Source organism: Rhopilema esculentum, chromosome 16, assembly GCF_057945365.1.
Source record: "Rhopilema esculentum isolate cy_ngs chromosome 16, ASM5794536v1, whole genome shotgun sequence".
In the NCBI taxonomy this organism is placed as follows: Eukaryota; Metazoa; Cnidaria; class Scyphozoa; order Rhizostomeae; family Rhizostomatidae; genus Rhopilema; species Rhopilema esculentum.
In genome coordinates this window covers 8796242-9084599 of record NC_142830.1, presented here as the reverse complement: position 1 = coordinate 9084599, position 288358 = coordinate 8796242, and the positions used below count along the sequence as shown (strand labels likewise).

At 35.8% G+C, this 288358-nt stretch overlaps 19 protein-coding genes and 1 long non-coding RNA gene across 29 annotated transcripts in view; 11 read left to right on the top strand and 9 right to left on the bottom strand.

Moving 5' to 3' along the window:
• The window catches only part of LOC135682742 (octopamine receptor beta-1R), a 9548-nt gene extending 7869 nt beyond the window's left edge, over positions 1-1679 (top strand). The window contains exons 1-2 of the mRNA XM_065197756.2: positions 1-1325; positions 1398-1679. The exon at positions 1-1325 is cut by the window's left edge and continues 7869 nt beyond it. The gene's annotated coding sequence lies outside the window, so the exon portion shown is untranslated. The remainder of the gene's footprint in view (positions 1326-1397) is intronic.
• LOC135682736 (ATP-dependent RNA helicase DDX42) overlaps positions 1-8067 on the top strand; it is a 29353-nt gene extending 21286 nt beyond the window's left edge. Inside the window, exons 18-21 of the mRNA XM_065197745.2 lie at positions 2858-2908; positions 3412-3540; positions 5670-5813; positions 7484-8067. Of these exons, the coding sequence (XP_065053817.1) occupies positions 2858-2908; positions 3412-3540; positions 5670-5813; positions 7484-7642 (483 nt within the window). The 3' untranslated portion in view covers positions 7643-8067. The remainder of the gene's footprint in view (positions 1-2857; positions 2909-3411; positions 3541-5669; positions 5814-7483) is intronic.
• A 3792-nt stretch (positions 8068-11859) lies between these two features.
• On the top strand, positions 11860-29673 carry LOC135682739 (uncharacterized). The gene is made up of 6 exons (XM_065197750.2): positions 11860-12056; positions 12886-13168; positions 18817-19175; positions 24104-24442; positions 28406-28479; positions 28833-29673. The coding sequence occupies exons 2-6, from the start codon at positions 13102-13104 to the stop codon at positions 29173-29175; spliced, it is 1182 nt and encodes a 393-aa protein (XP_065053822.2). The 5' UTR covers positions 11860-12056; positions 12886-13101; the 3' UTR covers positions 29176-29673.
• A 1830-nt stretch (positions 29674-31503) lies between these two features.
• On the top strand, positions 31504-50965 carry LOC135682738 (WD repeat-containing protein 37). The gene is made up of 15 exons (XM_065197749.2): positions 31504-31979; positions 33147-33272; positions 33892-33950; positions 35107-35248; positions 41132-41203; positions 42424-42468; positions 43117-43208; positions 45482-45530; positions 46240-46302; positions 47326-47442; positions 47740-47881; positions 48146-48218; positions 48987-49051; positions 49183-49297; positions 49594-50965. The coding sequence occupies exons 1-15, from the start codon at positions 31766-31768 to the stop codon at positions 49708-49710; spliced, it is 1491 nt and encodes a 496-aa protein (XP_065053821.1). The 5' UTR covers positions 31504-31765; the 3' UTR covers positions 49711-50965.
• A 270-nt stretch (positions 50966-51235) lies between these two features.
• On the top strand, positions 51236-61319 carry LOC135682737 (spartin). 2 transcript variants are annotated; one of them, XM_089113203.1, is made up of 14 exons: positions 51236-52245; positions 52362-52432; positions 52596-52692; positions 53372-53544; positions 53837-53932; positions 54157-54284; positions 54448-54640; positions 55209-55378; positions 56799-57002; positions 57585-57669; positions 58295-58385; positions 58972-59035; positions 59578-59609; positions 59860-61319. In XM_089113203.1, exons 1-14 carry the CDS (start codon positions 52172-52174, stop codon positions 59960-59962), a joined length of 1581 nt encoding a protein of 526 aa, XP_088969329.1. In that variant the 5' UTR covers positions 51236-52171; the 3' UTR covers positions 59963-61319. The 2 variants fall into 2 exon arrangements, with proteins under 2 accessions (XP_088969329.1, XP_065053819.2); XM_065197747.2 differs by having other exon boundaries at positions 51240-52245; positions 55197-55378; positions 59860-61233.
• Positions 61320-64375: 3056 nt separating this feature from the next.
• LOC135682025 (serine hydroxymethyltransferase, mitochondrial) lies at positions 64376-81778 on the bottom strand. 4 transcript variants are annotated; one of them, XM_065196724.2, is made up of 16 exons: positions 81639-81778; positions 80503-80679; positions 80034-80113; positions 79324-79439; positions 79005-79089; positions 77034-77115; positions 75639-75761; positions 75164-75232; positions 74577-74647; positions 73785-73840; positions 73102-73208; positions 72186-72285; positions 71833-71876; positions 71025-71136; positions 65811-65918; positions 64376-64791 (listed from the first exon to the last, which is right to left on the bottom strand). In XM_065196724.2, the coding sequence occupies exons 1-16, from the start codon at positions 81669-81671 to the stop codon at positions 64661-64663; spliced, it is 1494 nt and encodes a 497-aa protein (XP_065052796.1). In that variant the 5' UTR covers positions 81672-81778; the 3' UTR covers positions 64376-64660. The 4 variants fall into 4 exon arrangements, 3 of the variants coding, with proteins under 3 accessions (XP_065052796.1, XP_065052797.1, XP_065052798.1); XM_065196725.2 differs by lacking the exon at positions 71025-71136 and adding an exon at positions 67847-67958; XR_016144696.1 differs by lacking the exon at positions 64376-64791 and adding an exon at positions 67847-67958.
• A 3344-nt stretch (positions 81779-85122) lies between these two features.
• Positions 85123-101417, bottom strand: LOC135682026 (melatonin receptor type 1A). Of its 2 annotated transcripts, none has more exons than XM_089113204.1 (2): positions 100351-101417; positions 85123-91358 (listed from the first exon to the last, which is right to left on the bottom strand). In XM_089113204.1, exon 2 carries the CDS (start codon positions 91339-91341, stop codon positions 90289-90291), a length of 1053 nt encoding a protein of 350 aa, XP_088969330.1. In that variant the 5' UTR covers positions 91342-91358; positions 100351-101417; the 3' UTR covers positions 85123-90288. The 2 variants fall into 2 exon arrangements, with proteins under 2 accessions (XP_088969330.1, XP_065052799.2); XM_065196727.2 differs by lacking the exon at positions 100351-101417 and adding an exon at positions 98119-98591 and having other exon boundaries at positions 85124-91358.
• A 7096-nt stretch (positions 101418-108513) lies between these two features.
• LOC148958262 (heme transporter hrg1-B-like) lies at positions 108514-112532 on the bottom strand. Its single transcript, XM_089113202.1, has 2 exons — positions 112190-112532; positions 108514-108668 (listed from the first exon to the last, which is right to left on the bottom strand). Exons 1-2 carry the CDS (start codon positions 112503-112505, stop codon positions 108523-108525), a joined length of 462 nt encoding a protein of 153 aa, XP_088969328.1. The 5' UTR covers positions 112506-112532; the 3' UTR covers positions 108514-108522.
• A 1266-nt stretch (positions 112533-113798) lies between these two features.
• LOC135682536 (uncharacterized) lies at positions 113799-117862 on the top strand. The gene is made up of 4 exons (XM_065197468.2): positions 113799-113976; positions 115002-115103; positions 115988-116083; positions 117210-117862. The coding sequence occupies exons 1-4, from the start codon at positions 113827-113829 to the stop codon at positions 117309-117311; spliced, it is 450 nt and encodes a 149-aa protein (XP_065053540.2). The 5' UTR covers positions 113799-113826; the 3' UTR covers positions 117312-117862.
• A 163-nt stretch (positions 117863-118025) lies between these two features.
• On the bottom strand, positions 118026-121950 carry LOC135682535 (synaptosomal-associated protein 47). Its single transcript, XM_065197467.2, has 3 exons — positions 121577-121950; positions 120042-120676; positions 118026-118881 (listed from the first exon to the last, which is right to left on the bottom strand). The coding sequence occupies exons 1-3, from the start codon at positions 121900-121902 to the stop codon at positions 118613-118615; spliced, it is 1230 nt and encodes a 409-aa protein (XP_065053539.2). The 5' UTR covers positions 121903-121950; the 3' UTR covers positions 118026-118612.
• Positions 121951-128197: 6247 nt separating this feature from the next.
• Positions 128198-146518, top strand: LOC135682005 (thrombospondin type-1 domain-containing protein 7A). The gene is made up of 10 exons (XM_089112882.1): positions 128198-131234; positions 135464-135741; positions 139307-139595; positions 140082-140426; positions 141282-141569; positions 142436-142609; positions 143075-143348; positions 143619-143899; positions 144313-144406; positions 145435-146518. Exons 1-10 carry the CDS (start codon positions 128573-128575, stop codon positions 145796-145798), a joined length of 5049 nt encoding a protein of 1682 aa, XP_088969008.1. The 5' UTR covers positions 128198-128572; the 3' UTR covers positions 145799-146518.
• A 127-nt stretch (positions 146519-146645) lies between these two features.
• Positions 146646-159920, bottom strand: LOC135682027 (coiled-coil domain-containing protein 13). Its single transcript, XM_065196728.2, has 13 exons — positions 159608-159920; positions 157966-158034; positions 157195-157300; positions 156657-156796; positions 156245-156316; positions 155181-155291; positions 154670-154774; positions 151932-152105; positions 151226-151402; positions 150335-150681; positions 149667-149768; positions 148836-149057; positions 146646-148183 (listed from the first exon to the last, which is right to left on the bottom strand). The coding sequence occupies exons 1-13, from the start codon at positions 159794-159796 to the stop codon at positions 148021-148023; spliced, it is 1977 nt and encodes a 658-aa protein (XP_065052800.2). The 5' UTR covers positions 159797-159920; the 3' UTR covers positions 146646-148020.
• Positions 159921-160203: 283 nt separating this feature from the next.
• On the bottom strand, positions 160204-181321 carry LOC135682028 (T-box transcription factor TBX20). Of its 2 annotated transcripts, none has more exons than XM_089112883.1 (7): positions 180684-181321; positions 170003-170290; positions 168756-169032; positions 168192-168338; positions 166120-166193; positions 165587-165675; positions 160204-161632 (listed from the first exon to the last, which is right to left on the bottom strand). In XM_089112883.1, exons 2-7 carry the CDS (start codon positions 170278-170280, stop codon positions 161094-161096), a joined length of 1404 nt encoding a protein of 467 aa, XP_088969009.1. In that variant the 5' UTR covers positions 170281-170290; positions 180684-181321; the 3' UTR covers positions 160204-161093. The 2 variants fall into 2 exon arrangements, with proteins under 2 accessions (XP_088969009.1, XP_065052801.2); XM_065196729.2 differs by lacking the exon at positions 180684-181321 and adding an exon at positions 171558-172959.
• Positions 162562-170284, top strand: LOC148958261 (uncharacterized). The gene is made up of 2 exons (XR_016144663.1): positions 162562-166000; positions 168682-170284. It is a non-coding gene; the product is annotated as an uncharacterized LOC148958261 (long non-coding RNA).
• A 155-nt stretch (positions 181322-181476) lies between the features above and the next one.
• On the bottom strand, positions 181477-186783 carry LOC135682693 (uncharacterized). The gene is made up of 7 exons (XM_065197682.2): positions 186661-186783; positions 185525-185585; positions 184336-184437; positions 183873-183928; positions 183536-183647; positions 182646-182734; positions 181477-182209 (listed from the first exon to the last, which is right to left on the bottom strand). The coding sequence occupies exons 1-7, from the start codon at positions 186767-186769 to the stop codon at positions 181797-181799; spliced, it is 942 nt and encodes a 313-aa protein (XP_065053754.2). The 5' UTR covers positions 186770-186783; the 3' UTR covers positions 181477-181796.
• Positions 186784-189781: 2998 nt separating this feature from the next.
• Positions 189782-197712, top strand: LOC135682230 (all trans-polyprenyl-diphosphate synthase PDSS1). Its single transcript, XM_065197024.2, has 9 exons — positions 189782-190422; positions 192376-192475; positions 193355-193485; positions 193810-194063; positions 194835-194944; positions 195435-195515; positions 196070-196183; positions 196759-196839; positions 197084-197712. The coding sequence occupies exons 1-9, from the start codon at positions 190094-190096 to the stop codon at positions 197222-197224; spliced, it is 1341 nt and encodes a 446-aa protein (XP_065053096.2). The 5' UTR covers positions 189782-190093; the 3' UTR covers positions 197225-197712.
• A 5967-nt stretch (positions 197713-203679) lies between these two features.
• Positions 203680-224751, top strand: LOC135682229 (unconventional myosin-Ia). Of its 2 annotated transcripts, none has more exons than XM_065197021.2 (35): positions 203680-203963; positions 205485-205622; positions 205915-206030; positions 207579-207673; positions 208677-208781; positions 209157-209203; positions 210268-210331; positions 210798-210811; positions 211049-211133; positions 211498-211604; positions 211938-212082; positions 212512-212630; positions 212838-212924; positions 213174-213242; positions 213563-213667; positions 213947-214009; positions 214377-214430; positions 214940-215074; positions 215896-216010; positions 216367-216422; positions 216632-216697; positions 217173-217240; positions 217375-217446; positions 217555-217633; positions 218888-218956; positions 219113-219205; positions 219437-219493; positions 220175-220243; positions 220617-220691; positions 221121-221252; positions 221541-221647; positions 222326-222464; positions 222928-223080; positions 223441-223574; positions 223822-224751. In XM_065197021.2, the coding sequence occupies exons 2-35, from the start codon at positions 205518-205520 to the stop codon at positions 223895-223897; spliced, it is 3075 nt and encodes a 1024-aa protein (XP_065053093.2). In that variant the 5' UTR covers positions 203680-203963; positions 205485-205517; the 3' UTR covers positions 223898-224751. The 2 variants fall into 2 exon arrangements, with proteins under 2 accessions (XP_065053093.2, XP_065053094.2); XM_065197022.2 differs by lacking the exon at positions 203680-203963 and adding an exon at positions 204004-204185.
• A 991-nt stretch (positions 224752-225742) lies between these two features.
• Positions 225743-247464, top strand: LOC135682098 (serine/threonine-protein kinase 11-interacting protein). Of its 2 annotated transcripts, XM_089113313.1 has the most exons (33): positions 225743-226214; positions 226955-227050; positions 227642-227748; positions 227879-227953; positions 228249-228344; positions 228617-228724; positions 229395-229460; positions 231258-231387; positions 231539-231642; positions 232208-232297; positions 232822-232863; positions 233576-233737; positions 234132-234243; positions 234452-234571; positions 235012-235080; positions 236128-236259; positions 236562-236689; positions 237145-237285; positions 237658-237741; positions 238198-238589; positions 239232-239709; positions 240263-240360; positions 240949-241033; positions 241327-241420; positions 241579-241663; positions 242390-242429; positions 242598-242660; positions 243457-243543; positions 244250-244369; positions 244679-244808; positions 245037-245200; positions 245751-245801; positions 246278-247464. In XM_089113313.1, the coding sequence occupies exons 1-33, from the start codon at positions 226127-226129 to the stop codon at positions 246434-246436; spliced, it is 3996 nt and encodes a 1331-aa protein (XP_088969439.1). In that variant the 5' UTR covers positions 225743-226126; the 3' UTR covers positions 246437-247464. The 2 variants fall into 2 exon arrangements, with proteins under 2 accessions (XP_088969439.1, XP_088969440.1); XM_089113314.1 differs by lacking the exon at positions 235012-235080.
• A 2339-nt stretch (positions 247465-249803) lies between these two features.
• Positions 249804-250853, bottom strand: LOC135682006 (guanine nucleotide-binding protein G(t) subunit alpha-3-like). Its single transcript, XM_065196705.1, has one exon. It carries the CDS (start codon positions 250851-250853, stop codon positions 249804-249806), a length of 1050 nt encoding a protein of 349 aa, XP_065052777.1.
• Positions 250854-253125: 2272 nt separating this feature from the next.
• Positions 253126-285850, bottom strand: LOC135682099 (dual 3',5'-cyclic-AMP and -GMP phosphodiesterase 11A). Of its 2 annotated transcripts, none has more exons than XM_065196827.2 (23): positions 285295-285850; positions 275217-276461; positions 274130-274219; positions 273739-273798; positions 273262-273351; positions 272770-272928; positions 264943-265007; positions 262953-263037; positions 262427-262462; positions 262198-262276; positions 261612-261679; positions 260021-260113; positions 259498-259548; positions 258675-258821; positions 257952-258059; positions 257572-257681; positions 257147-257234; positions 256553-256653; positions 256148-256225; positions 255896-255959; positions 255114-255188; positions 254666-254749; positions 253126-254033 (listed from the first exon to the last, which is right to left on the bottom strand). In XM_065196827.2, exons 2-23 carry the CDS (start codon positions 276081-276083, stop codon positions 253863-253865), a joined length of 2769 nt encoding a protein of 922 aa, XP_065052899.2. In that variant the 5' UTR covers positions 276084-276461; positions 285295-285850; the 3' UTR covers positions 253126-253862. The 2 variants fall into 2 exon arrangements, with proteins under 2 accessions (XP_065052899.2, XP_065052900.2); XM_065196828.2 differs by lacking the exon at positions 285295-285850 and adding an exon at positions 283705-285264.
• Between the last annotated feature and the right edge of the window lie 2508 nt (positions 285851-288358).

Below are 288358 nucleotides of genomic sequence, written 5' to 3'. Positions count from 1 at the left end.
CTCTTGTGTGATGATTGAGCAATCATAGCAACAAACTGTTTTACTGATCTTCTGTTGGTCCTAAGTAGATAATTACGATGACGGTGCTTGAGTAGTATACAAAGAAGATTTTAATGTCAAATAAGCATAAGCTTCCCGTGCATCTTGCATATGCAGCTAAAAGGTCATGTCTAAGCTTGCTTTGTTGTTTCCCAACTTGATGTTGTTTTGTCTACAAACGTAGAAGATTTTTTTAGTTCCACGAGTGGCTTTTGGTGATTAAACGATAATTTATCAATAATCCGAAGGTTTTTTCGCTGTTAGTTGCTATTTAGTGACTATGATACAGTAGAGACCCGCATAAAAGAACCCAGGTTTTTTCTGGCAGCCTGGGTAGGTTCTTAATTAACAGGCTGCTATTCTAAATTTCAGCCTGTAAGGTTCTTATATACGCACAGGCCTTGCACATTACAGATTTCTCACTGACACCAGCTATATATTTCATGTTTTATTTCAACCAATCAAATGATTTGTCTTGTTTGGTTGTCCAGTTAGAATGCAACATACCATAACCTAGGTTACTTTAAGCTGGTTTAATTTGCCAGTGTGAATAGGGTATAAGAATACAAGTCTTAATGTTGTTTATTCTTATATATAAATATAACAACCTTTACAAGTTTCAGGCTCTTAGGGGTTCTTATCAAGGGGGTTTAAAAGATTAAATCTCAGCCTCAAGGTTCTTATAAAAACAGGTTAGACCTTTTACACGGGTTTCTACTGTAGCTTATATTGGAATTCCAACAGTATTAGATCTTTTTTGGTACCAGGCACTGTTTCACTGTGGAGACATTGTAACATTAATGTTCATTGACCAGGGACGCCTGAATACATTTTGGAGTAAGGGCGCTCTAGACCAATTGGCAATTTTTATGGTAGTTTTTCTACCATTACCCTGGCTCCGGCGTGCCTGTAAACTAGGTAAGGAAGTGTCATCCAATACACCTCTTTACATTGTCATAAAGCCAGCAGTCATAACAGTAAGCTGTTCTGATAGGCATCTGTCATTTTCTCACGTTGCTAATGCACCGTCGTTGGCACTTTCATAGGGACCGTCGTAGCCACAGCCATGGGTCTCGTCGTAGACAACTTCGTAGGCACATTTGTAGATAACTTCATAGGCACAGTCGTAGACATCTTCGTGAACACCGTTGCGGACAAGTTCGTAGGCAACGTCGTAGGCACCGTTGTAGACAACGTCATAGGCAACATCGTAGGCACCGTTGTAGACAACGCCATAGGCAACGTGGTAGGCACTATTGTAGACAACGTCATAGGCAACATCGTAGGCACCGTTGTAGACAACGCCATAGGCAACGTCGTAGGCACCGTTGTAGACAACGTCATAGGCAACATCGTAGAATATGTAGTAGTTTGGCAGCATTGCCTTGGTTTATATTGACGCTAAATTTCGTAAGAGCATCGTAAAAACTGTAGTTTAATCTAAAATTGTTTTTGTTATTATGGTTTTTAACCATGAACTGCAGCATAGCTGATAGTCTGTTTTAATTAACTAGATAATAACTTTGAAAAATTATGAATTTTTTATTTTCAGGAACATATATGTTCTGTTAAGAAATTAATATATAATAACTGTAAATAGATATTAAGTTATTAAAACTCAAGCAATGAATAATGTTTGAGAGTGTGTCTTTGTCTGATTATGTTTTTCTCTTCTGTTTGATGAGTTGTGTCTGCCAGTTTTTCTCAAGCTTTAGAGTCTTATGATCCCTAATGAATGATATTTCATGATACGCATCTCCTTAATGAAACTGCCTGTAACTTACAAAATGTTGGCTTGAAATGATGTAATCAAATTGTCTACATGCTGCTTAGGCATTCCTAACGCTTCGAAATTGCTTGTTACAACTCCCTTGTTCTACCTGCGTATTGCCTGCAAAACACATCTTATTGGATAGTATGGTAAAAGTATCCTCATTACTCATCCAATGAGAGTTTCAATTTCGGTCCCTTCAAATCTTGCGGTTTTTGTGCAAGAATCCAAGTATTTTATGTTCTTAAGTGACCTTCTCGGTTCATTTGGATAAGATTTACCACGTGGGTCGCCGTTCATCCTTTACAAGACACCAGCAAATCAACATTTATTTACCATATACAATTAAAATCCCATAGAATTATCATCAACCAGATTAGAAAAAAACAAAATTCCAGATTTAGAGTACGTACCTGATTCTGTACATCTGCACACTCTTCTTGCAATCAATTTGGGCCCCCCATAGTGGTTGTGATTCACGCATTCACGCATAATTTTTTGACTTTTCACGCATTCACGCACTGCAAAATTGGATTTTCACGCTCACGCAAACAATAAATGTGATATCAGCTATTGCTCATCAGAGCCTTGTTTGAAGGACTACAACACTATCTTCAACCTCAAAAATTCTAGTTTGAGATTGAGCTAGTTTGAGATGAGGGGGGCCATCAATAACTTCAGATAGCGAATCTTCGCTAGTAATGAAATTAAATGGTTTGCATATGTGTTAAAGACTTGCTGGTTAGAATTAGCAAATCATATTGATTCATTAGAGCAGGGCCTTTTTTAGCATACAAACTAGGGGGGCAATTGCCCCTGTAGTCCCAATGATTTTCTATTGTTTTAAACAATAGGCCTTCTCAAGAATTCCAATGCCCGCCTGGTTTCTACTGGAAGTCTAGAGGTTTCTATTGCAGTGAATCCAGCGCTTATAAGTGTTGGTAACATACGGCTTCGCGTTCGTGTTCAGCTTTAATCTTAAAGTTGAAATTGCTCATTTGTTGTCATTTTCAACACCTTTTATTTTTGTCCATTTTCCATTGTCAGGAAGGAGCAAATCAAAGGGTTCCGGAAGAGCTGATGGACTTAGCTATGAAGGTATTCGATCAAATTTTGATTTCAAATCATTGGGATGGAGACAACACTAGTGCAGATATTAATGCAGCCCCTTGAACTGAACCTAATTTAATAACTACCACAATATTGCAAAACTATCATTTAATAATTGTGCTCAATATTGGCTCGCTTATTTTCTTTTTTCAGCTTATTTTATGTTGTGTAGCAATGCTTCTCTCACTGTAATGTTTTGTCACACCTGCCAGTTACGAATTTTCTGCGTAAAGAAACGTTTGTATTTATTTCAGGGAATTATGAAATTAATATTTACTGGCTTATGATTTTATTTTTTCTGATGTTGAAGAGTTAACATGTTAAGATGAATAACAGTTGAAAAGTTTAGTTTGTTATAGTGGTTTTATAGAATGGCCTTTGCTCTGCCAGTGGTCACATGCGTAGGTCATTGGATAATCAATGCATAATACTAGCTTTTTGCAGTTTTTCTATTAATCTTTATTCCTTGATTTTGCATTTTATCTTTCTAGAATGCATGGTTTAGAAAAGCAAGAGCGAGGCAAAAAAGCAAGAGCTCTTCAAACAAAGAATTCCGGCCTCGAGATCGTCCTGGCCTCGGACACACTGGTATCCAGGATGCATTAGCACAGATAGATAACGTATGTTTTGCGAATTCCCAATATTTCTTTTCAAATTCTGTTCCCTTCTTGTCATTTTCTTCGATTTAATTGGTACTTTTTGCCACTACTGAAGATTTGTTTTCATTTTTTTCTGATAGGTATTAGAAGGACTAGCTTGATATCTGGATAGAATTGCTTTAATTTGTTTCTTGGTGAATGCCAAGATCCAAGTTTCACATTTATGTCAAAATACGCAAGCAAACATACTGTTTCTAGTAAACAAGCTTTCCAAACATTCTGTCCAATTGAATAGGCTAGAATGGCTAAATTAATTCCTTAATTCTGCTGTTGTTGCCTCCTCGACGACTGTTTTTGCATCTGCGATAATTTCACCACACCTGTCAAACCTAAAGAAACAGAGTAACACTATTTTTGTGAAATTAATTTGTAAAATCATCATATGTGTATTGCATTCATACATTTTTACATAGAACTAATTTTTCTGTGAAAAGTTGCTCATATGAATAAAATCTCAGTAAAAGACACTTCAATAAAATTCTTGTTAATAATTCTCTTTGTTGTGTCAAATTTCCGCCTTTCTTTTGAATATTTATGAATGGTCGCTCTTTGCATCAATACAAATATTGTATATGAAATGTTGTTTTTTTAATTTGGCTTTTTATTTCATTTTTATTCACCTAAGATACGGAATATGTTAGGTGAGATATGTAATTTCTACTAGGAATCATCTCACTCTTTCAATCTCTTTATAAGTCTGTTCACAAGTGATTTGGGATGATTATTTTGATTTGATTCTTCCTAATGAACATTTTGGTATGCTGATCTTTATTTATTCCGGTAAAGCGAACAGAAGCCTCAAGTTATTTCTATTTGCCGCTTAAGTTTGTTTTGACAGTGCCAAAAACATTCAAGCGGCTCTTAAAAGTAAGGAAATTCCTTGCTGTATTACGTTCAATATCCTCCTTGCTTTGACAGTTATTTGAGAACTTACAGAGCTACTCAAATGCTACTTGTATTTACAGCTGAAAACAGAACCTCAAAAGAGTTTATGCATAGTTATGCTGAATATGGATCTGTTGTTTACGTTTGCTGCTATTGGTATTTTTTGTATCGTTTTAGATGTAGAACTGGCGATCTGGTGACTGGTTATGAAATTGGTGGAATCCCGCCTTTCCACGGGGTTGCTTCCATTTTGAATCGCATCTTTTTGTGTGACTCTCAGCACTTCCGCGGGATATGTTCTGCGTGGAACTCGGCATTAGCGCGAGACACTTCTTTGAAACCCAAGTTGTTTCTTTTTCATACATAAAAAGAATAAAACATAAGAAGATTTCGTTGCTTCTGCTTTTAGTTACGAGCCCCAGAGAACATGGGAAAAGGACCCGGCGAGCAGGGGAACATGGCCAGAATTAAAAAAGAAACGGGAAAAATTTGGGATTTATCTAGGGATCAAAGAAATTTTTGTCTGTCATAATATATTACAAACTCATCCTCATTAGCATTTGTTAGTTTTAGAAAATTGCTATCAAACTGTAAAGTAGTTGCATACGCACTCTATGAAGGGAATTTTTTGATAGCAGTACGTGTGTGAAACGTTACAGTTGTAGACTACAACATTTAATAAAAATTCTAGCAATTGCGATAGAGCAAAATTCAAAATTCGACAGAGTGGTCCTCGTGAATAATAGAAAGGTTGGAATTTAAGAACTATTTCCATCTATAACAAATAGATCCTGCTTCATGTGGGGACCCACATATGTCAGCTAGTGGCGCGATTTGAACCTATCCTTGTGGTCCCATTAAAAGGCCTAGACCGATGTCCAAATTGTAACTTTTCAAAGGAACCTGAACCGTCGAAATTAACCAATAACGTTAAAATCCATACCAGTAGTCTGTTTCATAAAAATTTGAAGGCTGTTGGCAGGGCCTTCGTTAGTGCACCTATCGTTTGTCGCTTTGCTTCTAGCTTACCTGTATTGCGATAAACTCAAGAAGTATCACCTCTCCTCAAAACGTAAACAACAGACCACTATGCTTTTCTTTCTTTTGCCTTGAGATATTAACACTACTATGTTTTTGCCTCGAGATCTACGAGTATTCGGCTTAATTAAATAAGTATTCGTCTAAAATTGATCACTTAATTGCAGACACCGTTAGATGAAGATGAAGACCTTTCTGAGGGAGGCTTTGGATCATCGACACGAAAAACAACAAAATCTTTGCTGACTTCGTACGCTGCAGCTTCTTCGATGGGTTCTAGTCGACTCAGCAACATCAAATCAGCCTTTTCGGTACAGTTCAATTATATTTGCTTCTGTTTGTTCATGAGTCATTTAAGGCTTACCCTTTTACAGTCTATCGACAAGTCTACACAGATGAGAAGAAGCAAAATATTTCTATCTTTAACAAGGTTTTATGTTTGATTCCTTCAGCTTCAAAAAACGTTTATCCGAACTTTCATTCTAAATTTGATTCTTTTTATCGAATGTTGAATTGAGTGGACTTTTGACAATTTACAGGTGAATTGTTCATGACTGTGCTTTATATCAGGATGCCATTGGGCCTGATTACAATCAGGGTGCAGTGGGAGTAGGTAGCTTAAGCTCGAATTTTTCCCCAAAATCCTGACAGAGTTGCAAAGTTTCTAAAATTTCCCAACGACTTTCGAGCTATTAGGAGAGCTGTTGCCATTGCCCACCTGCTACGGCGCCTATGGTTGCAAATACACTTATAACCGTAGCAGGGTGCACCAAATAAAAACAATTTTAAATTGCTTTTTCACACGTTGTTTTGTTCATGCACTGTACAGGGCAATGTAAAATGCAAAAAACTTTGAGAATATTAAACTTGAAGCAGTTCTTGCACCATCTTCATCCGTTGTTATTGCAGTAATTTCAGTGTTGTTGTAAATGAAGACAAGCCAGTGGAAGTGACTGAGCCCCATTCACCCTGATTTTTATTCTGCGAATTTTATTGCCATCTGACAATCCAGGCCTAAAACATCATGAATTTGTGGTTTGCTTTACAGTTTCCTGTATGCTGCTAAGAGGCAGTATCTTGACAGACATGTATTCTAGCTAAAATAAACTGCTTCGTTTGACATTTTTATAACACGCAGTACCAGCAGCAGAGTTAATAATTATCTTCATGATTTTCAACTTTGACGCAGAAACCAGAATACAGACAGGTCAAAAGATAAGAGTCACCATTAGCTTTAGAATATGAACGTTAATTTGTCTACGCGGTGGTCTGTTTGAAAAGTTTTTATCTGTTTATCTGAAAATGTTTTGGCGTTCATTTGACGTAACGGAAACATGAGGGATTTCGGTACCATCCTTATCTTAAAGAAGAGCTTTGCTCATAATTTTCATTCTGGGTGAGCTACAGCTTTATCGTTAAGTTTAAATAAAGGGGAAATTCCATTTTTCATCCTTTATCGCTTTTGTTTAGTTATTTGATCTCGATACTTTGAATCCATTTATAATTGAGATGTTGTACACAAGGTATTCTAGGCTTCCTCGAATCGAGGTTCCCCTTTTTACTGCATTTCGAAACTCCCCTTGTACTTAGCCCGCCATATGGTCTCTGCATCTGACATATCAGAGTACTAAATTTTAAGAGTTTTATTAATCATTGTTTTTTTGTAGTCCTTTTTTGAAGAACAAATTTCAACTATCACCTATCACCTACAGCCAATCTAGAAAATTTGCCTTTATGAAAAATTAGAAAATTTTGTATCATTCTTCATTTTGAAATGTTTAGGGCAAATTGCCCCCAACTCGAGTAAAACTTTGTTTAGAGTTAAAAAGGCTTAAAAAGGAGCCTTTATTCATTGTACTTTGCCAATTTAAAGTTGCAGTTAAGATGGTTTGGAACTCACTCAGGTCACTCAGGATGCTTTGGAACTAAACCAAAATACACTTTTTTGAATTGCATGTATATGATGTTACAATCTTTTTAGACTGGATATAGTCGCTTTACGAAGGCTTCAAGCAGCGGGGCCAACACAATGGATGTTGGTTCACATAACAGCAATGTTGAGTCGCAAATGCCGAAGGCAATGTCGACGTTTCAAGCACCGGAGCCACCAAAAACGAAGAAGACCAAATGGAGTAGATGAAGACAGCAGTTTGTATCAATGTTTCAGTGCTACGCAGCCATACGTAGATGACAGAAAGATACGTAAGCATTTATAGAATGGTTCATGTGAGCACCATTCACGACACATAAATTCGGTGGTTGAGGTGCTCATTTGACAGAGGACAATTCAAAAACCAAAGTCAGAATGAGAGTTTGGTGTATTAATGAACGCTTAACTACGGTAAGAATTGTGTTTAAATGGCACTTACAGAAAATGAAAGTAACAATGTCTTGCAAATCCTTTATGAATTCTGTTGGTGCTAGTCGTACCAGTCGCTTGCAACACCAGACTAAATGAAGATTTTTACTGTAGAATCGTTATTATTTTGAAAACGTAAACTGTTTATGCTTGCGTGTGTTTGTCTACTTTTATTATACACACTGTCATCATTAATGTATTCTCCACTTCGAATTGTCTGCTTTGCGGTGTCTTCAGATTTTTTTTACCGAGATTTTCTAATAATGTTAATTTTTTGGGGGGGGAGCTAAATAGCTCTTACCAACCACTTCCTTCGTGCAAAAAATAATTGATTAACGAATTGGCAAGAAGAACCGTGGTTGTCGCTTTTTGCTCTTGCTAGTCAGATTTCGAGATAAAGTACTAGCTATTTTTGTACAGTTGTTTGCTCAACATTCCGAAATGTTTGATAAAGCAGACTTTTTTCGATAAATCTATCGAGTTTTGTTCAAACAAATGTGATTCGTGGCTCATGCTGAAATGTGTCGCTCGATAAAGTGATGGTGAACTATTTGTAAAGTAAATATTGGTTTTCAACTTTAAACGTCAAGAATTTGGTCTTAGTTTTTTTTCAAATTCTGCTGTTGTGCTTTTAGTATCTTGTGCATCACAACACTGCGAAAGTCAATTGCATTGTCATTGTTTTTTATTCTTGTTGACTTGGTTCCTTATCAATTTCGGACACAAATAACGTTGCAAAGTCGAAATTTATTAAACGTTTTTTCTGGTAATAACAGCACCCATCATTTTGCCTTCATTTACAATTCATCTGATTATCGTATAAGAACAAAACTTGCACACGAACAACACAATGAAATTTCATTCAAAAGGAGATAATCCTTTTCTTGCATCGACGTTTGTAATTTTGTATGATTAGCAAGGTCTTACCAAGGAGTGCAAAACTGAAATTTCGAACGATTCAACTGGAAACAGCAGAATTGGTATTGCGAGAAGGGAACCTAAAAATACATTTAAAAAGCGAACTTCTTTTCAGAAGTTTTTGCAGAATAACTTGATCATCACTAGAGAATTTTACTGATAAATTAACGATATGTTACGATCTCCTAAACAGCGTTTAAATTTCATAGGGTGAGATATGAAAAAACTTTAGAAATTTCGTTGAGTTTACCATCGCATTCAAATGTGGTTTTTATCTTTTTTGTGACGTTTTTCCACAGCTTTGGGCGTGTTTTTGAATCATAGCTATTTTCAAGTATGCTGGAGCTACATATTGCTGTTATATGACTTACATTTTTTAAGCATCCTGCGTCTTATACGTGAATTATTTTTGGGTCTCATTACTATAATTATGAAGCCTTGGATCCTCTCACTGAGCAGCAGAAACAAATCACAATTTTCAGAAACGCAAAACCAGAGAATAAAAAAGGGCTTCTTCATTGAATATTTGCTAATAAACAATACCTTCATTGTTTTGACTACTACTGACACTGAATGAGTTTGGTTGCAATGTTACTATCACTACCTGGCGTAATATGATTGCTTATATGATTTTTATATAAGCAATCATAGCACCCAAACAAAGTGATTTTTACTAACGGTTAGGCAGTGCCATAAACTCCAGATAACTTGAATTCCCTATTACTCGGAACATTCGCTAAGTCGAACTGATACTGGATTCCCCTTCTCATATTCGAGCTGATATTGATATCTCGAACCTTTTCATTGGCCCCTGAAAGATTCTAGTTATTTAGAGTTTACAGTACTCGTTTCAGCGCCACCCAGTTGATAGCACAACTGGCTGTGCGATTCTTGTCAGTTCAAAGATAAACTGATGCTTGTGATTGCGTGATTCCCTTGCTACTACGTTAATGTCTGATAAAACCCGATGCGTACGAATATACCTTATGTTATGATAATTTGTTGCTTCTGATTACGCGATTCCCGTGATTCTATGTTATTATATGGGGTTGCCCAATTCTCTTGAGTATAGCTTATGCTATGACTTCAATAAAGATTATGATTCTTGTGATTACGCGATTCCCGTGATTCTATGTAATTATATGGGGTTGCCCAATTCTCTTGAGTATAGCTTATGCTATGACTTCAATAAAGATTGTGATTCCTGTGATTGCGCGATCCCGTGATTCTATGTTATTATATGGGGTTGCCCAATTCTCTTGAGTATAGCTTATGCTATGACTTCAATAAAGATTGTGATTCCTGTGATTGCGCGATTCCCGTGATTCTATGTTATTATATGGGGTTGCCCAATTCTCTTGAGTATAGCTTATGCTATGACTTCAATAAAGATTGTGATTCCTGTGATTGCGCGATCCCGTGATTCTATGTTATTATATGGGGTTGCCCAATTCTCTTGAGTATAGCTTATGCTATGACTTCAATAAAGATTGTGATTCCTGTGATTGCGCGATCCCGTGATTCTATGTTATTATATGGGGTTGCCCAATTCTCTTGAGTATAGCTTATGCTATGACTTCAATAAAGATTGTGATTCCTGTGATTGCGCGATCCCGTGATTCTATGTAATTATATGGGGTTGCCCAATTCTCTTGAGTATAGCTTATGCTATGACTTCAATAAAGATTGTGATTCCTGTGATTGCGCGATTCCCGTGATTCTATGTTATTATATGGGGTTGCCCAATTCTCTTGAGTATAGCTTATGCTATGACTTCAATAAAGATTGTGATTCCTGTGATTGCGCGATCCCGTGATTCTATGTTATTATATGGGGTTGCCCAATTCTCTTGAGTATAGCTTATGCTATGACTTCAATAAAGATTGTGATTCCTGTGATTGCGCGATCCCGTGATTCTATGTAATTATATGGGGTTGCCCAATTCTCTTGAGTATAGCTTATGCTATGACTTCAATAAAGATTATGATTCTTGTGATTGCGCAATCCCGTGATTCTGCGTTATTATCTGGGGTTGTGCGATTCTTATAAGTATACCTAATGCTATGGCTTCAATGATGATTGTGATTCTTGTGATTGCGTGATCCCGTGATTCTATGTTATTATCTGGGGTTGTGCGATTCGTATGAGTGTAACTTATGCTATGACTTCAATCATGATTGTGATTCTTGTGATTGCGCGTTTCCCGTGATTCTGCGTTATTTTCTGGGGTTGCGTGATTCTTATGAGTATACCCAATGCTATGACTTCAATCATGATTGTGATTCTTGTGATTGCGCGTTTCCCGTGATTCTGCGTTATTTTCTGGGGTTGCGTGATTCTTATGAGTATACCCAATGCTATGATTTCAATTATGATTGCAAGGCTGGTGATTGTGCGATTCTCGAAATTGCGACCAGGAGATCTTTTTGTTGTAAATTCCATGGCTTGTGCATGTGCAGTAACTATTTTATCCGAAGAAGCAGGTTTTGCATTTGTCTAACCAGCCCGCACACAACATTAGCCTTGTTCTTGACCATATTCGAATCGAGACAAAGGTAAAACAAACCGCATTGGCAAAAAACAATGATTTGAGTTGTAACGAATCTATCCTCTGCCAGATGCCACATGCCATGTTACAATGGTTTGTATTTTTTTGTATATGATACTTCAAATTGTTTGTTACCATGCGTACTTTGACAATTTTCACTTTCTTATTTCAGTCACAAAAATATCAAATTATGAAACTATGGATGATTATGCCTCATATGTTATCCGTTTGTAAGCAGAATTATACGTCTAACCAATGAACACAAAGAAATCAGTAGCTAGAATTCATGTTTCTGTTAAAAACTTCGATTAAGTTGATTTGAAACGGTACAATAACCAACAGTGTTGTCTTTTAGCCTTGAGAACAGAAAGAAAATAGTGAATTATATCCCTTATGTCGATTCGATTCTATTGGTAATGCCCCTTCACGGAAAGACAAGTAATTTTACAACCAACAATATAAGATTATTATGTATTTTAATTGCCATGGTTGTGTTGTTACCTGTCACAAAAGGACGATCAATTCATCGTGAATATTATTTGCTGGTTTCTCTTTTGGGTATTAATATGCCAATCAGACAACCTGCTAAAGAAATGTTAACAATTTCGAATAAGTACACGAGGAGTTAGTTTAGAGTGTTCAAAAGTTATTTGCTGCCTTGGCTTTAATTCCGGCATCTGACAATAAACAGACAAAGGGAACATATCAGCGAATCAGTCACAATCTGAGGTAATTTACCACTGCTAAGACTTCTGTAATGCACAGAGATTAGTTATTACGTGATATGTTCTTAATGACAATCAATCACTTGATTTGAATTTGACATGATATAATGTGTCATGTAGCGAAAGGTCTTCAGCTGGACGAGCTGATATTCTACACAACGGTAGAGAATCGTTCCCTCAAAGTCTGATAAAAAAGATGGATAAGGTGCGACTTTCTTTTAAAGAAGCTACTAAACGAACAAAACACGTGTTTACTTTGCATCTGTGAGCAGCAATTTAAGGCAAATCGCATATCCTTGTGATTGTGAAGTTTGCGTTTTTTTTATTAATTGCTAGAAGGCACCGTGATTGGGTGACCGTTTCCAGAGAGAACATGGAGCTGCATATTTCATACAGTTTCGTGAAAATTTTGTTTATGGATCATTTTCGCACTAATGCTAAACTTCAGATTCTATTTTCAACTATTTGACACTTCGTCTTATTATCGTCTACATCAAGTCTTTTAAGCCATAAAAAGAGAAACGATATTTAAGTCCTGAAGATGTTTTCTTTTAACTGAATTTATTTGTAGAATTTCGTAATTTTGATTGGAGAACAATGAAATATTCACTCTTTGGCATTGTTTGTGTGTTGGTAAGCAATTATTTGCTCATAAACAAATGCAGGCTAATTCCTCTATTTGCTTACCGAATGTTAATTAATGTTTTCTAAATCTTTGTGTTTACACCGGTGCACTTTCATTGTAGCTCGCTTTGAGAGGTTCACGATTGAAAATGAATTCAGCACTGAATGTATGCTTGTTTTTCAAACTATTATTATTCCTTGCTCTGTAGATTGAACAGTTACCCACCTGCCACGGCGTTTAAGTGGTTCCCTGCCTTCAGTGCAAGTTTGTGATGGCGTTCAAGTAACACCGATTTGGATAGTTTATCACAAAGGACTCAATAATGATCGCAGTCAAAGTGTATATCGTTAAACCTTGTCTTCAAGACTACACTTAAAAAAGAAAGCCATACTTGTCGGCTCCACCAAAAATTCATCACGTTGGAATGCTTACGTACAACAATACAAAAGCCCAAGATGATTATTTGGTCATAATTGGGCCAGAAGGCTCTGGTGAGTGTAAAATTCGCTCTTTTTCACCAACTTTTTATGTAAATCAACAATGCCTTAATGAAATTGTGCGTCTCATATTGTGTTACCAAACCACTGTCAAGCCGGTCACAAGTATTTCTAAATTTGAACTAAGTTGCGGTATAAACGTCATTTATATCCAATAATTGCGAGTAAATCACTTAAGCTTAATCTTTCAAAATCACCAAAGCAATGAACTAGCTGGTAGAAAAAGACCTCCGTAAAAGCGTCTATTAAGGGAGAACGCCGTTGCCTTGAAACATAAAAACCATTTCTAGCAGTGCTTTAGTGGTTTGGCTGAAGAAGGAAATAACTTACTTGCATGAAAGTTGTATTAGATGGTATTTCATGATGAAATCCGAAAAAATATATCTATTATTAAGATAAATCGTTTTGAAAGCTTTGCAATTCATTCCTGTATTTCGTGTTTAAAACAAGCAGAGAACCGACAGAAGTAGCTTCCTTGCGGGAATTTTCCTTGACAAAACATTGAATTTATGCCTTGGTTTATCTCTTTATTGAGGACCTAAATGAAATCCTAGGCAAAACAAAAGGCATGTATAGATTAATTTCGCTCGATAATCGTTGCTTTCAAAATATTACGCATTGTGTTGTCTAACGGGTTTCTATTCGCCCAGTAGTGGCGTGTTTGTGAGTAAAAAAGAACAAATGAGTTCTTTAGCAGGGTTGTTAGAATTTTAGCCAATAGGGTATATACCCTAGCAACTTGCTTTAACCCTGCTTTGTGCTTCGTAGCTTTACGTGAATATTGGCTGGAAAATTACGGGAATGCGCGAGCAATGTTTTTATTGTAATGACTGCTATACTTGATATGTGGATGACCTCTTTGCGCTTCATTTTTAAAATGCATTGAAAATGTTAAATCGCCTAATCGACCAAAGTGTTTTTTTGCATGCAGTTACAAGGTTTTGGCCATTAAGATTCAGAAGAAATTATCGGTTATTCAAAAAATTGAAACTTTTCCATGAAAAAGCCAGATGAATTTTCTCAGTGCCAACAGGTTAATCCTCAGTTGGAAACATTACAATTAAAATCTTGCTATCACCTCTCTTATCATCAGCTGCTCCTCTTTGCCAAAAACATCCACAAAGTAGTACATTGTTTGATAAACCCTTTCAAGCTAGAATTGCCGCTACCATGAAAACTCAGAGATTGTCGGAAATCACAATAAGTAGAAGATCCGAATTTATCGAGGGAGCAAACTTTTTCTCCAATAACCCTGTCTAGAGATAGACAGCACATCTTTCTACGTATCATCTTGAAATTCTGTGCTCGCAAACAGTCAGTCCTTCCAGTTCATTTCGGGATCTTTTAAAGGAGACCGTTGATTTTGTATTTTTACAACATCATAGTTTTGATTGATAACAGTCAGCGCACAGCATTCCAAAGCGGCTATTGGTGCTCGTGTGTCGTTATCCATCAAACCTTACAAAAAGGCAGAGACCCTTACCATTTCTTTGTTTCTTACCTTATCTTTTTTGCTTCTTGTTTCTTTCTTTTCTTGATCTCGAGTTTCTACTTCTGTATATATTTTCGTTAGTTTTTTAGTGCTTAAAACACGTTTCAAAGTTAAAATTTTCATTATTTCAAAGCTGGTTTTCAAGCTTAGTGTCTCTTGAAATCAAGTATTTATTGGTTCAGACTTGTCATTGGAATTAATAATCATCATTTTTTCTGATTAGTTTTATCGTTACATTGAGTAACTGAAATCAGAACGCGCACACTTTCTTTGTATGTGTTGATGAAACAGTTTAAGCAAAGCTTAACCAATATTACATTGATGGCGAAATTTCTGAAGTTTTTCGCTTATGAACTTTGCATTTACTGGTCAAGAAGATTTAAGATAAACCACAAGACATTTTTCTTTTTCTGTCGTGATGGTTGCCATAAGTTTTATTGACCATCCATTCCACTGATCGCTGTCAAAGCCAATTAAGGCAGTTCTTTATAACGAACCTGCTGGATTCGTACCCTTAGTGTTCCCCACAAAATGATTTGCCCGCTTACGGTTGGCCGACGCTCATCCGAATGAATTCATTTCTGAGGAACACGGTTGTCTCTATTAGTAACAGTTTAAGCTTTATTTGATCGTAATATGTCTTATAATATTCTGTACACCTGCAACAATTATTTCCGACCGCGAATGAACACCTGCATTAGCTCTCAACCAGCCAATTTGATAAAATGGTTACCTCAAAGGAAAAATTTAATACACCGTTAAACGACTGGTATCATTACCGCTCAATATTGCTCCTTATCTCTACTTCCCCAACCTGTTGTTTTAGCAGGTCCTATTGTGGTTCTTTCTCTTGAAATTAAGTGCATTTGTCTAACTTGGTGATTTCTATTACCTCCTAGCCAGCATTTGTTTACAATTTCGTCTGGATTCGGTTAATTGACAAGGAGTATTTCGTATTAGGCAAAATGTCTTATTTCTTGGAGGCTTTGGATGTTGATCTTTCACGAGCCCTGGCTATGCTACTCCAAGTAGCAAAGCAAAAACCAACAATTATTGCAGTTGTAGCTTTCTAACTAGGGAGCAATTGCCTCTCCAGCCACAATGATTCTCTATTGTTTTAAACAATAAGGCATATTTCCCCTCGAAATGGATATGGCTTGCGCACAAGAATTTTGCCATTGGATTGCACCTTGGATATTTCACGGATTCCTGCATATATTTTTGAGAAACCTTATGTCAATGACCATAGATGGATAGTATTCTTAAAAGTTTTATGGCCACATTTCTTCATCAAAGCCATCATTCTCGTTATCCTCCATATTGTCTGACTTTTTCGACATTTTCCTTATCGCAAGTAGGAATATGTAAGCCAACGGTATTATGGATAGTACGTAGAAATAAACCTGGAATCAAACAATAGGACATATTCTACTCAACGAATTTAGAATTTCAATACTCTGTAAAACAAAGCGACCCGTCGAGAGTAGGCAAGGATGTGAGTACCCTGGGTATCAGAGCCTCGTGAATCCGGGGATACAGTATTGCAGACGGCTGCGGTGGCAAAGAATATTTTTCTGTGACAAGTTCCGAACTAAACCATGGAGACTCTGGCTTTGGGTGCGCTGTGAGCAAACTGAATTATTTTGAGCGCCGAACCATACCGGAGTGCTCGTATTTGGCACAACCCTATGCTTCCATCTCTTTGTAAGGTGAATTTTTAGAAACGGATGCATTTTTATGAATGCCGCCCATCTTTGAGGTTCAAGGTGCACCCCCTAACGCACGTGGCACAAGGCTGATGAGGCACTTTAGGTGAAATTTGAATTAAGGAGAGTTTCTTTAAAGACAAATTGTATGAGAACTATGAAAATACTCTCTACAAAAGGTTTTGAAACCAAGATGAATACTTTTGGTATCTGTTGGACTGACCTCCTTCTAGGAATAATAGCCTGCCAAGCGCAATAATCACGAGGAGACAAACAACAATGTCTGGACCAGTTTTGTTATGTAAATTGTTGGAAGCAGAATTACGCTCGCCAGTTTCACCATTGAACTTGTAGTAACTGCTCCAAAATGAAGCTGCTGTACTTTTTTATTTTATTGAATCCATGCTGAATCCATGATTATAATTTGCTGGCAGCGCATATTCAGTAATATACCGCTGCTTGAGTAGCAGCAAGGTTGGATAAGGGATATATTTACATTCTGTGTGTGCCTACAGAGAAATGACTGTCGTGAACATTTGATGTTTAGCTTGTTTATTCATACTGTAAAACTGAAATTTTGCCAGGGAATCAACGCAACTGAATTTCAAAACAGAAAGATCTCTGAGTAAATTGCTCTACGTTCTCTGTCTGGTTTAAACCAAGGGTGCCGTGGAGAGTGGCTTTGGGAGCAGGGAAAGGGGGAGGGGGTTCTCAGCCCAATGGGATTTCGGAATGTTCAGCCTATGTTTGGTTAGCTAGCGAGCACATGTTTGGTTGGACAAATTCTATGTTTGCAACCCTTTATTATGCTTTATCGGGAATGAGCAATTTCCGCTGAGTCTTTTTGAGTCGGTAAATAAATTGAATGATTTCATATTCACAACAGAGAACCTTTGATACAATTGCAAGTATACTGGGTGTGTATATTACGTTATATTACAATGTACCAAGCAGTTCATATTAATTCATGGTTATGGCTTTTGGTTTCCTCAACCTCTCGACCCCCCCTACCAAGATCTTCGCATTTTCTGACAAACATAATTCCTAGCAAGTATCTTACCACGTTTATTGGCGATTTTCTTGTGGAAAGCAGATGTCCCTTGCAATTAAATATTTGAAAGACTGGGTTGAGATTGTGAATTTCTTATGACAAAGGAACAAAATATTATTTATGACCATTTCAGGAAAAATCATAAATTCCTCTTAACTCATTTCAATGCCATCGATTTCTATTTGGTCTAAGCCAATTCAATCATTGTAATGTTTTGATTATGTTTTGAAAAACAACTGCAAGTAAAAACTTTCATCTAATTGAATGGAATTAATTACGAAGCAAATGCATAAACATAAAACTTTTAGGTTTTGTTATTGTGGCTTTGTAATCACAGAAAGAATATCCCAGAAAAAGATTACGGCATTCGATACTGGAAGTGATTTTCTAGCTGCTTGTGGCTGTAGTAAAGAAAATTGCGATACACGTTTGGGTTTGCCTGTCGATACAAGATAATACACCTCAAGATAACGCTTGAAAATACAATTTGAAACAACAGCAACTTTAAAGGCAAAGTCACGTGACAGATAAAGAATATCTGCGACAAACTTAGTCCGTTACTATTTATAAGCTGTGCAATCATTGCAACAACGAATTCTATGACTTTATCTAATTAGAATTTAGTACAGCGGTTTGATTTAAATTGCATTTCAATAATACCTCAGTATAAAATTTTTATATTTAAATACATTTGGTCCGTTGACAGAACAAAAGTGCCAATCTGTACAACAAATACTTTTCAGTGCACGACAAGAAAAACCAATTGCATCTCCTATCAGCATGTTCGAATTGTTAATTTTGTGTAACCTCGGAGGAAAGTAACCTCGAATCAACGACGAAGGGAGCATTTGAACATTTTTTGGGCGTTGCTAATTTGGAAACTAGGGGTGAATTTACCAAGCCCGTTAGGGACACCATCCAGAGGGTGGTTGATAATTGCTCAGATGAAAAATAAAGAGCACATTTTTGCACAATTTCAAGACACCTATCTACAATACTCATGGGTTCAAACGTCTCTGATAACATATACTTCAAAATATTTTTGGATTGAGATGAGCGTTGTTAATTCTTGTTGATTTCAGTCGATGCTTCTCCAAATTCTCCAGCTTATGCAGTTGGCTGTTAAGAATTATGCCAATCTCGTCCTAAAAACGTATTCACTTTATTACTGACCATGCGCCCCAAATTTCAAAGCGTTTCCACTTTTCACAATAGTTTCCAATTTACACTCAACACACGTCACTTTTAAATAGAGGTTGAACATCCCTTCGAACATTTCCTTTATTCACAAATAATCCTGTTTTTGTAAATATGTTATTTATGACCAAGATATAATGAAAAAACTTAAATCTTATCCTGTAATTGCGATAGAAGTTTCTTTCGTATCTTTTAGGGCCAAATCTCTACAAAATAGCAACGATAATATTGCTTTTTGTTGCTGCCGTCTCTTTGGTCGCATTGCAGATGTGCAGGAGAAGATACTTCTTTCTTGTGTGGCACTGGATTATCTGCAAAAAGACATTAGAACATCCAGAAGCAGTATCTGAAAAAAGAAAAAAAGTAGTTAGCGTAGAATCCACGACATGCCCATCCCTGAGCAAGAGCGATGACACAGGGCCTGATATGGTGGCAAAGGAGACTCATTCTATGCTGGCTTTGAGAATCGATGATCACATTGAAAGTCCAAGCAATGGAACTAATTTCAGAAAAAAATTCAAAAGGAGTGATGTCTACAGAGAACCTGGGAAAGAGGTATGTTTCTTTTCAATTTACTTGAAATGCCTTGTCAGAGCTTGTCATTTTGCTCAAGGAGGTCTACGTATCGGTTTGAGCTCGAGGTTTGACAAAATTCAAAACAAACTTAATTTTGTCTCGAGAACAAAATGTACCGAAGCAGTTATTTTCATCGTTTCCAGTTTTCCATTGTAATTGCACATTGAATAAAGTAAGTTCTTATGACAAAGAGTCAGATTGGCCTTACAGAAACTTAACGATTGTTTTCTTTGCTGTTGTCAAAATGATATTTTAATTTCCTCTTCCGATATATAGATTTATATACTTCTATAGAACAACAGCACCACTTTCGGTCTGGCTGGTTCAATTGAGCTGACGGAATTGAATATTCAGTTGAATTGAATTCACTGGGATATGTCGGAACCTTTGTATAGTTAAGCGGTCGTGTGCTGCGAACGTCTGCTGTAAACAGGTACTTGTTGAGGGCATTCGGTTATAGCGAGTTACAATATTTTTCGTTTACAATGAAACGAAATATTAATACAATTCACATAAAGAAACAATGGACGTGGCATCTGCAAAAATAATTGTAAAATCCTTTGCACACTGCTTGGTAGTAAGCAGCTGCTCTTTAACTGTGCAAAAACAGAGTCTTCTTGTAGCAAATGTATGGGTCTTTCTCGTACAATTATGTTGCAGATTATAAAAAGGTTTGATTTGCATTGATTTTTAGGTTGAAAATGACAAAACGAATGTTAGAAAAATTGATACGGCCATATTATGCAAGTTTCTTTGCTGGCCAGTTCTCCTTCATCTTTAAAGCCCTGTATACACTTTTAGCAGCATTATGGACCTCATCACGAAGACGGTTAACTATCCCATAAATGATAGACAGAAACAACCCAAAATTACGAGGATCGATCTATTATAAGAAAAACTTATTTTAAAACCAGCGATACAAAGATTAAGTTTATCTTTTTTTCCTCACAACATACGGGAGTCATCAGGTCGCCACCATTCCATATTGGTTTTGGCCGCTACGACGAGAATGTCTGAATAAAAATAACGCCAGAAGGAAGGAAAAAAATGTTTAAGGAGGTTCATTTTAGTTTGATTTTGTATATCAAAGAATGGAATTAAGCAGTGCTGTTTTGTTTATCGTTATAAATTTATAGTAGGAGCCTTTTGCAAATCTGAATGAACATCTACTCAACTTTGCTCAACCATTTCCAGTAGGCTACTGGTGAAAAGAATCTATTTTTAAGCTAAATGAGAAAGGACATATTTTTGTACTAAATGTACGAGAATGGTGGTCAAGAGTTACCGTATTATAACAAATCAAGTCATATCAACACGCAAGAACTGTGGAGCATATTACAGATTGAATGGGCTGAAATGTTTTTGGGGGCTAAAGACCAAGAGCAAAGCGTCTTTTGTATGGTTCTGTAGAAAATAAAAACGGTTGGAGTTTATGTATGGCCGTCTCTGCGATTGGCGCACCGAATGCCCAAACATGAATGGTTCAAATGATGAGTGAATACTACCTTCAGTCTGGTGATTGATAATGGTCCATTATTCTGAGGACCTTCTTTCCTTTGTTTGCTAATGTTTTTGCATGGTAACTGGGACAAATATTACTGAACCATTTATTCATTATAGCCGCAGACTATTTATAACTGGATTAATCCATTTCTTTGCGAAAAGTTTGGATGTTGGGATAAATATGTGCTGGGTTATCGTATAGCAGCTGCTTTCTATGCAAAATTCTTCTAAAATAATATAAGTTGAAATTTTTTAGTCTCAAATATGAAATTCGAGAGAGTATCTTGACGAGAGGTTCCCTAAACTACCAAACTTGTGACGGTTTCAAATAATTTTTTTCAGTTAATAACATTTCGAAAGCTAATAGTTCTTAAAGCTGAAATCTTTTTTAATTTTCTGATAACTTTGTAAATGAAAAATTAATTATGTCAGGTTTTAATAATCCTTCAGCAACATTTGAATAATTCCGACATCAGTGAAATAATTCAGCTATTTGAACTTGGCTATGCTCAAACAGTTACAAAAGATTCGACAAACAAGACAGAAAACAAGGCGGATAGAACTTTAAGTGGCTTAAAGTCATGCAGATCTTTATGTGGTCGCAAATAATCTACATTATTAAAAGCTTCATAATTGAATTTCATTAAATTGTGAAGAGGCATGTGTCTTTCGTATCAATTCAATGTTTTTGTACAAAAATAAAGTTTCCAATTCCATGCTGAGTAGCAAGCCTTTAAGTGTTCTGCAGCATAAGCTCTTTCACAAGCTGTTGTTATTGGTAGTGGTGCCATCCTAAATTACTAAAGCTGTAGGGTCTCACCTAGGCTGATAAAAGGTGCCACACCCTTTACCCGGCGGTTACAATATCAGAGAAAGGTATGACAATAATATGGGGGTAAAGAGTTTGAAACAATAGTCCAGGAAAACAAAAAGAAATAGAAAACTCTGGACAAAATTTTCGAAATGATAAATAGGGACGATAGATCCTTTTTGCAGTTCCAATGGTAGTGACAAGAACACGAGAGAGATTACTCAATGGTGGCGCTAGGCACTAGGCTCTGAGGGGGGGGGGGGGGGCAAAATATTTGTTCAAGTCCACGCTCTTTTTATTACCAGAAAAAGCCCTTTTATCAAGAAGGAACGCCAATTTTACCTGAAGGGAATGCCCATGACTCATGTTTGGCTACGTTTAGGCAGATTTATAATCATAGGATTACAACCCAAGACCTACGTCGCAAACATATTTCCCCTCCCCCAACATTTTCTCATCAAATTTAGACGAAATAAAGAATTGATCCTGCCTAGAGCTAGGGAGAGGTGTACCCCTCTGCCAACCCACCCCTATGGCGCAGCCACTGGCTGTTACTTTTATTTGCTGTTTTCTCTACAAAGGCGACAGGGTTTACCACAGCTCCAGATGTATGCCCAGCATCACCAAAAAACATGTTGCGAGGCAAAGTCATTTTCTTTACCTAAGCCTTTACAAACTATAGACCTGTACTTTTACCTATAAATATTGATGCTTTCTTATCACGTGATAACAACATTTCAATCACAGTAGTCTATTAGTAAAATGAACATATCCTTCAAACTTTGAATTACAGAAATATGTATTTGCAAGAATACGAACGACGCCATCTGCAAAGACATTATATTTCTGTTGATTAGCACAAGTTACTTACGTGATTCTTTAAGTATGACATACGGGCTTAAAGTTATTTTGAAACATCATGCAAACGTGACGTCATATTGTTTTGGTTATAACTTCTTTACAGCTCAAAGTGCTGCCTCTCTAGTTTCATTACGTTGAGTCGCATATCTAAAATATTTTCGCTTAACATAGATTGTAGACCAGATGGAAAGTTAATGAGTTTTCCCTAGGCACGCGATTGTGAACATTACGTGACGTTTGTCAGATTATATTCCACGTCAAAGTTTCAGCTGGTTGAAAAGTGATATAGCTATAATCTTTTAAAAATCGAATTTATTTTTCGAAATGTGATTTCTTGAAAGTCTTAGGGAATTTTTCTAAGCATAGCAAGTATATAAGTAGTAATGAAGATAACTTTGTTTTGATAAAGATTTTTCCGTGGATGGTATTGAAAATCAAGAGCTAATGACAAAGAACATTAAAAGCTAAACGAATAGGCATGATAGTATTTTCAATTAAATTTCTGAATAAAAAATGATTTAGCATGTATTTTTCCTGATTTTATGGAAAGTGGCGAATAGAATATTTGCACCCAAAGCTTGTTGGCAGAGAGATCTTTTGAACCTTTTTCAAATCCAGCTCCAAAAGTTCCCAATCCCCTGCGCTGCTAATCATCGTTCCAACCCGAAATTGCCATCTGCAGATCCAGCATATTCATTTACAGCTCAGGCCTGCAAAGTTGGATTTCAAACTCCAATATTTTGATTTGCATAATCAGAAATTCTAATTCAAGCTTTAAAAAGGTTGTTTTTCTAACTCTAATTTTCGTTTCAAACATTTTGATTTATGGCGTCATCAAATTTCATTATCTTGCTTCGTGAGTTGAGGTTTCAACTTTAGATACTTTTTTCCTCCTTCACAAGGGTTTTCCACTGTAATTAATGAAGCCAGAAACAACATTAAAATTAGCTGTAAAGATCAATGTACTTGTATTTTTGTTCTAAACGAAGCTTGTCCCTTTTCAACAACATTCAATATATATCCTAAAAATTCAATTACTAGGCTACCAAAAGTTGTTTGTACTTTCCGCTCTGTAATCATTGCTTTTGACACTTAATCCTAAACTAGTATTTATGTATATAGCATTTTAGAAAAGTTTTGAAAAAACAATACTTAAGCTTTTTAACAAATTTTAGATATTACTTAAGCCTTCATCTGACACTTTTCTCAGTATAAAACCTCAGAATTATGATCGAAAATTGAAGATGAAATATTGAAGCATTTGATACAAGTTTATAGGAGACTGGAATCTATTTCATATCAAGTTTCCTACAAACCCCTACAAATTCAGTACAAGGAAGGCACTTTTTCGCTCACCTTAACTTTTATTGAACTTCGCCTTTGTCAGGAATTTGTAACATTTGACTACGTGAAGTTTTGAAACTCAAATTATTTTCCCTATAATCTGCTTTAGTCCAACTTTTTCGTTTAAAAGCTGGAATTCATTCATTTGCAAATCCCGACGTCATCATTGGTTAAAAGTAACCTGGTATAAAAAGCAGTATGGATCACAAGACGCAGTATTAGCGGTTGCGTCATGATTAGGAGAATCTTCTTGCTCCTTACGTCAGTCCTAATCTTATGCTATATTTGGAGGACTCTCAGTGTCTATGAAATTTCTTTATTGACCAAGCAGCATTATGTCTCAGTGAAGTAATTGTAGAGTTACATGTTAACTGTTGATTTATCATAGGAAGATCAGTTTGAAAAAGCAGGTCTTGCTAATAGTTCTGAAGCAGCTGCTACTGCAGATCAAATACAAGCAAAACAACACGTGAATGACCACGGAAATGACGAATTTCAAAAAGACGAGCAATTAAAGTCTGAGACAAAGTTTCTCCAGTCGCAGAGACAACAACGACACCGGCGCAGTGGTGTATGTTTATCGATGCTAGGTAGAAACAGTCTGCCCCAAACGTTGAAGGAAGTGAATGCCGATGGACAGATGGAGCAAGCAAATGATTTGCCACTGCTTCAAGTAAATGGCATCGAATGTGAGGTGGATAAAGAATGCAGCGAGGCCAGCATAAAGGTTAGATGTCTATGGTCTAGTTTATAAATTTTAACAGTTCAAAGATACGCTTGTTTCATAAGGTTGAAGGCAGAAAGCCAAGCACAGGTAGCATGCAAATAGATCTATCTCGCTATCAATGTTTTAATGCTGGTAAAAGTATTCGAAGTCTACAATAAACGATTTCGCCCTTTATTACTGCTTTCGACAGTGAGGAAAAGTATGTAAAAGAAAATATTGTTCGATATTGTTTTGCCATAACATAACATTGTCTCATTACTTTTACACGGTCATAGTCTCAACGAAAAGATTGTAAGGAAAATCCTTTGTGGTGGACGAGTTCCAATGAAACTTTATACCACGAAAGAATTTAATCCCATTGGCTGTCTCACAGCAAATCGTCTGTTTGAACATAGACTCTGTGTAGCTTTCATTCGTTTACCTTAGTTGTTCAAAAATTTAACTTCGGTGTTCAATATTGTTTTTCGATATTCTCAATCAGATTTCAGTCTGGCAGTTGATCTTTCTAGAAACTTTCGTTTTGTATTCACAAATTCTTTCCTACTAACGTAAAAGGCAGTTGAGGTCTACTTGCGGATTGCACAACTGCTGCTGCAATTGACAGACAATTGCCAGACAGTGGCATTAGTCAGCCATGTTCAAAACAGTATTTTATGAGCGGAAGTATCTTCTTATGTTCTCGAAAGAACTAGCAGCTTTTAGGGCTTGAAACCAGTCTTACATATGATGAACTTTAAGCTCTTTCTATTAACCTAACACAAAGCTCGCGAGAAATACAATGCTGCTACAGGTTTAAGGACTCGTTTTCATTGCAAGCTTTGCTCATTAATAAACTTATGTTGTCAATCAGACTTTTATATGGTTTGTTAATTGGGCTGCAAAATAAAACAAAACGCAAAACAAAAGGTGCCATCATTGCTTTTGGTTGCAAAGAAGATTAAAAACAAGGATTATAAATTCAAATGGAAAGCTACAAGTGCTCTGACTATTCAAGTTCAAAGATTACAGAATATAATTTTATGTAAATTTTGCCCTGAAAAGTTTTCTTGTCTATTCTGACGACTTATTATTCATTTGCCAACTAGTTAGCTAGTTAGCTTGCTTCCCAACCTGTTATTCTCGATATCATTCTATGGCTTTGATTATCTTACCAAATGTTCACATATCCTTTGATATCAAGCTCCTGACGTTTACAGAATGGACAGTCAGCTAATTACCCGCCTAGATTTATGGATAGTTAAGCAGCATTAGTCTTGATAATTGTCACGTTTTACCCGAGGAAAGTCCATGTCAGTCAGGGCTGTCTCTCTAGAACTCAGTCTGTTCAAACATGGTGCCTGTTGACAAAAATACATAAAACAGAGCAAATGTTCTTAATGAGATGTGCGTTTTTGTGGTTCTGTGAAGTTAATATTCTAATGAGTACCCTCGAAATCACCTGACGTTAAATTAGAAAAAGGATAGTGTATCATATGATTTTTGCTAGGTCACAAGTCAGCCTCGTACAGAAACAATACATAGACGTGAAAAGAACGTGCATTGGGAATAGGATGAGGTCATTATGCTTCATAACGAAAGTAACGGAAGCGGATATAGGTGTTATAGATTCCTTAACAGAAATCGTAATCTATTACTGAAGGAGCCCCAGGGAAAAGGTCCAACTCTAAATTCGGCCACTCTTTGGCGTAGGCCAGTGGACTAGTGGGAAGGCCAGCGGACTGGCGGGAAGGCCAGTGGAGTGGCGGGAAGGCCAATGGAGTGGCGGGAGGTTCAGTGGAGTGGCGGGAAGTCCAGTAGAGTAGCGGGAAGTCCAGTGGAGTGGCGGGAAGTTCAGTGGAGTGGCGGGAAGGCCAATGGACTGGCGGGAAGGCCAATGGAGTGGCGGGAAGGCCAATGGAGTGGCGGGAAGGCCAGTGAACTGGCGGGAAGGCCAGTGGAGTGGCGGGAAGGCCAGTGGAGTGGCGGGAAGTTCAGTCGAGTGGCGGGAAGGCCAATGGAGTGGCGGGAAGGCCAGTGGACTGGCGGGAAACAACTAATTTGATTTGATTTTTAATTATTTATACAGGGTAATACATTCAGTAAATGAAAAGATAATAACTAAACCTAAGCTTCTTAACATACAATTAAATAACAAAATTAAACCGAAATTAATATAGAAGCTATTCTGGCAGGGTAAAAATAGAAAAATAACTGTTTTCCGACAATTTTGTAAACATTAGCTGCATATATTCAGGAGCTAATCCATGGAGAGACTTTTAAACTGCAATTGCAGTTTCAAATTCAATCATTTCTTTTTTAGTTAACCACCCTAGGCTTCCAATCAGTGGAAGGGGTGATGCATCGTAAGAGCTGCTAGTAGCATGGATTTTTATCATGTAACTAGCATGGATTTTTCAAAATAGTTGATATAAGTAACCGGATAGTTGACATAGGCCTATGAAAAAAATTAGAACTATACAATTCAAAATGTCATCGAAGTGTCTCCCCCGAATTTACCCAAAGTAACGAGAAGTAGAGATCTGACAATTTTTCATCTGTAAATTTGGTAGGAGAAATGGGAAACTACTTAGAAGGTTGGTATCCTAGTTGTTGCCAAAATGATGCAGAATGTTTCTTGCAAAATATTCAGGTTTCATGCTAACATACTCCAATTTTAAGGGTCTTGATCATTGAAATGCAAAATGGAAAATTGCTTAGGAAATCTTGCTGATTAAAGAATTCGGCCAGCTTTCTTAAAATCTCAAAAAACGCTAAAGATGAAGAAAAGTGCTAAATGCGTAAACCAGTTTTACCTAAAAATGAGCCAAATTGGATAGAATTCTTTAAAATATTAACTAGGTTTTGGTTGAAAGTTTTAGAAGATAATATTCACCCGTTATCGGAAATCTTCTGTAAACGTTTGCCCTTGAATTAGATTCACTGAATTTTGGAATCGATTAGCTATTCTGCCCACTATCAGGAAATGCCATGAATAATAAAAGTAACACCACAATGCTAGACTTTTTCTGAGTTTTTGAGGCAATCTTGCAAGACATTTCCTCTACTTTTTATCTCATTACTTAACATCCTTAACGTTTTGAGGTATGGAGCTCACGAATTTAGCATCTTCTGCAGCAGAAATATCTACTTTTGGCTAGTAAGCGTGTCGTTTTCGGCCCTTACTGTTATTTGTTTGATTAAGAGGCAACTTTATCAACCAATAAGGAAAGACCTCGTGAGCTATGCCTTCCTGTTAATGAGTATTTTCTACCGTGTAATCAACGTTCTTAAGATTTTACAAAGTTCTCAAGAGTCATTAATCGACCAGCAATTTGAACTGTTGACCTCCTCTAGAACAACATCAGCCAATGATTTAAGAATGTCGATCAGGACAGTGTTTATAGATCTGTCTTTGAAATAAGCATAACTGTGCATCCTCCAAAGTAACATATTCATTTCAACTGACCCCTTTAAGCATCAGACTCTGAATGTACATATGATACATAATTTATAAGATAAATACCCCATACAATGCAGACCTTTTCCGTTACTAGCCTTTTTTGGCTCGAAGAGCCACAGATTCTTCTACAGTACAAACACAAAGTACCAGTGGGCAAGATATAGAATTCAGCCATGAAAATTCTTTTCTGGACATATGCGTTTGTGCATTGACTCAACACTTAATCCGACACAGGTGGAAAGTGGGCAGGGGAAAATTTAGCACTCATAACATAAGATTTTGGAAAAAGCTCTATTGCTTTGCATGGCCCCCTCCTCCTTCGTTGAAGGCCCTGAAAAATCTAAGTCGTACGTTATCGGTTCTACATTAACTTTCTTAAAATTGCCATGTTGTCACGAGAAAGACCCTTTTTTACATTTCAAATCTGAGTTATTCAAAATCTCTCGCAACTTTTGTAGCAAGTTAAAAGATTTTGGCACAAGAAGCAAACCGAAATTTGAAGTTACAATTTATTTCTTTTGTAGTCTGAAACAAAAGAAGAAGAGGATGCAAATGATGAAGGACAAATTCAGTGTTCCCTTCGCTTTGATAAAGAGAGGTATGTTTGTGAAAAAAAGAAACATATGTTGGACCCAAAAAGTCCTTCGAATTTTTATTAATTAGAATTGTGATCTCGGTTTCTTTACCTCACAAATTCGTAGTAGCATTGGAAAAATCCTGCAGACTTTTCTCAAAATCACATCTATCAAGGCAATTCTTAATTCATTGTTTCAAAAATGTTATAAAGTATAATGTGCTAATACAATTTACATAAATATATAATTTATGATATATTTATAGATTATGTATAATTTTCTCGCTTTTCTGCATATATATTTGATGTTTGCGAGTATTTATAAAGTTATTTTATTGAATTGTTTTATTGATTTGTCGGTATCAACTTTGTTTTAGAAACACCCTTCTTGTGCATTCGGTAACTGTGAAAGCAAACATTGATCCTGGAACACCAGGGTTTTTTGTCGAGGTGGCATTGTTACCAAAGCAGAGGATCTCAGCAAAATCTCGTGTTTATGTGACTACAGATACGGATATCAAAACGACACTGAAAGAAACATTTGAACTCAGCTGCCTCAAACCAGATCTAGAGCAAAATTCTCTATTTCTGGCTGTCAAGCCGATTTACTCTGAAGTTGTATTATATGCAGAAACAGATCTGAAGGACCTTTCTCTGAATAATGAAAGAGAGATAATGCTTGGTGGCTATTTGAAAAGCATGACGGCACATTATTCCTGATGAGATAGGCAGATTTGGCTCTGGACAGGAGTGACAGACTTTGAGCACCCAATGCATTATTCAGAATCTTCAAAAGATGTGAACTGAGTGGTCAATGCGTTAAACATTTATGTAGCTTTAATTAGTTTTCTCCAAACACAGGCCTTACCTATATCGTGCTGAAAAAGCATGCATCATGAATTTGTCCATCCGTGATGCAGCTTGCTCTAGATAAAATGGCCAATGTCTAGAATACCTTCAAATGCCTTTGCAATACTTTTTCATACCATGATGAATCCGCTTGTGAAGCCAATTTAGTGATAAGCCCTTATTTCATTTTTATAGGCAACTTTGGCTATTGCTGAAGTAGCAAAATATCACCGAATAAAATTTTCCGAACATGTATCTTAATATACTTCGGTGTATTCTTTGTGAAATAGATTCCATAATACGGCTTTAAACCAGTGCTCAATTTCAGTTTTAGCCAGAGACAGCGGCAAGGTGCAAGAAGGCAAATCTTTGGCAAGTCCAATAAATCCTGTTAGAAGTTTTGAGCATTCTCTATACATAAGCCCTTAACCTTTCTCTTTTTGCCCTACCAAATTGCATGCTTTAACAAAAGTGACTCCTTTCCATTTTAAACCATAACATTACAAGTATCATAGAGTGTCGCGTATATCACCCCACAGCTAAACCCATAGTGACACACCCATCTATGGAATAGTTTGGAACATATGCCTCTCAACAATGATAAACCATGCAGTCAGTCTATGCGCAGCAATGCTACAGAAACTAAATGACCTCCAATGTCAAACTTCCATGCAAATGGAGATATTCTACTCTGTATATTTAATGATGAATTTATAACTAGTATGCTTGAACAACGTGTGCTCAGATATACAATAGAGTTTTATATTTTATTATTTCATGTCGTGTAACATTTTAAATAATAACCCAGTCAAAAGAGCGCTTCTTCATCAAAGACCTCTGGATCTTCTCTTACTTATAAATATAGATGTGCATATTCACTGATTTGCCTTGATGCAGCAAAGTTGAAAAACTGCAGTGCAAATACGAAAACTGAGTTTTAAAAATAGCTTTGAGAAAAGGAAATGTTTTAAACCATGCTTAAGTTCTTTCAACTGACACTCTTCAGAGTAAAAAACGTCAGGATATTGATCGAAAACTCCAGGCTAGGAAATAAACTCTAGGCCCAGTTTAACATACTCAGTTTACTGAGTTGTGGACCAAATTATGCCAATCTAAAACATTGACACCATTCAGCTCTTCCAAAGGACAATCCATAGAATGAAATGAAAATGAAAATGATATCATTGATGAATCGAGGTATGCCAGCTTTCCTTTTCTTTATCTGTCATTATCTGTCAAAACATTTTTAGTCAAAATAATGTCTCCGCAAAGAGATCCCAAATGTTAACGAAACGATAATTTCATAGCCATTTTCACTTAATTGTCTTTACTTGAATCTATATAGCATGCTATCCTTTGCTAATAATTCTTGTTTTGAAATTACACTTTATAAACCAAAATTTTGGTGTTGTATAATTTCCATGATATAAATTTAAGAGGTGTATAAAACTTCACCTACTGTTGTCCAAATTTTCACTTACTCTCAGTTATACAATCATATACGTTCCCTTCACTAAAATTTCAACTTCTCTTGCACAGTATTTCAGTTACTGAGCCATGTTACATTAATGTGCTTTCCTTTCTCTGAAAAGTCTTCAACTACTCTTGGCCAATATTTATATAGGGTGCTTTGAGCCAGCTCAGTTCTAAAACACCTATTTATCGTTTCCTATGTTACCACTGTAAAATAAAACATAGCTAGAATTTATATAAATGTTTACCCTAGTAATGTGTTGCTTCTCGATGGTCCTGTTCCAGCCCACGGACGCCGGAACGACCAAAGGGCAAGGGGTAGGCTTCTGTAAAGGGCATTTGGAAAAGCTCCCAGCTTCTACTAATTATTTTGCAAGTGTCATTATATTTCAATGTTCTGTAGACATCTTGCAAATGGACTAACGACTGTCATAAGAAATTTTCTTGCAAGTTTTGAGAAATTTCGTCATGAATAAGACACTACAGTCAAGTTTTCATATGAATATCTTTAATAATTGCTAAAGATCGATGTCAAGGGCACGGTAGTGGAAATATCACTTGGCCTCCTATCAATGGGCAAGGGAGTAATAGTCTCCCTCCGCCCCTTCTCCGGCTTCCCTGATCCAGCGAAAAACCCACTGATCTAAAAAAAAGTCTTTTTTTTAGATCAGTGGAAAAACCTCACTGGCTCCAGTGCAGTTCAGCCCTAGTCTCAGTTTCGATTCAACCAGGAATCCGAGGCATTCTTGTTTTGAGATCATGGCGACCACGATCGATCGACCTTTTCGTCATAAATGCCTAGAAGCTGGATATTAGTTTTTCAAATAGATTTCTACTACAAATAAGATTATGAATCATTGGGCAAAGATGTTGCAAGAATACTTTTAAGAATAACTTTGACCTAATGCGAATGACGAAATTATAGACCTCCGTAGGTGAGAAGATCTTGGGCGACAGGTTAACAATTTTCGTTTCGCAGCTGCTACCGATGGAGAAAAACATTGAGAAAGCGCCACCGTACATCAAACCGAAGAACAAAAGATTGTCCATAAGAAGAGTGAAAGACAGAAGGTATTCGTCACATAATATCGATGGGGAACTTCCCGATAGTGCTATTCCGAGAGATGTTCAACGGAAGCTGCGAGGATTATTTTCAGAAATCGAGAGAGAATTTGAAAAAGTTTGCATCGAAAATGCTGAACGTAAGTTAGCATGTTTGAAAAAAACTCGTATAATCTCTTCAATGGCTTTTAGTCTTAAAAACACTTGCCTGCCTCTATATATGTTGCTATCTTTTTTGGGAATGTTTTTTGGCCCGCCTGAGGTAGAGAGATTGAAATCAAGGTGGGGCCATCCTCATACAAGTTCCTTTGCTCTTTATCCTTTTACTAATTGAAACAGATAGAAGCTGCTCTACTAGCTCAAAATCTGAATAATGTAGCTGAAAACAAACGATAGAAATTTTCAATAGTAATAACAAGACATCCAAATTATGGTTAGAGATATATTTATATTAATGCCAATTTGCTGAGAAATCTTGATACATTAAATTCCAAGACATGAAATTTTAGTTCAGTTTCAGTGTAGTGTTGCTACTAAATTCCACTATTACGTATGTACAAGTACTTCTGTTTTTTGAGACTAAAAGCAACTTCAAACACCAAAACACAAAAGATTAAAGATGATAATTGATGAATTAAAGAAGTGTACACAGAGAAAAATATTGACGAGAGAATTCCATGAAGTGGATTCTCAAAATGAAGATAGACCACACTGTAGCTTAGACATTCAAGAAAACAAAGTTATTAATGATTCAATTAAGTTCGGAGAAAATTGAGAAATTGTGACTTTCTCGGCAAAACCATCTTCAGATTGCACCCACCCACCCTTTCAGCAGTTCCTTGGTTTGAAAAGATAGTAACATATTCATTTTTTTGTATTACCATGTATATTTAAAGCCAATCTCATTGGCATTTCTTCATGTTGAAAAGGTATCATCATTGTGATCTTGGAAAACCATGAACCCAGAAAAATTATGAAAGCAAATTTGTGATGTTTCATATTCATGAGATGTTTTGTCGACATATCTGTATGCAGAGTTTAGTGTTTAGATGAGAATAGATCAACCAGCTGAATAAGACCTAACTGGGAAAATGTTTTAACAGCTTCAATAGAAAAAGTCTGAAAAGACCTGTAATCTTTATAATTGATTATATCAGTGATAAGTGACAAGGTGTTAACACCAGATTGGGTGTCAACATAGATAAATTTGCAAATTCTTTTTGAGGAAGCATAAATTTCAGACCAATTTACAATACAAGAACCTTGATTTGATATGGAATGTCTAGAAACTTTTCTTGCTTTTTCAGTTCAAGCCAAAATTGAAGTTGTTACTGCAAAGTACAAAGCATTCCAAAGTGGAGATAAGTCTGATCCTGGTGCAGATATCTTGCAAGACACAACAGCTGCTGTAAGGTCTGCTAATAAAAAACCATGTAAGTAGCATTGAATCAAAAAGTTAAACTTCTCATAAAGTTACATTTTCTTTTATTTCAAATTTGTAACTATTTATGCATGTAGTGTAAGAAGTGAAATTTTCAATGCTTTTCAAAATTCTTCATGTCCAAAATATTTTAGATAGTTTGGTGGTAAGCGTGTCATTTCAAATTAAATAGTATATCATTTCAAATATTGATATGCAGACACCACACAGTCAAAGACTGCTTTGCAATTAAACTTCCAATGGATGTATATTCATAATATTTATCTAAGTAAATGGTGATCATTAGGCTTGATAAATATTGTCATTAATCATGGAGTCTAAAATATGTTTAATATTTTTTTGAAGAAAATATTGAGTACATCAGTACTGAAAATATTTCTGGTCTCAAGGTAGATTAAGTCAGAAAGGTTATGTTGGGATGCATTAAATTGTTACCTTACACCTTTGTGAGCAAGGACAAATTATTTTTTGGGGTAACTGTTTTTTTTCTGTAGTTATTGACAGAAACGATTAATACAAACTCTTACAGTTTTTTATAATACTTGTGAAAATTTGACATCTTATTTTGCCTAACCGGAAGTAAATTGCTCATATCATACTTTTTTCAATAGCTGCTGGACAGTTAATGTCTCAAAAGCTGAAAACAACATATAAAGTTTCTACAAGCAAGGTGACATTCAATTTGCAATCTTTGCTATTAATTTCTATTTTTGGTATGAATTGCAGATCACTCAGGTCCTGTTAACTATCTAAAAGAAATATTTTGAACTTCTTTCTATGATAAAACCTTTTCCAAGCCACATAGTTTGAGGCAGGCTATTGTACATGTATCCTTCTGGACTCACATTAAAAGGCCTAAGAGTGTTTTCTATTCCACTCACAAATAATTGATTGGATATTGGCACTGTTGTGGCCAGAAACCAAGACTATCAAGAGTAAATCTTTGTGGATGCACTTATAAGTCAAGATGGATTTTTGTTTTCAGAACTTTATCATGTTTCTGTACTAAAATGAGTAGACCTTTGTTGATTTTGAAAATTGCTTAGCTGCCAAGGATATTAATGACAAACTTTTTAAAGATGAGGACACAAGACTGTTCGGTTATTTGCCTTAAAACATGAAAAAAGGTTTAGGAAGAAACAAAAAAACAAGTGATGAAAAATGCTGTGCACTTTGATGCAAGTTGGTGAAGTAAATTCAGAGTTGATATGAATTCAAAGGAATTCCAGGCTTAATATGAAACAATGTAGGAATTATGCCTCATTCAAGAAAATATTTTGACACAATTTACTTGCATCGCAATTTATAATATTCCACAATTTAGCAAGTGGCAAATTGTTTCAAAACACAAATTCAAGATGCAAAATTTTAAAGCCTTCAAAAATATATAATTGCCAAAAAGACGGAAAGGCTCAATGAGCAGCTTCACAAGGTGAGATATAAGAGAAACAAATGTTGAAAAGGTTCTTCAGATTCAGAAGAATCTGCTTCAGATTTGAGAGCCAAAAAACCAAGTAGAAGTGCTTTTTTCATTTGTTGGTTGATACCATCTTGTATTTTTATTGCCTGTGATTGATAACCTTAACATTGCTATTCACAATAATATGCATGGACATTAAAATGTATATATTATAATGCTTCAAAAGCATTATAAAATAGACATATATCATGTCATTACCTGTCAAATTCTATATTGTCAAACTGGTATTAAGGGTAGATAGAACTATCCCAAGAAGTCAACTATGGGCCAACTCAAAACCTAAAAGTCAATTTTAAAGCTCTGATTATCATTGATTGATAATATTGTTTTTTATTTGCATTTTTAGATTGTATCTAGTTTAAAGATACCAAATCAGGCCATAAATTTGGAATGCCACCAAATTCATGAGTTTTGTGGACATAAAGATGGTATATGGGAAGTTACATGCTCAAGGCCAAATCTGCAACTTATTGCAACAGCATCAGCAGGTTATTTTTATTAATTTTTTATTATGATTAGATCCAAAAATTAAATTTTAACATTTTAACTAATAATTAGATCAGCCATGTATTTTTTTCTAAAAACAGACAACATCAGTTTCAAATAAATAGTCCACTTGGTAACTTGGTAAGTGTGGAAAGTCCATTTTAGCAAACCTGAAGCTGTTTTTCCTAAGCCATGTCAGTTTCTTTTATGCAGACCAGGCTATGAAATGCTTTCCCTGTTTTTAGGTGAGCTTTATTTAAATATAACACAATCACATAAATCACAAGGAAGAAGCTTAACATGTGGAAAGTATCATCTAAGATATAATTTAATATTTGCTAAGTAATAAACAAACTTATATGCAATTTAAAGTTCTTTGATAGAAAAAAGCTGCAAACATTTGGGGGTGGTGTAAGATCCCTGATCTTTTATAAACTAGGCACCCAATCCCTTCTTTGAATGATAAAAAAGTTCCAAAAGAGTCTCTTGCATATAAATTAGTTTTATTCTTCACTTTCTTCAGTTCTATGATAAAACAGGCACTTAAAAGACAGATTAAAATGCAGTTGCATATCATCATAACATAGGAATACTTTTCCACATTCTTAAGTTTTTATCATTTGTAACTTAGATTTGTAACAACTCCGCCACATTAATTTCCTTCATTTTCCCGGCCCATTCCCACCACGCCCCTGGTTATAACGCCTGTACAAGCACTGGCTTTAAGACTATGATATTTTTTCAATTTGCATTGGTAATAGCTAATATTTGTCCTCAAAATATACAGCCACACCTGAAACAAGTCTAGAGAAATTATAAACTGAGCTAGAAGCTTGCAGCTGTCATAAGGGGTCATAAATAAATGACGTTCCTTGCAGAAGAAGGAAGGGGAGGGGGGTTTACGGTTTTTATGATGGAAGGTGACGCTTTGAGAGGGGGAAGGGAGGGAAGGGTTTCCAGCTTTGGTGATGCAACCTTGGTAAAAGTGGGATCATCTCTTCTAAGGAAAATTGCATTGAGCTATATCTATAAGGTGACATCATTTATGTATGACCCCTTATTTGTTGTTAGCGAGATGTCTCGACACAGCAGGCATTAGTATAAACGGAGTTTATTGCAAACCTGCCCCAATGAATGAAATCCGATGCCGTTTAAACTAATCCTAATCCTGTGAATCAGTGAAGAAAGCACGACACCTAATGGACATAACAATATATTTATATTTGCTGCTTATTTACTTGTTGCTCAATTTTTCCATTTCTAAAAACAGTTGGTTTAGTTAGCCTACAGGCTACACAACCAGGGCTTGAGCGCATCGTACATCAAACAATTTTTAAATTGCTTTTTCCCTTAAAATTACCATTCAGTTCTTGTAGGGGCGTCTTGCCCCTTCCGCAAGCGTACAGCCAAAATTTAGATTTGTCACATTTTGGAATCATAGTCGTCTTGTTTAGAAATTTTTTTCGCGAATTTCTTTACCAATGCAACATATTCAGAAAAGGAGAAGCGGTTGAACCCTCTGCCCCCTCATCCGACTTCACTAGGCTCTTCATAGGATTCATACCTATAGGAAAAAGTCACAAAATAATAATTTTATCAGGTATCTTATTTTATCAGTATGTCATTAGAGGCAGTCTGTCCCCTATTGTGCTCAACTTTATTTTCAAGGGAGTGAAATTGATCGATAATTAAACGATTTAAACCAATCAGAGACAATTTTGATTCGAAGAGGTTTTGAATCAAATGCCTGTGTTCCCGTTGTAGTGAAGCTGTGACTAGAAAAATGTGGCTCCCTGTTTGGCTTCTACGACAAATATGTCAACAGCGAAAGGAAATGCTTCCATTATCATTATTCAATTCCAGTAATTAAATCCTCTTGCCATTCCTGATAGTTTTTTGCTCGCAGTTTCAAATATCGCCCACTACTACAGCTAGGCCAGCCTAAGCAAGCATCGTAATCCGTTATCCGTTATAGCGGGAATACCTTTTCTCCGTATTAGCCAATCCTTGAGGGAACAGACTGCCTTTAAGAGTCCTTACCTCATCTATGACAAAGGGTAGCATATCAACTGGTAACTCGCTTTCTGTTGAACTGTTACTGCTATACGAAAGGGCAACATCACCTTGCAAATGTCAATCTACAGTAGTCCCTGTTAGTAGCACACTGCATATTGTCGAGGGTTTATTAGATTATATAGCCAGTTGTTTTGTCTTTGCCCCTACCCAGGAACAATGTCGAGAAGAGAATGTAGATCGGGAGATCGAGAATTGGTGTTTAGGTACACTATGATTACGCTACTTGCATTCTTTCACCAATTTTGATTTGGACCGAACATCAATTTCATCAGAGATGTTTCAGATTCCGACTCCTGATCCGTTTCTAATTTGCTCAAAGGGTCCCTAGTATCCCACAAATCCCCTTATGTTGACTCTGTACCGTTCTCAAAAAATTATTTGCCAAGCGACGTATTCCTTCTGCATTCAGATGTAGATGGTTCTATATTGGTTTGGATCTATATTGGTTTTATATATAAATGGCAATTCTTCACGTGCACACAGCTCTTTATCCTTCCATTAGTTATGCTGACTTTTGCATTCCAGCCATCACCCCCGGGTAAAATTCTTCAGACAAAGACATTTTTTTTCATTGCTTTGGCTAGGTCAACTACCTCTTCTGCTATTTGCTCTGGCGCATTTCCATTCTAGCATAATCAGTTTTACAATGTAGCAAAATCTGCTTTGGGGTTTTTCATCGTAGGTTACAGTGACTATTAATGTGATCTGTTGTCGCTTCATGAAAATCATGCACAATATTTTCTCAGATATTCCTATTGCTTTACTCATCTTGTGAAGGATCGTGAAGGTTTTTTTCACAGCGTAATCCCATGGGTCCTTTTGAAATATTAAATACCATACCAAGGTGTTGGAAACATTTCGTCGGAAACATTTGTGCTTACTTCACGATCCGACGTCTATGTTCTGCAAAGTACAAGTCTTTTTTCATCAGTCTTCATTATGCTGTTGCCATCACGCCACTTTCCAAGCCTATGAAAAGAAATTCAGCATGAAATGTATAACAAAAGCTAAATTTTTAAAATGGGCCGATTCGCTTCTTGACGGTCCAAACAACGTGAAATCTTCAGCATAGACTACTTTCAACTTGAAGATTCCGCTGCTTTTTCTATGATCCATTTTTGGAAAATGTTAAGATAAAAAATTGCCCGGAAAAGAGAATTAGACTAAAGATCCAACTTTTGAACAACGCACTAAAATGCTTCACGATATTTTTTGCCTATGATTTTTTGGGACACTCGTTATGCTAGCGATACATTGGAATGGGCAGGACGAGAAGTGGTCGGAGGCCCCAGGTATATCTGGAAGCAGAGGCTTCCCCAGGAATTTTTTTGCAAACACGCCCTTTAGATTCACTTAAAATACATTTCAGAATAATATTTCTTGCGGTTATTTTCTTGCAATCGTTTAAAACGTTTTGCTACTTTTAAGGTATGCTTTTATTACGTTTGATGTGATTCCAGTCTTAAAATTGAATTCATTACCTTATGAAAGCCCGTAGACTTCGGCTTATTCCTTGGAAATTAAGCAATGAAAGGATTTATCGCATTATTCTTTTCTTCAATTTTTTTTATCCTTTTCATTTTAACAATTTTTTGTAAAAAAGTGGAAGGGCTCAACCCAAAAGAAGTGGGGGGCTTCCCCAGCCCCCTATCTAGCGCCGCCCTTGTACGTTTCGGCTTCTCCGTGCTAATAAATTGTCGTAAAGAATCCAAACAATCCCAATTATAAACACTTCATTGCGCATTTTTCTGCGCATCCCATAATCGCTACGGCTCACTTTTATCGTGATTATAAATATTGCGTAGCAGGTGCGGGTCATAGCTCCAGCTGTAGCTTGCAGGTTGCTGCGTAGCTCACGCCGCCTCCGTGCGACCTCCGGCCAGAGAGTCCACGGCCGCCGCGTAGAGCCGCGGTTATCGCCAGCCGGCTGTAGAGCTCCCATTTTGTTCATACCAATGAGGTGGTTCATACAAATCCTAAGGACATACAAATGTTCTCAAACAACATTTCAAGCGAGGAGCATTTCACTACCTCAAGTAGCGTACGAGAGTTTTGGGATTTCTAAAATCCTGACTGGGATTTTCTTATTTTAGAACAGATTTGACAGAGATTTCTGGATTTCTTCGGAATTTCTAAAGATTTCCAGGGATTTTTCTTGGACGTTAAACATTCTTTATACCATTAAAAATGTATCGTAAACAAATCGGTAATCTTTTTAATTAAATGATATGAAATCCGAGATGTCTCACCAATTCCTGAGTGTGACGTCTAAAAGTATATTATCTAGAATTTTTGGATTCTAGCTGCATAACCTTAAAAAACACCATGAAATACTTCAAGAAAGCCAAATCTATAGGATATGGGCTATATATGGCAAATGAAACATTTCAATTTTGCGAACGAATTGCAATGTTTTAAACAAAATATCAAAATTACAGAGGTCTCTGCAAATAATGAAGGTCTAGCCTAATCCCAGTCAAATTGTTGGGACAAAATGCAATTTTTGTAGTTTTCTACTTTACGTTGCCCCTGTAAATTCGAATCCCCCCTTCCCCCGCAGACCAACGTTGGACTTATAGTTCTATCACTATTACTTCAAGATCATGCATTCAACATTGAGTCGGGGGAAGGGGGGAGCTATTTTTCAAAGGAAAGCGAAAATATCAATTTCTTTTAAAAGTCTCATCAAATTTTGTCAGTCTCCCAGCAACTTCGCAACACATTTACCTGATTTGGCATGTTTAGAGATATTTCATGATGCTGTTTCATGTAATTGTGTCCAAATTAAAAAACTTTTAGAAAAGACTTTTGTGGCGTCATCATTTGTTAATTTATGTATTGTATTGTATTGTATTGTATTGTATTGTATTGTATTGTATTGTATTGTATTGTATTGTATTGTATTGTATTGTATTTTATTGTGTTTTATGTATCATATCCTATGGTATCGTTTCATTTTCCCCACTAAATATTTCCACGACGCACAAAACTTTCCCTAAAAAATGTTTCAGACATTTTCGATTGCTTCTGCCCAGGTTCCTGCAATCAATGGCGGCTCGCGCCACGCCCTTTTAAGCCCCCCTATTTGCCCAATTTTTGACTATGTAAAGGCAGTTTGAAAATCATAGGATTACATTATATATGTTGCCAAATATGTTGCCAAAATATTACCACTCCTCCAACACAAACTTGATCCTGCCCAATAGCGGTGACAGCCACTAACTGTTTAGTACTATTTGACTTCTAAGGCGTACAAGTAAATCTTATACAGGGCCGTCGGCGTCGAAAGGTGGGAGGGGTTGAGCCCCTCCCCCCCAATAACTGTCAAACTGTACTGTATTTCCTTATAACAGTGTACTGATTGAGAGGCAATACAATGGGCAGCCCCCCATATCTCGCTCCGACGGCATGATGTTTAAATGGGCCGTTTCCCGTCAAAAGATCCACTGACTGCGCATATTTTCTTTGTTTGATATAACATAAGGGCACAGAATAATAATATTCTTATTCTGTGATAAGGGACTGAAGAGGGGAGCTTATTTTAACTTTTTGCTTTATGGGGGGGTTTAATAGAGAGGGGACTTATAAGAAAGGAAGCTTGATAGAGCTTTTATGGTAAAAAAATAATGTTAAAGATTACATTACTTTGTTTTAATCAGGAACATGGTAGTAATTACCCTAGAAAATCTTGTTCACGGGAATAGAAACACGTTTGTTGCAAGTATTATTTTTCTATTTATTTGGATGATATTTGGGCCTGCCCAATTTTCTGCAAATATTTTTTGACGTTGTTTTTTTATATTTTTCAGACCGCACTGCACGGGTTTGGCATATCGAAAGCGGGCAATGCCTCACACAGTATCATGGTCACAACGGATCAGGTAATACATCTTAGTCCGTACATCTTATTAAATGTGACTTTGCCAATTGCAATTCGTTTCGCCAATGGTATTTCTATTAGATTGTTAAAAAGTGAGCAAATCAGACATGTTTTAAAGAGAAACATGAAATTATACTTGACTCAAAAGTAGCCTTTAGTGATGTTTTTATTCAAATTGGCACTCTTCGAGACAATTTCGAGGGATTTGAAAAACTCAAGCAGATTCTTCTAAGGTTTTTAAAGCATTACCGATAAAAAATTTCATTTTAGCATTTTTATTGCCTATTAGGAGGGCAACTTTGGGTTCCTTGGGGGGGTGCGACCCTCTTCTTGGGGAGGGGTGCGAATATTTTGTGTTCTTCGGTAAATTTTGCTTTAATTCGGCATTTTTTGGTAGTCAATTGTAGGAAAGTAATGGACAAATTTACTTAATTTATCTTCTTATATTCTTTATCTTGAAGTTGAAAACTAGATTTTGAGAATGGGCATTTCCAGTCACCTGGAGGGTGTGATGTCAATCATTATCTAGCGAACCCCCCCCCCCTATTCTTGCCGCTCTGGTCCGTCCTACCGTGTGTGAATCAAGACTGCTTAAAGGCAGTTGCCATTGCCCATGCTTAGGCGGTCAGTGACCTGGGCCCCTCCCTATGATTTGGTCACACTTCAAAATGCCACGCTTTGTCAATGGTGTCAATTTTTGAATAAGAGTGATACCAACTTAGTTTTTAGTTGTTAAATTGAGTTATTAAATTTGAATTCAGAGAAATGAAACTGTTTCAAATTATATCCCGCGATTTAAGCCGATCTAACTTAGCTCACCAATGTTTAAAAGAATAAGGTGGGCACTTTTTCAATATCGAAAGGAGGGATTGCTTTGCTACTAACTGACTTTATTTAGTCCCCGGAGAAAGAAAAAGAGTTAAGTCTTTAAGTAGGTTACAATGGAGTTGCGTATGCAAGCCTGATTGTGATATCTAAACTGACTAGTATTGCTGTTATGGAAGACACTTACAAGTAAATTTAATTAGCTACTAAATAAATTTGTTATTTTCGGTTGAATGGAATGAATTAGAAAATAACAACGAGTCTGTTCAAACCGATTTTTCGTTTCACAATTGCTGTCTTAATGATATATCAAAATGTTTCTGCCTATGTAAATGGTGCTATACTTTTGAGGAATGTAGATCTCTCAATCTTGACAAATATTGATTTCCTTTACAGTCAATTCCGTACGTTTTCATCCCACTGATCAGCTTATTTGTTCAGGTGAGTCTTTCTTCTTCCTTCTTACCAGTCTGTTTTATATTGTTAAACAATAGTTGATTAAACGTGGGCATTGAGTTTGCTTGAGCACCTCAGTACAGCCCTAGTGTCTCACAACCTTATTATATTTCTAGTATAATCCAATTTTAATAAACTCCAATTTATATATTTATATATATATGAATACTTTCAAAAGCTCATGCACCGAGTGTAATAAAAATGATATAGATATTCAGAAAAAACACTATCTTTTAAACGTTTCGACCGAAGTCTTCATCGGTGGAAACGTTTAAGAGATAGTGTTTTCTGAATATCTAACGTTTTCTATTTTTTGGTTTCCGGCGATTATTTAATTCTAGATTTTTCCCTTAATTATGGTGTTCAGTTGTCATGTGGTATTTTTGCAATTATTATCCCAACTGTATATTTTTTCAAAACGGTTTATGAGAATTTAAGGACTTTAATGTTTTCCCATTCTTACTTGTCTTTCTCAATGGATTTTTGATAAGCCTTGTTGATGCTGTTCCTTTTAATCCCAAGTATTTCTGACGGGTCCACATTTTAATTATAGCCGAAAGTTTCAGGGTTAGCTTTCAAACTACGATTATGCATTCTTCTGTCCAATTAAATGCAGATTTGATTCTAATTTAGGGGCTGGAGACACCACATGTCATATATGGAAGCCAAGTTTATCGTTTACCGACTTCAGAAGTAAATCACCATCAACATTAGATTCTCCTAGTGTAAGTTCTTAATAAATTCATAATTTATGTACGTAAAAATCTATGTAATGTATCTATGTAAAAATTTCAACTTTGACTTTTAAGACTTCATCTTCATAGTGTATATAATTTTTATTTCGGTAATCCATGTATATTTTAGACAGGTCCTTTATTGATAACAGCACGTTGTTGCCGACCAAAGTTAACCTGTATAAACAAGATATTATTATCATTATTATCATTATTATTTTTATTATTGTGAGTTCATTTCACACCGTTTTTGGTGGATTTCTTGAAGGTCCAGTTGCAACAAGCCTCCTTAGAGCTCCAAGACTTTCCTTATGATCCTGGCTGTGTTCAGCAACGTGGTAGTCTGCATGGCTTCAATCTTTGTTCGGATTCCAATTTGGTCTAATCTATTTTTCAATGATTTTGGAACTGTTCCCAAAGCCCCGATCACTACTGGAATAACAGTTACTTTCTTATTCCATAGTACCTGTAGTTCTCTTGCCACATCTTAATATTTCTCTCTTTTTTCTCTTTCTTTCATTTCAACTCTGTGATCTCCAGGTATTGCAATATCCACAATCTGACATGTCTTCTTTCCTTTGTCAACAATGATGAAATCAGGCCTTCTAACTTCTATATGATGATCCGTCTGCACTTCAAAGTCCCACAGCAACTGGTTTTTTTCATTTTCAAGGACAGATTCTGGTTTGTGCTCATACCATTTAACAGCACGATTAAATTCTAGCTGCTTGCATAATTCCCAATGGATTGCTGTTCCTACCAAGCCATGTCTCCTTTTGTACTCCTGTTGTGCAAGTTTCGTGCATTCACAAATGATGTGCATTACCGTTTCTTCTTTTTGTCCACACATACGACAGAGGCTATTTTCCTGGGTTTTATCTATTCTTGCCTTGATGTAATTTGTTCGAATGCATTGATCTTGTGCAGCAGTAATTAGTGATTCAGTTTCTCTTTTTAACGTTCCACTTCTGAGCCATGGCCATGACATATTATCTGCTATATCCTTCGTTTGTCTTATGAACTGTCCATGCATTGGTTTTTTTCCACCTCTCCCTTCTTTCTGCTGCTCTGCGTTTTTTAAGGTCATCCACAGATTCCTCACATTCTTCAGACCAGTCTTTTGCTGCTCTTAATAGCTTTTCGTTACTGTTCTCAACATACTCTCTCAAACCGAGCACAGAATTCTCAACACAATCTTCAATAGAAATAAGCCCCCTTCCACCGTCTTTTCTTCCTACATATAACCTGTCAACGTCATTCTTTGGATAGAAGGCTTTGTGCATTGTGAGTCAATTTGTGCATCAAGTTTTCTGGTTCTCCTGTCTATTAACATAAACATAAACATATCTGGTTGTAAAACATATCTCAACGAAGGTTTATACATGGATGCATAACTCTGCCCTGCTCTCCCTTGCAAACTCCTTACAAGCCATTGAAGGGTCATCTCTTAATGCTGATCTCAATACATTCTTTTCTCCTTCTGTCATCACTGGAGAACGATTCCGTCCTGACCTGACAAAAGTCTCTTTATCCTTGAACTTACTGTTGGTTGCGAAACAAATCTCGATAGCGATGCAGAGAGAAAAAGGCTCAAGTATCACCATTAATATCAGACATGTCTTCTTCATACAAATCCGTCACTTTTGTCAACCTTTCTATCGGTTCACTTGGTATCTTTGGTCAAGCATCCACTTCTTTCCTCGAAATGTGTGACATGCTTAATCTTGATCAACAACACACACACTATATGATTTGTAAACTATCAAACATCATCATTAGATCTACCTACTACATCTTTTGCCGGCGTATAAAAACATGGGACAACCCAAAGCCTGTATCTGTTTAACGAACGTCTTGTTATTCTCTATTGTCAGTATATCTTTCTGTTGTTATGACTATGTGTAACATTTACTCAACTTATGTAACAGGCAAGCCATTTACAAAGTACCTTATCTTGTGGGCTTTGTAACTGTAGTGTTTAAGAATTTAAAATGAAAATGTTTCCATTATTATTGTTATTATTATTATTATTATTATTGTTTACACACAAAACCACTTCAGCTCTACAGTTAAACCTAGTACAATGTTTTCTAATGATATTTATTATCAAAAGGGTTGTTGTTTTAGAGGGTCATGCAACTTATATTTGCAATTAGTATTTGAGCATTGTATAGACTTCTGTTTCACGAACCTCTTTGTTAAGCACGCAATTAACCCAGGAAAGAGTTTCTCCATTTGATTCTTTGACCGCTTTGACCCCACAGAGCTCTCGTCCTGGTTCTGGAGACGATGAACAAGATGAGGATCTAGAAGGTAGAATTTTCCTTTTTATCCATTTGAAAATATTCATTTATGTATACCTTTTCCCATTAACATTCTATTATACCGTACTGCCTCGAATAAGCGCCCCCTCGAATAAGCGCTTCCCCTCGAATAAGCGCTTCCCCTCGAATAAACGCCCACCCATCAAATAAGCAACCATCCTTCAACCTGCAGAAACGGGCGATTATTCGAATTCTATTTATCAACGAAAGAGCGAATTAAGAACGAAAGAAAACAAGTGCTTCAATTTAAAACACGTTAATTTTTTTTAATTACTCCCAAATCTGTTTTTAAATAAGCGCCCCCTGATTAAGCGCCTCCTTCGATTAAGCGCCCACCCTGGGGCCTCTAAAATTAAATTAGCACCTGGGCGCTTATTCGAGGCATTACGGTAACTGACCGATATGTGGTGTAGTGGTCACCATTCAGTAATAGTTAGTAATATGTTTTTTGTGATCAATAACACCTAAAAAGAAGTGTATCAAAAATATATCAGAAACTATCTATAATAGATATTTTTAAATTATAAAGATGAGTAGCTGCATATAAGTTATTTTTGAAGGCAATATGGTATTCCTTTTTCTTTTGAACATGTCAGTTGGAAATGACTTTAGACAGGGTTTTTTATATAACGTACGAAGAGTTCTTGTTAGGTAAAATACAACTTTTTAAATTAATTTGTTTTTGTTAATTATTCTAGCACCTGATGGTCAGCATACATATAAAATGCGAGCTCCTCTTTTAGAGCTGAGTGGGCACGAAGGTAAGGCTGCAGAACATTGTTTGCTTTTTAAGTCCACATCAATCAGTCGATTGTTCTCCTTTTGGCGGTACAAAATTTGAAAATGGCTTTGAAAAAGGCAAACTTTATACAACATTTTGAAAAAATTTTTTGCCTGATACTCCTCAGGGTATAAAACGTCAGAATAATGTTCCGAAAGCACAAGATGGAAAATATATCCATTTGTGGAACGAAATAAGCCAATTAGAAAGAGGGCATTTGTATCCACCAGCCAATGTATGGCATTAATTTGAGACTGTCAATTCATATGATACTTCCTGGATCCAAAATTTAAGCTTCAATATTTCTAAAGCTGTTTTTATTAGTGATTGATAAAGGTAGCTTTCGAATGTTAAGTTATCCCAGAACTTCTCATAATTCAAGTCAGCTGGGCGTCAGCCGGGCGTCAGCCGGGCGTCAGCCAGTTAAAGTTGTGCATAATTTCACTTGTGCATAATTCTGGGAAGTTGAACGCCTGTCTGTCATAGTTCTGTGTCCGTTAAAGAGTTAGGTGACAGTGGATCTCCACAACTTCCTGTCCTCTGATGTTCTCTTCACAGACTTTTGTTTGCAACTATCTCTCTCTGTTCTGGCAGGTGGGCTGGTATCTATTAACTGGTACTTGTCATTTATGTTATAACCGGCCTCTCTTAGCTTCTTTTACCTTGCTAGCTACCTGTGTCATTTTGTCTCTGCTCTTCTAAACATTTCTTTGTTGGTAACATGCTCAGTCCTAGGTATTCTAGTCATAAGATTAACGCAGTCATCGGAAGAACGGGACCTACACTTTGGCATCGCCAGTTTTGTTACTTACAGTTTTGTTTGTTACTTTAAGACAAGTGTGCTTATCTTTATGCTATGATTACTGTTTATTTACCCAGTTCTCTAGCTTTAATATATGCATCTGCGGTTTGTTTGTATTTTTATCATGGCAAATTTATTTTCTTGTTTTTTTTTGTAGCTGAATATATGAAGGCTAATGACATCATTTGGTTTTTAATTTAGGACCAGTCGTTTCGGCCGATTGGTGGGCAAATGGCAAACAAATTGTCACAGCATCCTGGGACAGAACGATTAAGTTGTGGGACGCTGAAAGTGCCAGAGTCGTACACACATTGGAAGGTGATGTTGCCTATTCTTTTCGTTACCTTATGCTATTTATTCTGCATTTTTTTGCCACAGCTAATATCAGGAAAAATTTGCAAGGGCAACTAATTATCTCGAGTGAAACGATTCGCATGAGTATTGAAGGAGCCTCTGGATGCTTAAAGGGGCTGTTAGCCGTCAAATCTTCCCAATCTTTGGGAAGAGCATTGGATAATTTTTCTAAAGTATTGTCAATGTGTATGATTTTGCAATGTTTCTAAAAATGATATTGTATATAGTTGTGTGAATGAAAATATTCTTAATCATCCACAGGCCACGAAAATGAACTCACCCATGCTTGCACCCATGCAGTTCACAAGCTCATCGTCTCCTCCTCACGGGACACAACCTTTCGCCTTTGGGATTTCAGACTACCAACCATGCATTCAGTCAATGTTTTTCAAGGACATTCAGAGTAAGTTTTTGCTGGTTTCACGGATATTTCTGACGAAAAGTAATTATTGTCCTCGTTGCTTTCCAAGACCTTAATCTGGCAATGCTACACAAAACGAGCCCTTTACGTTGTTGCTAGTCAGTATAAAGACGATTCGATATATTCTGGCAAAGACAATTTAAGATATGATGTGCTGCTTATTTCTATACCTGGCTGTTATTGTAGATTTCTAGCTTTACTTATGACATTTCAGGTCCATTTGAAATTTTTTTTCTCCTTTTTTAGCACGGTCACATCAGCTGTCTTTACAAACAAAGCAGAACATGTAGTAAGCGGAAGTGATGATAGAACGGTCAAGGTAAGACTAAAATTTGCAGATACATTCTTTTTTGGAGAAAGGTAAATGCGTGTTAGCTGTTACACACAAGTAAGTTGTGCATACAAACTGCTCATTGGGGAAGACCAACACTGAGCCCGTGACAGGTTCATTTACTGCTTCTAGCCTCCTTAGTGTTACCACTGGACTCCCAATCATAAAATTCTTTATATCGACGTCACAAAAATATAGTTTAGAATAGTTTAATTTGCTAATTTGGAAATCCAGCTAAAAATGTCGAAGATTGGGTTAGATATGGACAATAAATGGTTTGAAGTTTTTGCTTACGGGTTACTGTTATTTTGGCTTGGCTCCTAAAGTTTAGAACAAAGACCAAATTACAGTGATTTGATGGGGCAAGATTCTGTGTCCATGTAGCAATATTTCGCCCAATTTGTTACACATTTAACTGTTTTCACACAATTAGAGGTATTTAATGATACATTTTAGACTACTTTCTATATTTCTTTGATGACGTCATCACTTGAACGATCTGTCGCTGGAAGACAAAAGAGAAATGACTAAATTATTCCTTAAACCTGGACTCGAACTCTAGCCTCCAACGTATAACCTATTTGTAAATATATGTATTTGTAAATACCAGTCAATTTTAATCATCATTCGATTATTTAGGTTTGTCAATTAGGGGTTTTTCGGGAACCTTCTTTACAAGTCAATACTTGCTTTTATATTCTTTCTCCTAAATTCCATTTCTTTGAATCAACTATCCTTTCTGTTTTGTTTTCGAAGGTCTGGGACCTAAAGAACATGAGAGCACCGTTGGCGACAATTAATTTGGATTCGGCAGTTAACAGGTAAAGAACATACAAGCCCTTTTCTCCGCTTGTACTCATATCAAGCTATACTCGATGTCTTAATTTTCCATACGTGCGGAGAAGATTCAAAACAGCATGATGTATTATTCACGTGTATTTCCTTCTTGCAGGCTATCGATTTCTCCAATACAAAATGTCATTGCAATACCTCAAGACAATAGACAGGTTCGGCTGTTCGATTTGAATGGCAATAGACTAGCAAGATTACCCAGAAGGCATCGGCAGGTATTACTCTAATCTCATATGGTTTGTTGTTAGCGTGATTTAAAAAAAAGTAACTCGTGCCATAGCAGCTTGAGCCGTTCGTTCATTAGAATGAATGTTTTTGATAAGTTTGTCTCTTTAGATGCAATCAGAAGTGTTCTGGCACAAATTTCTGTGCCTTTAGAAGATAGAATAAAAGTACCTCTTTTGGGAAATGTTCATTTGTTTGTGCAATAGCTAAGCCCGACTTCTACAGGGTTAAATTGCTTGATACTTTCTACCTATTTCATTGACTAGCCTTGTTTTTTACAATATAGGGCCATCGACGCATGGTGTGCTCGGCCTGTTGGTATGACGACAGCAATTCTAAAAACATTAGCCTCGTCACTGCAGGATTCGACAAACGAGCTCTTGGATGGAGTATTACTTTTTAGCAAAATTTTTGGAATTTTTTTCAATAACGTATTTTATTTAATTACTGATCCTTTTGCGTTTTCAACTGGTACTTATTAAAACCTTACAATAACTAGCTAACACTTGGTGTAATTTGCTTTCAGTCTTAAATCTGAGAAAAGTTGCTAACTATGTTTTTAAATTAGTATTCGCATAGAGTGAACTATTCGGATATCAATGTCTAGATACTAAACACATGAAGCATAAAGAAAACATGAAACGCATCAAACATAAAGTAAGCTTTTTCTCATAATTGAAATTCGCGCATCAAAATTATTGATGATCATCGTGGCTGCAAAAGTTCATTTTAGTCTATCCTCTTTACTTTTAGGAGCTATTATTTATTCTATGAAAAATTTGATATTCAAACTTCTAATGAAAACTAAAGATAGGGCGGAATACGAGAACAGGGACCTTTTTTTAGGTAAATGGACTTAAATACCGATCAATCAGAAAATAATTCCTTGATAGGATTCTTATTTGCCAATGTTTTCTATAAGGATTCTTTGATAGGCATTTTCGGCGAAGTAATGAAGTTTCTCAAAACTGTTCGTTGTTCTCATGTTTTGTGTTTATATTTATGAAACTTTTCCAGATGTATTTAAAATCTACGAAAGGATTGTTCTATGGTACACTGCCTAAAATGTACTAGTAAACATAAAGTTGGGAAAGCAAATCAAATGCTTGTTTACACTTTCTGTGGTAATTGTAGAATATAGTTTCATGTTGTAATCACAGAAATAATCGAATGGAGTGATCATTGAACTACAATCCAGGCCAAAACTCCTTGACTCTGAACTAAAAATTTAGCATTCTATCAATTGTTCTCAAGAAGAATAGGGACATATCAAATTCTCCTCTCCCCCCCCTATATTAATGTTGGTGTCGTATGAGAGCTAAATGTCCCAGCACTCGACTTTAGCCCATAAAAACACCCCAAAATTGATATAGGGGGAGGGGGTCACGTTGAATAAGAAATGGATTGCATTTGGGAAGCAGTCTCACGAGTTTTGTCCGGGATTGTAGCTTAGAATAGGATACATTTATCGGAGTTCTCCGAGAACTTCGGGAATCTCTAATTGTATTGAAAAAGTACACACGCGTATTTTTGTTCTCCAAGAAGGACTCGTAGTTAAAGTGAGTCTCAAACAGCTCAGTCGTTGGCTTATTTTTGCTAGTGGTTTATAGTAATGGTGTTCATTTAAAACGAGTGCTTAAATATTATCACTCTTCTTCGATGTGCATTTTCATTTTGCCAGATATCTGCTATGTTTTCTTAAGATGTCTTGTTGGTTAGTTTCAATCATTTTTCATTTAAAATGATTTTAATCCACGATGCAACATCTGAATCTTCTTACCTATAAAGTTAAATTTTTGAAAAAACTGAGGATGACCTGACGAAAAATTATATTAATTTAGCCGTCTCCAAATACGCCTTTTCCAAACCTGAAATCCTGCTCAAGGCATTAAAGTCGACCAGTCTTATTTGTGTATGTTTTTACACAGTTGGAACACCCTAGAAAGCTCTTAATATTTTCTAGATATTTTAAGTGGGTGATCTATTTGCACAGTACTCAGCCATGCAAATAATTGAGTACTTTTGTTAATTATTAAAGGACATGTTAAGGGTAGAGTACCAACCGTAGAATAGACTATTAATTTGTCCGATAGGAAACAACGGACAGTTTTTGCCGGTTTTTGTGAATCAAACTGAAAACAAGTTTTCAAACTTAGGTTGTTATTCACATTAAATATTACTATACATACATACATACATTTTTCATATATTTATTGAGGCGTAACAATTTCTGCTACTATTTACCTATCTTATATATGTTTGATGTAAAAATGGCATTGGCCAGCCTAGTCTATTCGATGCAAAAGTATTTTGCTTTGTTGATCAAGTATTTCCGATTGAGGGTGGAAGTATTTCACTGATTTTTCGTGGCTTATCACAAACACATCTATATTGAAAACATTTCGCTGATTCACAAATCCTTTGTTTTCAAATAAAGCTTCTCTAGTTCAATTTTCTTTCTCTCTTACTTTTTGAGTACACCTCCCTCGCGACGCCACAGGTTGGTTGGTTTAGACCATGGTTTTGACAACTCTCTAACTCTCATCTTTTTCATCGACGCACGCAACATTTCATAGTTTTGGAAACCAAAAAGAGGCTAATCAAATGTGACGGAATTTCCAAAATAAGAAAGTGGTGCGACATGGTCTGACTTGTAAATAAATTCTCGTTTGTAGAGTGCAGTGATGAAAGAAATTAAACCAGTAATAGTGTTCTTGCAAGAATGATGTTCAGATTTTTTATAAGTTGTCTAAAACTGTAAACTTTATCAAGTCCTATATATAGTTGCCGCAAGGAGGAGGGGTGACAACAGTAGATGCAGTTTTGTTTTTATAAATCGTCCAAACTTCGAAAAAAGTTGAAAGATGGAAGTTGCTGCAGAGCCAGGAAACAAAGAAGTGCTAAAGAGCTTGAAATCTAGTTACACGCAAGCTTTCAAGTAAGTTTCTACTTCAATTATGGTTGCTCTTGAATTAGGAATTTCTTTCCGCGGTTTGCACTAGCAATGTTTAGATTTTAGTTGAATGTAGAATCAAATGGTTTATTTTCTGTCAGGTTTATAAATGAAGGCCTGTCCATGGAAGAAAATGGAAAGAAAGCTGAGGCATCGCTATGTTATGAAAAAGGTATTGCACTTTCAATAGTTTTGTTTTTACAATGTTATATGTTCAAGGAACGTAATGTCTTTGCTCCGTTCCGTTTTCAAATACCACTGACTTCTATAATAAAGAGAGTACAACAGCCATAAACTGGTATTTATATCTTCATCAAGTGATGAAAATTTTGCAGGACTGCGGTTGATAAATTCAGGACTAAAGTTAGATACAAAGATGTCAAGATCAGCAGATTGTGAAAAGGCAAAGGAAATGCAAAGCAAACTGAAAGCGTGAGTATTAAAAGGTTTAAGAGTTACTTTCAGGCAGAGTTTACAAGCTCTTACAATTTTTTCAATGGTATTCATTTTAAATGTTTTGTAGAGTTCCAGGATATTTGATCTTTTATGAAAATAAAAGTGAGGCCACGGTAGCTAGTTGATCAATGGACTCCAATGAAATACTTGCAAGGAAAAATCAATAAAAATTTAGAATAAGGAACACCCCATTGGTGCGTTGAGAACAAACAACAGTAAACATTTAATAGCAGCTAATGTTTCCCCCTTGATTGTTTGAATGCTTCTTTCACCTAAATGTATTTTAGAATGGAACCCTTTAACGTAACTGCTCAACGTCTATTCTCCATTTTTGAAGTCACACCTTAAGTTATATCAGAAAATATTATCAGCTTAAGGTGCAAATAAACCTGATCAAGTAACTGCTTTGCAAGAAATATAATTTCTAAGAAGTATGAACTTGTGACTGCAGAGCTTTATATATATTTAAGAAGTAGAATGATATGCAGTCATTACAAATTTTTAAGAATCTTAAGCAATAGTATCAAGACAGACAGCATTAACTTTTACTTGAAGGTTTTTAAAATTACATTAGGTTGGCTAGCATTTTTCTTGGCAATTAACATAACACTAACCATAAATTAGTGCTAAATTTTTTCACATAAACCTCTTGAAGGGCAAAAGATGATGTTGAATACAGGCTTCAAGTTATTAGCCAGCCTGTTGTAAAGCCATCTGCACCTCCACTGCCAGAGGCTCATAAACAAGATGAACGAAATGGTATTGACAAAAATAGAATGAAAAATTGTGAATGGGAAGATGCACGAACTTTAGTTTCAATTGATGAAGGTAATGTTACTTTGTTGTGGAAATCCTAGAATATGAAAAGGTTTGAAAATATAATTTCTAGTATACACCATTTAATTCAAGGGCAGGCAGAAAGAGCTTTTCACAGAATATTCTTTTTTTAAAGAAGAAAAAATGCTCTTACTACCTGACATGCTTTTCATTCATTGCAATCATTGGGTGATAGAAGACAAGTGGTTTTTATTTTGAATTTCAGGGGATGGCTTCATTTGCCCTGGCCATTGCTGTATGTGAACCATTTACATTTCTTGACCAGAATTTTAACTCTTTTTAGGTGTCAGGTTGTTCCATGTTGATTCAAGAAAAAGTGTAAGTACATGGTCTACTCCCTGCAATTTGAAGATATTCCAGCTGCTTGGTGAGAATAAAGGTATGCCTTTGAAAACAAATAACTTTTACAGATATTTCCAAAGGTTCTTCTTTCTCAGTGTATAATTTTTGTAAAGAATTAATTACATTAGTTTATTTGATGCCTTTTTGGCAACATTCATATTGCACCTTGTTGTCGTATACAGTACTAGTAAAAGCTCAAATTGCCCTATGACTGTTGATTACATGTTAGAATTTCCTATCTCGAAATGTTTATGTTTGTAGATCCAACAGAACCACCAGCCTTCCTTCAGTGTGGTGACTGGGTTTATCCATTGCACCCTGGTATTTCCCCAGCATTAAAAACGTTTAGCAGAACATATATGTTCCCAGATATCAGTTTACAGCCACAGGTTAGTGCATCATTTTCAGCTGTCTAGCAATATACAATGCTAATTTATTATGAAATTCAATTTTCGATTTGCTTTTTGCAACACTAAATTCCCTGCTCAAACCCGCACCTGTCCTTCTTTACTGGGATATTTTCTGACCATTAAAATATCTGATTTCTTGTAGGATGGAGAACCTGCTTCAGTAGGCATTGTATTTGCTGGTTGTGTTGCTGAAATAGTAATTGAGCGATTTGAAAGGATTTTGTCATGTTATTGTGATTTTAGAAAGCTAACAGCAAGTGACATTGCTAGGGCAAAACCACCAAGACCACCCCCAACATATCAAAATCATAAGGAAAAGCCAATTTGCGACAATGGTAAGTCTTTATGCTTCTCTGAATCTGTGCAAAGTTCTCCATGCAGTAATCAAACATGTACTCTTTTGCATTTGAAGATTTGGCATCTTGACTTGAATATGGTTTCAATCCAGACTTCAATGTCTTAACCAGAGACTTTCGGAAAACTCCATTTCAATTTAAACAAAAACTGCATAAAATTTCAAGGATGGATGCTTATCAAACTGATAATCTGTCTTAAAGGAGTGTGCAATGCAATAGCTTCACTGTGTCTTGGCTTAATTTTGAGGTTGGCCTATTTTTTCTGTGTTTTCTAATATTTTTCGGCTTACTTTTGAATCAGCTTATTTTCAAAGATTGGCCAATTTTTGAGGAAATATGGTAATTTTCCACATTACAAGTAAAGGGGTTTCTTTGCCTTACTTTATTTATGTGAAAGTTATTTACCATGTGGGCATTGATGTTAGTAGCTCTGCTCTAGTCTATCTTATGTATGAAGACAAGAGTACATTCTGCCAGATGATAATCAAATGTGAGCCAACCAGTAGCTTTGAATTATTTTATTTTTCTGTTGAAGACAATACAACAGGCAGAGAGCTTGTTCCTGTCCAGCCTAGGGAAATCACTGAGATAGCTATTAGTGATGAAGAAGAACGCAGTTGGAGTGATAAAGTCTCTAGTGGTATTTTAATTGGCGCAAAGTGGGTCTCATGGGGACTGGCAAAAGGTGCTCAAGTTACAAGTCATTTGGTCGAGCAAGTAGGTTGTCTTTCCTTTTTTTTTCCATTTCATTTTAATTTTTGCTCGTTTTTGAAACTTATAGCATTTTTAAGTATGTTTTTATAAAGAGGTTTTGTCTTCATATGACAAATCTGACACTTAAGGTTTTAGTTATTGCTTGAGTATTGCTGTTGGATTGGAATTTATCTTTTGCATTTCAGTGTTGCAGTTTTTGCAATTTAATGCCATGAGAATGTCTAAAGGGGTTCAGTCATAAAATTTTCTTCCATTGTTTACCAAAAAAGAGTTTCCTAAGTCGCATTTCTTCAGTTCTCATATAAATATTTCATCTTTTAGCAAGATATCAGATAATTTAGAAAGATAGTAGTTTTCGCAAGATAATAGAACCAGGGTAGCCTTATCTTGATAATTTCTACAAAATCTTTTGTTATGAGTTTTTAATTTTTCCCCTCCATCTTTCAACTTTCGTTGGAGCATATGTTACCTATCTGGCTTTATTTTGAAAACGTTATTTTTAGTGGGTTGGATGTATTTCCAGCAATTAAAATCACACTCGCTTTCAGATCGTGCCTAACTCTTAGATTGTACTAAGCTTTACCACAGGTACCTAATTATCTAAAATAGTCATTCCCTAACTTTAACTAATAAATTTTGAGTAGTTTGTTTAAGTTTAAGGTGGTCTGCACTATGGTTTGCTGTTATATTTTGTCACTTTTCTTGTTTCTATTACAATTATACGCAATCGAAAAGAACGAAAATTAAAAGAACAAAAATTAGCCCTGCCGCCATCTTGCCTTTTTACCAGTGGAATCTGAACAAAGCAAACCGATTCATTCATTCGCAAAAAGATTTAGACAACTCTTTCAAACTTTAATTTCTAGCACAACACCAAGGGCTCAAAAATACCTAACCTAACTTAATACAGTTTTTCCCCGCATACTTTTTGTCAGCCAACAAGAACTTGCGAACTGTCATACTTTTGATCCATTTTACACATTTTGCAAATAAAATTTATTCAAACACGAAAATTGTTTCAAACCTGCAGATTATTTTTTAAAGTTTTCGGAAAAGTCAGTACTAATTGACGAAAATATGTTTGGCAAAAGTAATGCTCGTGGAAAATTCTTGAGATAATGATTATCCCCGGAGGATAAGGTGAAATTTTCGATAACAATTTTGGTAAAAAATGCCTTAAATTGTGCTTTTATTGACTCCAAGCGACAAGGTATTGTAAGAATAAGGCTGGTTGCTTAAATTCTGGAAAAAAAGCTTCCAACATTTCATTAAAGGACTGCAGAGCTAGGAAGGTCGAAGACAACGGCAAAAAAACCGACTCGTGCCTGTATCAAATTGCTCGCTTTATCTGCTCCATGCATGTGCCGAAATACGAGGACTGTAACTGTGTGTGACTAACAGTTGGTTTAACTTTATGTTTAAGGGAGCCACAAAATTGAGAGAAAGACTCCAACCGAATGAAGAACCATCAAAGGTTGACCCTGAAACTGTCAAAAATGTTCAGCAAATCAAAGAGGTTACTGGTGCTGCCGTTAAAGTCAGTGGATTTATAGTTTCAACATTGTGCACATTGACTGTTGAACTTGGCAGACACTTATCTCCTGTTATAAGGACACAAGGAGCCAAGGTGGGTCCTCAGTGTATCATCAACATCTTTTGCCAAAACACGGTACACTTTGCCAAAACTTGTAAATTATTGACAAGAAGAGCAAAATTTCGTTCCCAAAGTGATGGCATTGTTTCTATATAGTTTAAAAGTAAAACCAGATATTTTAAGAATAAACTTCATCTTTTCCAATTCCCATCCTAAATACCTAGTGCATAATATCTCTGCTTCCGGTATCAAAATCTTGTGCAAATTGTTACATTGTAGCATTTACAGCCAAGCTTAGGCATTTGTTTGTAAAAAGGAGGTAATGTAGCCGGTAATTTCTGTTTGATGTTGGTGTTGTTGTTAGAAAATCTTTAAAAGCCTTTTCGAACAAGTAATTGGGAATGATAGCAAATTCTGCATTGCTTGAAATTTACTTGGGAAATACTTGTGCGATTTCGGTACTTGATGCTCTTTTTGTAAATGTTTTGTTCATGTGGCAAGCTTTGTGAGAAAAGCTCGCAGAACCATCTAAAGGCATCCATCCCCCACTTTATTTTGGAATAATTTATTTCTTATCTGGGGTATTTTGCATTATAAAAGTGTTTCGATTTTTAGCTCATTCCAGCCAAATACAAGAATGGCGATGATGGTAAGAAGACAATGGACGAACTAGTGCAAGTGGCTGCTGCAGGCGTGAAAGGTGATTCTGCTAGGTTTTTCTGATAAACAAGTATGATTTTCATAATAATCATTGCTAAGGTGGTAAATTCAACTGCAACGAAAGTGATTTTCATTTTTCTCGAGAATAAACTTCAAAATTAATCTTAATGCGATGTACACTCAAGGATATGTGTACAGTTAACTTGAATCAGCTTTAAAGGCCCAATGTCCTGTCAGCCAACCATCACAGTTAACAATAGGCTTTGCATCTCGTTTATGATTGAGAAAAAATTGAGAATTAGACGATTGGATACGTAACAATAGGTCTATTGTGTAGTCTAACCAATAGGAATTTTTAATGGCCAGCAAATGTATCGGGTCATAGTGCCTTTAAACTGGTTGTTTGGTAAATAGGGCGAATGATCGCGGTGATAGATTTAGGTTTCTCATTTTGATAGCGATTTCTCAGTCAGATAATAACCCATACTATAATAAACCAATCAACTTCGCTAAAAGACATTTTGAATTCATTGCTGTCGCTGTAGGACAGCTGGTCACGATTTCTTATATCAAAAGTTCTGGTGAACTTTTTTCATGTTGCTCACATTTGCATTCTGTATATGACGTTTTTTAGAAGATCTTAATGCAAGTATTTCAATCCGCAGGTTTCAGTGCAGTTTTTACTTCATTGGAAGAATCAGGGAAAGTCTTGTACAGAAGTATAACAAAGGCCACTGTGGAAACTGTCCATCACAAGTATGACATTTTCAGATCTCAATTTTCTTTGAGCTATCACAATTACAAAATTTAAGCTGTTTTACTGTTCCAACGATCACAAGCACAAAAAAACATTTTTTGGAATGGGAGGGGGGTCTCAATTTGGAGCAACTCTAGGGTTTTTATGAATTGACTTTAAATAGATGTCAGTATTGCTAATATAACTTGGCTAAATTTTAAAACAAATTGCTTTGTTGATTAGCAGTTAAAGAAAAAGCACATAGTCCACAAAAGTTTTTACAATTCCTTGAGTCAAAGCCAAAACTTTAAAATCTGAAAAGGAGTATAATCAAGTTTAGATCAGTATGATTTCTCTCATTTAAATTACCTTGCTCAAGATTTGACCTAAGAGAGACATTTTTCTGAACCTTTGCAAACTTGAGTGGCTCTGTTTTCATTCTTGAGTGGCTCTGTTTTCATTCTAGCTGGTTATAAATGCGTTATTTTTATTAAATCTGTTAATATTTATGCAACTCTGTATTTTTTAATCATTTTCAGTTACAAACGAGGTTGCCCTCCATCTTCTTCCACTTTTGTAACTGTTATTGGCTGTTTTATTTTTCAGGTATGGCGAGGATGCAAGTGATGTCACTGGAGATGCAATGGCAGCGGCAGGAAATACCGCACAGGTTTGCACATTTCTTTATAATTTTTGTAGCTCCACTAAAAAATTGGATCCCAAAGCTCATTTTATGTCTGCACTTCCGTTATTGTCAATTTTCATACTGCTTTAATAAGAATAAAAAGGCAATATTTTTTCTTGATATATTTTTGTCCCTTTGAGTTGTAGGCGTAATTTAGAAAAATTGAATAAAAAAGCAGGTTTTATAGAGATTTGATAGAAAAGATGGTATTGTTGTTGTTGTTGTTGCTGTTTTTAAACTGTTGCGATTAGTTATCACGACATTGTAATTCAAAAACGCTTAAAATGAACATTTGACAAAAGCTTATATTCAAAATTTGACAAATTTTTGAGTATACTTAGTCATGAACGCATAGCGAAGTGCAAACGGTTTCCCGTTTAATTTTCACATAAAGCAGTATTTGAGTAGCTTTTTTGAAATGAGACATGGAGTCGAAAGTTAGTGGGTCAGTACTGATCTCCTGTTTTGATATTTCTTTTTGCTAACATAAAATGTTTTTTATAATAAATGGCGACAACTGTTTACAGGCCTACTGGAATGTGAAGAAACTTGGTACAAAGTAAGTAACATTGTTTTTAAAACGTTTAAATTCTATTTAAATGAATCTCAATTTTCTTAATTATCTCAATTTTAGCACATTGATGAAAATTTCAGTCTCATAGGCTCTCCATCACACTTGATCAATCCATTTGTGTAATTACAAAATCCAAAATCGACCAGTTCATCAAAATTTGATATTGCTAGCTTGCCTATTTAGAATAATTATTATTTTCAAAATCAAATTTTAACGTGTGAAAATTCATCTGCAGAGCGATTGTGAAAAGGGCGGCGAAGGACACAAGCAAAGCGGTTCTAATGGATGCTGACGAAAGTACAAGGTCGGGGCAAATGAAAGCAATAACTAATGGATAGATTATTTAATTAATAATTCACTTTCGAACCCTTTGTTTGAATGTACATATAAATTTATTCATGGTTGACGAGCGTCTAGATACGAGCAGATTTACGTCGCTTATTGTCAATGCTGGAGTTACTGGCAGCAAGGACCTTGGCGCATATTACAAATTGAGGGGGGCCAATTTTTTTGGGTGAGGGGGGGCGGCTAAATAAGCTAAAAACCAAGAGCAAGGCCCCCCGCTGCTGTGGTCCCTGACTGGCAAGGCAATTGATTATAAGTTGCCGAAAGTAAGTAAAAGTGGAAGCAGAATCATTTCTAGCACCGATAATTTAAACCCCTCTTCCAGTGCCAGTAACTCTAAGAATATTAGGTCTAGCCGACCTTTAATAAAACGAGACAGATTTTCCTTAAGCTTGCTTTAATTTTGACTTTTAACTTACTTTATGTTCACAAAATTCTTTGGAACTTTTTGTGATTCCAAGGACTTTTCAATGATCAATCAAGTGTCGTGTGGCTTGGCAAAATCATGTTTTCTTTATTGAAATTCGCACTTCGGAAATAATTCGCAAACACTGTTAAAACCCAGCATGAATGGCGAAACTGATAATCTCTCTCCGTCCAAATTGAAGGATTCAAATGCAGAAAAAATTAGGTTTCAATTAAAAATTGTTTCCCTCCAAAAGTTGGATAGATACTATCCAAAGATTATATAAGTTGCGCCATAAATTGCAATTGCCAATTTTATATTAGATGACGTGTATAGAAACCAGCAGATGTTAACTTTATTTTACTAATTACGTCGCTAATGAATTTTTCGAATGGAAGAAAGGCTGTAATCTAAGCAACTTATTTATCTTTAAGTCAAGTTTTTACCCACGGAGCATAACAATTCATTGTGTTTTTCAGTTTATAAGTGCACTATTTGAGAACATAAAAAATATTTCAAAAGTTGCCTAAACTCTCAAAAAGGCAAGCCTATAGGCTTTGAAAAATCTTAATTTTTGAGATGCAATTTTTCTTTTCAAAATCTTTGATTAATTCATCCAAAATATCTCTTGGATTGTTTGATTATGTTTTTCTGTCTATTTAGTGCACTATTTGAAAACAGAAAAAATATTTCAAAAGTTGCCTAAACTCTCAAAAAGGCAAGCCTATAGGCTTTGAAAAATCTTAATTTTTGAGGCGCAATTTTCTTTTCAAAATCTTTTATTAATTCATCCAAAATATCTCTTGGATTGTTTGATTATGTTTTTCTGTCTATTTAGTGCACTATTTGAGAACATAAAAATATTTCAAAAGTTGCCTAAACTCTCAAAAAGGCAAGCCTATAGGCTTTGAAAAATCTTAATTTTTGAGGCGCAATTTTCTTTTCAAAATCTTTTATTAATTCATCCAAAATATCTCTTGGATTGTTTGATTATGTTTTTCTGTCTATTTAGTGCACTATTTGAGAACATAAAAATATTTCAAAAGTTGCCTAAACTCTCAAAAAGGCAAGCCTATAGGCTTTGAAAAATCTTAATTTTTGGGGTGCAATTTTTCTTTTCAAAATCTTTGATTAATTCATCCAAAATGTCTCTTGGATTGTTTGATTATGTTTTTCAGTCTATTTAGTGCACTATTTGAGAACATAAAAAACATTTCGAAAGTTGCCTAAATTCTCAAAAAGGCAAGCCTATAGGCTTTGAAAAATCTTAATTTTTGAGATGCAATTTTTCTTTTCAAAATCTTTGATTAATTCATCCAAAACGTCTCTTGGATTGTTTGATTATGTTTTTCTGTCTATTTAGTGCACTATTTGAAAACATAAAAAAAATTTCAAAAGTTGCCTAATCTCTCGAAAAAGGCAAGCCTATAGGCTTTGGAAACCTTTATTTTTGAGGCGCAATTTTTCTTTTCAAAATCTTTTATTAATTCATCCAAAATATCTCTTGGATTGTTTGATTATGTTTTTCTGTCTATTTAGTGCACTATTTGAGAACATAAAAATATTTCAAAAGTTGCCTAAACTCTCAAAAAGGCAAGCCTATAGGCTTTGAAAAATCTTAATTTTTGAGGCGCAATTTTCTTTTCAAAATCTTTTATTAATTCATCCAAAATATCTCTTGGATTGTTTGATTATGTTTTTCTGTCTATTTAGTGCACTATTTGAGAACATAAAAATATTTCAAAAGTTGCCTAAACTCTCAAAAAGGCAAGCCTATAGGCTTTGAAAAATCTTAATTTTTGGGGTGCAATTTTTCTTTTCAAAATCTTTGATTAATTCATCCAAAATGTCTCTTGGATTGTTTGATTATGTTTTTCAGTCTATTTAGTGCACTATTTGAGAACATAAAAAACATTTCGAAAGTTGCCTAAATTCTCAAAAAGGCAAGCCTATAGGCTTTGAAAAATCTTAATTTTTGAGATGCAATTTTTCTTTTCCAAATCTTTGATTAATTCATCCAAAACGTCTCTTGGATTGTTTGATTATGTTTTTCTGTCTATTTAGTGCACTATTTGAAAACATAAAAAAAATTTCAAAAGTTGCCTAATCTCTCGAAAAAGGCAAGCCTATAGGCTTTGGAAACCTTTATTTTTGAGGCGCAATTTTTCTTTTCAAAATCTTTTATTAATTCATCCAAAATATCTCTTGGATTGTTTGATTATGTTTTTCTGTCTATTTAGTGCACTATTTGAAAACATAAAAACATTTCAAAAGTTCCCTAAACTCTCAAAAAGGCAAGCCTATAGGCTTTGAAAAATCTTAATTTTTGAGGTGCAATTTTTCTTTTCAAAATCTTTGATTAATTCATCCAAAATGCCTCGTGGATTGTTTGATTATGTTTTTCAGTCTATTTAGTGCACTATTTGAGAACATAAAAACATTTAAAAAGTTGCCTAAACTCTCAAAAAGGCAAGCCTATAGGCTTTGGAAACCTTAATTTTTGAGGCGCAATTTTTCTTTTCAAAATCTTTGATTAATTCATCCAAAATATCTCTTGGATTGTTTGATTATGTTTTTCTGTCTATTTAGTGCACTATTTGAGAACATAAAAAAAATTTCAAAAGTTGCCTAATCTCTCGAAAAAGGCAAGCCTATAGGCTTTGGAAACCTTTATTTTTGAGGCGCAATTTTTTTTTCAAAATCTTTGATTAATTCATCCAAAATATCTCTTGGATTGTTTGATTATGTTTTTCTGTCTATTTAGTGCACTATTTGAAAACATAAAAAATATTTCAAAAGTTGCCTAAACTCTCAAAAAGGCAAGCCTATAGGCTTTGAAAAATCTTAATTTTTGAGGCGCAATTTTTCTTTTCAAAATCTTTGATTAATTCATCCAAAATGTCCCTTGGATTGTTTGATTATTCTTCAGTCTATTTAGTGCACTATTTGAGAATATAAAAACATTTCGAAAGTTGCCTAAACTCTCAAAAGGCAAGCATATAGGCTTTGGAAAACCACCATTTTTGAGATGCAATCTTTCTTCTAAAAAAGCGGTATTTTTGGTCGTAAATGTCTTTTGGTTTTGTATCGATACTTGAACATTAAAGTGACAGGCAATGAAACGGTGACCCTAACCAGACACATGTCAATGTCAGCTTATTTGGTCTGTTTAGACCAACCAGTGTTCTCTAACACCTGATATCATCGTAGAGTCTGCAGAAAAAATGACCCTGTCTGTCTAGATTAGGCCACTCTTTTATGGTGTTATGGTAAGATTTGTCGGTTAGATTATATTAGATTAGTTTAGATAAGTTGGTTAGATTAATTGAATAAGTTAACAGTCGAACAGCTCGACCTTGTTTACAAAATGGAGAAGCAGGTTGCTTCAGCTGCCATGGTTACATAGCACTGGTACTAAAAGGACGAAGAAATAAAAGGACAAAACGTAAAAATAGACAAAAGAATGGCTGAAACAACTTTCTGTGTTTGAGCTTTACCGAAGGAAAGGACTACTTGAACCAAATAAGCATTTAGCAAAGAACAATTCTGTTTCTTAATTTTTGTTGAACTTAGGCCGCACTAATTCAATGTTTTCTTTGAAATTATTGTAAACAGACTGAAACTATGCAGAACATTACAATTCTGTTAACTTAGAAGCGTGAAAAAGAAGTACCTTTCATTACCTTTCTGATAGCGTCTTTCGACATTCGCTGTATTTTGTCGAATTCGATAATGCTTTGTCTTTTCGTGCCCGGATAAATCAACGGCAATAGTTCAATAAATACAGTAGATTATCTAATTCCGAAGAATCATCAAACCAAGTCACATTTTGGTCGCCTTTAAAACCTTTCAAACACTATCGGTCCCCACCAAACCTTTAGACACTATCGACAGCTGGATGAAAAAAACTGGCACCGTGAAAAGTCCCGCTTTTGAATGGCAAATGCTGAAGCCCGTTGTTTTTTGTAAAGATGAGAAGGCCTAACAAAACATTGCAAGATATTTCTGATTTCAAAAATGAAATTCAACGTTTGTAACAAATAACTTAGAAAAAAATCTACCAAAAGCTATAAATAATTTGTTAATGAGCGAACATGGTGTTTGAAAAACGTTCCCCTTACAACAAATGCTAACACCTACCTACATTTTTTAAATTATAAATCAACAAATGCTAACACCTAACTTTAGTAATTTAAATTTAGATATCTGCAAATTGTTGGAAGTAGTTGATTATACATTGTTTTACTTAACATTAGATAGACCCATGTACACAGATTTGCAAACACTATTTGTGTTCGAATCCCGGCATTGGAAACTTGGTTGCGAATTCTCTTACTTGTTCACGGAGCTTGGTAATCTTGTCCCTAATTTCTGAATCTGAGACAACAGCTTCTTTGAATGCTTTCATCGAGTTTCCTGAAACAAGACAGAAAACAACAAACATGAATTTCTTCAAAGAAATTTAACGTGATGAAAAAATGATGGCAAATAACATCTCTAATAAATATAAAAATAATTGGATGCCAAAGATGCTGAAAATCGCCAAGCAATGTTCACACATAAACGCTTTTATTAAACTTAATCATTCTTGCAGAACCTTATCAGTAACCGTTGTTCTTTCTTTCTGCATTCTGAATGTTTCATTTTCATAAAAATCCAATCATCATCATCAGGTACCATCTTCTATCAGAAGGTTGGCAACCATGACCCTCCAACTATCCCAAAATCTGAGTTTTGGTTTGTTGTCATGGTCATAGATAAAATCCGATAGAACTTAAGAATAAATTGTCCATAAGTCTTTAATTTATCTGGTTTTAAAATGTCATCAAATCAAATTTGAAAGTCCGAGTAGGTATGCCACCCTTTCAAGATTTTTGCTTTGAGTTAAAAGTGCATCCTTGATATGAGTGAAGGTTGCAATGCAGTCAATCAGTGGATCTAATGCAATCGAAAACAAACAGTAAGAGATTTTAGATTGCTATGAAATGTTGAACACCCTCAATAAATGGATTTGATAACTTAGACTGGAAACAAAGAAATTGATGTAAATAATGATTGAGGTCGCATCCAATAGAGGTCACCCTACTGAGTTTTTGGAAAAAGGAGTAAAACGATTAACGATTTGTATAAGCGATTAAAACTTATAACAGTAGTGTTGACGGTTGTACGTTAGAAATCATTCGGTCTCGAGCGCGTGGCCACTGTCCACCAGTCACTCAAATGTGTATGCATTGGCAACACTGGGGAGAATGAAGGCAGCGAGGAAAGTAAATGGTCTCAAGGAATTATCTTCACTCATATATACTCTCCTATATATAAAACGAATACAGGACTCAACTGTCACTACGCTGTGAACCAGCTGTGAAGTTTTAAGGTTCAAATGGTACCTTACAGGTTCACTAAAATACTTTGAAAAGTGAACCTGAGACACTTACCCGTTTTTCGCTGGGCTTCCAGAGCGATTTCAACACCAACATCAAGAAAATCAACTACTTTGACAAAGTCTTGTTCCTTGAATTGACGTGACGTCAGAGCAGGTGTTCCTGGAATTAGGATTTCAAGCGTTTTCATTAGCAACAGACTTTTCGTTTAAATGATTGATTGAGTGACTGATCGATTGATTGTAGTGATTTAATGATCGATTTATTTTCAAGTTTTTAATTAATATGAGACTTATAGGGCCGTATCCGGTCATGACAGAAAGCCTTTGAGACCGGGGCACGTCTTACCTTCACAATACTCCGCTGCACCTGAACATTTTTTATAAAAATAAACGGTCATGTAAACAGCCTATCCTCCAGGATTTTTGAATTTCTCCAACAAAGCCTATTCAAAATATCGAATATTTTTATGATCAGCTCTGAACAGTAATAGATGCTAAGTGGTGTTACCTAATTTGACACTCAAAAGCGACACTCTTTACATTCAAAGATTGTGGTTGCTAAATTAAAATGCACGACATTTTGACACTTTGCCACGCAGATGACACCATGCAGATGACACTTTGGCACCTTCAACTTTGGTGCAAATGCAAAAATGGCCGTCTACATTAGCATTGACCTATCAAGGACATTGAACACGCATACAAAGACGATCTCAACATCATACCGTAAATCCTCGAATTAGTCCCCTGGGGGCTTATTTATTTTTTATATATTTGGACGGGGGCTTATTCGAGAGGGGGCTTATACGAGGGGGGGGGCTTATAAAATTATTGTAGAAAATAAGAAGACATTATTGAAAGACCTTGTTTATTTTAGTAGGGATTTCTTTATGAGCATTTAATCGGTACTACCAAAAGTACGAATTTGTCGTGGTAATTCAATAAAACGCCATAGGCAACCTTAGATGGCAAAAACCAATTCGAGAATATACGGTAGCAGTGGGGGCTTATTCGAGGGGGGGGGGGGCTATTGACAGTTTGTAGTTTTAGAGTGGGGGCTTATGCGAGGGGAGGGTATTTTCGAGGGGGGGAGGGGGCAATTCGAGGATTTACAGTAATCATGGGCTTGCAAAGACTTTCTCGCTAGGCATTTCTTGCGAAAACGCCCCCAATTTACAAAAACTTTGCATTCATCTTTATTGATACTGTGATAAAATTTCAATGACGATTTCTTCATTGCTACATCATTTCATATCAATCTGATAAAACGATTCGCAGCTCTTATTCTGGTCTAAGCCACGATCTCGAAATTTCTAGACCCAGCAAATCTAAATTCTTAGAATTTATTATTCTTAAAAAAATAAACACACAAAAATACAAATTGATTAAAATGAAGATCTTTCAATGCTGCAAGCTTCAAATTGTGAATTACTCTGATCGCATTACCATATGCCCGAGGCTTTACACACTTCATACAGTTTTACACCAAATCGGATGCAGTTCGCAAATCCACGATCAAACCTGTATGTTTACAAAATACCGTTTCCATATGATATCACGTAAGGACAGAACCGTGTACTCTGCCACGATTTAGCCCTTTCGTGGTTTCCATTGGCCGTGCAGCAGTGACTATACAGGATCCTATTGAGTTTTTTCGGTATTGCGAAATAACAAGTAAATGTGAGAAGAAGCGTCTTTCGATATGGAAACCAATTCAAATAATCTTCCCACCAAAATTCGAAATTATGAACTTTGAGCTTGGAACCATAAATTTTGTTTTCAAATTCTAGAATATGAGTTGGTCATTTCAACATGATTTTGCGTTTACAACTGCGACACATCGAAATGGAAATGTTCGCATTTATCAGCATGAATGGCCAAAACCACTCAAAAATTTAAAACTTTACATAAAATCAGAAAATCGACAAAACAAGTACGAAGGATACAAAAACACTGAATTACAAATAACATTAGACCTAAATAATGGACCTATTCTTTTGAGCATACGGGATAGTGAAGCATGGCCTATAATAAATCATTTCCTATGCCAGTTTGGAATTAACATAAATTAATGATGGCGCCCGTTACCCATACGGCATCCACTTGGGTTATCCTCATCAACATCATCTAAAATGCAGTATTCATCTAGAGTTACACCGGCTAGCTCCATAACAGTTGAAATCCTTCGACCATTTATACCCTATGGATCAAGAGGGGTATCCATCAGTAGCAATTCAAGAGGGGTATCCATCAGTCCCTCTTCGAAAGATTCCAAATAACTACTCTCTCCACTAAGTTTTCTTCTCTCCCTGGATACAGTAAAACAAAATACAGTAAAACTAAAAAAGCATGTCAGTTTAGTTACGCTTTTGGGTGTTCAACAGGTTGGTATTAGTTGCAACTTGAGTTTCGGTTATAGACTGTTAAGGGGTTAAAGGTTATAAGGTCAGTTTAGTCGGTTATAAGGTCAGTTTAGTCGGTTATAAGGTTGTGAACATGTAGTGTCCTAGCATTAAAATGGTTACACTGCTAGCAGTTTTGTGCATTGAAATTAAACATTTTGATGAGTACGTCACTAAGACCTACAAGGAAGATGTCTTTCACTGCAAATACAGAGACTGCAAGACTAGCCTCAAACAATAAACGTAAGCCATTGTTGGCAATGGCACAAATGCTTGTATAGTGTTTAAGGGGTATCAAATGAGCGAAAGCTCGAATAGTGCGAGAAACCAAGGAGGTAAAAGCATAATCGACACAGGTATTTGGCTTCACTTTCAATGATAAAATGGCAGCTCCAATTATCAGTTTATCCACACTCAGGGACTGACAGATGTTAAGACACTGCTGCTGGCACATTCAGAGAATGACAGCCAGAGAATGTGTCTGTAGGGTATGATCATAAAAGTTTAGAACAGAACGTAGCACACGAGAAAGGGATTTGATTGCTTCCCAGATTCTCAGTTGCCATGCGTCATACTACATCCGAAAAATGAACTACTACCCTAAGTAACTTAACGAAAAGTGAACAAGACTAACTGATGAAAGAAAAAGTTAGATAAAAAAACTGATGAAAAGGGTATCGATATGTACTACGCACTTGCCCTCTAGTTTGAAACTATTGTCGATACAAACTACTGTCTACCTTTGGGTGATACTGTGGCGAGGAAAAAAGGTTGGCTACGATTGTGAAAAAATATAATTTTTGTGCTGGCTTTGGCGTATGGATTTTGGCGTCTTGGTTTTGGTCAGCTGGTTTTGGTGCATGGATTTTGTTGCATTGCAGTAGTTTATGCAGTGATCGGTTCTGGTTTTGGTTCATTGCATAAGTTTATGCAGTGATTTTGGTGCACTTGAACTAGTACACTGGTTTTGGTGCAGTGGCTTTGATGCCTTGGTTTTGGTGCGCTGGATTTGGTGCAGTGGTTTCGATAGAATGACTTTGGTGCATGAATTTTGGTACATTGATTTTGAGGAAAGTGGTTTTTATCGATTGATTGTGATGCATTTATTTTGGTAAAGTGGTTTTGGTGCATTGAATCTGGTGCAGTGTTGTTTTGGTACTGGTTTTAATGGACTGCAACGGTGCACTGGTTTTGTTGCATTGATTTTGTTCCAATGATTCTGATGCAGTGGCTTTCGCAGTAGCTTTGGTGTGCTGTTTTATTGATATAATTGTGTTTGTTTGGTGAATTCAATTTTGTGCAGTGGTTTCGATGCATTGAAGTTGGTAAAGTTGTTTTGGTGCAGTGGTTTTTTGAAACTGATTTTGCTGCACTGTTATGGTGCATTGATTATAACGCGGTGTTATGGTGCATTGATTTTGGCTCGCTGGTGATGAGTTTAAGCCTTTAAAAAAATCATGGCGGCGCTAGTTCCTTGAGCAATGTGAACACTTAAGTAAAGAAAAGCAAGAATTGACGGTCCCTAGCAACTGCTCTCTAGCAACTACTTCTTAAGACTACTAAGATTCATGCAGAGATATAACGTAACTGTCAATTAATTTAACTGTTACACAAGCTGTAGAGATTTAGTGTATCGGATCCTAGCAGTGAAAACATATTGTATTGATTCGTTCGTCATCAAAGTCATCCATCAAAAATATTACTAAACTTAGGATCCTGGTTACAGATATATGCCTTGGTGAGTATTATTATGTATTTTTTAAAATTTACATTTTTATCAAGAATACTCAATTTTTATATTTTTATCATATATCATTCTATTTATATCTTTAATATTATTATTTTTATTATAAGTATGGTGATTGAAAATTCAAAACTTATCCAACAAATGATAATCATATTTCAGTTTGTAAATAATATTCTTATTATCTTATTATCAACATTGTTATCAAAATTTTATCTTGTGAGCTTTTTATAAATACGTTTCATGATGACACAATAGCTATGAAGTTTGTTTTTATTCGCAACATTTTCCAATTAGTTAACTAATTCATAGTAGAGTTAAGAGTCTATCATTAGGGTTATAGGGTTAAATCATTAGGATCATTTAGGTCTCGCGCATAGCTTTTAAATATAAGACACTAATGAACTGTTTATTTTCTTAGCTAGAAAAACAATAAAATCAAAAACAGACTTGATAAACTACTGTTGCAACGTTTCTCACAGGATCTCACACTTATCTTGGTTCCTTTGAAAACCCTATGTAGACCTTTTCGGAGACAAATAATTTATCACCTGACAATTTGATTTTCAAACAACCTTTTTGTGATAAAGAAATTAAAAATGGCTTTGAAAAATAGAAAACACAATCTGTGTTCCGACATTTTATACTCTGAAGAGTGTCAGACGAAACGCTTTAGTAACATGTTTCAAAATGTTTTCTTTTCTCAAAGCAATTTTTAAATCTTGGTTTTAGGTGTGCACATATATCACACCAGTGATAAAACAGCAAGCTGGCAGAATTCCTAAATAATGGTCTGATACTGCACCGAATTTGCATCAAAGATCTAATTGTTTTGTTTTTTATCCTTCAAAGCAACCTCAATATGAGCTTTCAACCGGACAAGAAATTTTTTGTTTTGCAGAATTGTGAAAGGCAAAATTTTATTCGCTTGTTTGGGTCCTGAGCTTCAATAAACTTGGCTACTTTTCGCCTTTGGTACCATATTTCTTGCTCAAATACTGCCAACCACACTCACTCAATTTTCCAAGCAAACAGGACCTTGGTACCTCATTTCATTAGAGGAACTGTTTCTGACAAAAAAATTCGGATCTCTGCAGCATTATCTCATAAAACAACTAACCTATTCTTAGGCCACCTGGTTTCATGGCACTAATGTCACCCGGGCACGTATTCTTATTCAATGTTATTAACGCCTCTTCCAAAACTCTTTCAACTCTGGCCCCATCAATGTTCTGGAATCAAAACAGAGTTATTAAATCGATCAAAATAGCAGCATTACCAAAACGGAAAAAAGTCGCTTTCCAATTCTTTGAATAGCGAACACCTTCATCAGTTTGCTTGAATCGACAAGGATGATCCATCAGCTTGGGTGAGAAATCACTTACCCGATGCAATTTAGATACAACTTTTTATTCTGAAGGCTGTGGTATAAACAGTTATTCATTATGTACCTTGGAAGGCTTACAGCTGTTATTTTAGAAAGGTAAAACACCTTGTGAGTAATCATTTAAGTAATTTGTGTGTGTGTGTGAACATTTAGATTGGAAACTTAGCGTTGAGAAAAAGTCAGATCAACTTACATTAGGCAAAAATGATTGCACTCTAAAGGCAAAACATCATGGAAGCAGTGTGGGTGCATAGATTTTAAAAGTCGCAATATATGAAAGATCAATTCAAGTGTTTGTGCGTGGATAGAATTTACGTTTCTTGATAATCGATAGTTTATAACAGGATCGGTGCCTGAAGATGTTTGTAGAATGTTAGCTGGTCTCTTGTTTATACATCACCAAAGGTACCCTTCTAAGTCATGTTGGTAAAATATTACTAATGCGTGCTGTTTAACGAGTCAAAATTACTCCATTAGTGTGTCGTTTTTATTGGTTCTGTTAGCATGTTAACCAAGAATTATGATGATCAAATCTTTTTACCTTTGGTCGTAGATCAACCAGAACTAAATGCACCTCCGTATCACCTGAAACAAAGGGCAGTTTCTTGAAAGAGAGAGCCATTATGCAGTGAAATACACATATAATACACAAATACGGAATAAAGTGCTGAACTGAATTCGGGTTGGAGAGGTGATTCATTTTCAATCAAAAAGCGTTTCATGAATACAAGGAGGCCCTTGAATGATAGCAGATTGTATTACATCTGACCAAGTCAATTTGTTAAAATATTAGTTATGTTATTATTATTACTACTAGGCTGTAACAAAAAGATAAGAAATCTCACGCAAGCAAACTCGCGCTCAAACGACAAAGACAAACTGTTTGGAACTTACCAGAAACGATTTTATACCCTCTTTCTACCAAGGTATTTGCCATCACTTTTGCATTCTTTAAAACTTGTCGTTGGTATTCAACAAAATCAGGTGACATTGTCTACAAAGAAATTGCAACTTTAAATAACAACAGTTTATATACTTTTTTTCGTTGTGTCCCCAATTAGTTTGCAAGCTAAATATTTTTTGACACATTAATAAAGTTTTTGATTGATTGATTGATTGATTGATTGATTGATTGATTGATTGATTGATTGATTGATTGATTGATTGATTGATTGATTGATTGATTGATTGATTGATTGAACAAGCAAGCTGCGCGTCTTCCTCGTACGTATTCCCTTTCAAAATAGTTCCCATTTTAATTTTCAAAAGTGTCTATGATCAAGATCTACGAAAAATCTCCAGCAAATGTAGCGGACATATATACTATTTAGTTGGCCCAAGTATGGATATAGGGTAAATAAAGAAGATCTATGTTGAAAACAAGATGAATCAATCAATCGGGAGTTTGTTAGGGGTAACTTACTGCCTGGGGGTAACTTACTACCGTATTTTGCTAAAGTAGTCAGCAGTCAAAAATGTCAACATATCGAATACTATTCCAGCCCTGATAAATCTTCCCAAAGCTGTTTCGCAACAAAACCACATTCACTGTTCTCGGACTCCTTTTCAATTTCTTGCTGTTGCAATTTTTCGATATCCGCTCTCCATTTAAGGTCCTTGATGCTATCAAACAACAAATTTTGTAGCGACAAATAATGCTTCAAAGTCTATGACCTTAAGCGGGGCTTGCCTTCAAAAAAAGGTTTAGTTGAATAGTATGGCCTGCCTATGTCAAAAATTCAGCTGTATGGCAAGAGGTGCCACACGCTCACAAGATTAGTAGAGTAAAATGATAGAGATCTACTTTCACCTGCTTCAGTCCCACTCCAACAGCAGCCATTGAATGATTGTGGGGTCCACCTTGTAACCCAGGAAAGACAGCACTGTTGATTTTATTTTCCAAATCATACATGATTTCTAAAATTAAAAAAAAGCATCTTAGATACAGAAACTTATGCATTCAGGCTTTCCCACTAGGAAGAGTCCTCTGTTAAGAGAATCCCTGCGTATCAATTCTTCTTTGCAATATTTGAAGTTTTTAAGGCATTGAAACGAGTAAAAGTGGCTTACGGCCACTCAACCACAAGCAGTTAACCAATCAAATTTCGCACAGAAAAACATGTGAACAGTTGCCGCCTTTCTGCAAATTGGTGAAATCCTAGAGCAGCGCGCAGTGGTTTCACGTGAGCAGTTTCCGATTCCTTTTTTGTGCGCGTGCTCTGATCAATTTGGCCTGAGCTTTTTTGGATTCACTGTACTTATGCATGTCAGTTTAAGTATGAGTATAAGTATAAGTTGTTCCTTTAAACAAAAGTTTAAGTTCTAGCTTAAACTTAAACTTAAACGTGAAAACTTAACAATTTTTTGGCAAATACGAAAAAAACCAAACAGACTTTTGGTACCGCAAAGTTTTTAAGACAGCACGGAAAAGCGGAAATTTAGCATAATCAGGTACTTTTCGTGTCAGACATCCCTCAACAGTAAAAAACTTGCCTTTTCCTTTTTTATTCACGCTTCTTAAACCCCTTCTGAAGAATATAAGCGAATGCCTAGAAAAGAAGTGGACATCACTCAAGAGCTGAAAACTTTAAGAAGAACATAAAATACGTATCTAACCTAAAATATGCAATCTTATGTTGGCTATCAAAGTCTGTTTCTGTACATACATGCTAAGAATGTTTGTAAGCTATCACCTTGTTCAAAACAATGCAAAAAATACACTGGGATATCATTTTCGTCACCTCTCTTGGGTATTGTCTTGGAATTAGGAATGCTTGTTTTGGCCCAAATAACGACAAAGATTATGCCATAGAAATGTTTAAGATACACTAAATTCATTCGCAAATAGAAAAAACAGGAAAACTTGTCATCAAAACCTATGAAGGTTGCTGCATAGAATAAGTATGACAAAAATAGCATGCGGTGAATCCTATATTCAGGGTCCCTGCTCTTTTAACCGGTCGACACTAATTTTCAACTTGCGTTCACCTCAGCACAGTGAAACCCCTCTTTTATTAGTACCTCTCTATGTGACAATCCAGATACTTTAGAGATGAAGATCGATCACTTTACAAGAGGGTAGCGAAACATACAAAGTCGAAACATTTTAACTCTTTCTTAAACTTATCTTACATCTTCATCACTCTTTAAACAATTTATCATTTCGCCGTAAGTAGAGGACCATTCGTGGGTTTCAGCAAATATTGAGCCAAACGGGGTTAGAACAAAGGTAAGACAAGGGTAATAAAATTTCTTCAAAACGTCAAATGCAATGTAGTCACTTACCTAACAGCACGTAGACTTTTGTGAGTCGTTGTTGAAACCACGTCAGCATAATCAAAGGGACTTGGAATGACCTAAAAAGTTTTGGCGAAACGTTTTTACGAATTCTAACTTGCAAAGGTATTGTATTTAATAGATTTGTGTAGGATAACAATTGCTTAAATTCAAATTGAGGGGCACTATAAGTATCTTTATTTGGCTTCTTTGCCCTGAAAAAGCAATGCATTTCAACGAATTAATTTTATTGCACTTCCTTTTGAAACATCTTTTTGCAATTTCTTAATATCAATGTTCCTTTTAATTCAATTTCTCCTTTCTTGTAGTAGCAACAAACAAAGCTTCAAAACTCACAACCGTAAGCAGAATTTTTCTGCAAATGAAAATTGCAGATTTAGATGAAAGGAATTGAACAAATTCTATTCCTAAAAAGTTAATTCGAATTTATTCTGAAGAGGGCTTTCGACTTTTGATTATACCTCATACACGGTGAAATTCAGTTGAGCTGGATGTGTCGAATCTGACAAAGTTTGACTGTGTAAGAGTCAAAGTGACAAAAAAGGGCTTTAAAGTGACAAAATAGTTAAACGTACCCCTGCAGCAACTAATCCACTGATGTGAGCCATGTCAGCCAAAAGGTAAGCATTTACTTTTGTAGCAATCTAAACAACAAATGATACATCATTGCATGCTAAAAATCCAAGACTTAACTACAGATATAAGACGAGCCTGTCATTTTGTATTGTCAATACGAGACGTGATGTTCAATAAGAGACTTCTGTAAAGGAAGTACCAACACACTGCAACTCATTGACAAGGAGTGAAGAAGTTGTCCAGGTTCCACGCAATCCTCCGCAGCGATATAATTTCAGATAGATTCTTGTTTGAACATTCAATTCAATACAGTATATCTGTGGATGCCTTCTGTGATTATTTTAAGTAAAACTAGAGGCAAATCAATATCTGCTACTTTGGATGTAACTGGTTCAGGCCTAAGTTAGCAGATAACAACGATAAACAAATAAAATTAACTGACATAGCAAGCAACGTTAGAAAAATTATAAGAACCTCTTTCATCCTTTGATAGTCAATTAATCTTGAATATGCACTAGTGCCTGCAATTAATATCTTCGGCCTAAACAGAGTTGCAAGTTCCTCACATTTGTCGTAATCTATGATTCCAGTTTCTTCCTAAAATGTAGAGAGGGTTTTGAAAATAATAAATCATATATTAAATCTTAGAATTCGGGATACAAAATACCTTCTTGGTTGCATTATTTTGAATCTTAATCTGCTGATTATCCTGAGAATGGTTGTAAATAGAACATCATTACAAAGACAAAACCCTCCTGGAGTTTACGTTTAGCATTCGGTAAACTAATTTTTAGTGATCATATCATGGTGGCAAATTTTATGTCTAACATAGGAATGACACTATGGTGCCCTTTGGTATTAAGATCAGGAAAACCAGATCAGTACTTTTCAAAGATTGCTATTAGCGCTACTAGCCTACGTGGCAATTATCCGATGGCATATCAAGGATGCAAAAAATAAGGGAAAACACTTACATCATTATCTTACATCAAACCTTAAATAAAAATATTATGGAGTTAAAGAAAGCTAGTGTTTTTAACAGGAGAAAATTTTCAGGGACCACAGTCTAACGGCTATATCTCTAATTTCAAGAACATCATGATCCGATTTTTCTGCTAAATTAATGAGCTCTCCTCAGTTATTTGGCTTTAATTAGCAGAAAGGGCCGTTCATTATAGTATCGAAATGCTTATTTACCTGCCACCTTCTAAAGAAATTTCTTAAGCACCCTTTGCAGGACAGAAATTCAAGATGATACAAAAAGCGGAAACTTTGCGGGTCTCGAAAAATTACTTCTTATCTGATACTTAAAAGTATGAAACTTCAGAAAACGGCCAAATACAGAACCCAAAAGGGAATTAATCTTTTCTCTAGCCTTTCAAAACAGTCTTAAAACAACATTGAAAGCAAGAATGGTCTTGGTGTAGTAACTTGGTAGTTTTTGTATTGACCTTCCTCTTAACCCTTTAGGCGTTCGGTCTTCTGGGCAAGGGACAAAAAGTTAAACAAAATTTTTATCTCGTTGCAGACAGAAAATGATTTAAGAGGATGAACGGCAATAGAAGTTGAAGAACTTTTGTTTGAATTTGGATACCATATTTTGTTTTGGCAAGAATGGAACTAAAAAGTTAAGTGCCTAGAACTTATGAATGCGCATTCATTAAAAAAAATCGAGTGAAATCCATACTTTTTAAAATTAAACAAGTTGTCTATGGTGTGTGTCTTTTTTACGAGGTGCTTGTTACCGGCAGCCACTTATTGACAAAAATGAGAACTTTCATTGTAAGTCTGTGTTTGCAGTTAATTTTTACTTGGTAAAACACGGCGATACTTGACAATGAAATAATAATATCGATATGAATAACTTACGTCCAGTCGATATGGCATTGACTCAAAATATTTAGACGTTGCTGATACTCGCTTTGTGTCCGTCATATATCCATGAGACAAGCTTAAAAAAATTCAAGCAACTGATGAAGAAGAAGCAGTATAAACTTTGAAAGTCTTGACAATTTAACTCCACGCAATCTAAAACTCACACTCTTGTAATTACAATAAAAAGTACACTCGAAACAAAATTGTTGCAAAAAGCAGATTACTAGCAAAAGACCTTATAAAAATGAATAAAAAATGTGAATCCTGAAAAGTTGGCCCTTTAAGAAAGGTAAGGAGATGGCTTAGAGTTAGTTGATGTCTAGCTTATTCAGGGTACAACTTTTGAATTGAGTAATAATAATAATAATAATAATAGCAGTAATAAAAATAATAATAATAACAATGAAATCAAGACCAGTTTCTCCACAGAGTAGCTCTTCACCTGGTCGCTAACAACTACATTATTTGTTTAAAAATTAGAATTATTTACAATATAAAAGGTAATTAATTAAGAAAAGAAATAAAAAAATTCATTTCAAACTGAAGTTGTACTAGCAGTCTTTTCCTTGAATCTGAATATATAATATTGTGCGTTTGCTTCGAAAATTCGCTTGTAGTCTTAGCTGTCCTGATTTCTGCTGGCAGTCTATTAAAAGGATCTGCTGCATCGTTCCTGAATGTTAGAAGCAGGTGATGACGCAATAAAAGGCACACAACTAGATCTTAAGTTTCTGGCATTTTCTTGCAGTGATATGTCAATATATTTTGGCTTTCAGTCATCATGAACGTACTTATGAGAAAATTTCAGTAGATACCAATCTCTGCGCTCTTTCATTGGCAACCGGCCAAGTGTAAGCTAACAAAATCCAATAGGAAGTGAAAATCAGTTCAAATCAAGAAAAGTCTAACTTATTGAAATTCTGAGTTATCCAGGTTATAACTTACAGGATTCAACAGTGCCTGTATTTGTTGACAGTCGTCATTGAACATCGCAATTTCTCCAGCCACTGGGCTGAGGCATGGGTCAGTGACAAACTAGGTATCATGCAATGCATGGATAGTAAGCCTTGTTAGTGACAAACTAGGTATCATTCAATTTAGGGATGGTAAGCGTTCTTCACTTAGAGACAGCCTTGTCATCTTTGGTGTCCTAGCAACTATGGTGAACCAAAAGGGACTGAGCCAACATGAAAAGGTGTTCACATCAGAGTACCAATTCTTAAGGATGAAGGGCAGCTAAAAACCTACTCCCATGTCAGATTTGGTCTGCAGCCTGCAAGTGTTTGATCCCTTTATGGATGTAACAGCAGCACTAGAGAACAATGTCAGTTTTTTCAGTTTTCTTTTCTCTGGACACTAACATTGAAAGAAAACTAGATGAATGTCCACAGTGCAATGTCACTAGTGAATGTCGCTTGAAAGCAACAAAGCTTTGTCCTAAATCCATTAAGGGCAACTAAGTCAAATACTGTTTTCTTCAAAGGTAGTAAACATCAACCCAATCATTTGCATTTGCTTCCTCAATTATCCCGAGCCCCATAAAGCACAACTTTCTTATTGCATTTGCTATTGCTTGTCCTGATAAAGAATCTGTGGTTTCAAACATTCAAGTACAATAGTAGCATTTCAAGCAGCTGTGCCAAACTAAAATTTTAAAGAATTTCGGCTTCTCAAAAGCCAAGCACGATCCAGTGAGATCTGACCTCCTGTAAAACTCAATATTTTAATTAAGAGGATTCAGGTGTTAAAAAGCCTTGATTTAGCCTTGAACTGAGTGAAGCTGAAGAGGAGTATCACATGCATAGGATGAAAATTGTTAACAAATGGCCACCATTTTCTAGCCTTTACAATTCAATAAAAAACAACTAAAGCTTGTAAAACTGGATTCAACAAACTTTTTACAACACATGATATCTAACATGACATTTAAAGGCACTATTATTCTATCAAAAGAAGGCTACTCACTGTCCACCATGAGGAAGGTCTAGCCCCATTATCCGATCATGAGGGTTCAGTAATGCAGTGTAGATTGCAAAATTAGCAGGAGCACCTGGAAAAGAAATTAAGTATGGATTTAGAATACTGAAGCAAAAAATCTAGGTTTATCAAATCAGACCATATTGTGACAGATTTGAGCAAAAAACAGACCTTAATTTGTTGGAATGTTCTTTAACCCAAGTTATGACACTCGATGATCTTTTCATATTTTTTTGGAAAATTGAACATCCTCGAAACATGAAGACGAACATCCCAAAAAGAGTTTGACAAAATATGGCCTAAGTACCTGAGAAAACCTGTACATTGACTCCCCATTGTGCAGGATCCAATCTGTATGCATCCAAAGCTCTTTTTTGCACAAGAAGCTCTATTTGATCAATGTATTCATTTCCCCCATAATATCTGCAAAAAGGATGCACATAAATCAAAAATATTTTCTCATATGAGAGAATGTATCCAAACTTTATTCATATTTTGTTTTAAACCAAACAGTGATTAAGTTATCAGCTTTTTGGTTCTCTTTATTTTGGATGAAATACCTTAAGGTAGAGCACTGATTTTCAAGGGGAACCTGTCTGCAATAAGTATGGGACTATAAATATATTCATGGACAAATTTGAATTGATAACGCTAAATGAAGTTCAAAAGTATTGAAAAAAGGTCAAGTTCACAACAAATACCCTCAACATCTAAGTTGACATACATTTGAAATTAAAGTTGGACATCTTTATGTTGACTTGTGATGAGACAACTGACCTTATATGAAAATTAGTGATCTATCACGCTGAGTGACCTTTTATAAAAAACCTTTGAATATGTTTATTTAGCAATTTAATAGAACAAAGTTACACTTGAGCAAAAATAAAATATGTGTTTATCAATAAAACCAACACGATAAATTAGTTTCTTTTAACATTTGACAGAAAGGGAAATATTAAATCATTCTGTGGTATAGAATGACAAAGTCAACTAGAATAAAAAAGAACTGAAACATACCTAGCTCCAGGATAACCTTCAGAGTATTTATTATTCAAACATGTTCCAAGTGTTTCTAAAGCTGCTCTACTACAAAAATTCTACAAAACAAAACATTGATTGTATGTCAACATCTGTATAAAATGTATATCAGTGAAAGTTAGAATTGAGATACAGAATATTTCATTTGGTAAAAACTACTAGCCATGGAACAGGCTGTTCCATGAAACCAGGCCTTTAGCCATTTCAATCCAAATGATCACAGGCTACAAGGCAAAATTACTTCAAAATGGACCAGCTTAAAATATAGATACTCAACACCGTAGGTATAGAAACAAGCATTACACATAAGGTTGCTTAGTTTAAGAGAGTTCCATGGAGAGCCAGAGAAGGTGGCTTAACAGACAAATTCAAATAATATTTTCCACACCATTATTAACAATTAATATATATATATTATATATTAGCATAAATTTATAAAATATAAAACCTCTGAAGCAATAAGCTCAAGTCCTTCAACTTGTCTTCTTTTTTCCAGTTTTATCAGTTCATACATTTCAGGGTCATCTTCTTGAAGAGTTTCGTTGCCTGTCCAGACACATCTCTGACTGCATTGTTTCAGCAAAGATATTGGGTTGGAAACACAAACACCAGGTATTTTACAAAGCTATAAGATAAAGATAAGATGGGCTATCAATTTACACTTGACACCCTACACAAGACTATTGTAAGGTGAAAGAAAGGAGTGAACAAGAGCATCAATCCAATCTCTGGCATGAAAAGTACCACTTTGTTTGCAAAGCTGTAAAAAGTAAAAGAGGGTTTCGCCACAAATGGATTTTAAATTCCCAGCATCCTGCAGTATCAAAAGTTGTTGAAGTTTGTCATGAAAAATTGAACTGGTTGAAAAGACTCGTAGTTGTAAGGTCTTTTTAACACAATTTATCATCAACACAAGATTTAAAAAAAGGTAAACTCCTAGCTACTGGCTGCAAAATAGGCTATAAATGCATAGAAACTTTCATTATTTCCTCTCCTTTGTCGTTATTTCTTATCCTTTATCAAAATGCCCATGGCAAGACTTAAACTTTCACCTCAGGGCAGCGCAGAAACAGGTTTGACTTTTCGTAAATAAAATGCTCTGTTTTTTGTAGAACACGTTGAGAAAAACTTAAATACTAACAACTAGTAACTAATTTCGTTTTATAAGGTTCTCCCACTGCCAGTGTAGTTGTACAAGTACAGAAAGCAATGTACGGTTATATAACAAACAACCAAAACAGGTTTATAGTCAAAACAAACGAGTTAATCTTCTTTTTCATCCAATGTCATCTACAATAGTTTCAATATTTATGCTATTAAATTGTATTTTGTGTAATTTTGAAATTAAATGAACTGAACTGAATATTCGAAAATTTCCTATAGCTGGTAAAAACGCAGAGTTAATCTACCAATTAAAATAATGACTTTCTTCTACAGCCCGCTTCAAATGGGCCTAATCCACTCTTTTGTCGCTTACGGCGAAAATTTTCTACAAAGAACTCAAAAAAGAGCCTTAAATACTTTTTAAAAGTTGTGGATGATTACTTAATGAAAAATTTGATTAATTGTTCGGAGCAAAAATACCTTTCTCAACGCATATCTTGTCCTGGAGAACATTTCTTTTCCAAGCTATCTGTCTACAAGACCTTCGTGGTCATAAATTGAACCTCCGTATCGCAATGGACCACAGGTTATTGCATCAACCATTGACCTTTGACACGTGTTTTATCAATAACCTCGTTCCACAAATTCCGCAGAGGGGGGCTCAAAAGTAAGAAGGGCTTATCAAAATTTGCAGTAAAAAATGTTTTAGAAATTACATTGCTCAGTTTTTCTTATAAAAATATCGTACAAATGTTCTCAAAAACTTTGCCAGCAGCTTCAAAGTTTTATTAATAAACTATAAGGTCTTAATCTTCACATGAATCACCAGGATCAATTGATAACCCTGAGACAACTTCTAAACAAATTTCGACAGACTTCTAAGATATTCAGGTAAGTTTTCATTGGCTGCATTTAATGAGTAACAAACATGGTACAGAACTTTCAACGGGGCAGAAAAAAACAAAAAATTGGGTGGGTACCCCGCTTTGATGTAAAATCACGTACTAATATGTCAATAACGATGGCCCTACAGCGGGAGTCAATGGAGGCAATGCCATAATTTTTAAAGATAAACTTATTTACTGTTTGCTAGCCTAAATGGGAACTGTATTAAAGGGAGTAACACATAAGAGACACTGACACTTTTCATGCAAGTACCCAAGAAAATACGCTGTTGGAAACGAGGCAAAAGGGGCATGGTCTCACTGGTCACGCCCATAAACCTTCCACTCTACAGTTGCTGGCACCACCACTGCATGGTATACAGTTTTTTGAGCCAACATTAAAATATAAACATGTCAAAAGCCTTTAGGAAATTCACCTAACGTTTCCTCCATTGTACATGTATGCGGACGATACCAGTGTCACCTGTTCTGCCGAAGATATCTACAATCTCTGTAATGATCTAAAAGCTGAGATCGACAATATTGCAGAATGGTTACGTCAGAATAAGCTTAGTTTGAATACTGAAAAAACAGAATATATGGTTATTGGTCATAAACGACAAACCAACTGTATCCTTGGCCCACTAGAAGTAAATGTAAATGGAGAGCCAATCAAACGAGCTCAAAGGGTAAAATACCTAGGAATTACGGTCGACGAAAACCTGACATGGAATGAGCAATATAAAAACCTTAAAGGTAAAATAAAGAATGCACTCTCGTCCCTGTGGAAACTAAAGAACATACTCCTGCAATCGAAACTGGATCGGGTCTATAAGACGCTGCTCGAGAGCCATTTGAGATACAGCGATGAGCTATGGGGCAAATTGTCAAACACAAAGCTCGATCATCTTCAGCGTTTACAAAACAGAGCGCGCACGCTTATAGAAGGCTAAAGATTAAAGGACGGGTGGAGCTGCAATTGGCTTTCGATCTCAAATTTGATTAAATTTGACAGGACAGTAATGATCTACAAAATAATAAATGGTCTCTGCCCTGACAATTTGAAAGGAAGACTTGTCACAAGATCCCAAATATCTAACTATTCAATAAGAAATTGCCTTCACCTAGACATCCCAAGGCAAATCCTAGAATTCTCCAAAAGGAGTTTTTTCTATTGTGGTGCAAATTCCATTACAGATAAGAATGAGCTCCACGATTACCACGTTCAAAAAGAAATTTAAGGAATACCTGCAAAATTAACATCCTTTACCGAAGCACGATCCCTAGAAAGACCAGCATTATATATAAATTAATATTTATTTTTTCTTTTTTAACTTAGTAGCTGATAGGGTTTCTGTGTATAAATATAATAAAATGAAATGAAAATGACATCTGCCATCTGATAAAGTATTCCGAATTTTTTCCGTCACTTTATCTTATCAGTCGATCATTCATTATGTCTCGAAACATTGCATATTTTTGTCAAAAAGTTTTATCTGTAGTGGGATCTAGCTGTTCCGCAACAATGTCAAATATTTGAGATTATTTCTCCTACGCTCCACTGTTTGGGTAATTACACTGAATCAAAAATGTTTTTAACGTTCTGATTACGGTAAACAGTAATCTGAAACACAATAAACTAATTCAAAGAGTGCTAAACTAGCTCAAGGGCAAAGACGGAATCCTAAATCCTACCAGAATATCAATTATGTCATACCTTGCTATCCACTGAAAATATAGTTATAAGGTTACGCCTTAAATGGGCTGCGGTCACATCCTCAACGCATCATGGGGGGAGAAGCCCGGCGGGGGTACTCCCATTATGGCCTAACAGGGTTGTCCAGTCAGGGTCATAGAAACTAAAATGCTAAAAATTGCCAGCAAAAGGTAGTCTTTTTTGACAATAACCCTCAAATGGTAGCATAAGGACGGAAATTATGTCATTTGTAACATCAAGTTCTTTATACGCGCCTGGTCCTTCTTTGGCAAATTTCTTTAATTTTAACTGTTGCTGATTCGGGAAAGATAAAATCTTGCTCATTTGTCGGGAAAGATAAACATCGCAAGCTAATTTAAGGCGTTGTGTATTATCGAAACTAACCTTAAGTAAAGAAAACTAAAGTAGAAAAGGGCAAAAACGGCATCCTAAATCTACCAGAAAATTGTAAACTTGACAATGATTTAGGGGCAGCTTTCGTCTTAACGCGCATTCTTTGAAAGCTTCTTTTCACGAGACGAATCAGAACTGTTCTTACAACATACGATGAACTTTTTGCCCACGCTTTTACAAGAAGGCATAAGTCTGAATTGGTAAAAATTCTTCGAAATATGGCAATCGTGCTATGTTAAAATTCTTATTTATACAGCAATAACAACAAATCCAACTAGCTAGCAGCAGGAATCCTACAAGTACGACAAAACAAGCACAACACCACCGAGGGGGCTGGGGGTTGAAGCCCCCCCCCAGGGCCTAAAATAAGAAATTTTTACAGATCCACATTTTTTAGGAAAATGAAGCTTTCTACTTTGCTTGGATTGGCTAAATGGGCGTGGCAAATATAGAAACTGCCACCATAGTGCAAATAGCATGTTCTTATTGGGCAAAATCCTAAATGAATTGAGTATAAGTAACAAATACTAATTCTTTATAATTTGTGGATTGAGTTTTTAAGAAAATTAGCAAAATATAGTGATGTCTTAACTTGTCAGCAAAAAGTAATCGAAAGAAAACCTTTTACATGGCTTGTTCGGATCTTTGTCAAAGTTACTTTTTCTTTAATTTCACCTTCAAAAACCCCCTTGAATCAATCTTGCTTCCCATACTTCGGTGTTTTTTAGAGTCATATCTTTGCAGCTGTTTGTGAACTCGAAACTTACTAGATCAAGCATATTTATTGCAATATTCATACATTTGTGTTTCTGGAGCTATGCTGCTTTCACACAACATAAACACAACGATTCAGAGAAGATTCAAGTTACAAAGCTGCGTTACATAAAATACGAATTTATCTTTGATCGAACAAGATAAAATACCAATAAAATAAACAAACGATTTGCTACTAATGGGTTCATTAGGGTAAACTTTCAAAACATTTTCTGACTTATTATTGCAAAAAAGTTTGGAGGGCTATAGTATAGTTCCTAGATGAAAACGGAGTCAAATTAATCTGTTTTTGCCTTGCGTTCACACTACTCTGCTATGAAAAGTGAAAAGGGAGTCGTTTGAAAACGCTAATGAAAACGGATACTTTAGAATAGGGTCGTATTGAATACGCTCCGTTTTCAGTGTGAACATCAAAAACGGAGACATTTGGATACGCTAACATCGGCAACAAATTACATGCTTTGTAGCACACCAAATCTAAAAAAATTCGAAAGTTTTTCAAGATTTACTTTTATTTAATTTCATTTATATTATAATGACGCCAATTTGTTGAGGAGTCGTGAACGCCTCTTTCCAAAATTAAGGCCATCAACAGCGTTTTTGTTGGAGTAGTGTGAACACCTATCTTATTCACAGCGTATTCATATGAAAACGGATTAGTGTGAACGGACATCGTTTTCATCAACGAATACAGAGTGAAATGAACACGAAGTAGTGTGAACGTAGCTTAAATGTTCTTCCCAGCTAACCACCGAAAGGCCTATTATCATTCAGCTGCTGTAGCCTTGAGAGAACTCTTTTCGATGCTTTTCCAATTTAAAACACCTTAGCTGAGTTGCTTTGCAACTTTTTCTAAAATCTACGGAAAGATATCACATATACCCCAAAACAGCATAACAATCTCATAAAGTGCAATTGATTTTCCTCCACATGTACTGAAGCTTCGAGTTTAATTCTTATGTATTATCCATTGTTCATTTATTATAGCAATTTTCTTATAAAAAATGAGTGCAGTACATGAGGCTGGGATTAGGCATTTACTTCGCATTGAAAAAAATGACAGTTCCACATTTTTATTAACAACTCCACAAAATAAGTCAGATCTACGCTTATTTTAAGTCCTGAGCCCCCTACTTATTTCCAAGATGAACATTCTTTTACGGCTTTTTCAATATCTTAAATAACAGAATCTGTAATAAAAAGAGAATAGTTGATTTTATTCGATCTATTTACTAACTCATTTCCCTATATTCCTATTATTTGTCTATTATTTGCAACAATTCAGTAAAAAACTTTTTGTATCATTGCAATGTCTCATTTTGGATGTTTAATCCTTGCACAAAAATACAATGGCTGCGTTCCAAATGTTGGCAGCTCGATTCAACTCAATAGCCACCTGGCAGGCTCACAATAAATCAACAGATTCTTTGCAGCAAAAAAAATTTCTTAGAAAAACGACAACAGACACTTTTGGTCGATGTTGACAAAAAACTTTTCCTAAGCAATAACTTTCGCTTGGTCAACAGTCGCACAATCGCAATACTTTAAGCGCTTCTAGTATTGGCTTCTCAAACAGACATCTTTATAGATGATAGCCGTGTGGCGCCCAACGTACGCTTTCAGACGTATGGTGCCCAATGTGTGGCGCCCAATAAAGTCTGGTTGCTCCAAGTCTATTTTAAGCTTGAGAGAGAGGAGTATTTGTTTTCTTCCAGTGGATTTCTGCGAAGGAGACGGACTGAGAGGGGAATTTCGCCTTCCCGAACGATCTTGCTATTTATGCTGGAATGGAAGATCTTGCTGTTGAAAATTCCTATCTTCGCTACATCTATCTTGGTTTGTCAAAGGTCTTGATTCCGTGCACCTACTTTATAGCTTTTATAGCTTTGAATAATAACTTTTTGTTGCTATTTGTAGGGAGGGAAAAATTTCTGAAAATTTTGCGACGGATGGACAATCCTATATTCCCTGACAACAAAAAATCGGCATTTCTGCTTGTATTATCGACATAAGTAGTGATATAGAGGTACCACATCATAGATAGATTAAAATAACAACTTTTTGTTGCTTTTTGTAAGGAGGAAAAACTTCTGAAAATTTTATGACAGACGGGCAACTCGAAACTTGTCCAATAACTACGCACATGGGGTTTGACCTACCAAATAAACGATTGACATCAACTATTATTCACCTCTACTAGCTGTTGATAACAAATGATGTGATTTTAACAATCTCAAATGACACTTTTCTGTCCGTCCGTCACGTCCGTCAGTCACGATTATCCATTGGAACTTTTGGCATTAAAATTTCCAAATGTTGAGAAATATAGTTGTTCAACATGTTTGATGATGTTTCAAACTGATATTCAATTGTTAAAAATATTTCAAATTTATCTCGTTGGCTTAGATATAATACTTGAACACGTGAAATTAATCTTTTCAGTTTTTTCTATCCCGTCCGTCCGTCCGTCCGTCCGTCCGTCCGTCTGTCCGTCCGTCCGTCACGACAGATATTTGTATCCTTTTAAGACGATGTATAGAATTGCTTCAGCTAATCTACACCTCCTCACAGTGTGACCAGATCTCAATTTTCGTATTATGCCAAATTTGTCATAAAATATTGCTAGATTTGCAAAAATTGTGCTAAATTTCAAATCAAGGCACCCCTGCTTGTAAAAGAGGCTAGAGGATGCTCAGAATATCAAAAGTGACCAAAGTTTCCATTTGGCCTTTTTGACCCCCAATCTAAAACACAGTGTACTCAAAATTGCCATCTTTTCTACACAAAAAGGCAATTTAGATTAATAGTTTTGACATCCAAATTTCTTAACCCCTTGGCCGTCATAAATTGATTTGGCCGAAGAAGCAAAAGTTGGCAGAATTCTGGCAGCAGGTTGCAAAAAATCACAAAAAATGCAAAGGAAAATAAATTTTTTACATAGATGATATTCAAATTTGTTTTAGAATGATTCCAAAATTGCAAATAAAGAAACACGAAACAACGTAAAAGATAACAGACAATGTAAGATGAAAGTAAATGAAAGCTTTGTAACCTACAAAGCAAATTTTGATTACACTATCATTCCCCGCAATTTTCAAAAATTTAGCTTTTTTGTGTACTGAATTTAGCTGGCTGAATTTGGCTGCCAACCATAAAATATTTGGCTGCCAACCATAAAGTATTTGGCTGCCAACCATAAAATATTTGGCTGCCAACCGTTCCAAACACTTGGCTAAACCCTGAAAGTGGAAAGTCACACATTCTTGTGTAAAGTGTTTCCATTCGGTGGTGATAGACAACAGATCAATGGAAACAGCGATTTTTTAAAAACTATCAAAATTATGCCAGAGTTATGCTAGATTCCAAATTATGCTAGATTTTATGCTAAATGACAATTTTTGGTCACTTTTATGCTGAAAGCATTATATTATGCTAGTCACACTGCCTCCTTGTCAGTTCTTTCATGACACAAAAGAAGAAAATTCTAGAATTAACGGTTAATTTTTGAGACCTTATGAAACTATCGTTTGTCGGTCCGTCACGGAAAATGAATTTTCTAAATATCCTCATTCGGAAAATAGCCTCATTGTTTTTTATTTAAACCTCTTGGCGTATGAATTTCGATAAAACCCATACTGATGGAATAAATTAGCCCTATTCCCGGCAAGAGAAGGCAGTTTTCCAGTTTAATAATGTTCTGTGCAAGATAACAATTAATAATACGAGATCGGTTAGAATCCCGTTATAGATATGATTTCCTAAGAACAAACAATTTTATCGAAAAGAAATAGTGGTATTGACAGATTGGCAAAGTAATTGAAGGTGTCCGACATTACCTATGCCTACCCTTCATGTTTTCCCTTTGTTAAGCTTAAAACACCTTCAAGGCTGCAAGATCTTAGTTTGCTCCCGTGATTCGGCTACATGTTGCGTTTCCGAAATATTTTATGATGGCCTGCAACTAAGCAACATTTTGCATAGAAAGTCATATTGATATCAGGCTTCCCATGATTAAAAGCAAACCCCATAATTGAAAACAGCATTTATGGAGATGATCTGAAACGTTCCAAAGACCAACTACTTCATCAAATGGGTATGATCTTCTCATGGCAATTCTGATCTTTCAATGAAGCTAAACTGTCTTCAAATCATTTGTCAAGAAGGAATGTAGGAATGTATAATGGAGAGATGTCATGTTTGTATTGAATACGCGCATGAAGATTATGGATTCAATGACATTGCGAAAAATATCATGCCTTGCTCATTACAATTTATGATAAAATGTTTTTCAAAAATTTAGAACCCCCTAGAAGCCACAGGAATTCAGGTTTTAATCAAATTTGGCAAAAACTGATTTGCGATGTCCATTTTGAAATTTCTGATAAAGTCTAAAAAGCCTAAAAACATGAAGGATTTTGCCCTTTGAAGCTATTTATCCCTTTAATACCACATTTTAATTCGCGCAGAATCTGAATATGTAGTCAAGTTTTTATTGGAACATGGATGAATAACAGGTCTCATCAGGCTTACTTCAGAAGGAAACTATAAAATATGAGCTTCATATGCTTTCATGCATTTGTTAATGTATACTATACATGTTACAACGCGTTGCTTTTATACACAAGTTTTTTACAGTTACCAATGACGCTAAGTGATGTCTAGCCCAGTTTATGGTCTAGCCCAACATCTACCTACACCTTGTATAAATAATATCATAGGGGACCTGCCCCGTTTTCGCTGTACTACCGCCTATCCGATAAGAAGAGTGATCCGATACGAAATGAAAGCGGTGTAAACAGGGCCTAAATTGTTATTGCTTTGAAAGTAAGAGAGTATTTAGCTAAATCGATTATACGACGACGAGTAAACTGGACGACGAGTATTTAGCTAAATAGATATTGAATTTGTAAAAATCTTGAATTTTTGAATACGGCCACTTTAAACACCTCTTTTGTCGCAAAATTTTGGTGTTGAATTAGCGACTGAAAGTTAAACCACTGTTCTATGTCTCCACAGCAAAGAACTAAACATGATGTTACTTCTTATTATTGGGTGGGATTGAAAATGACGTTTGTCTTTTGTTTTCAATTCTTGGAAAATTCAGAGACAGAATGCAGAGTATAGAGTGACGATGTTGATATATCCGTTTAGAATATAGCAATGGATATATCTTAAAGTTCAAAGGCCAGGGGCAGCAGACTTGTACTGGAGGATCTATTGATACTAACATCTATATATACGCTAAAAATGTATGTATTAACAGGTTGATTCTAGCTGTACACAGTCTACTATTTGAACCTTTTCAATCCGTTCATGAAGTATAAACTGGTGGTTTGATGAATGACTTGTTCTGTGTAGAACTTCAGCAGAACAAAAAGTAGTGCTTGAATGCTTTTCTGTATTGGGTGTTCATGAAGCCATAAACAATAGGGTTTATAGCGTGATTTGAGAATGCCAGAAGTGTAACAGAGATGTCCACCCATACGTTTGGTTTTTTCCACGGATTCACCATCTCCAACGCGTTAACCACCATTGCTGGGGTATAGACAACAAAAAAGATAAGAATAATAACGAAAAGCATGATAGTTATCATCAACATACCGCTATTTCCATAAGCAGTTTTTGAGCTGTTATTATCTGTTAGGTCAGAGAGCTGTCCCTTTCCTCTCTCGTTCCCAATGATTTTCAAAGAAACTTGTGAAGTTGATGTTTCGGGTTTCCAGCCATACTGTCTCGGCCCAAAAGAAGATTTAAGATCGAATGTCACTTTCCTTCGACTACGCCTAACAATCTTGAATATTTGCAAGTACAAAACAATTATTAAGAAGACAGGCAGCGCTGAGATAACTGTGTAAGAAACAAAGAAGCGTGAACTCTTGTGAAAGTCCATTGAACACAAGCACCGGGTTGGTCGAAATTCATACGTAGCAAACTCCAAACCATATAAAGGAGGTGAGGAGGCGATAAAAGCAGCTACCCATGTCAAAAGCACCATAATCCACGTTCTCTTGATGGAAAATAGCTGGTGGTAATTCATAGGATACTTGATATTGCAAAAACGATTTATACTGATCAGACCTAGCAGGTAAAGGCTTGCAAACACTGTGCACATCATAACATAAGCTGATATGCGACATCCAATATGGCCAAACAACCATTTGCCAGAAATTACAGTGGCTGCAATGGTTCCAGTATTGAGGCACTGAATCAAGTCTGCAATTGCAAGATTTGCTATTAGAATATTCGTACTGTTCTTCTTTACTTTGGTTTTGAAGACGACGAGGCAGACAAATGAGTTGCCAAGCAGCCCTGTTATTACCAAAATTAGGCCGATAGTGCCAAATAACGCACGAACATCAGTAGTAAAGATGGCATTGAGCTGAAAAACGTCTTGACTTGGTTGGCTCGAGTTCATGATCCTTCTCTTTATCTCTGAAAGGAATACAAAATGCACGATTATATAAATTAAGCAGAAGTTTTGGTATCTTGCTGCATTCTAGATAAGGTTAACAAACAATTCAAAATAGTTTCTGCGACTTTATATACAACTTGCAAATTATGCAGTAAATGATGAGCTTTGTTGGCCTGGGCCAGATTCGGTTAGGTTCAGGCAAGGATGTGGGGTTGCCACACCCCCCGCCCCTCAATATTTTTGTGTTCTTCGGTAACTTTTGCTTCCAGTCGGTAAAAAACATTTTTTGGTAGTCAGTAGTGACAAATTTTATCTATGACCATTACATGACAACAAACAAAAACTCAAATTTTGGGATAGTTGGAGGGTCATGGTAGCCAACCTTCTGCTAGGAGATGGTACCTGATGATAATGTAGTGACAAAATGACGCAAAGAGTTCCTTTTTTATCTTCTTTAGCTGAAAATTAAAAACTGAATTTTAAAGATGACTTTTTACATTACTTTCCAGACACTTGAAGGGTGAGGCACTAAATCCAATCATTATCTAACACACACCCCAATCCTTTTAGCTTAAATTCGTCCCTGGTTAGGTTTACAAGTTTCTCCCCTTTTCATTATATAGAATATTTACAAAGACAAAAAAGGCTGGGCTTAAGATACTCTAGTACTGACAGAAACAGTAAGAAAATACGACGTCATCAAATGCTAAAAGAAATCACAAAATTCAATTAGAAATTGTTCGCTAATTGGCACTTGGCGTACAATTTCCTGAGCCTGCAAGTTGCCTTTCGTGTGATTAGGTTATACATATCTGAAACCCGTTGATGGCATAGACAACTCGATTTTCCTGTCAAATGAACGGAGATCAAACATGCAGGAAACATTTTCATGTGCAGTGTATCTTTCTATTGCTATTTGCCTGCATTAAGAGAAAGTTTCGGAATTTTGGAAGTTTAGCTCGCGCAGCTCCTTTAACTTGCTAGCCCCATAAAAGACAATTTCGTCAAAAATGCACAACCAAAAAGTTATTTTTCAGTGAATAAAAAACTTCCATTATACAGTCTCATAACTTGATTTGATAAAATTTAGCTGTAGAACTCGGTATATCATCATATCTATCACAGAAATGTATAAAAGAATTATTAAAGGTAAGAGAGGCAAGTCTTCGGTAAATTCATAACAAATAACCTGTTGAGAAAATTCATTCAGCAGTTGACTTAGCAATCCAAAATGTTTGGTAATGAGTATCACCACAAGGCCCGCACCACTGATCCTAGACTGGAGGGGCCATCAATGTAAAGAGGTTTCTTCTTGCCTCTCAAACACCCATTGTGGCAAAAACTTTGATTCACTGTTTTACCTGTGAACTTTGGCTCAATGTGTTCTATAGGCTTATCTTTATAAATTATCTGAGTTTATTGAATCTTTTATTTAGCGAAAAAATGGGGGAGGCCATGACCCACCTGTTACGTGGGCCCTGGTGTCATGCGCAGCAATAAGAATTCAGTAATGATAAATCGTTACGTTAGTATCTTGTAGAAGCTTCTAGAAAGGATCAACACTGGTTTAAAAGGACTGGCTTCACGTAGAGTTTCTCTAAATAATTCATCTTGCAGCTGTCACTCGTGAATTTCTCTAATAACATCAAAACCATTGACATTAAATATGCGATAGATGTAGAGATATTTGTGAATGTTATTTCACGAAAACTCATTTCTTCTTGCCAGGTACAAACAGTGGTATGTAATTTGCTAGTAAATGACAGATCTCTTTACTAGCAAATTACATTCTATGCTGTCCCGATGTATACCTAATAAAACCATTAAATGTAATGACAAAGATCCTTCTTGGTTTAATTCTCAAATTAAAACAGCGATTAAGAGAAAACACAGGGTATATAGTAAGTATTTGAAGCGTGGGAGGAAACCTGAAGATTGGATTGAAGTAAAAATTGTTCGCAATGAAACTTCTAAAATGATTACGGCTGCAAAAGAACAATATTATTCAAAATTAGGCCAGAAACTATATAGGTCCCAAGTTGATACAAAGACCTACTGGCCAGTCTTTAACAGAATTCTTAATAAAAAAGCTTTTGTAGCTATCCCTCCTTTATTAGAAAATGGACTCTTTGTGACAAACATTAAGACAAAAGCTACAATTTTAAATAATTATTTTATAAAGATCTCTTCCCCCTATTGCACCTAAATGTAATGTAACATTGGAGAGCCTGTTCATTGATCCTGACAAATTGCTACGATTATTACGGTCCTTGGACCCACAAAAATCCCATGGCGATGACGGCATCTCGATAACTATGATAAAATTATGCGATGAAGCTATTATCGAGCCTCTTTGCATGATATATCGAAAATGTTTAGAAACTGGAGTATACCCATCTGCTTGGAAGAAATCAAATGTAGTACCTATTCGTAAGAAGGAAAGCAGACAGTTGAAAAAGAATTACAGACCAATATCTCTTTTGCCGATTTTCGGAAAACTTTTAGAAAAGCTTATCTTCGATGCCATCTACAGTCACTTATGCGACAATAGGCTCATAGTTGAGTACCAGTCTGGTTTTCGACCAGGCGATTCAACTATAAACCAGTTACTGTTGATCAGTCATAAAATCTACAGTGGATTTGAGGAAGTACCTAGTAAGGAAACTCGGGCAATTTTCCTGGATCTGTCGAAAGCGTTTGACAGAGTCTGGCACGAGGGGTTAATATACAAATTACAATGTAATGGAATTTCTGGTAGCTTGCTCATGCTTTTTGAAGACTTTCTTCATAACCGCAAACAAAGAGTTATCTTAAACGGCCAGGCTTCTGAGTGGCAAATGGTGTCATCAGGAGTACCCAAGGCTCTGTACTTGGTCCTTTACCTTTTTTAATCTATATCAACGATATAGTAGACAATATTATTTGTGATGTTAGGCTCTTTGCAGATGATACATCACTCTTCTCTATAGTAAATGATGCAACTCAGACTGCTTTAAAGATTAATGAAGACTTAGACAAAATCAAGAAATGGGCTTGGCAATGGAAAATGGAATTTAATGCTGATAAAACAGAAGAAGTTATATTTTCTGCCAAAAAACAGCAACCATTCCATCCCTCAATTGAGCTAGGAAATCAAATCATTACTAGAAAGAATTAACACAAACATCTTGGAGTAATTTTAGATTCTAAACTAAACTTTCAGTCACAAGTTAGAGAAGCTGTAATAAAAGCTAGGAGGGCATTGGCCTCATAAAATACCTCTCAAAATATGTTTCTAGAGATGTTCTAGATCAAGTTTACAAGCTTTACGTTAGGCCTCACCTAGACTATGGAGACATGATATACCACAAGTTTGACCCAGATTTGAGAAGCACTGTCACAAAGCATTGAGCAAGCTCAGTATACGGCGACTCTGGCTGTCACAGGTGCCTGGAAAGGGACCAGCAGGCAAAAAATATATGAGGAACTTGGATGGGAGTCTATGTATGACAAAAGATGATATCGAAGACTATGCCATTTTTTCCAGTTAAGACAATCAAAAACACCAGAATATCTGTTTAACGAAATTCCTCCTGAGCGACAGATACCTTACATGATTCGAAACCCTCGAAATTATGACCCAAATTTTTGTAGGACAAATCGTTTTTCTAATAGCTATTTTATAAACACAATTTATGAATTTAATCTTCTCGACAGCGAAATAACAGATTCAAAATCAATTTCAGAATTTAAACGTAAATTTTTGTCTGTAATAAGACCCACAAAAAACCAGTCTTTGTAAATTCTACAGTAACGGTAACAAAATACTTCACCCAACTTCGAATGCGATTCAGCCCTTTAAACGCACACAGTTTTAGACACAACTTTGATTGCCTGAGCCCCTTGTGTGTTTGTGGCGCAGGTGATGAAGACAACGAGCACTTTTTCCTGCACTGCCATTTGTTCCCAGCAATGCGAAACGAGCTCTTTGGTCGGCTTTCTGAAGTCACTGGACTCAAAATTTCAAACCTCTCCGCAACGGAAATTTGTGAATTAATACTTTATGGAAGCTCCGAATTAAATGTACTTGCCGATAGACTTCTTATTGAGGCCACACTTCACTTCATCAAAAACACTAAGATATTCTTTTAATTGAAAACACAACAGCAGCAACTCCTTCTCTTAATTTTTTTATTTTCCTGATCTACCTCTGAAACATGTAAATTATGTAAAAAATGTGTGTAAATTTTTCTAGAGGTACCTTACTTTTCCTGATTTAGTTTCTTTTACTTCTCTCCCTTTATTGTGTTTATATTTAGATGTAATTGAAAATTGTAAAAGGTCGATCGTAATGGAGACTAGATGACCTTGCGTCCTTTACTATTGTGAGTGACATGTATTTGAGTAGCTTTGTTGTAGCTTAAACTTTTAAATTATATAAAAATCAGTGGTATAATAGGGACGGATAATGCGGCATTACGCCGTGGTGATGCTTCCTGAAATGTTTGGACTTCATCGTTACACTACCTATCCAATCAAACAGTGGCTCTATGCTTCTTAAATATTAATATCATACTAGACATAGTACAACAAACCAAGCTATTTTTCAGTAAACAATAAAGAAGCTAAATTGACTAGACTTTCAATACTAGCCTCTCCCCAAATAAAGATCAATATGGAGCTATACTACAAGCAATAACAAATGGGGCAAAAACAAGTTACAGAGAAGCATGGAAAGAACATCACATGTCTGAGCAAGTGGACAAATGAGAGCTTAAGATCACAAAATAAATGGCTTGATGTTGTAAAAAACTCGAAGAAAAAAGAGTAGAGTGGCAAATGGGCAACTTATGTCCCCCGAATGGAAACAACAAATATGACAAAGTAGATCACTTCGTGGATACCAATTTCAATGAAAAGAGGATGCGGAAGAACAAAAAAGGACAACAAGATAATCTGCAGAACATCGAGAATGGCTCAGTTGTTAGAGGCACTGATTATAGACCCAAGGGTCCGTGGATCGAGTCCCTGGCATGACCAAACTTTCACCCAGAGTGAGAAGAGTCGCCAGCTCTCTGAATTTCCAGCCATAGGAATCACGAGGTGTGGTCACATCGAGAGGAAGGACCAGGACACTGCTCGATAAGCATAAGCTTCTCAGTGTCCCAAAAACTACCTTCGGATGCTAGGTAGAAACAAATACAAATACAAACAAATTGCTACACTAAGATGAGAGTAGCACAAGATCGAAAGAAATTAGGGAGTTTGTAGAAGCTACTGTGGGCCTCTAGTAGCCTGAACAGTAGACGATGATGATGATGATGCCCTTTGTAGTTGTATTAACTACGAAAGTATATACACTTTGACAGCTAAGTGCTCAATGCAGAGATGCATTAAAGAGCACAAATATTTTATATTTCTGAGAAAAAAGAATGAAGCGCTGTCTTGTGTTAAACTTTTGTGTTATACTTCTGAAAAGTTTATGACTACATCACTGGGTACAAATCATAAAGGAACTAACACTTAATTTTCATTAGGCTGGTTTGAATGCAAAGAGACACTGCATCACAACACAATATCAATCAATTGTGGTTGATTGGCCTATTTCGATCCACAACTGGGTATATATATTTCCCAGCGTAGAGTTTTCGATCTATGTTCTGACGTTTTAAACTCTGAAGAGTGTCAGACGAAAAGCTTTAGTTTACTAAATGTTTGCTTTTTCAAAGCCATTTTCAAGTTTAGTACCACCAAAAGATTGTTTACAATATCAATCACATGACTGATACATCCATCGTCTAAAAAGCATGGTTTCTATTCGATGTTGGGGGGTGCTCCCTTGAAGCCTTATTATATTTAAAAAAGTAAGAATACTTTGAGAATATATTCAGGCTGAAAATAAAAATCTTTCAAGAATTTCGAGGCTGGACAAAAATTATAACATTCTTGTAAAAAAGATGTATTCAGCGGTTTGCTTGCCGCGGTGATGTCAAGGAACAAAGATTATTCTCTTCTGGTGCCATCAATTTTGACATGCGTATGCTTCAGGTGGAACTGGCAATCAGTAGCTTAAAAATGTGTTTCAAAAATGATGTACAAACTATAAATAAAAGGGGAAAAACAGAGGGTGGTAGAAAGGGGGCTACAGCCCCCCTCCCGATAGTCTATCCACTGTAGTGCATATTTTCAAAGAACTTTGTGAATTTTAGGCAAATATTCGATAAACTTATGATTTCATAAATTATAAAACTTGATAAATTTGAATAAAGCATTTTAAGAGCAGCCGGCGAGGTCGTCAGATACCTGTGTCCTAATAATAAAGATTCGCGCGAAATCTGGCACATTTCTTTGTATGCCCAAATGACGACAACAACGTCAATTTGTAAGGAAAATTCGATAGAATCTGACAACAGAAAGTGTTACAAATTTGAAAGTTTGATTTAAGATTTGAGTTTTTCTCACTATATTTCTCATTATCAACAGAAATTATCGATAGTATCCGTAGATTATGGCTTGCAGCTTAAATTATCATCCTTCAACCAGCTGCTACGATTGCTAAGCAAAATCAGGTTGGGCGATGGGAAATGTGCATTAGAAATTCATACTTCACTTGAATCATCAGTGGAATTAATGGAACGAAATATATGGAAAATTTATGGCGCTTCGGAAAATATGAGCCAATATAACAAAACTAGCACGATGAGCAGATGTAAGCAAATTAGCCATCAAAACAAAGTCAAGAGTCAAATTATCGCTTCACGTTTTCCTTACTGCTAATCAAAAATAAAAGATGGGCCAAACCTGTGTCATGTCTTTTTCTTCATGAGCTTTTCGGTATTTTGCTCAAAACTACCATCACATCAATTTCCTTTTCGACTTTCGTGAGAAAGATAGCAATGCATTAAGTCCAGCCACATTGAATAACGCGAATCGTTGAAGCATCAAAATCTCTTTTTGCTTTATTGCACAAACCCTTTATCCTCGCAACAGTGGTTACAAACACAAAACAGATTGTTAGATGAGATACAATACAAAGAGAACTAATGGTGGGATTTACAAGTTTTGGAATGACCCAGATGACAAAGCGGAGGAAAAGGGGGGGGGGGAGAGGAAGTGAATATTTAAGGGAAAACTTTCCTAATCACAGAAAAAATTAAGGCATTGGTGTATTACATTCTATTGTTTTATGAACCCGATGGCAGTGACTCGATGTTCCTATTTTTCGCATAATTTTAAAAGCTTAGGTTTTCGTAATGCCGATCTTATTCAACATTTTCAAAAAATTTCCGCAAAGTCCACTAAATAACATTTTCAGTAGACAAAATTCTGACAAAATATGCTCCGTTTTTCAACGTGGCTTGTTATATTCTTACGTTGTTCTTTCTAGCCCCGATGTTCTTATTAACTGTGTTCTATGAAAAAAGAGTGTATATTTCTTAAACTACGCACTTCTGGCAAGAAAAATCAAGGAATCAGCTCCAAGTCAGACCTTTTTCTAAAGGCTATTGCTTGAAATAACACCAGCCTATAAAGAATAAGTACACTCTTTCATAGAACAATTTCATAAGAAAACATGCATCAAAACGTGCATCTTCTCGCGTTGCGTTAAAAGCATTGAAACAATTTTAACATTTATAGTTAGTATGAAAAATGTAATACCAAAGGTTGGAACTAGAAATTTTGTAATCAGATCGCTCAGTTTCCAAGGGTCGAAAATCTGCAACTCACTTCCAGATAAAATCAAAACAGTCCAACATTCAAAAGAATTAAAAAATCTGATAAAAATTTAGTTCCATGCAGTAAATTGACTGCCTTATACAATCCTTAAAATTGATACACGGGAGTCTGAATCAGTGCTTATCCTCTATTGTAACAACAAAAATTAAATATATGGTACAATCAATCAATACAAAAAATTAAGAACAATTAAAAACAAGTTAAGCCTGAAGTACTGTAAAACCTGTTATTCAACGACGTTTCTTTTAGTAGGCCAAGCCCGAAAAACTTGCAGCTACGCTTGACTTCTTGTGCTCGCACCTTGCCCAAAATAACAATGACGTATATTCTAATAAATTAACATAAATTTTCATCGAAAACATAAATTCGAAAAAATTTCGGACAACTTTTCAGAACTTCGTCGTGACAAAATGTCATCGTGGATTTTTAACGCAAAGATAGCAACACATTACCAAAATCTTCAAAGTCAAAACCATACAGATTGCTTTATACTCAATCCCACAGAGAAATGTTGCTTCTCTTGCCTCCCTCTCGCCTCCTTAAGAGTTTTTCTATGCGAATTCTCAAAAATTTTAAATGCAAGAAATTTCGCCGTGACCAAATTTCGTCTTATTTTGAATTTTGTCGAAGAAAATTTCGTCCAAATATTTGTCCGAGATTTTGTCACGACGAAATTTTTTGTAGTTAATGTATAGTAATGCATATGGAGGCATCGTTACTCGCACGCAGGCTGCAGCTGATAATTTGTCGTTGTTTGTCGAAGCGACCCGTCAGCAATATCATAAATGTTTCCAACCTACGCTCTTCTGTTAATGGCATGACCTGCCAAGACATTGTTATTGAGAAAACTGTTACATGAATTTTCATTATCGAGGCTATATTTTTCATGTGAGCGTATATTTGCTAATGCTATTTTAAAACAATTCCTGCATCATACCCATCCCATGTTATTCTGCATTAAAACATCGTCTCCTGTTCAAATTTCTTTAACTTACACCTCCGACCTGCCTTGAGCCACTTTTTTACACTTTTGCTGTTTCTTTGAATACGTAACAGTGTAGATTTTATTAGCTAAACAACCATATTACTAAAAACATCGTGCAAAACTGTTATTAAGTAGTCTTAGAAATAAAATATAGGAAGTAGCAAAATCAATGTTAAGATAAGAATATAATTAAGATTACTCGAGCCTGAATTTATCCAGAAAATAGGAACATCAAATCTGTGTCAAAAATATTTGATTCTTGTATAAAAAGGGGTGTAGTGTAAGGCACGAAGTAATAAAAATGCACATACCTTTAATCTTGTTCCATCAAGTACATTAGCCAGAAGTACTTTCTCTCTGTTCCAACGTATCACTCAGAGAAGCCCGTGTGCGTCACTTTCAGAAAGCAAGCGAGGAATGAATGCACCGAATCAACTACGCGGGACGGGAGCAGGTGAAAACTGAAGTTGTGTAGTTTGGAAGGTCTAATTTTAACGAGCTTTTCAAATCTAATCTTTCCTAAAAGTCTCTTCACGATGCGATTTTTTTTGCAAAGAACGCAGTGACAGTGAGAAAATAATATGGTTCTTTACTTAATCGTGGGGTACATAATGAAAACCATGCAAAAGTTCTTGCAGCTGTTCATAAGAAACTATCTTGGAGATTCTGTTATGTCTGAATTTCAGCGATATTTGGTACCATGGTGCACTAACTTCGTATGATTGTCTTGCGGTTTGCTAGCCCTAATCAATTATTTAATTACAAAAACTGTAATAAAAAGAAACCAGAAATCAAAGATACGATTAGAACTTAATATGTCACCAATTCAGAGAATTATGACATCAAACCTAAAGAAAGTGTAATGATGCAAAACTTCTTATTCACGATCTCATCAAAAACAACTTTTGTTCTCACTAAGACTTCCTATTTCGTACACGATTGACTTCTGTTCCCTTATTTTTCCGTGTTCTTGCAATTCTCCTACACAAGAGCAATGTTTTTGACTGTAGGATCGAAAAAACTTAATATCGATACTTGTTTCTATTTCAGGATAGCCTAGCGCGCATGGCATAAGCTTATGCCATAGTCTTGCCACATTTATTACTCCCACATTAGTATTTCACGTTTTTCTGTAATGAAATAGGTAATATATTTAATACTACCCGGATTGATTCCGCTGCATATCTCAATATATTCAGCACATAAGATAAGCTCATTTAAGTACCCAGGCTGGATACCGCCAATTACACCTGCTATTATTAATTACAGTAAACAATATTGTAAAGAGTTTAATGAAAGAAAAAGTAACGAGAAAGAGAGGAGTTAGATGCCTGTAAGACTTCTGAGAGCTATTGTTCTTTGATTTATTGGTTCATATTTGCGACAAGCAAATCGTGTGCTTCAAATTGGCGACAGGGGTGGGATACCATAGATTTAACTCGAAAACCAAGACAGAAGAAAACGATCATGAATTGTAAAGAAAACGATCATGAATTTCATATTGCTGGCATTTTATAGATACCATCATGTACATGCACATACACGTTGAATGAAATATGTCTGCATCAACATGAGTGTGCATTCACTGCGAAACTGCAGTACAAAGACACGCGCAAAAGGTGCTAGAAACTGCCCTGAAACAAAGCGTTCTGGGCCTGTTTATATGATCAAATTTATCTCACCATTCAACCAGTGAGCTTAGAGTTGAGATCCGACTTTTCTATACAAACTTTGTAATTTCCATCGTGTGTTTATTTGAACTTTACTCGTATAGCCGCCTATAGCGGTATCTGGAAAACCTGAGAATTTGGATAAAAAGAAGCCATCAACTGGAAAGTGGGATAGCGCTTGCATGTTAACAAGCTACGTATTCATTCCATTGGTCAGCTTATTGGCTGAAAAGTGGGATAAATTTGCTTTAGTAAAAAGACCCTAATACTCAGCACGGACAAGCATTCAGCTTGTTATTTGCCACAGGCGACTTTCCTGTGTCATAGGAGCATAAAAAGACGATTACCCTGAAAGAGTATGAACATAAAGGGAGCGTGTTTTAAAATAACAGGTGAAGAGCAACTGGTTATGGAGACAATGGTTCAGTTAATGGCTAATATTTTACTCCACGAAATTCGATTTCAGCTTATAAAAAACCTATTCATTAGACCTTTCAGTATCAGTAATTGCTGATCTTTATAAACTTTGGGTTCTAGAAAAAACACCAAAGAAGGAATAAAGCTTTCAAATAGCTTTTATTAATAATTGCAAAATTAACTACCAATGACGACGCTGCATTCGATTTGCGTCAATTGGCTCAAGCCCCAGTGTAATTATAATAAAAGAACCAATTTGAAAATATAGTGATCAGGAAAACTGAATCAGCAAGGGCTACTACTAAAACGGGGAATGGAGAATCGGGGAATGGAGTAGAAAGAGAAATGGAAAAGTGACGAGTTCCGGAAGGTAAACTCACTATCTTTGGACAGGGTCATCCCGGGGGTTTCCTAAGTTACAAAATCTATTTCTGGCCTGGTCACACCCTAATGGCCCTTTCAAAACAACAAAGCCACCCCAAAAGAAAAATGCCAGTCCGCCCCTGCATATATTTGATCGAGGCAACGTAATGAAAATTGTGAGTGCATGCTCACTAGAATGAAGTCTTTACGGCTCTGATTCTGAACCAAATAAAAGTTGAAACTGGAGACTTTGAAAGACAAAACTTCGATGAGCAAAAAGCAATAAAGACAGGAACTTGCCCTCGCACTTACAGTCCTTATATTTCTAGTCCTTATTTTATGGCCTGCATTTTTTCCAAAGTAAAGACAGATCTAAGAAGCAGTTTAAAAATATTAAAAGTTGAATAGCTGTTATCAACATATAAGTTGAATAGATGTTTTAAAAGATTAGATTCTTTTAAACTGATTGCTATCATTTATATTTGATAAAAAACACAATTTTATATGGAATGTCAGCTACAACTTTCACAAGATTAAACATCTTCTTGCCACAGCGCACGCTTGCAATGGTGCCGACATTATGTATTGTCCAATGTGGTGCGCATGCGCTCGCAATTTACACTATGTAGACCGACGCATTAGGTTTTAAATGTTGATCTTCATTTCACCATATACGTTAATGAAGTTTTTGATCCCTCGTATGTAGACTATATTGACAATGCACCTGTTCCAGCGCTAAGGTCAGAGAAAGGCATTGTCACGCGCGAAAATCTGTGAAATGTAGCTCGTTTTCACTCACACGCAACGCCCACTGTTTGGAACAGGCCGCAGCGGGAATTTTTAATAAAATTTCTTACAATTTCCTCTCTAAAACATGCTTTTGAGCATAAAAAGAAAGTACACAGGATTCTGGCGCAAAAACCTTTATAATTGCATTGCATGACTTATTTTTCTGTTTTCTTAAAGTTTCGTACTGACAATATGGATTTTAAAACAATAAGTCTATGGCAATCAATAGTGGGCATGCTTTGACCTACTGTCTATAATATTGTATAAGCATAATCTTTTATATATATAAAAAGTACACAGTACTAAACAAGCACTTTCTCAGTTTGAATTTTGAGAAATTGTCTCGACGGGTTTGCGGTAAGACATGCACATAACTTTTATTCGCTTCTTTGCCAGTTGGTGGATACGAAAAAATAAAACAAAGAACATTTGGAAAGGGGAATATTTGACATGAAGATGGTGTGTTGCGTATGGATGGATGCAACATTTGTTGAACCGTGCAACAATTTGACCGCTGTCAAACTCAGTGCAACAAATTCTGCACGGTACAACATGCGGGCCAATCGCATAGAGGCAGCTTTCTTTGCATTATGCTATAATAATGAGTTAAGATTGGAAGTGAGTTGATTACTGTTATATTTTCTTTTTATGTTTTTGAGTTTTTTACTTAGATATTTGAAAAACTTGATCAAACTCTTCACAGCAATATAAGATCATTGGATCAGTATGCTTTCTTCTTACATAGTTTTCATTTAAAGCGTATCTGATTTACCAAGAACTTTTTTATTAATCACAGCATTGCTGGATTCAACAAAATGTGCTTTGATAGCCCCTATTTTGCATTGGTATAACCTCAACATTTCACATCCATCGAAAGATTCTCTTGACTCTGTTTCCAGACATGTTCTTAAATTGCTGTTACAGAAAAGTGCAACTTACAGTGACATATCTTCGACCTAATCAACGGTAGCTTCCAGATATTGCTTTACAAGGTGTTGGCGCCAATACTTGCAATGTGAAGCTTTATTAGCACATTTTGATAATAAAAATATGCATCGATCTTAAAGCTTAGAGGATAGTACCTTTTTAAGACTCTTTACTTTGCCACTAAGTTTACTTTGACCAGCCAGAATAAGTTGTATATGGTTGAGAAGATTTCTTATCGGCTTGCAATAAGCGCGAGTGGTTTTTGTGATGAGATTGCGGTGAGACAGTGCGAGATTACTTAATAGGTTCTTCAACCTTAATCTTCAATCTTCATCTCCAACCTTCTTTTTCAACAATAATCTCCAATCTTCCCCTTCCACTTTCCTTTCGAACAGTCCTCTTCAACATCCTCTTCAACCTTTATAGACTCTTCAAAAGCTCTGCCGCTAGCTTCCTTCGCAATTAGAACTAATTAGAACTTTCTCCATGTGAAGCAAGTGGATTCTATTGAAATTGAATTGTGGTTGAAACTGAGGATCAATGAATGCTAAAAGAGAAAATACCTCAGTGGATGAGATGCGCCGTTTCATCTATTATGAGGTATGTGTAGATAAGACAACTCTTTAACCTTACGCTACTAGGTTTATACGATTAGGTAGCAATTTAATTGACTCCAACAAAATGCTGGTCTTGTGACATGAATAAACCTCTTTCTATATATGGTAAATCAAAGTAAACAACTTGACGTTCCCAAGTTTCAGCTTGCTGTGCACTGTACACCACAGGATCGGTTAATACAAAAAAAGGATTAAAGGAAGCCAGTCTCTTTTTGCTGTCTAATGACCAAAACCTTAGCGAGCATGACGATGAAACATGCTCATCATCAACTCTACTGAAAACCACACCGTGCACTGATAATGATACTTTTGTTACATTGGTGCCAAGTGAGGGTTACCGAGATGATGGAGACAGAAAATAGAGGTCTTGTTAAAAGTAGTCAACAGTAAGGAATTCAGGGTTCTGACGCAGAGGTGGCGCCAGAAATCTTCCGACAGAGGGGCTGGAGCTTCCGACAGGGGGCAAAAATGACTAAAATAAGCAGTTTTCGTACGCTATTTTGTCAAATTTGCTCCGACAATAATCTAAAATTTCCTCCGATGGGGGGCTAGATGCTTCCGACGGAGGGGCTGTAACCCCCCTAGCCCTCTCTTGGCGCCACCACTGTTCTGACGACTTCGCCGTCACTCGCACTTCTATACTGCATCGAAATAAGAAAGTTGGTTTTCTGTGCACATGGTATGCAAATATTTAGGTTCACAGTCAATGAAACACCAATGCTAATAGTTACAAATTTTGAAGCAAAATTGGGTGTGCCGATAATGACATTCGACCTTTTTGACCGATAATAACATAACATTTGACCGATAATAACATTCAACACACAAACACAGCTGTGTTTGATACCATGTGACACGGTTTAAAGTGCAAATGACTCCGCATAGCGCATGCATGAGTAGCTAACGATGAGATTGTTGCAGCGCAGAATTTTATGCTTGCTTCTTCGTCGTGTGCAATTAAATTATTACAAGTTAAGGTTAAACAAAACACTTTTGCAATGCAAAAACATAGAATTGTAGAACCTCAGATTTACACAAATCATTATAAGCGTGGAGAAATAAACAATTTCCGTCAAGATAAATATAAATAATTCCGATACTTCCATCAAAAAAAACAAAGACCTTGGCATTTAACTTTGAGCCCGTTTTGCAAACTTAAATGAAATATCTAAATCCTATGCGACAAAAATCGAAATTCCACAAGTATAAAGATATGACAAATCAATGGAGATTAAATGGATTCGAACAAGTTACTTGACAGACAGACGCACTGGCAAGGGCCACACTGGGCCAGGGGGAAGTGATCATCCTGTGTTTGAATACAAATTTATGCCTTCTTGGGTATAAAACATTTTTGAAGTTAATATGAGGAAATTTTTGCAGTCAACAGGGCAACTATTGCAGTATATAAAAAACTCAATCATTCAAATTAATTGGGTAATTCGTCAAAGGCTTCTTGTGTTCTGTGCTGTCACAATTTTTAGATTAATGACCAGTTGTCTTGTCTAGCATTATATATTATTGTAATTAATTCAAATAAAAATATAGCTTAAAGCCTTACCAAGAAAAAGCAATTTACACAAAATTTATGAAAATTAAATCTTTCAAATAATTCTAGTACAAACTTTTGAAGTAACAGACAAAAAACATGTTTAGCACAAAGTGTCATCCAGTTATACTGTTCTTCTTTGAATCATGCTCTGAGCAACAGCAAATCACAATACAAAAGCTCGTTTTTCTACAAAAAGGAATTGATGATTAAGTTTCATTCAAAATCATTTCTTTGGAAAGGGAATGATACTCTTTTAAAACCCTACCCCATAAACATGTCTTGAAAGTGAAGAAATTTTGGTCTGAAACTCAGAAAAGAGCAAATTTGATTTAATCTCTCATGAAAATTTTGAGCAGATCTATCTGTAAAAATGAGCAGCCACCAATCTTGGAGTAACGTCTATTCATATTGAGATAAACCATATGGAGAAATGATCCAATATATTAATTTATGATATCTCAAAAAGGTTAAAATACTGCTTGCTTATTTTTTTCATCTATTGATCTTCACAACCCCAAAAAATAAGAAGACATTGGCCAGCAAATGTGGAAAAAAGGCACACTTTAGACATAATAGGCATAATTTAAACACAAATAGACCTTACATCAAAACTGCCAAACTATGAATGTAATTGACTGTTAAGTCAAAATAAAAGTTCTTGGTATACGCAGCAAATACTAAAAAGCTTATTCTAAAATGATTGGCCACAAGTTCAAGTAGCTGTTTCCTCTTTGCCTTTGAAATCCCCTTGGGTCTATATTTTACTAGAGACAAAAACCCAACAAATTGATATGGCAACGCAATGTAAAAATGAGAAACCATGTTCCTTATTTATTGTGAAATCCCATTAAAAATTCTCAAAAAGCCATATACATGATTTTTGTACTTTAAAAATTCCCAAGAGGCCTTGCTCAGTAGGCTTAGGCCTAGAATACTTTGGTTTGACAGAGAAGCATAGTGAAACAAGGCAAAATTTAGTACTTCTTAAGCTCTAATTACATGGCTTATTTATCGAAATCCATGAAAAAATTAGAAAAAGGCTTTGAAATTCAAGGTTTGTTTTCCCATAGTACTTTTTTGCATCATTCTAATTTATCTGTTCGCATATCCTTTGTTTGAGTTTGATTTCATTTTCGAAGCCTCTGTCTTTGCTGTTCCCAATAAAATGATGCATTTTTAAATGATTTCATTTTTGAATGACTCCTTTTTGAACAGTGATTTTGAATGACGCTGGTTTGGAATCAAATGATTCTGTTGTTGAGTGTATTAATGGAACTCAAAATCTAAAACAGATTCACTCAAATCCAATTTCACTCGAAAACGAAAAAAAGGGAAACAGGGCCTAAAAACTTGTGCTTTAACTATATTACTTTGTTTTCAAGACATTTCTACCAAATTCTGTAAAAATTATTTGGTTGTATGAAAACTTTGCATTTTTTTCAAACAGTGATACACCCTAACAATGACACACCCCTTCAAATACATACAAACATGGCATTTAAAATGCTATCAGGTTTTCATAAAAATCATAAGGTCTCCATTTTTAGATCGTACACCAAGGCTGGGGATTACCAGCACGCCAACAAATTTAATTAACCAGGACTGATTAATCTGACAAGTGGCCAGCTTTATGATACTGCAAGGTGGCATGATTCAATACATGATTCAATAAAAAATCTACCTCAATTTGATTGCTGCTGATAACTATATTTTTATATTTCTGAATAATAGGTATATATTGCTCTAGTTTGATTTGTATATGTCATGCTATTTAGATTACATAATGCTCTGTCTCTCAATGTTATCACACTTTTTATTCCAAGGCAGGGAGCTGGCAACCAGTGGCGGACACTTGGGGGGTGAGGGGGGGGGGATGACTGCCCCCCAAATACTTTAGAGGACAATGGTCTTTCGTTCTAAAACAATGGGAAATGTGACATCATCTTATTAAAACAATAGGCTTGCCCCCCCCCCCAATATTTGATCAAGTGTCCGCCCATGCTGGCAACCCCTCTCGCTCTAAGTGAAGTAAGTTCTGTCATAGTAGGAACTTGAACCTAAGACACTCAGATTGGCAGTTCTATCCATACCCACAACTTGGCTGATTGAGAATTATAAATGGAAATGTTGACAATATACCTTTCATTTTTAAGCTTGAATAGAACCAAAGATGCCAGATCTTTCTTTTGCGACTTCATTTTTGTAATTTTTGCCATGGAAAAACAAAAACATTCCCCATTTGAACATCATGAATCCCCAAATGGTTACAATGAAAGAGCCAGTTACTTTTATACCTATAGGAGATAAACAATTTTTCACTTATCAAAATGCTACCTTGATGACATCAAAAAGTAAGCAAACAATAAACTCTAAAGGCTACAAAATGATTTAAAAAAATTAAGAAATTGGTCCCAGAAAAAAGTCTATGGAAGCATCTGGCTTTACAAAGGTCACAAATTCAGAACTTCAGAAATAGTTTGACTGAAATGATAAACGGTTTTTTTGCAAGTTCTATTTCTAGGTCAAATCAGACTTGCAACAAAATGGTTGTCATTCAATTGACTGATTTATTGATATCGAGATAATATTGTGGGGGAGATGAGCCATCATTAGCCTGAATGACTGTTAGCTTTTCAAAATGAATACAATAGTTTTGATCAAGTGCTGTGAAAAGCCATTAGGTGACAACTTTACCTTCCCCATGCACATGCCTATATGTTAAACTTTTTCATTGGTTCAGACAAATGGAAAGAAAAATAGCCATTAACAATAGGAATTTAGACTCATCTCCCAACAAAAGAAAGTTTGCTTTAAAGGTCATATGAAACAAAATTTTTTAATGACCAATTTACACAATTTGATGGCGCTGATTGAGAAAATCTTGGTTAAATTTTCGAAAGATACCTGTGAGACACCAAAATTTCAACTTTAAAACTCAGAATTGGAGACTAAACGTGATAACAGGGTCTGCAGCGAGAGGACAGGAAGTGAGGTAATAGGTTTGACATGCCCTGGGCCTTCAACCTTGGAAGCCGTAGTAAACATATTGAAAACAAGCAACTGCTGATATGTTGTCCGACAGGTAGCCATATAGTAATATTGATTTGGATCAGCCTTCGAAGAAATTAAATGAGCGTAAGGAAGCATTGGCTGAATTTGGTGGGACTTTTAGCTTTACTAGCACAGAACACCGGCATCCTCCAAAGAAGAATCATCAATCCCCGTCGAACGGCGAGGGAGAGGACTATCCTGAGAATGAAGATTGCATCTGACCAACACAGCTTGGAATTTGGTTTGAGTGACTTGCCTTGAATCAACGGTAAGTTAAATTCTTTATTTTTCTGTTCCTTTATCTTTACAATTTATAGTATTTCAAGGCAGAAACTCACTGACACGAGCCTGGCCTACTTGCCTAAAGCAAACGGTAGAGGTAGACTAGCCTGATTAACAGACCTTATTGTAGGCTTTCACTCACAGTGCTTTCACTAGATTAGCGAACTCTATTTCAGTGAATTGGTAAAGAAAAGGGAAAGGCCGAATCGAGATTATATTTTTCTATCACAGGTGCTCGTGTGCAAAGTGCTTGACATAATCACTTATCAGCCCAGGGAGTAGTGCTGCTTCCGAGAAAGAAACGTGATGTAGGACAAGCTCACATCTGATGGTTCAAAAAACAGACATGAATAACTGTGTAACAGAATACAGCCCCTTCAAGGCTCTTTTTCACAAAGATGTTCTCCTCCTTGCTGGCTCATATTTTAAGGACAAGACTCAAAGGCAGTACTAGCTGCTCTCACTTACCTGTGCAATTAAAACAACACTTGCTGTTGAACTAGGAGCCGGACCCAGGGGCAGCCCAATGCTTGGAATCCAACCTAAACTACATTTAACATGGACTTGAAATCCAAATAATTTTCTTTATGTACTTGAGATTTGTATTCCTAAAGCATTTTTAAATTTTCTCAATGAATTACCATGTCACAACTACAATTCAATTGTCCTAACACAATAATTTTGCTGCACAATGCAAATAGTTTTCTAGAACAATATTGTTTCCCTGCTTTGTAATTGTCATGGCCTTTTTTCCCGAGCTCTATACTGAACTCATTTGCAACTGGTTTATAGAAAACCTGTTGAAACCTTGAATCAAGTACACCTGTTTAAAAAAAAGCATAACTGATTTTGGAAAAAAAATTCCCCAGAGGCTGAGATCAAGTGCCCCGGTCTAAAAATAGCTCAAGGGGTACTTAAAAAAGGGCAGCATCTTATACTATTCACCTTATCAAACCATGTACTTGTACCTTGAATCGACTACACCTGTCTAAAAAAAATCAAGGGGTAGTTTTTGAGTTTGGGACTACATCCTATAATTTTCACTGTATCAAACCATGTACTTTCCCCATGTTTCATGCTTTTAGCGTGTATTGCGGCTGATTTATTGAAAAGCCTCTTCAAAGCCCTTATAAAGTACCCCAGTCTAAATATAGCTCGAGGTATCATTTTCCAGCTGGAGCCTGCATCTTATCCTTTTCGGAGCATCACAGTTGAGTATGTGCTTTCACCAATTTTTCATGTTTATATCTTGTTTTGCAACTGATTTATGGAAAAACCCTTTCAAAGTCCTTGAAGCAAGTACCCCTCTCTACAAATAGCTCAAGGGGCATTTTTCAGTTATTTCCTGCATCCTAACTTTTTCAGCGTATCAAAATATGTACTTTCACAAAGTTTCATGCTTTTATCGTGTTTTAAGACTGATTTATAGAAAGACTCCCTCAAAGGCTTGGAATCGAGTACCCCTGTCTAAAAATAGCACAAGGAGACATTTTCCAGATTAGTTCAGCATACTATCTTTTTCAGCGTATCAAACTTTGTATTTTGACAAAGTTTCATGATTTTATCTTGTTTTGCAAGGCTTTTCTATTAACATCATTTACAAGGGTTCCAATTGTTATGGAAGGAGCGTGTCAAACTTATAACGTTACAGCACCGATTTGACTGCGTTCGAATGGCATCACTTTTGAACGTCCCTTTTTCTTGCTTTCGGGCGCCATATCTAGATTAGTTCAAGTCGTAGAAAGAAACAGAAAATGGCATCTTTACAAGCAAAAAAAGTTCTACAAAATATGTGAAAATCGTTTTTCGCTTCATATGACCTTTAAGTTGATGTCTAGTGGTTTCTACATGCATAAGTGAGGCACTTTTTAAAAACAACCAGAATTTTCCAAAGGGAAAGATTCAAGCTAGAGAGAGGTTCAAGAACCTATAGCAAAACCCTAGCAAGGGCACAATGTCAGTTTGGCCTCATCAATATTGACAGAATTGATCATCAATCATGGTTGCTTGGCTAGTTCTTCCACAAGCACACTGGAAAACAGAGCTCCAAAGTGATAATGCCACAAATCTCTACTTTAAGAAATTTTAAATTTGTACCAAATAACCTGAAAGAGCCTTATCAAATACTCTGAGTATGCCATAATAGAAAATGAGTTACAAATTGGCTGTTATCCGCTTATTAAATCAAGGTTATTTGGTCTTGATTCTAAAACCAAGAACCAGGCCAAAAGTTTTGAAAACAACAGCATTCCGATAGAAAATTTATTTCAGTTAATTTACCAAAAATTTAAGTTGATATTGCACTTGCTAGGGTATTCGATGATTTTCTTTCAGGTCAAAAAGCAATGGCGGACACTTCGATACGTATAACTTATTTATTTTGCGCATCTTGCGAATCATAGCCTTCGTCTGAATCAATCAACTCGGTCATTTAATGGTGTATCAACTGAGCACAAAGACATTTTTGACAAAATTCACAAACCTGTTTCTTTCTCTATTATTCCTTTAACTAGATACCCAATAAACACACCAAAGCCAGTCATGAATCCAAGAACACCCATTATCATAAAGCCATGAAAGGTTGTTGGCTTAATTTTGGCGTCATCATCATACCGAACTGCTACGTGCATTGCTAAGGTCAAGCCTGCAAGAAGGCCTGAAAAACCACCCCAGGCAGCGACATGAAAATTCTTGTAAGCTGTCATGAAACATATCAATATGGAGAGACCAATTAGAAACCCTAATGCTGATGAAATGGTTGGTACCCAGAATCTCCATCCTGTTTTTCTGTAGGCCATTTTGTTTATGAGGAATATGCGCAGGCGCGATTTTTATTGAATTCCCAGAATTCTCTTGAACAGAAACCAGTGGAGCCGACAAAGAATATCAACAATACATACAGAAAAAGATATCATGGGCTCCGACGTAGGTTGGAAAGTGGGGGGGGGGGAGCAAGGGAGATTTTAACAATCATAACAAAATAATTTTAAAAAAATTTATCACTTTGCAAAAAAGTGGGGGGGGGGGGCATGGCCGGAGGCCCTGGATATAAGTAGACTGTAGACTAAAAGGTTACGCTCCTTTTTTTATAAGAACAATTTTATAAGAACACGAGACTCAAAACTGGTCAAAAGTTAAGAACAAATTAAGAACAAGCTGAGGCTGAGCTTCCGCAAAATGCAATTTTGAACAACCTTTTTCTCAAAATTGAGGATTTTTAGCGATGTGTGGGTTCAAATTTGTCAGCAAATTAAGGCTTTCTCACTCATTTTGTTGGCAAATGAGGCCTGAACACCTCCTTAGAGCGAAAAAGCTAGCAATAGCACTGCTTACACCCTCTTAATTTAAGAACAAATTAAGAACAGTCCAGCCTCATATTTTCGAAAAAATTAAGAACAGTCAGCCTGAAATTAAATTTACTGGTTCTTATAAAAAAAGAGTGTATAAGTCATGTTACAGAGTACAAATACCAACAGAGGAACAAATTAATTGCAAGCAAGGGTTTACTAAGGAGGAGCCCCCTCAATAGGTAAACTGGGCTCCCGTGGTCCGTGGACTTCATAATTTTATGGTGTACAACAAAGAAAAATAATAACAAAGAAAATAATATAAAACAAAGAGAAAAAATAAGTTGGCATAAATGTGCATGGGTTTGTTGCCTTGCCTGTGTTTGAACCAGCGAATGACTTATAAACAACCATTGGCGACGAGATTGATAATTTACTGGCCAATATCCGGCGTGAGATCTAAATGGATTTCACCCTGGATAGTCTTACTTTCATTATTGTTTAACAACGAACTAATTAATGAACTGGTTTAGCTCAAAACAGAAAACTTTACACAACTAAGAAAAATTTAATTTCATGCTTATCTCTCCTCTCTCGAAGGAAGTTTCACATAAAATTAACTGAGCAATAAATAATGAGTCGATTATAGAAATTAAATTTCATGCTTTACAACAATAAGCAAATAAATAATATCATAAAAAATCATTTGCCAAAGCCTGGTTTTTCTCTCCAGGCGGTTGGGATAAAAAAACCACATTTTTGAATTAGATTGTGCCGCCTCGATGTTGAAACTCATTCCGAGGCTATTCGAGAAGATGTACTTCGGCCTAATATGTTGAAAGCTTCCACACGGTCACTTTTAACACGTGCGTCTTTTTATTCAGAATTGAAAAAAAATATTCGAACTATGAAGCTTCTTACCCACAACATGCTTACTTCTAACATCAAGGGAGTAAAGAATGGCTTTCCGCTTGGTATAGAGGTGAGTGCTCGCTCGTTTTGCTTTATAATGTTTAACATAACATTTGAAGTGAAAAATTTTATCAATCAACTTTAAATTCACTTGATAAACTTCATCATTAAAAACAGAATTCAAAATATTTTGAAAATAAGATATGCAAAGTTTATATCTGGCTTGAATTTCATTAAAATCACTGGCTTCCTAAAACCTCTGTTGTCTCCCTAATATTTCCAAAAATAGAAGACCGCTTCTCTTTCTCTAGAGAGCTCTCGTAGAGCTAGACTCTACCACCCAATGAGCCACAACCTCCAGAATTAACCAAGCCAAACCAAGGAAACTAAATACAGCTTTGATATCCTGTTTACTCCTAAAAGCTACTATATTGTCACTGCACAACAGGCCTTTCTTTCTAGAGGTTAATTAACTTGTATGCTAAGGTGCATTTCATGTAAAACCGCACATTGAAATCAGTCATGAATTTACTCCAATCACATCACATTGTCTGTGCCAAAGTAGATGAAATTCTATGCTATTGGGTATAATTTCAATTTATGCTGCTGTGCATAGACAAGATTCATAGCTTATTGCAGATCTTTGGCTTAATTAAGTACATGGCATGCACACTGGATCATTAGGTCTGGAAAGCTGAAATTACTCAAATGAATCTTTTTCTGGGGCCATAAAAATTTCAAAATTTGCAGAGAACTATGGGTGCTGTGCACCATCAATTTGGTAAAGTTTTATCAATATTTTTATAAGGCATGGCCACTTTGTGTAGATGAGTGAATATATTATTGTTATGGCTACATGAAAGCCAATTTATTTTGTTGACTCAACAAATTGTCATTTTGGCTTTGCCTACCTAAGAATCTTCAGGGATAAGCAAAATTTTATAGCCCTATGAGCAGTTGAGGTCCACACTATTGTTCCAAGGTTCCTATTGTGGGATTAAAAGGTTGCTCTTAGGTGCACAAAATAAATACTTTTAATACTGGCTTTTACATAGATGTTGTTTCTGAAACCTTATTTCAAATTAATTTCATTAGGCAACAAATATAGAAGTTAAAGATGTTGATTTCAATCCAGAGTTTGTTTCAAGAATGATACCAAGACTTGAATGGAAAGCTCTAGTTGAGACAGCTCAAAAAGTAAGTACATTTGATCAAAGGTAGGAATGATGTCACTTATGAGGCTGTACAACCTAGGTTGTTGGAAATTTATTCTGATAATTCATTAGAAATTACTTTAATATTCTGCAGAAAACCAACACATTTACTGCATGTCCACTAGGCTAGATTACAAAAATACCTGGTTGAAAAGGATTTTAATTACTGCTGCTCAGGATGATCTAGATAAAAAAACATTCAAAAATATACTTGCAATAATTCAATAATTAATCAATAACACATTTCTAGACTCTCCTGTGCTTTCTAAGGGCATGTTTACATTAGCAAATTTATCGCACCCTTAAGCCCATAATCTGCCAGGTGGGATGAAATCATTGAATGTTTACATGCAAATTTTATCCCACCTTCCAGCTGTATATGGAGAAAATCATCCCACCTTCTAGCCTGTGTGCTGACAAGTGGGACAAAATTTAATCACGTTTGTATGAACATTTCATCCAATCTTCCATTTTCAACCCACCTTCCAGTGTTTATATGGAAAAAATTTGTCCCACCTCAGTGAGATCCCACCTCTCATGTAGTGCGATCTAACTTAACCAGGCTGGCCTGTTTTCCATATAAACGCAAAACAGAAAACGCAAAGGATTCTTTAAAGGGTGGGATCTCAGCTCACAGGTTGGAAGGTGGGATGATTTTCTCGATACAAACAGGCCCTAAGGCTAGTTAAATTTGGACCTAATAATATTAATAGAATGGATTTTTGCAGTTCTAACATTGTTTTTAAATGCTTCTTAATTTCTGTTGCTAATAGTCCTAAAGAACCATGAATTATCCAGGAAACTCATATAAAATAATGTAAAAAGAAGTAATTTTTGTTCCTACTGTAATCCTTTCTATTCCTATAGCTTGGTCATGGTGAAGATCTGCCAACAGAAAATATAACTGATGATCAAAAAAGTGATGAGGAATTCCTGCGGAAAGTTCACCATATTCTTTTAGAAGTAGGTATTCTGCCAATGATTATTAATTTTTTGGATCTTTATTCTTCGAAATCATCCAAAATTATTTCATAGCTATTGTTTAGACCATATAATTAGGGTTTAATCGGTAATCAAAAAGCAAAAAGAAACTTAATTTTGATACTGCATTACTTTGCCAAATCAGGTCTCCTCCATAAAACTTGGCCCTGCAATGAATTTTTTTAAATAAATATTATGCAGGCCTCGCCCTGAAAGCATTTGATCGAGCATTTGCCTAAAGCGCACCTAAAAATAGCCATGAAAACAATTTAATGAGCACCTTGAAATGTTAAACGAAATTGCCCAGCAGCGAAATATTGTTTGAGATTAATGTTGATAAAACTTTAACAATCTTTCCAAATCAACTGAAATGTTTTGGTTTATAAGATTTATACAAGAGTTTATACCACTTATATTTTGATGACTAGATTTTGCATTCGGTTCCTTTTAAGGCCATGTCTATAAGAAAACATTTTTTAATGAAAACGTTATTTTCCATGCATAGAAAATACATAGAATGCATAGAAATGTATAGAAACAATTTGAGAGTTAATCATTTAACAACGTAATGATATTTGGAAATGAATCATTTTCATTTGGACGCAAAGTTTTTAATACCTTTTCATTAAGAAAAAACTCAGATTTTTGCAAATGGAAATTTTTTGAAATGGAGCACCTTGAGTTTCTTAGGAGCTTGTTTTATGAAGCACCTTCATTTTGCTTATTGCAAGGCCTGATTATGATCATTTTCTTGTACCCAAATTAGAACATCAATTTATTAGCAACCTCATAATTTTCCTTTATAAACACAATTGTAGAAAAGTTTCAGACTCAATTACACTGACATTCGACTTTATATTGTTTGCCTTTATTATTAAAATGTCATTATCTACAGCATCCTAAAATTTATTTTTGAAGTTTACCAGAAATAATTTACATTAAACTAATCTTATTTACTATGAACATATTATTGCGGCAAGTTATGTGTATTGTATCTCACAAAATAGAAACAAAGGTTGTTGTATTTAAATATGTTTTCAACATTCATTCAATGTTTTACTATTCAGTTAAAAGATTGATGATTATGAAATTTTTAATTTTTACCCAGGTTGAAATAATGGAAGGAAACCTTATATGTCCAGAAACTGGGAGGAAGTTTCCAGTTAGCAAAGGCATACCAAACATGCTGTTAAATGAAGATGAAGTGTAGATATATTTACCTTGACATTCGTTTTGGAATTTTATTAGCTAAATGTGAAAGTTGTCTTCTGTACATTAAAAAGAATAAGACAGTTTTACATTGCTTGCCCAGTTGTGGTATAAAGAAATAAAGTAATGTTTTGGAGGTTGGTCAGTACAAATTTTATTAATGTACCTAGGAATTATTTAAAAATGCTGTTGATAAGATCTTTGAGTGAAAGATAGAGTATTTAGCGTTGAATGACCTTTAAGGATAATTGTTTCTGCTAATAAGTATTGCCACTACGAAATTATCTCAAAGTTGATACAAAAGAAGCTTCAATTTTAGCTTTAAACAATAAGATCTTTAACTAGATTAGAAGATTTGCTAAAGACAGCGTTTTTAGCATATTTTTCATTCATTTATTTGAAGTGGCATAGGAGAAGAACATATTTTGTTGTTTATTATTTTAAATAGATCATTGTATGTGGTTTTGAATTGGAAAATGTGCAAGCTCAACATTAAACAAGACTTTTCTTTGTATTGGTCATTACCTATAAATTTATTACTAATCTGGTTAATTTTGGTTTGTTTTACTAGTTTTCTCAAGTTGTTATCTTAAGTTCTCACAGCCTCAAATAATAGTACCCTAGTTTTCCAGAGTTTATACCATGCTAAGATTTGATTGTAACCTAAATTGCAACTACACTTTTTATTTGAGAATTTTATAAAATGCAAAATCGATGATGAAGTAGAATATTATAAACAAATTATTATACACAATACAATTTATATTGCAACATTTATCATGTAAATAAAAGTGATATAACTTCAAACAATGAACTCCTAATTTATATGATAGCTATAATTTTGGCAAAAACTTAGTAAAGAGCTTTTGAGTTGCCCCCTTTTCTTTGGTGGAGATTATTGCAAGGTGATTTGAATTTACTGATACTGACATAATAGATAGAAAAATTGAAAGTCAAAGTCAACAGTAGTAGAATGAATTAAAATGTGTTAGACGAAAGAATCTAATTTCTATTATTCAATATTTTTGTGTGAAACCTGCAACAGTATCTGGAATCTGGATTGCAGACTTAATTAACAATCAAATTGTGGAGAGTGAACTTCTTGTCAGACACTTCTTGTCTGAATTACCTTAAGCAATAAACTGGTGTATTGAGAGCTTTATATACAACTCTTCTCTGCCTTTCCTGTGCACAGATACCTGAAAGACCCTCTAATGACATGGAAATAATTTTTAAAATACTGGATTTTACCAGATTTTTTCTACTTACTAATTTTAATCAACCCAGAGACCACCTGTGCAGTTATTTTCTAAGCATGGATCTGATTACTTGATTATCCTTCTTTACTTTTGCATCAGCCTTTTCCAGAGCAAAGCCCAATTTGTCAAGCTGCTCATCTTGAACATCTTGTTCACACTTGATATCTAGAGCCATTTCCTTTATACTTTTGATAACACCACTGAGTTCATTTGCTTCTGATTCACTTAGAACTTTCTGCTGTTTCTGTTTTTGGTTCTGACCTTGTTTAGCTGTCTCAGAAGTTCCACTATATTTTCCCTTTATTGAATCGTCTACAGAAATTAAATAGGAATGCAATTGAATCAATCATACAAAACATTTGATAAAAGAAACAGCTGCTGTACTGCATTTCATCATTATTTTTCAGGTTTCATTACAACATAAGGTAAGCTGTAAAATGTGTATGTAGATTCATAGATACAAAAATAAGATGAAGAATGCAATTATTTTACTTTGTGTAGAGTATTTGACAATTTTTGTGCTCTTTTAGAAACCTGGTACACAAAATACCAGAGTTGAGAACCTATTCAAGATCTTACAGGCTAAAAAGATCTATCTATTTTAGACTACATTAACAAGTACCCTATTTCCTTTAATTTTTGAAACTTTTCTTACTTGAATGATTGAGAAAAGTGGACATAAATTACATCTCATGCAACCCAAAAACATTTCTTCTTTAGGAACCTAAACCTAACATTATTGCAAGATACGCATTGAATAAGATCCTGCCTGGGGATAATAGAAAAAATTGGTTCTTATATCACTGGTTTCTACTGTAATAAACACCTTCTTTTTAGATCTCTATTTACTGATCCCAACCATTCTAATCCAGTCTTGATACTGAAAGGATACTAATGTCGATCTGAGCTGGTCACAGGTGTGCAAAATCTTACCTATCTCTGGGAATTTTTGGTCAGCAATGCAATTGTAGGAAATAGGTTTGCAAAATAAATTCTATGGCGTCAGGAATCAATATAGCCTGGTCAGGGATGCCAGAGAAGAGGGAAATAGGGTCAACTGTCCCTATTTCTTTTTTGATAGGAGGGTTAGGAGGGGCAAGAGGGTCCAGAGTGCCCTTTCATTAAGGTGCCCTTTCATTAACGTGCCCTTAAAACCAGTCAATTGCAATAACCAGAGAGATTCTTACGAAATTCTGATTGTAGTGCTTAAATTCATGACATCTTTTCTCAAAAGTTGTAAAATAAATCCTTATTCCAAAAGTTAGCCAATTTTCAAGATACCTACAGAAAATTGAAATAAAACAGCACTTGGTAGAAGGAATAAGTAGAAGGTGGGATTTAACTTTCAATTGCCTTTTTACTAAAGCCTGCCTCCTTGCCCCTTGATCGTTCTGGCATTCCTAAGTCTGGTCTACCTGACTAAAACCCAGGCACACTGTGGGAAAATTGAAAATTTTGTTGTAAGATCCTACCAAAGAGCTGCTCTCTTTTACTGGAAGAAGAAGCCAAATAACTTTCTGCATCACCATCTTCCTTGTCTTCATTTCCATCATCCTCTTCATCACTTGAAAATTGAGGTTTTTCATATGAGAGCTTTTTCTTATAAAGTCTTTCGAGATAGTGCAGAAGATTTGGGAGTTCTGTTGAAACAACATGTGCTTTTATGTCAGGCTTGCCTATCTGTCTCTGGACAAATGTCACTTCAAATGGAGAATGTACCAGTGTATTTTCAATATCATTAGAGCAAAATGAGAAAAGCTCTTTATCTTTGAGGCTATAAATGTTTATTGAATTACTCGCCAGGATAATTTTTGAAGGAATATGGCTCTCTTGCTGTGTTTTTGCTGCAAGAATGGAAAACTCTTGACCACTTATGACAGATTGTTTTTTATGTTGTATTTTCCAGTACCCAAACCAGGATTCCATATCATTCACTATGTTTTCCCCAACCTCCAGATCTGAATGTAGCATGTCCATCTTTTTAACTGCATCTCTTAATTGTTCACCTTGAGAATGCAAGGTTATTGCAGAAGACATCAGGGTTGTTTGTGAGTCATAGGCTATTTCAAGTAGCTCATTTTTTGTGTGGTTTCCTTTGCTTATTTCCCTAAAAGATAAAATTTCATAGTTAAAATTTTTATACTGAGAAATAAGACTACCATTTAAATAAACTGTTTTAAGATCTGCTGTAAGACTGCCACCTTCATTGTTTTTACTAAGATATATTATGGACAATATGTTTGAAAATATTAGCAACATTTGCATGAAAAGATGTTTTGGTGTCCTACAAGATTCCATTTTAGTTCCCCTCTTTTTCAACCTTTAGATGAATCATCCAATAGAAAGAATTTGAAAGCAGTGACTCAATATGCAGATAATATGCAAATGGGACCGAATCTATGAATTGTGCATATCATCAAACACACTAAACTCTGCCAACAAATTAAGAGATACGCTTACTAAATCTGAAAAATTGTCTAGCAATTAAATTTGTGCTGCTAACCCTATGCAGTCAAAGTTTTTTCTAATGTACATCCTTATGCCTGCACAATTGGCGTATACTTAATAACATCTAGTGCCTTTTAAAATCAGAAATAAACCCACATCCACTTATAATTTATCCATAACCATTTATTCAGTCTGATCAAATGACTTACAAGCTCAAGCTTTTTAAGGAAAACTTTTAGTCCTAATAAAATCAAGAACTTTACAGCCTTAAAACTAAGAAAACAATTCCATTCCACCATTGCATAATAGGCAGTTTTTGTTTTCTAACAAGATAAATAGATATCCTCCAACACATTATTCTTTGATTATTCTTGCTTGTAAAAAGAGAAAGATTTTCCAAATGAAATGTGATAAGACTATGGAAAATGGGGTGAAAAATTTTCATCGGGATACAAATAAGGAAAATCGAAGAAAATTATTATTCTTGTTAAAAATCCTTTCGTTTAACAGGGCCTTAACGAAAACTGCAAGTTTAAATTCAGAGCACGTAATTGTTTACCTCCGGGGATTATCCAGTGAGCCGAGCAGCGAAGACCTCCTAAAATGCTCTATAATGTTGATTACATCATAAACATTTTGCAATGATGAAAACCAATGATGGTATAAACCCTTTTCCGTTACAACAACTGCATTAAAAAGCAGATAAGTGGCTCTCTTTTTCACCTCGGTCACATTTCGTAGATCAATGGAAAGTGGCTGCATGGCTAGCTTCCCGGCATCACATTTAAATCGAATAAACTTTTGATGTAGTTTAACATTGCCATAAAGCCATTTACCATCATTTTGATTGTAATACGAACATTTCCATTCAAATATATGTGGCATTTTCAGGCAAAAGTTTTTTCAGGCAAGATAAACACAAATGTTGTATACCTAGCCTCGATACGAAAAAGAGGCATGTGGTCTGCGTTCTTGTAAACCCGAGGGCTTATCAAATTCTTAGGTTACAGATGGGGAGAGTTAAAAGAGCGGGCTCTTTAGAGAGGGGCTTATTAAACAATTCAATGTAGAGATTTTAGCAGCATTTGCGTATTTTATGCTGTTTTGAACATGAAAAACAACTCTGCTTAATCATGAAAAATAACTACAGATTCTAAAGTCATATAAGGTGTTAGTCATCCTTAAAAAGTATTGGCCAGTGAAAATGTTTTCATCTTCATCAGTATCATGAGGTCTTTCAAAAAAGTTGAAATTTTAATAAACTTTTCACTGCCTCATTCTAGCCTTGACGAAAACAATTTGTATGATAAACAAATACTTCAATGAAAAGTTGAAGTAACCACTGGAATAAAATTGTATGATAAACAATAACAGATAAATTCCTCGCAAAGAAATACAGGCTGTGGGTAAGGAAATGTTTGCACAAATTGATAAGCAGGAGAGGTACATCAAATATTTTCACTATGAAATAACAGTTTCAGGAAATATTCTTTGAAAATATATGCTTTTTACACAAAAGCATCACATCTGAACACTGAAAAATCTCAGTCACCATTTCAATGAAAGCACTTTTTCTGTACATGTTTTTTAATTCATTTACACCCATGCAGCAACTCCCACTAACTTAAGTTTTCATGCGTGTCAATTTGTTTGTTGTGATTCAATATATAGCTACATTACACTTCAGGATATGTTAGGTTAGCAAGTCAAAGAGTATGATGAATTGGCACTAAATTCCTAAACGAAAATAGCTGCTCTATTTTGTTTAGACAACTAATTTATGAGTTCAATCCCTTACCTTAGATTTCAATAAATATGAATCAGGATATTTAGTGTTGGCGAAGGATCAACTTCTTACTGTGAGAAGATCCAAGGAGTGCTATGGATGATCACAAGTTAACTTACAACAGCACACAGAGATTTATACATAGTTTGGCACTAACCAATTGTACCACTGCTACGGCAACCATAAAGCCAATCAATCAAATGTGCACCAGCACCTTTCCCACAAACACCCTTACCTTCAGTGCGATAATGCCACCAGAATAGCTCAGAAGTTCTAAGTTAGACAGATAAGTATGATTCATTTGTTAGGTTTAGTTTAAGTCATATGATGGCAAAGCGTAAGAAGTGCACACATTTTTGAGTAAGATTCACAAATCATACACTGGCCGTCACTATTGGGCCTAGAACTACAAGATATGTATCGTTGATATAATCAGATTAGAACGACTTTTTTTGTGTGAAAGCCAAACCTTTGCTGTTCAAAGGAAAACGCTGCTCAATTTTGCTCGGATTATGAACAATCCCGTTCAAGCATCTTCTGAAAAGTTCAAAAAGGCTTCTAGCAAGCGAACAAATTTGTGTTTTCCAATCCCTTAACACTTGTTACTTATTATCATTACTACCCTTAATACTTTGTTAGGCAGTCAAAAAGTAGGCATGGAATGTTCCACACTCGTTAACAACATATTCATATATGTAGATTCATCTTTGTTGCTTCCTCGATTTTCTAATATAAATTTCCTTTTCAAAATGTTGGTATAGCTTTCTTGTTGTTGCAAGAGTAGTACATTGTTGTGATTAAACGAGTCTTCTGCAGAGTTTTCACTCAGAAGACTGGATCAGGGGCGGACACTTGGTCAAACATTGGGGGGGGGGGCAAGCCTATTGTTTTAATAAGATGACGTCACATTTCCCATTGTTTTAGAACAAAAGACCATTGTTCTCTAAAGTATTGGGGGGCGATCGCCCCCCCCTCGCCCCCCCAAGTGTCCGCCACTGGACTGGATACGTGTTTCCAACCAATCGTTAAAGAACAAGAACGCTACTTTCAGTTTGAAGTTACAGGATTCAGCCTCTATTGTTTTAGTATTTAATGGAAAATTTCTTTCGAATATTGAATTTATGTAGATAAAACTACGAATATTTATAACATCGAATGTTGAAATTACATCAAGAAATAGAATATTGAATGGAAACGGGAAGTAGTTTTTGATATTCCAGCTGATCTCTAGTACTAACTTGTAAAGCTGCTTAATAATAAAAACTCACGAATCAAAGCTCACTTCTAGTCTCCAAATGAGAAGTTCTTGCTTTGATGGAAACATAAATTAATGGAAGCTACTATAATTTGCTATATAGGCCCGTTTTCAAAAATTTTAGTAATGTGACATTCCTACGTATTCATTTTTATTCAAGCCTTCGTGCTTATAGAAGAGATCTATTATCTAAAGAAAGAAAAAATACTTGGGCTTCAGGATACTGTAGTTAGTACCTTGAAAAGCGAAAGTTTTTCTTCCCGCCTCACATCTCTCTTTTGGTAGTATAAGAAGACATCCTTGCCTCTTGTGTTTTTGCCATGATCAAATTTTTTGAACATGTTTTTCAGCGATTCCGTGCACATTCCATTGACTGACATGAAACATCGATTGAGATACGTTTCTTTCCCGTTTGTTCGAGGCTGTCCCTTTCAAGGATATGCTGCTATCTCTGGTTACATTTTTGGGCCCTGTCTTGTATTGATTGCAACTTGGATTTTGTAGTATCACCCAAGCTTATGTATACCTGCATGCTTTATCCCGAATCTCCAACTTCATGGATGATAAAAAAGTAAAACAGACCATGCACGTCTTCTTTTTATCACAATTTAGCTACTGCCCTTTAATTTGGATGTTTTGTGATCGACAGATGAACAACAGAATAAACAGAATTCATGAAAAGTTTTTGCGTTTTGCCTATGATGACTATGAACCAAGCTTTCAAACTCTTCTTGAAAAAGACGCTTCTTACAGAAATATATAAAATTTTACATAATCTCAACCCAAGTTTCATGAAAGAAATCTTTACTGAAAAAAAAATGCTATAATCTTAGAAACATATCCCGAATATCGCTATCAAAACCAAAATCAAATTGTTATGGTATAGAACCTTTATGGGATCCAAGCTCTGGCAAGAGCTTACAAATGACATTAAAACATCTTCTAGCCTCGCAATATCTAAGAAAAAGATTAAAACTTGAAAAGATACAATATGCAACTGCAGACTATGCAAACCTTACGTTGCGCAGATTGGATTCTTGAAATAGTCATCGAATAATTGTATATTTTTATCTAACGAGTCATCCTTTTAATTTTGTACATTTCCTATATCATTTTATCCATTCATTGTAATTAATTTAAGATTTGTAAATGTAGTATAAATAGTAGGCTTTAATTAGCTGTTATATTAGCTAAAAAAATTTTTGCTTCGCCTGCTGTAAATAATTTTATAATAAATAATAATAATAATAATAATAATGATAATAATACCGGATAGCAGTATAGAAGGATTGGCCTTATCACTGCGCTGTATATCTTCTCTGCTACATGTGGAGTAGTAGTTGGTCGAATTCGTTGCAGCAGTTTCAAGCGACTTGAAGCTTTCTTGCAGATTTTATTAATCTTTTGTTGCATTGTCAGATGATGGTCAAGGGTTATACCAAGATATTCATAACTGCTACTATGATTAATTACAGTCCCTCCTATTTCAATATGGAACTGTGGCTGTTTGGATAATTTTAGATACTTAGATGTTTAGATACTTGGAAATTATCCTGCCTGCGCAGTCCAGTGGAAGGTTCCAAGACCCCGAGGGCCTTAGAAGTACGACCATGCTATCCTAATTATAGCGTGGCTATCACATTTTCTTTTCCCAAAGTATCTGTTTCTTACCTTTCCGCACACATTTCCTTAGGGCAATAAATAGCCAGCCAAAATTATTTCTGTCCGAAACTAAATATAGTAAATCAAAGTTGCATCACAAAATTAGTGGCTGTATGGTTAAAATAAGGTTAAATTTTGTGTTTCATAAAGTAATCAATCAAGTTTGTCAAATATTTTAAATGGGTAATTGTAGACGCACGTGGGTATTCCATGCCAACGGCCGTTTTTATTGACGTCAATATTAAGAATCAATGTTTCAGAATATGTCAGATTACTACCTAGTGTCGTTCGTCTCCACTCGTTCGTTCACTTACACTTACCAAAGAGTCTCGCTTCTTATCATCTTTTTGCGATGTGATTCATGTAGAACCCAACTACACGTTTTTCATTTCATAAGAAACTGGTTTATTAGAAACTAAACTTGGATGGCTAACAATTTAAGATACTGTAGTACTAGGCTAAAACAAAATCAAGAAACTGTAAAATTTTTGAAAGAAGAGTCCAAAAGTTTTCATTTTCTTGATTTCCTTTGGAAAAGATAGCACACTTCATACTTTCTTTGGGGGGTGTGGCTGCATATTTGCCCTATGAGAAGGTCCTTTGACATGTCCTGCACCCTTTCATCATCTTTCACCCTACTCCCAGGATATTTAAATAGTGCAACTTGTGTTAAATGTTAACGTCTGCAACTGTCGGGGAGAGCACGCCCGCCACTTCTAAGAAGGAAGTGTTTGTCTAAATTTGATGGGAAAATGTTGGGGGACAGAAAAAGTTTGCCAAAAAAAATTTGTGACGTGTTTCTCTGGTTTTGAAACTAACTTTAAAAATGTCAGTTATATTGGCGTTCAGAACTAGTAAAATTAGCATCCCTCGTTGGAAAAGGGTGCTTTCTAACAGGAGAAAGGGCGTAGCAAAGATTTTCTAATTCTGCCTCCCCCTCCCCGACCAAGCCTAGTGGTACATGCATATCTTTTATAAGAAGCTAAGCTCAGGATTAGTGCTCAGTTTTCAGTTTTTGTTGATTTTTAGGCTAAAAATTTAATACAATTAAGAGTGTTTAAGGGCTACATTTAGAACTCGTGACAAACGATAACACGAAGCAGTTTAAAACACCTAACTATCCAATCAGTTACCGGAATTTCCTTGTTCTATCATCTACACGAGAAAGGTGCCTAGTCGTTGAAAAGAATTTTTTCTACCCTTTCTTTTAAAGAATGATTTAAAGAAGGTAAATGTTTTTCATAAGGAATCTAATTGTAGAAGGCGGGAAAACCGTTAACACTCTAGTCAAAATCCCTAAGGAACTTTTCAATTTTTGAATATTTTTATCATCGACACGACAACCAATAATTAGGAAGCCTGTTCCATTTATTTGGAGTTAAATTTGACATAAAGTTTGGGCTACGAAGGTGGCTATCGAGTGTTTCATTGTGTAATTTCAAGTGTTTCATTTTCCTTTCTGATTGAATTTCCACTTTTTCATATATCCAACATCTTTCTAGACTTCTTTCAGTTTTTCACCTTATTTCTAGCTACAGTTAAGAATCTAACGACACTAATACAGAATTCTAATGTACTATATGCAATTTTTATATGAAGTTAAATCAAAGAGCTGTTAAGGAACTTTTAGTACTGCAATAAAAGGAGGTCCAAAAAAAGGAACTTCAAGGACTAGGTTATGGCTGCCCATTTGTAGCAATATTCAATAAACGTTTCATTAATTGTAAAATTCTTCACTTAAAGGAAGATTTAATGCAAAACAAATAATCAATACAACACAGTGCCGTCGGAACGAAATTCATATTTGGGGGGGGGGGGGGGGCTGCCCATTGTTTTCCATCTCATTCAGTGCACTGTTATAAAGAAAACATACTACAGTTTGACAATTATTGGGGGAGCTCCCCCCCCCCCTGTTTCGACGTGCCTACAACAAAATGCATCCGAAAAATCTGTATTCAGTTCAATAAAATGTATTCAGTTCAATAAAATGTATTCAGTTCAATAAAATGTATTCAGTACAGAAAATATGTTCAATGCATAATAAACTTTCAATCCAAAACGAAATGTTCAACATTAATGGGGCGAGCGCGTTCGTCATAAAACTTAGGGCCTAGACAATATCAAAGATGGACGAAGTTGAGGACGGTCAGGAAGAAATGCATTTGGAAAGTTTCTTTTTTAATATTCTTGAATAGAAGCTGGAAGATTGAACTTTTATGAAAAGTGCGCGTACTTTGGTTTTGCTTGATTTATTGTGCTTGTCTCTATATGGCCGGGTTAATTATTTGAGATATCGAATTTTTTGTTATTTGAAAGCCCTATTTGTTGTACAATTGATATGCGATTCTTGGAACAATGCCTCAGATCGAGACTCATTCAGGGAGTTGAGGACGTCAACGGCCTGTGTCCTTCGTACACTAGCCCTTCAGCCCCCGGAATGTTTTCTTTCTGGGAAGCTTATTATGAAAATACTCTCTCAAGTGCGGTTGACATGGTTTTTAACAAAAGTGTTGTGAAGGTCAAACGCTATAATCGTCAAATCTCATTCTAAGCTTTTTGATCGCTTCTTGGTCGAAAAGTTCTGTTTTATTTCGGCCAAGAAGGGTTCTGTGGTTTTCATTCAAACCCAAGGCCGTGACTCCGCAAAGAACGAAGAAGACCCAAGAGGACCGGGCATTGTCGTCAACACATGAGCCGCATAGGAAGTTGGCAGCACAGCGCGACAAAGGAAGTAGCTGAGCTGACAGAGCAATATACATTTATCAATGTAAAAAGGACATTCAGGTCCTACAAGAACTAGAGTAGGTCACTTTTCACGGGAGGAGCAAACGTGAATGTAGAACAATTCAATCATGGGTATAAACAGAACTACATTTTCAATAGATATATTTATAAAGTCACTCATCATTCTCTCCTGGTTATGCATAATTCACTCATACACGGGTAAACAAAGTGAATCACAAAAAGATTTTACTTGGAAACCAGAAGCCTGGCGATCTTGCCACAAAGGAAAATCATGCGAAGATCCAGGGATTCGTCGACGATCGCTTGCATGTGTAAACAGAAAGGGAGAGAAAACATCGCATAAAAATTGTGATCGTAAAACTCGACCAAGGAGAAGGGAATCGTGTGTTGCCGTAGCGTGCAAAAATCATACAAGTTTCAAATTGGAGATTTTCCCCTGGAAATCTTGCAATTCAGAACCTTTGCTAAATTATGACTTACCCAACCTTATGAGTAAAAACTCGACCATTGAAATTCGAAACACGATTAATCAGTCGGTGCAGGATTACATCTACATGGGACATGAAAGTAACTGGAAAAGAAATTTAATCGGATCTTGTGGCTCCCTCGAAAATGCTGTAATCTACGTCAAAAGAAGAAATATTTCTTGTTATGCACACTGGCCTCGAAAAAATATCAGAATCAAGACGAAAGTGGAAGACTGCTTGAATCACTCGAGAAATAAGCCAAAAACAATCCAGCTGTGTTCTTTTGGGTGTAAGCAAAAATGCTCTGTTAGTCTATGGTCCAAATGGGAAGTTTCTCCGCTTCTACCTCCGGATCAGAAATTTCGAAGACGTCAGATTACGTATTATCCATACTTTGATGATAATTTGGAGGTCTGCGCCGGATTGATCGAATTTGGTAGTGGTGAACAGCCTGCAATTTGGGAGGGGAAACGCATACAACCCGAAGTTTCTGCTTGGAATAAATGCGAAAAAAATAATACCGGTACAGATAATAGCAATTCCCCTTTCCCGGTTGTTGGCATTCGTACACGAAAAGTATCATGTGTTGCCTCAAATGGAATGCGTGTGAGGTGTAATAAAACCGAATCGGGCCAAATTCCCGCATACCAAGCATGTATTCTCTCAAGGGATTGTAGGGTAACACAGTGGAGTAGATGGTCTAGCTGCTACGCCGTTTTTTCAAAAAAGATCGGAATAGAAAGAGAGGGGAGTAATGCTGTATTTTATCAAAGGCATAGGATACGATATATCGTCGTAACACAACTGCCTAAAGGAAAGGTATGTCCACGCTTAAAGGAACAAAAACGTTGCGAGCTGTCCGGTTCGCCGGTGCTCGAAACCAAGTATCGAAATGCTTCATTTGCTAACAATAGTTATCAGTGGTTTGCAGGTGAATTTGGATCGTGTCAGCCCGATAAGAAGGATTGCAGGAGTGGCATTAAAACCAGAAGTGTGTTTTGCATAAGGCAGGGCGATGCCAAATTTAATCCTGTGGGTTCGCAATTTTGTGCTCATTTGAATAAGCCAGAGGGCAAAGTTTTCTGTAGGAATCCATGTAAAGAGACATGCGCACTGGGAGAATGGAATTCGTGGAGTGGTTGCATGGCTGATTGTCGGGGTGACGTAACGGGTACAGTGAGGGGAACTCATTATAGGGTTCGCAGAGTTATCCAATATTCTGGAGATCCAAGATCTTGTGAAGATTATGCTGAAAGCCGTCCTTGTACTCTAACAAACTGTGTATCCTGGGTGGCAGGCACACAGACAATTTGCCTTTTAGATGATATCCACCGTGCTTGTGGCAATGGAAAGACACATCGTGCTGTTTATTGTATGAATGCAAAAGGGCAACAAGTAGATGAAAGTTTGTGTCAAGGAGACAGGCCATCTAGGAGTTTACCGTGCCATGTCCCTTGCTCTGATGACTGCGTTGTTGGAATATGGAGTGAATGGGGCCCGTGCGAAGGCGAGTGCGGGAAAAACGGGACACAGGGAGAAAGCTATCGAATAAGAAAACGTAGTGTTTTGGCCTATCCTGGTTGGAGTGGAAGACCGTGCCCTGATGGTAAAGATATGATAGAGCAGCAATCCTGTCTTGGAGAAAACTGTGGCACTTATCGCTGGACGGTTGACGAATGGAGCGTATGCACTGTAAAACAGGCCAGGTTCGGAACACGAATTATCAAAGACAGCAAAAAACGGTTGTGCATGATTGGAAAACGTTCAAGAAATGTAACATGCATTGATAACGCAGGCGGAAAAGTAAGGGACTACTTGTGTAGCATCTTTTTAAAACCACAAGAAGAAAAGGAGTGCCGCCTTTGCATCGAAGATTGCGTTTTAAGTCCATGGTCAGAATGGAGTTCTTGTCCAACTGAATGTGGACAGGGACAAAACAAAGTCCAACCGTTTCGCAAAAGGGAGCGATTTATAATAAGAGAAGGCCACGGAGGAGGAAAACTTTGCCCAAATGTTGAAGCACTAACACAGGTTGAAAAATGCAGATCTTGCGACGATTATCACTGGTATCTCGATGGATGGTCACACTGTATTACTGCTCCAGCTGATGACTGTATTGGTATGAGAACGAGGCGTGTTTTTTGCAAAAAGAGGTCAGGCTCAAAGGTAGAGCCAGATGGGTTTTGCTTGTTAAAGGGACGAAAACCACGAGAAATTTCGACCTGTGCAAAGAATTGTGGCAACCGTTGCATTCTACCTGAATGGTCAAGATGGGGAGGTTGTAACAAAGAGTGTGGAACTGGTAGGTTTTTAAAAAAAATTAGCTTTTTTGTAAATTCTCTATAGAAACCTTGCCAAAATTCTTAATGACGTAAGTTTTAGGACAAAACACCTTTAAAAACAAAGTTTTTAGTTAAGTTCCACTAATTCAATATAAAATGTCAATTGTTCCCAGTGACAGGACTTCCTTTAACAAAGTACTGAAAGTCTTTCGGCCTCTCTTTCAAATCATCGCTTTTCATTTTAGCAATGCTTCTGACGTTATTGCTTATCGGGGTTATATAAGTTTATAATGAATTTTGAATAAGAAGCTGCTACCACTCCTTATTCAAAATTCAAATTACCCAAATCCTTGCTTCAAATCCAAGTTTTATACACAGTAATCTATTTTACAAACACATAACTTCTATAACCTTAATAAAGAGCTTTAACACATCGTATTTTAGTAGTCAATTTTTGGTGGATAAAAGGAATAAACCTGATCATTTGTAGGATCTAACAGGTTTTTGATAGTTCTAAACGAAGTTTTCATATTATCCAAGCCACCCTAAAAAAATAATGGTTTTTTTTTCAAGTAAACTGGATACCAGAATTAAATCATGATCAATTTTTTTACCAAGACTTTATCTCCAAAGTAAACTTTCCGTGAGTGAACACACTTAATTATTAGCTAACTAATTACCTTACAAGTTCTGGAAACAATGAAAAACTCGGTAAATAAAACTAAAGAAGACGGTATTTCTTGGTCATCACCTATTGTAACCATCAGTCATTATTATCAATCATCATAATCATAATCAATCTTAAAAATCAGTCATCATAATCATCATCTTAGTCATCAAGACCACCACAATATAGTATCCATGCTTTCCTAAAGTCCCACGATAATTTATCGCCAAAATTACTCACCAAATCCATAAGTAATCTTTGTGTTATTTCTTTTTGTTACTTTTATAGCTTTAACAAAGAGCAACAGCCAAACAAGCTGTTTTAAGTCTCCCATTATTTTGTGAATGAGGTTCATTTTAGTGACTTTGTTTATGTTGAGCAAATAAGGTTCAGCCTATTTAAACATTACTTTCTTCAATGGTGTACTCCATTAGTATTGTCGCCCAATCATTTTTAGTTGACTAGCATTTTTGTTATCCGGCCAATTAAAACAAGTCGTCACGACACTCAAAGCTTCAATCCTTTTAGCAGACCGAACCTCGCGCTTGAACTCGTGCAAGATTTTTGGGATCTCATCGAAGACAACCTGTTTGTCTAAAGGTCACTTTATTTAGCATCAGAGTCAGTCCGTTTAGTAAAGTTCAGCATGAGAAAAATAGTGCAACGATTTCACGATAATGGCAGGGGGTAGGCCACTGTTCTGGCAACAGATGCAATAGAGAAGGTGCAATATTTATCCACAGAGGAAGATATGCCATTTTAATTTGTGAGACAAAAACACGCCTGAAATAGCTATAAACATCCAAAACTTTACTTTCCTTTTAGTGGCTGAAATGTGGAAAAAACAACAGAAAGGTCAACCAGTCAGAGGCATAAACCTCTCTATCTGATTACACTCGTAAACCGCTACCTGATCACACTATTTCCTGCCCAATCCTCTCTACTTATTTTTCATTCATTCCATTATTCATTCTATTAATACGTGATTTACCATCACTTTCTTGGTTACCTTGGGACGCAAAGCCCCCCTACCACAAATCTATTTTGGGCGTGCTGTGGGCGAGTTTATGTTTTGTTGACTTAATCTTAATTCTCAAATGAGATTAAATATTGAATGATATTAGGTGATCATGATATGGCCGATGTTTTGACTAAAATTAAACACTTCTCAATCTGCTGTGGAATCCTGTGAACACGTCACCATTCATTCATTATTTTAAGATAATTGTACTTCTGAACAACTTTCTGGAGGCACTCAACTTCAACCATCGTTAGCATGACATAGTGTTAGGTGGAATCCTGTGCTATATTTCAATTTGAAATACTCGCGTGAGAGCTATAGATATTACCAAAATAACAAATTTAAATTCTTTCATAAAAGTATTTTTGCAATATATTGTTGTATTTATTCGGTTTAGTGAATAAACATCCGCTCGCTTTTTTATACTACAAACCCCCTCAAACCTTTATTGACATCCCTTCCCTTTTTTGATTACATGCTTTTTTTATAAGAAACAGATTTAAAAAAACGGTAGGATCAATTTTATGCAAGTTAAGAAACAACCCTACCCAAATTGAGAAAAGCAAAGAAACTTATAATTTGCAGTTTTAATTTTCCGAATTGACACTCGAAACAGTCTTGACATTGAACAACACTTGACATATTTGTATATGTATTGCAACACTACACTCGACATGCAGTATGCATTTATTCACAGTAAATTGCACACTCAAGAAGTTTCCATTTAAAGATTTGTTTTGACTTGACATTGATGAAGTTCAATGAGCTTAACTGTTTACAGATCTCAACAGAGTTAGTCATTCTAGGAAAACAAAATTCCTTGATCACTTTGTTAGGGCTCTATTTCAGAATTGAAAGTCGATTACAGTTGACATTAGTTTATCTCTGAATGTGAGTGAACTATTAACTTCACCTTGGAAGCACGCTCAAAAAATTCATTACCTAAGAAATTTAAGAAACATGTAAGAAACTTTTCATAACCAAAAGGTCAGAAAATTTAAGAAATTGCCTACCAGCACCGGACCTTAGTTTCTTAAGAAAAGACGTGTAATCTTGAAATAGGATTGAATGTATCCAATTGTGAAACTGTAAACATAAACACGCATTTTCACGAATTGGAGAAAATATTTGAAGGGTGCAACACATCTACACACCGTGGATGTTCGTCACTAAGAATTTTTTTCAAGAGAGGCAGCAACAAGTAGTCAGATATACTAGCCCTTGGAAACATGTGCAAAATTTCTCGCTTGTGAAAAAATAACCTTGAAGAATATTTGTCAGCCTTTAATTTCTCAACTTCATGGCCCAGGACGGTGTTTTTGCGATTATTTGTATTTTAAGTTTGGTGTAGCGGGATGTTTAGTTGATCTTTCTTCTGTTCTTGTGAGTCTTGTCTTAGTGCAATATTTCAAAACTAAGAAGTTGTTTGCCTTTTTACTTCTTGCTTTCTTGTAAACCTTATATACCCCTGCTGTCTCTAATAAATGAAGAGCACGGTGTTCTTAATCATAATTTTAATATATTCATTAGACCTAATCTTCTAACAAATATGTTTGTACTTCGAACATATCTCGAATTCTACTTCTCATTTATTGCTTTATTTGATGAGATTTGCCTTTTGAGAGTGCGGTCTCATAGAAAATGTTTTATTGTTAGTGTTAATCTGCGTTCGGTTTTAAGTACATTATATTTTTCTTCTCTTAATAACGTTCCTTTCCGGAGAAACAATATTTATCCAAAGCAGGTCTATCATTGCTCAAACACCAAAAAACAAGGTTAAAAAACAATTGTGCTTTAATACTGCTACAACGTCTCAGACACTGACGACAATCGTTAAACCCCGATGCCTGTTCTAAAACTCATACGATTTACTCTTCCAATATGATGTGCCTAAAATACAGTATGCGTTAGGAGACATTTTATAGCCAGCAAAACTTCCACTGTTTGACCATTGGTATGTCTGGGGCTAAAAAGATCCGGTCTATTTTCGATGGCCTCGTAATTTAACAAGACTTGATTCACATGACCCAATTCTCTGTGTTTTACATGTTCTTGCTTTTCATGGATATGCTTAACAAATATTTGTTAAATATGGTCACTTGAGACATCTGCCCTTTTCATTGCTAATTGTGAGTTTTAAAATCGTGAAGCTTCTTCTAGGACCAGCGTAGGTTTGGTGCAATGATATCAAATTAACAAAGGGGTTAGGGGGCTTATGCATAAATGTTGTTTAAAACAATAACAAAGAAGATATTGCCATATTTATGGTTTTAACAAGAGGGTCGAGCCCGAAACACAAAAGGGTTGGAGAAATACTTCAAGTAGGGAGATCATTATCCCTTCTGAACAGCAGTTGTTGTCCAGTCCAGATGCTGAACCTTGAATTTAAAAGCTGGTGGAGTACACAGCTGAAAATATGTGAATAATTATCTAGAATGTACCCGGCTGAATATAGAGGAAGGCCAATCCCTTTTGCACAGCTCTTATCGTAATTATTTGCATTTGGTACTTGTGTTGCCGTTATACACTTTGCTAAATATTCAGGTATATGATTTTTATAGGGTATTCAAGGCGAACACGGAATGTGTTTGGAAACAGCATTAGTTGCGACCCAAACATGACGCTAAGCGAGGAAAGAAGATGTAATACACATCCATGTGGACAATACTCCCTGCGAAGTGGTGCCTGGAGTCGATGTTATGCCAAAGATATTAAAAGAGGCTGTGGGGCTGGCCAGCAATGGAGAAATATCACTTGTTTCAAAATAAGTGGTCCTCAAGTGCCGTTACAATATTGTATCGAAGAACTCTATGGTGGGAAAATGACTCTGAATTTCGAGGTTTGTAAAAAACACTTTTTTACTCAATTTTATTACTACCTTTGTATGTACTATGGATTTCATTTTAAGCTCTTAGATTTGTTTCTTTTCTTTTAGAGTATGTTTTTGCCATCTTGTTTTTATGATTCCTTATTTGCTGTGTAGGGATTATTTAGGGGGTGAGCAATTGGAATTCTAAACTCTTCCGTTACAAAGTCGAGACTGCCGTGTAACGATGAAATGTCAGTATTAGTTCGCTATCCAAAGGTTCTACTGCCCTATTGAGCAAGTTCGTGTCCTCCATTTCTGATCTGTCTTCTTTGTATCCAGAAGCACGAACCACGTTTTGTACATGATGGGATTTCGCGTTTTGAATTGGGTACGATGATTAAAAATCAAATCAAAGTCAACAGAAAATGGATTGTTTGTAGCTGCGGGGTGTAAATTTTTGAGCACTTCAAAATGTATTTGTTTTTCATTTCATTTTGCTAGCAACTATTTAATTTTTATTTCTTTTCTTGGCCTTCAAAAAACTCATGCAATTCTCCTTCTATTCGATCGTAGATTAACTCACTCCCAAAATCTATGCATGCCTTGGCTAGTTGTTTACTGTAAAATCCATACAACTGCCAATTTTTCTTCATCATAGCAGTAAGGTGCTTAAATTTGATACACTCATTCATCATCAAATTATCTTAACTAGATTTATTTTAATACATTTAGGACTGTCATTTAATTTAGAGCTCGCCCTCTGAGTTAAAATCCAAGTGACTTAATCTTGTAAACTGTGTTTTTGCGATAGTTGATTGATAACATTTCCTAAATAAATTGATTTTGTATTTTCTGCCAAGATAGGATTCACTTCTTTATTGGATAATATTAAGCTGCTTAAGAGCTTGTTTAGTGCTTATATTTCTGACAACGATGTAACTTGTTGCTACAAATTGGAGACAAAATTTTCTGTATAACAGAATTAAAGTAGTCAGCTATTTTATCGTCCTTTTAATTATACTAAAGAAAATAGCCAGCGACCCATTTTCAGATTAGATACCCCATAAGCAACACCCTTTAAAATATCATGAAAAATGTCAGGGACCCTGGAAATTAACGGAAACAGGTATTAGTTCAATCTTGTTAAGTATAAGAACAAGCTGCTAAATAGGGGGTTTGCTGTATCCTTTTTTGTATAAAAGCCTTTATCTAACTAGTAACCTTAATTGATGGAATAAACTCAAGTTAACTATCGATTTAATCTCGAAAAATCGGTTGATTTGACTAGGACCATTCATTATAAACTTGAGTCAATATACGAATCTACCCAACCCAAGGCATCTGCTCCTAGTACTGCCTGCAATCCCACCGGTAATCCACCCTTCAGATTACGAACATATAGAGCATATAGAGCATATAGAGCAAGCATTTGTGTTTTTACATTGCAATATGTTATCGGTTGATAACTGTGCGCAGTTAAGTTTGAATGATAACCAAAAAGACAAATTTATGGGTTACTTGGGTGGATTAAGCGCCCGCATTGAACAACGCAGGAGGCAGATAGATGGAAGATAAAACCCAGTGCATTGGTTATCAGCCTTCGTTTCATGTATTATGAAGGTCAGGCAGATCAAGCATTACTGCGGTGAATCAAAGGGAATCCAGCTAAATGGTGGATGCTTAAGACAGAACCTCTTGGAGAGAAGGAGCAGGGTCTCCGAAGAAGGGGGCTAGCCCCTCCCCCACATTTTTGCAAAACAATAGAGCTTTTCTCCAATTTTTTTGTTATGGGTGTTAAATTTACCCTTGAATGCTCCCCCCCCCACTTTCCAACCTGCATCGTCTGAGCCCACGGGGAGTGTTGTTGTGGGCAACTCTTATTTGACGTTCTGGTACACATGGCAATCCGCCAGATACTTGGGCAAGACAACGAACTAATGAGCTTTTGGAAGGTTCACGTCAAAGAAGTTCAAATCAAATGATTACAGAAAAACCTTCAAGTGATGGCAACCGACCCACCGGACTTGTTCCCTATACAGCGCTAGGGTCTTAATTTAATTGCCTTAAACGAAATGGACAACAAATATTGGTATTGTAATGTATTTAAAGATAAAATAAGGAAATCTGTGTCGTGTGTGACACTAGCATTGATCCCTCACGATATTTAACTGACATAAATCTTTTAACTCAGCTTAATATGTCTACAACTGGTAATGCCCATAACAAGCTTATACTAACAAGCATATTACTCTAGCGTGCCTTTAGCAAATTTTCCTTGAACTGTGTTTCGTGCTTATGAAACGGGTAGTCACAACCCCGAGGCAGCAATCTCGGTAATGTGGATGATGGCCAATTGTCATTTTGTTAAGGGCAAGGTGCCGTTGTATTTTACAAATATGGCATATTAATGAATTGGATAATATTCAATAAGCTATAAATTTCTTTTTAAGGACTTCTTGGTTTAGTTTCTTCTCATCTGTTTTTTCATCTGTGCTCTACTCATTTCTTTGCTGTGTTTTCAGCATCCTTTTTTATAATTTTAATTCTCAGTGTTGGGATTCAGCTCTAGGGATGTTATCTGGCGGGGGGGGGGGGGGGAATAATTAGTTACATTTAAACCCATTAGTTACATTTTCAAGACTGCCGTGTTGAGTTAAAATTTATGTATTCATTCTTTTTTCAAAGATCTAACTGTTTTATTTTGCAAGCTCAAAGAAATGCTTTGACGGTCTGATATGAACAACATATGCTATGGAAAATGTTTTCGATTTCAAAAAAATTGTATTTCAAACAAGGTTGTTTATAAAAGTATCTGATCTATGTGAATATACCCAAAACCTCAGTGCAGTCGCCCAGGAAAGGCTGGACGTTCAGTCAGGGCTTTGCCTTCATATGTTTCGCATTAACTACAACAGTACTGGACTCTTTGTAGGGCATAATCACATAGAGTCGTGTAAAACATTTACTACAATAGCACAGACAATCAGATAAAAGATCAGGAAACATTGCATTGTGTCCATCATCATGATGAGGTATTACATCCAGTGAAATGGATGGAATATCATGTGTTAAAGCACCATCTTGACCCACATATCCTCAACCATAGCTGTCATACTACCAATTCATTTCAAACATATTCTACCAACTTGTCCGCCACTGCTCCAGAACTACCCCTCCGTCTATCAGACTATCAAACCAATGAATACCAGAAAAATATACCCCACTACATACATTACAATATCGTTCTGTATCTTACCAAATCATGAAATAAGAAATGCGAACACATTGTACAAAATATACCATATGCCTTATACCGTATACCGTGAACCAACACACGCCCGACGATGCAATATCATACCTGCAATGCGTACCGTTCCAATCAGTACCTTAACACACAAACCATACAACACCAACCACTTCACAATGCACCTCATCATAGCACACAAACCCACATACGCTGTAACACACAATTATTGCATTGCATAGGTTTTAGCTTAACGTATTTCTTTGAATTGTGTATTTTGACATTCATGTATAAAGAACGGGTGATTGGCTTATATATAAAAAGAATTAATTTTAATGGATTCATTTCTAGAGAGAATGCGATGTCACTTGCCCTTTTGATTGCAAGCTGTCATCCTGGTCAGCGTACACGCCCTGTTCCAGGAAATGTGGATCTGGGGTCAAGACGAGGTTCAGGACTATAGTGCAAGAGGCCACTCATGGTGGGCAAATGTGTGCAGTTGCCAACGGCGAAAAGCAGATTTCAGAGACTGTTCCTTGTCTGGAGAGGCAGTGTTTTAACTTTGTGTGGAAGGCTGATCCGTGGGAAACATGCCAAATAACAAACCAAACCAGAAGTCGTGTAACACAGTGCGGCACAGGTATTATCTCTCCATTGATATCAAAATTCCCTCCGATACATAAAATCTAGTTTATCGAAAGTATGTCGTTACATCATGGAGTTGCAATCTATTTTAAGCTTCAAGATCTTGTTTTATGAGCAAAACTTTATTCAGATTGAGATTGGAGCTCTGGCCTTTTTTAACTCATCAGAATATGAAGAATATTAAGATGTACCAGGCTCAACAAGGCCTGCTTGTAGTTGAATAAGGGGTATAGCCTAGCCATTTATAACGAAGTACTTTTGAAGTCATATTCTCTTTAACATTTCTATCCCTGTGATATGTGACAATCACTTCTCTCGAAACAGCATTGGTTAATGCAGCTGACACACCCCCAATATTAGCCAATTAAAGATTTGAAACTCCTGTTTTCCATAAACACTCATTTTGTCTGAACCCAACACCTTTCTTTTAACTAAAGTCCCAATGCTGGAAGAAGCTTTTAACTATCTTTTCCATCTACAGGCTTTCACACCCGGAAAGTGTACTGTACTGATAGCCGCTTCTCTGGCCGTCGTGCTCGTGTGAACGACTCTTTCTGTGATGCAAAAGAAAAGCCAGCAACCAAAGACTCGTGCCTCATGTACTGCCCGGGGGATTGCGTCGTTGGGCAATGGACGTCTTGGTCGCGCTGTTCATCGACTTGCCCGAGACCAGGCCATCGCAGACGAGAACGCACTGTGCTGCGATATCCGGCACATGATGGGAAAAATTGCCCTGTGCTGGAACGCTACGAGCCCTGTAATTTAAAAAATTGCTACACGCATCTTTGGAGGACAACTCAGTGGAGCAGCTGCATATTCTACACAGGTTTTTTAAATTTTTCTCTCAGAGTATGACTTAATTCTTTAATATTAGTAGCTTGTAAGAACTTTGAGGTTATTTTATGCATCTAACTCTGTTTATTTCCAAGTTTCTATGGAGGTTGTTCGGTCTTTTTTGTTATGTGTAATTACAATTTCATCCAAGACGGAAATATACTGCTGGCCCTGATTGAGTCGACCAATGCAATGCTGACTGGAACCTGAATTTGCATTGACTCGCCGCAAGCCCACTTTTCTGAGTATCAATGTGTATCAATGTTCCTAACGGCTGTAGCTGGGCCTCCAGAATCTCAACCTTCAAGTGAACTAGGATTAGCATTTACGTTAAGTAACCAAAAGGGTCAGCATTTATGTGAGTCATACTTCTGAAGTTGGCTAGCACCTGCAAGTTATCAGTTAGTTCTTAAAAGACGTAAAGTTCGATATGATGCTTCCATTCAAATTTCTAGACATCTGTTTCTCAACCATTTCAACTAATCAGCTACTGAACATAATGATAATGACGACAAATAAATCTCTGGTTATACGTAAAATAAGTTACATGAAATAATTGCCTAATCTTTATGAAAAATTTTCCAACAGAAACCATCATTAGCATAAAGTATTCACAGTGAGAATCAATGGAAGTAGCCTTTGTGTCCACTACTGCGTCGTCTTATTTCCTGTGTTGGTATAATCATCCGGCCTAGTTTTAGAACTGCAACTCACAACGAACAGAGTTTAGGTTCTAGCAGATGGTGTACTTAAACGGTGCCCCCCTACGAGCGAGAGCTCGTTGTCCCTGCAATGGTTGCTTGGAACTTTGTCCCTTTGTTATTATAAGTATCTCATTTGTTCTTAGATGACGCTTCATGTGGTGTAGGCACACAAAGGCGAATGGCTGATTGCGTACGAAGTGATGGAAAAATAGTCCACTCTTTCTATTGCCGCGTAGAAGGTAGACGTGTTCCAATATTACTACGTATGTGCACAGTCCCTTGCCCGCGAAACTGTGAATTGTCTGAATGGGGAATTTGGTCCAGTTGTCCGGAAGAATGTAATGGTATGGCTGTTCAAAGACGGACCAGATTCACTCTAGCACAGGCTGAACACGAAGGACAATCATGCTTGGAAAGTGATTCATTACAAGGTAAGTTGAAAACAATTTGCTGACGGTTTGCATTCCTTTACCAAACGAAAAGGATTCAACTCTTTCATTTTAACCATGAAATTTTTCCCACTTTTTGTATTTTAAACGAACTGTAAAATTTAGTTCACAAGTTGTTTGCTCATATGTTTTTTCTACAAAAGCATACTTTTTTGTGACTACAAACCAGCTGCACTGTGTTGAGAAGTATTTCTCAGCATTACGACGAATCCCAGAAACCATCTGAGATCTCAAGGGCTTGAATCTAAAATTTTTCTACTGGAACGTGGCAGGCTTGAAAAGAGTCGTGGCCGGCACCTGTCCCTACCAAGTATAATTCTTAAATAGTGAGGAATTAACGGTCTGATCTAAAAAGCATGTATTTATCACCGTTTGAAAAGGTTTCCTGTGCTCCTTACTATTTAATTTCGAAAGGTTTGATGGTATAGTGATTTTCTTCTTCTTAAGGTTCCTTTTAAAAGTTCTAAGTTTGCAAATATTCGTAAATCAACTCGAGTCGACCGCAATCCGAAAAGCAACCCAAGAGCCGTTCATTGTCAGAGGTAATATACCGCGTAGGCTCCTTAATTCTCGGTGTGTTCAAGGCTTACTCTATGGCTAGGCTGGTGCTCAAAAAAAGTGGCTCCGTGAGCTAGTTGGCGACAACCACCAAATACTCCAAAGAAGTTTGGCTTTCTAAAAGCAATATCGCACCTGTACGGTTGTGCAGCACCTAAGAGTTCAAATCAAATTTTGTCTCTTTTAGACCAAACACTGGAAAAATTCATAGCGGCAACAGCATCGATAATCTCTGTTTGTTAGTTTATTCTTATCCATATTTTAATCATTTTGCTCTTATGTTATCACAGAATTTCGGTCCTGTCCTATGAAGCCGTGTTTCACTGTGCAAGTCGGGGAATGGGGCGATTGCATTCCTAATGGTGATAACAATTGCGGTTATGGAACAATGAAAAGAGAAGTGGGCTGCACGAGAGACGATGGGAGACTGGTCGATGATTCCAACTGCTTGCAACTAACTACAGGTGTGACTTGCATGTATTGCTTCCCAAACTAGAAGGTAGACAGCATGCGCAGTGGTACCGTTCGGCTTCATGAACTGAGGGGGGCGTGACTTGATTGGAGGGGGGCGTGACTCGCCAGAGTGAGGGGCAGCTGGCCCTTTCCCAAACTATAAATGGGAGAGCTGAGGCTTACGCCATGCTTTTTAAATCGATAAATGTTGAAAATTTATCATATACATTTATCAGCTCTGATTTTATGATAAAATGACAACTTATGACAACACAGATATTGAGCACCTATGTACAATGTATTACATTTACATCAGTGAGGTATATCTTATGTAACAATTTGACAAATGTCCAAATTCACGTCAAAATTAAATAAATAACGAGATAACTTAGAATGCCTACCAGAAGGAAGGAGATAACCCAACGAATAAACTAAGATATCCTATATAATATCTCACAAGAGGCATCCTTTTCCAGGTTCCATTCCGAAAGAAGACATATGCAGAATTCCATGCAAAGGTGATTGCGTGACAGCTCAGTGGTCAGGCTGGAGTTCTTGTTTCGGGCTCTGTACGGTCAAAAACGAATCAATATTCAGTTATGGGGTACAAATACGTACTAGACATATTTTACGACAACCTACCGAATATGGGATACGGTGTCCGCGTGACTTGGTGCAAAGGGAGAAATGTGACAAACCATTATGTTTCACATTTTCTTGGAAAACAGGGCCATATGTTGGAAAGAAAAGGTAAGATGCAAATTGTGTAAGCATGCATTTGTAAGTAATCCAGTTAAGAATATCTTAGATGCATTCGGTGATCAATTAAACAGTTCGGATTGGTTTTTCATACTGGCTACCCTACGCAGGGTGAAGAGTATTTCGTAACATCGGCAGTCAAATAATATCAAACTGGGGTCTGCAAAGCTTTAAAATCCACATGAATGAATAACGTGTACTAAATCCGTATTCATCTTTAACATACCAACAATATTTTTAATTAATCTCATTGCACCACAGGGACGTTTGGTGTGAACGATCTGATGGCCTAAATGTCAGCAATGGATGCGATTTGGCGTATAAGCCTTCGACAACGCAGTTATGTCAGCCAAAGTGTCAAGTGACTCATTCGTTTTGTAACTCAAAGAAAATTTGCGTTTGCAAGAAACATTACATTCCAATCCTGAGCAGCCATGGTCACTTGATACACTGTTTGTCTGACTCAAATACCTTCAGAAATAGAACGAAAGATAATGATGTCACCACAAATAAGTCTTCTAGTGGAGGAAAGGATAGTTCGTGTGAGTTTAAGCTAACAAAACATTATTTCATCTGTGAAATGAACCTCTGCACGTCTATGCTTGACATCCTCAAACCATTGAGGTAAAGTTTCTATTTTAAGAGTACTCCGTGAGCTTGTAGGTTGCCAGAGGCAGAAATGAAGCATATTTGTTGCTCGATAATATGAGCACTTCAATAAACGACCTTGGAAATGCTTTCCAGGTACAATATAAGATTAAGCCATGTTTATCTTCTGTTAGCCAATGAATGAAAGTAATATCAATAAAAAGCCCTTATATTTTCTTTAATCCATGACGTTGTCAGGAAACTAAAATGGCTTATTGATAAACGACAAGATGCAGATTTTGAATGTCTTTTTCTTGTTCTGGCACTACATTTTTATACTCTTATATTGTCAACTGGTTCCATTTAGGGTTTGGTGATCTGCCAATAATCATATGGATTGTCATCGGCGTCTGTTTTGTTTACTTCTTGCTATTTTTGGCCATCGTCATAGTGTACACAAGGTACGTTAGCACTTACATTCATGTAGTAAGGACTAAGTAACCGACCTCTCTAAGGAAAAACTCAGAGTCAAGAAAACTGATGATCCTTCTTCCGGACACCAACCTTTCAACTTCCGAGCTGATAAACTTGAAAACCTTCCTCAGATAAATAACGGGAAAGGTGGGGTCTGGGTGAGGCATTTTATTTCTTGGTTTTCATTGGTCGCTAACCGGTTCTGTCATGCTTTCTGGGCCTTTCAAAACCTCTAACCATTTTTCTCTCACTTTTGAAAAGAAAATTCTCACTGGGAATGTTGACGGAAACATAAGCAGAATTTTTGAATAAAAACTGAGAACAAATGATTGTTAAATAATAAAGTTATTTTTACAGGCAACAGGATTTTTAAAGATAATTAGTAGAGAGTGCGGGAAAATAACCGACCCGAGCGAAGCTCGAACTCACGACCCTTGACTTAGTACGTCAAGTGCTCTACCGCTGAGCTATCGGGTGGTGCTTTCAAGCCAACACCCAAGGCGCTCGGGTCGGTTATTTTCCCGCACTCTCTACTAAAGTTATTTTTATAATCCTTCCAAGGGTACAACATCGTCGAAAAATAAGGAAACATATTTTTGTTGCAAAATAAAGGCGAGACAAAAAATTTTGTTAGACATGGTGTTAAACTGCAGTGTGGAAAATATACTTTTTCTACTAATAATGTGAAATGGAAGTTCAATGGTCTCCTTCGGAAAAAGGTTAAGTAAGAGGCAATGAAAATATACACTGATCGTAGCGGAGAAACTTGGAAGCAATGTTCAGCTCTCAAGAAAAAACACTGAAAATAGAACTACTTTTAAGAAACATTATTAAAAGGATCATTCTCGACAACACGTTTTCCTTGCATTACCTTGAGTCGCATATCAGAAGGCATGACATGTGCAAGTTATTATAATGTTTGTTTAGATCATTTTTGCTAGTATTGCGCCACTTGCGGGCATCAGTAAAATTTTGTGACTATAAAGATGGTGAAGTACAAATCATCAAATTTTAGGCGGCGTAAGAGTGGACCGAGAGTTCGACGAGCAAGCACAGCAGATGTTGGCACCCTGACTAACCCAGAAAGAATACCGTTAACCGAGCATAAGACCGGACACCACAGAACTGACAGCAAGATGAGTTTTGCGACCTCAAGTGGTCGGGGGTCAACCATGTCAGCAATAAGTGACCATGACGACGGGGAGCAATGGCCACAGCCTCCTGAAACTGTTGTTGTTTCTGAATTCATTCGACAACATCTTAAGAACTTCAACAAAAGCAGCTTTTGTTCAACGTTAAGTGATGAATCTTTACAAGATAAAAGCCAAGCCTACGGTTTGTCGAGAGGGACAAGTTTTGATGCTACAGGGACCCTATAAATCTTTTTAAGGCACATATGGTTGAGCTACATGTCCAAAAATATTCTGCATGTTGCATGGTAACTCTGCCCGATAGTTTAATCCTCTGTGTGGGCCTTTAATCCTTGTTCTTTTGATATAGATATTGTTCTAGTGTGAAATACACGCATGCACCATTAGATACGTTAAGTGAGGAAAACACCCTTTCCGTTTAGAGAAAACAGTTTGCTTTCTACCTTGCATTTTGCTTCTATTTATCCAAAGCCTAGACAGGAACAGGATGTTTTGCCATCACTTCTAAGAGCTGGGAAGAGGTCAGTTCCGTATTCTAAAATTCTGGGCGTTTCTTGTGACGTCAGGTTAAATCACAACTGTCGCAGGACGAACCCGTAGTGTCCCAGTCTAAGTGTTGCATGGGATATGGAGGTGACCCTAGAGTGATTCTTATTTAAGAAATAGAGAATAGATTGACATTTATAACACGTATTATCGTAAGGATTTAGAATAAGCGAAGTTAAAATTATGCTTGTATTTGGTTAAAATCTGATGCATAACAAGGGAGAGTCGTTTACCAATATTGGTGCGGAATTTTAGTGACTAATGATTATTGATTTAACGTAAAAAATGTGAAAATTGTAGTATTGAAATAAAGTTTATCAATTAGAAAGTACATTTATTGTTCTAAAGTTTGTAAATTTGTTTGCTAGCTTAAAGCAGGTTTTGAAAAAAGTTCTGTGTTAACATGGAGGTTATGTATGCTTTCTTTTCTGAAAATGAGGAGCAATTGCATCATTAAATTAACTGCGAAATAATAATCCCAGTCATATTTTCAAAGTAATTGATAACAAACATCTAACTTAAATTGTTAACAGTTAGACCTTAACTGACTTTTTACACAATCCTTGATGAACAATTTTTTGGCGGTACAGAACTTCAAAATGGCTTTGAAAAAAAACAAACATTTTACAACATATTGGCTAAAAGCTTTTTCGTCTAACACTTCTCAGAGCATAAAACGTCAGAATAAGGGTCCGAAAGAACACGATGAAAAATATATACCCAGTTGTGGATCGAAATAGACAAATCAGAAAAACGCAAACGCAATCAGTGCCGCGTGCCTAAAGATGTTACTGTTCGCTTAAAAATATTTGTCTAGCTGCCACGCTCATTTGGCTGCGAATAATGAAGTACTGCACCTGCTATTAATCCTCACAGCATACAAGGAGATATTACTCATATTAATTTCAATCTTAGATTAAGAGGAATATTTCCACGTCATTGCTGCGATAGCTTGCTGTGTGACAAAGAAAACAAGTTGTTTACTGGATAACGGAAACTTGTCAGTAGAACAGAAACGGTCTTCAAATAAATGTTCTCTATCATGGATGAGAAATACGTAAGCATAAATTATGCTTATAGGTTTTATAACCTCAATGCATAAGTTTGTGCAGGTAGCTTGAAAGCCGGCTCTTAATCATTTCAAAATCATTTAACAGCTCAAAATCATTTCAAATAATCTAAATTCATTCAAATTTTTCAGTGTTTTATTGCATTTATCTTATGATTCGTTTAAGTCAAACGTGTTGATCGTAGCAAGCATTTTACAATTAAATTTAACAGCTAATTGTTATGGTCTTACGTCAATATAATAAGACGTGCTATCAATAAATACAATATGATTCCTTTACATATTTTAGATATTTAATACTCAAATATTGTGTACAAGCTTTATATATTTTTAAACATTGGCTAAAATATCATAAAACTTAAGTTTGCCGAGAAGAGGAATAAACGTCCCCTCCTTAAAGTAAAACACCAAGTTTTAGGAATTATGGATTAATTTCACCAATAAAATAGGCAACTTTCGAGACCAACCATACATTGTTTTTTTTTGCAGCGAGGAAGTAGAAGATTAGTTGAAATGAACTAGCTTGACGGGAGCAGGAAAAAGCATTGATTTCTTATCGATTTTTACGGTAAGTCTGTTCAGTCTGTCAGTACAGAAAAGCTTGATTTACAAAATAAGAGACACGTGCAGGCCTGAACTGTCAACTATCTTCAAATCTAATGTCAATTCATGTCTAATCGATTATGTGCTAATTAAAAGAACCAAAGATCTATTTACAAGGATGAAATGACAGGGTTAGCTACTGCGTATTTAAAGACTAATTAAAGAAATAAAGCGTAAGATCAATCATACAACATATAACAAAGAAAATGAATTAAGGAACAAACCAACATTTTCATGACGATGCAGCCTGCTTGATTTGCTTTAATCCTTGCAAATATATGTACTTTGTCTGTTCAGCCATTTCTTGATAAATTTTCAAGTCCTCATTTTTCGCTCTTAGTGTTGACTCCAGTGCGTCTTTGATAGCTTCATTTTCGTCTATTTGAATCTCAAGCCTAAAAATGTAAGAAATTGCAATAATATCAAATAAGAAATTTTAAAGGCGTGCCCAAAGGTTTCCACATAAACTGTTTCTTTCTATAAAAAACATCGTTGACTTCTAATTCCAGAAAACCAAGTGTTTTTAGGGTAATGAAAATGTAGAATTCGTTCCTTTCTCATCCAATCTTCGTTGCTTTCCAAGTTTTATTATTTTGAATTGTGTTTGGTATTGCATAACCATAGAACTATAGAGCTTTAAGTGCATAAAGAATCTGTTTATTAAAAAGAAATTCCTTCATACTTCGTACGATAAGGTTGGAACGGTTGAGAAGACTTAGAACGAGAGGGCTTGGCTATGCAATACAAAATACAATTTAAAACAATAAAACTGGGAAATGATTCGAATTTTCATGAGAAAAATAAGCGAATTCAAGTGAAGATAGAAAGTGGTAATAGAATTATATACGTAAAAGGAAGATGGGATTTGAAAGAGCGAGATAAAAAGACGAACATAACAGCATGGAAAATAAAAGATGACAAAAAATGTATGAGAATGTGCAACTTTATATTGTACGACACGCAAGCTAGTATATTTATGGAATCTTTACAACTCAAAACAATCCATAAACAATCTAAATCGCAAAGCATAAACCTTGCATACCATACCTTGCCCGCAGTTCTTCCAACTCCTCTAGCATTTCCTCCGCTGATTTTTCCTTTGTGCTTTTTTTCCCTGCCCGACTGGTTGGCCTGTTTTTAACTGAGCCCGTCTGCAATTTGTTGGAAACTCTCAGACGCTCTACTTGTTTTTCTAATTTTACATTTGTTTTTCTCAATTCAATGACTTTATTTTCACGCAATATATACTCTTCCCCAGCAGAATCAAGTCTGAAATCAAAAACATATCTCGTTATCAATTGCACGTAACCAAAAGTTCTCAAAAAACTGAATTTCACTGTGTTAGCAAAACTTAAGCCTGTGCAGTTAATGGAATTACCTACCAAAAATTGGCAATGCGTTTATCGACTATAAATTTATCTCATAAGTTATCTATTGATGAATGATCTAAAATGCTTTTCATATTCACAGTTCTATCTTGAAATCATTTACATTTAATCTAGGCCTGTTTTTGTAAATGAAAATGTGATACAGCATGCATAAAACGTTCACTGAAAACAGGATGCTTTTCGGGGTACCTGCACTTATTGGAAAAGCAGAATGGTTTTGGCAGGAGCTATTCAATATACGAGAAACGAAAGGTAATAGTTTTAAGTAGGAACCATGTGAGGCTGATACTTCATGTCATCACTTCAAAGTCTTATACACGATGACAAAATGGAAAAAATGGCTATCGTATCACTGTAATAAACATACTGAACTTTAGTGGAATTATTCAGTTACTATGAATGACTTTAAGACTAACTTAAAATGTCCTAAAATTTTTTACTTATCCTTGAGCATTTTATTACGACTTAAACAAAGCAAGAAAAATCAAACCTTTTCTGTAAAACATCAACAAGCTCTATCAGTCTATCTCTCTCTACTTCTACAGCCTGCAGCATCGTTCGTATCTCTTGGAGTTTTGACGTATCAGTTTCACTAGCAAAAGAAGTTTGGTAAGATAATATTGCGAATGCATATAAAGAGCCGGAGGCGTCGCTAGAAGGGGTCGTAGAAATAGATGTACCCACTTCCCCATACAATGGTCATTTGCTGGTACCTTATGCTAGATTTGAAATCTAAAATACCAATTAGACTGAACAGAGAATGATAAACAGCGAGAGAAGTGATAAGAGGTATTATCAAACAGGTATTATTATTTATACGATGAAATTTGATACGGAAGAAAGGCAGACAAGTTCAGGGAAAATTGGGGATTCAAATTACCTCTTAGAATAACATTTGGGGAAAAATCAGATCTGAGTACGAGAATCACAATGTAATCAAAGAGAGACAGCGGCTACTGGTTTCAGTAACAAAAGACAGTTTCAGGTGTGGAGCAAGTCAGGTTGCCATCACTCCTTATTACTAAAGCCAGGGTAACGGGCTAGGAATAGTTACAGAGACTTGCACTATGCTATAGTAGGCAACTTCGGGAATTCTGAATCGCAGTTACAAATGCCAAGATTGCAATCGATGATAAAGAGAGAAAATAAATCAGTTACCTTGAAGCACTCGTTGCTCTCTTGAATCTATTAACGTATCCATTTCTTCTGTCTGCTGATGTAGGAGGTGTTGGAATAAAGGATGGTTTTGGCTTGCTTATTGGCCTTTGCTCTAGATCGTCATTCTTTGCCCTTTCTTTTTCGCGTAATTTTATCTGTTTCAAGCTTTCGAGTTCATTTTCGAGATCCCTCACTTTATTTTCTTGTTCTTCAATTTGTCTCTTCAGCTCTTCATTTATTTCTAAATCCTGTTTGACTTTAATAACGCGACTGTTAGAATGTGACTCCATTTCTTCCTTTTCTTTCGACAACTTCGCATTTAAGTTTTTCAGATACTCTTGTTCCCTCTAGAAAATGAGACACAAATTACAGAAAAAGCTTGCAGAAAAGAGAAAGGTGGGAAGATCCTGAGATTTTACAGTGTTTTGATAAAGATTGAACTTTTCAAATAAAAATGCTCTTAAAAAATTTATCACGAGAAAATACATGACAGTTAAAAAACGATAGAAAGACAGATAACCAAGTTGATCGTAGAATAAGATTGTAAGATTGAGGACATTAATTTAAATACTCGACATGAATAATGAAAAAGAAACAAAATTGTTATTGGTAAAAGTACATGAGTGTTAAAGAGAAAGAAGTTAGCTAATTGAAAAAAATATATTCATCGCGTAGTGACATCATGTCAATTTAAAAACATGTATGATTTGGTGCTATTCGTGAAAAATATTCTGAAAATAGATGGAAATGTTATATACACTTGAAAGCTACTGAAAAGAAAACAAATATCTGACAGAATGCCATCGCACAATTGCATTTAGTTTACTATGGCTATGAGCACTTGTATACGACTGTGGAATTGACGTAGGAGACAAAACGAGCTGCATTTACCAACAAAGCAGACACAAGTTCGTCGTCGTGTTTCCCCTTTTCTGTTAAAGTATTAACTTGCGCCTTCGCACTCTTTAATTCTTTACTCAAAACTTGACTCCGGGTCTTCGCAGCATCGTGCTTTTCTTTCAGACGTGTGTATTCCTTTTGTAGAACTTCTAATTCGACTTGCAATTTCTGAAATAAAATATACTAAAAACCAACAAAAATATTTTAGAAAAAACGACTTGCATGACTACATTTAAATATTTTGTTGACGATTGGAAAACAATAAATGGCAAAAGAAGACTTAAGTAAAATGATTGAACTTCACAACTAAAACTTCAAAGAAGCTAGACTTTTCTTCTCCAATATCAGAGTTTTGCCCAGTTTGGGTAAGAAAAATTTATTTAGTAAGACTTATTAAGTAAGACTTATTAAGTAAGACTTAGTGAGAATTAGTAAGACAGTAAGACTTAATGTCTCACTTTGCTGTTAGTACTTTTGGGTACTCTATAATCAACAGGTATCAGCAACCTGGTGTCATCATCGAGAGTCTTGAATTACAAAAAGGTTTCTTATACCTTTCAACGAAAGTAATTTTTCCTTTAAATGTCTTGTTAAGGTATGCTTATGAAGAAACTGAGGGCACCACCACGGTTGGCGAACAACAACAAAATTCGCAGCTCCTGTCACAAACACAGTTTGATGCAAAATGAAATCTAACCTGTTGGTTATCTTTACGTTCTTGTTCAATCTTCTTTATTGTCAATCGTATCTTTTCATCGTGCATCGAGGTAGCAAGTGGACTTTGATAGTTCATCGCAGATAACGCAGACATGTTGCCATCTCTAGAAGAAGACCTAGTTGACTGTACTAGTTTTCTCTGCAAATCGGAGACCTGCCAAGGGAACAAGATCACAGTATGAAATCGCAGTTAAATCAAAAGAAAAGAGGTTTCAGAGTAGTAAACAGAAGTGAAAGTTTGGCGTGACTAGCAGTACAACTTCCACAGTTTTTGGTGCTAGAGGGATGTCATAATGAAGACTTTCTTTCAGGAAAAATGGTCAAGTTAAAATAATGGCAGGCGAAACAAACGTTGGCTACTAAGCAAAAAATGTTTCAACTACGCTAAGATGAAAAAACCTAATCTGTTGCTTACTGTTAGTGTTAGCCACACCAAGATAGTTTAAAAAGAAAATTATTTACTTTCTAAAAATATGAAAACGCCTTCCTCGTATCATGTCATGGCGGCATTAAAAACGGAAACAAATGTATGCAGATCAGGATCGTTTTGAAGCAAGCTGTGTCAAGGATGGACTTCAAATTTCTACTAACAAAATATGTAGATTCTTAGGGATTGGAAAATTTAAAAATAAAATTTAAAAGTTTAGAGTCTTCTTGGTATAGAGACACAATGTTAACTAATAATTTTTCAAGGAATCCATTACAAACTTCAATGACCCTTTGGATAAATCCATCTTTGGTTGTTTGGAAACCTCTTCTTTTGCTTTATTTAGCTGGCTTAAACGAATAACCAAACATGATCAAAAATGTTCAGATCAGATCCTTGTGTAGGCCAGGGAAGGAAGTCGATACTTTCCTTTCACAAGGCCTTGGCCAAACTTGGTAACATTGTTGCGCGACAAAGTTGCTCGAAATTTTGTTGATTTTTGCCGTTGAATCATTGTGGCCAAACTGGGCAACATTGTCGTACAGTTTCTACTGCTGATGTTATTACAAAAGCGCGCCAAATTTGATCTGATAAATGGTTTTTCGCGCCATATTTGATTTGAGCACACATTTTGAAAAGTAAAGATGCAGCTACTGGAAGCTGATTTTGACATCACAACACTATTGTTGCTTTTAGCACTCTTTGGTCGAGCACGCGTAGAAGCAGTAGCATTTGGGCAATTTATTGTTTTCGAAGAACTTCCACTTGGACTTGTTTCAGATGATATCTTTTTATTCTTCCAACACTATTCTTTCTCTCCAAAGATTCGTTCCCATTCTGTATAATCAACTTCAAAGCTTAAACTTTGACAGACCATCTTTTTTTAATCGAGTCCAGCACATTGTTTTGCACTACAACACTGCGCATGTTGATTTTTCTCAGATGGGAAATTAAGGTGAATTGTTGCTCGACAATGTGGCAAAACTGGAAAAACATACAGCTGAGCAACAAATGTTGCCGAAAAATGTTTGAGCATGTTCAAACATTAGAGCAACAAAGTTCTTGATGAACTTGTCGACCAACATGGTGGCCAAACTGGACAAAATTTGAGCAACATCCGGAATTTGTAAATGCTGCCTAGTTTGGCCAAGCCTTCAGAAGAAACTTTTTGTATGCCAGGCTTTGTATAGGGCTGTATTGCCTTTCTAGAACAAAATTGTCATTATGTGGCCACCAATCAATACGGATGCATTCTAGAAGATTTTCCTGGAGCATGAAGAGATATCATGCACAGCGCATTAATTTGAATGCACAACACGAATCTGCCGACGCTGTAAGGCCTAAAGCACCCCAAAAATTTCAACAAGATCCTGCTATTTAAAACCAGCTGTGAAAATTCGGTGTCATTTGCTTTAAAGGGCTTTCTCCAAACTCTAGAAGTTATCGGGCTACCCTTAATCCTGAAATGACATTTATCCTAAAAATGACTTCACTTATATAATCAATGGAACATTTGGCATCTACCCACTAAAAAACGTAGCAGGCGATTTTTGGTTCAAAAGTAAGGTTTCCGTTTTTATGACTTCGAAACGTATATTCGTAAATGATTTTCCATACGACGTGATTGGTAGCCTTTCCAAGAATTCCTGAATTATACGCGTCCTTTACGATTGTCTTTTAAAACAAGAACCTATCCCTACCCTAGTTGATACTGTTTAGACGTCCATTCCTTTTTTTTCGAGACAGAGCTAGTTGACAAGAAAATTTTTACAAATTCTCAGAGCAGTGGAATCAAGAGTGGAATGGTGATGATTTAGCTGTACTTCAAAATGTCTTAACTATAATCTGCTTTCCCTTTCATGACATTCAGCTTCTTACGTGTCTTAAAAGGAAAACTCGTGCACTTTGAGCATTATTTACTTCATTCAATTTTGGATCTCATTTATTAAATATTACTGTTGCAAAATCTTTTTGCTTATCAACAAATAACGTGGGCTTGCCTTTCCGCCAAAATACTTGCAATCCAGACAATCTTGAATTTTGTAATTGATTTTTATCTTGGGCCTTATTCGAAATGGTAACAACAAGGCTGCCATTTTCTTTGAGTTTGTTCAAAACTTTTCAAACGTAATCTGAATGACATTGTCGCCAAGTTTTTTTACGGCTTTCAGCCTCATCCTAATTCACAAAACTGTTTACGTTATGGAATCAGAGGAGGAAATCAAGAGGAAAATATTATCTTTTGAAGAAGAAATCAATGGTATTAAATGACAATTATTGTCAATTCTAACCTTGTTCTGCAAATTCAATATTTGCTGTTGTCTTCCTCGCCAATTGCTTTCAGAATTCAAGAGTTTTTGAATATCAACATCTTCTCCAATCTCATTTGTCAAAACCTAAAATGATGCAAAAATGCATTTTAACTTAAATTTTATATCTAAATATGCTAACCATCACCGTCTTTTTTTTAGCACTGAATTTCGTGTGAGCACTGAATGTTTTGTGAAAAGTCGTGTGAAAACTATTTGTCATCGTATGACTGATTTAGGAAGTACTGCAGAAAATGATGTAAACATGTTAAAATAAATTACATGCAATTTCACTTATTTTTTCTTTCTTTTAATGTTCCCCAATCTGGTTCAAATGCTTTTCCTCTACTTCAAGTTGTGTAAATGCAAACCGCTTTAAAACCTGTTCGATTTGAGACCAAAAACAAATCAATAAAATAATCATTATACCGAAACTGAAATCTAAGTCAAAGGCTTTGGACACACTATTAACTTTTGTGCTACAAGTTATTACCTTATGTGCTATTTTCAGCTCTTTCTTCTGTGATTCTACTTGGTTTCTATATTCAAAAACTTTAGATGTCAACTGCGTGACTTTGCCTTCAAGCTCTGCTACCTTGTTAACCTGCAAAAAAGAAACAACTGATGAACATTTTGAAGAATCCATTTCCCCATATTATATTTCAAAAAGTATACAAATTAAGATATAATCCAAGCCTCCAATGTTTATAAACTGTTAGCTACCCCTCTTTATTATATTGTCTTTTTTCCTTTTCTCGTCTGATAATAGCAATAATCATATATAATTTTTTTACATTTATTGACCTGATATTGCTTTTTTATGTATGCTTCTGAAGCTTTTCTGCATAACGCAATTTTCCTGTAGTTTTCAATATAAAAATTACAAAGCCATGGATAAATCAACTGAAAATGAATAAAGACTGAATCGCTTTCACAGAAATAATGCAAAATTATCCTCGAGGATAATATCAGTATCATGTTATACTAGAATGCCAGTTTTTCACCCTCAAGCGCAAAGGCGTACGAGGTGAGTTCCGGAAGGGGGGGGGGGGCTGAAATTTTTTTGCTCGAAAAATGATAACGCCCAACATTTTAACGAGTATACTTTAACACATGTGAGCTTCTAATATTAGTCAAGAAATGATTAAAATGCAACGTAATTAAAATAATGCTAACTAATAAGCATTTTTAAAACTTTTTTAATTGAAATAAGAGAATCTTTTCCACGACAGAGACCAAATATATCGATTATTTTATCGATATCTTTTTGTGAACATAATTTGCATCATTTTAAGCAATTCGCACACATTTTGCTTACCTGTCTATTCTTGTGATTGTTCTCTATCGTACGCCTATGCTCAAGCGTTTCTAAACTAAAGTGCAATGTTTAACAGCATTGCGGTTCTCTTTTGCTCAGACGTGTACTCATTTTTAACCTTTGTTGCCACTGAGCATCACAAACATTTTATTTCAGGAAATAGATTCCTGTCCACATCAATGAAACTTTCAAGCATACATGTAAAAATGTAATGTACAAATTACTGAACTTCTACATACATTCTTTGACCCATCACTTCCTTCCTCTTCTGCTTTAGAGAATTGTTTTGGTTTAGCTGACAACTTTCTCAACTGTCAAAAAATGACTTCAAGTCGTTACTAATAAATATCAAATAAATCACAATTATGCCAAAGATAGCACATTAGAAGAAATAACTAAAGGCTCTACACAAATATTTCTGGAGAAGCTACCATTTATTATGACATTTATATCTATAATTTATCACTGAACAGAGAGAGGGTAACCTTTTATGCTGGCTTTTATTTGTCTAGATGATATATCACAAAGCACTTTAAACATATAAATATTAATATCAAGTAAATAATGAAAAAGCAATGCAGTTTATGGTTAGGGTTATACCCTAACTACTGCAATAAATTTATATTGAAATCTCAAAATGTCCTTATTCACCTCAGTTTCAAGCTTATTGACCTCGTTCTGCATCTGCCTACACTTAGTCTTACCACTTTCAACTTCAACATTGAGTTCTCTGTTCCTCTTAGAAAGTTCTATAATTTTTTGGGCAACATTTTCTGAGCCAATATTCTGTCCTGAAATAAGAAACATTCAAACACCAATGATAAGAAATTAATCATCAAATAACTTATCAAGATGCTAAATAATCAATCAAGAGAATTTTCAGTAAGAGAAACTTACTACTTGGACCAAATTTAGCATCACATTTTCAAAAAGAGGAGTAATTGATTAAAGCAATATGATAATTGAGGATAAAAACAAAAATCAAATTTATATTAAAGTTTCCTGTAGAGAATTCCTTTTTGGATTATAGAAAATTATTTTTCAACAAGCTTTTCTGCTTGAATCTACACACTTAAAATGTGAAAAAGAATGAATGGGGATGATACCTTACAAAGTGTTTTGGTGATTGGGAAAAATTAACAAGCAAAGGGTCAGTTTATTAGGCAAAGTATTAACAAAATAGGCATACCAGTTAGGTCTTTCTTTTCATTTTGCCATCTCCTTTTGAAAATTTTCATCTCTTCATCTTTTTCTCCCAGGAGTTTATGGAGCCTTCCATTTTCATCTTTTAGCTCCTTGAGGAAAAATACAAAAATCAAAAACATCAAGAGCTTCTTATAAATAAAATTATTCTATATAGCAGAATCTAAAGCCTTTGGGTTTCTTAGAAAATCATTGATTCTGTATAACAGAATTTAATGACTGAAAATTGCTGTGAAAAACACTCTTTGAATTAAATTTAATGTTGATGATTATCTTGTTTTGAAGGATAAAAAGCATTAACATTCAGGAAAAATAGGAAAAAGCATCTTATTGTTTTTATAAAAAACATTTGCAATAATTTTGGAAAATAACATATCAATCATCGCAAGGAAAGCTTTATTTGCCATTTTTTATTTACAGTGATAGCTAAGCTTTATAAACATCAAGAATAAGTTAAATGCAACTAAATATATTTACAACTTTGCATATATTCTTTGGCAAAATGCTGGAAAAAATCAGCTTTGGAATGTACCTTTTCACTTTTTCAAATATATTTGCATACAGAAAAAATGACTTTCACCTTTTTACAGATCTTCCTTTTAGAATGGCTTGGCAAGCATCTCTGAGTCAAAAACTTTATTATTTTCAAAAACTTTGTGCTTCATTCATTGTAATTGTAATCAAATTTGTAATTGTAAATGTATAAAATCAACAAAAATATTTGTATTCTATTATAAATGCTACTATTCAAGCTTACTCTTATAGTTTCTCCCATGTCCTCTGAATCTGAATTGTCTTGTAAAGCCAGCTGGTTATTAAAAATATCCTAGAAAAATTCAAGAAAATGTCAACACCATTCTCAAAATTCCCCAACAATTGTTGGAAAACTTGATGCTCTCAAAAATATGACCTAAGATAGAAATAAGTACAACTGATTTCTAAAATCTTCTTCATTTGTAAAAAGCACTTCATTTCTACAGTATATTTGATCTGACATTCAAGACCTTTCTTTGATGTACCATTTTAAAAATTTTTCCATACATTTTACCATAAAACTAGTATCATTTTGCCAGCTGAAAATGTATCTTGTTCTGATGCTTGACTGAAAGTACATCTATACCTAAAATTAGTAAAACACTAGAACCCTAAAATCACTAAAAGCTGATAATTGCACTGAAATTTAACAGCTTCTCAGTGGTGTCTTATTATGCCTTTGCTTTCAAAATTTGATGGATTTTCAGAAAAATCATTGATTTTTTGGAAAATTCTCAAACTTGAGCTGTGGGTAATTCTCAAACTTTTAGCACCATAAATTACTTGGACTAAAGTACTTACTGAATTTTGAGGGGCAATTCACTTTTGTAAAGAAAATACTAGGTTTCCACAAATCAAAATGATTTCTCAAGATTTACATATTTCTACCATAGAGTGATTTGCATCTCGGATTTTGTCAGCTAAAATCTGAATTTTTAAGGGCCAAATTTGGTTATGGAAATTGGTCAATATTAGTCATAAATTAAGTCTTTATTTAACATTGAAGACCAGGACGGTTCCAATTTTTTGCCTGAAACCAGATTTTTGAAAATTTTGTCCCAGATTTGAAAATTTATGCAGTTCTATTGCCTAAGGTAAAACAAGGAAGAAGTCGATCAAAATCATTGCGTCCCCCAGTGGATATTCAATTTAAGAATAAGATTTTATTACTAAAATTTGCTTCAAAGAATGCAATTTTTGACAAATTTGAAGCACTAGATTATAAACAAGTTTTTCCCTTCAGTGGCAACCATGGTGCTACCTCGCGTAGAAATCTTATTTCAGCCTTGTTCTAATCTACAGATGTCAGGGACGTTCACAGTAGGTATGGAGAAACAGAGACAAAGATAAAAGTGCATTTTAAATATATTTTCAGCTAAGGCAAAAAGTTATGATTTTTTCTGCTCTACCCCTCTTACACTTACATGAAATGCTTCTATTTGATTAAAAAAACCAAAGAAATTTTGTCGGAAATTGTTTTCTTTCTGGCCCCCTCTAGAATTTATTCGCCACGACGCCTCTACTGTAATTTCTGCAGCCTAGAATTCCAACACAGACTAAAAAATGTTGGCAAAGGGAAAAATAAACTCTACATGTGCCAGAAATCTGTGTTTATTTTATTATTTTAGTAAAATTTTACTAGCCCCAAAAAAGAATTATCACTCTTACAGGGTAAACAAATCCAAATGGAGAAAAATGTTACTAATCATATGCAGTCAAAACAGGATTTTGTATGAGCAAAGGTAGACATAAAAGAAGTTTACAACTTGAGCAGTAAGAATTTGTCTTGTTTGTTTAAACTTTAGCCAATATAACTTTTTGCGTTGAGATGGGAGCCCAGCTGCGAAAGAAAAATCATTAATTACCTCTAACTTCAAATTATCGTCTAATTGCAAGCTTTCGGTATAATCTGGTTCTGTATAATTTTGCGATTTGTTTATCCCTTGGGCTGAATTGCTTTTAGAACTTTGCCGCATTTTGTCATTTCTTCTCAGCAATTTTTGCTTCTTCTGTTCTTGTAATAGTTCAAACTGTTGCCTCAAATCAGCCGCCATTTTGACAATTTGTGTATCTCTATCTGAGCCTCTTTTTCATTTGATTATAGTTGTTTACCCCTGTCGCCAAGAGAATCCAACCGCAGACTTGAATCACACAGCATAAACGAGCTTGACACCTTTCATGATGAAATAAAATACTTTCTAAATAACAGACCCGTGGAGTTTTAAAATCACCAAACTTAAAAGGCAATTGGCATTTTTGAAAGGCGATACCTACTACCATTGAAAGTGAAACTGCAAGTACAATGTATAAATAAATCTATAAACAAAGATTGAGATACAACTTTTTGTTTGGGGGGGGGGGGGGGCAGCCCTGATAAATCGGTGTAACAACAGCCATATTATACAAAATAAATGCATTTTACTTATGCCACTTAAGATTTGTTATGCAACAGAGAGACAGCTTTTGTTACGATGCTTCAACATTTAATGAAAGACACTCTATGAATGCAGTTTAAAACCTTTTAAAATCCATACATTTCTTCGTTATTAATACATTCGTTAAATTAATCCAGGATCGTGCTCCTATCATCAACATTGCATACTTGACTAAGTGGCCAATATTTCGAAAATTCGAAGTGATTAAATAAGAAAATAAATTGTCTCCAGAATATCTGGGATCTAATCGATTTAAACTTTATGTACAAAAATAGAGCTGTTACACAACGTGATTCAATAACGAATGATATCGACATAATTAACAATCGAGGGATAATTTGAATGCAAAACATCACTACCAAATGCCTATAAATCTTCAATAAATTGCTTCGAAATAAATTAACCGCTCCCAACTAGATACAAAAATTAACATGCTTGGCATCTTGGATGCTTTGCTGCAAAGAAAACAATTGCCTTGAACGCAATGCTAAGCAAGTTGGCTTGACAATAGCCAAATTTTATTGAATTATTTCCCATATGTACCAAAAGACATCACTGATGTATAGATGTATTTGAAAATGACAGATAGAGACAATCACCAATGTGGATGGTGACAAGTGTTCAAATATTGAGAGAATATTGATCAGCAAGCCTCTTTGTCCTATACGAGCAAAAGAAACTGGATAAAAATCTTTGAATAGTACAGCGATTTGTTGAAACCGTTAATCATATAAATATAAAGAAATTTGAGCTTTTCAAGTAACCAAGTGATTCAGAGTGGAAAATAAATTTTGTAAAATGGTCACGGTTGATTTAAGATCAATAAAATGACTTATATATTAATGAAATAAATAAAACTATTCGCAAAACTCACAATATTTTATTTTGAGAATGAAATAACTTTCCAAGCGTTTTCTCAAAATGGAGCTACATTAAAAATTGGTGGCTTTATATTTCTAAACCTAAGCTCGTTGCTCCAGTGTCCTTGCCTGAGATCTGTTCTAACACAGCATGCACAGATCGATCGTTCAGGAACAGGCCCATTGTGGTCGGAATGTCCTACATTCATAATATTTAACCTGATTGGTCCAGGCTCAGCAGCACTGTTCCCTCTTCTCAAATGTTCGTAATGGTGAGCTATGGCCGGATTGAATGGGTTAGCGCATGCGCAATCAGCCTTTGAAACTGATGGTCCGTGTATTTGAAAAATGCTTTCAGTTCGGTTAAGATTTGGATTCTGCTCTTGCTTGCCAGGGTATTGTTGTTTGAAGGAACAAGGACAAGAAGGAGAACAATTTCGATCCAACGATAGTTTAGCTCGCTTCGGAGAAGGTGCTTCTTTCGGATTAATTTGTGCCGTGTACTGCGGAGGTGGTGGGAGTGATGGAAGCAATGGTTGTTGCACCATCCAAGCGTCATTCTGCGGTAATACACACTGCTTTCTGGGGCAAATTCCTGCAAGCAACCAAATTATGTCAGTGGGCATGACTGAACATTTGCAAATACAAAGGCAAACTGTTTGTGAATATCAAATTATAAAATTGTCTTCTGCTTCCATCAGTATAGACCCTATTCAACTTAGAGCCATGTCACATGTCACAGAAAATCTACATCTTTGTTGTAATCGCATGTATATGTTATCTGTTCAAAAGCCTACTAGCCATCCATGCAAAAAATTCATATTGAAAATCACAACATTTGATCGCATATGTATAAACATATAAAGTCAGTCTTTCAAAAAAGGATAATGTCATGATAAATAAATTATTGACCCAGAAACATTCTAAATTTGTATTAAGTATTAGGCTATAGCAGACCTAAACGTTCTCATTGTATTAAGCCTAGCGCACACTAGCGATTTTTGTCGCCAGCGACGGTGATTTTTGTCGCTGGCGACTGAAAATCGCAAGTGTGCGGGGCGCAAAAACAAATTCTTGTTGATCAGCCAATCATAAAGTGTTTTCAAGGCACGTGGAAAGTGTTGTTGATTTTTAAGAAAGTTGACAAGATGGAGGTCACAGGAACATGTTTCTTCTCTTGGACAACGCATTAAGAGGATTTGTTAGTCGATTTTTGGCGCGAGAAACGCTGCCTGTACGCCATATCCTCTCGACAATACGACGGTAGTACGGCAAAAGCTGGAGCCGTGGCTGAGCTTGCTGATGCTCTTGGTGCCACGGGCGGGTACTACTGCTCTCAATTATTTCAAATTTATTTGAATAAACACGAACAAGATTTCTCTCTCATTGCACTATCAAATTTGCACTTCTACTAATATAATCATAAAATCATTGGCCAAGACAGAAAAGATCGCAAGTGTGCGGGGGAAAATATTTAGCCGCCAGCGACAAGAATCGCCGTCGCTGGTGACGACGCCGTCGTCGTCGTCGGCGACAAAAGTCGCTAGTGTGCGCTAGGCTTTAGTCCAAGGTTTTAACAATTTGTCATAATTCGAGTTTAAAATAAGGTGTCGCAAGTACGCCTTTGTTTGTGTCTAACTCTCTGACAGGGTTGCAGAAATGTTAGCTTTTGGGGCCCTTTGGCAACAAAGTAAGCGAGACAATTTTTCTTAACTGAACAGATTAGTAAAAGGTATAATAATATCTGTTCGACTCTTTGTGCTTCTTGAAGAAAAGAAAGAAGTCGAAGTGTAAAAGAATTCGATAGTAATATTGACTTATACTATTTGCTGTGTCTCTGCGCTGCGTTGTAACTCTTTTTGTATGGAAAAAACTTATGCATGGGATTCCCAGCTTGAAGGATGATAACACTCATCAAGGAGCAGGAACTTAAATGTATAAAAAGGCTTTGACATCTCAAACCACTTCTTTATGAAAGAATACTCGACAGTTAAATAGAGACGATGATATTATCATGAGGTTTTTCACTGGCAATTAACAAGTCTACCGTGGTCTTCTTTGCTTTCTTTGCTCATTACCTTAGATCCTCCCATGATACAGTAAAAGCAAGCCAAGGAACCGAATGAATGGGTGCCACGAAAAGAAAGTAATTCAAAACTTTTGCAACAACGTGTCTCTACATGAATTCTCAACAGGCCACAAACAAGAGTCAAAATACTAAGATGAATATTTTCTGCTACTTTTTGACGCTCTTTCAGCAAAAAATCTGTTCATCTTTATGTTCTTCAAAGAACATCTCTTGTCATCATGACATGTTTCTGTTTGCTTTCAAACAAATTAACTCTTTTTATAGCTGTCTCTAGGACATGCGGTTCAACATACGGAGCGGCAGTCTAAATTAAAGCTACTTTATAAAGATAATCTGGGTTTTAGAAGAAAGAGAGATGATCATTATACAATTAACAATTTGTAGAATCGACATATCGTTTTTCTTTGCAAGTCTATTTTAAAGGACCCGAGTAAAACATAACCTAATCCAATCGGAATGTAGTTAATTCTCGTTTTGTGCCTAATTTGATGTTGCCACGAGAATACGATGGCCTTCCTGGAGGCAGTTATATAAACTAAAATTCCCATGATGAATCGGACGTACATCTTCTGTTATTCATCTACTATTTAAAACTAAAATGAGGTTACATTGACACGTCGTAATCTGCTGATACGGAATGTGTAATCCTAGGTAAGTAAGGAAAATGACCAGTGACTATCTGCGGAGGCTAGAAACAATTACATGCTAAGATCTAGGAAGAGTGTCAATATAGAAGCTTGTATTTTTGTGGACTTGTATGGAGGTGCCAGGACAGATGATGACGAGGGCAGGATTAAAACGAGGTGACGCGATTAACCGATACGTTACTGCTATTTCCGTTGCAACACAGAGATCAAGCCAATTGGGTCGCTTGGCAATACAAAGCAATTTTGTTGATGGACTGAAGAACGTAAGGGTCAGAAACCCCATTAAGAGAGGAAGGAGGCTTTTTCATTGAAATGATTATTCAGAGAGAATCCGTGGAACGCCGAGTCTGCTCTGTGGTTCATGGGAAACGGTGACATGCGAAAAAGTTCCTGAAATAAGGACTGCAGATTGGAACCAGTCAGAGAAAAAAAATGTTGAAAATGTGGAACGCGGCATGGCGCCGAGAACAAACGACAACAAATACATTAATGATTGCTATAATTATAGAGAAACGAAAGCCGGGAATGAAGTGAGTAAGCTAGGTTAAAAGTGCTTCTCTGATACCAGTGTCAGTAAAGAACCAGTGTCAGTAAAGGAACCAGCCTTCCGAAGAAAGGGATTGAAAATGTGCGAGCATTATGGTCTAAGATGACGTCAGATGGTCCTGGAAAACATCAACTAGCCCATTTCTAGAGCAGCCCTTTTCAAACTTGCACCATAATAATATGCTTGCACAGAATTGATAAATGATTAATTGCTTAACTAGGGGATGAACCGTGGAACTGCAGCTGTCCAGAACCAGACTTTAGAAAACGTTCTTCTTTTTCATTTTTATTTTGTTTTACATTCTATTTCTCTAGGAGTAGAAATTTCTAAGTTTCAACGCTTTTCCATATCAAACTAGAACAGAGGTTAGAAAATACCGATTATGAAAGCTAGAAATAACAGCAATTGATGTTTTTCAAAGCCACCATGTTTGATAAGCTTTGACACAACTATTTGATAAGAGTGCAAGGTCGTCTCTCACATTGAAAACGCCCTTCATCGAAAGGCTGTAGCTATTTCTTAAGCTTCCATGTTCCATGTTTTATGCACTGCAATGTTTATGGTTTGTGGTTGAAGCTATTTTTCTCAGAGCAAGGTCTGGTAGTTCAGTGCCGCCATTGGCAAAAACTGTTGATGGATTTTGAAATAATATCACGTCTCACACCTGAAAAGTGTTAATCCAAAGGTTTGGTTATCTTCTAAAATCTCATTATCGCTTCTATATTGGCTGGTTGCTGGTTACATATACGGTTATTAATCCAAGATTGCTATGGATCTAGTGAACTATTCACTTCAGCAAAGATGAATTTGCAGTTGGGTGGTTTTATCTGTCAACTTTTGAAAATACGTTATACCACAGGCGTCGATAGTTTCAAAAAATTAGAAATAGTCTATGAGAAATAGGTTTCTCTACAAGGAGTCCTTATGGAACAAGGAGATTTTGCTGATAATATGCTTTGGTGAAAGATTGTTTATAAGAGTCAGCACAATCAAGATACTTCTATGGAAATTTATTCTATGCTGCATTGGATGATTCAAGACTGAATCAAGTTGTTATTTTTGAAACATAAAATGCAGAAATAACTGTAACAGCAAGCATCAGCTTTCTAACATTGGCAATGCATAACATTTCAATAAATCAATAATCTGCAAACGTTTTCTTCTCCTTTACGTTATTCATTTTACCTAAATGCTTTTCCTTTTTGTCTGAGTCTCCAGACCATTTCTTAGGAGCAGGTAGCACAAAAATGCATAGAAGATTCTCACCTGACGGCATATGCAAACTTGCTAGGTTTGGTCCAAAGGAAATGTCACCTCCAAGCATACCATAATGCATTGCGTTCATTAGTCGTGCTCTGGAAACCAGGAAATTATACATTATTCATACAAAGTTATTAGTAATGATTGCATAAATGTCATAAATGTCATCGGTTTCTATATGATTTGACGTTATCATAATTTGATTAAATGATGCTGTGTGCAATTAAGCATCAGAGCAGCAGAGCACTTTGATGACATATAATCAAAATTGATGACAATTTGATGTCTTGCTAGATGTCTAAATCTTATTCATAAATTGTCTCCAATTCTTCTTTGATCCATCTTATTCAGGTTGGTTTTTGAAAAAAAGTCCAGGTTAGAGACAGTGAAAGCTACCTCACAGATGAAATTGCAATATTGGTATAAATATTATCTTTTAGATGTGCAGTGCAAAAGGTTTTGTTTTCCTATTTAGTTATTCAAATTACCATGGATTACTGTGACCGTGGATAGAATGTGCTTTAAACTAGGTTCCATACCTTTCTAAATCACTTGGGCTTGGGTCTCTGAAACCTTTCGCAAAAGGATTGTTATCGATTTTCAGCTGCGTTATCTGAAGTAGAAAGAGGATGCCTATTGACTTATATTGTCAACTGGTAAAATCTAACAGAGATCTTCTATGTAGCATACTCCTATAACGCATACATGAAGTATCTCTAGTTTCGAGAGATTCAAGTTGCGACTTTTAGGTTCCAACTTCAGATTGTAAGAAATTTTAATTTTTTTCTGTAGAATTTTTTTTAATTTGATAAAATAAATAGCAAACCCATGATCGTTTAATTGAGAATCTCAGAAAGAAATTACTCCGCATTTAATGTTTTGAGAGAACATAGAGTACGATCAGATAAATGCTCACAAAGCACCAATACTTTGTGTAATTTTCAAATCTTTGATGATTTTAGTGGCTTTTATTAATTCAATGGGGAAGACATTAATACTGAAAAGCCACAAGCAGACAAATACCAATTAGAACAATAATTTAAAATTATGAAAAGTAGAAAGTGGGCAGGGCCTAGCCGTCGTCAAGCAAACCAAATCCCAAACGTGCAACCGTCACATAATATTTTGATCTATGTGCCGGAAACCCAAAGTTCACTTTTATCATCACCTTCTGCCGACAACTGGGGCCTAAATTTGACCGCAAAGCATTGACTGCCTACAGTTTTTCAAAATGGCGACAACATGTTGCCATCAAACGCATGATGAGCTATCCTTCGCATTGTGTCGACAATAGCAATATCATGCAAATTGGACTACTTCAAAAACTACTTTTGCTAGCTCGGGAAAGACTTATGGTAAACCTACCACAGCAACAAGAAGATGAGATATAAAAATAGAAGAAACTATGAAACTTAAGATTGCTGTTAATCTGCACCCTCCAATTCTAAGAGCAATTCTAATATTCTATCAAGTTATAAAGGAGGTGATAAGATTTCGGACGCTCCACCAATTATTTAAAGAAAGAGGTCCTTTGACAGATTATTTACAGCAACACTATTTTTTCTTGTAAAGGCGTCGAAATTTACACTGTTTCATTCAAAGAAGTTTGCCAAAACCATCTCATATCAAAAAAGACATTGATAGCAAAGTTGAAATGCGAGATTTCAATCAAATGCCAGAAAACACGACAGCAGACTTCATTCTCTACATCCAAAGAAAGAAGCCAGGACAAAACTATGCCAAAAGTTTTTTCTTCATAACTGATACTTATTTTGCAGAAGACGTGTAAGCTTAAAAGCTTTTTAAGGGAACATTCAAAGGAGGCAAATTATATAAATTGATTAGATCTGATGAACTCTGCGATCCCTGCAAAAAATTGGTGTCTGTAATCAGGTACATTTGTAGGACATTAAGATAATCATTTGTCTTCTTTTGTGTGTGCTATCGACAAACTAAGATCTTTGATCTCATTTATTTGACCTTTTTCCATACAAGGTATCTAGCCCTTAACCTTATTTATGACTCAAATGACCCAGTGAGTGAGAATCGAAGAGCCCGAGCCAGTAAGCGTTTGCCCGCGTGTCTGCAAGCGTTTGCCCGCGTGTCTGCAAGCGTGTTTGCCTTCGTGTCTGCCCACAGTGACGGTAGGCAAACTGAGTCCTTGGCTTCAAAGTTCTTAAACCTAAATTGCATTCATATTTACAGTTTTGTTTAACCTAAAAGCTCGTCTGAATCATCAATGCTGCCAAATTATCACCATATAAATAGAGTCCATAAAATAATCGTAGTTAAATGTACGTTCCATAGCTGCAAGATTTTTATGATTAAACCGTAGTTTTGCTCTACGTGCATCTATATGCTTTTGGTTTCACCTTTCAATCCTTGCATAGGGACGTTGAGAAGCTAAATGCTTTATAAATTCATAAAAATCTTGGTTATCAGAAGTTATAAATTAGACCGATTCGTTTCCCATAAATTCTTGGCTCTGTTTACGAGAGTTGTTTTCGGATAAACTCACCTTACCTGGTGACAAAGTCTAACTGGTTCTCTGAATGTACTTTTAGACATTGTATAATAAGACAAAATCGCATCAGCAGAAATAGAGGTTTACCTGTTCACTTTGGTATGCAGTTACTGCCATAAATGTCGTCTCGGGGAATAAAAACGTCATTGCATCTTTTTCAGTAATGCCATCGAGACTTGGTGCCTGTACGATGTGAATTCGAGGCTGATACTTGTGCAAAGAGTTAAGGACAATCTAGAATAAAGATGATTTAGTGAAAAAACTTTCAAGATTGTCCAAGAAGAAATTAGAGGATTGGAAAAATTAAGGAAGTACCTAGTTGTAAGGAAGAGAACCTTGTGATTATTTTCTTTAATGACTGTGAAATCACAAAAGAAATAAATGACATTCTGCTAAGTGCTCTCTGCAACACAATTAGTAGCGTTTGCTTCCAATTTTGAATATGCTAAACGTGGCTAAAGGTAAAATTTGCTTAGATCATTAGCAAAAAGGTATCATATAGCTGAATCAATTGGATCCTCAGATATTGTCGTCTATTTGAAAGTTTCTTATGTAATACACTAATTTTGTCTGTCAGGTTCGATGCTTCTACTATAGAGACAGAGACCTACTTCAGTTTATAAAGCAAATGCAAAAAGTCAGGACACTCACGTGGCCACTTTTACAATCGCTAGAATTATTTGTGATTTTGACTTTGTGGAAAGAAATGACAGATGACATCCATTTGGCACCATTTGCCGGTGATTCAGAGTGAACATGGATGCGCTTCGAACGTGGCACGTCAGGATATGCTTTACCAGTAACTAGCCATTCTGATTCATGATACTTATACCTGTAGCTGTCAGCTGGTACTGTGTCCATCATGATGCTATATCGCAGGGAAGCGTCAAGACCACTAACCGTGAACTTCATTGCCGGGAACATTCGCCTGCAAAAAAGTGCCGTTAGTTAAACCTGTCCTTGTCATTTGGTCAATAAGATTGTAAACCTGTCTCTGATGACAAAGGGGACCGAAACTTGAGCTTATCAAAAACTACCAAAATCATCGAAAACAACAGTAAACTACCATTGGTAGAACAGTATAGCGCCTTAGATTGATCTTTGATAGAAGATGCAGTAAAAGTTCGATATAGCGATACGGTTTGATATAACGATAAAACGTAACAGATGTAACGAATTTGTCTTTATCAACTATTACTATTTGCATCAACGTTTGAAAAATAAACAACTTTGTTTTCCTTTGACGTTTCGACCGGGATATAGTCAATTTAAATTAATGTTGGTTGTAATCTACTACTAGGTACTAGTTTATCGTCGTAAAGCTTCCCCATATCACGGCTAACATACGTAAACGTGCATTTGTGGCTCTCAGTCTCGGCCGAAGACAAATGTAATTATACAGTATGCGTATGCTCAAAGTAAGAAAGCTACAGTTGGTGCTGACTTAAGTGTTGGCTTTTATAAAATACGCGCATGAAAAAACTTTCAGTAGAAAGAGACTGGAATCAGCGAAGTCGGAAGCAAAAAACCTCACCATTATCAACTTACTTGAGTAAAGTAACCATAATCTACTTGAACGGCACCAGAATTTACTTTAACATTGGAATGGGTTAGGCCTAACATTATGCATTCTATATTACTCCTTGTTGCAATAAAACACATCCGATCTTAAGTCATGATTGTTTATGTAGAGTAAATTATAAAAACTAAGTAGCCTTATAATGCGAGACCCTGTGTGATATCTAATGACTTTAAATGTGATAGATTATAGCAAGATTTTGTTAGGAAGTAAGCAATTGTGCAACACTGCCGCGTTTTTTAACCACCAAAAGCAGTATAGTATAGTAATGAGAGGTTTGACAACTTATAAACCGAGTAAGAAAGAAACTTATAAATACCTTCCAGACTTTGTGATAACCATTTCAGTACCAACGTCATAGAATAGTTCCCACAATCCTCTGTTTTCCAGTGTCACTGTAACTTGACTATGGTTCGAGTCTGGCTGCGTTAACTGCGCTACTCCATGTCTCCCAATGGCGATTCGCTTCAATTCGCCACACTTTCGCTTCAAAGGTGTGGTATTCTTCTTCCCTATCGAATCGTCAGACAGGATAGAACTGATGCTGAATGAATTTACCTTTGTAGATGCTTTGTTGACTTCAAACTCTTCCTGCATCTTTGATGGGCTAGAAAAAATAGTACCCTTTTGAAAAATCTAGTTTAACAAAAAAAGTGATAAAAGTTATACCAAGCTGCCTTGAGTGTCACGTAACCATCGTTTTTCTTATATACAGTAGAGTTGTCTTAAACAGTGGATCCAAGCGATGTTAAAACAAACAACGAAAGATTCTATATAAAATTGAAAACTAGTGACATCGAAATTCAAGGCTGTAGATTACAAATTTCGATGTCTTAAAAGTTGCCTGTTTGCAAATGAGGCTTTTACAGCAAGAAACGCAAAAGGAGTCTTTTTGCTTGACAGCAAAATGCAATTTCTTTACAAAGTTACATCAGACTAGGAAGATGGTAACTTGTACGTTCGAAAGCAGTTTTGTAACAAGCACCTTCATGTTATTGCACCTTCCGATACTTTCAAAAGGTATTTTTAGCATGCCTTTACAACTTAAGGTTGTTACAATCTAAATTACCAGGAGTTTCCACGAAACTCTTTGCATATTCCCTGAAATACAATTCGATGTTCATTTTCTCCATTTTTCTTTCGCTTGGTTGCTTAAGGATGAGCTCCAAGTCGCAATGAGACTGCTTTTGGTGAGATGTAATTCAATATTCTTCCTTTCATGTTAATGACAGCGTAGAGGAGAAATCCTTTCATGAAAAACTAAACGAGTACCTTCCCTAATGTAATAAATCTGCAGACTGCAGTAAAGCCTGAAAGTTTTAAAATGACTTTTATCATCAAGTAGGCATTATTAAAGCCACTTGGTGGTAACCAATTTAGCATTGGTATGAAAAACAATAATAGCATACAAAATACGTGAAATTCATCTTAAGTTGGTTCTAGCCGTGCTTATTACATACTTAAGTAGCAAGCTGTTTGAAAACAAGTATTATAAGGAAATATCTTAAGGTTTATGAATGTCGTTAAACGAAAGTTAACCACATTTTGCAAAAAGTCTACCAGTCAAACAGAGACTCTTGAATTGTTTTGGTTTAGTAATTTCCATTGTGGTTAAAGATAGGAATGGAGAAAGCCAGGTACCACGAGTAAGTCAGTATTGTCGTCTTCAAGGGACGGAACTTCCTACACCATCGACGTGTAGCTTGAGCCATCACCAAACCGTTGGATTATACAGTAGCAACCAAATGTCAATATGCAATATGCATAAAATATCATATTGAAAACAACTGTGGGTTTTGAAAAAGGCTCAGCAAAACGAACATAGTTGCTGCACAAAAGAAAGCAGTGTACTCGTTTGAAGTAAAGTGTAATACCTGGTTAGAGTTGACAGAGTTCCTGTGTACAACGTTGACAGTTGGAGCTGACAGAGTCCTTTTTCCTGCAATCAACGATTTGAGGCAAGCAGCCAAGCTGTGAGTATTTTGAACAATATGCGTTACCCTTAACTGGTTGTACTCTAGCACGATCAAGCTCTACAATTTTTTGCCAACACTGTCACCATAATAGTTCCTTTATTTAAGAGACTGGTACCTAGTTATGATGCAAAGATTGGGTTTTGCAAAGACAATTCATTGACACTAACAGTCCATGATCAGACGTGTTATTCACACATGCCAGCCCGTCGCGGCTGCCAATTAGGTGTGCATGGCGTCTGTGAATTCTACGATTCGGCGCCGTTGATAATTTCTGTTCGTATACTCTCTATAACCGGGGGTGTGTGCTCATAAATTGCGGGCATGGGCAAATTTACAAGTAACACCCTATGGTGCAAGTAGATAGAGACCATGAAGAGATATCTGTCGCTGCATATGTTGATCCACTCGTAGTTTTTCTGGCATGTTAAATATGTATAGGTGTTCTTGCCATAATTCAAGACATAATCAGTTTGAATTTTTGCTACAGTGATGATTTTTATTCCCCATTATATTCATCAGTCCTCGTAGCTTCTTAACATTCAGTGAATTCAGTTACGAGACCCAGACCTTATGCAAGCATTTAATTGAATGGCATAAACGCGTCCAAAAATAAATTAATAAAGTTATGTGTACCTAAAAACATAACCATTAGACGTTTTATGCTAATAAGACGTTTATCATATTGTTTTATATGGCTTAAAAACATTAACATCAACATACATTAGCCAATAAGACATTTTGTGCAATTGCAAATCCCAGTAATTTTTAAAAACACAAATGCGAAAATTTGTTAATTCAATATGATAAGCCCCAACCTACAGCCTTGAGGTAAAGTTATGGAAAAATTAAGAGAATATGTGTGGTCACTAGATATTTAGAAATCTAAAGTAGCATATTTGGAAAGTATTAAGAAGAATTTTTATTTTTTAATATAATATACATATTCCAGCTAAAGGGGTTGGATAGGCAACTTTTAATCTCTGTCACGATCTCGAAATCAGCTGATCTTGAGAAGAAAAGCAAACAGCGCAAACCTGTCTTTAGTCAGATCACATGTAAAATCTCCTGAGATAAAGTTTAATACTATCTTTTGCATCACTGAATATGTTAAAGCAGCTGCTGTAACAATCACGATTGCTTTTTTATATATGACGAGAAAACAATGCTTTAAGGTACTTGTTAAGCTTTTCCCAATGTATAAAACTTCAAGTCTCTCTCCTTCCTTTCGTGCCTAAATTAAGTACAGGGAAACATCACGATAAGGAATCTTCACGCCATTAATGGCCACTGGACGCTGAATTTCATGAGTCTAATAGGCTGCCTTGTTGACAGATATTTATCCAATTTATAGCTTTTAAGATTATTTATCTTTAGGTGGATTACGCAATGAATGGAAGAAGTTTTTAATCCACGATTTCAACGCATCCAGGATAGATGCATATCAAAGCAACTTACAGTATCAGACGAACAGGGGTTTGGATTTGGTGAGGGGGGGGGTCGGGGCGATGTTTTTATCAATCTTGATATCAATAAGTTGGGGTGTAGAAATCGGATAATACTAAAATCGTTTTCAAGTAATGCTGAATCTGGAGGTCTAAATTTGAAGCTGTAAGTTAGAAATTTAATCTCATCTCATAAAACAATATTGAGGACTGTGTAATTGTAAAAACGATTGCTATTTTTTGCTTAAAAGGCATGAAAATTTTACCATTCGCTTAATCAATAACAAAACATTACGCTCCTATAAAAATACAACTTTCAGGTTTGAGACATATATTGACGTCCTTCCAGATTTCAGAGCTTGAAGTCTTTTCTGTAAGGTTAGGCTCAGCTTTTACAACTTACATATTGAAACAGGTAGATACGAGAAAGACCTCAAGGCAAGAAAACAGTGTGTGGCTTTTTCCTTTAAGTCTAACTCTAAAGTTCGCGTTGAGAGTGAATTCCATTGCTCTATGCTCTAGGTAGATTTGTTATTGTTATTTTGTATTTTACTATTTTCTGTTTATTGTAAAATTCTATCTATAGGACATCTCGCCTTAGATGTGAGATAAAATCAAATAAATCAGCAGAATGAAAGTTCGGGATGGAAACTATGAACGTATAGAATGAATTGTTACTTGTCAGCCGAGTTAGCAATTTAGCCATAGTGATAAATATAGACAGTAGTGTAGTGTATCTTTAAGTGTGAAGTACCCTAATATGATAGCAAGTAATAAAGAGGTAACTGGAAAACCTTTCGCTCTAGAGAGAGAGAGAGAGAGAGAGAGAAAGAGAGAAAGAGAGAGAGAGAGAGAGAGAGAGAGAGAGAGAGAGAGAGAGAGAGAGAGATGGATACAATCAATATCTTCCCTTCTCCTGTGTTTCGTGGAGTATACTAAGTACACCTTTCACAAATAATAATAATATCGCAAATCTAATCGCTTATTCGTTTTATATTTGCTTCTATATGGAATTCGAAAATTGATTTTAGTAAGTGGTTGAACCAAAGAGAGAGCTATCAGGGTAAACGACCCATCAAATTCAGCTAGGTTGCCCAACGTTTAAGCTTACAGGGTTGGGGTGGGTTAGATTACTTTCCATAGCAGCAAGGTGTTACATTGGCTCTGACACAGGTTGAAAAGTGGGGGCGGGGGGCAGGGGGCCAAGGAAAAATTTAACCCCCATAACAAAAGCCAAGATCCTGTGTTAATTTCTATGAAAGAATGGTAACTAGTGCTTTGAAAGGCACCGTATATTAAAAGATTCTCCTGCGTTCTATTAATGTTTCTTTGAGCAAATCAGTGGCGTATCGGACTAGAGTTATCTTTAGTTCAAAAACTAAGGACCTCAAACCTTGAGGGGGCCCCCAGCAAAATGTTATTTTACTTTAAAGCTTTAACGCTGGCACTTTGGATGCGATAAATGAATTCAAGGGGCCCAAAGTCTGTGTGATATATTAATCAAAATGAATGGAAAGTCGGTTGATTACCATTTTATGTTTTGTCTATGTCATTGTACTAATGTTCATAAATGGGGGCCCGAACTAAAAAATCGTTAGGGGCCACGGATGCCTCCGTTACACCACTGGGGCAAATCTCAGCTAGTTGCAATCAAGAAAAAAGAAAATCCTTATTCACTAACAAGAGTTACACAAGAGTTTCTTTGTAAGAAAGCATTTATGAGAAAGGAAGCTGTTACACTTTCGTACTTTATATTTGTTCCTTTGATGCAGTTTTATATTTGCAGGCATTTTGCAAAAGCAAATATTTTTGCGAATTCGGCAGTGGTAAAATCTAACAAAACGGCAAAAGAAAACGTTGCAGAACGGCCCAGTTTCTTTGATTCGATTAAGGGTGACGACAAGGAGGGAACGATATAAAGAATAGCGGTTAATGGAAGTTAATTTTTACAAAGTGATAGAAAATCATATTACTCGTATTAAGGAAAGTTAATCAGCGATTAACTTCAACAACAAGTCAGCACTATACAGCCAATGTGGATAGATATATTACTGTTTGATAACCGATTTGATTTATACGATACTAGTCAGTGTGTTTTAGCAAAGAATATGAAGAAAGTGGTGGACTCAATGTCATACACGTCAAGCAAGTGTGAGTAAAGAAAGTGTCACTGACAAGATTACAGAAATATTTTGTGAACAGAAGTTAATCATTCAGAAAGATGTCACGCCTTTAACTCCAAAGTGGGGATACTAATTACTAAACAGGTTTAACTGTCAGCTACTAAAATATAATATTACTGAAGACTGATTTCCACGAGAAGATTTCGCAGCGCATTTCGAGGCGAATTCGCAAGAAAGCAAGAAAGAGATCCACCTTTTCGTAGCAAAATAACTGACAGCAAAAGATAACAAGTCTGAGTACTGTCAAATTGCTTCATTTGCCTATTAAATGTCCCTCTACCAAAAACTTACGGGCTGTGTCTTGGACTGGCCACCTCTACTTATATCAAAACTTTTTTGGTCTATGGATACATCATATATTGCATTATGTAATTTTTTCAACAAAGCAATTACCATTTTTACAATTAAACCACTAAAAGTATTTCCCCTATTGATGATCTGTTTTTTTCACCTTGAATTTTGGAAACCGTTTCATAGTAGGCTTTTTCTGCAAAGACATTACTCGTTGAAGAAATATATTTGACGGCTGATACATGTCTAACTTGTGTTATCGAAATTCATCCCCTTGTACTTGAAAGGACAATCCACGGATAACCCCCAATTTTATTAACGCAGAGCAGCAAAGCATCCCTGACTGGAAAAGATATAAGACAGAGATTGAAAGATATAAGAACGAAGAGTACGTATCCTTCGTAACATCTCATAGCTACATGATCTCAAAATTAATTATTTCGTTGCAGAGAAACAGAAGATGATTGGTGATTCTTGGAAATTGATTACGTGACGATACACAGTTGCGTTGCCGTTTGTTTACGGGAGCCTCGGTCTCATTTGTATCTTATTTGATTTCATAGCGATATCCGGCAGCTTTGCAAGTGTTATTTGCGTAGCTTATTTCTGCAATATGTTCTCAAGCATGATTTGCTAGACATGACCACACTAAAGACAGCTGATCGGAAAATATGAAGTTTCTTTATGACACAAAATTAGAGTATTTTAATTTCACTGATTTTGATGTTACAATGTTTTAAAGTTAATTGAAAAAAACTGCGCTTTGAAGGGGACTTGGAGCAAGAATACAATTATTCCTAATCGATTGCATTTAATCATGTTTTGAGAAAATGCTTCAGTTTTAACTTTTTGTTTGCTGTATATAATTGATAATGATCATATGCACTCAAAGGGTCATTTTAACGCCTCACTTCCTTACAGTCACAGAGATAATGTGGAGTAACAGCAAATCATGTCCATTCGCTCAGACAAATGATTTTTCGCTTTTCGAAGATGTGCGATTTCGGATATATGACTTTCTACAACGAAGCCGAAAATCTAGTGGAAGAATTTTTCTGTACGGGGGATAGCAACGTTTTTACTACCGTTAAACCCTAGGTCAAACTTAATAAGTAGCATCGCCCATTTACGCAACTTCAATATAGGCTAAGCAACCCATGTGAGTTTAGGGTAAATGATCATGGAATGCAGAAACGAGGGGGTGAGGGGATTGAGCCCCCTAATTACCAAAGTGTACTTAAAACCATACAATATCGTCTTGGTCTTGGTTCTAAAGCATGTTCAGCCCCCCCCTATATTCGTAATTTGCTCTATTCGTGGCTTGTATACGTCAGACAGAATAACACTGCAACAATGTAATGGCGGATTACTCTGCAAGAAACGTCATGATCGCATGGTAGCTATTATAATACTGGCCATTGTAGCCGTGTGTGCACGAGCGTTTTATGTGGGAGAAGTGTGGGATCTAGTCGTTGCCGGTCGTGAAATTAGGGGGAGGGGTGGGGTCAAACGAAGGAAATCAAACCGAATATACCCTCTTAATGCCTGTTTTGATACATTACTGCGAGCTCATATTCTAAAAGAAATTTCTTTAATTAAGAGTCGAATACCTTTTCACGTTTTTCTGGAAGATTCTGTTGCCAATTACATTTGAGACGGGGGCGAGCGTCGATCAGTTTTTCCCGCTTTACGCAGAGCAGAGCAGCTAACGGTCGGTATAAACCCCGTTTTTCCAGAAAAACGAGAAATATATTCAACTGATTTTTGTTGTAAATAGTAGATACTAGTATAGTAATATCTGTAATAGGAATTAGATTCTGTTGCTAGTTTTATTTGAGACAACTGGGCCATTTCTTTTTAACTTCAACCTACTCGCGAATCTGAATCTGATTCTGCAGACACGGAAGTAAAGTGTTGTTGCTTTTGTTAGATTTTTTTGTCAGACTTTTTAGCCCTTTTGCACTACCAGAGACAACAATTTTTGCACATGATTAGCTTCTCATTTGTCATTTCCTAAATATCTAACAAGCAAATGTTAGTGTGCAATATTATAATCATTTAATTGAGCCTGGTAGTTTCATGACATCTGTTTGTAAAAACTTCACAATTTCTTGTCAAAGCTGGAGACATTGTTAGACTCAACAAAATTCCAATCACAACTATTGAAGCTCTTTTTTGGATCGAGCAGCAAAGTATTGCAAAAGTATAAGCAATGAACAACCTAGACACGAAATGAAACAGCATTGATGAAATCATCTACATATAACCAATTAAAGATGGTTATATGTAGATGGCGTGAGGCACGACTGTCAAGTTGAATACAACTTGAAATAGCAACATTGTTTTGTAGATTATACCAACGTTCATCATGCTAAAATGGGAACATCCTTCTCTATTAACAAGGAGTGACTCCTCCACTTGAAGCAAAAAATTTGTGCCGTTCCTGCCTTCCAGCCTTCTAGACAGAAGGATATTTAAAAATTCTAAGGTTATTAAAGCTTTCAGCGAATGCCGACTCGTATACATCTATACTGTTACTGGAAAGATTTCTTAAAAAATAAAAACACGTCAATATACATATACGGAGCTGACGTTAAGAAATCAAAAACTTACGTTACTGACGTCATGATTAAGGTACCAGTGAGTTACACAAGAGGCCAATCTATCGCCTATCGTATTGCTTCTTCAGTGTTCAAAGACTAAAATCAACCACTGCCTTGCAGCTGCCAGCATTTCAAGAAAGAAACAATGTTTTACATTAAGAGTTTTCGCTTTCAAATCAACGTTAAAGGTTCCAAGATAAGCTAGGAATCAAAAGATGATGCAAGTGAAGACTTATAAGGTGTTGAATAAAACCACAAGCTTCTGATCTCCTGCCTATCGTTTTACATTTTCAGTTCGGAAAATCTTAAGTTACAGCTAGCTTAATCACGATTTCAGATTGGCATAAGAAATTACTTTAGTCAGGTCTGTAGCTATATAGGGGGTGTTTGTTTAAATTTCATTCTTTGACTTCCCGACGACGATAAGGTCTGCCATATATAGAACGCCGGAATCCACTCTTATGTTAATTTTCAAAAATATTGTTAGAATAATAACGCGAGTATTTGATAATGATTACTCGCTTCTTAGGGTTTAACTTTTGGCTATATAAAATTTTACTTTGTAAACAGTAAAATATTAATTTCTAATAGCAAACTTAACGGCGATGATATCGAACTAAATGCTACATGCATATTCCGGCCTAACGGTCACATGATCGAACTAACGAAGTAAGTGTAAGTGACCAAAATAGGATAAACAGCAACATGTAACATCGTAATTTTATCCGTCTTTTTAGACTGAAATTTAATAGAATTCTATACTTTTTGACTTAATAGTTATCAGGGCTGCTGAGATGAGGTTCTAAATTGTCCCAGGGCCTTGAGTTCTAGAGGGCCTCGGGGTCTACGGCGCCTTATAAAGTAATGATTTCGTAATGATAATTATAAAATAATGACAAATAAAACGTAAATAATGCCTAACAATAGTAAAACGTTTTGAAGATTCCAAGAAAGTGACTGCAAGAAATATTCTGAAATGTATTTTTTGGCTAATCAAAAGGGCGTGGTCGCATAAAGTTTCTGCTCGTTTCGATCGCAGAGGGCCTTGTCTTTCAGCTTCGCCCCAGGGTCTCCAAAGCCATATTTGTCCACGTGAAGAGTCTTGAAAATTATTCCTTTTCTGTTAAATAACTATCCCCTTGCCATTTTTGCTTAACTATTTGCTGCATTCGTTGAAATTGCATAATAGAAAATTTGGCTTGATTGCTACCATTCGACTTGAAAACAGGGTGCGCATCGCCTTGATGTAGAATTTATTCTTGAATATTTCAACACTTTAAAGGCAATCGACAGATACTTAAGGGGCTTGAGCCACCATTCCAATCAGTGAATAAAGCAGGAAATAAAGAGGGTATGTATGTGATTATTTGTGTGTTGTATGACTGGTGGATGGGAAGCAAGGACACTTATGGATGCAAAATCGTCACTTTTCTCATAAAAAAAGAATTCATTTATACCTTGTCAATGGCATGGAAAAGTAACATAAACATGGTGAAGAGAACGAAAATAAATGAAACTATAGTTAGAACAAAACTCTGTTTATTCCTGTTAATTGCTCTATCTGAGCTGCAATAAACTATTCATTCAAAAAAGGAATTTTTCAAAAATTACGAAGTTCTATTTTGGCCCATCAATGCGTGTTACTAGGAAAGTTAGACTAGCTTGGAGTTTATTGGGTATAGCTTCATCAGAAGATTGGAAGGTACCATGTCCCACCACCAAAAAATCAATCGAAAATATCAAATCGTGATGATGATAGTACCTTAGTGTAACGTAATCTGATTTTAGAAATTTATTAACGCGTTACCTCGTGTGGGACAGGAAAGGATGGTATATGATAAATGAAATATATTGCTCGCGAGAAATTGGTTGAAGTGGTATAGCTTAGAATACCAATGTGATGTGGATTAACAGTTCTTAAGAAATTCAAATTATTAAGAAAAAAGTATTAGAAGGAGGGATTTTTCAGTTCAACAAAGAGAAGGCTTCCAGTTCCAAGTTATTTTACTGGCCTTATTTTATCTAAATTTTTTAAAATTGGTTTTAAGTCAACATATGATTATATCATTCATAGCTTGAAATAAAGTCATTATGATGCGTGTCTTTGCTGGCCTTATTCATCAAATATTGTGATTTCTAAGTAGTCTGAAACGCTTATATTGATGAGAAATCACAATTTCTTATCGATGGTATCGGAAAACGCCTGGAAACTATGTAGATTTTCCCAGGCAAATAATCAGAGGATTTTTTCAATTTGTATAATATTTCCAAAGTGTTGATTAGGTGTCCTGTTAACTACTCAGAAGTAGGCTTAAATAATGAACTGCAAATAAATCATTACTTTTGGAGCAATAAGACATTAATATTCGCTACCTTCATATACAAAATTCCAGGACAACAACTCACGGACGTCAGACTCTCATTTGTTTGAAATTCGTTATGCATTAAAGGCTTTACCATAACAGTAAGCAATTAAATGAAAGATGTGAAAATTCTCATACTTACAGTTCTCCTTAGTCGAATTGCAAACTGGCTCGTGGATGAGATCAGCCGTCATTTATTAGGCACCTAGCGCAAATAACAGCCAAACAGAGGGCTAATGGCATAGCTAGTCCGGCAATAGGGCTACGTGACCTGAAGGTGTGAATAACTAGAGCACTGTCGATTAGATGTCGACGCTCTGGTTCAGCTATCCAGCCGATGGTACACAGTTCTTTTGTCTAATCTCCGAACCAAGCAAATGTGTCTTGAGCTACGGCGTCAGGTCACTCTTGCTAATAAGCTGGAGACGACTGTGCCTTATGTCACCTGCGCTTAACAGAAAATTAAAATTGAAAAAGAACAGAATTCATTGCAAAGGAGAAAACTTTTATTTACATCACAGGATAAGTTAAAGCCGTAAAAACACTGTGAATTTGACAACACCGTAGAAAAAGCTCGACTTAGTACTCCTTAGTCTTCCGACTCTTGGAAAGGAATCTCGCTGTTGAATGCGCTCTGTCAAAGCAGAAATGTCAGGACCCTTTGTTGGAGCTTTTATCTATTCACTGCTGATACACATGGAGCTACATCCGTGTCACACAATCTGCAAAGAGATACAACTGCGGTCTTGTGCGAGGCACATGAGTCATTGATTCGAGGCTGCAAGGGGTGAAATTTAGGATGACAACAGTCAAAGGAAATCAATTCTTCAATTTTGGAAACATTTCTGTCATCACGGTGCACAGCATTGCCGGGAATGTGCAGAAAATTCCACATTTATCTATCATCCACAAAATTTCAAAGAAATGTAAATAAGTGACTTTCCTTGATGGCATTGTAGTTTTGCAATCAAACAGTACTGTCTCAGAAATAATCGTCAACTGATACATTGAAAAGTATGATAGTGTCGCGTTGTGAAATGCTTGCTAAAGTCCCCAGCTCCAGCGTTAAACGTCTAGTTCACAATAATATGTTAGTCTAACTGGCTACAGAAATGAACAATATCAAAACAGAATAGCTGTTTAATATTGCAGCATATTGAAAAACAGCGTCTAATACTGCTCCCATTGAATATCCAACTTTCAAATGAAGAGATCTGCAACATACAAAACGCAAAATATTTAAACGACATTTCATTTAGACAATATTTAAATCATTCTTATGCCTGTCTTTCTTAGACTTTTTCTTCTTGGCACTAGCAAATTTTTCGATCTTCTTGCTTTCTACACTTTTTATTTTCAGATTATTTAAGTCATGCTTATTTCCTTCGCGACAAACACCTAGCTCTGCCAAATTCTTTTCGCTTCTTCTGCGTTCTTCATCAAAATCTTCCCCATTATTTACATTAAAATCCCTTTTGTCTTTTCGCTTTTGGTCAGGAAAATCCGCATTTTCAGACCTTTCTTTACACTCCTTTACTTTTTTCTTCTTCTTTTTAGCTGTTGTTGTGCATACGGAATCATTTGCTCCATGTTTATTTCCAAGTGTACTAATGCACTCTCCAGAATGCTCATTGTCCTTTTTCTTCTTTTTGCGACCACTGAGTATACCTACGAAAAAAGCATAAAGCAAGCAATTAAACATGAATAACTGCATGAAAAAATAAGATGTGAAGTAATAATTGTTATTCTAATGAGAGTTAATTCTTAACACGTTTATCTCGGTCTAATTACTCTATTTTTAACCGCGGTAGAAGCAGAATAGCTCTCTAAATACACTGAAGTGATATAATTGACATGACACAAAAATTGCCCTTTTGGGGGAAAGTCTTGAAGTTCACAAAAAAACAAGCTCAAGGTTACCATCAAAAGCGTCACTGACTTGTTTTAAGCTGAACTATTTCCAAAAATGGTCAATATAACGACAGAGAATCGAAAGTAAACTTGAATACAGAAAGGGTAACTAAACAAAACAGAAAATATTTCTTTGAACATATAGGTTATTTAGTCCCAAAGCCTCGCATTTTCTGACGTAATGCGAACTCACCGCTGTTTTGTAATGGAGCTGCGTTCATAACGATGAAATCAGAGGAAACAACAGCCTCGCGTAACTTTGCTTCATTTTCTTCTGAATCACTAAAAGACAAATATTTTCTCGAAGCGTCATAAAAGTAGCATAATCTGCAATTGTATGAAGATATAAGCCGCAAATTTATTAACAAAGGGACACTTTAAAGACTACAAATTATAAGCTGTGTCGCAAAGAAGACCCTTGCGTAGCTATATGAAATCTATCCCTTCCTAGACCAGCAAATTGCCTTTTAGTACAATGCTTCAGGATTTGGGCAACTATAATATCTTCAATGTTCTTTGGGTCAACTAAAAGGCATTCTTGTTTCTGCATTCTAACATTTTTCCACAACACTTCAGCTTTCACTTCACACCACACTTCCATAATATTGTTTATGGTTCAAGAAAAACAGCTGATTCGATTATCTTATTTTATGTGGATCTATTATTATTCTTCAGTTCGCATTTGCAGTTTCTGCTTTAAGGTGTATCGCTTATACATATCGATCTCCTGACAGACGGACACATAAAGCACATTAGCAGTTTGCAAGCAAGTAGCTTTAGTTATTCGATTCAGAAAATAAGCACTCCATGTGTTGTACCTTAACTCCTTATCCCTGCTGATAAATGGTTATATTGTAACTATTAAGTCTCTGGCAAGTTTTTAAGTTTTTAATTGCGGATGAAGGTCAGACAACAGGAAAAGAGTGACACGGGAAGAACCATCCTTGTTTTGGCTGTTCGTTCTCTGAGAAAGGATGAACACTGGACTCAAATATTGAAATACTTGTTCCATGCAAATCAAAATATGTTGCTTAATATTTTCTATTATCACCCAGTAAGAAAAAACAAGAACAAAATGCAAACCTGCTTGACGAGAATTGTCGCTTCTTTTTTGGTGTCCAGTTTTCACTTTCACTAGCCTCTTGTAAACTGGCCATATTCAAGATTACCTGGGATTTTCTGAAAAGTCTTATACCTAAAACAATACGCTTTGTTACTAAAATGGCAAAGAAAGTGATCCGCGCCAAAAGGAGAAAATCCGCACTACAAGGAGAACGACACAAACCAATTAAAAATCAAACCTGTTTAATTTAAACTCCAAAACATTGAAGATAAAATGTCCAAATAAAAAACCAATTTGTCCTATAATAATTATCATTGCTAAACATTTCTTTTCTTAAAGAAATTTATTAACACGTACCACTGTCTTCTTTGTTTAGAAATGTTTTCGGGATCTTCTCCACTGTTCCTATGAGACTTAAAGAAAATTAAATGAGCGTATTTCACTATAGACATGATTTTGATTGAATAAAGAAGCGAATATCTCGTTCTGTTGACAAAAACAGACTTTGGATGCATCACATTGACAACAATCATTGACAACAATCAATATGATAAACTAGAGGCAGACAAACTTTTGTGTACTGCACTGGTGCTGACAAAGCAAATGTGGGTTGGGGATTTAAAGAAACTGATCAGCTCTAAATTTTCCTTGCTACCTCAAGATTAAATAGTGACACAGCATCAGATTCAACTGATCAGAACTTTCAATTAGGGCTTTCAAGGACACTTTCTGTGCTTTAGATGTGCATTGAAAGCTTTTGATAAGTCCTGCAAAAGGCCAATAATAAAGCAGCCAACCTGAAAAAGGGGATATCTCATACCTATCTAGGAATTCTGATAGACGCTTTGATAAAAAAATCTTGACCTCCGGAGACACTTGTAGGCCATTTTCCTCAGTACCATCATCCAATTCTCTACTGTTCCTGAAAGGCAAAACAATATACACTTGCTTGATTCGATTAATGATTACCTAAACATAAGAATCTGGAGTATCTCAAAAGACACAGTGTACACAACATGGCAAAGTTGAAACATAGTGGCATGGCAAAGTTGAAACATAGTATACAAAAGAACGTATACAAAGCCTCATTTCATTGCCAAGAGCATAGAATTAAAAGATGCATAACTAGAAACCTTTGACATACACCTTAATAGATGTATATTTTTCACATTGATAAGGCAATGACAGTGAATGTTTAATGCTTTTGTTTAAGCAGGCCTTTGTAATCTACTTCTTGTGCTAAAATATCCAATAAAGAGGTTTTTTTACTAACTTAGGATCTTTCACTAGATGAGATTACTCTTGACAAAATTTTCTGTATTTCAGTTTCATTCTATATTTTGATCCTGGTGTTGTTTGGGGCAGACTTGGCCGTTTGAGGCAGGCAGTTGCTTTTTAAGGACTGGTACGAAACTGTCAGCTTTCAAAATTTTTTAATCTTAGAATTTCCAGTACTAGTTGAATTTATTAGTTTTGCTTAATAAAAAATGTGCATGTTCCTGTGGCAACAAACTCGGAAATAACTAACTTTTAAGTACTCAAACATCAAAATAGTTTTCGAATGAATGCTAGTTTGTACTAATGTTATCACAAAATCACACTTATGTGATTTAATTTTGGTTCTGTTCAAATCTTGTTAGTGAGAGTGTTACTTGTTGATTTGCGACTATACAAAACTATCCTTTTATTCATGTCGGAGAATCACCATCTTGTTTTGTAAAATTAGCTGTTAAAGACTGTTGTTAATTCATATACTTTTATTGATGACTTTCGAGAGACTGAAAATTGCCTGCCTGACTTTACTGAGGAGAATGATGTACCGCTTGCTTGCTAAAATGCTCATGGCCAGGCCTGGTTTGAGGATCTAAAATACAAGTAACTTGTGCCAAACATATAAATATACTGTTTGGCCATCATTTCATACCACAAATCACAACAGTGCTGATACTTTTGTATGAGGCTATGAAATACTTTAAACCCTGACTGTAATGTATTAATAGATATATCACCTCAAACTTGGTTTTGATTTGAAGTCTTTACTGCTGTCTGTGGTCTTTGATGAAAATTTACCTGGAAATTAATCATATTTGGTAGTAGAATTAATAAAAGTTTCAAGTTGCAATCACAAAATTCATTAGAATTAACAATAATGTTAATTCATTAGTATATATCAGTAAATAAACTCCTCTCTCATAAGCTCCCCTTTAAAGTGCTGAAAAACAATAAGCCCCCAGGGGGCTTAAAAGATAATTTACGGTATATATGTTTTCTAAATAACATTGAAGTTACTTGTTTCGTACCAGTTACTTGTGCTTTAGGCCCTCTAACAACATCAGAATAAAAAAAATCAACTGAAAGATTCATCAATCTTCCATATCAAGAGTTCTTTCAGGAATTTTGTGGCTTGGTGCATACTTTCTGTTCTCAAACAATTTCTGAGTTGGCATATATTGACCAAAATTGGATTCCCAAGATTGCTTTAGACATTGTCATCTTTTGCCAAAAATTTCTTGGGCTGCTGTAAAACAAGACCTAGTTAGGTTCATTCTTGACTCTCCCTAGAGACTCTTTAACTTGAGAAACTTATTTTAAACTTTGTTGAAATTTCAGAATAATGGGTTTTCAAATCACCAGATATCACAATTTTCTGTCATCCAGGTACCAAAATTTCCCCATGCGATCAGCACCAATCATCTCCAGATCTTCTAGCAAAGACTTTGAAAAACATGAATTACAAGGACACCACTTCTCAAGATACTTGATTCTTTTTTTTCAAGATACTTTGTAATTGACCTACCAAACTTGAACATAGCATGAGACCGGTTACAAAGTATCTTGGAAACAGTAGTGATAAAGGACGTTGGAAAGAAAGAGCTTGAAACATTAATTCCTTGCTTGTGCTGGAGCTTTGACACTGCAAGAAAAATGCCAAGAGACAGAGATTCCTTACCAAATGAACTGTCTTATACTAAAATTTCCTTTACAAAATCTTTCGAAACTTTTTGCCGCGTCTGTGACCATTGACAACTCCATTCCATTCCAGTTCCACCGTCGTCATATGTCGACTCCATTCCATTATTGCGTATAGAAAATTGCAATTTTTGGACCATTGACAACGCCATTATGAATAAATTTAAGTTCCTACCTGTTTCAAAGATAAAACTGTCAGCTACAGCTTCTCTCAGCCGTGCAGACTCTTCCTCGTCAGATGAAGAATCATCATCCGAAACTTCGTTGCCGCTTCTTCCCGCCATGTTTAGAAACGCATTTGTTCATGTGGTTGCTGTTGTCCATCGTTTTTCAATAAACGAGTTGCAGGAAATTTTGATTCTTCGGTAGGGGGGGAATAAAGGCAAACAGCTGCTACCATCGGCATCACCAGAATTTTGAATCATCTTTCGTCTCATTCATTTTGAAATATTTATTCAGGATATGGAAAAACTTAGTCCTAAAAAAAAACTTTAAAAAATTTTAGAAAATAACTTCTAGAAAAAAACAAAATTTACTAATTAAAACCGAATAACATTATTAAAATCTACAGTCACAAGGAAAAGCTATGAGATATTTGAAGATGTTTTTAAAAGACTCTTGATGTGCATAATTTCCACTGTTGATAGTTGATATTTTACTTATTTGTAGTTTAGATCAAACAATTTGTATTGCCTATTAATCTATTGCCTATTGCCTATTAATCTATTGACATTCCTCAATTGCAATGAGTTCATCAATAACAATAATTTGAACTTTTCTCTTGTTTACTGTGGAGAAGAAAACTGTAGTATCGTAAGAGTACATTGCTGTATTTCTTTTTTTCACTGTGAATGGAAGGCTATTGGCATAGATGAAGAAAAGGAGCCCCAATTCCGATGTTTTTATCGTAGCGAAGACGTCATCTACTTGATAAAATACCCTTTTCTTATACTTGTCAGTTCTTCAATTGTTGGACACACAATGAAATTGTTGAAAAGTTGTATCAAATGCCTTGAGCTAGGTATCAAATACCACTTTCAAAACAGTCATAAAATCGAAAAGAAGTTTTCAAATTGTAGTGAAAATACTGAAAAAAATGGGATAGGGCTATAAAAAGGTAGTTAAGCACTAACAAATATATTTTTAAACTTTCCCTACATAACCTGAAAGAACTTAAGGTAAAACGTCTTAAAGTGCTAGTTCAGTTATACCTGTTTGAACTTTCCAGTGATATAACGGAAAAACAGATTTTTCTAGAGAATAAGTGTTGTTTTGGTCATGTTCATAGGTTCTAGAACCTCGATCAAATTACAGCGATTTGTCTGAGAATTTATATTTATTCGGCAAATCCTTATCTCTGCAAATTTATAGTCTAATGGGCCTTATATAAATTTAAGATTTTTATTCTAGGTTGTGAATATGTGGTTTTTGATTCCATACATATATGGGCAAGATGAAGTAATAGTTCGATGATTTTATCTTGATATGAGTCATGTAGTGTATTCTTTTATGTTATAAAGCTTAAAGAAAATTTTATCGATATATTTTGTTAAGATGTTTCATACCTTGCTTTCTATACCGTTATGTAGAATGCTTTGTTTAATTTTTGTCATGAATATTATTATTTTTATGCAAAAAGGTCTTTTGTTGTAGTCTGTTGTATTGGTCAATAAAACTTACCGTTGCATGTAAAAAATATCACCATATTTTTGTTTTTTGCTTCTATGAGATTTTGGTTTCTGTGACTGTGTGTATATTGGAAGTACGTAAAACACGAATTATATCCTTAATAAGTATTGAGAATTTATCGAGATAGATACCTTCGCGGGCTTTAGGAAGTGAGTAAAATACAGGCAAGCAAGAGCTTACTTTTAATTCATTGCTGTAACTATTTTATTGAACTGGAAAAGCTGGATGATTTTGATAATTTTTTTAATGTAAAAAAAAGGATTTTCTAAATTGGTCTAAAGATTTATAGATTTAGAAGATTTGGGACAGTTTTTGTAAAGGCTAGTAATAGCTGCTTTAATTTTACAGATATATTTGTGAACGTGTTGTTTGTGTACTTGTTGAGGCTTTCACTTCCATTTACAATTAGAGCATTCCTTTTGAATTCAATGGTGGGTTTGTTTTGTTATTCATATAAGAAAGCGCGTGTGAAAACAATAATTTTTTAACTAAATAAAAATCCGTGATACAAATCCTTGCAATTTTCTTATAAAATCAGGAATAAAATTATGAAATTGTAAAGTCAAGTGATTTACGAGCTGCATTTTTCAATCCTTCCATACTCATAGTAAATTTTTTCTACTTTCATAACTTAATTTAAAATGGCTCTAGCTAGAGTCGAAACGTTTTAATTGATTTTTGTCTACTGGGTATGCCTAACTAACTTTGTCAAATCTCGGTCTGTAAGTTTTATCGTTTATAAGTCGTTTAATCCAATTTAATTAAAGATATTGAAATAGAAATTAAAAAATGAATCCTTTCTGCTCTACTGAGTATTTTCTATAAAATCAGGAATAATCAGGAAATTTTAGGCAAAATTATGGTGCTTCAGGAAAATTTGTGTCTAACACCGCCAGGCTACCGTGACGGCCCTGAATACTTTTCTCGATCCCAAATTCTTTTATGTTATTGGTTCGGAAATTAGAAAAGTTTGATGAAATAAGGTGAGATCAAATCCAGTGAGACAAAACAATAATTCGACGTGAGCATAAACTAGCTTGGCTTTGAAATGTGTTTGCTCTTGAGATTTGACCAGAGATTTGACCATAGATTACAATATTTCATTGTTTACTGGCCTTTTCCGTCACAGGAAAAAAGCTAAATCAATTTGATTAGAATTTATGGTATTATGGTTCCATCTGTTAGCGTTGTTAATTTTTTATCTTTATGTTTGCCAAGAATTGTCACAGGATTCAATCTTCGTCACGAAGACTTCGTGTTCAAATAAGGCTGTGCCAAAAATTTGCCTTTAGCATCATTCTGTTGGTGATTTCTGTTTTGTCAGATGAAACACAAATCATATTCGTGTTAGATAGGCTTGGCAATTTTTAGTAAAGAGGTTGTGGAACGAATGTCAATTCTCTCATACATTAATTTTATGACTAAGCTAAGCTTCACATAGCCCTTTTTGCAACCTCATTTAGTCACACAAATGGAGCACACTATTTTTTTAATGGAAACCATGTCTAGAACATGAATGGAACACACTGATTTTTATCTGGCTTTTTGATGGGGAATTGGCTTTTTTACGTAAAATTTCAAAATTTCTCCATGAACACGAGGCTGCAGCCTCCAGGATAATTTGGCCTAGCATGTGGATGGTTGGAAGTTGTGTAATTATATGGCACCGAAGTAAGTGTTTGGCTGGTCTACAAAGACAATATACCTGGGCATCATTAATGCGATGATATTTACTAATCAAAGCGAGCTTTTGTGGTTATTACACTGGTAATTGTCTTACAGAAACGTTTTCACCCTGTCACTGGCAAAAGAAGGCAGGCCTCTATAAACTGTACTGGATATCTCTTTGGAGGGGTCTTCCAAGTTTTAGCAGCGATATCTTTCCACAGCCATATTCAGCTGCTGTATAATCAAAAGTTATGACAAACCAACTAACTTGGATAGTGAATTTTGCTTTTCGAGGGACAAGGAAAGAGTTCAGAACACTTTTTTCGAGATTATATGGCAAGTCTTGTCGACGGAGTTTTGTCACAGTTTTCAGAAAGGAAGAAATTGTTAGAAAAGGATGCCTGGAGGGTCTTTGCAAGTTCGACAGATTTGGTTCTCGAAAATTTAATTACACATATTCACGGTATACCGACCACAAAAGTGATGTTTCTTGCAGAGATCTTGTCCTTCTACAAGGGAAGCAACATGGTGGAATTTGCTTATCATCATCTGTGACAAGCAGTTATTATACACAGCAAAGGTAAACAACAGTCTTGGATCTTTCATCTAAGGAAAAGTGTTACTTAACATACCATACTGGACCAACAAAATCGTATGCCACATATCAGTAATAACAGATTGCACCAGTTCCTGACTGTATAGTATGGGAGTTTCCAACAAGATCTTTGGTGTGCAAGAGCAAAATTTATAGTGTATAAGTGTGCACTTCCACTGTCCATGTTAGATTGCACAACTATGCTAGAGCCCAATTATGTCAAATAAATGGCGAATAATAAGAAAATGCATATGATTGATAGTTAACCCCCCCCCCTTCTTTAGCCTTTGTTGTCAAACAAAGAAAGTATGCACATTTAATGGTTCCCTTGATTGGTGTGTTAATAATAAGATCATGTGCATTTAAGACGGCCCATGTAAAAACTTACTTGTGCACCTAAGAAGTCAGTTGAAATTTGTTTAGAAGATGTCCCAGGGTTATCAATTGATTCTGGTAATTCTGATGAAGATAAAGACACTATAATTGATTAATTAGACTTTCGAAGCTGCTAGTCAAGTTTTCTAAGAACATTTGTATGATATTTTTGTAATAAAAAATAGACAGGGGCATTTTTCTAAAAAAATTTTCTTAACATTTTTGATAAGCCCCCTCCCTCTAAAATTCCCCCCTCACTTTTAGGCCCCTCCAGGACTAAAAAATAAGCCCCCTGGGGGCTTAATATAGCTTTTACGATAATTACCAAGTCAATGTAAGATTTTGTCACTCTTGATTACCAATTATGCTCTTGATTATGCTCTATTAAGCCCAGGGGACTCATTTATTTTCTAAGTCCTAGAGGGGGGCTTAAAAAGAGGGCTTGTTAGAGATAGGAGGCTTTTTAAAAATTTGAAGTAAAATGTGTTTTAAAAATGCCCTTTTAAAAATTTTGACTGAATTTTAAGGCACACAAGCAAGTCTTTACATAGGCCGTATTCAATGCATGGGATCTTATCACCATCACACCCATCAAGGGACACACCAAATGCACATGTTTTCTTTTTTTGACATATTTGTTACGAATACATGTTGGGATCATTATAAAAAAGTTTCTTTTGTTAGTGTCTATAACACTTGAATGACAAAAGCTATTTAGTAGTTTGGTACCACAAAGCTCAAAAATTTGCAAGAAAAAGTTGTAACATCAATTGTGTTTCTTGCCACTGAAGGGGGGTATATCATATAGATAGAATTGTTAAAGAAGTAGCCCAAAATCATTCACTGCCAAAATTTCCTTACTTAAAAAAAGAAATGATGCATAAATTTTGTCTTATTTTTATCATCAGGATCATAGGTATAGTTTTTTGTGATAGATCAAGGCTAAATCTAATCAAATTGTGACACCCCAAAATTCTAAAACAGCTTGCAAACGTAGAAGCAGGTTAAACTGAAGTATGCTAGTGCCCATAGAACCATAAATCTACTGAATAATTATCCTACCAATATTGTTTCCCTTAGAACAATTCTCTGAGATTTTTACATGCTCTTGAAGTTCCTTGAGGGCTTTCTTTATTTGTTTAGAATGGATGACAGGGTATGACTTGTCTTGGAGAGAATGAGCACTGTTTAAGCTACAAACTTAGCTCACAAATAACGCAAATACCAACATAAAAGATTTTGCCAAAATATTATGTTTAAATACAAGCTTTCATGTTATTATAATGGTATGGATATTTTATGCATTGGTTTATCAAAAGTTACTGGACATCTATACTACTGCAGTCAAGTTTATACCCTTTATTATTCAAGCGTTTGTAAATCATAAAACAAACATTTTCTTTAGAAATTATCTTTAACCAGCTTTAAAATATTGGGCCTTGTTTCTGTAGGAGTTGTTTAAAATCTTTTGTAGGCCATTCCTATAGCTTCAAATTATAAATAATTTCAGTACTTTTTTCTGTCTATCACATTGCTAGTTTTATATTTTATTTTTTGACACAGGAATTACACCACACAGATTTGTGGCCAGTCACTTGCTGATACAGATTTGTTTTCCACTGTTAAAAAAGATATTTCAGACATGTTAAGCGATATAAGACAGGTATGTAATTTTCATCTTTATTTGCATATGCCAAGAATATAACTGAGAAAATTTTATGTAATATTTTCATGTATTACAGCTGCTTGTGTTATTTGTTAATCTGGTATATTTATATGCAATAATTCAAACTAGACATTCTAATATAGACATCAATTTCTAGCAGATAAAATATTCTCATATTAAATATTTATTTTCATTTTTTTATTGTTTTCACACTTATATGTAAATATATGCTAAAAAGTCTTTTTTGTTTAATATGAATCTTTTATTTACATTCTTTTCTTTACTTTTTTTGTTTAATATGAATCTTTTATTTACAGATTCTACTTATATGAAAGCTGTATTTATCTCATAAGAATTGCAGTAAATTGTTGAATGAAATCGAATTTGTAAAGGTTTTTTGTTAAAGTGACCAAATTTACTCTTTTTTAGAAAATGTTAATTATTTTACCCTATTTGCTTCAACTATCAGTCTCTTGAGCTTTTGCATTGGCTAAAATTTTATAATCCATCTGCCTAGAAATTTTTGGAAGCCAAATTTCATAAAGAAATTTTTGGAAGCCAATTTTCAAAAAGAAATTTTCTTTGCAGTAGCATATTGCCAAGAGCTTTTGCAGTTACAGAGGATCTCATTCAGTTATAATTCCGTATTCGGAATGGAATGAATCAAACGTAACAAAAGTGTATCTAAAAATAGTGAAAAGTTTGCAAGAAAATAACATGAAAAAATATTTTGAAGTGTATTTTTAGCTAGTGCATTGAACTTTGTTGCAAAAAGTGTCCTTTAACTACTGTGCCCCCACATTTTCCAAATGCCTCCTATTTCTTTGTTACAGTAAGTATTATGGAGGTAGCATTATTGATTTTTACTCTTCACAGGAACTCAGAACACCTATTGGTAACCTTGAAAGTTGTAGCAATTATTATTTTGATGGACAAGGGAAGTACATTCGACCAACAACCATATTTCTAGCTGCAAAGCTCTGCAATGTTCACATTAATAAGAAGAGGTAAGATTATCTTTCTGATACAATCATTGCAAAAAGTACTTGGAACTCGCAAAAAAGCATTCTTTCTTATCCCCAAGTAAATCAACATTGTTCAAAGGGGGCAAGAGGAATGACTGAAGTTGCCCTTGGAAACTGACGTTAGTGTACCAAGACTTTTGAAAAGCAGTATAGGTATATCTATGATTGTAAAAAGAAAGTTTCCTTTTTTCAAGGTTACATTTATTTAATTTAGTTGATAAAACGTTTAGTCTTTTAAGGGTAATGGGAAGGCTTTACATAATTCAATTGAACTGATATTGAGTCATTTTTATGAACATTCTTCAGTGATATGATGTATGGACAGAAGCGAATTGCAATGATATCTGAAATGATTCATACGGCCAGCCTTTTGCACGACGATGTCATTGATGAGGCAACAACAAGACGTGGAAAGAAATCGATAAACATGGTATTTACTGACAAACAAACGATTCTGGCAGGAGACTACATTTTGTCTAGGGCCTCTATTGCTTTAGCACGACTTGGAAATTGTAGGGCTGTTGAACTGATTGCGGAAATAATCGAGGACCTCGTAAAAGGTATGGAATTTATATAAGATTTTTGTGAAAATGAAATTTCAACCAATGTACTTTATTTTATTTTTTGATAAGTGGAATCAATTTATCAAAACGTGTTTTGAGTGAAAGGCTGCTCGTTTTCATTAAACTTGGTACCAAGAGGAATGTTTTCTTGATGAAAATTACTTCAAATTACAAATCTCTTCCCCAGTTATTTCAAATATTGTCAAAAATGGTATTGGATTTGGTAATTTTTTAAATGCATGTATCTTGCCTAATATAAGCTGTCCGCAATTATTGTTTTTTGAGAATTGTTTGAATGTGTTAGGATGTCCTTGGCTATTCCTATGTTTAACTTAATATCTTTGAATTTTTCTATGAGAAAGCAATTTCTTCAAGATTCGAACTGGTATTGCTGCGATGCAGTCGGTGGTGGTTTGGTTCAAAATGAGGAGCCCGTTTCTATAGAAATCCCCTCCTACTCTTTTTGTGCAACCAAGATTTCAACCTGTTTTTTTATAAATCAAAAGTTGTCTTTTACAATCTATGTGACACTAATGAGGTTACAGTGTAGAAGAAAGTTACTAAAATGAAAGCCATGAAATTTCTAGCAGTTGATAAAGGGATAAGCCCATTATGTTACCGCCAGCTTGATCGTATCGAGATCTTTATGTAGGAAATCATTATCTTAGTTCAGTATAATTTCTTAAATTATCCTTAGGCAATAAACAATATTTAAATGCAGATTATGTTTATTGTCGAAATATCATTTTAATCATCTGTTTTTCGTAGGCGAGATTATGCAGCTTTTCATTGATGATGACCCCAAAAAACGATTCAGTGATTATCTAGAAAAGACGTACTTCAAAACAGCAAGTCTTCTCGCCAATAGCTGCAAGGCTGTATGTTAATTGTAAATTAAGTTAATCGTGTACTCAATTAATCCTATTTTTAGTTAATCAAACATCTAGCAATTCTACATCAGTTTATCCTATACTTGGTTATTCCAACAATCAAAGAATGTTTCTTCAATAATCCTACATCCTGCTCTTGGTCACTCTGTCACTGAAAGACATTTGGTCATTCTGATTGAAAAGACCTACTCATGATTTAGACCTGTGGTTTCTGTTGTTAGTACTTATTATATACCCCTTCTTTCCAATACTTAGACAAAGTCTTAAGAAATATATATTGATACCTAACGAAACCTATCAAGAGGTGACTAGCTATTAAAAATAAATATTTTGAAAACAGAAATAACGCCTTTTAGTATTTTGGTCTAGGTTTTATTTGAAGTTAAAGCTAATAGTTTAGATGTTGCAGGTCGTGTATCAGTAAGTTCTGCATTCTAGTGCTTTTGCGTTTATAAACATAGTCTCATCTTGTCTCCAGGCTGCGGTGTTGGGAGATGCAGACGAGGAGGTACAAGATGTTCTGTTTAGATTTGGCAGAAATATCGGAATCGCCTTTCAGGTACAATAATCTCACTGGTTGCTTTTTATCGCACTACGTTCTAGATAAAATCAACTTTATCCTAGTTCATTTTACCCTGGACCAAAAGCAAGCAGATGTAAATATTTGCTTAAGAAATTTAAAGCGTTTAGCTTAGAGCAACTGAACCGCAGGTTGGGGAAAAAGACAGTTTGCAATGTATTTATCTCAAGCTGCTTGTTAAGGTAATTGTGCAGTTTATAGTGTGAATTCCGAGAACCGATTTTAATGTATCTATCCAACCTTTTTAATGGTCATCGGCAGGAGTGCAATACTATTATCTAGCTCGTTATTGTCAAGTTATTGACAAGTTATTGTCAAATAAATTGAAATTTTGAATTATCAATGCAAAATCAATATGCTGGCCGATCTTTTTTCATAATATCGAATAGCCATTTATTCAATGGACGACGACGATAACATGCAATTCAAATATTCAGCGCAATAATGCTTCTAGTTGAATGATGTCACATCTAGCCTTTAAGCTACAGAGCCAGGGTTTAAAATACCACTAATCGCACTTTTCAAACTTGTAGCTCGTGGATGACACACTTGATTTTACATCCACGTCAACCCAACTCGGAAAGGCTGTTACAGCTGATCTAAGCCTGGGCTTAGCCACTGCTCCCGTTCTCTACGCAGCAGAGTGTGTAAGTGATCTCATTTTTTCGTCAAAACAAATGTGTTGCTTCTTGACTTGAGCTACCACATCCGTACATGGAGGTTTTTTAAGTTGAAATTGTTTCTTATATATCCGGATAAGACATGTTCAAATCTCATTTCTTAAAAATTATCTTTTTGCAATATCTCTGTTACCTATGCCTGGAATCGCAAGGATGGGCGTCCCTCCGGAGGAGCAAGCAAGCGTCGAGAAGGAGGGGAGTGATCGCTCTCAGCGCTCACTCGTTCCTCTGGAAGATCTTCCACCCCTCGCACCGCAGGCATAGGCAACAAGGAAAACACAAACAGATATTATCAAGGAATTAAATTTGAAAAAGTTTATATCTGGATGGTAACTTAGTACTGTAATGAATTGTATGGTTTCTTTCAAGAGTCACATTAGCACACGCAAAATTGAAAAACCTATGGTCAAGGTCTTTTGTAAAGAGTTTTGTGGGTATCTGTTCATCTTTTCAAAAGTTTCTGTTAAATTGAAAGGATTTCTTGACATAGTTTCATGTTATTGCCGTTATTTTTTTTGAAATCGACATAACTTTCTTTTTAGTTCCCCGAGCTAGAGCCATTGATATCAAGACGATTTTCTGAAAAGGGTGATGTTCAAGAAGCCTTTTACTACGTAAACAAGGTATATTTAACTCATTGATTTATGTTGTACAAAGTTCAAACATTTCAAGTGCGGGACATTCAATTGTAAATACACATTTGTTTACAGTCTTTCACTGAATGCCATTTAAAACATGATATGTTGGTCTCCTTTCAACTCCCTTATTTCTTATGTATTTATTCGAATTTTTCTAAGAATTTCGAATTCGTGTGTTTCAACCGAACTGTATTTTTTTAATACTTAAATTTTATTTTTTTAACTGCAGAGTAATGGAATTTCGCAAACTATGGACTTGGCTGCAGATTATGTAAAAGAGGCCATAAATTCGATAGACCTACTACGACCCTGTCCAGAACGAGACTGTTTAATCGATTTAGCTAATTTTGTTTTAAAGAGAAAAAAGTGAAAATTGATGTATGTATCAATGACCACCGAGCTATTAATTAATTGCTGTTTTTCTATAGTGATAACGAAGTCCACGTTTAGAATCGGTCCATCTTGTAATTGTTATGTAGTTATGTATTATATGTCTGGTTATGATACATGCAATAGATCGATATGTAATATATCTACAATCGTCTCCCAAGAGTATCGCATAACTTTGCTGTTGAATGTTGACATTAATACGGCAATGTTGACAATGTTGAAAATATTGACATGTAGATTATGCTTGTCAATTTTCCGGTCTTAAAAAACTCTATTATGGTTTTTTACCGAAAACTTTATGCTGGTTAGGAAGAAATTGTTTCTCAAATTTTTATTTGAATTATGAATAAGGGAACGACTGCCATTTTAGCTTTAAAGCAGCGCAATACTTTTTGCTCTGTATTTTATTTGAAGATGCTTCTGAATATTTCTGTTGAAGCTAATATAAATTCATATTGTTTGGATAAAGTTGTCCGTTTCATTTTCTGTACCCGTGCTTCCTCCGTGCGTTCAGGTACCTGACATGCAGTAGAGGCCTGTCGCCTATAGAAGCTCTGTTAGCACTAGAAACTTCACTGGCTGCCAATAAAAACTTGCTCATTTTTTGAAAGAGAAACTAGCTTAGTACACCAATACCGGTGCACTGTATCAGGGCACGTCTTTGCGAAATACTTCAGTATGTACATACAATGAGTAAACCATTCAATAAGTGAAGAACAATCTTCTGAAAACGTGGATCGAGTCAAAATTTTCTTGAATGAGAAAATAAGGAATCTAATGGGTGTGAGGTCGGAATGACAGAAGTGAAGGAAGAAATGTATATCAGATTTTTTGAAATTATTAGAGTGGTTAGCATATAGTGATGTTTGGAGAATGATTTTAAACATTTTAACATAACCTTTGAAACCAGTTTTTTGTAGAGCTTACAGGTCACAGAAATCAGACTCTGTAGTAGAATTTTCAGGTTCGGTGTGTCTGCCGCAGGCTGAAGTAACATTTCAAAATGCATAATGTTTCTTTCAAAATCGGAGTTTTGTTATCGGTTTATTATTAATTAAATCCACATGTATATCAACGAATCCTTTCGTTCTAAAAATGTTTTTGTTTCCTCAGTGGTGGACCCTGAATATTTCGGTGATTGTGATTCATAAATATCGATTAAGTATACGATGCAAAGACACTCTTGTATTTAGAAAGCGAGCTCAAAATAGCAAAAAAAAACATTAATTCGGTCCTCTCTCATAGCCATACGGCCCAGAACGCTACACATTTTTTCAAAACGTCATTAAAATCCCTGATCTATGCAGAATAGTAGAAAAATGCTGTTAAAACAGTACAAACCAGATTTTACAGACAAGACCAGAATTTTCATAGGCACAATGATTTTTCTGTAGGCAAATTCCGCCTTTTGTTTTGCAAGGGACATGTACATTCATTCGTTTTCCGTGGCTGATGTTTGTCTAATTCCTGTATTCTCAGTTTATCCGATTTTATACGACTTGTATTCAGTTTCGAAAGATATGCTTTGCTCCAGGGTCCGCGGAAGTGAGGGGGCTGGAGGGGCTAAGCCTCTTTATCATATGCATACACACTTATCATGTACTTAAAACTGTGCAAAGATTCATTTTACTCTTGGCTTTTTAGCTTTTAGCATGTTGAGCTTTTAAGACTTTTTAGGCCCTTCGATCCGTAATATGCTCCTCTGTACCTGCCGTTAAATTTTTTTAGATTCAAATTAAAAATAAGAATCTGGTTCAAGAGTTAATATGTTCTAACATAACAAAACGTTATTTCACTAAAATCTCGAGGCTTTAAAAACAGGGGTAAACTTGACTCTATAAGGCCCTAAAAATCTTCTAATTTAAATTTTTGAAGCGTACACTTGTAAGCAGACACTATAGGCTGTATATAGTGTTTTGTAAAAGGATTTGAGAAATAATTTAGAGGCAAGCAATAATTCCCATGAAAATAGAATTGCCACGATAGTGTTTACGTATTGTAAAGTGATTTTGCTCTTCTAAAATTGTCCAGAAAATTGGTTGAAGAAAGTTTACTGCTGAAATACCAAAAGAATGGTAGTCTATAGCAAGGAAATAGCAGCGAAATGGTGAACATGAACTGAATATATTTTTTGCATAACTGCCCTTTCATAGACAGTGCGAGGAGAGATGGACTCAAAAGAAGAGACAGTCAACAAGTTGTTAAAGCGACTCGTCTGGGAAATGGAATGATCCTAAGCAACAAAATTCACTGTCAGTATAATAATCCAAATCGAAAAAAGCAATAATAAATTATGAAAATGCTTTTCTTACAAATCCTGGAAGTAAATGAATATCGATTATCGAAATGAATATCGACTTCATTGCTCAAAATATCCTGTCCAATGTCATATATAGTTTTTCTTTGTATTTATGCAGGCCAATTCGATTCCTTTACAATTCAGGCATTGATCCTTCCACCCCTTGGGTGACTTTTTTCAAAAAGGGTCTATGATTCTAGGATTTCAGGCAAGTATTGTAGCCAGATTTATAAGCAAAGGCGGACTGGCCGGTCGGCCTACCGGGCAATCTGCCCTCCCAAAATTATTACAATTTTTTCTTAATTTTGCTATTAAATGAAAACTCGTATTGTTTGGTAGGGACCCTCTTCTGTTACCATAACACCGAGACTCTCTCAGGATTAGAGGATACAGAATGAATAGAAAGATCAATTTGCGGTATTTAAGTACTGAAAAAGCATTTTTCAAAATTTGGGGCCCCATGTAAGCAAGGAGAATCCTGGGACCAGGGCTCACTGTCCCTAAGGCAATAGCACGATACATAACTGGAAGTTGCAAAATCTGATAAATTTTCTCTTCAGGCCCGCAGTTTCAATGTTTTCATTTAATCAAAGGTTAAGGTGGTAACGACATGACAATTTTTGTGGCTCAATTTCTAGGAAGGTACATTATTTTAATGCTAATCAAATAGATTTGAGAGAATAGATCAAAACAGCAGAAGGGCTCAACCCCCTCAGCTCAGGTATAGAAAAAGCTATATTTCTATCCATGCCCCATTCCAGTTTAGCAGTCTACGGGCCTGCAAAAATGAATTAGTTTTAGATGTCTCCCATTGTAAACTAAACAAGAAAAAGAAATGAGATACAACTGGAAGACTTAGATGCATTACAAGCTTTACGCTCATATAAATGAAGACATGAATTGACATCTAAACATAGAAAGGAAGACTCGTTACTCTTGAAAGTTTCTTACTGAGAACATTTATTTACTGTCTTCAATAGACAAGACAGGATTTTTTATAATTGCATTCAAATTTGTTCAAAGTTATGTATTTCGGAAATGCTGGGCTTGTCGCTAAAAGTTGAAAATAAGATATTGGCTTTTTGGTAATTGGAAACTATTAGGGAATTGAGAATTATTGTAAATGAAAGCTTACATGCATTGCCTAGGATCGTCCTTTCGTCAAATTTTTTTTATATAGGACCAGAGCCGTCGTTAAGCACTTTCACTTAGGGGGGTGCCAGTCACCAATTTGCCGACAAAATAGGGCGTGGCCCAACATATTTCAATGTGTAGGTGTGGCATTTTGACGCAATTGATTTTGTTTATCAAAGAGAATGTTCTCGTTGATCAATCATCGCTTCAATTTTCGAGTGACTGTGGGTACTTAGGTTTCGAAAGCCTTGAAACAAAACCGAAAGACGAGGTCCCTATTTTTGCGACCACGCCCTTTAGATTGTCTTAAAATGAATTTCAGAATATTTCTTGCAGTCATTTCTTGCAATCGTTTAAAACTTTTAACTATTTTTAGGCATACCTACGTTACATTGATTTCATTCTTAAAATGGAGTTCATTACTACACTTACGTTCAAAAAGTATTGGGACACACTTCGAAACTTCGAAGACATTTTATGCAACAAATTTGGAAAGACTTTTTTAAAATCCTTCTCATTAAAAAAGTACGGCAGCTATTTCCATGAAATTTTCACAAGACATTGTTGATATTTTGAAGCCTTTTATGTACGCCAAAAAATTAAAAAATCATCGACCATAAAATTTCTATAGGTCTCGAGACGAAAACATGGAAGCTCTGAAAACTCAAGAACTGAGTAAAGAGAAGCGTATACAAATTGCTTTCTACTGAAATAAAGCAAATGGATTTCACGATATTGCATCAATTGTCAGCTGCTCATTGAGTGCAGCTTTTCTGGTGTGTAGAAAGTTTTTCGGTACAAGAACAGTAAAAAATTTACCAAGGGTTGGCAGACCGAAGAAGTTTACGACGCCGAGGGACGACAGTTCTTTACTGAGGGAACTGCGAAGTAATAGGTTTCAATCCTTACCAGACATCATGTTGTCATGTAAAAAGAAGCTAAATAATGGAACATAAGCAAAAACATGGCTATAAAGTTATGAAAAATACAAATTTTCCAGCGTTATAAGAAAAACAAATGCTCTCTCAAAGTTAAAATTAATCATCGACGATGAGTTCAATGGCTTCTCCTTGAATGTTACGCAATTTTAAAAGTAGCTTGAATAAATGCAATAATTTAATAAAATTGTAGCATTTTCGTCGATGAAGTAAACTTTTTTTGAAGCTTAAAAGTTTGATTTTATAATTTCTTTGATAATTTTTTTTGTTATGCAAACGTGAAATTAAAAAGTTGTATTTGTTTGGACAGCTCTAAAATGTTTGGAAGGTCATGTGACTTTGCCATTGTTAGGCCATACAACCCTTCTGCATATTTTGTTGTTATAATCAGGAAAATCGAAAGAATCCTTTGTTTTCTTGGTTATGCTTCATAAGTTGAAGCATTTTCCTAACTTTTTATTCCATTTTGGGGAAACGTAGGCCTAGATTATTTGTAGAAAGACTGCCCAAATCTGAAAAAGTTTCCGTTGCAAAACCGAATCCAACGGAACGCCATAATTCGTTTATCGAATTCGTCCCAATACTTTTTGAACGTAAGTGTACTTTAGGCCCCCTCAACCTCAAGGCCCTGAGGCACTTTGCCCCCTTTCCCTGCTTACAGTGGCTTCCAGTACCTCCAGGATCAACGTTCAGAGTTTTTCAATAAACTTTGACCCTTCCCTAAACCCCAAACTTTAGGAAGAAATTAGGTCGCCTTGGACATTGGACATGCATTTTCTTGCCATCCTTGTAATGTCATATTTCGAAAATTTTTCTTGAATTCGGCCAGAATTCCTAACCATGGTGGTGGCCTTCATTTAAGCCCTGAACAATCTAAACATTTTACCCACTCCCCTACTTCATTAACGTTTCTCCATCCCTGCCTATGCTACAGTAAATCCCCGCATATAAGAACCTCCTTTTTTGAGGCAAAAGTCAAAGTAATTTTAAAGTTCTCTTTCGTTAAAGTGTAAAAAATGTTTAAAATGCACAACTGAAAATTTTTATATCGATTGTGATTTTACCTCATCTATAAAAATCTGGGAGTAAATAAGGACCATTGAAAACTATATTTTTTGCTCTTGGAATAAGAACCTATCATATTGTATCACACTGAAACAGGTTCTTAATTACAAGGTACATAAATTAGGAAAAACAGCCTCTAGGTTCTTATTTTTGTAGGTTCTTATATGCGGGGATTTACTGTACTGATGTTCACATCTTGGCGGCTGCTAAACAAATTAATTAACCTGGCTGCTCAACCAATGATCTACAAAACAACAATCTCTATTATGTTTTGACTGGAAATTACATATCAAGATTTTCTTGAATAACTGAGATATTTCTTGAACAACTTAGATATTTTATTAAGTTCTACATTGTGTACCAGAGCCTCTAAATGCCATTCGCCGTTTTTTATCACTGAGGCCCCCCTTTAAAAGTTTTAAAGGCCCAGCTAGAAAACAAATTTTTTTTCCCCGCAATGTCATGATTCTCTTTCCTCTCTTAACCTACGTCACAATTAAATTTCCAGCGAAAATGATGCTGACCTGGGCTAAGGATTGTACATAGATCCCCCTTGTAAATCTTTTACACTTACGCCTACATCTCTGGTGGTTACTAATTAGAATTAATAGCAATATTCTAATAACGTTTTAAGCTAGTTTAAGAAAATGATACAACAAACAACTTTTGGGATACCTGAAACTTATTTTTAATTTTTCGGGCCCTTTCTCGACGAATTTGCCCGGGCCCTAAAATTGGAGCCAGTCCGCCCCTGTTTATAAGTGTTTGCTTACAAGATGGAATAGATGCTGAGTATTTGGAATACATGTCTTTTTTAAGACTTTTATCTTGCATTCAATTGTTTGCAAATTGATCTATAGCTAACTTGGGGCATCCACAGAAAGTTTCAATGACGCCATCCGAATAAAGAACGCCGGATGACGATCACGTTGTCATAACGACAGGACAGTTTAAAGCCTCGTTGTCATTTGAAAATGGCCAACCCGCTACAACCTCTGTTTTTCAAATCAGTGCATGTGCGCGAAATCGGCTTTGTTTATTATCATTTTATTTGATGTACATCCGACTGATCATGTGCCTGACATTTCCGGATGATTCTTGAAGAGTCTCTTTCGTCCAAAGTATGTGTTTTGGCTAAGTACATCAAACTTTACAATCTACTCGTTACCTTGTCACAGACCGATGAAGACAAAGCTGCCAACATTGAATTAAAACTCGATTTTGAAACACCGAAGGAAAAATTTACTTTTAAGGAGTGTCCAGGAAGTACCATATACGGAAAGGTGGGTGTATATTAATTTTGGTCGAAAGTTCAAAGGTTTTAATTTAATAAGGCTTTTCAAGGGACCGCGGACCCAAATTTTTCTTAAATTCAACGAATACAAATACCTAGATGATATATTAGGCATCCCCATTAGCGATAGTGAAATGAAGAGAAGTTTCAAAACACACTCAGACAGAACGTAAACAGTTTCGAGCGAATTTCCGGTCGCCGGTTGTTGAAGGTAGGCTGTAGTGTATTTTGCATTGAATGTAAGCTTTTATTATTGAATTGCTTGATATAACTTGTTTTGAATTACATCCTTCTGTTAAGTATAGAAACGACAATGTTTTGTTGTTACTTTTTGGCTAAATTTGATAAAAGACATAACACCCGATTTAATTACCTTCGGCTTTCACATTATTAGGCTTGTTTGACTGTAGGATAGTTGGTGCTTCAAGGACAAAAAATTGAACGAAATTTTTCAAAAGACTGACGTAGTTTTAGCATTTTTAAATTTATTAAATTTGTAGGATTTCTGCTCCAAGCGTCGACGGTATTAATTAATCTCTTTTAAATATTCAATAGGTTGGACAATAAATTTTTAAATTAGCGGAAAAGTAGCTAAAAATGAGTAGACCATTAAATCTCCCTTTTGTTCTTTCGCTCTTGAACTGGTAAAATGGTAAATTTCACTGCATGTAATTTATTACAAAAGTTAAACAATAAACTGCAAGACTGCAAGAAGATAAGACAATATTACAGATTATACATCAGTAAGTAAAATTGTTACAATATTATCTTGTACATTTGGTCTAAAATCTCGAATCTATAAGGAAAGTTAAAAGAATTAAGAGTGTCTTTTCTGTGTGTAATTTGATTGCTTAAATATTAATAAATATACTGGGAAAACATTAAAAAACAAACAAACTATTAAAAGTCAATGTTAGATAATGCTCAAGATCAAAGACAAGAATATTTCAATATGAAACCCTCTTCAAATATAATTTATTTTTTGTGGTTAATATAGATAGGATTAACATAGAATTTACCTTATTTCAGTATTACTGCTTGATAATTTTTCCTTTATACTAACTTTCAGAAAAGTTGATTTGCTGTTTACACTTCACAAGCCCCAAATCTATCTTTAGTATTGCAGTAGTATTGCCTGACCCATTATGCTCCGAACTGAGGGAATTCCAAGTACCTATACATTAACTGTAAACATTCTGAACTTAAAATTCAGCTTTTTTTCTTTAATGAACTAAAAGAAAGTAAATTATTTGCCAGATTGGGAACTAAGTGCACCCACAATATATTGCCAGCACACTCAAATTTTCCACCCGCACGCTTTTGCATATTGGCCATGCAAAGTCCCTATTTAATAACATTTTACATCATTAACATTACAAATACTTTATTCAATGAGGCAAAACTTTTTTATTTTTCAAGAAGAAATTATCCAAATTTTGACCCATTATGCCCCACTCCACCCTTTATTGTATATCAATAGGCAATGTCACATTGCAAATTGTTATTTTAGCCTGCCTTTTGAAACTGAACTGCTGAAACTAAAATGGACAACCAAGTTGGTGTTTCAGACATGGTTCTCTTAGATCCTCTTACTGAAGATGCATTGGTTGAGAACCTAAAGAAACGATTTAAAGAAAATAAGATATATGTAAGTCATTTTATGTCTTATGTATTTGCAATGGATTTGACAATGCAGCTGAATAACCAGATATCCTATTTTTTTCTAAAACTTTCTATCTAAAGTTTATATTTAATGTGTCTTTTTTGATCCAAAAGTCCTTGTCTATTATAAAAGTATTGCTCAACAATTTATTTATAAGAATAAACACAATCATCCTTATCCTACGACAACATAAGTTTGAAAATTAATCAATGTCACTTTCTAACAGGGTATATTTTGCCTAAAGTAATACTTATGTAAATGGATTGATCATTTTTAGACTTATATTGGAGATGTGGTGGTTTCAATCAACCCATACAAGGGTATTCCTATATATGGAACAAAATACATTGAGGACTACAGATCAAGGAACATGTATGAAATGCCACCACATGTGTAAGTCACTTATTTATTTCATTTTTATTTGTAGAATTTATGATTCAAAGTTCCACCTAGCAATTATGGAACCACAAACAATCCTTCAAACCTGTTTTAGCTTTGTGGCCAGAAATCTAGTTATTTACAGTCAAAAGCCTCTTTTCCATCTCAACTCACTAATAAAAAAATGAATTCTGGATTTTAAATCAAATCCATGTTCTTAAGCTTATTAAGAAGGTCAATACAATCCGGATGAGTTAGCCAAATTTGTCAATTATAATGTTGGGCATCAAACCGGATGAGTTAGCCACATTTTGTCATTTATAATATTGGGCATCAAACCTTAAGGTGTATTGTATTACTGCCATGGTTTTTATTTGTTTTATGAAGTGTGAAAATTGCATGCTCAGTTTTACAATATAGCTATCATTTTTCTGAATATTTGTATATTTGTATGCTGGCAACGGAAATGTTTTTTTTCAATTGAAAGGAGTAGCATTCAATCCAAAAATTTTCAGATAAGTTGATAACATCACTTTTTATTGGTATAAATGCCTCCAACCCCTTTCATAGTTGACACTGGGAAGGTTCTAATGTTCTAAATGATGGTGTGAAAAAAACCAAAAATAGCCACAACAAAAAAATGTTGCATAATTTTTATATGGATTCATGCATTGTTATCTATTGCTTAATTATCTTCTTCCTATTTATTGTTTACATAATATTTATTTGTTTATTTTTCTATGTTATGAGAGTAGAAAATCTTTGTTTTCTTTTGTCACAAGTATATACAAGAATTTTTAGTGATTCTTCTTGCTGAGCAAAGAAGCTATTATTGTGCATTTCCAAACTGGATATTTTTTCCTACGGAATATCATGCTTGATCTATCTCTGTGTGACACAACATTTTTAAAGTGCCTTCCATGGAAATTCACCTTGTCAAAACTTTGTTGCAAGATGTTGGGAAAAAATAAGAAAAGTCTTCTTGAGTCTTCTGGTTAATATTTCAACTATGAGTCACCTGTCATATCAAGTCAATTTAAATTTTTAACTGTTACATCAGCGAATTTACCTTTCAAAGTTGAGCCACGTTTCTGACACTCTAATTTCAATTAAATATGGCATAAAACACCTTTAATTATGTTTTATTAAAGCAAAATTGGATGATCTGATAAAACTTTAATTTTTATGAAGTTCCTACTTTTTTGGTTGCTTTGAGGTTTACATTGCAGTCAAAGTGAAATAATAGTGAATTGACCGGCTGGATAATGCTCAATTTGTTGATTTTTAATAGTCAGATAATGTATTGAATTCCATGCGAGTTAGTCTCCAGATTACCTCATCTCTGAATCTAAACTTCCATTCACATTATATCTCAGTATTCTTACCCATAAAAACAAACAAATTTTCAATAAAACCAGAAGCCAATGCTTACATATTTTATATAAATATCAAAGAATATTGCACACAGATCTATAGCTTTCTTTACAGACATCATATCTTGATGTGGTCTCTATTTACGTCTTGCAAGCCTAAATTTATATTTGTTTGTCGAATCTGTCGCAGATTTTCACTGGCAGATGATGCATATCGATCCATGCGAGATTACAATGTTGACCAGTGTATTATCATCTCAGGCGAAAGTGGATCGGGAAAAACAGGTGTGTTATCATCAACTCGATAAAACTTCGAAATTAAGTTTAAGTAATTTAGATATAAGGTGCTTTCAACGCAACCAATCATTTTCAAGAACTCCCTGCTCATATAATATACGAAGGTTTGATTTTGCCATATGCATATGCAAGGAAACAGATGTTTCTTAGATTTTGAGATAGTTTTTATCGAGCTAGACTAGCTGTCTAGAATATGCAACCGGTGGCTGTCTTGGTATTATGAATAATTGTTCTATTCATTGTCTTTATTCTCCGTTATTTATTAAACTTTTAGTATCCCTGTGTTCCAAAGAAAGGACGCGAAAGTTCCTTCCTGCTATCTCTGAAAGATTATTGCCAAAAACCTTGTTATCAACGTCCTTTCGCGACATATCGTTTTTATTTTCAATGCTTCTGAGCTACACAATCTTTGTCAAAAATAGTTGAAGGACGACAATATTCACGTTCAAAAGTTGATAATTTCAGGATTCAACTGCCTCTCCATGTCGTCAACGCTGTTGCTAAATTCTATATAATGTTGATTATTAGTGTAAATGCTTCAAATCCTGGTTAGATTGTCAATGAAAAACGTGTAATATTGATATTAGACAACATTATAATCGGAAAAGGGGAAACAACTCTTAAAAACTGTAGAGATTTTAAGTAGGTGGCCCAACAATTTTGGCAAGAATGGTAGTTTGTTTTTGAGAGAGGGCTGCGATTTCTGTAAATCATACGAGAAGCTGTTGATTTTCTAAATTAGCGTTTTTGTTTCAGGATGTACAAAAAACTGTTGACAAAATTTTTGTCAATTTCAAGACTCCATGGAGAAAAAAATTACATCTTGCATTGGCCTAAGTATCTTAGTGTCAATGTGCTTCATCGGAGCAAAGCTTTGATAATTCAGATACAGTGAAACGTGGTTTTTGAAGCGTTTTAGATATCATCTTCTATTTTTCTAATGGTAGGGTTTAAACTGATTATGGGTTATGTATTTTTCCTTGCACGGTAGAGGCATCCAAGATCGTGATGAGGTACGTCGCAGCAGTGTCTGGCAAAGGAGAAGACGTCAACCGATTGAAAGAACAACTACTGCAGTCGAACCCAGTTCTCGAGGGTAAGAAAACTACGCAACGTTTTGAATTATTTGTTATCTTTCCTTTCTAGATACTTTCTGTCATTATTTCGTTCAGTACCCGTTTTTCAAATTATGATATACCACGATTTATTTGAAAAGACATCTGAAAATGAACAGTGTTTTAGCAAAGAAGTAAAATTGATAACATTTTCAAGAACGATATTTACAGCCGTTGAAAAATCAATGTGAAAAATCATATATCGGACTCCTTTATTTTTTTAAAAAGGTGTACAAAGTCTGTTTTTTGACCAGCCTCTAATGGCCAGGATTTTTTAAAAATATGCAAGTTAAGGACCATATGTTTCATATAGTCAATGTAAAAATATAAAATTATTGCATTACATTTATTTGTAGCCTTTGGGAATGCAAAAACCATCAGAAATGACAACTCATCTCGTTTTGTAAGTTTGGTGTCACCAGCTTTTTAAAGTATTTTTATATTTATGGTGTTAACTGATTATTGAAGCTACCACTACGAGTCAGAGCTATTTAGTGAATAATTGGATTTGGTTAAAAAGGTCTCAAGAAAACCCTGAGGCAATTCTTATGTAACTTTAATTCACTCTCAAGACAACGAGTGGTGAATGCTTTTTTATTATTCACGGTAAAGGTTTTCTGAATGATATGAGTATTTGAAACGAAAAGAGGAGGGGGCGTGTCTGTTACAGCTCTGTAAATGATCTACAATGCCTGCCCGAAATACTTGGCACACCCAGCAAAAAGCACTACTTCCAGTCCCTTCCCCCCTAGAACAATTATTCGATTTAGGGGGCCCCGTGCAAAATTTTTAAAGCCTTTAAAGTGTTCTTGATTTCAATTTTGTGTTTGAATGGAGCCTCATAAAGTAAGAATTCCCAAGAATTTTCAGAGGTCACAAGAATTTTCAGCTCGCTCCGCTCGCAGGGGGCCTCATATTTTGTGTTTACTCTAGGGCTTTTGAAAATCTTGCTTGTCCTGGCTGGAGCTTCTCCCAATGCAATGACTGCACTTAACCAATGCAATGCAATGACTACGTTTTCAGCAGTTGGGTAGTTTTATTGGGAATATATTGAAGTGCGAAATGGACACAAGTTTATTCATGTCTTAGAGTTGGTTGATTATGTTTGATTATGCTCAGCCAAGTACTGTGCACGTGACACAAATTTTTTAGAATATTTTAAGGGGCCCCAATCACTTTTGGGCCCAGGGCCCCAATAGACGTAAATGGGGTCCTGCAAATATCCTGCAAAAAACGAAACAGCAGAAACTTCCAAATCTTTTACGCCGTTCTATTGTAAACCAACATTGTTCCCTGGGGGAGGGGGATACTAAATTGACCTTGAAAACTGACGTCAGTGTTCCAAGACTTTTGGCAGGCATTTTTTGATGATCTTTAGAAGAAATTTTTCAAGCGTTGATTTTTTTACAACGCGCAAGTAGATGTATCATTTGCGATTGTTTGTTTGACAAAGCATTGTTTTTCAAGGGGAAATATATGGACTTGGAGTTTGATTACAAAGGAGACCCCATTGGTGGATTTATATCAAACTGTAAGTTGTTTCTTAATTTCAAAGAAATCATATTATTATAGTTATGATGCAATAAGATACTAGAGAGTGAAACTGCTAAGAAAACTGTTATCCTTGTTCTGTTTTGTTTATACAATACCAAAGGAGCAATTAAGTACGCAATACAATAAAGTGCAATACAGCACTAAACAATACATGAAGTACTGTAAAAAGAAATTCAAGCATACACTGGAAATGTCATAATATCAAGCATATGTGTCTAACCCGTTCCCCCCTTTTGCATCTAAATTATAACAGTGTTCCCTAGCCCACTTTATACAAATACAAAGCATTTGTGCTCTAGGTATAATTGTTGTATACTCATTTGCTTATTTGCAAAGCACATTGCCAGAACTATTATGCCATCCTCTTCTCTTGCCCGATCTGACTGCAGTGTACCAGTGAATGAACATGCGCCCACTAAATACATATTTCTTTTGCATTTCAGACCTTCTTGAAAAGGTAAATATTTTCTTTAAAATAGTTTTGTTTTCTTTTTGTTGGAAAACAATCTCGTAGAGTGTAAGGATATTATCCTAAAAACGTTTAAAAGCCGTATTTCTATAGTGAACTTGTTTCTTAGTCGAGTTTTCACAAAGTCCTTCTTTCACGTGTCTATCTTTTATTCCTCCCTTTCTTCACAGTTTCAAACTCTTTCTTGTGATATTCCACTTAAAAAATTAATCTTATTTTGTTTAGTCACGTGTTGTTCATCAGACGCAAGGAGAAAGAAATTTCCACATATTCTACGAATTGCTACTTGGTGCACCTGATATCGTAATGGGTAAGTGCATATGAAAAACTCTAGCAGATTCTTCGACATTTTTAATTATATTTCCAGCTAAGTATTTTTTCCGGTCCCAGTTTAGACAGAAAATTTTAGTTTAATGTATCGTGAGCAATTCTATCAACAAAAAAGTTGAGTACGAATCCATAAGATTAAAGCTCGGTTATTGTAGGGTCAATATTGTTTCATAATCAGACCCCAGAAGTACATTTACAATTATCCGTTCACTAACTTGTTTCAGCCCTTTTCTTAGCATTTGCAAAACGTTTCTCTAAATTGGCAAATTGATGTATGGTCTTCAGGCCACTTATATAGAAATTTTTTTCATTGATGCTTAAATCACGACTTTTTATATTTGCAGAAACACTAGGCCTGAAGCGAAAGTTTGATGATTATTCGTATCTAAACCAAAGTAATTGCACAAGTGTTCCGTCAATTAACGATGCGGAAAATTTCAAAATAGTGGAAGTATGCATTTTTGTTGTTATTGGTTTTGATTTACTTGATTTGATTGATTTGATTTTTATGGCAAAATAATATACATACAAAAATAGCAAGTTTCTTAAAACATTTGCTTTGCTGAAAATTTTGTTTGTTTTTCATGCCAATGATTATCTTCACCCATCATCGTATGGTTTTAGGTAACGAGAACATGACTTCATTCTGTGTTTGAATTCTTTGCAATTTTTTTTGCTATAAATGTCTTTCAAATTTTGAAAATCTTTGTTTTAGGCATTTAATTGTTTGAAAATTTGCGTTTTCTATATTGATGCTAGCAAAAGTGTCTGGTTATTTTTTAAGAGCGCAATGAAATTGATTGGGTTCTCGACTGACGAAATAGCAGGATTATACACGCTTCTCGGTGGAATTCTCCATCTTGGCAATGTCTTGTTCAGAGATGTTTTTGTTGATGGGGTTGATACTGTCGATGTTCTCAACGAGAATGGTAAGGAACACCTAGTTTTCATTCAGAAAAAGCCTGATATTTATGGAATATTAGAGATGATAATGAAAATTAATTTTCATAAACTTCTCGATATACCATCCATTCCAAGTGACACTTAAAAAACTTTGTGCAATGTCAGTTGAAGATTGGAACATCCTTATCGTTAAACTACAATCCAATTCATTTTTCCATCCTTGCCAGTTCTTTTATAAAATAGTTTTGAGAAATTTCAGAGTGAACAGTTCCTCATTCCCCCTACCCATCATTCATACCAATTTTTAACCTGACACTGTTTTAAAGAGTAAGCAAGCTTGCTCATCTAATGCTTGAAAAATGTTGCTTGAATTGAAGATTTACGTCGATGATCCTATCTTTTTATTTTACCAGTTTTTCCTGGGATCATTTAAACATGTTGATTTTCCTTATAAGATGCTGAACAAGCTGCCAATTTATTTGGTTGTGCACCAAAACTTCTCATGGATACTTTGTGCACTCGTTCTGTGGAGTCAGGCAAAGAAAAAGTTGTAACAAGACTTAGTCCTGCAAATGTAAGTTTTTCCTTTCGTTTACTTTTCTTTGCGTTTATTTTAAAAAGCTTGATCCACAAGGTTTATAATCCTCAACAATTTAACGATTGCTTTTGCTTTTTAAGTTGCATTTGTTAGCAAGCATTGATTTATAATGTTCCCTTTAAATTCTACACTTGTTATGTATAAAGAAGCTGAAGTTTTTTCGTTTTCATTATTAATGTGCAGGCCAACTATGGACGTGATGCTTTATGCAAAGCAATTTACAATCGCCTTTTCGACTGGATTGTTGCAAAGATAAACAACAGTGTGCAGGTAAAAGTTGTACCGTTTCTGTTTAGAATATCTCGTAAGAAATGTTATGTTACTATTGAGAAAAATGTTTCAAAATCTAATGCATGCACCATGTAATCGTTAGAATACAGTGGTGGTTTTGTTGACTTGTTCTGTGTGGTTGTGTAAATCAGTAAATTGGTTTCGTGGTCTTGTTATGTAATGATTTTGGCTGATATGTCATGCCTCTGAAAAAGATACTCAACAGAAGCTGTCTCCATCATATTTCAGGCACCCAAAAGAGCATTTGACAAGAAAGTGATTGGTGTTTTGGATATCTATGGATTTGAAGTCTTCAAGGTTTCAGTCTATTGCGTTTTTTGCTTGGTCTTCGCTACTTTTAACTGTATTTTGAAATTTGGGCGTCTTGGAAAGTAGAATGGGAAAGCTTCATTGAAATCATACAATTCCTTCAAGCCTTCCAACTTCCTAATCCAACAACAGCTGAAAAATCTTGCCTAAAATATCCAGTTTGTGCATTAATAGATAAACAAAACAGGTTCAAATATATATGTATTTATGCTATTGCTCTTATAGTGATAATGGAATTGTCTATAGTATTCATTAAACGTGGACATTTTTTGAATTGATATTCATGCATTCAACACTTAAATTTTCAGTCAAATGCATTCGAACAGTTCATCATCAATTACTGTAACGAGAAGCTGCAGCAACTTTTTATCGAACTTACACTGAAATCAGAGCAAGAGGAATACGTGAGAGAAGTATGTAGAACCTCATCTTTGTTTATTTAGGGGCATAGTTTGTCACTGAATTTGCTAAGCAGTGTAGAGGCATTGTGATATTTCTCCTTTCAATAATTCATGAAAGCTTTTTGGTGGAGGATTTCGGGTAGTTTCAACACCATTAAGTACCGCTATTTCCTTCGAATAATCAGTGGATAATAATTGGCACAGGCACAGGTGCGGTGCTTGTGAGGCCTAGGACACACTGCTGAGAATCACGAGACCTTGTTGTGTATGAAGCCCTGTTTGATCTTTTAGGGAGTCGAGTGGATTCATATCGACTACTTCAATAATGCCATCATTTGTGACCTCATTGAAAAGGTATGAATATTTAGAAAAAGTTGATTCATTATGTCACATTCGTGTTAACCTTTAAATGTATAGAACTGAATTCATCTTAGACCTTCTTTTACGTAAGATTTTATAAGTACCATGTTTCTTGATTTTTATTAATTATTCAAATCATCTATTATACAAAACTGGACATTATAACATCTTAAAATAAATCCTTTATCATGAAATACGATAAATCCAATGCCAACATTTAGTTACAATGGTATAAGACACTGTTAATTAATATATGTCTTTGATAAATCTTACATCGTTACCTTTAAAGTCCATAGTTGCCTTGAAGGTATTTTTTACACAGTACATCAATGACGATAAATTCAATGATACTTTTTTTTAGCAAAACACTGGAATTCTCGCGCTACTCGATGAGGAATGTCTAAGACCTGGAGATGTAAGTAAAGCCTTAAGCAAGTGCCGACACTCTCTCGTTCGAAGATACACATTTAATGGGTCTTTTCACAAGGAGCCTTTTCAGCTCAATCGCCATTTGGTAAAACTTAAAAATATATTCAAAGTGCACGAAATTGATTCAAATGATGCCAAAAGAAGTAGAATAGCCTGGGGATTTGCAAGGCTGTTGATCTTTAGTTAGCTTTTGTTTTAAACATTTGCTAGAACTAACTGCCATTGTTGTTGCTTCATTCTCATAAAACGAGCCAGCTAGGATACTTTTAATCTTTGCATCCCAAATATATACTATATGTTTCCAAACTAAATGGTATGTTAAATCACTTTTATATATGCGTGATCTACCTATGCAAATCGCTATTCATAAATTTGTTGCTACTTATCGCTGTTTTGGTATATTCAGAAGTTATTCCAATGTTGATGGGAGTCTATTTCTGTTAATCTTGTTTTGCAAAAGCAACTCTACTAGACATGAATGCTTGATTCTTTTAGGTTACTGACAAAACATTTTTGGAGAAGCTGAATAATCGATGCATCAACCACGCCCATTTTGACAGCAGAGTGAAAAGCCGATCTGACACCACAATAGACCATGACTGTTTCAAGTTAAAACACTATGCAGGAGATGTAAGTGAATTCCAGTCGTTTTGCATTCATCGTATGCTAGGGTTACTCAATGCAAAATATTATTCCTCATTTAGAGCCTCTCTGCACGAGGAAAGTCGTACAGGGTTGAAAATCATTTGTTATTTTCTGGTTTATTTTCTTTGACACCAGAAAATCTCAACCTTGGGCCAATTTAACTCGCTTGCTCAATTGGGAATGGGGTTGCGTGAGTTTTTCTTTGTAAACTACACGTTTTATAACCAATGGAATTCAAGCGAAGTTTTAAAGATCCCATGGAAACGCACCAATTATCTCAAGATCTCAAGCACCAATTAAATTTTAATCTGCTCTGGCTTCTTTTGTTGCTGCCACAGTTGTTACCCTTTCTGTTGTGCTATGCTATGGCAATCTGTATTCCAAGTTTAATTATTTTCAAGACTCCGTTTTCGTTATCATCGTTTAATGTGATTAAGAAGAAGCATTAAGCTGACATTGAAATAGCATATTTTTCTTAACGATTAAGTTTACCAGACAGTGATATAAAAACACTCTTCTTCCCTCTCAATAGAGTACCTTGAAGATTAAACAAGACTTGTCTGTGTGTTTATGTTTCATTGTAATTCTCCTCTATCATCATGTGTTTGCATCTCATAGGCATTGACGTAACAGACTGTAAATACGAATCAGGTTCTATGCATATAGTCCAGCTGTTATCGAACACAATTGTCCACTTAAATGATTAAAGCATGAAACTTTCCAGAATAGCTCATTTCGACAAAATCGTTTGCTTTTAAATAAGTTAAAATCGACACCGTACTTGATTTTTCTCTTTTTTCCTTTAGGTCACTTATGACGTCAATAACTTCATCGATAAAAACAATGACCCTCTCTATCGAGACATGTCTGTAGCTATGTACAATTGCAGTCATCTTCTTCTCAAAGATATGTTTCCAGAAGGTATTGAAATATTCTTTTACTACTATTGCTGTCTCAGCAGATGAGTTTCATATCTAGGAGTATCGGAGAGTTCCTGAAGAGAGGAGATGGAACCTTATTCATTTCATTTTTCATTCTTTTCGGTAGTAAAGTTTTCGTTTTCTCGGTCATTGCTTTAAATCATTTTCCTGCTTATATCATGAAAAAGTTATGAAATTCTATATTCTTTTATCTTTATATTATTAGAAATATATCTTTAGTTTTTCAAAAAGTATTTGTTGTAAATAATTTAGCCCGTGATACGTGTAACCTTAATGGCCTCTTTATCTTGAAGTTATTTAAAGAAAATATAATTTTGTAATAAATTTATTCTATAGGGAACCCAAGCTACAAAAACAAGAAGAGACCCCCTACAGTAGGAACCCAGATGAAGGTACTTCAATTTCATTTTCATATAAACTGCCATGTAAATATTTATTCTAAACTCGGTATGGCGACTAAAGAGGAAAGGAATCTATGAAGGTATAACTTCCAATTCTAAAGATATTTTTTACTATAGTATATTTGTGGCTATAGTATATAGTATGAGTGTAGACCAATGTATATTTGTGGCTCTAATTCTAATTTTTATCATAATTTCAGGTCTCGGTTGCAGAGCTGGTAAAGAATATGAGTTCAAAGCAACCACACTACATCAGATGTATAAAAGTAAGTATTGATATACATTTTATTGCCGACTCTCTTTACTTTTGTTATGAAAGTAGTTTTCTATATTGACGTCATTAGTGCCTGGAACACCTCTCAACCTGTCTGTTGTCAGCTGAAATATGATAGTAAATATTCCAGGTTCAAATTACTGCTTGCCCTCTTATTATCTATCTTTAATAATTCCTTTATTTTTTTCTGAGTCAAAGAAAAATATTTGTTTTGCTCAACAGAGTTTAGTAACAGCTACGCCTAAAGGAGTTGTTGTTTTTTTGCAGTATTTCTTCTTAATTTAAATTTTAGTATTCAAAATAAAATACTCGAAGGTTCTTTGCTAACATCAATAGCAAAACTATAGCTCGAACGTCACTTAAAAATCTCACCATTATGATTACTATCAATTTTTTGATTCATTTATTTTTTATTCAAACCATGTACTTTGTCTCTTATCTTGATGTATTCAACTCATTTTAAACAGCCCAATGACACAAAATCAGCTGTTCAATTTACTGAACAAATTGTTCGTCATGAATCCAGATATCTTGGGTATGTGGAGTTCTTTTTAGTTCTTTTTGAATTTGTAAGTAACTTTGGCATTGTTACCAAAACTGAGACAATTGATATAATTTTCATTCAAGCAACTTTTAAATCATATCTACTATTATTTTTTGTGGTTTTAGTCTTCTAGAAAACATCAGGGTGAGAAGAGCAGGATATTGCTTCAGGCAAAGATACGAGCTGTTTCTTGAAAGGTTAGTGCCGAGAAACGATTGTTTTTCTCGTCTGATAAAGTCAACAAGCCTAGACAGTAAGGTCTATAATTGACAAAATAATTATTCATAAATGGTTTTTCTTTTTAGGTATAAAATGTTGTCAGACGCAACATGGCCTAATTGGAAAAACGGTCCGGCTAAAGACGGTGTCAAGAACATACTTGACGTAATATTCTTTTGCTATTGTTTTTTAAGTCATTAGTTGTGCCTTGAAACGTCAAAGAAGAATGTCACTATCTTGCTAAATGCGTCCTTCAAGTTCAGAGCTGAGCTAGCATTTTCTACCTACCAGTTAGAAATAGGGGTGTACCGGATCAGGATTTTCAGAATCCGGCCGGAACCGGATTTACCGGATTTCTTCGTGGAATATCCGGCCGGATTCTACCGGATAATCTGACCATTTATAGAATTTTCAGTAATAAAATGTTTTGAGCCACTTTGCGAAAAAATGTATAGCGAGAAGATCAAAGAGACCTATTCAGGGTTGCCAGATTGAATTTACAAACGAAGCCTAGACTGGTGAGCAATTTAAGCCAAAATGCTCATAAAAAGGCCAAATCAAAAACTCTCTCAAGAATCCATTGAGCAGGCACTTGTTATATTTCTACGCTTGTGCCTGTTAGATAATTTCTTAGCTTTGATAAGAATCTTACTTTTTTCCAAAACCCTTTGCTAATATCAAGATAATATTTAGGTTAAGTGATAAAATTTGAAATTTGGTTAACACTTTGTAGTTAACTACTAAATTTTCCATGAATGTAGTAATTACTTATTAATTTTAGACGTTCTGCTGAAAAGGCCAACAAGGTCAAATTTAAGTAGTAAGCAAAAAACAATTTTTCCAGACAATCTAAATCTAAAAACCAAAAATGAAAAATTTGGCCTAAAAAGCCGATCTGGCAACCCTGGACCAAATTTGTGAATTATATCATCCAGTTATCCTGTTTCGTGATGACAGCACTTTCATTTCAAATCTGTTTTCAAGGCGCTTGTTTTATCGTCGATATTGTTTAGTTCTGGAAAATCCATTTTTAATCACTGTATGAAGGGAGTCTGACTTGGTTTTCCAAATTTTCTTAGTTATGATTAAAGTTCTGGAAAATCCGGCAACTGGCCGGATTTCGAAAACAAATCCGGCCGGAACCGGATTTTCAAAAAATCAGCGATCCGGCGCCGGATTATCCGGCCTACCGGATATCCGGTACATCCCTAGTTAGAAATTCAATGCCGATCTTGATATCTTTGCTTCAGCATTTTTTATATATATGAGCAAGTCTCCTTATCTGCTTTGTAGCAGTTTAAACATGTTAAGATTTCTTACCTCACCTTTCTCTATCGCACTTTATCATTTAATATCTGGTGAAACAATATTTAGCTGGAATATAACTTTTACTTTTATTTTTCTAAATCTGAACCCTAGGCGTTCAACATCAGATCGCCAGACTGCGAGTATGGGAAATCTAAATTGTTCATCAGGGACCCTCGCACGGTGAGTATATGATGATTTACGGCTGATAAGTATTTTTTTGCATGTTTGACGTCACAAGAAGGATTTTGGATTCCTTTAAAGAACTGACATGCTAAGCATTTTTATTACATGATTTTGTCGATCACTTTATCACCATCTATCTCTATTTTGGCTTAGGTGTTTTTGCTTGAAGATCAGAGGAAGCGAAGGATCGTCGACCTTGTTGTTCTGCTACAGAAGACGGTTAGAGGCTGGGTTGCCAGGCACAAGGTAAGCTAACATAATTTGAGCTAACATAACTTCTGTTGATGTTGAAGTTTCATTTGCTATTAGTTTCTACAAGTTAGATTTACAATTTGCATAGAATCAGCCGTTATAGAAGATTCTATATATACTTTTGACTTTGATTTATCTTTTCTTTATATTTATCCCATTTTTGGTCTTTTAATCTACATTTTTCTCTTTTGGCGTCGATTTAAGTAATATTGGGTTTTCCTTTAGTTTCAAAAGATGAAAGCAAGTGAAATCAAAATCGCAAGCTTTTACAAGATGCATCGTGTAAGTGCAATTTTCAAGAAAGAATACAGCAAATTTTTGTAACTATTAAAGAGACTTTCCTATTTTTCGAAAGATATTTTTGTTTAGAGTTCCTCTATAAATCTTCATTTCACTTTTTAACGATTGAATATATTTGAAATGCCATATATAAACACGAAATTTCACAGTATGTTTGTGTAAAATCTGATTGTACATGCTGTCCTAATTTTAACAACTTTATAATGCAAGATACCTTTAAAGGGTACTTTTACATGAAAAGGCGGGCGCCGAGTAAGGCAGTTTGAACGGAAGCTGTTTAAAGGGTTTAGAGCTGTCAAGGATTTCTGTCATTGTTATTGACACACAGTCACGCAGTAAAACCTTCTAAATTGGCGCAGATTTCTAAATTTAGAATAACAATTAAATAGACAGCGGTGCTCAAATTTTAAGCTTTAACACAGCCTTTTTTGACATAAATTTTGAATTTCTTTCGTCTTATACTTGTGTAATAGCCCCAGAACGTGACGCTAATAGCATTCAAAGGCGTTAGAATTTATAGCAGTCAACTGCCACCCTCAATCAAACTGTAATAAATTTTGTAGCACTTCATTATTGATCAAAAATATTCTTAGTTGGTAGAGAATGAAGTTTCTCAAGTTTTCCATTTTTCTTAAGTTAAATCCAATTATTGTCTTACATTAGGAGCGGAAGAAGTACATTCACTTCAAGACATCAGTGATCTTTATTCAAGCTGTTCTCAGAGGATACAAAGTAATCTTATAAATTTTATTCCAGACTACTTTTTTTTTGGATGTTAATTGGACCGTTTTACAGTACTTGCTGTTATACAAATAAAATAATGCTTATTTGAAAATGAAAGATGCTATATTTTGCTTGCTGTGGCATATTCACATTAAGAAAACCCTGAAAATAATATTGATAATGGATTGCTCTTACAATAATGATAATGAATAAGTATTTGCAAAAAATAACTTGACAAATGTTTTTTCAGGCGCAAATTAAAGATTATTATTTTCAGTTTAATATTGCCAATATTGGTATTCGCATAGTTTCAGCTTGTTATAAACTTAAGATTGCTATTTTTTATCTCTGTTTTACTATTTTATCTATCTTCCGAAAATAGGCACGAAAGGCCAATGCCAAGTTTCTCAAGAAGCATGCAGGTCCGAAGATAATTAAATATATAAGGAAGTGTCTGGTAAGTACATCATATAGCTGTGATGTCATCAGTTTCCAAAATCACGTATTTCCTGGTTTAAAAATGATTGTTCGTGCCATTTATCTAAATTTTATTTGTCTAACATCCTCAAACATCTGTGTAGTCAATTTTTTTAATGTTACCACCAATTTTCTCAGTAGATCATTCTGTTTATTTTATTAAAGATTGAAGTCTTAGCTGAAGATCAAGAAGTTATTCTAAGAATGATTTTTTATCAGCTTTCATCCTTTGCATATCCTTCATTGCAAGATCTTTTTTTAAGTTTTTAAAATTTTTAAATTTCTGGCTACATGCTCTACTAGATTCTATTTTTGTGTGATTAATGCGTTTTTTGAAGTAGCTTTCAAAAAATTCTGATTTGTTTCTATCTTGTGTCTTATTTACATTAACATTGTTTTAACTTTATAGGCAGTGAAATTCTTGATAAACATCTACAACAACCAACCATCAGTCTCACCTTTGGATACTAGCTGGCCTAACTGCTTGAAAATGTTCACTGATGCTTCTGATCTACTGTACAAAGTTCACCATGCATGGAGGGTAAGGCTCTGCCTATGATCTTATTAACTGAATTAAATATGCAATTATGCAAATTAATACCAGTTGAACAATTAAAAAGTAATGGACAATTGCACAACTTGTTTTCAGCTTGTAAATATTTTGTGCCAGGGATTGATGCATGCGCATTAGGCCTATAGATCAATCAGAACATGGGACAAAACTTAATGGTGACATAGCTTTAGAAAACTCTTCTCGATTTCTCATCCACGTTAATTCTTCTTATCCCTTGGAGTTGGTGTTCTTGAGTAGCATTATTTCTTTGTCTAGTGCCATCAATACCGAGAGAAAATTGACCCTGAGAGGAAAAGAATCTTGAGTGAAAAGTCACAAGCAAGAGACATATTTGGCGGAAAGAAAGAGACCTATGCTGAAAGGTAAGCCGCGTTTTACATGCCGAAACCGGCAATATCGAAGTTGACTCAAACTATGTCAACATTGAACACAGAATCCTGAAAAAGTTCATGTCGCGCTTGTTTAACGTCGCTACTCACCTTATTCCCAAACTCAGACTTGTCAACCGTTTATTTCTTTGTTAAAGTAACTCCCAGGTGACGTTACACTAGTGAGATTCGTTATGATTGAAACTAATCAGTATTATAGTTGCCAAACTTTGCCTTTGATCTGGGCAAGACCTACATCAGGGCCACCAATGGACATTTAAGACTGCTTGATAAGTTGTTTGAAATGTTTAGATAATTATAATGATTAGATAATTAATTTCATCATAAATCTCAAGGCTCTTTTTTTCATGCTACTTTTTGCTCCAATTCTCATTTACTGCTGTGCTACCTCTGGCTACTCATGACCAAAAGAGATTTAGCCAGGGTTACATTTTCCTTTTTCAACTCATTTCAGCAAGAGCGTCATCTCTGGCGTTTGATAATGAAGAATTGTTTTCGAATAGTGGTAAAGAGAATTTGTTTTCATCATTTAATATATCATGTAGTTGTAAATAATACATTTGTTAATTCACTGTTCGTAGTAGCAGACAGTTCTTCAGCGAGTCTCATCTATCAATGATAATCTTTGATGAAAGAGTGTTTATTTTGCAGTGTACCCATTCCGTTTGAAGGAGATCATCTAAAGATCAGTGATAGTGCTGCTTGGGCCAAGCAGAAAACGAAGCTGAGTAATGACTTGAAGGTCGTTTTCACCGACAATATATTAAAAACACACCGGAAAAATGGAAAGGTTGGTTGTTTTTCCATTTTTTACTCACTCTACTCTTCATTGTGGCCTAAAAATTATGAACTTTATCGCGACGTCCTCTAATTTCGTCTTGGACTGGACCATTTGCATCTCTTGATATTTTGTAACGTCTTTGACTCATTTTTCTTTATTAAATGGTCAACATCTGTGAATGGAGCTGTTGACTTCATCGCATTCCCATCAATTTTAATGACTGATTTTATCAACTATGTGACCTTGTCCTAACGATCGTCCGCTGCTCCATATTTATTTAGAAAAGACTTTGGCTTTCATTGTATCGAAGTTTTTGTTATGTTTTCATGCTACTTGCGCGCTGGATCTTCTGCATATAAGTTGAAAATGTAAAGCTAAATAACACGAATTTCTAAAAAAGCACACAGCTTTTAAAAATGCCAGTTATCCACTATTGCCAGAAATCGTATTTTTATATCAACAACTATTTTAGGAAGTGCCAAAGACATTATTACTGAGCTGCTGTGAGCTATTGATCTTGGAACCGAAATCATTGCAGCCAGTCTACACTGTTGGCTTGACAGATATTGTGAAAGTAACGACTACTCCACTTGCTGATGGCTTCGTAATAATTCACGTCAAACAGGTACGTTTTATTTATCACGTTATGTTAGTATTCGCGACATACTTTTTAAAGTTCGATTTCCTTAATTAATCGCAGTGTGACCTATTTCTAAATTTACATTTCTTGTTGCTTCTTGTCATATTCGCCATTTCAAACTTCTTGCATCTTGAGCTTACTACTTTCGTTATTTTTTTTCAAATAATAGGAGCAATGCTCACCTTCTTAAATGATTTAAAACATTTTCTTACGTGATCGAAAAATCCCTTTTCTGGCTTTTTGATTAAGCTGCTCGACGATGAAAGATTTCCTCCCCCCCCCCCTTTTTTTATTATCTGTTGTGATTTTTTTATCTCTGATTTAGAGAATATTTTGATATTCTAGGGCCAAGATGTGAAATCGTTAAAGAAGGGGGACTTTATGCTTCGATGCGATCATGTGATTGAGTTAGTCGCCAAAACAGCACTTGCCTACAAAAAGCAATTTAAAAGAGAACTGAAGGTTGACATTGCAGAAAGGTAGTAGCATATGCACACCCGTTTATGTAACTGATTGATATGATGAAATGATATCTGCCTTTTGTGTCTTAATGGAACAAAATGATTTGAACTATATATACTACACCAGTTTCAAACGTGCATTTTTGTCATTGTTTATATGGGATTTCACAATTAATCGAGATAATGAATCCCTTTTGTCAAATTTTCAAGCACCTTATTTGTTTTCTTTTGAGTAAACCACAATCGTGAGCCTTTGTTTTTATAGTTTCAGTGTAAGCTTCAATGGAAGGCCAGTGACAGCAGAGTTGATAAACGGGAAGCTATCCGTCAAGAAACATTAGAATCAGAACAAAACACAATGTAGCCACAGAAAAGACGTATATATTATCCAGAAGAATTAAGCATACAATAGAGAAACGATAATTGTAGAGTAGATGCGGATTTTCATACATTTACACATACGCATAGTTCAGATGGATCATAATTGACATGTTGAGCAAGAAAAGTTGTTTGGAATACGGAGATATCTTCCAAGGCACTAGATTTTAAAATAATTTCTGTATCAAAACCAGGTTTTAATTCAATTAAACGAACGCTAATTTAAAGATATGTGGTAGATTTTCTATCGTCACTACAGTCTTCGAAACTTTTAGTATATATCGCCTTAAATTTGAACGAAATGGTAACTGAGGTGCCGACTGACCACTGGTCGAATGGCTCTCCAATACATCTCGCAAGTATTTCATGAATACCATTTTCCTTTGAGTGCGTGTCGTTGTTCCCTCCCTACAAGCTAAAGTATACAAATCAATTTATGATCCCGTTTTCTTTTATCAATCAAATTTCAGTTTTACACTAGCTGAACGTAATGCGCACTAAAACTTGCAAAGAATGACCCGCTTGACCATGTTAAGGCTCGCGTACCCTGGTTTATTATTTACTTTCAGAGTTTTGGAAAGATTTCATTCATTTCAAATATTTTGTAAGATTGCTATGAATTTCTTTGTTTTTCGTTTTATTTTCTGTTAGAATCTTTTTAGCGTTCTTTTATTGTTAGAGAATTCGATATATTTTTGTTAAGATTGCGGTATGTATTTAAATCGTTTTAACCAATTTGATGAAGTTCTCAGATCAGTATGTCTTTGTAATAGATATAAAATTATCAATGTCAAATTTCTGTTGGTTTACAGACTTACTTGTGCTATCTTTTCATCTTTAGAACGCTTTATTTCGCAAGTAACAATAATTCACTGCCTTGCTTTTAAGTTTTACCTAATCTAGTACACAAGCACTAAGGGAAGGCTATGTCACTATTATGTATAACTTTGGCATAATGTACTTCTTTGATCTTGTATGCTGTTTGGTCTTGTATGCTGTGAAAAGCTTGGCTAGCAAAGCAATTATCCATGCAGTATATAACTAATAAAGAAATTGATTAAATTTAACTGAATACAGAATCTAAAACAGGTTAGATGCTAGAATATTTTAACATTTTCACAGTTGCAAACTACCTTACGGGTACAGATATGTAACATATATAGACGGCCCAGGGCCTTTGCACCAGGTTTTCTTCTTAACTGATACAATTTCATCCAGTTGGTTTTTAAAGCTCTATAGTTTAATGTGGTTCTTTGATCACTCAATAATCCGTTAAGTCTCCTTTCAAAGTTTACCACTGACACTGCATTAATGCAATGGTATACTGTTATCTAAAATCAGCTACAACATGGAGAATATTTCCTGAAATTTATTTGTGTTACTTTCTTGTATAATAATGAAAGGTAACATACATTATTTAATCGTTGATTCATTCAAAATTGGAATTCTATCCGGGCTTATTTCTTCACAAGAGGATCTTTCTGGTAGTGGTGGGTTTAAGGAAAGCAACTGAGGGCAGCTACCAATTTCTGAAAATTATTCAGCGCCCCCACGCTAACAACTCCCCCCTTCAAATTTACACTGGATCCGCCCCCTTATTCCTGTTGGCTTTCATTTCGCCCCGTGCCCCTTTCAATGAGGTCATTGGCCTTCTCTTACAATTCATACACCGTAATCGTTCGAATAAGCACCCCTCTCAAATAAGCGCCCATCTCGAATAAGCACCCCCTTAAAAGCAGAAAAATTAAATAAACGCCTGGGCGCTTATTCGAACGATTACGGTAATGCACTGTACTAGTAAGGTGGCACGTTGAGCCCAACCACCTTGATGAAGTCACGGGATGTAATCACAATCATTAGCAACAGTACTAAGAAGAAGTGGCGTATAATTTTGTGTTCCTTTGAAACGGCATGATAAAGATGACTACAAACATTATTTCTATCACTGTATAACGAACTGTGTTTCCGCAATGAAGTATAGATGTCTAACAAAGTTTTGTTGCAGTCTTCCTACGGTGCAGCCATTTTGATGCATCGTGATTTTGTGTGGCATTATAAATTTTTGGGACCTCGCTGGCAAAGGAAGATAGAGGTCCCAATCAAGTGTGTTAGCCACTCTTTAGTCAATGGAAAAGATCATTTGAGTGTTATATGTTAAGCTATATGTTAAGCTTCCTTTTTAAAGGAAAACAATGTTCAGTTGGTTTCGGAAAAAGAAGAAAGAGCAAACGAACAATGCAAATCCAGTGGAGCAACTTGCAAATATTTTGAGAGAGTACGGTGAGAACAGTTTAAAAATCTATATACACCAAATAAATGTCATTTTTTAAAATTATTATCTGGACCTTGGTTGTTTAAAAAGAATTCCCACCGATTCGATGCAGTGCTGCTGAATGCATCGTCATTCTGGAACCTGAATAATATTTGATAGCCACAATTCATATAAGATAGGATAAATCCTGTTGGAGTATTTTGCATGACATGTGAGTATAATATCTTAGTTAATATAGAGTAACTTTTAGATAACTGATAAAATCCAATAAGTCATAGTTTGGGACGCCCTTGCAAGACAGAATAGTCAAGTTATCGATAAAGTTAGATGAGAGTATTATACCTATTAAACTGCTCAATCCAATCGAACAGTTTCTGTATTGGTTTGTATTTGCTACCCAGCATCCAAAGGCAGCAGTGTCCTGGTCCATCCTCTTTGTGTGACCACACTTCATGATTCCTACCCCTAGATTTACGGGTTACTGTCCTCACTCTATGATGAAGGTTTGTTCATGCCAGGGACTTGATCCACGGAATCTGTAGTCAGTGCCCCTGGCCACTGAGCTACCCTTGCATTTTTTTTATTTCCACAGGCTTTTATAACTTTTGCACACAAAATTAGTTCCGTCCCTGGCTATGTATTTCTATTGTCTATTGACTTCTACAATATCACAGGATTCTATGATGTTGATAAAATGTTCATCTTTTTGAAAATATCTTGCAATTAATTTTTTTTAAAATTGTTACAGGTGGGCTTATTCTTGAAGGCAATGGACGACTATGTCTTACAACACCAATCCTGATAGCATTGAACAGAGATTTTCAGCATCTGACCTTTACAAGAGGTATTTAGAAACTAATCCTTTGAAGCTGATTTATTGTACAGTAAAACCCACATAAAATTATATGTTGTTTAAGAAACTCTGTGCTTACATCAAAGTAATGTTGTTGTCTCTACGACATGGTTTCTTTCCAAAAGAAGGGAGATTTTCCTGTTGCTATTAAAGGAACTCTGAGCTCTGCACAGATATAGATACTTTTGATGTATTTTGTTAATACTGTTTTATTATTAGTGAAAAATCTAATTGCTCAGTTGAGATGTTTTGTATGTAATTTGCCTCGTGGTATTGTATGTTAGAGGAATCTCAAACAATGAACCTGAACAAGAATGAAAACCTGGAAAAGAAGAGGTATAATACCGCGAGTTCTTTGTGGGATTTCCATTCTTTCAAAAAAGAAACAAATGAAGTTTTTTCATTTCCAATAAATATTGAAATTTGTGTTTTGTTACATCATGGCAGCCTTGGTAAAATTTCAGGTTCAGCTGTGGGAGGCTTCTTGCAGTATAATATAGAAATAGTCACTCCACATCAATTTAAACATTTTATTTCCTGGAGATAAACGTATGGAAGACTCCATTTTGGGTTATTTTTCAGATTCATCCAGACATGGTGATTCTGCTTTTGATGTGATCAAACAGGAGGGGCCTAATGAGGATGTTCCTTTTATTTTTGATTTTGTTCAAAAATCTCCAAATCTTAAGGTATGGATGCAATTCTTTGTGACTATATATGTTTATTACCAATTTTTTCTATAAAGGACAGTGTAATGTTATAAAGTAAATATTCATTTTGTCTACTGGACCTTTTATGATGAAAAAGTTAATCTTTTAGCTTGTCTCTGGACCTGTCTGCATTCCAAGTCATCAGTTATCGCTGCTTGCCTTCAAATCTTTGAAGCTTTTAGAGGTAAATATATTAAATGTGCATTAGAGGCACTTGCTAAATATGTGTGGGTTTGATTTCCATTTATATACCAATTTTAAATGAAATATTGAGATCAAGTATTGCATATCCAAGCAGAAATGAACAATCAAGGTTGCATATCCAAACAGAAATAACAAGCAGAAATGATATCTTACAAGCAGGAAAATAAGAAAACAGCTGGCAAACTTTTTGTTAAAGAATGGAGTTCTCTTACATTGTACTAGTGTAGTCTTTAATCCTATTTTATGCTGCTGTGAAATCAAATCATTTTTCATAGATCCACAGAGTTCCAATTCTTCATGTCCATGGGTTGCACCATATTGCTAAACACATAAAGAAACTTATTTGCAACAGGTCAACTAACTCTATCAAGGTATGTTTGGAGTTATGATCTATCAACAAATTTGCTACTCTTAATGAATGGTTTGATTGCTTTCATTAAAAGGAAAAAATAAAGGGGATCACTAAGAAACTTGTAGCTTACAGGTTTTCAGTCTTAAATGTAATGTAGTCAGTGTGTTTCTCAAAGTATATACATGTCAAGGGGTAAATTTTTTACATGGTTATCTCAATGCTATTTTATTCTGGGATGGAATGAAAGGGACTCAAGATTGTTCTCTATAGTGATCATTTTTTTTCAAACAGGATGTGGTGTATCAATTTGGGAAAGATTTTAATGGAGTTCTGACACTACCAGAGCTGGAAACCCTTGATTTAAGCTACAACACCATCTCATGTCTGGATGACTCGCTGGTATTTACTTTTGCCACCATAATAACTGATGCAGATTTAAGTAATGTTTGGTATACTAGTCTGTTGCCTACAAGTAAAAAAGTTGCTAGAATAATTTGCAGATGACAGGTTTGGTTTTTTGAATTTGCAAGGTTAGCTGCAAGCTGGAGCACCTAGACTAGATGATAAGTATCCGCAGTGATAATCGTACTACAATTTGTCTGTAATGTGACGATGAAATGCATTGGGTATATTTTAGGTTCAATGTTCTTATATTCAACAACTGGTATAAAATACAGTGTTTTTCACAAGTTGAAAAAGGTTTCTCTAAACTGAATAAATTCTTTTCTAACACTTTCTATTTAGACCAGTGTTATTATGTTGGTTCTGATCTGTAGTTTTAACTTTTTGTTGTTGACAACATTGATTCAGCATGAATTATATCAATTAGCGTTCATTTTGTTGAAACTCCTTTCTGATTAGGGAGTCCTATACAGAATTATATCATGAATTTGAAGTTTATAATTTTACTTTAAAAGAGCAACAGGAAAACTTTTGATCAAGCTACTGCTGCATCTGATGGATGGTTACATTGCAAAAATCATTTCAAATGCAAAACAAAACTTAATTTGACAAATTTGTAAGCAAGATACTTGAGTGAGTTTGACATTCAACATTTTATTTTATAAAGAAATTGCTTCCTTTGCTGGAAAATCTGAACCTTTGCTACAACTGCCTTGGCTGTGCTGAGAGTGATGTAAGTTTGTCAAAATTACATATTTTAATAGATGTACATATTTTCAGACTTTGTTTAGCGAAATGTAAATGCATTTGTTGACACTATAACAATAACCTAGCAGTAGCCTAGTGTAATGGAAAAATCTCTTTGGAAAGGGGTTTTTCTGGTGTTCTGAAGGGTGTGGGCCCACATCATTCCCTTGCTTAACTCACCCCCCTCAATCTTACCACCCTGGCTACACTACTGAACCCAAGGTTATCTATGAAAAGCTAACCAGAGCCTGGCTATTATTCTCATGAAAGGTTTCAGACAAGTACTGCATCTAGGCTATGCAGTTATGTAAGGAAACTGTGTTGGGTCATGCATCAAAGTCTAACATAACTACTTATTTGGGCATGGTTTGTAAACTGTTATTGCTACTAGTTTCAATTACCTTTTGTCTTAAATCTTAAGCTTAGTTCAAAAATGATTGAATTGATTAAGATTGTAATTGAATGATGTAGATATTTTGATAGAAAACAAAAGTTGAGACTTTTTGGTTACATTGAATCATTGTTCCACTCCAAGAAAAACAAAATAATAAGCATTCATAAGCGTAAATACAAAGCATGACTTGTTCTTTGCTGAGTTTTGTTCTTGCGGTAGTGCTACAACTCTAGTGGAAAAACATCTTAGAAAACTTTTAATAATATTTTGGTTTTTTTTACCTTTGTTGACAATTTTTAGATTTTTTGTAACAGCACACCGGGTTACAAAGCTATGTAGCATACATGCTGTAGTAGTTGTGCGATTATTCGAGGGGTTACAAAAGAGTGCTGAAAAAGTCTTGACCAATAATTTTACCAATGCTGGTGGTGCCGGTGTCATATGCGTTTCGGTAACCTTATGCATTTCGGTCCGGGTACACAAACGCATGGCAATTTTGGTTGTGCAAAAACGTACCCAAGCACTTAAAAAATAGGGCACCAATACGAATGGTTGGATTTAGCATGCAAAACGGTCCGGGTACACAAACGCATGGCAATTTTGGTTGTGCAAAAACGTACCCAAGCACTTAAAAAATAGTGCACCAAAACGAATGTTTGGATGAAGGTACGGGTCCATGCAAAACGGTCCGGGTACACAAACGCATGGCCATTTTGGTTTTGCAAAAACGTACCCAAGCACTTAAACATTAGGGTACCAAAACAAATGGTGGAATTGAGCATGCAAAACGGTCCTGATACACGAACGAATGGCGCTGACTACAGACCAAAGGGTTCGTGGTTCGAGTCACTGGCATGACCAAACTTTCGACCAGAGTGTGGAGAGTCCCCAGCTCTCTGTACTTCCAGGCGTAGGAATCACGAGGTGTTGTCACGTCGAGAAGAAGGACCAGCGAATGTCACGAATGAGTATAAGCTTCTCAGTGTCCTTAAAATACTACCTTCGGATGCTAGGTAGAAACAAATACAAACAACATCGCACAATGATGAAATTACAGGATTTGAAACACATTGCGTTTCACAATGTTACACTTTTGCATAGGGTACTAAAACGCATATTACACCCGGCACTTACTAATTCAATGCTGCAAAGCTTTTTTGTTGTTGAAATTTCAACCAAAGTTCTATCCGATTCATTAGCTTCTATGAACTATTTTTTGCATAAAGTCAAATTGACTCCTATTTGGAAAATCCCTATTTTTGTTTGACTTTGTTTCAATATTTCCTGTTCCAAAATTTCTATTTTAGCGAAATAACGTATGCCAACTTACGAGATACGGTATTGCGGCCTTTTTTTCGACATTTTTACCCTTATGCTCATTTCTTTTAGAGCATGCCACCTGTAAGGTACCTCAACCTTGGCTTTAACTCCATTACCAAAGTGCCGTCTTATCCACTGCTTGCATCGTACAGTATCAGGACGTTGGTTCTTTGTAATAACAGCTTGAGTAACTTGGAAGGTAAATATAATTTTTCATCTATATATATTTTTCTGCCAGCGTGTATCTTTTGTTCTGCATTCAGAAAACCTTTCTTTTGCATATAGTCTTTTTGCAAAGCAGTTTCCCAATAAAATAGGTATGATATTAAATTTATTTCTTAATGTTGTAGGTGTTGAGATGTTTCACAATTTGGAATTTCTAGACATATCGTCAAACTGCCTCGTAAGCTTTGATGACATTCTTCCATTGTCAATGTCACAGTCATTAGCATCTGTAAGTTTGTGTTACTCATTTATTCATTTATTCTGATAACGAAATCAGCAATGCCTTGACTCCATGAATGACCTTATCACTCTACATTATTCTAGAGGACACTTCAATGGAGTTTCCCTCGTTGTAAATACTCGAGCATGCATTAGCCCTGGGAAATAATTCGGGATATAACGTCATCCTGTTCCTCCTAAGTTTTTTTTCGTCACAAGCAATTGTAATCTTCCAGAATGCCTTCCTTCATGTTATGATAAGCATCAAAATACGCATCATTTTAAATAGATTTCCTCATCATTGTTACCGGGCGCATAATTTTCACAAAGAACTAAAAATAACATTATTTTAACCTATAATTCTAGGTTTTATCCATCTTTTCTATGAATTTTGCCTGAGATGGTTGGATTGTGGTTTCAGAACTGCTCAGAAAAGCAACCACACACCAAAAAGTTTTGCTTTTTGTCACAATTTTATCATCAAGTATTATCGACAAAGAATTGAAAATAGCGGCATTTTAGCTTTGCTTTCATAAACGACCACACTGTAAAGCTTTTCTCATTTGAATTTTTAGCTTTATACGCAAGGAAATCCTATCCAGTTTTTGCCAAACTATCGACTAGAAACATTGTCAAGACTTTCGCCTGTAGTCAGAGAGGAAACTGTAAGTTTTTTTATTTTGTTTATTTTGTGCTTAGCAACCAGAGATTGGTGTTAGAACACCGAAATGTTGTTTGAGAAACACCCTCGTATTTTCCGACTGCACCCCTGGATTTCTACGCCTTAAACGTCTGGAGAAAGGTGATTCCTCTCTTTATTCTAATATCCCAGTTAAATCAAAGCCTTGAATAAGGGTCCAGAAAGGTGCTTACTCTTCCCTCTGGCCAGTTTTCTCCAATATTTTGATACCGCAAAAGTGAAATGCAGCATTTTTTTAACGTGGGGTGAGCATTTAAAACCTGTTACGATGGGACTTGGCTCTATTAAACCTGCAGTGAACTTACCTTCCGAAAGTCCACATTGCAGTGCTGCGAATAAGTTTGTGAATATAATCTTACAGGATTCGTCCAGTATTTCCTTCCCGGATTCGTTAGTAGTGAACTGAATGTTATTGAATTGTGAGAATTTGTTTCGGTTTTATTTGTTTCTAAATCTGTTTTAGCTTTTATCGAGTAAATTGAATTTCAGATTACCTTGGATGGACAAGAGCTAAATGACAGAGAAGTCATGGTAAGCGTTCGCTCAAGGAAACTACAAAATACAGTTCATTTACTTTGATGTTCTGGACCCCTTTCTATGAAATTTCACTGCTTGAACATAGGCTGTAAACGCTCGAGAGCTTTATTTAGGCCAAATTTGGCATGCAGCGTTGTTGTTCTATTTTCCAGCACTTTCAAAGCAGTGAAAAAACAGTTACTCTTACTTTTCCACTTCCCTTAAACCATTGGAATTTTTTTGGGAAATAAGGTAATGAAACGTATTTTTTGTTAGCAAAAAATTATATGACTCTTCAGCCAAGAATATGGGCTTATCCTTTTAAGTGAGACAGTCCCACTGGGAGCTTTAGTGGACATAGAAAGTCTTGCCTACTCAAGCGAATGTCCAATTTAATCGAATATAAAAATGTCCCAGATAGAGAGGGATTGTACAAGTTCAGGAAAGAAGGAGACACTGGATATATACTTGTTTGGAACCTTAAGGATATTAATTTAGTGGATATATTTCTTGCTTTCTGTTGCCTTACCTTCCTTGATAGTATGCGCCACAGCAAAATAAAAACCAAAATGCTCATGATATTTTGACTTCATTCGATATTTTTGCAATCTAGCATTGATTTTCCAACGGCAGTGGGATTTCGAAAGTCCTGTTTAAGAGACATTTTTGCTACAGGGTATCATGAATCAAGCAAGAGTATTCTGTATTACAAGTGGAGTTGTTCTAGATTTTAGGAATGAATGTACGACCGCAGAGTTTGATGTCGTACGTTCAAGATACGATGATTGAGAGAACGTCAATAAGTTCAACGAGTGTTCCTGACCCTGCTCGACGTTTAGCAGAGAGAGAACCTTTAATTGCAAGCACGCCTAACGGAATAAGATCAAAGGTATTGCTTATGTTGCTGTTTTTATTTAATGATAGCGGCAGTGCTGAGATATTTTAACATTAGTATAGCATTAATTAAAGTTGGTTGCAGTTTCATGATCACAGAGGCCGTTGATATTAATGTCAATATAGAGAATGAAATAGGTATGCGAAATAATGCAGACATAAACTGAATTTAAGTCACGGAAGAAAGTTAGCGGCTGTACATATCATGCAATTTTTGAAACATGATTGAAACATAAAGATGTTAAGTAGTATTTTCCTTTGTTTGTAATTCATGGAATCTAGGTTTGATGGAAATACTGAAATCTAACAAAACCTAGTTGACAGCTTTGAAATTATTGAGATTTTTACTATTAAAATAACATATTTCATAATTACATAATTCTATGCAGGGCATTTCGCAGAAAAGGAAAAGTGCGAGGGTCAGAGATGCTTTCATTTTCGACCAGAATTCCCAGCTTGAAGCAAGTGAAGCAGAGGATCCAAAGGAGAAATCGATTCAAAGTAATTGCCACTGATATTAAAAGTTTCTAAGCTCTAAGATTGTTATTTACGTCAAAACTCATACAGGTTGCTATACAAAATCAACAATAAAATCAAGTTGGCACTTTTAAATGCTTATATTTTCAGTGCGAAAATTTTTCAGCTGTTACTTAAAACTATATGATTTTCAGTGTATTATTATTTAACCTGAATCTCTTTACAACCAAAGGTACAAATGTAGATACCGTTTCATCACTCGTGAGGAATGAATCGTTTAGCAGCAGAAGAAGCTCGATCGATAATGCGATTTTGTGGATTCATAAGAATAGTTCCGGTGACGTCCTTAAAGGTATTTGTCGTTATTACTTTTGTGATGTCATGTTTGATAAAAGTCAGGCATTACCAAGTCTTTATTGTGTCAAATAGTTTAATGAAAATGTGAGTGGCTGCTGTTCTTTTTAACTTTTTAATAGCACATTCTATGGTAGAGGCATTTGCACCAGTAAACTTTCTCATAGCTCTTTTGCTTTTACATTATTTGCTCTTGTTGAGACTGTAAATAGCTGCAAAAGGTTCCATAGAATTATGCATCAACCCGGGATGCTCTTTTGGCGTGGGACAATACTGTTAATAACCTACACAAAGTTAGAGAGTATGAGATAATTTCATCTTTTTGATCAAAAGAGATCCATTCTCGCATTGATATACGTTGAATGATTCATGAACTTATACTTTGACAGTCCTTTGTTATTCTAAGAAAAATGGCTGAAAAGCAGAATAATCTTTTAGTTTCAAGGAGCTTACCAGACATTGATTATGCCACACAGTTGGATGAAGAGCAATTAACTAATGCATTAGGTATGAAACAAACGCACGCACCTCAAGCTAACCTCCTATGCAGTCAGCAACGCACACGTTTAACCGCTCTCTAACTATTACTAACAAGTCATGCATACTCTTCACACTTTCAGTTTCTTTAGTAGTTCTCTAGTAATCGGTTTTCGTTTTTTGGTAGATAAACTCATACTGTTGATATAGTTTTTAACTATTCATATTTTTGTAGATATATTTAAAAAAATACTATCTAGCAGACAACGATTTCTCTTTACTTTATTATTATAGTGATATTTTCATTTGATATTTGATATTTTCATACATAGTTCGAAATTTTGTAAATAAGATTATTTATTTTAATTTAAAAATAGCTTTCTATTGTAGCTTATGTTTTTATCGGAGGGTCCCTTGAAAACCGGCGTCTGTTGAAAGACAACCCTCTTTGAAAGGTTCAAATATAAAATATAAATATACAGTATATAAAAAAAACTTTGACTGTAGAAGAATTACACATTTTCATCGTGTTGATAAAACTCTAGGGAAATATGCAAACGCAAATCGTAGATTCTCCTAGATATTTTCTACGCGTGTTTTTAGTGTAGCGATTCAGAATACGACAATATTCCTATTTATAAACGTGCTTGCGAATCACAATTGGGTGTTTGGAATAGCCTCAGAGTTTATTTATAGACAGGTGTGAGTTTATCCTTTCTTATATAACAATGAGATTCTTTGTTTGATGTTCTAATGGTGATCTAAAACGCCGTACTTTTCTGTTCAAAATATTCAAGAGTTGAGTGTATACACTTACATGATTAGGAAAGGTAGCTGTTAAAAACTGTTCAAAGCTGGAATGGATGAGCTGTTAAAAGTCAGAAGGGCGTTTATATATTTATAACTTTCTTGCGCTAGTAAAGTCTGGAGAGGTAGGTCAGCTGTTTTGTACAATGCTAACGTAGATCCTTTGTTCTTGAGGAAGTGGTTGACAGCCATGTGTTGACTTTTTCAATTTAATCGTGTACTTCATGTAAATGTGGCTTTAAATATAGCTAGTTTTGATTTTCTACTCAGAAAAAGTTAAGCAAACTGCAGAACAGGAAGAATCAGAGGAGGCGAGTGACAGCATTTATGCCACGGTGTCAAATGATATTGACAGCCTCTCGATATCGTCAGAAAGCTCGATCAGCATCGTATCAGACGATGGTATGTATATACAATAGTAACTACACATAATATAATTGAAGCTATATATTATATTGTCCTTCTAAATGCACTAAGTTAAGACCTAATACCAGTCTATGACATCTTTTCTGACTGAGTAAGTGTAAGGGTTATCAATCTAAAACTACTCCAACTGAAGTCGAAATGTGAACCTGGAAACCTCCCATTATACCTGTTACAGTTCAGATATCTCCGCTAATAGGTTGATACCAAGCTTTGCTTCTCAATATATCACTTATATGCAGCTTTGATTGACGCATTTAATAATATGCCGTTGTTTTTAGACGATGCATCTGTATTTCTTCTGGAGAGTGTTGTCAGTGGTGACAAAAACTGCATGGACGAAAAAGAATCTTTGTTTGTCTTTTTCAAACACCCTTATCTAATTGAGAAGGATCCAATCACTGGCAAGGTAATTTAGTTCATATTGTCTTAGAGAGTCATATTAAGACTTTAAGTCTGCTAGTAGCCAAACCTTATAATTGCCTTCCTCTTTTTGATATGTTGTAATTAATGCCCCATTTTTATATATTTCTGACAAACGTCTTTTTTTATATTTGTTTCATCAATTTTTATCAATTCCAAACTGTCAATTACAGTTTTTGCTAAGCTCTTTTCAAAGGCAATTATTATTAATTCTTTTTTTTGCGGTACAGAATTTGAAAATGGCTTTGAAAAAAGCAAACATTTTACGACATACTAAAAGCTTTTTCGTCTGACACTCCTCAGAGCATATTTTCCATCGTGTTCTTTCGAACCTTATTCTGACGTTTTATGCTCTGAGGAGTGTCAGACGAAAAAGCTTTTAGTATGTCGTAAAATGTTTGCTCTTCTGATAGGCTATTCTTATTAATTCTTTCTCAATAGGTTGTCAAATTGGACCTCAATTATCTCCAGGAAGTGACGCCATTTCCAAATGGGATGCTAAGAGTGAGCTTGCGATTTGATCTCGTGCGCTCTGATCGTCGAAAGCGAATTTATCTGTTCGAAGATATTGACCATGCTGAGGTATTTCCAATCAAGTCTCTTAATTTTGACGTTTGATCTATGCAGAATTAATGTTTATGCAGATTTTTCAGATATGTAGATTTACTGTATAAAAGGTTTTGCCTTCCTACAATGATATCTGTTTTTATGCTCCTGATCTCATTTTACTGCAAGGCGCAAAAAACTTAAGGATAATGTCTACATTTATGCTTAATCAAGACTTGCTTAATCTTAATCTAAACTTAATCTAGACACTCTGGGCATAATGTCTACATTTATGCTTACTCTAGACTTGCTTTCTGAAGATTTCTGATAACTGGATAGACAAACAACCTTAAACATGCTTTTCGAAAATTGTTTGAGTAATGATGCCGAATTTGCTGCTTTTGTTAGGAATTCGATGAGTTTGTTGGCCACTTAATGCCAATAGCTCGTCGCAACAGACAGATGAAGGAATCTTCCTTGGACATTTACCTTGTAAGAAACTGTTTTTTTCCAGAATCCGAATAAACCTATCGAGTATTTATTTATAAGATTGAAAGCTTTGTTTGTGAATGGAATTGCGTTATAGCTGTATATAAAAGGATAGTTACAAACATGCATCATTCACAATGACTCGACTTTGGGTTTTTCTATCAGCTTGCTTTAGTCTATTTAATTAAAGGCAAGCTGAAGGTATTGACAGTTTTCCCAGGGTTTGCATTAACGTTTATACACTGTGGATTTGTTAAACTTGTATCGTTTCAGGAATTTTGTAATTGCATGTTGTATATGATATCATCATATATTTTTATTTGAATTATTACTTAGTTCACTGCCAGCGTCATAAAAATTGCTACTTTTCGGCGTTTTAAAATTTTGCTCGTTCTGTTTTCTCCATTTTCACCAATCGTCTGTGTCTGTTTTCCTAATACAATCTTTATTGCATGTCAGTGCTTGAAGTGTTCCTCGACCTTTCAAAGACGAAAGCAAGAGACTTCTTTTGCTTTGTGCCCTGGTTGCAGTAGTAGCATGGTGGTTGAGCACACCCCTGTTCGCGTCATTGAGCAAGAAGTATCGAATGAAAGACCGCCTGAACAAGAAGTCGCCACTGATCTTAATGTCAAAAATCCAGCGGGAGAGAATTTATCATTTGATCAAGATTCGTCGACTGTCCCTTCAGAAAGTCAAGCAGAGAATACTGGAGTACAAAGGAACCCTTCTTTTGAAGTATTAGCCCGTTTTGGGGATGCAAATTACCAGCGTGTTACTGGGGATTCTTTTTCTGTTTTTCCTTTGGAACGAGAAGAACCGTTAAGCCTGCCTTCTAACGATACTACGCAACAGTATGAAGTTTTCCTTCAAATCACCTCTATTATTTTTATGAACTATTTAAATAAATTTGATCATTTGGCTAATTTTTGTAGTTTTTGTTATTTGGTGTCAAAAAGGGTGCTATGATCCTCTTTTCTAAGGCCCTGGTGAATCAGCAAACCTCCTTTCCCCGCTTTTCTAAGACTTTACTATTGCTATTCTTCTAAAAAGAGTTGAAACTAGCAGGGACAACGGGAGGGGGAGGGGGAGGGAGGTTTGCTGCTAGAGCTTCAGCCTGCCAAGTTGATTACTAAAAGCAATTTGAGCTACCATGTGACTTTTTTAAAATTGCTCGTTAGCATATCCAACACTTCTAACACCCCCCCCCCCCCCCTCCTGACCATCATCAATAGTATGCTCCGCGACGCGATCCCTTAAAAACATATTTATTTTCATATAGATAAGCTGCCAGCAATGGAAGAAAAACAAGTAACGTTCTCACTTTTAGCCAGTTTTATGATAATTGGAGCATGTTACAAGGATAAAACTGTCACCCGGAGAAATAAAGGGAATCATTATTGCTGCAGCTACATTAATGCTTAGTTTTAATGCTTGGTATTATTGTTTTATCTTTTTTTCTTTTGTTTTATCTTTTTCTTATTGTTTTATCTTAGATCAAAAGAGGCAGAAAGCAAGCAAAGTGACCCTTTAAATTTAGATACTGTCACTGAAAATCTGGAACAGAATCCTGCAACTACAAAAACCTTGAACGATGTATCCTCAAAAATTGAAAACCTACCAAAAATTACCATGAATGGTAGTTCACCAGAAAACAATCCTTCCCCTTGGAAGCAAATCAATGAGCTGAAGACTGCGTTAAAAAGTAAACTGTCCGGCAGCTCGATATCACTTACATCTTCTGGTGGAAAGGCCTCCGCAGAGGAATCACGATGCTCAACCCCTTCGGCTTCTCATGAATCACGGAACTCAATGTCAAGCCGACCCCAGTCAGTGACTCCAATGCAAGGATCAACAGCTAATTTTATTGTTGTGAATGAAGACGATCTGACTAGATGTGATCATCGATTGAAGCTCTATTTCTCAATGGATTTATTCCACGTGGAAAGCGAAGAGTTTCGCTGCATGATCAAGGTAAGACGAAGAATTACAGGAGCTGTTATGCAATCAAGAACTCAATTTTTGTTTCTAAAAGAAAGCCCACTTAGGTGACTGGATTGTAGGCTTTTGAAAGCAGATTATTTTCAAGGAAACATAGGTACCGACTTGTATTTCTCCCGGGGATGACTAAAGATTTGAAATGATAATATTGTTCATATCATTTGCAAAATACCATTGGCAAAAGTTTCATATCACTGACAAAATGTGTTGATGAATTTTAATCTCATCACTTAATTAGTAAATGCATGTCATGAGGTCTTTGATGTTCACTGAAAACAGTACTAACTAAAAAGCTACAAGTGTCGCCGATCCCCCTATGAACATTTTCTAAGAAGGCTCAAGCCCAAATTCACTTTATGCCTATGCTAGGAATCGCTTGCCAGATCAAAAAAGATCTGTAATATTGAATAAGTCACATTTTCCGCGTGTAAGTAAATAAGTCACGTGGAGTAAGTAATCAGAAAGTTAACCTGACAACCTAATAAATTTTAACTTTTATTTATGTGCACGTTTCTTTTCTTTTTAGTGCCCTTACGTAAAGTACGACAGACCCAACATTGAAGACTGCCTTCTTATGGTATCCACAGCAAACATTTATTTATTCAAACTAAGGTGCCCAGAAAGGTAGGTATTCCCTTCTGAGTCTTGCTGTCCACAATTGTTGCTAACTAAACCAGAATTGGTTCTTTTTGCCATTGAATAAAGTTTGTTTGCATTCTGACCAACCTTTTCGTCCAACATTCATAAGACTTAGCGATATTCGTTGATGACTGAAATTCAACAAATCTTATATAACTACTTGAATCGAAGGAGGCCTTTAAAAAGAGGGTTGTGATTCGTTTTGCTTTTAAGTGTTGTCAATGGGCTGTTTTGGCTTTCGTTGAAAAATTGTAGTAAAAAACGAAATAACCCTCCTCTATCCTTGAGAGTTTTTAAATATTGATATTATAAAATGAGCGAAGTTGACGACAATTATTGTATGCTTTAGAATTATCTGATATATTTTATTTTATGCAAGATATAATCACACTCGACTGTAAAGAGAATTTATATCACTGAAATCAATAGGGGCTCTTTCCAGATCAGCTTTGGCAGATTCTGTTTTGGCCGCGTATACATTTTATCATAAGATGTCCAATTATTTTTTGAGTGTTTCTTTATAAGCCTCGTTTAGCCTGTGGGGATATATTGAATTGTCCTATTTTTATCCAGCGACTCAGCTAAGGAGTGGCTTCAGTTATCGACGAAATACCGATTCACTGAACTGAAATACATCGACCATGGCTATTTTAGTCAGGTTAGTTCATGTCGTGTTTTATCAACAGCTTGTGTATCATAGTTTTGGTAATATTTGCATTATTTGTTCTGCCCTACCCATTTGCAATCTTCTGCTTCTGTAATTGTTACAATACAGGGATACATCACCGTAGTTGTCAGGCTAATTTATAATTTAATTCTATCCATCGACTTAGTTACTGAGCCACATCATATATAGCACCAATTTTTATTTCATTTTCCAAGTAATGTGTCTCTATTTTATTCTTTCAATGCCATACCAAAATTATTCTGATGTTTGTTTCTTTTACGAAGAGTTTCAGACTGGAGTTTGAGCGTGACTTCGGTTCCTATAAATTCTTGATTGGAGACAGCCAGCGGTGTCAAGGTTTCTTTGGTCTACTGTTGCGTAAGTGTCATGTTTAATTAAAGAAGGGATTTTTATTAATGGTGAATCTGATAAAAAGGCAACCATGTGTTATAGAAAATTGTTTCATTGACACTGAATCTGAGAGAAGAACATTCATGTGTTCTAATGTACATAACTAAATTTGGCTGTTTTCTTAGGAGCTGTTCAGGATGCAGTGGTGGATAAGCAGAGTCTCCCAATCGTTATGAATGATCCTAATCCAAGAACGGAGACAAATATTAGGTATATTCGACTCACTTATACCGCCATTAACGGCACTCCCCGGTCACGGACACTCCCAAGCAACAAGCATATAATGTTGTCCTATATTTTTGAAGGGGAGGGGAGGGGCGGATCCAAGCCTGCGCAACTTTCATACCACAGGCAGCTTCTAACAATAGGGCTCTTTTCCCACTATATAAAAACAAAGTTGTTATAATTTTAATTAACAAAAATGAATATAATTGCTATTTGGCAAACAATAGCTCTTTTTTCCATGCATGCTTTATTTAAAAGATTCTTTACAGTATTTTTGGCTACCTCTGTTTTGCTTTGAAATTAAAGCAACCCCCTTCAGCTGACCAACTAATACTACAGTTAAGGAAATTGTAACAGTTAAGGAGAATGAAACAGTAATGAAGATTTGCGCGCCTTTTTTTTACAAGAATTCTTAGTTTGCTATTTCTGCAGATGAAGTGGTGAATAAAGCCAACATGAAGAATTTGCACTCTATTTGCTCGAATCATTTGTAATTGTTCCCTAGTCATTAGTCCCTTACTTGATCAAAGAGCAGCATGAAAATTCTTTTTGTGATCACAGGACACAAAGTTATCTTTTCTAGTACGTTGAGAAACCAAGAGGTTTAATTTTAAGTCATTATAAAACACTAATTTTGTTTAATTAAGTTGCTGAAACAGTAAATCCTGATGAATATCCAATATAATGTTTTCTTTCTTAATGTTTTTCCAGATCGCAAATATTTGGATTGGATGAAGAACCTGTTTCGCTGGTAAGCTAATGGATATGAAATGCTTTGTTTTCTTATTTTTTCTTCCTCTCAAGTACCATAAATGTTCCCTTATATTTCATACTTCCCACACACATGACATGCTATTAAGTTTTCGAAAATTAAGTTTCTGCGTTTTTCGATAAATTTAATCATTAGATTATCTTGCAGGCGAAACGATTGTTTGAGCAAGCAACCATTTTTACGATCCCTCCATTACTGAAAAGTAAAAAGGTGAGGTATTTCATTCTAATTTTTGGTGCAGCAATAAAACTGCTTGAGATTTAAATTTACATCATGAAGACTGAAATACGATAAAGTTCCTGCAACTCTGGAACGGAGTCATTTTTTAAGCAAAAATATAATTTTTCTCCATTCCATAATTAACATTTAAACTTTTGAGTCCCACCAATTAAGCGATAGTGACCCCAAAATGCTCTTTATTTACGAGCAAAATCTGGTTCTTGGACAGCTGTAGACAGTTAGTTGTATAGCATTTAGATTTTTTCGTGAACTCAGAAATACGATACATCAGTTGCCTTCTACATATTCAGCCAACTGGAATCCTGATAACTGGAATCCTGATCTCCGTCAGCATAAGCACTTTAAAGCAAACCATAGCCACGATGTGCTGTTTTGACCCATTTCTTCGCCCCTTTTTGGAAGACGCTATAGTTCTCTAAAACCAACCTCTTTCCTTTTTATCGTAGTCTAAATTTAAATTTCCAATGTTGTAAAATCTGTGTTCAAACAGGATCTTCTTTCATGTCCAGTCTCCCAGTGGGTGCCTTGAATATTGTTTTTTGACGGCAGCTTTCTTCTGCTATTAAATTTTTTACAGATGATTGCGTTAAAATGCAGAAAAGTTTACGAACTTCTCTTTAGAATTCTTTTTAGAATTTTATTTTGTTTATTAGAATTTTTAGAATTTTAGAATTTTAGAATTAGAATAGAGAACTTTGTTTACGAACTTCTTTTTAGAATTCATTAGATCGCAATAAGAAAATACGTTTAGTAATCTTTGTTACAGATACGAATACGTACGCATCAATGTGTTAGTGGCAAAGATCTTGTGAGTTGGATGGTGTCTCGGAGAGAGGCAAAATCTCGGAAGGATGTAAGTGATCCATGACTTTTTGTTGCCCCAAATTTTGTGTTGCCGTTTATATTGTGTAGCATAGCCCCAAAGCTGTGCAACATATTGTGAGTTTTCAACCCCCCTTTGTTAAGAAGAGCAATGGTATAATAGCTAGTTGATAATGGAAATAAATCTTTCCCTTTAAGATTTAACACTAGCCCCAGCAACTTGCCAGTCATACATTTTTATGGAATGGTAGACTTGAAGTCTCATGTTTTATTGTGTGCAATTCATGCAAGTACCAAGGTGTTCATTTTTTAGAGTATAGCATCACTCCATGCTAACGAACAAGTTAGCTGCTGAATGTTTTAAACAGTAATAAAATTACCTGCCCAACCCCTTGAAACCAAAAATTTATGAAAGCATCAGCAAGAAGTAGAGAGATATTTTGTACTATATTGACAGAGGGAGGAATCTAAGGAGACTCAAATAGATGTATTTTAGATATGACACCATGATTCTCTTTCAAGAACTCAATAAAAATGAAATACAAAGTGCAAAAGTCAACTTAACTTAAGATGAACATTAGATTGTTTTGATCTCTTCAAAGCTACACATTCTCATCGGGCTCTTCAAAGCTACACGTTAAATTGACTCTTACAAAAATTTTTCGACGATTAGCCTCACTGCCCTTATTTTACCTGATAAGACTTTGTGACCCTGATATGGAAGCATTTTCTTTTAGGCCATTGCTTTGTGTCAGAAGTTAGTCGATGTTGGACTTGTGTATCATGTCTCAAAAGAATTTCAGTTTCAAGACACTGATGATTTTTACAAATTCGACTTCAGCGATAACCCTAAAAAGGTTTATACTGAAACTTTACATTAAATTATTTAAGCAGATTTCAAGAGAGTTGATTATATTTTTTGATCAAAGTCTTTTACAATGGCAGAAACGCATGCAGCAAAAAAGAAATTTCACCAGTATCTTTATTTATAATCTTAAATTATTATTCATTGATCGTTGTGGTTTTGGTAGACAAACGACTTGTATTTTTGTAACATAAAAGAATTTTAAAGAATTAAAATCACCAGCACAAAGCTGTAAGAGGCATTGTGAGTTATTGATTTCAACCAGTGCTGTTGCTGTATGTGTTTTTTACACTTTCTCTAGATGTCGTCAGCCGCTCTGCATAAAGGAGGAGGCATCGAAAGTACAAGTTCAGAAAACAACATTGACGAACTTGAAATGAGCACAGAGGTTTGTTTATATCTGCAAGGACAGGCCCGAACCCTTGACAATGGTAAGCTTTGAAGCTAGTCATTAAAAGTTTATGAGCAGATAAGAATTATAACCCACTCATGATGCACATCAGCCTTCTTATGGTCTAACTGATATGATATTTTCGCCGCCTATTAGCATTTAAGTGCACGCATCACTTTCTTTATATTTCAGTCAATTCTGTTGTTTCATCTGATTGTCCTTATTGAGACAAGCACTTGTTACCCTTTTTCATTTTATCACGACACAGATTCGTCCTTTCAACGTCGAAGCATCATCATCACGAAATCTCACTTCTTTTTGGCTGTTGAATCGCATCAATGGCCACTGTCAAGAATATACCAGCCGCCTTCGTTTCTCAAGGAGCAGTTCAAACTAGTGGCAAGCCAGCGAGTCATTGATCTCATCAAAATAGTGAGCAATCCCCTTTTTAAATGTTGCAACTGCTGCTTCTTATGAGATGCGAATCCTGTGTCTTCTGTTTTGAGTAACTTTATGTAAGGCCACAGAAGACGAGTTATCTTTTGCAGTTTAAAAAACCTGATTTACAACGAAATACTCTGTTTGTTACCATTTTGCAACTATAAGAATGCTTTTTGTTCAAGAGGCTTCACTAGTTTTACCTTCATTGAGATGTTTATTTTCGTTTTAATCTTCTTCGAAAGCCCTCAGGTCAATGGAACTTTCATTGACAGCGTTTTCCTATAATTTACCATACCCCAATTTGTCCATTAACAAGCACACTGACTTCAAATTTTCGGCAAAATCAAATAAGTATGGAATGAAACAACATAGCTAGTCGATAAAGCATTAAACTTGATTTTTTGCATTTCAGTGTTCTGCCATTGATTGGTAATGAGATGTGTTCTTAGACAGAAGTGAAGTTAATTAACATCAAAACAAATAGGTTTTGTAAATTGTTTCCTAGTTAATTTTAAATATAGATATTTTTCTGTTCTAACAGACTTTTTTCGAAGATTCCCCTAATTCTCTGATGCTAGAGTTTGTTGACGAAGTAAGTATTCTCATTAACCTTTTGTCAGATTTAATTTTGATTTTACTTTTTACTGTCCAAGTTAGCTTTTTTCGACATTAACTTTCCTGCCAAAACCACACATTAACGATCAATGGTACACGATCATGGTACACCTTCTCTCAGAATATTGTCAGAGAAATGATCACATTTGCATTGCACCATGCTCAAAATAATAGAAACCCTTTTACTCAAAATAATAGAAATCCCCTTCATCCCCCTCCACTTACTCAAAACATAGAAATCTGTGACAATTCATTTAAGACTCTTTCATTATCCTATACCTGACGTACCTTGGATGAAAATCGGGTACCTGGAATTTTATAAGTCATTACCTGATTCACAGTCGAAAGCACTGGGCTATTTTGTTGCCTTTTGCTGTCAGTGCATAAGTTTGTGCTTGTTCATAAAATGCAGAGCTTTATATTCCCCTAAGAAGAATTTCTTCTTTTCTCCAGCTTGGTGACGTAGATTCTCGAGAGAGCACATGGTTGTTTCTCATCGAAACAATTCGGGAAATGGAGGGCCTAGCAAGATTACTCAAAACTATTTGGCAAGAAGAGATGAAAGTAGAATTAATGTCCGAGGTATTTCCTTCAATCAACCTTTTTATATAGCGGGATTCCAGTCATAAATTTAGTGTCTTTTGAATGCAGGTATCCCCTTCATAAAGTTATTCTAATTTAATGTTATTAATTCATTTTATGGTGAATGTTGTCTGTTAATATGCCGAATTTTCACAGTGTTTTTCTAATGCCTTGATAATGTTTGTTGAATTTAATCTTATACAGAATTTAATGTACCTAAAAGATAGAAATTCTATCTGACAAATAATCGTGTTTCATGAGCAGCAAATGATTGCCATTATGTTTCAGAAGTTTTATCCATACTGCCCGATATCCTTTACTTTCCTTCAAATTTTTTCGAAAACCCAAAAGTTACTGTCTTATTTTGATTGAACCGTGCACCCCCCCCCCCCCCCCCCCCCGTCCTTGAAGTCAACAGCGTGCACATAGAGCTTCGTGGTTATTGCGCGTGCTCTTTGACAATGAACTTATAAGAACTGTGTGAATCTTCCTATGCGAGTTACTTTCCTTTGTATGGATTCGTTTAAAATGGATACTTCTCACGCTTTAGCGCGACGGCTTTGAATCAGGGCTTTGCTTATTCGGCCGCATAAAGCTCGAGTTTTAAAGGCAGCAAGAAATGTAAACAAAAGAAGGCCCACAAACATAGTTGCATAATTTTTTATACATGATATTAAGGCAAAAGAGCTGAGTTTTGAAAGCCAAGGTTTCTTTGGTAAATAAACAGAATTGAGAAATTTGTATAAATCGTAGTGGTTGAGCTATTGTTAGCAATTTGGACGAAGTGTTCCATGCGTATTTTGTATTGTGGGTGTGTTATTTCTTGTTGTTCGTGGAAATGATATTTGTCAATTTTCCTTGTTGTGAAAACTCTTTATGAAGGTAAAGAAACTTACGTATTTCAATGCACCATTCCAATTCGTGCGACTTTTTCCAGTATGGTACCTTATATAAGTTTTCCGTATTTGTCTAAATCTTTCGAAAGATGTAAAATTGAATAAATTTCGATTTAATTAAAATTTAGAAGTTTATTTATTTGGAAAAAGCTGTTACTCAAGCAAACCACACTGTTTTATTTCAATTATTTCTTTATTAAAAATTGTCCGTCTTTATGGTGAAGGAAAAGATGCTTTGCGGGAGGAGTGAGGCTGGCAAACGACAACGATAATCACAGGGAAAGGTATATGGGTAGGGCAAGACAAAATAGCAGGACAGGGCTATATGGTGGGGTATGGGGATGTTTAGGTCGTTTGGTAGAAGTTGATGCTTATTATAGGGTAGGGAGCGAACGGTGAGGTATGCCATGTATGGTTAGGAAAAATCGAATAGCAGGAGAGGAGGCTTGTAGAGGAAAGGCGTTTGATGGGATAGGGTGTGTATGGCAAGGTAAGGGGCATATGGTGGGCTTACAGCCATTATGATTGGGGTATTTGGCTTGTTCTGGGGGCAGAGGTGTATGGTGAGGCGAGGGTGTTTCTGTATTTGTTTCTACATCGCATAAGAAAGTAAGTGCTACGTCCTGGTCCTTCCACTCGATGTAACCACATCTCGTGATTCCTACGCCGGGAATTTCAGAGAGCTGACATGGACACCAGACCCTTGGATCTGTAGCCCGCGACCCTGAACACTCAGCCTTCCTCGCACTTATAGTTAGTTAGTGAGCAAATGTCGGGGTATCAAAGAATGATCAGCCAGTGGCATATGATGGTTAAGGGGATATAAGGGGGCCTGCGAAGATGAATCAAAATCACCATTTTGTGCATTCTTTGCTACTTGTGCATTTTACGTGTCTACTTACGAATGTATCGCTGACTAAGTAGTTCCCTGAGAAAATGATCAGTTTATATCTACCATTTTAGAAACTTTGAAAAATAATGCTACATCCAGACTGGTAAAATATGCAGATCTTTTAATTCTCGTTTGCTCTAATACTATTGATTTGGGATTTGTGGAGGGGAGCTTTGCACACAGAAAAGTGTTTTTCCGACGAAGTATAAATATGCACCATGGTATAACAGTGTATTAGCAACGATTTGACAAGGTTGGCCGGTGTTTTTAGCTATTATACCTATATATTATATCACAAAAAGTTAGGTTTTACTTTCATTTTGATGACAAGTCGAGCCAGAATGCACAAAAAGGTTTATCTTGCACTAAATTGGTACTTCAACTGAGCAATGGCATTTATCATTTTTAAACACTTAATTTGTGTTTATTCAAACTGACTCATTGAAATTCCATCAAATCCTTCAATAAATGTAAGCAAAGTCACTAGTGTCGTAAAGAACCTCAAATAAGTGGCTGTAAAAATGACAAAAAATCTAAAAAGCATAACGTGAAGGGAGATTCCGCTAAAAGCTTTTATCAATTTGAGATGATGCCATCCATTTTGACGTCATTTGCGGCAGAAGCTGTAGAAAAGGCATAAAAAATGATTGAAAAAACCTTGAAAGGGATTTGGAAAGCCTCTGCTACTCCCCATAGTTTACCTGAGAAGTGTTCATTCTATGCCATATCAATCGAAGTTGAAGTGCTTTGAAAAGTTAGAAAGAATTCAACAAACATTGCGTTTTGTTCGCGTTGGCCGTTTTCAATCGTATCTGTTAGTTTTAAGCTACGGATTTCATGGAGTCTAGTTGTAGTTTCACACCGACATAATTAAAAGACCCTCGATAATTGCAGGAAACGTGAAACTCACAGTAGCAACTTAGAACTACGATTCAACGGCGTGAAGGTGTCCTTACGTGCTCGTGGTCGCGGGTGTCTCTTTTGAACTAGTAGAGATACCCCAAAGATATTCAGACTTCACTGCAAGATTAAACTGATAAAAGTGAAACATGAATAATTGAATATATTCTTTGATAAATGATAGGCGTTAAATAATTTCATTCAAAGCATTACGATGCGTTTAGCAATTAGTCCACACAACCACACTGACACCTCGTGTAGGCCAAACGGTTCTCTCGCATTAGACACTTTCATTTTTGATCAGGCACTAATTAAATAAAGATCATTTTGCAACCAATTTTTCATTGGAAACAAGATTTGTTTGAGCTGTATCTTCAGGGTGAATTTCGGTATCGTTCTGTGGTAAGTGTAAAGAAGAAACCTTTCTTCGTGCATTTTTTCATTTTATGTTTCTGGGTGCTATTTTGTGTATTCCATTAGATGCACCTTGTTTAAGGCGTATTTTACATTAGTTACAAAATGTGATTTCTGGAACTGTTGTTGTGAATATTACTTAATATGGATGGGGTAGTTATTGTACGACGTATGTGCTGGTTCGGGATTGTTAGAATCTCTTGTTAGAATCCAGTGTAGAAAAAGGCTATCGGAATTACATAAGCTATAAGTTCACCCTTACCATTTTAATAGTGTTGTGTGCAGTAGAAACGAATTACTTCCCAACTTCTAAAACCCAGTCTAAAGATATTTCAAAAGCCTTCTTCACATCTCTCGTGTTCGTTGCACATATGATATGAACCTTAACTGGGCGGGACTTGTCCTTGATTTTGTGGAGGAATTTTGACTTGATGTACCCAACGACCTCGTGTGGGTTGTCATCTGGGCCTTTGTAATCCTGGAAATGATCAGCCAGCGAAACTGCTTTGACTTTCTTAGACAAGAGGTCTTTCTTATTCAGGAAGAGCACCAGCGGCGTGTCTTGAAAGTATGTTAGATTAACAACAGACTCGAATACGCTGAGACTCTCCCCCATGCTGTTCACATTGGGGTCATCCTCCAGTGCCAAGTCATAATCGACTAAGGAGGCGCTGTAGATGATCATGTTTGCTCGGCTGAAGAGGTTGATCCACTTTCGCCTTTCTGCTTTTCGCCCGCCGACGTCTATGACAGTGAAATCGCAATTCCTGTATGTAAATTTAAACTCTTCGACGCTATCTGTAACACGCCTCATATGCAATAAATCGTCATCTGTAGGTACGTATGATGGGCTGTTCATTTTCTTAATGCGTTTCAAGAAATAGCCATCTGCATCGGTTACGCGGACGCCGTAATCGCACATTTGGTCCTTGAATAAGTCTTGTACGTTTTCGTTACACCAGATATCCTCTGCTAGCTTCAGTAGCTCCTTGGTTTTCCCCTTTGGCTGTAGCTTCGACCCTGGCGAATCGTCTTCAGTTGCGGCTTTAAGTAAGTTATTCAATGCAGAGGTCTTCGGACCTTTATTATCAATTTCAGTCTGATCGATCATACTTATGCAAGACGAAACGCTTTCCATGACGTTGTTTGCTATAACTGAGAGACCGGACGCTCTTTCCGAGTTGGAGAACCCGTCTCCGTACAGGATCCGGAACTGTTTCATTACGGTGCTTTTGCCGCTACCTGGTGTTCCCAGGATCAGAATAGTTATCCTGTTTTTTGTTTTTGTTGCTGCGGTGTTCTGTGCTTCAGATTCTGGTCCGATTTTACTAATACATTGACCCATCTTTTCATCAAACAATTAGGGTCTGGCTAGATCCTTCGAAAGCATTCAAACTTTTTTGTTTCTTTTCTATAGCTGTAAACGAAAGTGCAATTTGCTATAATTGAATTCCATTATTCTTTATCGTCTTTATCAGCAGTTTTTTCGGCAAAGTAGACAGGTTGTTACGGATAAAGATAGAATTCTCACCAAGCTCGTTGTCACTGAAAAATCCATCAAATCCTCCCTGTCAATCTGTGCATATATGTCCTCGTATCTTTCAATGCTTTGTTGGTTTGGGAAATCTTGAGTATACCATTTCTACCTAAAAACTGCACTGCCCTCATGTCAGCAACAGAAATGAGGTCTCGACGAAAGCTTAGTTTTCCCTGTAGTAACGCACTATTTAGATGGTGTTGCTTAGAAACATGTCCTTATCCGCAAAGAGCTTGATCATCTGTCTTCAGTGACGCTCTATTTTTCAACGTAATACCCCCAAAATCACCTGTTTCTCTTTGTACCCATTTCGTCTTATGCTTTTTCTTGTGAGCATGCCATTTCTAGGACAAACGAAATGCGTTAGGCCAAAGCATTTTCGCTTCGTACAAAAGCCTTCTTGCTTCTCTTTCGTTTGTCCTTGCTAATGATATATGCACAAACTCCCTCTTTACAAAACGAGTCTGTCTTACTCAATGCATTAATTTCAAGTCGTTAATTAATCTGTTAAGAACCCTTAACGAACTTATTCTCAACGAGATATTGTGATGCATTACGTTCATCCAAGATAAAATGAGATTTATATTTATTCATTTCGGTTCATCATACTCTGTCAACCATTTTTATAAATTTTCAAGTAATACTAAGAGGAAGGATGATAGAAAACGCTTTTTTTCTCTTAAAGCAACACCTCCAGTTGAAGCAAGTTGCTTTAAAATATTATTTCTGTTGTTTCATTGCATCCTTGCTTTGACCATTATTTTCTTTATTTTATAATTTTGCAGTTGCTGCTTCCTGAATCCGTTGTTGCTACAATCACTGCCAAAATTGCTTGGAACACCCAACACTTTGCGCTGAGATTTCCTTTTTTCATTTTGTTTTTCCGAATACAACTACCGTCCCCCTTTCCCCCCCAATGTTGAAAGTATAGAAAAATATCATAAAAGGCACACAAAAAGCGTACTCCGTAACCCCCTTATTATTTCTATAGTAAATCGACATTGTTCCTAGGGGGAGAGGGAGATGGCTGAATTTCCCTTTGAAAACTGACGTTAGTGTTCCAAGACTCATGGCAGTGATTGTACTTAGCAATTTATTAAAAAAATATGGCTGAAGAAGATCAATTCGGACTTGACGTGACCAGACGTGTCAAGTTATGATCAAGCTAACTTTTTTGTCTAAATGATCCTGAATAACTAACTATATCATTTAAGCTGATCATCGATTTTTCTATTTGAATCGTCGGTGTTCCAGCATCTCACTCCATGATCTTCCAAAGAAACTATGGTGATATTGTTCTCAAACGAGCATTCTCAATAGGTCTGAAATTGTTAACCCGCGCATGATCTCATCAAGAGCTTCAGCACCAATATTTTCATAACCTTGATATTTCCACAACCTAAATAATTTCAAACTATTCTATTACAAAAAGGTACTTGTATGCTGTCTACACAATGCCATCTTCTGTAACAATACGTATGTAGAGGCCAAGAGAAATGGCTCCAAAACGCAACCTTGTGAAGCGCTGGACAACAATCTATTGAGCACTTTATGGTTAGAATTGAACCAGAAATGCCAATTTTGTATCTTCTTGTGCACAACTTTATTATAAGAAGGTTTTCAGAGATTGGCAACTTGTTGCAACATTTTGACTTCAGGAAACACACACTAGAAGTTGCCACCACACAGTGGCTTTTGTACTTGTTTTTCTTACTATCCAGCTTCTGAATGCAGTTTTAGAGGTTCGACTTGCTAGAAGTGTCCGACCCTATAAGCGTCTGTTATCAAAATGTTTTATTTGTTAAAAGTTGTCTATCAAAATGAGGTATCCGTTATAGTGTGATGTCCGTTATTATGTGCTGCCTGAAGTTAGGAATTGTTCGTTTTTAGGAGTTTTTTGTTCTTTGGAGGTTTTTGTTACGACAGGTTGTCTATGAACTAAGATGTGTATTATTAGGGTATTGTCGTTATTATGAGCTGTCCGTTCTTATAAGCTGTCCATTGAAAGCGGTTTCGCTGTAGGTCAAAGATAAAAATTGACGAGAAGTGGTAGGTCTCAGGCAACAAAAGAAAAGACATGGAAATTTTCTGCTTTGTACCCGACATCCGTTGAACATATAATTCTACTCATTCAACAATTTAGATTCAAACTTTTTGCCGAGCTGTATTAGATCTTTACCGACGACCTTATTAATTCAATGTTCACACCGGATTCTATAGCATGTTATTACACTATGGCTCTAATACTATTCTCAATATGTAAGTACTGAATGGGATTAAAGTTTGGAATAGTGTATAAGCTTTTGAATTGGATGTTTTTACTTCTACATCTAGAATATGGTTATAAAGTTTAGAATAACATTTTGCTACAAAAAAGGTACCACAGTATCATAAGTCACGCTTTTTTCCTTGAAAAAAACATTTCTAGTCACAACACGCCATTTTATGTCATTAGTCAACTACTAGAAATTTGCAGCTATCTAGCAACGTAAAAGCAAACATTGATGCTATCATATCTTTGACCACAATTAGAATTTGCTCATTTATGAAATGTTAAGCCTCTGCGGACTGCCAAAGGGCGTGATCACTCACAGCTGCTCAAAGAATCAAGCAACCATATGGCAACGTTTTACTGCATTATAGAACATAGCACGAGGCAATGGCATCTTCTAATTAATTGTTTCAATAACAAATGTGTCCTACTTCTCTCGGAGAGATAACAATACGAGTTGATTGAGATCCCCATATTAGATGATAAAGTTTCCCTTAGATTTGCTAATGGAAAGCTCTAATGAGGCTGAAATTTCGTGCTCAACATCATAAATATGTCGTTTGATGTTGTTGGGTGTTCACAGGCTTCAGCACCGGCTCAAGTTCAGGATCTATGTGACCATTTTCGACTTCTTTGCTTAGTTCTTCCCAACGATTCCTGTTTGAAACTGCATCAGTGTGAAGTGCCTGCAGACTGGAGCTCAGTCTTGCTAGGGTCTAAAGTTGGAAAATAATATGATTAACTCTTGTAACTATTATGAAATAAACCAATTAAAATCATAAAATGTGATTCAGCGTGACTCATTTCAAGCAAGAAAATAACAAGCCAGTTTCACTAATAGCATTTCTTCGGGACCAGGTAAAGTGACGAAAAAGCGAGTTCCTTTTTACATCATACGAATTTCTAGTTGTTCCTATTTGGTTTTAATTTCTTTGCTTCTTTCTTAGTTTTATTCAATTGTCATTTTTACTCTCCTTTTCAATTTATCACTGACATAAATCAGAAGTTGCCTATGAGCAACGAAAAAATGAGCACAGATTTGATTGGTACAGAACTTTAAGAGCCCGTTCGCAGTATCATCCAATAATCTGGCAAAAAATATTTTTAAACCCGGGCATAGCAATCGTAAGATCTAAATAATTCCACCATGAGTATCTAAAGAGAGCCAGGTATAATGAAAGACTCTTTGTTGATATCATGAAGTGATATGATTGGTTATTTTTCGTGCCATTTTCTTTACAGCCAATCAAATGGTAGCATGCAAAACAGTACAGATATCGGTGATTCAGCATCGCCTGCAGATTCGTCTGCCAAACCTTGTTTTAAAGCTGTATTTATAAAGATTTACCTTGTAAACAGGTATGCCAGCGACATCAAAAAACTGAACTTGTAGCTTTGGTAATTGTAAGATATGCTTTCGATTCATCATAGCCTGAAAAATGACGAAGAACACGAACGATTGATACTACAATAGCTGAAAAGATGATAAAGGAAGCAATAATATGCTAGAAGCGATCAAGAAGATTAAAATTTAGTCATCTGTGGCAATGCTTTAACAATAACAGTCTAAATTCTTGATCGCCAAACTCATTATCAAGGTCAAAATTAAGTCTGCTTTTGGTGAGTGCATATATTTTGTGGTACCTACTATCTTGTAAGTTATTTAGCTTGGATTTGTTACAAAAAGTTTTGCTCTGATAATTCTACGCTCTTACACATAGCTTTCTAGTGACCGAAGCTCAGCAGAAACATCTTAGAAGCTAACTAACAGGGCAATTGTTGATGAATTATCTTACCTGTGGCTCAACTTGAAGTTTCTCTCTCTCAATATCACCTTGGTGGAAGAATTCACTCGTGACCAAGTGGACGATCTGTAAAAAGGTTGATTTTTTTATAATAATAAATAGCAAGCATTTTTGTTGCTAGAATGCGTTACACAAATATAAGGCTCCTGCAAATACGTCAAGTCAGCTACAACTGTCTTTGAAATGTCAAGCCAGCTACAACTGCAAATGTTGCACCCAGCTTCTAATATTTATTCTCGGCCTTATCGATGCTTACTCAGAAAATATATTTTTCTCCCAAGGGAGAACAACCCCAATTCGCAATATTTCGTTTTCATACAGTTTGTCCCATGCTTCTTAAATTCTTTTTATAAGACCTGAAATTTTCTTTTCCATGGTGTTTATAAGTTTGTACTTATCAATATCGGTCATTCAATCATATCGTATCACGGTCAATTTTAAACACCTTTCTTTTATATCTAACAAAATAGCAACTACCCAGCCTTCGAAGTTTAGTACTAGCGCATGATTGCGCAAACTTCATCCTCAGACGATGGGCATTATTTTTATCAAAGAAAGTATCAAATCGGATTCAAACTGCACATTTGACATGCCTTTTGTATCCAATGTATAGCATAGGCAAAGCCTGTGGCAAGCATCCGCGTAAAGTAACATTCTCTAATAAACGATTAACAAACTGTAAATAAAAGCCCATGTTACATTATTTTTACCGGCTTTGCAGTTTAACCTACTCACATTTGCCATGTCATGCAAAATATTGCAATGAATTTTACCTCTTTCTGGATTTCCCACGGCTTCGTTATCCCGCATAGATCACTGGCAGTCATCAAAATTCCCCTAAAATTATATGAACAACCTTTAGAATGCAATAGTATGCTTTGAAAGATACACCATCGTCAATCACGTACAATAGACAAATAGCAAGTTAAAATCTTGAGGAGAAGATGTGATGGATGTGCCTGATGCTGTGTAAAATGTTTGTATCCACGTTAGAAGGAGCTTCATTTAAAGGATTCATATCATACCTGAGAATTGTCCTGTGCTCATTTTTGCTAAAGTCAATTTCGTTTTGCTCCAGCAACGATGCCAGGGTATCCCTGATTCTGCCATTAAAAACAGACAAAGATGTGTTAAACATGATTAGTTGACTAAGAAGGTCCTGTTAGTTACGTATATGCTTATAGCATTTTACCAAAATTTAGACAAAATTGAAAAAAAATATTATTTCCCGAATTTTCATCTCCATTACTAAGCTGACTTTGTTGCCGGTTTTTTTGCAGTTATACTGTTTCAAACATTGCCATGTTTACGCAAATCTCTAGAAATTAAAGCGGCCATGCAGGATACTCGATAATTAAGTGCATTCACTTTTATTTCAACAAGAACATTCACAAGTACCATTAAAGTAAAATCCTAGCTAAAAAACTTACTTGAAGTATTGAGCCAGGTCCGTTGCAAGGATGGCATGCTTCAGTAACTTCATAACTTCTTTGTACTGGCTTGATGTAAGGTTTTTGAAGATATTGTTTCCCTGCAGGTCATAAATAGCATTTAAACAGTCTCACGTTATTCAATCATCTTGTTGTATTAATTTCACTAAGCATTTTTAAACGTTTTTTCCAGGAGTCAACTTTCTAGGATTGGTTAAAATTCCCTGACATTCCGGATTTAACTATAAAAATAGCAAAGGATTTATCTCTGACAAAAGTCGTGTAAATACCAATTCGTCTCTCACATAATCAGCCCCTTTGAATTTGGTCCCATCCCATTTCATTTCAAAACATGAGCTCCTAAAAGCTAATTCGAGGATTTACGGCATCCGGGATTCAAAAATATGAAATTATGAACATAATGGACATCGAATATCAAACAATATCTAAGATGAATACAAAAAACTTTAAAGCTGCCTAAATTTGACCTACTTTCAAACAGATGAACATTGACATGTATTGTAAAGCTGCCTGTAAAAGAAAGATCAAGCTGCTATTTTCTACCCATAATTTTGATGGTCAAAAAAGGTTTACCTCGCTGTTCAATATTGCTACCGCATGGTTGAAATGGTGATGCTCCATAATTGACGTGCCATATAACTTTCCCAGTGCGGATTCACTCCTAAGAATGGAAACGAGGATAGAAGTATAAGCGTTCTCCATACAGATATTTGTGATTTTGTGCTAAAAATCTACACCAGCAAGCTAATGTGGAAATCTGAGAGAGGGGGGTACATTTGAAAAAAAATTTTTGCAGATATTCGAAAAGTTTTGGACATCAGTGATAAAAGAAGCAACGAAAGAACAATGAGAATTTTTTATATAAAATTTTGTGCAAAATCTTTGCTCATCAAAGTCTATTCAGAATTGAAGTTAACGAAAATTTAGCTTTTTGTCAAGCAGATGATCTTAGCTTACATCACCTTAAAGTCCATAAGAAAGTCTTCAAAAAGGCTTACTTTGTCTGAAACTCGTTATTTGTACCCCTGTGATCCAAGTCGTGACACAAGCAGCCAACCAACAAAGCTAGACATTCGAGACCAGAAAGTTTTTCAATCAGCTTGCCAGACTGCGGAGCAAAATTCAGCTTAGTCGAAAGTTTTAAGAACCGTTAATTCTATAACAAAGCTTAAAATGTTCCATATTCATGAAAAAGAAACTACAAGCAATAAAGGATTAAAACCTTTACGAATTAAATGTGAAAATGAGTCTAGATCGTTTCTTAAAGATGAAGTGTTGGCAATTACCAGTTTGCAATTAACATCGCAGTACTAGCGAATAGCTCAGAGATTGTCGATAGCAGCACAGAATAGAAGCAAGGATAATTCAAGAAATGTACCGTCAAAATGGCAAACATCGATTGCGCAACGTTGAAAGCGTGTCTCCAGTTGTGATAAATAACCCTTCTATAATTCTTTTTGACGGTCAATAACCACCTGTAGAGTGTCTGAAATCAGCGAAAACGTATTCATCAGTCAATGAAATAAATCATTTTTGAGTGACTTAGGTGTTTTAGTTTGAAGAAGATGGTTATTGGGTATGGTAACATTGCATAAGCATTAGCATTTTGCGCACGTTTATCAAAAAGTTGCGTAATGCTTTAATCAAATACATCAAGACTGAGCTAGGAGTTACTCAATGTCAGCACAACTTCAATACATCCGTGAGATTCAAGATAAGACAGGTCATAGCAAAAATTGATTCCAGTAAACTTTATTCTCTTCGTTAGAAAAACCTTTATTTAGTGAATACAGCTCGCTATAAGATCATGATTACTTGATAAGTTAAATCAGAAGATATAATTTCAGCTTTTTTCGATTCTACTGTTACAAAAATAAAAAATTCAAAATTATCTGTTATCAAATGGTGAACAACCTCTTCGGCTCGGTATTGCCAATCGTAATGGCTTTTACCGAATCGAATCGACAGAATCAGAATAATGTATCAGAATCAACCATTATTGCACATATAATCTGATTGCAAGAAGGCTCTTTTTTTTGTAGATGTCTGACTTTCACTTATTCTTCTCTCCAAAAATTCACAAATTGAGAGACATACCAACCTCGTTTTCAATTCTATACGTCTTCAAGAACTCGAATTCTATAAACATGCGAGTAGCTGCCGTAAGCATTTCATCATCTCGTAATTGAAAGTCATTAAATTTCAGATCATTGAGTCTGAGCGTCTTTGTTGATGGCACAGGTGACAGCTAGAATTAAAAGTACTGTTATTCTGCTTGCACAAGCTAAAATTATTTTTGCTTTTTTCAGCTGCCTTTCGAGCATAGTGGGTGTAAAACTAGTTGAATGATAATTGAAATGACGCAAACGCTTTACAGCAAAACAAAACACATTCAGCTTCCAAAATATCGGTAAAAGACAAATATCAACAAAAATTCATCTGACCAATTCTGGGGCTGAATCTTGACTCATAATAAAAATGTAAGAAACAAGGATTCTATTGCCAAATCCAAAGTAACTTTCTTCTCAGCTTTCTAGATTATCAGGCTTCTCTCTCCAAAAACACGCTCCTTTATGGACTCTAGTATAGTTTCTGTACGTTGTTCGATAGAGCTGTTCTCATTGCAAAGTTCCAATTATTCATTAAGTTATAACACGAAAATGCAGCCACTTTCCGAGAGAAAATCGTAAAAAGCCAAATCTATTTGATGACACTGGGTCTTTACTATGTTCGGCTCTTTTTCACCACAAATCACTTTCTTGGTCAAGTAATTACTATGCCCACAGCTTTGGCTTAGGAGACCTTTTAACAGCAGTTCTATAAATTCCCATCTTTAAATGTAACTATGCTTTTGATAAAAAAAGAAGCATTGACACTTGGCACATTGTATGCTCTTTTAAAGATTCATTATCGTTTTATCTCACCTTCAACTTTTCCAACTCTAGCTGACTTGCAGATGTATGGTACGATATCACCTTGAAACAGAAAAACAGAGATAAAATGACTGTCGTTTGAGAAAGAAAATATCGCCAATTCTGTTTGAACAGACGCAGTTTTCAACTGAAAAGCTTAAATTGCTTGCTTTCAAAAATTTCTTAGTCAAAGATATATGTCTTTTACCGGCATTAAGATTAGCATAGAAGTAGGTTCACTGTTTTTGTGTACATGTCGAGAACAACGACCTGACTTGCCGGCGCCTGAACATAGAGTTTCAGCATCAACTTTAACAGATTGAAATAACGTAACTGCATGTATTTGCAGCCGGCAATTCTCTCCTTATAATAAGCAGGGGGGAGGGGGTATGCCCGCACCATCAGGCAAGAAAGTTTGCGTCATGGCTGCAATGGGTACTACGCACTGAAAAGATTTTCAAAGTAGATTTCGAAATATTTCTGACAAATACAAAACGTCTATGTTATCATTTATAATATATATTTTATACATTACCTCTAAAGCAACTTTTTGGTGAGCCTTTGCTCGACAAACTTTGTCATACAGGATGCAGTTACTGATACCAAGACCGCAGAATATTGTAAAGGCCTGAAAATAGACGGTTGACTGTAGCTTACAATCAACAAGCAGCAGGATAATTTCTGAAGTTGGTTTCAAATAAGAAGTATGAGCATAATACTGTCATTAGATTGAACGTCAGTATAGCTCATAAAAGCGAACAGCTCTCTGCCCATATTTAAATGGTTTTCTATGAAGTCTTAGAATACAGTCAAGGTTCCATGGTGTAGAGGTTCCATGGTTTCTGGCTATTACTCATCTCTCTTAAACACGAATTTGGAAAAATGAACTTGAAGAGCAATGTGGTTGGCAATGGGGAACCTTGTTGCAAAGTCGGTAATAGCGAGCAAGGGCTGTTGCTTAGGATTTTCGTCTTGGGTAATTTTTAACTATTTGACAATTCATTTGCTTGATAAACACTTGTTTATCAATTTTTAACTCTATGCTTGTTCTTCAAGGGTTATACTTTCATTGAGACTCTCCCATCTTCTCAGTGCTGCGTTTCAGCCGCATTTTTTTCTTCGTACAAACAATAAACAAAGCACTGTCGCTTCTCATTATTTTGACACGATTGAGCTATATATTCTGGCGGTAGTACGTCATATCAAATTGCTTATAGAAACGACAACTAGGGCAATGATTTCGAAACAAGACCAGGCGGTCTCAAACTCAGTCAACCTTGTACCATTGGGCGTTCACATCTTTCCTTGATTTCAAAGTAAACAATATTTTTACAAGAAAGAGAAAATCTGGTTATCTTGATCGTACACTTCTAAATTTTAACAGGCATTCCTTGGCCTCAATTTGAGTAACCTGATAAGGCATTCACCACCATGCGAGTGGGCAGTAGTATTTTCGCAAGTGCCAGAGATGATATGTTAATTTCATATGAAGAAAATGTGCGTAGGAGGAATAAAAGTTCCTTGAAGGGGGAGCAGATGAAACTTCAAAAAATTCATTGATTACTCGCAGTGTTTCTTTTGAGAAACTTATTTGAAAGGGACTTTTTTTCTATCAAATACTAGACTGAAAAATAGTGAACAAAACAAAAAGCGAAAATTTGCTCATTCCAACGCTTAATTTTAAGAATTAGATTGGTTAAAGGATTTTCAAGATAAAGACAACATAATGATAAACAAGAATGAAGCTTTGAAGATCATTTTATAAACACAAACCGTTTATCTAAACAAGTAGTTGTTCTCTGAACTAGTGAGAGCGTGTGCGTTGAGGGTGTAATGCGAACAACCTGCCATTCCCAACCATGAATCATTTAGGAAATTTTTTTGAGATAAGGCTGTTTCATGAGTTGATTCAAAACTATCAGGCATAAACGGAAATGAATGGGGGTATCCCATTTAATCACAAAAAGATCATATCAATATTTTCTCAAATTAAGAAAGAACGGGCTGCTTTTCCAATCTCTTTTAAAGAAAAAATGTTTTGCCTCAACTGAGATGCTACTGTGGCAAATGCTGCGATGGGAAGCATTGGAAAAGCAAAAACGGACGGGTGATATTTAGTAACAAACCTCGAGTATTTGTTCGTCTTTTTCGTTGAACTGGTGATCGCCAATTCTTCTCGAGATCTTCACTACACCTATTTGATAAATTGCATAAGCAAATTTAAAAAGCAAAATTCCAAGTATTTCTTCTATCTAATCATTATCAATATCAAATGAGGATGCCATTTAAATCCAACTCCAGTTTTTTTAGATCTATCTCTTTGCAAAAGTTCTTTAATTCACCTTTTCTTGCTTACAAATAAATTAGGAGCTGACTTAAGGGAAAAGGCATGCAATTCAAATTCCGAAACTGTATGAACAACCTGTATCCAAACTAAGTTCTTTAGCATTTAAGACATGCATTTGATTTAATTTTTTAATTTTGTCACCGCACTCTGTGAACATTTCTTTAAATTTAGAACAGAAATCGGTTTTCCTGTCAAAGACAGTTTGTAGTTAAGCTAAGGCATGCAAACACAGGTTTTTAAATCATTGCAAATCAGGCCTTGTTGAGCTTGAAACGCGCTAAAAAATTTTAAAATTTTATTATTTAGTGATTGTTTCCATATTTTTAAAAAACAGCCTTTACTACGAGCTCGCAACTTATACTTACCAATAGTTTGGAACTTGTTGTTTCTTATTGGTAAGCAAAGAACGGGCTCAGATTCAGAACTGCAGGCATTACCATTCATCTAAAAAGAAACAGAAAATTATAAAAGAAGGAAATGTCTATAAAGTAATTACGTTTGGAAAACAAAACATTTTAGTATTAGATTGGGGCTTTTGGGAAACAAGACAATATAAGATATGCTAGAAGCTCTTTTTTAAATTCATGTACTTACGCCATTTTCTCTCCTTAATATTGACGAATTGTAGACCTAGAAAATAAAACATCAACTCAAAGTCACAGGCCGTGTGGATTTGCTAGCCTCTCTTAGAAGTACAGACCTGTTGATAAAATGTTATGTTGCCTGCTTTGCATATTGCATTTTCAGCTAACAACATAAAAGTATAAAGCCACTTTCAAGCCCTATCCATATGGCAAAATTTCAATCAAAGTGTTGTTTTGCAAGGGAGAAGCTTGTCAGCTGGTAAACACGTAGAGAAATTTTCGTCCCGCCTTCTATTACATGACACCATCTAGATAAGGCTTCACATATGAAAAGAGCATAATTAAAACATGAAAGAATATGAATAAGACATTAGATGAGATCTAGGCTAACTTTTACATCCCAGTCGGCAGGATGAACTTTTCCCGTATAAAACGGCCCCAGTTGTGCCCCAAATCAATGATAAACGATAGAAAAATGTCCAGTCAATTTTACATCGCTATTGTAACCAATAATGATTGAGTCATTGAGGACTTACCTTCCCAGACACAGAGACGAAATCAGCAACTGAATCGGTGCAGAGCTCATCTTCATTTACAATGTCCATGCTGTTTCGAAGAACACTGTAAAGGTTTAAAGCAAAGCCAAAGTTGGTCAAATGGATACTAGGGAATTATAACTCAAACATAAAGCTAATGTTTTAACTACGCTTGGTGTACAGAAGAAGACGGTTCTTAACTGCAACTCAGAGTTTCAGCGCGAATATCAGGCAACTGAACAAAGTACACGGTAAAACAGTAACCCCATTGACTTTGCCCAACACGTCATTACAGTTTGAATTCCCAACAAACATGACCCTAAACGCACTTATATTTTATGCCAATGCATTTGGTTTTTCAAAAAAAAACTTTGCAGCATCTTTTAAGAGCTGGAACTGCAGGTTCTTTATAGATTTAGCTATTGTTCTAAGTTTACCTTGATATAAATAGTCAACGGGAATCAACAGATGCAAACTTGTTTAGAGGCAAACAAAGGGGAAAATCAAGATTAGAAGCAACTTCTATATTTTTGATTCGACTGCTAATTATTAGGCCTGATTATCAGCAAGTGCTACAGCACTTAGAAGGTCAACGAATCTGTATTATAAAGCTCTAAAAATCAAAGAAATATCATCCAAAGATCCTGCATCATCAGAAGAACGATTTAAGAGAAACACTGCTATTATGATGTTTAGATGTTTAAGTTGGCTGATCCCCAATTATTTATCAGATCAATTCAGGTGTTCAGCACAAGTTCACCAGAAGAACACAAGATCAGCAGCAGCAAACAAGATTCATATAGAGCATGCAAAGGGTAAGGCAAGTTCTTCAAAGCTTTAGAGTTAGGAGAACAAAGGTTTGGAATGACCTGCCTGGGCCAGCAACACCAAAGAACAGCATCTTACAATTCAAATCCCCTCTTCTATCATTGTAACAATTATACACAGGTTGTATTCTATATATTTTTAACTATTTATTGTAATTTATATTTATATACTTATGTTTTAAACTCCTTATTTTCAGAAGACCCTGATGTAAAAAATTAACTTAAGCATTATTAAATATTGTAGACTACCCACTTTAAATATGTATTATTATCATTGTTATTAATATTAATATTATTATTATTAAGGTTGCCAACCTATCATATGGCGCATAATATATCATATGGAGTTTTATGCTGTTCAACCTGCAAGACATAGGTGTTTCTTTCTAATGGTATTTCATGCAATTCACCAAAATGTCTCAGTGACGACAGCAAGGCATATGGAGGTCATTCCCACGTAAGTTTTTGTGTCAACCACATATTACTATTTAGGTCAGCCCACAAAATCCACTATGAAATCCATTTGGTCAGCCCACAAAATTCCTTACGTCAACCTATGAAAAATATTATGATAATTCATGCAAGTCATAAACAAAGCGATTGGAGATCAAGTCCCATTGCCAAAGGACGTGTTTTCTTGACGGTCAATTTTGTCTGGCTAACAAGCGCATGGAGCAGGGTGCCAGTGAATTACGCATCATAGTCATAGTTGAATCAATTTTCATGATTAACAGCGAATCGGGCAGAAAATGCCATCCTTTTGGAAACGTTTGAAAAAAAGTAGAGTACCACCTCTAATTTTTTCCGCTTGTACGCTAAAAGCCTTGCGAGTTTGCAGCTCCAGATGAACTTTGGCTGCAAAAATTTGATATGGGTTTAGTAAATCATGCTTGTGTGTTAAGAATTATGCTCAGTGGCTAGGGTCGCTGACATGACCGTACAGATTCCAGGGTTTGTAGTTCGAGCCCCTGACATGACCGTACTTTTACTCAGAGTCGCCAGCTCTCTGTGGCCCTCTGCATTCTAGACGTATGAATCAAGGAGTGTAGTCACACCGAGAGGAAGGACCAGGACACTGCTCGATGAGCAACCTTCTTAGTGTCCTAAAACTACCTTCAGATGCTAGGTAGCAAATACAAAATAAAACATTGTACGAAACAAACCTTGTAAATTTGAGATCTGCGATTCGCTCATTTGATTGAGTCATTTTGTAAATGTGCGAGAAGCGCTGAAATTATTTCATTAAGATAATTTGTCAAATGTTCTGAGAAAACTTAATATAGAAATACTAGCAATTGGTTGCAATGAAAATTGGAAGAAAATTACATTTCTTCAGAGAGTGGTACTGTTTCAATGAATACCACAATAAACTGTTCTTTAGATACAGTAGTATCTATATCAAATTCCTCTTTTTTCTTTGATTAATTGTAATCTTTTCATTGAATTCAATTTCTGTACTTAACATGTAGCATGGTATAAAGTTACACGGTTAGGGGCTGTCTTGACACCATATGATCAAAAAAGAACAAAAAAGTATACGATAAACCCAAATGACGCCATCGAGGATTTTTAAAGTTTTACAATGCCTGCCAAAAGTACTTGGAACACCCACCAATTTACGCTGCATTTGATATCTTTCATTCCTTTCATGAAAAAAATTTGCTACTTCCGCCCCCTTCCCCCTCAAACAATGTTGATGATTTAGAGAAATATCATAAATGAAGCGCAAAAGAAAGTGCTTCCTAAAATCCTAATCCGTTTGATGGTAAACCAACATTGTTCCGTGGGGGAGAGGGGGATGATTGGTTTTGACCTTGGAAATTGATGTCAGTGTTCCAAGACTTTTGGCAGGCATTGTCTGAAAATTATCTTGAAAACAGCAATCTGCGATATCAAAACATTGTGCTACCCTAGGGTTTTCGATGGTGCTGATCTCACTGCTACTAATGAAAATTCGAAATTTTCACTCTTTACCCAGTTAAAAGGGGGGGGAGGGGGTTGGGACTCTGAACGATTGATATAGTAGATATCCGAGTATTGTTATTTGTTACAAAAAACATTCTACTGATTTTTTCCGTCAATATCATTTAAATCATTATTGAATACAGTTATTTTGTGCAGAATTCGATCATCGGTTTAAGAAAACTATCAATCTTCAAAGGAAAAACAGTACAGTTTAGTGCTTTTGAAAAAGTGTTTTTTTGCTGAAAAGTCCCCTTATTTATGGTTTAATTGTTGATGAAAAAACAAAAAAATTCATGAGAATGTCTACAAACCATGCATGATATAAATAATTGCGAACAACATGCTGGTGAGAAACTGTTCAAATGGCTCAATTTTATTCACCATAACCCTCTCAAAACCATCTACGAATTTAATAAATTTGCTTAGACTATGCTCCTTCGCATTCACATGTGGCAACATGGTAGCGCTCATAGACACCCCATTCCCTATTATTTTCTATCTTCCCTTGTCCCAGTAATTGGAAAATGGTTTGTGCCAATTATAATTGTTCGTTTTCCATTGTTAAAGTATGCTAGGAATTGAAAGAACGCTCCTTTCCTAATGGGCACGTGATGTAGTATGAAAATGCCTATTGCCAATGGTTACCAACGGTCTACAGCCACGGTCTACAAATTTAAAATGTTCATAAAAATCGTATTTTTCAAAGAAAGTAGACGAAACCTCGTCAGTAGGTGTGCATGGCTAGTATAAAAAATATTGTAGGTTTTCAGATCGATACAAGTTGTAAAACTGAAGAAATTCAGGAAAGTGTCAACGGTCTACACTTTCTGAGAATTGAATTTGAAGTACTCTAGATCTTATTCTCCTTTTGAGTGTAGACCGTGGGATTTTCGTCATATTTTGCCGTTTTCTTCATGGAATTCATACAAAGGTTAATTTTATCTTTGAGGGGTATTATTATACACCTTTTGGGTGAATTTGGGGGCAAACCTCCCCCTGACAAGTCAGAAAATTGCGAAGAAACAGCCACGGTCTACACAACGGTCTACAAGCGTTCATTTCCGAGGGTGAGAGTTGCCTTGCGGGGCCTTGTCCTTCACATCGACGCGCGCTACATTCGATGAAATAAGATATTTTGTTGTGGCAAATGTCACGCAAACAAATACAGCAATCAATTAACGATGAAATAATCTGCCTTGCGCTTTATGAAGATAAAAGTAGCAGGTAGAGTCTAACTTAAAGGCCATTTTGGCAATGCAGTAACAGTAGGGAAGAGGGCTTTCTTTGTAGTGCTTCTGGGCCAAGCATTTAGGAGGGCAGGAAGGCGAGTGGATGTCAGTTTTATTTCAGTTCCCTTACCAACCAACATGGAATAGTAGATCAATCAGTTGGGAACTCTGATGTGGGAAACACGGGGTTCCTTTCTACAATTTAGGTAAACACTCTGAAATTTGTCATTTGGGCACTGAATTGCACAACAAGGGCCTATATGAATGACAACTTGTAAATCCGTGATAAAAGGAGAGCAACTACCCGACATAATTCTCAAATACGACCTTATCTATAATTAGAAACATGAAACAGAGGAATCGATGTCACTTTTATAAAATTGCATCCTTTCCATTTTTAGATTATTTTCTAGCTGCCACTCATATTTGTCTCCTTCATCTATCCCATTATTTCTTAGACAGCCATCTGGCTACGAGCCTTTGAAAAGATTCAAAATACAATCTTGATCCTATTTATTGGAAATCGATTTTGATTTTAGCAATTTTCACCTTAATTGAAATATGGCATTTAGTTTTATGGGAGTAGCTTACCCCCACCCCCGAAAAATAACAATACCCCCATAACGCCTTATCGGTAACACGTACGATGTTGAAAATGGCAGAAATGGAATCAGCACCATCAAAAACCTATAGGAGGATATTGGTTTTGGTGGAATATCTAATAAGCTTCAAAATGAAATTCAGACAATGCCTGCCAAAAGTACTTGGAACACCCACCAATTTACGCTGCATTTGATATCTTTCATTCCTTTCATGAAAAAAATTTGCTACTTCCGCCCCCTTCCCCCTCAAACAATGTTGATGATTTAGAGAAATATCATAAATGAAGCGCAAAAGAAAGTGCTTCCTAAAATCCTAATCCGTTTGATGGTAAACCAACATTGTTCCGTGGGGGAGAGGGGGATGATTGGTTTTGACCTTGGAAATTGATGTCAGTGTTCCAAGACTTTTGGCAGGCATTGTCTGAAAATTATCTTGAAAACAGCAATCTGCGATATCAAAACATTGTGCTACCCTAGGGTTTTCGATGGTGCTGATCTCACTGCTACTAATGAAAATTCGAAATTTTCACTCTTTACCCAGTTAAAAGGGGGGGGAGGGGGTTGGGACTCTGAACGATTGATATAGTAGATATCCGAGTATTGTTATTTGTTACAAAAAACATTCTACTGATTTTTTCCGTCAATATCATTTAAATCATTATTGAATACAGTTATTTTGTGCAGAATTCGATCATCGGTTTAAGAAAACTATCAATCTTCAAAGGAAAAACAGTACAGTTTAGTGCTTTTGAAAAAGTGTTTTTTTGCTGAAAAGTCCCCTTATTTATGGTTTAATTGTTGATGAAAAAACAAAAAAATTCATGAGAATGTCTACAAACCATGCATGATATAAATAATTGCGAACAACATGCTGGTGAGAAACTGTTCAAATGGCTCAATTTTATTCACCATAACCCTCTCAAAACCATCTACGAATTTAATAAATTTGCTTAGACTATGCTCCTTCGCATTCACATGTGGCAACATGGTAGCGCTCATAGACACCCCATTCCCTATTATTTTCTATCTTCCCTTGTCCCAGTAATTGGAAAATGGTTTGTGCCAATTATAATTGTTCGTTTTCCATTGTTAAAGTATGCTAGGAATTGAAAGAACGCTCCTTTCCTAATGGGCACGTGATGTAGTATGAAAATGCCTATTGCCAATGGTTACCAACGGTCTACAGCCACGGTCTACAAATTTAAAATGTTCATAAAAATCGTATTTTTCAAAGAAAGTAGACGAAACCTCGTCAGTAGGTGTGCATGGCTAGTATAAAAAATATTGTAGGTTTTCAGATCGATACAAGTTGTAAAACTGAAGAAATTCAGGAAAGTGTCAACGGTCTACACTTTCTGAGAATTGAATTTGAAGTACTCTAGATCTTATTCTCCTTTTGAGTGTAGACCGTGGGATTTTCGTCATATTTTGCCGTTTTCTTCATGGAATTCATACAAAGGTTAATTTTATCTTTGAGGGGTATTATTATACACCTTTTGGGTGAATTTGGGGGCAAACCTCCCCCTGACAAGTCAGAAAATTGCGAAGAAACAGCCACGGTCTACACAACGGTCTACAAGCGTTCATTTCCGAGGGTGAGAGTTGCCTTGCGGGGCCTTGTCCTTCACATCGACGCGCGCTACATTCGATGAAATAAGATATTTTGTTGTGGCAAATGTCACGCAAACAAATACAGCAATCAATTAACGATGAAATAATCTGCCTTGCGCTTTATGAAGATAAAAGTAGCAGGTAGAGTCTAACTTAAAGGCCATTTTGGCAATGCAGTAACAGTAGGGAAGAGGGCTTTCTTTGTAGTGCTTCTGGGCCAAGCATTTAGGAGGGCAGGAAGGCGAGTGGATGTCAGTTTTATTTCAGTTCCCTTACCAACCAACATGGAATAGTAGATCAATCAGTTGGGAACTCTGATGTGGGAAACACGGGGTTCCTTTCTACAATTTAGGTAAACACTCTGAAATTTGTCATTTGGGCACTGAATTGCACAACAAGGGCCTATATGAATGACAACTTGTAAATCCGTGATAAAAGGAGAGCAACTACCCGACATAATTCTCAAATACGACCTTATCTATAATTAGAAACATGAAACAGAGGAATCGATGTCACTTTTATAAAATTGCATCCTTTCCATTTTTAGATTATTTTCTAGCTGCCACTCATATTTGTCTCCTTCATCTATCCCATTATTTCTTAGACAGCCATCTGGCTACGAGCCTTTGAAAAGATTCAAAATACAATCTTGATCCTATTTATTGGAAATCGATTTTGATTTTAGCAATTTTCACCTTAATTGAAATATGGCATTTAGTTTTATGGGAGTAGCTTACCCCCACCCCCGAAAAATAACAATACCCCCATAACGCCTTATCGGTAACACGTACGATGTTGAAAATGGCAGAAATGGAATCAGCACCATCAAAAACCTATAGGAGGATATTGGTTTTGGTGGAATATCTAATAAGCTTCAAAATGAAATTCAGACAATGCCTGCCAAAAGTACTTGGAACACCCACCAATTTACGCTGCATTTGATATCTTTCATTCCTTTCATGAAAAAAATTTGCTACTTCCGCCCCCTTCCCCCTCAAACAATGTTGATGATTTAGAGAAATATCATAAATGAAGCGCAAAAGAAAGTGCTTCCTAAAATCCTAATCCGTTTGATGGTAAACCAACATTGTTCCGTGGGGGAGAGGGGGATGATTGGTTTTGACCTTGGAAATTGATGTCAGTGTTCCAAGACTTTTGGCAGGCATTGTCTGAAAATTATCTTGAAAACAGCAATCTGCGATATCAAAACATTGTGCTACCCTAGGGTTTTCGATGGTGCTGATCTCACTGCTACTAATGAAAATTCGAAATTTTCACTCTTTACCCAGTTAAAAGGGGGGGGAGGGGGTTGGGACTCTGAACGATTGATATAGTAGATATCCGAGTATTGTTATTTGTTACAAAAAACATTCTACTGATTTTTTCCGTCAATATCATTTAAATCATTATTGAATACAGTTATTTTGTGCAGAATTCGATCATCGGTTTAAGAAAACTATCAATCTTCAAAGGAAAAACAGTACAGTTTAGTGCTTTTGAAAAAGTGTTTTTTTGCTGAAAAGTCCCCTTATTTATGGTTTAATTGTTGATGAAAAAACAAAAAAATTCATGAGAATGTCTACAAACCATGCATGATATAAATAATTGCGAACAACATGCTGGTGAGAAACTGTTCAAATGGCTCAATTTTATTCACCATAACCCTCTCAAAACCATCTACGAATTTAATAAATTTGCTTAGACTATGCTCCTTCGCATTCACATGTGGCAACATGGTAGCGCTCATAGACACCCCATTCCCTATTATTTTCTATCTTCCCTTGTCCCAGTAATTGGAAAATGGTTTGTGCCAATTATAATTGTTCGTTTTCCATTGTTAAAGTATGCTAGGAATTGAAAGAACGCTCCTTTCCTAATGGGCACGTGATGTAGTATGAAAATGCCTATTGCCAATGGTTACCAACGGTCTACAGCCACGGTCTACAAATTTAAAATGTTCATAAAAATCGTATTTTTCAAAGAAAGTAGACGAAACCTCGTCAGTAGGTGTGCATGGCTAGTATAAAAAATATTGTAGGTTTTCAGATCGATACAAGTTGTAAAACTGAAGAAATTCAGGAAAGTGTCAACGGTCTACACTTTCTGAGAATTGAATTTGAAGTACTCTAGATCTTATTCTCCTTTTGAGTGTAGACCGTGGGATTTTCGTCATATTTTGCCGTTTTCTTCATGGAATTCATACAAAGGTTAATTTTATCTTTGAGGGGTATTATTATACACCTTTTGGGTGAATTTGGGGGCAAACCTCCCCCTGACAAGTCAGAAAATTGCGAAGAAACAGCCACGGTCTACACAACGGTCTACAAGCGTTCATTTCCGAGGGTGAGAGTTGCCTTGCGGGGCCTTGTCCTTCACATCGACGCGCGCTACATTCGATGAAATAAGATATTTTGTTGTGGCAAATGTCACGCAAACAAATACAGCAATCAATTAACGATGAAATAATCTGCCTTGCGCTTTATGAAGATAAAAGTAGCAGGTAGAGTCTAACTTAAAGGCCATTTTGGCAATGCAGTAACAGTAGGGAAGAGGGCTTTCTTTGTAGTGCTTCTGGGCCAAGCATTTAGGAGGGCAGGAAGGCGAGTGGATGTCAGTTTTATTTCAGTTCCCTTACCAACCAACATGGAATAGTAGATCAATCAGTTGGGAACTCTGATGTGGGAAACACGGGGTTCCTTTCTACAATTTAGGTAAACACTCTGAAATTTGTCATTTGGGCACTGAATTGCACAACAAGGGCCTATATGAATGACAACTTGTAAATCCGTGATAAAAGGAGAGCAACTACCCGACATAATTCTCAAATACGACCTTATCTATAATTAGAAACATGAAACAGAGGAATCGATGTCACTTTTATAAAATTGCATCCTTTCCATTTTTAGATTATTTTCTAGCTGCCACTCATATTTGTCTCCTTCATCTATCCCATTATTTCTTAGACAGCCATCTGGCTACGAGCCTTTGAAAAGATTCAAAATACAATCTTGATCCTATTTATTGGAAATCGATTTTGATTTTAGCAATTTTCACCTTAATTGAAATATGGCATTTAGTTTTATGGGAGTAGCTTACCCCCACCCCCGAAAAATAACAATACCCCCATAACGCCTTATCGGTAACACGTACGATGTTGAAAATGGCAGAAATGGAATCAGCACCATCAAAAACCTATAGGAGGATATTGGTTTTGGTGGAATATCTAATAAGCTTCAAAATGAAATTCAGACAATGCCTGCCAAAAGTACTTGGAACACCCACCAATTTACGCTGCATTTGATATCTTTCATTCCTTTCATGAAAAAAATTTGCTACTTCCGCCCCCTTCCCCCTCAAACAATGTTGATGATTTAGAGAAATATCATAAATGAAGCGCAAAAGAAAGTGCTTCCTAAAATCCTAATCCGTTTGATGGTAAACCAACATTGTTCCGTGGGGGAGAGGGGGATGATTGGTTTTGACCTTGGAAATTGATGTCAGTGTTCCAAGACTTTTGGCAGGCATTGTACCTGAGAGGAAGATATTGCATGACCTTACAGGAAATTATCAGCTGCATTCTTACCTCCTCCGAAGTAAGGCTCTTGTGCTTAGGATCAGCAATAATCAACAGCATGCATTGCTTGCAAGAAAACAGATTGATTGCTCGTCGCATTGTCTTGTTTACCATACTTGTCAAAGACGTTTGCTCCTCAAAAATATCATGGGCCAGTTCCAGCAATGCCTGAAAAATATGAAGTGTAGTTTCAAGCACTAGATAAACACTAGTTGCATTTTAGGCAGAAAAATTTGAAAAAGCTCAATAAGTTATGAAATCTGTTTTTTCATTCAACATTTTGAAATGTTTGTTATTCTTAGCTACTGTTTCTAATATGTATTGTTACAGATAGTGTGGAAAAAGTACCCTGGGTACCAGAGCCCCAGAGAGTCAATGAAAGTAAAAAGAGGGGAGAGAAAATGAAAGGATCTCATTCTACATCGAAATTTCCAACCCCAGTTCTTACTTACTTCGGCTCTCTGAGGCAATGATGGAAAGAGTAGGAAAAATGCAACTCACCTTATTTCGATCGAACTCTTCTTTCGATACACTGAATATTCTGGCATTTGTCAGGCTGATTGCGCAGAATGTTAAGTATTTATCAAGAACCTTAAAAGAACATCGGGCGGTTACAAATATAGAACTGCCTTTAAGGTCAGCATAGAATGTGCTCAGCAAGATATATTGCTTAGTTGAGCAAGCGTAAAGAAGAAATTACCGGCAAAGCAATTGCAAATTAGTCACTCGTGTTTTTAAGACAGTAAGTTTTCATTATGGTGTCATCATCTTTCCAAAAAACAGTCTCGAGATTGAACATCTGTCTGGAGCGTTTGCCTGACTTTGTCTTGCTTGAATCTTTGTCTTCAAAGTTTGTATGAAGCTGGAGCCAAACTTTAGACTCGAGAAACGAAAATATTTTGCAGCTATCAGTAATTTAACAATCATTTTTGCACCAGCTTTTCAAGAATTTATACTTAAAGATTCTATTATACGTACATCTTGCTCGTTAACTGCCCAGACACCTTTTTTGGCCGAGAGGGAAATGACGCCGACCACCTGAAAATGAAAATTTGTTAGCTTTGAATTTGTTACAATGGCTTGAATGACTTACGACGTTAATCTTTTTAAGATTTCTGAAGTAAGCTCAAACTTAGTCGACAACCCTTGAGCTAAAGTGTCATTTTATTGTGATTCGTTAACTCACGTCTTTGTGTCTACTGTCTGTTCTTAACGAATGATATATCGATCAATAACTTTATTGACTCAGTTTGATTTAAAATCACGAAGGTTTTAATTCTTTCATGCACTTTGATAATAAAACATTGTCTAGGCTTGCTATCTGCCTTGGTTTCTGCTTCCCTTTGCACACCAATATTAAAAGTAGTACCTCTCCAGTTGGTGTTTTAATCGCTTTTGTTAGCGTCTCTTTACCATTTCCTCCCCCACCAGTATTTTCTTGCCCAGTTGATGTAGAATTCTGAAAAATTGCAATATGAGTTAGAGTGACAGAAATCTAAGACGACATTAGTGGCACAAATATAAGCCAAACAAAGTCTTGAATCTACAACAATTTATGAAAGAAAACTTAAAATTTAGTAGAAAGTATAGAGTAGATTTTACATTTGAATTTGCTTATATATATATTTTATTCAGAATCAAATTTTGGTTATTTTTCGATTTGTCAATGTTTTCTTTAATCTAAATTTTTGAAAGAATTTCCCTTTTTAGTTGATAAAGTTAATTAACTCATTTTGCTATCTTGAAAGCTAGCTTTTCATAAATTGCCCTCGTGACTGTCTTGAAACTCAGGTCGAGTAATTCGAGAAAAAATTGAACTGGGTTTGAAATTTTCGTAAGAGAAAGAAAATACATTCTTATGTAGCCTGTCCTCCAGACTTCTCTTCCTTCAGGTTGGGGGTCTGGAGCTTAAGCCAATTCTAATGAGGAGATCTAGAAATCTTGTGCTTTGATTTAAAGGACAGGGGGGCAATTTATTCACACATGTCATGCTCTTTGTTTTAAATTATCAGTCTGATGTCTGCATTCTCATCATCTCTTATAATCTAGCCATCTTATCTTTCGCAGGCTGCTCCCGTGAATTCTTAATGATTTTCAAAAACCCTATAGCGTGTATGTTTCTAGCTCAGTCAGAATCATGGTGATTCGCAAACAATGAAATTGGGACATTTGCCTTAAATATGCAAGGAATGAGCTTAAAGGAACTGAGGTCACGTAGAAAACAAAATCCCAACAAAGTAGAATTGATACAGAACATGTAAACTAGGGGTTATACTGACATTATTTTGATTAACATGTAAAGTTATGAACATAGCAAAATATCTTTTGCAGGTTTCTAGAAGAGAACCTATGTCTGAGACTCCAAACCTTACGTATCATTAAAAGGTAAATGAGCAACTCAATAAAGTCACAGTTTATTGGCCTCTATATTATAAAGATGGGCAATATGATCATACCTCAGATGCTGTTAAGATAGCTTGCCCTGATTCAGCAACTCGGCTTATATCGTCTTCCCCAAAATTACGAACTTCATCTGAAAATTGGGCGTTTACGCTAATGTCTTTGTCACTATCAAATTTCCACTCTTCAAAACAAACTCGCAAAAGTTTTTTTTGTTCCTTCTTTTCAACGAGAAACAAAGAGGCACTGCAAGCATCAGTTATAATTCCCACGCTGAGAATCAACTTTTTGCACAGTGTTTTCAAATTTAAGTCTTGCATTATATCTTGTATGACTTCATTAAAAAATGCATCTTCGCTTGCAGACCTTAAATCCAACTTGTACTGCCAATCATGCGATGGCAAATTATGTAAATAGACACTCGAATTGATTAACCTGTTGAAGATATCCTTGCAAATTGGTGCCGATTGAGTTTTTCTCAACGATGGTTTCAAGTACACCAGCTTAGAGACTCCTTCTGGTTCAACTACTTCATCAAAAGTTTGCGATAAAATTGGTTTTTGTCTTATATCTGTCAAAGCTTTTTTCTTCCGCATTTCACGTACCCTAAACGCAGACGTTTTTCTGTTTGCAGTAGCAGTATAGGGTTCTGAGTTCCGCCTTGAAATGGCACTATCGATATCCTTTTGCTCTGCTCCAGGACTTTCTTCCGCGCTTTCTTCCTCGCTAACCTCTTGCTGAACTGCCAAAGAGAACCTACTAGGTGTATCATAATGATTGCCTACTACATGCGCCTTGCTTCTTCGCTGAAACCACTTTTGGACCATTTCGGAAGTTGCATGTTCTGCGAAGAAGCTGTTGGTAAATTCTCGATTCTTCAACAAATACTCCTTCACGTCTTCCTGGTTTAATATTGCCTCCATATTCTATAGGTGTATATGATTATAAGCAACGATTAAAGAATTTACTCGTCACATTCATTCTTTGCTTGACACTATAATAAACTTTACGTGACAATCCGAATGCGCTGTCATTCTTCCCGGCATGTTCAGAGACGTCTATGAAAGTTAATTGAATACGTTTTTAAGAGAGGTGACAATTGTTTGACACGGCTTTGGACATTGTGCTTCACCAAACTACCAATCCAATATCTACTCTTTTCTGCAAATTGACAAACGTAGAACGTATCTTTTCATTGCATTCTAATTCCCGTCTTGGCAGTGTGTCCAAAAGCGCTTTGTATAATTCATCTACGATCTTCCAGGCAGCTCTGGTAATGTGTTCTACTGTCTAATCAAAATCTGCAAAGAAGCAAGACAGATCTTTAAATATTAATCAACTTTATCTTCAACACTTCAAAGCTCCTTGTAAATAGCATGTGATCAAAGTCAGCAGGTACAGTTATATTATAATTGCCGGAATCAACTCCACAGAATACTAACACCGAAAAGAAACCGGATTCCCTGGTTCTAAAAATACCCTTTTCCAAAAATTGCATAAAATAACTGCATTGTTTTTAATGATATATCTATCAAGGTATGTGTTAAGAACGTCATATGCTGAGCAGAAGAATATGTTAATTTCTTAACAAAACATTACATTAGGATCATGCATCAGGAATGTTGATTCTAGCAAGCGCAGCTGGACATATAGATAGGAGATGCAGGTACCAACTAGCACGCAAAACAAAAGATGAATTTCAATCTGTCGAATAAAATCTATGACTTGCAATGGATACTGATTGAGGTCTCTTGGCAGACATCAAAACATTGTCGTGTGAAAGTAGTAAAACACTGTTGCATCAGATTGCTTCTAATGATGTAGGTACAACTTCCACCGGAATTGGAGATACATGACAAAATACCCCTCGAATTTCAGATCTGCCAGCCCTAAGTATTTCAATTTGATATCTTTTGTATTTTTGCGATTCAATGACTAAAATTGGTGGCGAATAAAACCAAAGAAACCATTGGGATTATACAACAATACATGCAGCTGTGCTATTTGGCACATATGTCTTGCAGAAAGCTACTGTTCAACTCTTATGTCGGCCAGTTTGAGAATTACAGAGAGTTAGCCTACTGATTTTTCCGGGACCTAACTCACAATTGCCAGGATCTGTGGCTAAACCACGCATCTTTTTCTCGAAAACAGCTTATCAAAAACAAATTCCAAGATTATTGGCAACTAAGACTTCCTAGTTTAACCTATAATCGTACGTACTTTTTGTAAAATCCGAAGCAGATTATGTAAAATTCGAAGATTTATATTGTGGCAAAAGGCATCATTCTGAGCTTCTGCAAACTTTGCAGATGATGATATCTTTGTAGTTCATAAGATATTTCAGTCATCATAACTGTTTTGACGAAAATTTTGACTAACTGATCTTGTTGCAAAAAGCGAACAAAATTGAAGCTATTTGAAAGGAAGGCAGTTGCTTTGCGCCATTACGAAATCTATGAAATCTAGAAAGGGTTTTGAATGGAAAAGTATTAAGCTTTTATTTATACAAACTCATTCAATATTTGTTGCATTGCAAATACTATAGATCGTCAAATGCATGACAGATCTTTGACAGCAATAGAAGTGCAAGGTATTATAGCAAATACATATGTTAATGATTTTATTACGATTTATAATGTTTGCCATGAAATTGAGGGAAGGAGGAAATATCAGTTAAATAATTGCAACTTGAATTTGCCGCAAATGTCTCTGTGCAACACCGCAGAACGCAACTGCACATGTCTCTATGCAACAAAGAATTTAAAACGCTTCTTTAAATGATAAGAAACATTGTATCTTACAATACCGACATGAATTGTTTGATGGGGTTATGCAAAAAAAGTGTTAAGTCTGTTGGTGCATTTTTGCCCTAGTGACAAGTCCAGTGACTCCGCCCCCATCTCTGATCAAATACGCAGATTAACACTGCATGAAACAGGCCAGTTTCTCATTAGAGCTGCCATTCTCTAGATGCTGGTAATAAATATAAGCGTATTCATACGATAACTTCGTATAGATGAGCTGTTTTCATAATACAATCAACAGCAGGTGGTTGATACAAATGTCATCAAACTGATTACGAATTTTTTAAAATATGTAACGCATTGAGACAAAACATCAAAACACAGCTCAGAAAAAACAAAGCACAGTTTGCTGAAGAAAATTTTGCATTTATAAAGCCTGGTTTCCATAGAACTTTTATGCGTCGGCGATTCATCAGGTCGACAGGTCGCCGACGAGTGAAAGTTTAATGGAAACACTCCCACAAGGTTGTCGCCGACGTGTCGGCAGTGCCCTGCAAAAGTTGAATCTAGTTCAACTTTTTTCTATCGGCGACGTCAACGATGACTGAAAATTTTAATGGAAATGTTCCAGACCAATATGACCCTTCAGACCAATATGACCCTTCAGACCAATATGAACCCAGGGTCATATCGGTTCAGAACAATATGACTCCCAGTCCAGTATGACTCTGGTTGGACCAGTATGACCCCTGAAGCGGCCAGCCTCGCTTGCAATCTTTTTTAGATAAAATGTAAAGAGAAAAACACTTGCCCATCTCTGTGAAATTAATGAACATTAGCACTTTATTTTGAAAAGTTTAGTTTATCAACTATATTTGGATTGCTCCTTGAGGTTTGGCGTTGTTCCTGCCTATACTAAACGATTTCGGAGTCCGCAATGCCATTACATAAGTGGGATAAAAGCTGCGTAAATTGGAACGACGGCCTAAAACATAGACAACCACTTGTTTAAGCTTTTTTTGTGCTCTTCTCTCTGATCTTCCTCCGAACTCAAAAAAGGTTGCAGTTTTTATTCATTGATGATGAGACATGGGACCGTCATTTATTCTCTTTGTGGATATCAAAAACCATTTTCAGACGATGTGGCTTTTGCAAATTCTGTTAACATGTTGTCTACATGTGACTGTTGACAACTGGCAAGTTAAAACAGTTCCATATGCAATTCATGAGACCATTATCGATTCGATTTTAGAAGCGATTGCACAATAGATAAGTGCTCTATCAGAATAAATGCTTTATTGACTTAAACAAAAAGCCAAGTCTAGAAGCCAAAACCCTTTTAACATAACGAAAAGATAGCCACAACAAGTCTAGATTTTCTACAAAGTTAAACTTTTGCCGCTGCACAGCTATTTTGTAGCTGCTACACAGAAAATTTCTTAATACGTAAACTGTCCAAAACAGAATTTGCAAAAAAATGTTTACAGAATGGCATGAAATTTTGATTGAGAATTGCATTGTATCTTCACAATTGCTACTTCTTCTAAACATTAAAAAAACTAGTGGAAAAAATTGTGAATATCTATTAAACAGAGATTCACTATATGCGGGCTAAATAAAGCTATGCCCCGTGTGACTAGAGGCTAAAGTTCCGCTAGTCGGTGTTGTGCTTCTTTATGACAACTTCTTGTGGGCTAAATAAAGTTATTTTTGCTCGCTTTCAAAAAATTTAACGAAAGTAGCTTACAAGGGGCCCTCCAATGCTGGGTGAAATGTTGGATCGTTTGATCAGGGCTTTATTTTCGGGAAAAAGTCATCCTGAAAGTTGGAGTTTTCAAAGAAAAGCTGCCCGATTCAGTCACCGTCCGCCCGTGTAAGTCAATAATCCAGGAATTACCAAGCTATAGCTTGTATGCTATAGGACCATATAAAGCAGTAATCATAAAAGCTGCATGATGTCTGTTTGTGTAAATTGAAAATTTCGTGATCTTATCATTATAGTATTTGGTAGAATTAAGAAGAAAGTTTGAGAATAGGGCTAAGAAAATGGGACTCTGCCCTCCTTCCAATGGACCTTTCCATCTCCGTCGATTCACTGATTCTGTCATTGTTCTTCTTCTTCTATAATTATTCAAGCATATGATAGCAAGTAAGCTGTTGATCAGATTGATGTGTTTACTCCATCGTAGCGTGGAATTAGGAACCCTTGAATATAAAAGCACATCTATTGACTGTGGCAGCCTTAATACCCATTTCAATAAGTCATCGTCAAGCAAATCCTTGTCTAAATGGAAATTTTGCTATGGTGATAAGCAGGGGTTAACCTATGCAAAGCTATTCTGTTAGAATTTGTTAGGTTGACAAGCTTTGATTACGGGATTTGCGCAAGGCAAGCATGTGTTTTTCTTTTCGAATTCTCGTGGTAATAGTGTTTGTAACTGTGCCTATAGCTCGAGGTGAGTAGCAACGCTGTCGGCCACAGCCTGAATTTCAAAACACTTGAGTTAGGAAAGGCTTTAGGAAATTTATTAACCATCACAGCATATTGCCCTTTGTGAAAACAAATGAAACGCTGAACAGCTGTATATCCACAATATTCTCCTAATGAAATCTGTGTTATCGGTTTTAAAACAATACGCAGATTTCCAATAAGAATCTCAATTTTACAGAACTCTGCTACTGATTCTATGAACCAATAATACTCGAAAGCAAGCGGTAAAAGCATTTGCAGAGAGCGGGAGAATGAAAGGCTTACTATCAAAGCATCTAATCAGCAGCTGAGTATCAGCCAACTCCTCTATAGTTTCTGAACTGCTTACGCTATGGTCGTTTACGTTCACAAAGAGTCGTATACGTGGCTCTCTTATCTACTTATATTTATCTATCTTATCTATCCGAAACTCGGAGTGAAACTTAACAACTGTCCTGTTTTATATGATGATTAAATGATATTTTAACCAGAGTTATTTTAACCAGGGGCTTTTGAGCGTTAACTAAATCGCTTGAGATTGTTGTTATTACTATTTCGTTATGTTTTCTTGTGCCACGCTTTCTCGCGTTTTTCTTGTATCTGGTCTACTAGTTTATAGGCAATGCGGGGAGTCTTTCGGCCTCCTGTGAATTTGATTTGTATAACTAGGGTAAGATGTGTGTTTCGTAGCGTTTTCATTCCCTTGGTTAATCTACTGGTATTTAAGGTTTTGGCATAGCGTGGGTCTCACCTTGCTCGGTGAAGCCACAATACAACTAGGCTGTTTTATTGTATTTTCCCAGCCCTCCCTCCCTCATTTTGGTTCCTTATGCTAAATGCCTTTTCAGTATAACTTTGCGTGTTGAGTTTCTTTTATGGCATCATTAAAACCTCTCATACCTTTAGGCATCTTTTATGCTTCTTAGCGTTTTCTGATGCTATTAGGTAGACTGGTGCATCGGCTATTAGTGGAGAAAAGAGGCTGTTCTTGTCCATTCTTTCCCAATTATCAATCATATTTGGGGGTTATTGTGTAACTTCCCTTAATAACTCCTTTATGGTAGGTTGAGCGATTGGCATCGATGCACCAACGGCCCAACTCGCTCTCGATGATGTGGGAACGTAGCCTCATGACTGACCTTTCTGATGTCTATGGCAGTTTTTCTGAGGGAGCTTTATGCCCTTTATGTTGGATTGGTATTTCATTCCCGAGTAAGTAAATTAAACACCAAATAACGTGTACAGCTCTGCTTATACGGCATCGAGAACTATATGGCACACTGGTAAAGAGTTTTCTATTATCTACCTAACCTATTCAAATATATGCAATATAATACTAAAAAAGTAGATTTCATTATTTCAGGGAAGTAAAGCAAAGGCAATGTTTGGGCTATTGGTTATGTCTCACATATTTCAACAAACTTATTTCATTGGAAAAGACTGATCTCGGGTAAGGGTTGGGACACGTGGTTTTGTAGTCTTCTTTTTAACATCAAGTAAAGAATAAATCTGGCTTCACCGTTTTTTCTTCCTTTTAAAGTACTCACTTGATTTCATAATATCATTCCTTAGTTTCTAATGAGTAAAAGAGGCATTTTAAGCCTTGTTTCCAAAATTTTTCAGTGGTCAAAATCTCTACAGGTCTTGAAGAATGTCAATAAAAGTGACATACACAGTTATTAATTGTTCAACCAAAAATATATTTAAGCTTGGTTTCTCGCAAGGTTCTCCTTACTGAAAAGAAATGACAATCTTTTTTTAATTTCATGTCCATGAAATCTCAGTGTTCTTATTTCTCATTCCCTTTATATGCTAGATCTATTGGAAATTTTAGAAGAACACTAGTTTGTCTTGCGAATACTTTTTTGGCTTCTCACATTTGTGGCAAAAAGTCTAAGCAGGAGATGCTAAGAGTGCCAAATGGACAGGGCCTATTTAAGTGTGGTTTTTCCCACATTTTGTGGTCTTGGAAATCCAAAATGCGGTCTTGGAAATTCAAAATTGAGGAATGGGGTTTTTCATTTTAGCTATATTTTTGTTATAGATATGTTTTTCTGTTGATAGAGTTTTGAAACTTTATATCATAATAGAACAGTACTAAAAAAACTTCCATGAATCGTAGCGCAAGTTCCTTGGTCCAAATTAATCTGGTCCAACAAAAGCGAAAAATCTTACAGCCGATCAGCTTTTTGCTCTCAAATGGCGCAAAAGCATAAACAAAACATATTTGTAATCGTGTTATGTTGAATATTTTTGTTTCACACGAATAAAGAAAAACGCTTTCTACGGCAACGGTCGATATTTTGAAATTCCATGCTTTCATATACAGCCTTCTTTTCTTAAAGTGTGGTCTTGGAAAATTTCCATAAAATAGGCCCTGCAATTGGACCTCTTTTGTGTGCTTTCATAGTGAACCTACATATGTTTCTGGAATGTTAGTGCCCTTAGCGATAAGTTTGTATATAATTTGCAAAACGAAACCTTAAATTACAAATCTAAGATCAAGATGATATTATTTGACACAGCAAAGAAAGTAATCAAAATTTGAAAAGTCTTGACTTTGACCTGCTTTCTCGCACTGAGCTTTGGCTTATCCGAATACTTAACAAAGAAAGCGGAATATACTATTAACTCAATGCACTTTTATAAAACATAATCCATTTCCATAGAACAAAATTAAATTATGAAAATTAAACACTTGATACTAAGCAGATTCTATGATTAATTGAATGACCATGCAGCTGCCAATATGTGGTTCTGGATTATCATCTGCATATAAGTAAGGGTTCAGTTTGCTTGTCAACTGAGCGACAAATAAAATACACGTTGGTGAAGTGCCTTTGTTGAGCAGGATATTGCATAAAGGTTTATCAACTGCACTGATAAGCTTGAACACTTAAACACTGGATTGAAGGGTTTATTCTGCCTAACAAACAGTTTTTCCGAAGCTTTGGCAACGTTACCGAAGCTTTCTACTAAAAATACTTGTAAAAATATTTTGTATTGGAGAAGAGAATCGCAACTCTTTGTGTAGAAAATACATATAGTTTTTGTTTCTATAAAGTTTTTGCAGGTTACAATATTCATTGAGGGAACGACCACCATTTCTCCAAGTCCATAGCACTGCCACGTTTTACCACATTAAGATTGGGAATAGATTTTTAAGCGAGGAATTTGAAACATTCTAGGCAAAAATTAAGATGAACAAGGGCAGTGAAATAGGTGCATTAGTTTTTTCAAGAAGTGCCATATCGCTGAATAGTGCACTATAAAAAATTTAAAGCAATTAAAAATTACCAAAATATCAATAGGAGTGAGTAAGGGTACCTGCTTTTTAACTCAACGGTTGTAAGATGTAATAGCGTCAACGCTCAGCAACAGTAAATCTGAGACAAGCAAATCATTTCCACCTCTGTTGTGCACACAAAACCTCTCAGTAAAAGCGATCTTATGGAATGGTTAAGTGTTGCGAATCAGGAAAGGCGTATTGAATTTAAATTCTATGCACACCAGTTGAAAAATGACAATGGGAAGACACCAGCTATAACTAGATACTGCAGGGATTCTCCCAGCAAGAGTATTGAGTATAAAGGAAGTTTTGCTGGTTCGACAATCTCGGAGCATTAGGGAGTACACATTTGGACTGAGATACAACAGGCCTAGCCCCTGTTTTGGCAAAATATTTGCTGGCGATGTTTAATTGTAGACTTTGATTCAATTTATTACTGTTTCTACAGATTTATCTATATGAAAATTTGGGCTAGCTTAAATCGTAAATTTAGCAAAAAGTAGGATGGCAACGGCCCCCTCCCCCTCCTGTAGCCACGGCTCTAAAGAATGGTCCATCCTAATCCTTTGGATTCCCGTGAAATGACAAGGATTGCGTATATGGCTTGGAATTGGGTATACTGATTACGTTTACGTATGCTCCTTATCTAAGGGTGAACCAAGAATTTTGCAAAACTGATTAAAATCTTAGCAATGATTGCAGAAAATTGACTAAAATATATGTGAAAAAAGATTTACACGACCCCACCCCCAATGGAAAAAAAATTACGCGAACGCATTATTTATCAATCGTACTCGGAGGTCAGGCAAAAACGGGAGTTGGAATAAATGGGGGAAAAGTCAAAAACTTCATAAATTGGGGGCTTGATAAGTAGAGGTTTAATAAGCGGAGAAACTCTTGTTTATGAAAACTTAAATAAATAAAAGTAATGTTGAACTTGGTCAAAATAACATGGCGCTGAATTGTTAGTCGAACGGGATCTTCAAATTCCTAATAAGAATTACCGGAGACAAGCCTTCGCATATTTGCGTTGATTATTTCTATAGTCAATATAAAATAAGAGAACAGAGCTAGTTCTCTTATTTTATCTTGCTATAGCTTACTAATTACGCCTATCGACAGAACAATTTTCAATAATTTGCGAAATCAATTCAAGCTACGCTTTAAGATTACGTAAAACGGAACAACAAGGCACTGCAAAAACACGCTACCTGTTTGCATGTTTATTATCTTGAGTCAGTTAGGAAACTTTTCTCTCCTCAAGAAAATTTACATGCCATTTGGAGGCATCATAAACGTTTGTGTTTTCAGGCGAAACAATGAAAGGACCTGGACTGGTGTTTACTATAAGAAGCTAACTTATGAATGGCAGAACCATCACAATTCGAAAAGAAAAATCTACATGCTAATGATTTTGTTCATTTTGGAAGTTTACATTACTTCTCTGTCTGATAATACAAAGGCTAGGTAGCCACGAAACTATTCGATGCCAGAAGGAAGAGACAATCGTTAATCTTAGAGACGGTTTAATTAAGAATGGTAATAGGTCTAGATCAGAATTTAGGCCTATGTCACAGTAAATAAATTTATGCGCTATAAGCAATTGAGTACCAAAAAATTTCCCTTACCCTTTCTGAATCTTCTTATTTGCTGCCATCATCTCGCCGAACAGGTACCAGTGCTGCTCCCTAAACTTGTAAGTGATAGGGAACTAGATCGTTGTTTTTTTAAAAACCAATCAATTGTAATGATCTTTAACAATCAAATTGAAAGAAACAATCAAAGCTCTGTCTTTTGTTTACAATTCATCTCCTTTGATGCGTTTATGTCAGGTTGTGATGCATTGAAATCGGTTCATAGATATCATTTCTTTTGAATGTGCTTGCTTCTGGCATTGTAATTACTCAGTGAGACTTTCTAAAACTGTCAAATTAATCAGAAACAAACAAAGCTGACGAGCAAATTCGAGGCAAAGTCAAGGTAGAAACAGACTAATGGACACTAGCGGAGAACTTTCATTACTCTTGTTTTTCCGGTTTCCAATCAGGTGACAGATTCAACGCAGCAGCGCAACAGAATCTCGCCATCCCATCATAAACCTCGTTCACTGTTTCTGCATGACAAAATTCAACCTCTTCAATGCTGAAACACATTTATTATTTACTTTCATGCTTACTTTTTTACTTCCATGCTTGCTTACTCACTGAGTTATTCATCTTCTGTTCAGTTTTGCAATATTTCCTGGATATGACTTTCCCAGCTGTTGTCATGGTGCTCTGTTCACTTCTAAGTTTGGCTCATTGAATTTGATTTCCATAAGAGCAGAAAGGCGAATAAAAATATTGTCTAAGCACAATGAAAACTTTGATTGGCATAATATACATGTTTTATACGGCATTTCATGGTTATAAATATTTGTTTATTTGCTTGATTCATATACATACACACAAGGTTTTGAGATTTTTCAACAAAAACAAAATCATTCACAAAAATATCAGTCACGTTATTCTTATTTTTTTAAAATAGTTTTTTTATTTTTTTAAAGATCCATTTTTGTAGTTTTTCAGTTAGAATCGTCTTTGCCTTCTCCACCCAGGGCACTTATGTCATCCGTGGTGGTCGTCTCGGCAAAAACTTCAGCTGTCATATCATCACTGGCAGCTGAATCTGTAGCCTCGATTTGGGACATGTTGGCAATGACAGTCTTCGCACCATTAGCGTTGTCATCGTCGTCCACAGGTACTACAGTAGTTTCATTGGCAAGAGCCTCAGTATGGGCACTTTGTTCAACAGTAGAATCACCTGGTTTATCCACAGGTTTATCTTCTGTCGCATTGGCAGCTGTAATAGCCACCACATCGGCAAGGGAATCAGCTAGAGAAACTGCTGATGAGCTGACTTCTTGATTTACAGAGGCGTCTGCAAATTTGTCAGAGTTTTGGTTGCTTTCTACAACACCGGGGACTATTGGTGCGGTATTGGCTTGGGCAATGGCAGGTTCATCATCAAGTTCGTTTGGCACATCATTTGGGACATTGTTACATCCATCAGGGGCTTCATCAACAGGCACATCGGCAGAGGCTTCAGCTGGAACAGCAGCATCAGCATCAATTGGGACGTCAGCAGGGGCATTGTTTGGAATATTGGGAAGATCATCATTCGGGATATTGACAAGTACATCAGGAGCTACATCAATAGCATTATCAGCAAGGGCTTCAATTGGAGCATAAGCATCAGTTTCAATTGGAACATCGGCAGGGGCAATAGTTTCAGCAATGGCAGGAGCATTCTCTTGGTCAATGGCAAAAGCCACAGTAGAAGATTCGGCAATAGCATCTGTTGGGAGATCGGCATGGGCTTCAGTTGGACCTTTGGCAGGTACATCCATTGAGACATTGGCAGGGGCCTCACTTGGACTGTCGGCAGGGGCTTTCATTGGGACATTGGCAGGGGCTTCAGGTGGAACATCGGCAGGGGCTTCAGCTGAAATATCAATTGGAACATCAGCAAAAACTTCAGTTGAAGTATCAGTAGGAGCATCCATTGGAACAACGGCAGGGGCATCAGCACATGCATCATGAGAGGCATCGGAAAGGGCATCGGCAGGGGCGTCGGCAGGGACATCGGCAGGGGCATTGGCAGGGGCATCGGCAGGGGCATCGGCAGGGGCATCGGCAGAGGCATCGGCAGAGGCATCGGCAGGGGCATCGGCAGGGGCATCGGCAGGGGCATCGACAGGGGCATCAGCAGAGGCATCGGCAGGGGCATCGGCAGGGGCATCGGCAGGGGCAACGACAGGGGCATCGACAGGGGCTTCAGCTGGAACATCGGCAAAAACTTCAGTTGAAGTATCAGTAGGAGCATCCATTGGAACATTGGCAGGGGCATCAGCAGATGCATTGGCAGGAGCATCGGCAAGGACATCGGCAGGGGCATCAGCAGGGGCATCAGCAAGGCCATTGGCAGTGGCATTGGCAGGGGCATCATCAGGAACATCAACAGAAGTATCAGTAGGAGCATCCATTGGAACATTGGCAGGGGCATCAGCAGATGCATTGGCAGGGGCATCGGCAGGGGTATCGGCAGGAGCATCGACAGGGGCTACAGCTGGAACATCAATTGGAACATCAGCAAAAACTTCAGTTGAAGTATCAATGGGAGCATCCATTAGAACATCGGTAGAGGCATCAGCAGGGGCATCGGCAGGAGTATTGGTAGGGGCATCGGCAGGGGCATCGGCAGGGGCATCGGCAGGGGCATCGGCAGGGGCATCGGCAGGGGCATCGGCAGGGGCATCAGTAGAAGCATTGGCAGGGGCTTGAACAGGAGAAGCAGGAAGAACATTCTCTAGGGCATTAGCATCTTCAGGAGCATCAATTGGGACATCAACAATAATAACAGCTGGGGCAATAGCTGGAGCATTGGTTGGGACAATGGCTTGGGGCTTTGTGTTGGCATCAGTTTCGGCATTTACGTTGGCAGAGACATTCTCAACAGTCTCGTTTTTCATATCAGCAGGGTCATGAGCAGCAGTGGTGGCATCTTCCTTTACTGGGTTTTCTACTTCCATCATGTTTTCAAGGTCCTCAATCAGTACGGAAACACTGACTGCCTCAACAAGGTGAGCTGCAGGGTTCTTGAATGGCTGTAGGCATTGAATTGCTGTCTGAGGATTTGAGCTGGTCTCGGCTT

Bases quoted from the DNA above. Each gene is read 5' to 3' on its own strand.
- LOC135682098 (XM_089113313.1), top strand. From the start codon at position 226,127: ATGTTCAGTTGGTTTCGGAAAAAGAAGAAAGAGCAAACGAACAATGCA. The intron at 241,034-241,326 runs GTTAGTTCATGT...TCTTTTACGAAG, and splicing joins ACCATGGCTATTTTAGTCAG to AGTTTCAGACTGGAGTTTGA. The intron at 245,802-246,277 runs GTAAGTATTCTC...TCTTTTCTCCAG, and splicing joins TGCTAGAGTTTGTTGACGAA to CTTGGTGACGTAGATTCTCG.
- LOC135682229 (XM_065197021.2), top strand. From the start codon at position 205,518: ATGGACAACCAAGTTGGTGTTTCAGACATGGTTCTCTTAGATCCTCTT. The intron at 212,083-212,511 runs GTAAGGAACACC...TTTCCTTATAAG, and splicing joins CGATGTTCTCAACGAGAATG to ATGCTGAACAAGCTGCCAAT. The intron at 217,241-217,374 runs GTATGTGGAGTT...TTGTGGTTTTAG, and splicing joins CATGAATCCAGATATCTTGG to TCTTCTAGAAAACATCAGGG.
- LOC135682535 (XM_065197467.2), bottom strand. From the start codon at position 121,902: ATGCCACATATATTTGAATGGAAATGTTCGTATTACAATCAAAATGAT. The intron at 120,677-121,576 runs GTAAACAATTAC...TTTATCTTTTAG, and splicing joins TCACTGGATAATCCCCGGAG to GGAAATAAGCAAAGGAAACC. The intron at 118,882-120,041 runs GTAGGATCTTAC...TAATTTCTGTAG, and splicing joins TAAAAGAGAGCAGCTCTTTG to ACGATTCAATAAAGGGAAAA.
- LOC135682739 (XM_065197750.2), top strand. From the start codon at position 13,102: ATGCTTACGTACAACAATACAAAAGCCCAAGATGATTATTTGGTCATA. The intron at 19,176-24,103 runs GTATGTTTCTTT...GATTTATCATAG, and splicing joins ACAGAGAACCTGGGAAAGAG to GAAGATCAGTTTGAAAAAGC. The intron at 24,443-28,405 runs GTTAGATGTCTA...TTTCTTTTGTAG, and splicing joins GCAGCGAGGCCAGCATAAAG to TCTGAAACAAAAGAAGAAGA.
- LOC148958262 (XM_089113202.1), bottom strand. From the start codon at position 112,505: ATGGCCTACAGAAAAACAGGATGGAGATTCTGGGTACCAACCATTTCA. The intron at 108,669-112,189 runs GTTTGTGAATTT...TATCTCCTATAG, and splicing joins AATAATAGAGAAAGAAACAG to GTATAAAAGTAACTGGCTCT.
- LOC135682536 (XM_065197468.2), top strand. From the start codon at position 113,827: ATGTTGAAAGCTTCCACACGGTCACTTTTAACACGTGCGTCTTTTTAT. The intron at 113,977-115,001 runs GTGAGTGCTCGC...TAATTTCATTAG, and splicing joins GCTTTCCGCTTGGTATAGAG to GCAACAAATATAGAAGTTAA. The intron at 115,104-115,987 runs GTAAGTACATTT...CTATTCCTATAG, and splicing joins TAGTTGAGACAGCTCAAAAA to CTTGGTCATGGTGAAGATCT.
- LOC135682028 (XM_089112883.1), bottom strand. From the start codon at position 170,280: ATGCAGGAAGAGTTTGAAGTCAACAAAGCATCTACAAAGGTAAATTCA. The intron at 168,339-168,755 runs GTGAGTGTCCTG...TCTTTATTCTAG, and splicing joins GCGATTGTAAAAGTGGCCAC to ATTGTCCTTAACTCTTTGCA. The intron at 166,194-168,191 runs GTAAACCTCTAT...TTTCTACTTCAG, and splicing joins CTGCATACCAAAGTGAACAG to ATAACGCAGCTGAAAATCGA.
- LOC135682737 (XM_065197747.2), top strand. From the start codon at position 52,172: ATGGAAGTTGCTGCAGAGCCAGGAAACAAAGAAGTGCTAAAGAGCTTG. The intron at 54,285-54,447 runs GTTAGTGCATCA...GATTTCTTGTAG, and splicing joins ATATCAGTTTACAGCCACAG to GATGGAGAACCTGCTTCAGT. The intron at 57,670-58,294 runs GTGATTCTGCTA...TTCAATCCGCAG, and splicing joins GGCTGCTGCAGGCGTGAAAG to GTTTCAGTGCAGTTTTTACT.
- LOC135682005 (XM_089112882.1), top strand. From the start codon at position 128,573: ATGGGTATAAACAGAACTACATTTTCAATAGATATATTTATAAAGTCA. The intron at 131,235-135,463 runs GTAGGTTTTTAA...TGATTTTTATAG, and splicing joins TAACAAAGAGTGTGGAACTG to GGTATTCAAGGCGAACACGG. The intron at 142,610-143,074 runs GTGTGACTTGCA...ATCCTTTTCCAG, and splicing joins CTGCTTGCAACTAACTACAG to GTTCCATTCCGAAAGAAGAC.
- LOC135682027 (XM_065196728.2), bottom strand. From the start codon at position 159,796: ATGGCGGCTGATTTGAGGCAACAGTTTGAACTATTACAAGAACAGAAG. The intron at 156,797-157,194 runs GTATGCCTATTT...TTCTTATTTCAG, and splicing joins TGAAAAGAAAGACCTAACTG to GACAGAATATTGGCTCAGAA. The intron at 152,106-154,669 runs GTTAGAATTGAC...TTCCCTTGGCAG, and splicing joins TATTGAATTTGCAGAACAAG to GTCTCCGATTTGCAGAGAAA.
- LOC135682230 (XM_065197024.2), top strand. From the start codon at position 190,094: ATGACAAACCAACTAACTTGGATAGTGAATTTTGCTTTTCGAGGGACA. The intron at 195,516-196,069 runs GTACAATAATCT...TCAAACTTGTAG, and splicing joins ATATCGGAATCGCCTTTCAG to CTCGTGGATGACACACTTGA. The intron at 196,840-197,083 runs GTATATTTAACT...TTTTAACTGCAG, and splicing joins CCTTTTACTACGTAAACAAG to AGTAATGGAATTTCGCAAAC.
- LOC135682693 (XM_065197682.2), bottom strand. From the start codon at position 186,769: ATGGCGGGAAGAAGCGGCAACGAAGTTTCGGATGATGATTCTTCATCT. The intron at 184,438-185,524 runs GTGATATATCTA...TTTGCCTTTCAG, and splicing joins AAATCAAAACCAAGTTTGAG to GAACAGTAGAGAATTGGATG. The intron at 183,929-184,335 runs GTATGAGATATC...ATTTTCTTTAAG, and splicing joins CTATCAGAATTCCTAGATAG to TCTCATAGGAACAGTGGAGA.
- LOC135682738 (XM_065197749.2), top strand. From the start codon at position 31,766: ATGGAGAAAAACATTGAGAAAGCGCCACCGTACATCAAACCGAAGAAC. The intron at 31,980-33,146 runs GTAAGTTAGCAT...TTGCTTTTTCAG, and splicing joins TTGCATCGAAAATGCTGAAC to TTCAAGCCAAAATTGAAGTT. The intron at 33,273-33,891 runs GTAAGTAGCATT...TTTTTTCAATAG, and splicing joins GTCTGCTAATAAAAAACCAT to CTGCTGGACAGTTAATGTCT.
- LOC135682099 (XM_065196827.2), bottom strand. From the start codon at position 276,083: ATGGAGGCAATATTAAACCAGGAAGACGTGAAGGAGTATTTGTTGAAG. The intron at 273,799-274,129 runs GTACTACTTTTA...TTTCATTTTCAG, and splicing joins TTAAAACACCAACTGGAGAG to GTGGTCGGCGTCATTTCCCT. The intron at 259,549-260,020 runs GTAATGTATAAA...TTCTGTTTCAAG, and splicing joins ACCAAAAAGTTGCTTTAGAG to GTGATATCGTACCATACATC.
- LOC135682025 (XM_065196724.2), bottom strand. From the start codon at position 81,671: ATGTTCTCCAGGACAAGATATGCGTTGAGAAAG. The intron at 71,877-72,185 runs GTAAGTTCCAAA...CCTTTGTTTCAG, and splicing joins AGGGTATAAAATCGTTTCTG to GTGATACGGAGGTGCATTTA. The intron at 71,137-71,832 runs GTAAAAAGATTT...TTTTGATTCCAG, and splicing joins TGGTTGATCTACGACCAAAG to AACATTGATGGGGCCAGAGT.
- LOC135682006 (XM_065196705.1), bottom strand. From the start codon at position 250,853: ATGGGTCAATGTATTAGTAAAATCGGACCAGAATCTGAAGCACAGAAC.
- LOC135682026 (XM_089113204.1), bottom strand. From the start codon at position 91,341: ATGAACTCGAGCCAACCAAGTCAAGACGTTTTTCAGCTCAATGCCATC.